The following is a 282,270-nucleotide window of genomic DNA, read 5'->3' as shown; positions in this document are numbered from 1 at the left end:
CTCTGCATCAGAACCTCACACAGTTCATGAAGGAGAGACACACACACACCCCTCTTCCCTCACAGGCAAGGTCCCCAAACAAAAATACAAACAAAAGTACAGGATGCCCAGTTAAGTCTGAATTTCAGATAAACAATGAATAGTTTTTTAGTATAAGTGTGTCTCATAACATTTACAATATACTTACACTAAACAATTAAGATTATTTATCTGATTAAAAAAATCGAATTTAATTGGGAGTCCTGTATTTCATCTGGCAACCCTTCCCTCAGGTCTCCAGTGTGTTCCCTGGGGCAGCCCTGAGGCTACCGCCACAGAGCTCTCAGGACCCCACAGCACTTTTGGAAAGAAACCCCTGCCCTCTTTAGATCAACTATTCAGTTCTATAGAGTCTAACTGACCTTTCAAGAGCCAAACAGCCAGTTGGCAGCAGACAAAGGACTACAGCCATGTCTCCTGACCTACCTTCTGCCCATCCATCCATTCATGCACCCACTATCCATCTATCCAACCCCCATTCATTTATCCATCCATCCACCACCCCCCATTCATCCACCATCCATCCTTCCATTCACTGATCCATCCATCCATCCACCCATCATCCATCCATCCACCCATCATCCATCCATCCACCATGTATCCCTCCATCCATCCACCATCTGCTCAGCCAGCCAGCCAGCCAGGCAGCTAACCAGCAAACATTTATTTAGAGAAAACTAGGCTCTGGGTCTTGTGTGGCTGCTGGGAAAACAGAAATAACAAGATGGGTTTATGTGTCCAGTGGGCTTCATGAGACTTTGGGGAAGCAGACTCCAGCCTAACGAGCAAGTGTCCTGGGATTAGTGCTCTAATCAAGGGGGCTGTGGAGTGCCCTGGGAGCCCTGGCACAGGGAGGAGCTGTCCCTGAAGTGATCCTGGGGCTGTGTCTTAAGGAAGATGAGGGCATTGGCTAAGGAAGAAGGGGAGCGGGGGAGGTGCCCCAGGGATCAGGGGCAGCACATGCGTGGAGCTGTGAAAAGCTTTAACTCAAGCGTCGCGTTCCATTCCCAACACGTGGACTGAGTTTGCTGCAGCCGTAGACCTGGGCTTCTCCTTTAGCACGATTGACATCTTTGGACAAGCACATCTCTGTTTAGCTACATCCCTGGGCTCTACCCACTGGATGCCAGCAGAAATTAGGACAACCAAAAAGGCTTCTGGACACTGCCAAACACCCCTGGGGTGGGGGGAGGGGAAAGTCACCCCCGGTTGGGAACTCCTGTGTTAGAGGCCAGAGAGGCAAAGAGTAAAACAAGTGCAGTCTTTTTCAAGGAGCTTATGGTCTTCCCAGAAACTTAGTGGCACAGAAGTCGGTGGGGCAGTGATGAAAAGAAAACCTGTTACAACAAACCCTTGATTGCAACTGGCATCTGAAATTCTCTCAACCACAAGGAAAGGCCTGGAAAGTGTAAAACTATGCATGAGGGGTTAACAGTATGAAGCAGATTGCTACTCTTAAATACACATCAATAATATATACGTGGGTGTGTACATATAAACAGTCAACAGCATATTGAATTTTTTCACAATGTTTATCTAGCATAATTTGCAGTTGGTCTGCATTTGATTAAATACCATCATATTTTATGTACGAGTTACATAAGTAAATAGAGAAATCATTTACAGTCCAATGCCCCATGAAAGATTCATCTCGGGTCTGTCCCACACGCCCATTCTGAGCTGAAGCCACGTGGCTGATTGAACATGGGGAGGGGACGGGGTGTCATCCGAGATGCTCTGTGAACTCCCTTTCTCCATCTTCATAAGTTGAAAGTTTCAGGAATTTTCTTTGAATGTGTGGATTCAAAACTATAGTCGATGGTTTTTTAATCAAATAAATCTTGCAGAAGTTTCAAAATAACAAATTATTTCGTGCACTGCTAGACGGGAAGCCTCTCTTGGGAAATCATTTCCTTACTTATAGCATTACCAGTGTCTGAAAGCAAATCCTCTGTGTTCATGGCTGACCCACCCCCCACGGGCTCCTGTTTCACACCCGGGAAGGGATGCTTTGGCCTCCGTCTCCGGAAAGAGAGGGGGTGACTCTTTCCTCTGAGCCTCGGCCTGACTCTCGGGCCAGGAGCACGCTCTGCGCTGGCCCTGCGCCCTGCCGTCCACGCAGGCCTGGCTGGCGAGCTCCAGACCTGGCGCCCATCAGCAGAGCCCATGCCCAGAGCCACACGGGCCAGGCAGAGCGGTGAAGGCAGAGAGGAATCAAGCTGGTCCTCTTTCTAGGAGCTTGTGGAGAGTCTAGAGACATTAGAAGATGCCATCGCTGCCTCCAGCATCAGCTTCCTGGGGAGCTTAATTTGCCCCGCCCCCCATATTAGTGGCCTGTGGCGGCTGTAATAAAGGACCACAGACTGGGTGACTTACAACAGCAGAAATGTATCCTCTCCCGGTTTTGGAGGCAGGACGTCCCAAATGAAGGTGTCACAGGGCCCTGCTCCCCTCTCCCCCTGGAAGCTCTGCAGGTGGGTCCTTCCCAGCTCTTCCAGTTTCTGGTGGCCCAGGTGTCCCCGGCTGTGGCTGCCTCACTCCTGTCTCTGCTCCACTCTGGACTCTCCTCTCCTCCCTGCATCTCTTATAAGGACCCTCACCACTGGATGTAGGGTTCATCTGGGTAATCCTGGATGATTTCATCATGAGACCCTCAACTTAGTTACATCTATAAAAATGCTCCCCGTCCCAGTAGGGTTTCGTTCACAGGTCCCAGGTGGACAAACATTTTGGAGGGCACCATTCAACCCACAACATCTTCTGCTCCGACAAAGGGCCCTGCTCCAGACTTGCAGGCTTTGCTGGGGTCTGTCCTTCCTCAGTTCCCAGGGTCTCACGCACTGTTTCCTGTTCCCTGAGGGACAATCAACTCCTTTTCCTCCCACATCCTACTTACACATGGGGCTCCAACTCCCCCCCAAGGGGCATCGCTGAGCTTTAGACAGATGCTTTCTCTGCTCCCTGGTTCACTGTCTAGCACTGTCTCTCAGCCTCTGTGCCCTTGGGAGTAGCCACAGGAGTGGATATTTGGGTGGTGATGAGCTTCTTCCATGTGGGACCATAAAATTCTCCCAATTAGACCCTCCCTGACTTTATCTCTTCCGAGTACCTCCCCTCACTCAGTTCACTCTCTGTCTGTAACCCCTTCCAGCACATTGACTTTGGAAGCCATGGGTAAAAGTGACAGAAGCACAGGAGGAAAAGTACGTGTGCCCCTGGGTCACCACTGTGAGAAGACTGCTTACCAACAGGAAGCCACGTTCTTAACTTAACACTAGTGGAGAATAAACACGTGCGGGACTTGGGGTATCATACTTTAACTAACACCCTCATCAGGGGTCCCAGGCCAGCCATGAGCTCCTATTAAGAGCTGCTCAAGCTTCTGGGATTGGGTGCTGTGTGCCAGAGCTTTCCTTCCAAAAGGTGGTTTGGATTGTTAACCTAAAACAATAAAAAGTCAGTTATTTTACCAGCAAAATGAGTTTATTTGGGATTGGCAAACAATTGGAATTTGGGACATGCATGTTTGGCAAAGCAAAGGAGAGGAAACTCTTTTATAGAGGAGAAGGGGAAGTGGGAGGGGCTGTTCTAAACAAAAAGTCCATTGGAGGAAACTGGGAGTTGGAGTGAGGTGGCTTTTCATTGGCTGGGCTGGGCTGGGCTGGTCTCTCATTGGCCGGGCTGTTGCCAGGCGAGGAGAAGATCTTCCTTCCCCTGCTGGGTAGTAAGTAGTAACCTTCTTGCTGTTGGAGCTGCAAGGTAGGTCTCTACCTGTTGGGATCTGTATCAATGCCAAGTAGTATGTGTGTGAGAGCTTCCTGTTCTGGCCTCCTAACTCCATTGTAGTGAGGTTTCCCTGTATTAATTTTCACAGATCACGTGTTCCTTTACTTTAAAAATCTGGTAATGATGAGAAACCATTACAAAATCATGTTAGCAACATGGAGAAATACTCATTGCAAAAGTTTAGTGTAAAATGCAGGAAGTCAAATTGTCCAGACTTAACTCTGTGTAAAAGAATTCTGTGAGGACAAAAGACCAGGTGGAAGGTAAGTGGTGGCCATGGTACTTTCCCCTGTCTTCCCTTTCCACATGTAGCAATCTGTATTAGTTTCCTATTGCTGCTAGAAAAAATCAACATAAGTGCAGCGGCTTAACCCAATACAGATGTACTCTCTCACTGTCTGGAGGTCAGAAGTTTGAAATCAAGGTGTCAGCAGGGCTGGTTCCTTCTGGAGGCTCCAGAGGGGGGTCTGTTTCCTTTCTTTCTCCAGCGTTTACCATGTAAGGGGGATCCCCAGGTTCTGGGATTCATAAGTTTTGGGGATTAGGACACAGCCATCTTTGGGAGACCACTGCTCAGCTCACCAGAGTATTTTCCAGTTTTTCCACAATGAATACATATTATCTTATAATGGGCAAAAATATTTAATACACTTTGTACAGCATACCAGATGATCCCCTAGAAGTGCTGGGCGTGTGTATTTTATTTACAGTTAAAAGTCCTTAGCAAGGCATCCATAGTCCCCTGCAGTCCAGCTCACTCTCCCACTTCACCTCCAGCTCTCTCCCCGCTCCCGTCTCTCCAGAGCCTCCCCTGCTTTGCTCGGCCTCCTGCCCTCCCCTGTTCTTGACCCAGAAAACGCCCACAGACCCCAAGCCTCCACGGAGGCCAGCTCCTCTGGGAAGCCCTCCCAGTCTCTAGCGGGTGGAGTTTGCCCCTCCCCCGTCTGCACCTCGCAGCTCCTCCCTCTGCGCACCTGGGAATCAGAATCGAGCTCCAGGGCTCGGACACCAGCCCAGAGTGGCACAGGCAGCTCACAGCACAGCCAGGCGGGGTTCCCAACGGCTGCGGGGCTCAATCCTGTCTCAAGCGTGTTGTTCAGATTCACCAGTGGCTGCAGCTGGGTTTCCATCTCCTCCACGGTCCACACTGACCTTGACAAGCCGCCTGTGACCACCCTGTTGCCAGGTCTCTGCCCCAGCTTTTCTGGATCACCTCCTTCCTGAAGCAGGCTCGTGGTTTCCCTCTCACCTCAGGGCTCCCCCTCATCGCCTTTATGTGGTGACACCCAGGCCCTGGGCTTCCCCGTCTCCCTTCCCTCTCTGCCCTCTAGCCCCAGGAGGCCACGTGCAGCCTCAAGCTTCTAGACGCCATCCGTAGACCAGTGGCTTCCTGTGTACCTATTCCTGACCTCGCCGCGGAGCTCCAGCTCGGCTGTCCACTGCAGCCCTTTCTCTGAGCGGCCTCTACCTTGAGAAGGCACCGCCGCCCTGCCCCAAGGAGTCGGGACCCAGAGTCATCCTCTCTCCCCACCTCCCACATCGTTCCATCTCGTAATCCGTCAGCCCACCTCCATGATACAGCCCCACCTTTATCCTCCTCGCTGCCTCCTGCCAGTGCTCTCACCTGGGCCACCCAGTGCAGAGCTGTGCTCCCCTGCCCAGCCCCCAAGGCCCAGCCCCACAGAACAGCTGGCAGAGTTGTGAAAGCAGAGCCCAGATGGTCACTCCACATCCGCTCCCCACTGGGCCCTACCCACACCCTTCCTTGACGAGTGCAAAGCTCCCCACTCCCGCCACCTCTTCAGGGGCCCCACCATCCAAAGTCACCCCCTACCCAGCTAGCCATTTCCATGTCCACCTGACACGTTGTCTTCTAGACTCTTAGTGCCCTGGGAAGTGACCTTTACCCTCATTGTCTCTTTCCCTCCCACCATTCCTTCCTGCCCACCCCTCCCATCTCCATCCCTCCCATCCCCAACCTTATCCACCCCCTCCCCCCCAAAGCATCCTGTTGGTTCACCATGGTCTCTCCCTCCCGGCACAAAGCAGGGACCCAGTAAATACTCATTATACTTCAGAGTCAGTTAGGAAAGGACAAAACTGAGAGTGCAAAACAGTGAATGTCCCAGGAGAAGGCCACCGGGAGACCGTCTGGACCCAGGCCCGGGACGTGCTCGTTAATCTGCCCGGGGAAGGTGGGTCTGGCCCGGCCGTGTGCCCCCAGCCCTGTGGGGAGGACACCTGGGCAAGCTCCCCTGTCCCTCTGCTCCCCAAAGCTGCCGCGGGAAGAACGGGCTTCGATTTGCTAAACATTGACTGATTTGACTAGTTTGCAGCAGCATGAGTCATTTTAATTAGCAACGTCTGATACCGTTTGAAACGAATTCTGCAAATGTTAGCAGCTCCATTTTTTTTTTCTCTCCAAAGTCACTGCAGTCGAGAAGCAGAAGTGGCCCAGCCAGAATCCTGGAGTGACCCCGTGGAGAGCCCGTCCGCTGCGTGACCTTGGCGAGTCACACGGACTGGGGCTGTGCTCAGAGGAAGGAGGGGCGCTGCCTTGAGGAGGTGCCCTGGGGTGTGGCCGGCCTCACGGCAGGCCGCCAGGAAGACACCATGCTGATGGCGGCTCCGGACACCGGGCTTGGCCAGTGTAGGTTCAACATCTGTGGGGAACTCACGCGCCCGGCACGGGGCCCTCTCGGCCTGGATTTCAATCAGCACACACAGCTGCCCTGGGACCCTGGCAGCGTCCCCTCCCGCCTGTGAATTTGGGATGGGGGTCACGGTCCAGTTCACACCACTGAAGAGTGGCCGGTCCCTGGGTGCCGGCCCCTCCTCCAGGGCTGGTTCCAAAGCACCGTGGGGCTGGACATCGGCCGTCTCTGGTCGAACCGAGTCCTTGTGTTTTGTTCGGACTTGACCTTCTGCTCAGCGCAGCCTCAGCCCAGCTCTGACTCAGATACCCAAACGTGGCCTTGGCTGGATGTGTACTTGTTGATATTTGTGTCCTTACTGTCTGCCTCGTGTCCCATGAGGGCAGGCACGGTGCCCGGGCCTCAGGGCGCATGTGTAAAATAAATGAAGAGGATTAATTCACAGGCTGAGGCTAAGGATTGAGTCTGACACTGACCAGGGTTCCTGGCCTTCCCCAATCAATAGAAATTGATCAGAGGCCAGACGAGAAATTCAGGCGAGGCTTTACTGGGGCCCTTGCTGCAGCGGGGGAAGCAGCGAGAGCACACAACAGGGTCCCTTACTCAGTCCCTGAGTTGGGGGGGGGGCTGGTTCCTTACATGGGGTGAGGGTGGGGGCAGGTCCAGGGTGGCTTAGGTGTTTGCCCCCCCACCTTAGGTGCCGCTGGGTGCACGGGGCACGCACAGGGCCCTGCTTTTGCTCCTGGGTCTTTAGAAGTGGCAGTTGGGTTTTTTTGGTCTTTTTGTACCTTTTTGTCCATGATTTGCCCCAACTGCCCATGCACACAGTTGTGTTTAGTCTTGTATAGTTTATTTATATTTTGTTGCTCGAGGAGAGGTTTGTCCAGGTGCTAGCACAGCAGCAAAGGGTCCCAGGTCCCAGGTCCCAGCCTGTCTCAAGTCCAGACTTACACAGCCTGGCCTCCCCTCAATGCCTGACAGATACTCAGCAAGTGTTTGTTGTAAGAAGCAGGAAGGAGGGAGGGAGGAGGGGAGGTTCTTTTCAGATACCACGTCACACTCACCAGCACGGCATCACACCACGTCCACTTAGCCCCACCTGAGGACACCTGTGCTGCAAAGCTTGGGCCGTACCTGATTCCCAAGGGCCAGCTAAGACACCACGCGAGGCCAGCTGGCCTTTCCTCCGAAGCCACACTCCAGGCCCTGACAGGGGGTCTCTAAGGCTGAGCTCTGGAGTGGGTCACATCTCCTCCACCCTTCTCTCAATCCCCTCCACACCCACATGGTCCATGGTGAAGGGCCAGAATGCCAAGCCTGCGTGAGTCTCCCTGGAATGAGAGCGGTGCCCTGAGGCCAACACTCTTCCTCCCCAGGGCAGATCCACAGCCCAGACTCCCAGACGTGCCCCCCACCCCCACCCCAGAACCTGCCCTTGGCTGTGCTGGGCTGCATGCCAGCCCTCTCACTGCCCCTGCGCTCAGCTGCCCACAGGCGCTCCTGAGCTGTGGTGGCCCGTGTCTTTGTGGAATGGGTCAGGCTTGCCAGGGAGGGTCTGAGCAGGGGCACCGAGCAAACAGACCACTGGGAGAGTGGGCGTTTATTAAGATTACTCCCTGATGCACCCTGGAGGCTCAGACTTTTCTGAAACAAGGCTGGGAGGATGATCAAGGGGGGAATGAGGCCTCGCCTCCACCTGGTGGCTGCCAGGACTACAGGCATCCATCGCCCGTTGCTAGGAAACAGACGACACTTCCCTCTAAGCCGATCACAACCTGCGACTGCACTCAGGCAACTCGGCTTTCCAAGAATCCACCACAGGCAAATCTTTCCTGGGCATCAACTACAGTTTTCAAAACTCTCTCACACCCCTTCTCTCATAAAAGAAAAAAAAAAAAAGCCACTGTTTGTTGAGCACTTGCTGTGTGCGTGCCAACTGCCGAGCAGAGCGCATTAGGAAAGCTGCGTCTCGTGCAGCTATGCTATGAGGGAAGCCTCATTATGGCAATTTTGCCTGCAAGGAGGATGAGGTCCAGAGAGGTTAATCCACCTGCCTGGGTCACACAGCAAAGAGGCTGGAATACTAGCCAAGTCTCTCTGCTCCCAAAACCATACCCTGTGGCCTCTGTCTGAAGCTCCCAGCCACCTGCCTAACAAATGACCCAGAGCCCAGCTTTCCCACAAGAAAAAGAGTTACACCACCATGCAGGGGTAACGACAGCCGGGCATGGCCACGTGGGTGGCAGGCATGTGAGGATTCATGCACCCTCCTCTCTACTTGCTGATATTTTTGAAGATGTTCATGTTAAAAAGTTAAAATTGAGTAATTAACTCTAAAGGTGCCCAGGCCATGACCGGAGCTGAGGACCAGGTCCCCCAGGGCTGGGACTTCAGGGTCCAGGGTCTTCAAAGCTTTAGCTAAAGTGGCGAAATGACAGTCAAAGCCAAACTTCTTTGCTACAAACGGAATTTAGTCTGTACCTTTTCCCGTGCACCTTCCCTGGGCTTTGGTGCTCAGATAGCGGGCAGCGGACAGCACCCTGCCTCACCCCCAAATCGACAGCCTGGTGCTCAGCACTCCGGGACAGCACTGTTTCCTCCCTAGAGGCACCAGGATGGGCAGGGCACCCGGAAAAGCTCACCTGTGCTCCAGAGAGAGTTGGGCTGGACACCAGGCAGAGCTGGGGGTCAGGGCTGCACAGCGAGAAGCTCCGAGGATGCTGGGGTCCGGGGAAGCCACGACCCTTTTATGAGATGCTTGGCAAGACGGTGGTGAGGCCTGCCTCCCAGACGGTGCGTCCTCAGGCAGGTGACTTAACGCCTCTGTGCCCCAGCCTTCTCGTCCATGAAATGAGAACGTCCTGAGGATTGGATCACATGAAAGATGGGTCTGACATGCAGCAAACCCTTGGTGAAAGCAGTCACTCCAAGTGTGGCCTGGATGGGAGGGCCTGAGGCGGCGGGGGCGGGGGGATTCTCTGCAGCATTTTTCTAGAAGTCGCTGAAGACGCTCACTCGGCAGACCCCCACGTTCAGGGCATAAAGCCCACCTGTGAGGAGACCCCCTGCCCCCGCCACGTCCCTGGGGAAGGTGCCTGGGGAGGCCCACGTGGGAGGCAGAGCGTGGCTGCATGGGTGGACCTCGTTCCCTGCTCCGTCAGCCGGGCTCTCCGAGCGCCCAGCTCCAGGTTTCAAGGGGGAGACGGAGGGGATGGGGCTGCTCCCTCTACTTGGGAGCCTGAAATCTCACCTGGAGACCACCAGGTGACAGTTCAAGACTGTGTCCAAGGTGATGTCAGGCCCCAAGAGCGACGCCCACAACCCAGGCTGTGCTAGCGGTACGGGCGGAGCCTGAGTCAGCAGGTGCGCCGGGGAAGCAGAGCTGGGAGTCAAGGTGGCGGGAGCCGGGATGGGGGGGACACATGGGCTGCACATGCTGCTCCCCTCTGTTGCCTGCCATGCCGACCAGGAGCCAGACGCTGCCCCCTCCCCACGGTGGGGAAGCGGTGACCACCTGTCTGCCCTCTTCACTGGACCCCAGGCTCTACAGAGGGCGATTTGGAACCTGTGGGTGCACCTGTCTCCCTGAAGCCCAGGAAGGCACCAGGCCCATGGGCTACCTAGTTCAATTCCGAATCCCAGTGCCACGCCACAGGGGGTAAATGTTTAGAAATCGGGACATTGATAAAAATAAGCAGTTGGTGGGTCCTGATGGCAGAGGAAGCTCTAGGCTCTTTGACAGGCGCCTTGGGCAGATGGAGGACCACACTAACTGGAGGCCCCTCCTGGTGATGCTCTTACATCCAGTGCAAAGTGACAAGGCATTCATGTCGCCGGGGATAAAGTCTTTCCTAGGACCCCCTTGTCCAGCCTCGACACCCTCCCCGAGTCCCAGAGCAGAGTCACCGTGAGAGGCCCATCCAGCCCAGCAGGTCTCTGCCTCCCGCCGGGCTACAACAGCCGTGTGATGGACACGCCCTCGGCACCGCATCCCACTGGCAGCCCCAGGAGAAGAGTGCGGACGGGGAGCTGACTGGTGGCCTGGGCCCCGCCCACCGTGTTCCACCTCCATCAGCGTTTGCCCGTCGAGGTGGAGGCCCGTTCTCTCCTCTGTCCCCCTGGTTCTCCCTCAGTTCCCAGTTCATTCACGGGCCTCGGGTCTCTTCCAAACACACGCACGAGTCCCCTTGAAGAGCAAGAGCCTTTGTTTTCTGCCCTTAGGCAGGTGTTTCAAATGTCATGAAGTCCGGGGCATCAGTGTTAAAAAAGAAGAAGAGAATGTCCTGAGGCTGTCGGCCAGCAGTGGGGCTGCCCCGGCTCTGCCCGCTGCCCCACCACCAAGCTCAACAGGCAAAAATCCTTCGTGATGTTCAGGCGGTTTCTATGCTGAACGTGAAAATACACTGCCAGGGCTTAGAAAGTCTATTTAATTAAGCAATGTCTTAAAATTAAATTGTGATGAAATCCATAAATCCCTTTGTACAAATGTAAATGAGAAAGGCCGCTAAGTCACTTGGAAGGTGTGAGGTGCCCTCCACCTCCCCCGACTCCTCTAAGAGGTTCACGTGATGCTGTCAGCCCACGACACTGCCCCCAGACTGGGGAACACAATCAGAAAAGCCCTCGTTTCTGCAGTGAAGCTGAGATGCAAGGAAATCACTGCGAAGGGACATTGCCCACACCCCAGGGCTCGCAGGCCACAGCCTTGTGGGGCAGGTCCTCTTACCCCCTGAGCTCTTGAGAAACCCAAGGCTCAGGGCAGGGGAATAACGCTGCATCCCTGCACCCCAGACCCAATGCAGGCCCAGGCGACCGCGCAATCAGCTTCCTGCAGTTGTACCAAGACGCCTCTGTTTCTCTAACATGCTCGGGAAAGACAGCACTGCTCTAGGCTCAATGACCAAGTCTGTTTTTCCAGATGAAAACACTGCTGGAAATGAGGAGGAATTGTTTGTTTTCCCTAAATCTGCTCCTTATCTAACCTCTCATCCCAATTCTAAAAGCACCCACCCCATTGGTGGCCTGAAAAAGGCGGTAGCTGCTGTAGTAGGTTCTGAAGATTAGGGCCACGCCAGCGGCGCCCCCTGTGCAGGCTGGCACCCGTGAGCAGAAGGGCAGAGGGTGCCGAGTCCCTGACCCCCAAGCAAATTAGTACCCAAGCTCCAGGGGAAGGAGGCAGCCCCATTGCTCCCCGATTTCTGAAACAAATGGACGGGGACTTGCGTGGGTCCCGTGTGGTCTACAGTGGAGTCTGGGAAAGCCAGCTGCCCAGCTTCTGGAGGCTGGGGTCCTGGGGGTGCAGCCCCTCCTGCTAGGGAGATGAGGGGCCACCAGTTCCAGGGGAAGTTGGGTTTAGATGCAGAACCCCCCAGTGGGGGAAGGGCTCGGCCCCACCTCAGCCAGAGATCGGAGCCACATCACAGAAAACCCAAATTTCCAGGCTGAAAAGTTGTGGCTTTGTTCTGCATGCACTTGGCTCGGACCCTGTGAGGCCCGCAGGGAGCTCCATTGTCCGTCAACACTGACAGTCAGTATTCTGGGCTTTGGCGGGGAGGGGGTGGGGAAAGCTGAGGGCGGCCTCTGCAGCAGCTGATGGGCACTTGAGTGAAGGGCAAGGTCGATGCTTCCTGGGCTGCTCGGAGCCTCCCTGGCAGCGATGAAGGGAGAGACAGATGCATTCCCACCGGGCACCTGTCCCCCCGCCCACTGCCTCCCATGCCTCAGCTCTCCTGCGACCTTCACAGGCCGTTTCTAGTGTGGGGATCACACTGCACCAGAGGGTGACCTGTCTCCCCTGGCAAGAGAGCTGGGACCCTCCAGAGACTCCACCTGTCCTGAGTCAGGGGGCTGTCTGCTGGAGGGCATCCTGTTCTTTTTCTGGGAGCCTTACTCTGTCATTTCTTTTCTAACATTGTGCAACTGCTCTACCAGCAAGGGCTGTGCTCACTGAAGCTCTTCAGGCATAATTTGATTAAGATGTTGAAACGCCATTGTAGAAGCAAAGTCCTGGAATAATCCATATTGACAGCTGGTAGAACCGTGAGCTGGGGCCCCTCACAGCCAGGAAGTGAGAAGCAAAAGACAAGGACGCTGCCTTCCTCCCACTGTACGGTTGGATTCCCTCCACACTGACCTCACGTGCAAAGGCACTGTGGTTAGCTGCACTTCACCACTGAGGATGGTGACCCTGAATTCCTACAACAAAAACGTGTCCAGCCCTTTCCCTTCATGGCTGGGGTCTCTGCATTACTCATAAGAAAGGTGAGTGAGAGCAAACAAGCTACTGATTGCATTCTGGCTTTGCATAAATTCCCCGTCCTGCATTATCCCAGTCTGGTTGTGGAGATAAAATGTATGCCCGTTAAACCACAACAGAGACAACACGGATGAGAAGCAGTTAACTGGCAAACAGTGTGGTTCTTATTAGGAAGCGGTGAAGCTTAGAGAGAGGGAGACCCATGTCTCCCGTGTGTGTGGCGGGGGCGGGGGAGGGGGGGAGAGCATCAAGGATACTTTCCTGGAAGGAGAGGTTTCACACCAGGCTTGGAATCGGGCACTGTTTTATTTGCCCAGGATTCTGTGCATTGACAGTCTGGACTGGCCTCGTCTGGGTGACTCCTGCAGCTGCAGACATCTGGCAGTCGATGGTGGTCCCAGGTGGCCTCACCCACATGTCGGCCTTTTGGGACTGACCGTCAGCTAGGCCTCTTCACCTCCAAGTCCAGGCTCCTTTATGTGCTGTCTCAGGGCAGCGCTTTGAGGGTGAGACACCCCTGCCCCCAGTTCCCACAACCTTGTCTACCACTGGCTACTGGTCACAGCAGGCCTAGAGGTGCAAGGGGCAGGGAAACAGCTCCACAAAGGAGCTGCAGAGTCACAATGGAAAGAGACCTGTGTTCAGGGATAGAAGGAATTGTGTCCAGCTGTGCAAATAACTTAACATCCTTGGGAAACCTCAGTGTTGCAAACCACGAGCATCAGATGGGACCTTCCTGAGACTCTGACCTGACCATGCTGTCAGGGAACGGAGCGGATATCTACAGGAAGATGTGTGGCACCCGTGCTGTGGGGTGATAAGCCACCGGTCAGCAGGGCTCAGAAAGTAAAATTCCTGGTCCACACACAGTGGTCCCAGGAGGGCACTTTAGCACCAGTTTGGGTGGGAAGCAGACAGCAGCGGAATCACACTTAGTGTGTCATTACTTGGTGCCTAAGGGCGCGAGTGATCCCCAGAGATAACTTGAAGAGCTGTCCAGGGTCTGACTCAGAGTGGACGGGACCTCACACCTACCTGTCCCAGCATGATGTTCGTGGAGTAAACAAACGAGAGAAGGAAACCAGGCGAGGTCCTGTTGGCAATCTCACAAGGACGTCCGCAGCTGATAGAGCATTTCACGTATATGACTTTGTTGAATCGTCACAACATCCTTCCATGCAGTTATTATTATCCTCTTGTCAAACGCCCAGTCATGGGCTCTTTCTCCAACCTGTGATGTTGCAACAGATAACCCCTTCTTGCACACTCCTTCTGAGGAGACAGCCTTCAGGGGTCTAGGACTCCAGTAGATCTGGGTGGGCACATGCTTCAAAAACCATCACATTTGAAGTTTGAAGCAAGCATCAACATGCAGCAGGGAAGACCAGCCTTACTGCTCCCTCACCCCATCTTGTCCTTGCTCAAACCCAGGACAAATGGCCAGAAGCCCTTCTGTTCCCAATAAAGGTGGACTCGAAGGATGCCAGGACCCAGTGGTGGACACAGAGATGCACCAGATAGACCCCCTTCAGGATGGCCTGGCTGCCTAGCTTTGGGGAGAGGTCAGCACATAACCTCCAGCCATCAGGTCCCTTGCAGTTCTATCAGTTTTTGCTTTGTGTGTTTTTGAAATTGTTATTAGGTGCATAAATGTTTAAGATTTTTATGCCCCCCTATGAATTGACTTCGTTATCATTATAAGACTTTCTTTATCCCTGGTGATGTCTTTGCTCTGAAATATTCTTTGTCTTATATTATTATAGCCAAAGCAGCTTTGTTTCGATTAGCATTGGCACAATGTATCTTTTCTGATCTGTTTTCTCTTAGCCTATTACTACCTTTATATTAATATGGGTTTCTTATAAGTCAGATATACCAGGGTCTTGCTTATTTACCTAATCTGTCAATCTCTGCCTTTTAATTGGTGGTTTTTAGATCATTTACATTTAATGTGATTATTGATAGATAGGTTTTCAATCTACCATCTTCATTTTTTTTGTATTTCTCTATATTTTTTTGTTCTCTTTGTCCTCTTTTTAAGCACTTTCAAGAATTTATTGTGATTTTAAAGAAAATTTTATTAAATGCCTTTGTTGGATAATTAGCTATAAACCCTTGTTGTAGTATTTCATTTGTTACTTTGGTATTTTTTTTGATAAATTTATTTATTTATTTATTTATTTATTGACTGTGTTGGGTCTTCCTTGCTGCACGCGGGCTTTCTCTAGTTGCAGCAAGTGGGGGCTACTCTTCATTGCAGTGCACTGACATCTCTTTGCAGTGGCTGCTCTTGTTGTGGAACACAGGCTCTAGGCATGTGGGCTTCAGTAGTTGTGGCACATGGGCTCAATAGTTGTGGCACATGGGCTTAGTTGCTCCAAGGCATGTGGGATCTTCATGGAGCAGAGATTGAACCCATGTCCCCTGCATTGGCAGATGGATGCTTAACAACTGCACCACCTAGGAAGCCCATTACTTTGGTATTTATAGTACACATATTTAGCTTATCAGTGTCTAGCTCTAAGAAATATGTCACTTAATCTGTAGTAGAAGAACCTTACAAGTGTCCTTCAGTTTCTCCCTCCCCAGTCTTTGTGCTACAACTCTCATACATTTTACTCCTATGTATGTTATAAACCACATAATTTTTTTTTTTTTTTTTGCTTTAATAGATTTCTGCATGGTCTCATTCTCCTTATGCTTGAAGGGCTCCCTTTAACATGTATTGTTGTACAGGTCTATTGGTGGTGAATTATTTCTGGTGTTGCATGTCTGAAAAATTCTTTATTTCACCTTCATTTTTTAAAGATATTTTTCATGATTAAAGAATTCCAACTCCACAGTTTTGCTTTTGTTTCAGACGTTAAAGATATCATTCCACTCTCCATTATCTTGCACTGTTTCAGGCAAAAGGTCTGCTTTCATGCTTTGTTCTCTGGTATGTAGTGTGTCCTTTTTGCTCTGACTGCCTTTAAGATTTTCTCTTTATTAAATTTGTATTTTCTAAGAGGAGAAAAGAATATGAGGAGGAGTCAACCAGATGCTGTACTTGTCCTTCTGTGCAGCCCCAGGGAGCAGAACTGGGGTAGAAGTGACAGCTTAAGGTAGAAGGAGAGGATCTCAGGGGATTGGCAGGAACTTATACAACAGAGAGTAAAAAGCAAAACTGTTCCGTATGAGTTGAGAGAAATCTGTATTTTCTAAGAGGAGAAGAGAGTATGAGGAGGAGTCAACCAGATGCTGTGAGGCTGGAATAAACTCTAATGATCTGTGACCAGTGATCTTTGCTGTTACTTTACAACTCAATGAAGTGTCAGATGGCGGTTAGCATATTTTTGGCAATAAAGTATTTTTTAAATAACAAAAAGATTTTCTCTTTATTGAACATTTAAAGAAATCTGATTATTTGATGCCTTTGTGTGGTTTCTTGTGCTTGAAATCCGTTGAGATTCTTGAATCTGTGGATTTAGAGTTTTCATCAACTTTAGAAAATGTTTGTATTTTATTTCTTTCAATATTTTTCCCTGACCACTTTTTTCTTTTCTCTCCGTCAGGGACTTCAGTTCCATATTTATTAGGATGCTTGAAGTGGTTCCACAATTCACTCACTCTGTTATTTATCTTTTCAGTCTTTTTCTTTCTCTGTGTTTTATTTTGTGAAGTTTTTATTGCTATGCCTTAAGTTTCACTAGTCTTTTATTCTTCAATGTCAACAGTGCTATTAATTCTATCCAGTGTAGAGCTCATCTTGGACATTGTAGTTTTCATGTCTGGAAGTTTGATTTGGCTCTTTTGTATCTTCTGTGTCTCTACTTAATATGTTTATTCTTTCCTGTAACATTTTGAATATATGGACATCAATTAGACTATTTAATCCTTCTTCATTAATTCCATTATCTGTATCATTTCTGGGTCACTTTCATTTGATGAATTTTCCTCTTCAGTGTGGGTTGTATTTTCTTGCTTTTTGCATGTCTAGGAAGTTTTGGTTAGATACAAGATACTGTGAATTTTACCTTGTTAATAATGATTATACATAATCCTATACGTAGTCTTGAGCTTAGTTTGGGACATTAAGTTCCTTGGAATTTTATCCTTTTGGTGAGCTTTCTCAGATGAAAACAGAGCAACATTTCGTCTAGGGCTATTTTTTCTCAATACTCTTTTGAGTATGCCACTTGATGCCTGTGAATTATGATGCTTATACTCTGGCTGTGGAAACAGATATCGTTCCTAGTCTTGCATGAGTTCCCAGGACTGTTCCCATCATGCTTTTGGTTGGTCCCCCACCCCACACCCCCACCCCCGGCCTCAGGTATTTTCCTCACATATATGTGCTAATTTGCCAAAAACTCATGGGCCTCTCTGCTGATGTCTGGAGCTCTCTGCAGCTCTCCCCGCTGCAGACTCCAGCTGTCTTGACCTCCCTGATCTCCTAGCCCCATCTCCTCCACTTTGAGAGACCTTGGGATCTCCTGCGCTCCATTCCTGCCTACATCCTGGGCTTTCTCCATGGGCAGCAAGCTGGAAAAATCACAGGGCTTCCTTCCTTCATTTCATATCTTTCGGGCTGTATTTTTTTTGCTTTCCTTTGTCTGATCTCCAAACTCTTTAGAACCATCGTTTGATATATTTTGTGCAGTATTTTCATTTTTGTTTTCAGTTTCAGGGTTTTTTTTTAGTTGTTTCAAGAGGGAGGATAGTTTGGTTTCTGTTACGCCATCTTGGCTGGAAGCTATGTTAATTTTTTAAATTGCTCTTGACAAGAGAAGGTTTAGCTCGGCACACTCATTCAACAAGTACGTGTTCGCTGAATGTAAATACGCCAGGCAGAGGATTCAACACGGGGAGACAAAGCGTGAATAGGCAGGCAGGATGGCTGCCCTCAGGTGCGAGAGAGACAGTAAATGAATCTCACAATTAGATACTTAATTACAGTTGTGGTCCCCCAGGGCCATGAAAGCTGACAGTGTCCAGGCAGATGTATTCAAGTCAATGTGATCATTCATGAGTGTTCACTTTTAGATGATGAGTTGCGATGAGTTCCCCTGCAGAGTCAAGCAGAGAGACTAGAAGTGGGTCCACATGGCCACAGGACTGACCAGGTGGGAAGCGAGGGAAGGCCTGGCTAAAGGGTGTGGGGCAGGGGAAGGGGGAGGGGCCTCGAGAACACCTGCCCCACCTGCGCTAGTGCCCCAGGGAGACGCTGTCTCCCTGTAGCTTGTAGCTGCAGCCCCTTCGCTTCCACAGTCACACAGCAGCAGGAGTCACACAGCAGCAGGAGTCACTCACCTCACATGTGCCCAGCCTGGTGCTGGGGGCTGAGGGTTAAAGAACAAAGAGACCAACAAAATTCTTTCACGGCGGAGGAAAGGTATGACAGTGCTAGTAAGGAAAACACAAGGTGATGGGCGTTTAGGAAATGAGTGGAGGGTGTGATGGGCCCACCAGGTCACAGCAAACTGTGTGGGTGGGTGGTGGTGGCGATGGTTACAGGGGAGGAGGAGAGAGACAGAGTGTGGAGGGGGCACCCCGGCCAGTGTGGGGCAGGAAGGTGGGCGAGACGTGGGAGGAAGAGAGGGCAGCACGGGCCGGGGAGATGGGCTCGGGTAGCCAGGATTCCGTGAGTCTGCCCTTCACTTCAGTAACTCAGACAAATACCCACTGAACAGTCACATCTGAGGACCCATGTGGGTGTCTTGGCTGAATGGGATGCCGGCTTGGGGCAAGGGGTGGGTTGGATGAAACTAGGATTCGATGGCTAAACCCCCTCATTTTTCTAGGCCCTCTCTCAAAACCGGAGCACAGCTAGAGGAGCCATTTCAAGGGCTGCGTGGAGACCCTCCAGCCAGGAGGCTTCTGCAGAGGGCCTTCCCAGGAGCACCCTCAGAGGCCTCCCCACCCCAGCACCGGGCATCGCCTGCCCCACCCGGGAAGCTCACAGCAGGGAAGAGGCCAGAGGCTTCACCTCCTGACCTGTCGAGGAAGATGCCAATGAGGACAGTGAGGAGCTTGAGGGCTGGGGGGCGGGGAGGAGCAACTCAGCGTCACCCCACTGCGAACACGAGCAGGACGCAGAGACAGATACGGGACCCCGCCTGTTTGGGAGAAACCTCCTGCTGCCGCGCCTGGACCTCCCCACACCTCTCCACACTTCTGTCTCAGCAGGACGAACGGAGCAGAGAAAACTGAGATTCTGGGGACTCCAAGCCTGAAACACCACAATCGGGGGTACCCGTCCCTTGGCTGTGCCTCTGAGTCGACCAGGAGGAGGAATGACACGTGTCCCAGGACAGCACTGCCTCCCAAGGAGCAGAAAGCAGGCCTCGGGACCCTCCACTTCCAGGGTCCTCTGGGCCCCCCCTCTGCCCTGGAGCTGAGCTTTATATCTCAGGAGGGCCCAGGACTTTGCACGGAGAAAAGCGATCCTGTTGTGCCAAACCGTGCCAAACAGCTTCCAGTGGGGGCTGCTGGTGTCCAGGGAAAGTGCCCGGGGTGTGAAGATGCCCCAGCAGACACACACAGTCAGAGCCACGTCTTTTGTTCTTCCCTCCCTCCTGCAGAGCCCAGATGCTCAATCAGAGAGAAATCGGCCCCGGGGCCTCACCGTCCTAACCCTGACCTTTCAGATGGGACATAGGGGTGCTCCAACGGGGTTGTATAAGCAGGTGAAGATGTAGCTGGAACTCAACACCCAAATCCCCTGATGTCCGGTCCCTGTGTCTCCCCACCTAGCTCACGTGGCCAGAGCAGTCCTGAGGCTGGACGTCTGTCTTGGGAGATGTAGTGCCTTCTGACAACCACGCTGGACTGGGTGGGCAGGGGCACAGACTCAAGGGCCCGTCCTTCGCCAGCAGCTGCGTTGTTCCTGCCCCAGAGCGCCTTGAATAACACCCACCCACCAGCACTCAGCCCTGGCAGAACCCACGGCCATTTATTATTCACACCAAGAAGGTTTTAGGAGAGGCTGGGCACTCATCGACCGGGAAGCACAATTATTGTTTCATTAAAGATGGAGTACGCTTGCGGCTGGTCATTTAAATAATGACTCTGCTGACACCGTTAATTTGATGATAAACGATTCTACCCTTGCTCTTCTGGGTCAATATCAGAGCTTCTCCGAGAAACGCGGCAGCCCTTCTCCCCCACCCGAAGGTCAGCGGAGAGTCCAGGAAGGGCAGGCAGTGCTCAGGCTGCACAGGAGGTCCGCCTGGGGTCAAAGGCGCCAGGTCAGACGTTTCAGCCTAATCCCGTGTCCACGGGCGCACCCACAGCTGCCAAGAGCTCAGTCGACCTGAACTGTTTCCATGAGGGACTTAATTTCAATTTAATAAAAGGGACACTGTGTGTGGTTTCATGTCACTTTATCATTAAAAGCAGATGGATGGAGATTGAGACAGCCCGAGCAGGTGTGGTGACGTCGGTGTCGTCGGCTAGAATTCAGTGACTACCCCAGCCTGTTGGAGCCCGAGGGAGGCATCGACGAGGCATCCGTTCACGCTCGCTCTCCTTCCTTCCTTCACACGTGGTCAGTGGATGAACGTGGGAAACAGAGCAGACAGCCTGCCCCCTCCCTGGCTCTTGGGCAAGTGGGAAAAGAGGGCAGTGAAGTGAGAACAGCCGAGCGGGGAGACCGAGGTCCCCTAGGAGAACCCAGGGGCCTGAGCAGTGGGGGGCCAGCCCCTGCTCGGGTGTTGCAGGAAAAGCATTTACCCAGGAAGGCGGTGCATGGCCCTCCCTCCCCTCTCCACCCCCACCTCCTTGAGGGCAAGAGTCTCCAGAGGGAGCTCAGCAGGAAGTGGGCAGGGGAGGAGGTCTGCCATCCTGTGGTGGCAGCTCCTGGGGGAGGCGGGGTGGGGGTGCCTGGGGTGGGGGAGGGGAGGGCTCAGGTTACCAGAGCTCCAGACCCCAGTTGTCAGAGAGAGCAGGAAATTCCAGCTCAGGTTGTCGAGGACTGTGGACCTGGCTGCCTAAAATGTTGGAAGGAGATGGGTAAAGACTGAGACTCCTGTTGGGGTGCTTCTCTGCAGGTGAGGTCATGGCCTGGGATGCAGGAGTCCCAACAGGCTCCCTGGAGGAGGTGGCCCTCATGCAGGCAAGCCAGGAAGTCAGCATGTTCTGAAGGGCACGTGTCTGCTCAGGCCTCTCCCACACTCATGAGGGATGCCCTCCCCCTGAATCTCTACTCAAGTTTAGTCTTAGTCTAGACTGTCTTCCCACTCGCCGCTGCCTGATGCCATGGGAAGTTTCAGCCCAGACACACGGCCTCCCAGGTCCCAGTGGCCGTCTCCACAGTGAGATGCTGCCCAAGCCCCCCGCCGGCCCTCCTGGCCTCAGGCCCTTCCCAGGGCTGACATTGCTGTGTGTGCACGGGGATGAAGAGATGGGGGTGCTGCACGCCTGCGCCCCTCTGTCCTGGCCTGAGAGCAGAGCTGTGGGCTGCAGTGGCTGCGTTTACACCCAGGTGAGCCGTGCTGGAGCTTCGCCACGCTGGTACGGATTTAGAATTTGTCAGCCACGCTGGCTTACACACATTTCCACATTTCATGCCACGTGCGCAGCCACCAGGCTCCCCTCTTACAGATGCAGAAGCAGGGCTCTGGGAAGCCACTGAAGGTCACAGCCATCAGCAGAGGCGCCGAGACCTGACCTTCCATGGGTCCTACAGGTGAGACGGGACTTGGAGGCCTCAGGGGACTGTCCTGGATCCCAGGGGTGCCTTCAGTCTCTGCATCCGACCCGGAGGGCCTTTTGGGAACTGCCTGGGAGACCCTGAGACATACTGGGGAGAGCAGGGCAGGCTTCCCCCTCTGCTGCCCAGCTGCTGTGTGACCTCGAGCAGCTTGCGTTACCTCTCTGGGCTGCGCTGGGAGATGCCAGTGAGACACTGAGTCCCGGGTGTTGAACGTTCAGACCCGGCCTGGCCCATAGGGGCTCTGAGATGCTCGTCTCCAACCACCTTCCCAGACGGGGCTTGGGACAAACCCGTTACCCTGGCCAGACACGCTCCAGGCCCCGGAGGCCCCCCTGGACTCCCCTCCAGCGTTCCCGGGGCCTTCGCTTCCAGCAGCCCCCTCCATGAGGTCTTCACTTCCCTTCAGTACAGAAGGCGCGTGTCCAATTTGTTGCAATTCACAGGTGGAAGCCAATAAACGCACGGTCCACTTTCTGCCGGTTAGGCAGGCAGGATTCTAGCTGGCCCCGTGTAGCATCAGCAAACACGGCAATGAACTCCAGGGCGGCCTCGCATTGCACCTGAGCTGGGGCTGGAGGCCGGGCCGGGCCAGGCTCCATGCAGGGCAGGGCGCTGCTCTGAAGTTAGGATGCTGCATTGTCCCTCTACTGTGGGGACACTGGGGCAGGTGGGGACAAGTCGGGCCACCGATGTTTTGCTGAAATCCAGGCCTTATTTTCCCCCTTCTAATCAGCAAGGTCTTGTCCAAGAACAATTTTGCTTTTTTGGAAGTGTATCTTTGAGGTCACATAAGAGGGAATGTATATAACAGAGAACTGTCCCAATTGTGTCTCTCTCTCTTTTTTTTTTTTTTTAAGGAAAAGGAAGCAGAATTTAGCACAGTGAAAAATTCAAATGTTGAGAAACCAGCACTAGAAAAAGTAATTTTGCCTTCCTAGCAGCTCTTCCTCCCTTGATTAATCAAATGACAGGAGAATCTGAGCAGCCTGGTTCAGCTGAGGCTGCGATCGGGGGTGGCATGAGTGTGTGTCCAGCAGGTGGGCTGTGTGGCCTCCTGGTCCTCGTCCTCCGAGCTGTCAGCGGCTGCCCACGGACACGCTTTTTATAAACCGAGAGAGATTGTTCTCCTCATCGTGGGAGAGAAATCCTGGGACGAGAAGGCGGGTACCTGGAGCTAATCGTATCTCTCCAGCAGGGATGAGCTTTGTAGGATTGAGCACGGGGCCAAGTCGGAGGCAGAGTCGGCAAGGCCGAGGCACGCTTTAGCCTTTTTTAAAATTGATGACAAAACCAAGGCTTATTGTAAAGAGGGCGTGTGGAGACGCATCTGGGGGGTGGAGGGCTGGAAGCCTCATTCTCCCGCCAGCTCTGGGTGGTGGGGGGGCGGGGGGTTTCTGCTGTGTTACATTTTCCCTCCTCCCATCCTCAGGCAGCTCTGCAGGAGGCTGCATTGCCCCCAGTCTTCTAATTGAGGGACCCGAGACTCAGGACATCCAATAGCTGCCCAACCCTGCCCCCCGAGGAGTCTCGGTCACGGGGGCTCGTGGCTACACTTTCCTCCCAAAGCCACCTTTCTCCCTGGGCTGAGCTTTCCTTCACCTGACCCCTTCCTGCCCCATCCAAGGCTGGGAGGCTCCCAGGGGCGGAGTTATTACCTTCCCATCCGTGTGTCCCGCTCCCAAGCTGTCCCCTGGACCACCCCTCGCAGGGCGTCTCCGGAGCCCACATGTCCTCCCACAGCCTCATGGCACAGAGGACGAAATGGGTCAGGACATGAAAGGAGGGCTCGGAGTCCCCTGGGCAGTGACCTGCCCAGAACCCTGGTGTGACTGCCCACCTAGCCCTGCGCCCTCAGGGCCGTGGCAGGTGAGTATAGCTCAGGCAGGCCAGGCTCCAGGCCACCGGGAGTCTGTCTGGTGCCTCCGTCTGCCTCCTCCTCCCTCCGACCCCCAGAGCCAGGCCGTGGACCAGGCAAGGCACGGGCCCCCGTCACGCACGCTGGGCCCACAAGGGAAATGAGTTTGGGAAAGTGGTTCTTACACGTGTTGTGGCCTTGGGCCATGAAGCATCTCCGCGGCCTACCGTGGAGCATTAGGACCAGCCTGAATGGCCTTTCCAGGAAGGCCCATGAGCGGGCAAGGACCGTGCAGGGACCAGGCGGATTCCCCGTCCAGGTCCATTGACTACATTTTCCCAGTTCCCAGTCCGTTTGAATTAGCTCTTCTCACCAAGCCCATTTCCTCCCGCTAACGGCTCCGGGAAAACAGCCTCTGCAGCCCGGGAATGAGCGGGGGAGGGGGAGAGGGCGGTGTGGGCAGAGCCCAGGCCCCTCAGACCGCTCCCCTGGAGTCAGTGCTCCGAGCTGCCACGTCACAGCTTCTCTTCCTGTTTGTGTGGCGTCGGTGCGTGAACCCACCTGCTTTTAGGTACTTTGTTTCCCCCACTTTCAAAGGTCGTACGTGTTAATCCTTGAAGCTTTTCTCTGCATTTCTCTGCTTGTCCTGCAAGGAACTGTTGGGGGCTGTGCTTGGCACGGACGTGGTTCAGGGTTCCGAGAAAGAGTGGTTATGGTGACTCACCTAGGCGCGTGTCCAGACTGAGGGCCTTGGAAGGGGACGGCTGGAGAACTGGGGAGACCCTGGTGGAGAACAGTGAGGCAGGCCTGGGGCCACAGCTCTGCCCGGAGAGGCCCTGCGAGGCTGTGGTTGGGGCTTTACAGCCAGGTAGTCAGTTACGACAGTCAGAACTCCCGGCCTCAGCTGACCTCCTGCGCCAGCCAGGAGGCTCTCAGCATCTGCTCTGAGTGGACACAGAGGAGAGAGAGGAGAGGGCAGGATCGGAATCTTGGCCCTTCATTTGGCAAAGATGGTGTGTCAGTCATCTACTGCTGTGTAACAAATCACCCACAAACGTAGAGGCTTAATTGAGAGACATCTCTCATCTCACAAGAAGTCAAGAGGTCAAGAAGTCAAGAGCATCTCAGAGGAGAGCTTTTGCCTCCTGTCTTTCTCAAGGCTGCAGTCAAGGCCTCGGCCAGGGCTGTAGAAGCCACCTCCAGGATGGCACACGGCGTGGGCCTCTCCTAGGGCTGTTTAGGCAAAGTCACTGCAGGGCCGCTGACTTCCCCAGGCACAGACAGTCCCGGGGAGGAAGCAAGGAGAAGGCTGCCACTCCACTTAGGACCAGGTCTCAGGAGTCACGCTCTGTCTCACCTTCCACACTCTACTCGATAGAAACGAGTCACTGAGACCAGCCCATACGCACGCGAAGCCGAAACGTGCTCCATCTCTTGAAGGGACGCTTGCCAATGAAGTTGTAGACATCTCTTTCAATTTTTGTGAAAACTTTCTGTATTTCTCTATGCTTACGTGCACCGATAGATGTAAGTATTTGAATTGTTAGGACTTGGATTGTACTGTCTGATCTGTACTGAGTCCTGATCTTGGCATTCAGCCAATATCTGTGCATATTGATGTGTGTCGTTACTTTTCTGGGCTGCACAGTATATATTTCACACAGCATGACGTCCCAGTAAGTGTCTGTGGAACGATGGATGCTGGATGAACGCCTGGTGCTGCCAGGTGTATTTAACTCACTGTTCATAGGTCACCCGAGCTGGAGTTAATGTCTAATTATTTTAGACAGACTTTGGGTGAGTATTGTGTGGGAGACAACTGGCACTCATTTCATGTTCTCTTCCTCCAGGGCACACGCAACCACGAGTCCCAGGCATCCTTGGGTTGGGGGTGACCACGTGCAGGAGTCCAGTCAGCTGAACACGGGTTCCGGCGGGGAGATGATGTGCTCCTCTGCTGGGCGGCTGTAGACCTTCCCGCGTGCAGCCCTTGCTCTCCCTCGCCCTCTGCTGGCTGAACCAAGGGGTCAGAGGGACCTGAATCCCGGAGTGACTGCATGGATTTCCCATTGGGAGAAGCCCCTAGAATTTGGGGGCCGTCTGGTGGAGGCACCACACCCTTGTACCCTTGTCCAGTGACCTCCGGAGATGACCGCCAAGGGGCTGGGTTCTGGGCCAAAGGACATGTGCATTTTAAATGCTGGCATATGCCATAGATGCCCTCCGTGTGTGGCACTTGTCCTCCTGAGGGCTCTCTGTGGCCCAGCCTCCAGCCCCGCAGCTCCACCACGAGGCCGGGTGGCCAGCAGATGTGCTCACTGGGGCTCAGGACCTACCTTGTTCCCAGGTCTCAGTGCCGCCCCCTCCATCCTGGATGGTGAACTGCCCAGGTGGACAGGCTGGCTCAGCTCAGCATCCACCCAGGGAGACGATTTTGAAGAAATAAATGTTCAAAGAGCGTGCTCTGTGTGAGTCCTGGGGGCGGGGGCGGGTTGCCCGGGGGCTGTGCTGCCTGGGGTCCGGGCTGGCTCTTTCCTTGCTGCCGCACCTCCATGCTCCGTCCTGATGTCCACCAGATGCCGGGCTCCTGGGGGTCTTCTGTCTCGGTCCAGCTGAGCGCACAGTAGGCACAGGTGAAGTTTATCATGTGAACGAGCGAAAACCAAGAGGGGTGAAGAAAGGCAGGGTGAGGGAAGTGTTAGGGGCTGAACTGTGTCCCCCAAAGTGCACGTGTTGCAGCCCTGACCCCCAGGCCCTCAGAGTGTGGCTGTATTTGGAGGCAGGGTCTTTACAGGGCTCATCGAGTTAAAATGAGGCCATTAGAGTGGCCCTGATCCCATATGACCTGTGTCCTTATAAAAAGGGCAGATGTGGACATAGGCAGGCACAGAGGGGGGTTCACGTGAGGACACAGGGACACCACGGCCCCAGAGGGAGCCAGCCCTGCCCACACCTTGACCTTGGACGTGCCGCCTCTGGGATGTGAGGCAGTAACTGTTGTTTGAGCCCCCCGGTCCGTGGCGCTTTGTCACAGCAGCTGAGCAGACCGGCACAGGGGGGCTTTGTGGAAGGTGCTGGCTGGGAGCCTGGCTGAGGTGGGTCTAACGCCTCAAAGCAGGTCGAGGCCAGGTGCCTCTGAGGGTCCAAGAAGGTCCCTACAGTTTCCAGTAGACCCTCCCCTGTGGCCGCCCTCCACCCCCGTCATGCCCAGCGCCCCGTCGTGCTGTGTGGACCGCCCGGGCTGCAGCTCCAGACCCACGATTCCTATTTCATTTCTAAAACCTGCTGATTTGTCCTCATTACCTGCTCCGGGTCTCATTTTCAGTAGTTTTATTTCCACTTCTCTGACACATCAGCGTGTTTCATTTCAACGTCAAGAACTGGGCCCTGGACGGCCAATTACTCCCCGTTTGGAATAGTTCTCTTCAGCACAAAGAGCCTCACATGGAAAGTTCTTCATTTTATTTCAGGCAACTCAGAGAGCAGTTAAGCCTCATGATGACTTGTCAGGAAGAGGTGCAAGCAGATGTGAGTGTGTGTGAGTCCCCTGTTCACTGTCACAGTTACTGTCACACCTTGGAACTAAAGAGACCAGACCTTGGTTGAATCTGAGCCCAACAGCCTCTGCTGGACCAAGAGGAAGTGCCTGAACTTCCCTGGGCCTCAGTTTCCCCATCCGTGTATGGGAGCAATGGGGACCACATCTCAGATGTAGGAAATGATGGGCAGAGGGCCCAGGTGAGAGTGGTCAAAAACATTGTTATCAACCCCAGCTGGCTTGTTCCTCCTGATAAGCCCATGAGGTTGATGTAAGATGGCTAGCTAATGCGCCCATTATACAGAGGAGAAAACTGAGGTTCAGAAACGTTGAGGACTGTGCTGAGCTGGAGCTCAAATGCAGTCTTCTGATTTTAAGCATGCTTCGCCGCAGGGCAGTCAGGATGGGCCCTTGTCTCAGGGGGGCAGCGGTGCCTGGCTGGTGAGCACTGCCCAGAGGCTGGGTGCCTTACACAAGTGTTTGCATGGGAGACATTTTCCTCCTGGTGTTTCCAATGACCACCTGCTAATAGTCACCTTTAAGCTATGAGCAAGTTACAGAAGAGATTCCTTAAGGGCATTTATTTGCCTTTGTGGCCTTTAAAAAGCATAATTAAAGTTTATGGCTCTGGCTGGGAGAGCCGACCTCCTGTTTATTGTAAAGTCACAGCTGGCATGGTCGAGAGTGGGGCAGTCCCCTCACTCCTCCTCCAGCCTGGGAACCTGCGACTGTCAGGCTTCCCGGGAAGGGCTCTGCGCTGGAGGGGACAGCATGTGCGAGACCTCACAGCAATCCCATCACGTGCTCTGTTCTGCACCCGCTGCCTGCAGAGGGTATGCCCTGCCTGGTTCCCCATCCTGGCGTCAGGCCCACCCTGTGGGAGTCAGTGCTGAGCATCCTCAGGACAGGGAGGGGGCGGGAGAGGGTCCTTAGGCGGCAGAGCTGAGCGGGACCCAGGCATCAGGCCCCCGAAGAGGCCCTGGATGTTCTCGTGATGACTCCTGGAAAGAGTCTGCTCACCTCCCCGTCCGAGAGCCTGTCCACCAACGCTGCTGGAGGCATCACAGGCGTCCATCTGCTTCCTTCAACAATTTTAGGTTTATCGAGGTGTGATTGACATCCAAATATGTGCATGTTTAGTGTATACATCCTTTCCCTACCTGTGCCATTCTTTTTTTATCTTTAAATCTTATTGGAGTATAGTTGATTTACAATATTGCATTAGTTTCAGGTGTACAGCATGGTTGTTCAGCTATACGTATATATATTCACTCTTTTTCAGATTCTTTTCTCATATAATTTATTAAGGAATATTGAGCAGGTTTCCCTGTGCTATACAGTAGGTCCTTGTTGGTTATCTATCTTATATACAGTTGTGTGTGTACGTTAATTATATCTTGATGAGTTTGGGCATTTGCAGACAGCCGTGATAGCATCACAACCAAGGTACTAAATGTACTCATCACCTCCCCAAACTTCCTTGTGATCTTCTGTTTGTTACGTAAGAACACAACTTGAGATCTGTCCTTTTCACATATTTTAAAGTATGTGGTACTATTTTGTACAGCAAAGCTCTAGAACTCACCCCGCATACAGAAAGCCTATACCAGCAGACCGCCATTTCCTCTGGCTCTGGCCAGTAGCTGCAGTCCTTGTAAAGTGGACAAGGGCTAGCAGGGTCCCTCCTGTGGGCTGAGCATCTGGGAAATGGAGGAAAAACAACCCATGACCTGCCTTTGGGCACTCGCAGCCTGGCTGGGAAGGTCAGTGCGCCGTGTATGGCCTTAATTACCCAGAAATTGTGTGTCCACTTACCGGAGCTGGGTGAAGGGAGGTGGGAGAGCCAAGGTCTGGGCAGCCTGCGGGGAAGGAGGTGCTGGGGTCTGCTGGCCCAGCAGGAGCTGAGAGGTGAAGCTGTGGGGTGGAGACTCGGGACTGTGGCCGAGGTGATGGCTGCACCCTCAGGAGACCAGAGCTGGCATCGTCTAGCCGGGGTCCCAGGGCGTCGTGGCTTTGGGCTTTCTTGAAGCCACAAAAGAAGTCCTCTTGGAGAAACTCACTCCATGTCTTTTTCAGTAAGTGCTCATGACCCTCAGCATCTTATGTGAGCTTCAGGAAGAGCTCAGAGAACCAGGAGGCCCAGGGCCTGGTCCCAGCTCAGCCATCAGCCTCTGGTCACAGCTGCCCTCGGCCTCAGCTGCTCTCAGCTACCCTCTTTGGGAACCAGGAGGTTGGGGGAGTTGGTCTCCAGGGCGGGCCAGCTGGAAAGTTCTACGGTTTGACGACAGAGAGTGATTTAGACAGAACAGGGAGGCTCAGCTGTGGGGTCCTGGATGTCCAGCGGGGGTGCAGATGACTCACTTCCCTGGACTCAGGCAGGGGTGGCTGCTCTCTCCGCAGCTTTCTCATCTTGTAGAGCCAGAGAGGTCTTTGCAATATTCTACGCACCTTCCAGGCAGCCTGTCCCTGTATTGGCTGTTTGATCGCCCCAGAAAAGCCATGAAATCTGCCACTCCAGGTCCTGGGCAGATTCAGGAGCTGAGTCTGCAGTGCCCAGACCAGGAGCAGAGACCTGCACCCTCCTCCCGGCTGAGCCTCTCGCCTGCATCCCTTCATCCAAGCAGCTGTGACAGAAGCCACTGGGGTTTCCGAAAATCAGACAGGCTGTGTCACCATCCCTCTGGGGACTAAGGTCGCGGTGCCCTTGTCTGTTTAGCACGGCTCTGCAGAAAGGACCTAATTACTAATTAAAACCCGGGCTTCCCGGGTTGGCTCACTAATCCTGCAGCTGCACAGGCCTTAATTACGCCTCTCCCCGTGCATCCCACAGAGCAGGGCCTGCAAAGGGACCATTGTTGATTCTTAATTGGCTTCACAGGCATAGCCCGGAGCGGCCTCTCTCCTCGGCTTCTCAAAGACACTGTAATACACTGCAGGCTTTTCCTGCTCTCTGCCCTGGGCCATGTCCAGAAACCGTGTTGCCCAAGTGTCAGGGCCTCTCCCCTCAGATTTGCTTCTCGTGTCTTCCCAAGGAAGCGGCTTTGGCCAGAGAGCCCGGCTGGGCCTGGCTGGGAGGGGACATGTTCCCTCTCGAGGGTCCTGCAGTCTTTGCCCGGGTGTCCCCACCAGCGTCCCTGGGCCATCTGCCTCAGATTCGCCCTCACTGGTCACACAGCTGGTCCCCAAGCCCATGCAGTTGCCCCGGTAACTGAGCATCTCAGGGGATCTGGAAGAGGGGGTTTCACAGGCTCTAGTGTGAGCGGTGAAGCAGACACACTCCCCTGGGTTGGCCGGGAGAGAGGGCGGCGAGCCCCACCCCCTGACGTCCCCACTGTCTGGATAGCTCCAGGCCCGCGGGAGCCCGGGTGTTCTCGGCCCTCCCCACCTCCCCACAGTCCCTTCTGGCTGCCGGAACGCAGGCCTGGGGTGGCTCACCTCCACCTTCAGGCCCTACTCTGGACCCCACCTCAGAGAGCATCTCCCTGACGCCCATCAGAGGGCCCCTCCCTCCCGCGAGGCCTTGCACCCTGGACTGTGTCGGCGCCTTGGCCACCTGCGACGCAGACTTACACCCTGAATCCTTGAGGGCACGTCAACCTGGCCATGGACTTGGCTCCATCATGCAGCCGCCCCGCCTGTCTCGTTCACGGTCGGCTTTCGAGAACTCAGCGCCGGATCCGTAACGGCTGAAGGGATGGGCAAAGCACGGAGGGAACATCTGGACGGATCCCTGCAGACCGTGAGGGAGACCGGGGGGCGGCTGGCGCTGCACTGGGGCCACGGCAAGCGGCCCCAGCCTCCACCGGGAGCCGGAGCTGCCCCCCAGGGGGGAGACTTCCCGAGAGAGCCCTCACTAAGAGGAGCTGGAAGGCAGGAGGCTGTGGGTCAGATCCCTCTGTGGGCCCCAGAGCAGCCTGGGGCCGGGCTGCATCCGTCCGGAAGGCCCCGGGGCTGAGACGGGGCTCTAGAAATTCCATCACCCAGCTCCGAGGCATCTGCCTTCTTGAGATGCTCAAAGCACCACAACGAAAGTGGAAAACAGCAACAGGCCAACACACGGGCAGTTTTAATGGTTCAGACCCTTTGGGAATGAAGATTTGGGTCACGCATCAGGCAAAGAACCCCACCAGCCACGGGAGGGCAGAGGGATGTGAGATGGTAAGGAGTACACGCTCCGGCCACATAACCAGTGCAGGCAAGGAGGTGTTAGAGTTGTGGTATTTATTGTTTATCTAGATATGCATGCGTTGTGTACATATTAACCAGATGTTCTCCCGCCTCCCGGCTCCCATGTCCCCGCTCCTAAGCTAAGTTGTGTTAATAGCAGTTAATTGTCTGTCTCAGACGGGAGGAGGGCGGTAGCCTCAAAGCTGATCCCCTTTCCTCCGTATTCACGGCCTTATATAACCATCTCTCCTCGAGCGAGGGCTCGCGAGTGACCTGCGTCTAAGGAATGGACAGAATCTGGAAAAAGGGATGAGGCGTCACTTCCGAGATTCCACGTACATGAAGACGCGACCTCCCCCTTCTCGGCCCCTCACTCTTTTGGAGCCCTCGCTCTGAGGGATGCAAACTGCCCTTCAGAGATGCTCGTGTGGCAAGGACCTGACCACTCAGGTCGACAGCCGCGCGGGTGAGCGTGGGATTGTAACCGAGCAGGACCCTCTGGGGCCTTCCCAGGACAGACCCTCGCCCAGATCCTCTGCTGTAGCTCCTCTGTAGTGGCAGCTAATAGAATCTGACGCACATTTCCTGAGTTGTTCTACAGATGCTAAAGCCACCACCAGATGGAAGAAATTAACGACTTGATGCCCGTGGGCACGTAGCCCCCAGACGCACTGGAGCCTAAGGACTGATGACGTGAACCCCTTGACACTACCCTGTGACCTCACCATCGACGAATCGAGAATTGTGCACGAGCTGATCAGACACGCCGGGCACTCCCTCCCTCACCTGGGTTTTAAAAATGCTTTGCTGAAACGCTTCTGGGAGTTTGGGGTTTTTGAGCCCGCGTCACCCGCTCTCCTTGTCTGGTGCCTTTATGATAAACGCTGCACGTCCCTTCACCACAACCCGGTGTCAGTAGATTGGCTTTACGGCGTGCGGGCGAGTGGACCCCAGCCCAGTTCTGTAACTGGAGCCCCTGCCCCAGTGCAGCCTCTGGACCAGACGGCACTTGCTGGCCCCTGACTGCAGCACCGTGGGACCTTGGGCGGAGGTCCGCAACCAAGCCACCCCAGGCTCCTGTCCTCAGGGGTATTGGTGACGCCTCCAGCTTTCGGGGAATGCGTCACACGGCTGTAGACAAGTATGCACTGGGTATTTAAGTCACAGGAGACAAAAGGGAGTGTGACTCAGCAGGAGGAGAAATGAGCGGCCCCAGAGGTGAGCAAAGGGCCCCTGCACCGGCTCTGGGGAGAGGCTTGGCCTTTGCCGTTTCACGTAGGCTGGCGGCATCACGCGAGGTGGCGTGATGGATCTTGCTGTTGATATGGACACGAAGTCTGTTTCGATGAGCTTGGTACGGATGCCAGGTTGACAGCCTGGACGATGGTGTTTTTCTGCTGTGTCACCTGCCTGAGCTGCCTCATGGCCCTTTCCTGCACAGCCCCCGGGTGGCCTGATCCCGAAGAGCCGAGGCCAGATCGGAAACCTCCGGAGGAAGGTCGGGGCGGCCTGAGGCGCAGGCTGTCTCTGATCTCCTGGCGCACCTTGAGGGCGTGGGCGGCAAATTCAGCAACTGCGACTCCCCCCAGGCTTCGGCTCCTGGGCCAGGTGTGGGTTCAGCTCCCAACAAAGGCCTCCAGCATCTCCCGCAATGCACCTGGCATTGAAGCTGGAGGCCATGGCCGTGAGACCACCCGTGAGGTTCCCAGCAGTTTCCTGGGTGCCCCGCTTCCTCACTCGACATCCATCTCTCCTTCCCTATAGGCTGGCTGCCAGCTGACCTCAGGCGCCACCAGCAGATACAGAGGCCAGAGTCTCCTGTGGACTGTGTCTCCAGCTTGCACAATCGCATCAGGGCAAATTCCTAGAATAAATCCTTTAAATACATCTCCTAGTGGCCCTGCCTCTCTAATCAAAGCCTCATGCCGAGCTCAGCCCTATACAGTGAAGCCCCATTCCCCTAGTCCTAAAGGAGAAGAAAGGTGCTCTCTGTGGTGTGCAGCCGTCACCAGGACAATGGTGACAATGTCTGAGGCCAGCAAGACTTTCCACTGAAAGAATCACACGGGGACATGCCATGGAATTCATAGAGATTGGCTCTGCCCCTTCGAATGCACAGACGAGGCCCCTGAACCAGGGAGGGGATGCTCTGTGGAGATCCAGACGGCAAGGTCCGGGCTTGGTGACTAGAGCACACATGTGTGTAAGCACACACACAGAGGCACACACACAAAGATACAAAAGCTTACTGCAGCCCCGTTTTACGTTTTAAACGAAGTCCAGGAAAGTGGTACCTCGAGGGGATCAAGCGTGGACTCTTGACATTTGTGTTAATTTTTTGAGACTTTAGGAGGAGAAAAGGATCTCAGAAAACATCACTTCTTGCTGCCATTGACAGACAGTGAAGGTGAGGCCAGAATGGTGAAGGTCTGAGTCGCGTGGTGTGCGCCACGTGCTGGAGCGTGGGTCTTTGTGGGCGTGGCCTTTCCGCCTCGGGGCTCACAGTGTAGGTGACACCTCCCGGGGGCCCATCTGGGCTGCCTTCTCTGCCCCCAGCTTCCTGCCCAGGAGAAGGATGCATGCCCCAAACCACGGCAGTACAGGTATCCCTGACTAGGATAATCACTCCATCCCGGCAGCTCCTTCCAGGGCACAGGCCGCATGGGACAAGGGAGGCTGGCCCAGAAGCATGTGGTGGTCTCGTCTGGCCGGACAGGGCTGTCACATTGCAGTGGCTGGCTGGCCCAGAGGGATGGGGAGGCTGCAACCCTGCACTGTGGCCATGCCCATATGGAGAGCACACAGCCGGGATCCGGAGTGTCCCGGGGTGGCGAGGCGTACTTCTGCAGGTGCCACACCCGTCAGTCAGTCCTGCCTCCCACGTGGCCCCAGGCACCAGGAAACTCGCTTATCACCACATCCAGAATCAATTTCCATTCATAAGTTATCAGCGTGCCTGTGCCTCCGTTATCATGCTCCACGTGAAACCTTGTAATTAACAGCACGGTATGAATCCAGAGGCTTGTTTAAAGACCAGATGGACGGAGCAAAATGTGCATTTATGGTGAAGGAACCATGTGTACTCCTCATCTTCTTCTCACACCATCTCTTCCAGGTGACCGAGGCCGGAGCTTGGACCCATGGCTCTCAGCCCTCAGCTCTGGTGTCCACCAGCCTTTGCTCCAGCGAAGACCCCACTCCAGCCCCAGGCTGAGGGTCACATCAGAGTGCGGATGAGGCAGAGCGTGGATCCTCCTTCCTTTCTTACTCTGCCAGCTGCCCTTCCTGAGGTCAGGGTCCAGGACGCTCTAAGCACGGACTCATGGCAGGTCCCTAGTAACGCAAGTCCTCTGGGGAACCTGACTCAGCCGGGGGAAGCCAGCCCTGCCCGGCCCAGATGACTAGTACAGAAGGTGCTGAGTCCTCCAGCTCAGGCCCCAGTGGGGCCCCTGGATGCAAATCTCTGGACCCACAAGGCTTATGCACCAGAGGCAGAGCTTCTGTCCCTCTCCTTCGTCCCCGTTTCCCCAGTGCCTGGTGTGTGACTGGAGTGTAACAGATACTCGCTGAATAAATGAACTTGTGTGAATGTTCATAAAAATTACCAGAGTCAGTGCTGCTCCCAGATTCCATTTCTCCTCCATCCATCTACCCAACAAGGCACTCCTAAAGGATTTTTAGGGCCGCAGTTTCAAAAGGGGGGGGGCACCTCGATGCCTATTGTCAGCTTTTCCGTGGTGCTCCTTCGTTCCCCCAAGAAGAAGCCCAGTTAGTGGACTGGAGGTTCTTTTGCCTTGAGGACTTAGGTACTAAGCACTCTGAGGACTTAGGCACTAAGCACTCAGATTGGTCCTGAGGTTGTAACTTTAGCTGAAGGATTGACACAGTGTAGGAAACAGCTGCTGGGTTTTGTTTGAAATCTTGAGGAGGTAAGGACAGAGGAGGGTAGTGGGCAAGCATGAGGAAGCAGAGGGAGAACGAGGGCTCTGGAGATGCGTGGTTGCTAAAAGACTTGTTGACAGAGCCAAGGAAGACTTTGTTTAACACCATTTAAAAATAACCACAGTGGCCACTGAGAACATTATACTCAAGGTGGAAAGACTGGATGCTTTTTCCCTAAAATGAAGAACAAGGCAGGATGCCTGCTCTCACCACTTCTATCCAATGTTGCAGTGAATGTTCTAGCCAAAGCGATTAGGTAAGAAAAAGAAATAAATGGCATCCAGAAAGAAAAGGAAAATGTAAACTGTCTCTAGTTGCAGATGACATGAGCTTGTAAGCAGAAAATCCCAAGGAATCCACTACTAAAAAAACTCATAGAACGAATAGAGTTCAGCAGTGTGGAAGGACACCAGATCAATATATGTCAATTATATTTCCATACACTTGAATAAACAATCCAGAAGTGAAAATAAGAAACAAATTCCACTTATAAGAGCAGTAAAAGGAATAAAATACCTTGGGATAAATTTAGGGAAAGAAGTGCAAGACGCGTACATTGAACACTACAAAACATTGTGGACAGAAGTTAAATTTAAATAAATGGAAAGATATTCCATGTTCTTGACATGAAAGACTTACTGATGTTCAGATGGATATACTCCTCAAGTTTATCTACAGATTCAGTGTAACCCCTATCGAGATCTTAGCTGCTGTTTGTGTGTGTGTGTGTGTGTGTGTGTAAACACAACCTGATCCTAAAATTCACGTGGAATGCAAGGAATCCAGAATAACCAAACAAGCTTTAAAAAGAAGAACCAGGTTTCAGGACACACATGTCTGGTTTGAAAACCTACTGTAAAGCTACGATAAAAACAGTGTGGTTCTGGCATAAGGAGAGATGTGTAGATTGATGGAATAGAATTGAGAGTCTGGACACAAACCCTCACATTTGTGGTCAATGGATTTTTTGCAACGGTACCAAGGCAAGTCAATGGGAAAGAATACTCTTTTCAACAAGTGGCCCTGGATATCCACACACATGCCCCAAAATTACCCATACGTTAAAAATTAGCTGAAAACATACTGAGACCTAAATGTCCACAAAACTCTTGGAAGAAAACATAGGCATAGATCTTTGTCAGCTCAGACTAGGCAATAATTTCTTTGATGTGACATCAAAAGCACAAGGAACAGAAGGAAAAATACATAATTTGGACTTCAAATTAAAAACTTTTGTACATCAAAGGACCCAAGAAAGTGAAGACAACTCACAGAATGGGAGAAATACTTGCAAGTCATATATCTGACAAGGGGCTTGTATCAAGAATGTATAAATAACTCTTACTACTCAATAACAGTAAAAAAAGAAATAATCCAATTTTTTTTTAAAGGGCGAAGGACATTTCTCTAAGGAATATATACAAATGGCCAATAAGCACATGAAAAGATAGGGTCATCAGCTGTTTGCAAGATGCACGTCAGCACCGCAGAGTGGTACCAGGTGCTCCCACAATTCCACTCCTGGAGGTTTACCCAGAAGATGCCAAAACACATGTCTGGTGGGTGGGCACAGATGTGAGGGGCCCCACCCAAAGGCCCCGCAGTGTCGTGGACTCTGGCGTTGGGGTGGGGGGCTAGGAGTAGAGGGAGAGGTTCTGGTGCGGGAGTCAGAGTGGGGTAGAATGCATTCAGGCTCCCCTGCCCCACAGGGAGGTCTGGGCAGAGGTCTGAAGAGGACGCCTGCCCAAGGCCACAGATGACAGGACTGAGGGCTGGGGCGTCAGGCTAAGGGCCCAGATATGTGTGAGCAGGGTGACCGAGGGCCTGAGACCCTGACGGCAGCTCCCCAGAGACCACAGTGCACCGTTGTCACCAAGGGTGGGGCTGGGGGTTGGCTCCCCTGTGAGACCCCCAGGCAGAGCCTCTGTATTCAGCCATGGTCAGGCTCCAAGAATCACACAAGAGGCTTTAAAGCAGGAGCTGAGGTCCTCGGTCCATAAATACTCACAGCAGTAGTATCTACAGCTGCCAAAAAGTGGAAATAACTCAAATGTCATCAACGGACAGATAATCGAAATGCGGTGAATGCGTACAAGAAAAAGGAACAAAGGACCGACACGCTACACCGTGATGGACCCTGAAACCTCTGTGCAGATCGAAGCAGCCAATCACATCCCATGGGCGTAGTCTGCTCCTCGGACAGTTTTGGGGTTCATCTCTGCCGCTGCGCCTTCCTTTTCTTTGCTGCGGAATCCCCGCACGACGACCGTATCACGGTTTGTTCATCCGCTCTCTGTGGGTGGACACTCGGGTTTCTCCAGTTTGGGGTGATCACAAACACGGTTGCTGTGACTCTGCCTGCCCGCATCTTCCTGCCTCCCTGGTTCTCATCTCCTGGGTGGACGTCTGAGAGATCCTGCTCCCCCCACAGGGAGAACCTCAAGGGCAGACCCGCACCGCACCTGTTCTCTCCAGAGCCTGCGTGTGCGTTTCTGCATCCCGTGAACGGCTCTGTGATGCTTTCCAAGGACCAGGAACTGGGTGGAGCAGGACCTACGCTCATTTTCACGGGGGACGGGAGGCAACGAACAAGGAAGCCACAAGCACGCGATAAACCTGAGTCCGTGGGGAAAACAGGCAGGGAGCAGGGCCGAGGGAGCCCGGGGTGCAGGGGGGGGGTCTCCTACGATGAGTCCGGGGAGGCGGGCCCACCTTGCCCCACACCCGGTCCAGGACCCCAGGGTCAGCACCACCACGTCCCTGCTTGGTGATCCATCCCCTGTGCTGATTCGGGGCTGAGGAAACGGTGCTCGAGGCTGCACCCCGGCCCCTGGGGGGCAGTCCGTGCGTCTGTGGGGCGCAGCCGTGTGACCCAGCATCTATCATCAGGCCCACCCAGTGGGAGTTTGGGGACGTCACAGAGCATGAGAGAAAGAAAGGCAGCCCTGTGTTCAGCCTACAAGATGGTCCTACAGAGCCCAGACCTTGATTGGTGAGAAAAAGAAACAGCCGCCCTCCTGGAGAGCTTTCGGCAGCAGAAGGAGAGAAAACCCTTCAAGTGGGGAACTGGTAGCTGGCCCAGGGCTCCCAAAACCCCTGAGGTGACTGTGTCCTGTCACTCCTTTTCCTCGGCCATCGTTTCAGCTCTGTGTCCTGGTGGGCGAGGAGGGAGAGAGAGGACAGCCCCCGTCAATTCCGGACACACAGGAAAACAGACCCAGAAAGCTGTGCTCCAGCTTGCCCACACATCTGGGCATCTCCTCCCATCCAGGGACCACGGATGGGGTGAGCCGGGGCAGCCGCCCACCACGGGAGCCTCACCAGCCACACGCCCCTGGCTGCAGCCTCTCCATCAATGCATCTCCCGTGAGGCTGCACCCCTCCTCAGCAAGGCCTTTACCTCCAGGGCCGTCTGCGGACACGAGATTCTGTTGTCAGCTGTCTTCCCGTTTGGTGCAGGGCCTCCGAAAGGCAAGCTGCCGGTTGGTGGATTTCTAGGGAAACCACTGTCACTGCAGAACATGGTATCAGCCACGCTGGCCACAGTGGCGGGAGACAGGGAGGCCGAGAGGCACCATCTGCTCTGGTGATATCATTTGCTTCCCTTCTTTATGGGATGCTCTGAACACATTCTTCTCTTTTTTTTAAAAATAAATTTATTTATTTATTGGCTGCATTGGATCTTCAGTGCTGCACACAGGCTTTCTCTAGTTGCAGCGAGTGGGGCTACTCTTCATTGCGGTGCGCAGTGGCTTCTCTTGTTGGGAGCATGAGCTATAGGTACGCGGGCTCAGCAGCTCCGCAGCATGTGGGATCTTTCCAGACCAGGGCTCAAACCCGTGTTCCCTGCATTGGTAGGTGGATTCTTAACCACTGTGCCACCAGAGAAGTCCCTGAATGCACTGTTCTAACTCAAGGACAAGGCCAGCAGCTGCTTCTCATGGCTGCGTGGAACAGTGTGGGGGATGACCCTGGCTTTGGTCCACAGCAAAAAGCCAGACCTGGTCTCGCTCGCCCCACCTGCGCAGGCGCCCCTGGACTCAAGGACACAGCTTCCTCCCCAAGCACCTCCCACGGCTCACCCCGCATTTACGTCCTCTGGGCCCAGGTGCGGAGGCCGCACAGTCTGAGGCATTAGAGCCCAGCCTCCAAAATCAGCAGGAGGTTGGGCCGCAGCTCGACAGGTGGGATGTGACCTTGGACAAGGTGTCAAGGGTGAGGCTGGGACTCTGCTCTTACAAAGGGGCAGATGGTCGGCCCATGTGAGGACACCCTGGACCACACAGGTAAGGGGCGGCAGGTACGGGAGCCCCGGACGTCAGCAGCTGTGACAGGGGAGCAGCAGGAAACACGGTCTGTGCCAGAACCCAGCTGAGGAGGAGAGGGTGGTCGGACGATGGCTCTGCTCTAGTGTTCTAGAACTGGGACAGCATGCCGGCAGCTGGCCGGGGGAGGAGACTGGGAGGAGTACAGGAACACTAACAGAGCTTATTTCTGGCCAGTTCTAATTGTTTTCTTTGATCTTTCTGTATTTATCCAAACTTTCTAAAAGGACCATGCATGGCTTAATGAAACAGAAAACTTGAAGCAAATCCCCATGATCAAGCCACGGGCTTCCGAGCTGACCCCATGAAGGTCTGCCTAGCGCCAGGCAGCTCAAGGCTCTGCACGTGTGACAGCGTCTGTCCCCACGGCCCACTGTCACAGAGGAGGCAGGGGTCTGGTCAGGATTGCTGTCCCGTCAGGCAGCTGGGCACCATTAACTTTTAATGTGACCTCAGTGAACTGCACCCAGCTGTTTACAAGACTGACCGTGTGCGTGGACCCAAGTGGATTCAGAGGCTGAGCGGACCTGCTGGGTGGGGGCTGCTCTGGGAGACACCCTCCAGGGGGCCTGTCTGTGGTCAGCGATGGGCCCCTTGAGGTCTCAGGGCCCAGGCTGGGGACAGCAAAGCAGGTGATGGAGGTGAGAAAGTCCCCAGGGGGCACTCGGGGCTGGGATGTGGCCCCCATGGCCAGCTTCCTGGGGAGGGCCCAGGCCAGGAGCGGCAGAGAGGGCAGCTGACTGACCTGCGGCCACACGGTGGCTCCGGATCCCCTGTCCGTGGCCTTGGTGAGTGCCACGCTATTTTTCCAGCAGCTGCCTGAGAAAGCAGGTCAGCTGCAGGTGACGGTGTGGCAGGAAGGGTCTTCCAGCACGTTCCAAGGAAGTCAAAGCCCTCTGCCTTGCTGAGCACGCCCAGAGACTCCAGGTTCTGAGCGAGTCTCTGGCATCTGAATTTAAGAAATCTGCCCAGGATTCTGAGCGCCGATTCTTAGTCAGCGACCCCCAGCCTGCTTCCCCATGGCGCTGTTGGCTGGGGAGGCGGTGCCATACGTGGCAGAGTTTTCTGAAAGCTGCAGCCGTGGGTGGTTATCACCATGGGTGGCACCGTCTGCCCGCTCCCCGGGTCCTGGGAGACAGATGGCGGAGTCAGTGCTGAGTGAGGGCGGAGGCCCTGCACCATCCCACCTGCAGGCCCAGCCCCGGGGGCCACTGAGCCTGCGCCCCCACCAGGCACAGGCCGCGCCTGGGCACGTGGCAGACCTGCAAGCACCCCGCCCTGGCTCTGCCCGACTTAGACGGGAAACTCCTGCTAGTGCAGTGGGCCTGGGGTGCGGGTGTGTGTGAGCACGTGTGTCTGCCTGTGAGTGTGTGCGTGTGTGCGCGTGCGTGATCTCCTTCCGAGGAGGGTGCAGGTTTGGCAGAGATGCGCAGCCAGGTGTGGGGGCCCCTCCCCCGCTCCCCGCTCCAGCACTAGCAAGGCTGGTGCAGCGGAGCCAACCTCACCAGGGTGAGCTCTCCGCAGGAACTATCCGTCCAGGGCTGAGAGCCAAGTTCATTTCCATTTCTGATCCATCAGCCCCCAGCGCTTGTGCTGTTGTCGAACGGACAAAACCAAAGCCCAGGAGTCAGAGGCAGGATTTCCAGACTGTCCTTTCATCCACCAAGGACACTGTCATGCCAAAAAGTGGCCGGGGGTCTTAGAACAAAGGGCTGTCTTCAGATCAGGTCGGGGAGGGCCCGTCCTGGCTGCAGACCTGGAGGAGGGTTCCGAGGACCGACTGCCATGCGGGGACCCCCGGGAGACCCTGGGGTGGGATGCGATGGCACCCCCAGCCTGACCCGCTGCTGGTTCCCGAGCCACGGCAGAAGTCAGACGCCACAAGTCCCCCCTCCCGTCTGCCCAGTCATGGCCACAGAACAGTGGCTCCTGCCCCCAAAAGTGGCCTAGCCAGGCTTCACAGGCCCCAGACCATGGTGTTTGGGATGACTGAGCGGTGGGGCCCCAGAAGTGCGCCCACCCCCACCCGCAGGCCCCCTGCAAGCGGCGGCTCTGCCTCTCCTCTGACAGTGGTCCAGGCCAGGGTGGGGGTGTGGCGTCTCCCTGGGGCCTGAGGCAGCCTGGAGATCACGCCGCCTGCAATGGCCCGTTTGGGAAGCGAGGGGTTCTGAGCAGAGAGAGACAAACAGAAGGTGAAACTACACACACACCGGAACCCTCAGAGGGCACGCACCCCTCCCCAGCCCGCCACACCCCCATCCTCTGGCCACAAAACCACGTCTTCTGAACCCAGTTGTTTCTGAGGCATCTGTGACCCAGGCTCCAGGCCTGGGTCAGTGTGGATGCCTCTTTAGTGTCTCGTAGGTCAGGGCTCAGTCAGGCCTCCGTCAGCCCCTCAAGGCGGGGCACGGGGGCAGAGGGGAGGGGAGGCGCACCCCCAGCCCACACCCTGCTCCCCGGCCCTCGACAGCTTTCCCCGGGACCGGGTGCGGCCCTGAGCCACCCCCACACCCCCGCCAGGTGGGGTGAATGGAGGGGCTCCTGGCAGAAATCAGGAGCCGCCGCGTCCAGCCAGGCAGCCCGGGTCAATCCCGTCTAACCGTGCCTCGGTTTCCCCACTTGTAGGAGGAGGGTTTCAGTGTTCTCTGAGGTCCAGGATCAGATCTTACAAGTACGACAGCAGGGCCAGGCCACCAATAACAACAGCTGGACCCGTCTGGCGTTCACGTTCCCCTCCCCCTTCCCAAGCCCCGCCTCCCTCTGCTTCCTCAGCCCACCCACCTCCTGCACAACAGGCTCCCAGGCACGTCAGCGCCACCCGCCAGCTAGGGGTCCTGTGATGCTCACGCTCAGGCGGGGTCTGCATCCTTCGAGAGGGGCTGGGAGGGCAGTGCTGGACCAGGGTCAGGGTCTGGGCTGGGGTGGGGGGCACCCTGTGTCCACAGCCAGAGGGCAGGGAAGGCAGGGAACAGAAGCAGGTGAGCTCAGCCCCAGGCAGGCGGAGCTGGGCTCCATTCTGCCTGGACCTCTGTCCGTCGAACATCTCTTATGACTCTGGGCCTCCGTTTCCTCACCTCGACCCACAGGGCTGTTGGGCTGAGTGAGATAGAGGGGCCCACGTAAGTGCCTGTGTCTCTGCCCCACCCCCACCCACGCACTGGGCCTGGGGCTGGGGACCTGGCATCCCACACGTTCCTCCAGAGAGCCGGGCAGAGGGTGTGGGGCGCCTTTGAAACGAACCTGCCCATCAGTCCCAGAGAGGCTGAGCCAGAACCCCGGGGACACGCCGCTGCAGTCAAACGCCTGGCGGGGCGGGGGGAGGTGGGCTGGAGGCGCTGGTGGAGGCCAGGCTGAGCTCGCAGAGACAGGACGGCTCCAAGGGCAGAAGCGCCTTCCCACACTCAATTTATTTCTTTGGTCAAAGTCCTATCTTCCCGAGTCCTCCCTAGTGCTGCCATAGAGACAGGGTCTCCACGGGACGTCTTAGTCCCACCTCCCTCTACAGGGGCAGTGGGCTGGGGTGGGGGCGGGGAGAGTTGCAGCCCCAGGCCCAGCCCCTGGAGCCCTAGAGCCTCGGGTGACGAGGGCTCCGCTTCCCCGGCTCCCACCCTGGCCTCGGGGAACCACAGGGCTTCAGCAGCCCCAGCTCTTTTCCCATTTAGAAGGGTCGTCTGGGAGCCCAGGCCCAGTTAGGATCTGAGCGGGGGGTCTCATTCCTTCTGGGTGGCAGGCAGAGGTGAGGATGGGGCGGGCCCTCCACCCCCTGGCCATCACCCACCTGGGCCGGGCCAGGCTGGACAGACCTGGGTGTGATCCCCTGCCAGCACCGCCCACTTGGAGGTCAAGGTCGCTCCTCCCTGGGCCCCACAGGGATGATCTGGGACCGTGACACAAGAAATGCACCCATAGGCTTGAAGCGGGGCCAGGCCCTCCAATGCCCTCCATGTCTTAGCTGCTTCCAGCAGGCAGCTGTCCGCCTGGGCAGAGATGCCCGGTGGGTGCCGGGTCAGCTGCCACGGGAGTAGGGGTGGCTGTCAGGCAGAGCCGCTCCCCCTGTGACACGGCAAGTGCCCTCCCCCCTCACTTACCCAGGCCTGGTGAGATCCAACTGCTGTCATCCTCATTTCCAGGCCAGGAAACCAGGATGCTGGGAAGTTGCTCAAGACCCCACATCGAGGTGTGAGGCGGGCCAGTGGGCTCTTTTTACCCAAGACGCCCATGGCCTCCGTTTCTGCCAGAAAGGACCCAGGACAGCGGCTGTTCCCACCTCCACGAGCCCCGCCCAGCACCCCTGAGAGAAACTCTGCTTCCCAGGACTGGGCGAGGCCACCTGTGGGTGGTCAGGTCTGATCCCAAGCAGATTGTGGTCGGAAAATGCATGTCTCCTCTCTACCTCAGTTTCCCCCTGTTTAAAAGGACCACCATCGGCCACACAACCTCTGAGCTCTGAGGGTGAGAGAGCATAAACCTTGCTCTTGGAAGATTGCCCAGAGAAAACATCAACGAGAAGCTCTGATGCAGAAAGGCATTCATTACCCCAGCCGCACACTCAGAAGCCCCCCACTCAGCCCAGCACCAGCTCGGGTCTGCCTCCTGTCCCGGCCTCCACGTGGGCCACCTTCCTCCTCCCCGGCAGGTGCAGAGCCAGCACCCCACGCTCTGTGTCAGCCGTGGGTGGGGATGGGGAGCATAAGAAATGTTTAATTTATCCCTCGTTCCAAGAACTGAGGGGAAAAATAATAATAATTCTATCTTGAGCACAGGGAGAATATTATTTACAGCCTCAAACTTTCACAACAATTTGAATGCAAAGCAGGATGAGCTGTATTTATAGCAGTTTGTCCCAATTGGAAAGGAAGGCATTTGAGAGCAAAACAGCACTTTTCTTTAAATTGCATGCTACGAAAATGGTAAGGCTGTCAGAGCTCCAAGGGAGGCTGCAAGCTGGAAACGCAGGTACCAGAGAAAAACGAGAGCAAAGGCACATGCGAAAAGCCCTGCATGGCAGCCATGCGTGCAGAATTGGGAGCTGGGTGGCTTTCTTTTTATGTAGAGTAACATCTGTATTGATTCCTGCAGGCCTGCCCTGGCGAGGCTGGAGAGGAGGCAGATGCTCCCTGGACCAGCTGCCCCAGAGCGCGGCCCTTTGGGGTACCCAGGGGGCAGGGCAGGCACAGCTGACTCAGTTTCCCTGCTCTCAGGAAGAGAACCAGCACCTCTCTTCCCGGGGCTGAGATGATTAATGAACAGCAGTGGGGAGCTTTGAAGATGAAAAATACCCTCGCCAACCTGGGGATTAATCATCATATAATTCATGTTCCTTAACCGTGCGGCGACTTAATTACCCGCAGTCGACAAAATGATTTTCCTTGTGCTCCTCTCTGGAGGGAAGGCTCCCATTGTGGAGCCCGCGGTACAGATTCTCGGCAGAGAATCAAAGCTCTCTCTGCAGCCGCAGAAAACTCCAGGCGGCTTTTCATACGATGACGCAGCCTCAGAGGGAGACGGACCTCGAAGGTTCCGAGAGGGCAGACGGGAGAGAGGCAGGAATGGCTCTTCGTTGGTGATGAAAACAGGATGGAGCCTGTGTTCTCCCGAGCCGGCTGAAAAGTGTCCTTGGCCCCGCAGAGAGCCTGTCCCAAATTGGAGGGCGGGGGTGTCAGTGTGGACACTTCCATATTTGCATCCAGTCCTGGTGAAGTCCCTCCACCTAGAGTTTGGAGGCAAGACCTTGGTGATGGGGGAGGTGTGGGGGTGGGACACTAGCCCTGGTGACCGTTTCTGAGGCCATACTCACTGGACATTTGCTCTTTCCTTTCTGGCGGCGGAGGGGTGGGGGGGGGCGGGTTGTCCCAGGGAGATGCAGTTCAAGCCCTTCGACGGTGAAGCATCACAAGTAAGCAGGGGCCTCCATGAGACCTGTGGATGGGAAAGGTCCATCCTCAGTGGACATCCTTAGCACCTGCCAACACTTCTTTCCCTCTCCAAAGTGTCCTGTCCTCTAGTCTATTGAAAAGGGGCATTTGAACTTGTCTTAAGATCAGATGGGACTTGAGATGAGGCCCAGGGGAGCAAGAGCACCCCTCAAGGGCCCGTTACATAACTGGCTCCAATTTGGGGTCTGGGAGCCCCAAGGAGTCTTCATTTCTGATGGTGATGGGCAAGCTCCCCCCCCCCATCCACTGACAGATACTCAGTTTTGCCACCTGGAAAGTGGGGATAATCACAGGGTCCTCCTGAAAGGTGAGCGATGCTCTCTGCGGGGAGCTTCCAAAGCGCCCCTTCCTCCTCCTCACTTGCCTACGACAAAGCCCAGCACCCAGTCCCGTCCACTGTCAGCAGGCCGAGGCCCCAAGCCCCGAGAAGCCTGCTGGGACCTCCCTGGGCTCATGCAGACAGACGTCTGACAGCTGGAGAAGCCCAAGGTCTGGATTTGCAGCCAGGGAGCAGGGCGGGGAGATGCTGAACTGACCAGGATGGGAACCTCAGCTCATCCCTGTCTGGTTCCAGCTCCGACCACATCCATCACTGTCAACTCCAGGGTAGCGCAGTGCAGCCCACACTCCCACTGACAGCAGCCCGCCCTGGCGAGAGCAGGAAAGCACAGAGAGACCACCCCCACCCACCCCCACCTCCTCTCTTTAGAGGAGGGACCTGACAACATTCCAGAACCCTAAATGCACTCTCCAGCCTGTGGGTTTGGGGGAGGCAGGAGGGGAGGGAGTATTGTCCTAGAGTCGGGGAGATGCCCTGATTTAGTCAGTTACCTCCCCAATTCGACCGTCTAATTGGTGGTCAATGCATGTTCGGGGTGGGGGAGTTGGTGCAAACCCTCACTGGAAGGTTCCGCATATCATTCTTTGCAAGGGTGTGTAAGTTATTTTAATCAGATAATCTTTCGGGTCCTTGCAGCCAAGCTAAACCAGAGAGATTTGATTGGAGGACGCTGAACTCACTTGAAATCTGAGCCTCGGAGGATGCTCGTGACAGCACTGGGCGTCGGGGGACAGCAGTTGCATCCTGGAAAAGGCAAGACTTCCTCCTCACAAAGCCACAGTTCAACGCCATCCAACGCCCATCCTCTCCGCCTCGGCTACCCCTGTGACCTCCACCAGGTCGCCTCTGGCTCCTTAAATGTTACATGCAGAATGAGTCCGCACTCTCCGGCAGGTTACAAAGATGAAGAACAACCATAGGGTCTTTGGAGCCCTCCCAGCCAGCACACAGTGAATGTCACCTGCGATGGGGATGTCACCGTGGATTTTCTTTACATCAAAAATGGTTGAAACCTGCCCCTGGATGGTGCTACCAGCTGTGTGACATCCACCCTCCAGCGTGCACCCCCCGCCCCCGTGTCCCCGGTGTGCCCAGGTGACCCGAGGCCCCAGGGCCACTCCTGCCATCAGCGAGCTTTCAGGGACCAGGGTGGACCACATGTCCTCTCCTTGCTGTCTGTGCAGGTCATGGAGTGATCAGGGGGCTGCTCAGGCCTTAGTCCTCTTGCTTGAAGGAAACTTAAAATGTCTAGATGTCTAGAGTGTCCTGGGATCCAGGACCCTCTCCATCGGGAACAGGATTTGTTAAGACCATGTTGCTGATGCTTCTTTTAGGAGGACTTGTAGGTAGGGAGTGGGGAAACTGTCTTGCCTGATACCCAAGTGCGATTGACCCCGAATGTTACCTGAGCAGCTCCAGGTGGGCAACTCTTGAAAGAGGAACCTGCCTCCCTGAGAGGCTGCGGATCGGCAGAGGTTCCCAAACTGTGGTTTTTGTTTAACCACGAGCTGGCACAGGGACTGACCTTCTGCCAAAGAAAAAAATCACAAGACCCACCCTAACCTGGTTTCAGTTCTCATTTGTTGTCCCTTTTGAAACAATTTGTGGGGAAATTGCTCAAATGGAATGCTTGCAAAACAAGTTACAACTTGCTCACAGGACTCACTCATTGGGTTTGGAAATTTCTAGGTGGATTCTTGAGCTTAGAGTGACCTGCCATCTGGCTTGGCCAGGACCGAAGGGATTCTGGGATATGGAATTTTCACTGCTGAAATTGGGAAAGTCCTAGGCAGATGGGACCGCTTGGTCAAGGTCCCCTATGGTGGCCACAGCTGTCTGTGCCCAGAAGCTCCATCATGACGGTTGGCCAGCGGCCAGCCAATCAGAGACTTCCCTGGGATTCTTCCCTTGGAGTTGCGGCTTCTCTCTTGCCTCCCGGGTCACAGACCAGGATGGTGGTGAATTATTTGTGACTGTGGCCACGTTCTCTCTGCCTCTGCAGAATGAGAGAAAGAGCCCAGGCAGAGACCATGTGGGTACACGTGTGCTCATGTGAGTTTGCAAACCCCCCCCACCTGCCCGTGGCCACCTCTTGTCACTGAGATGACCAGGATCAGGGATGCCGGGAGGATGGAGAAGAGTGGTGTCTAGGCCTAAGCCTGGGGCCCTGTGTGCCGCTCCACTGGGCAGAGAACTTGCTACCTGAGATGACTACACGGGAAGAGGGAGGCCGAGGAGAAGGTATTTACATGCAATAAATGTGGAATTGAGCCAGTGCTTCTCCCATGGCAACGTGTATCCGGGATTCATTTTATCCATCCTACCCACATCTGATACCCTTCAGCAAGGTTAATCCTGTCCTAATGCAAGTTTAAAAATTAAATCCACTGCAATGAACAAATGTCATGGGCAGCCTCATCCTGTTCTTTTATGCAGAGTAAATATATTTGCACAACGGCTAGAGCGCCAGAGCGGGTAACGCGTGCACTCAACACGGCTTCGGTCTCTCTGCTGCTCGTTTCATGCATTATATATGACTGTCCCCATCCAGCTTGCCAGCCTTCAATTCAAGAGCAAAGCAGATTGTGTTCTGGTCCCCAGAAACAAGGAGCCGTGGAAGGATTTGGGATTTTAAGAATGAGTTTAACTGAGGTGAGAACCGGCTCCTGGGTTTTTCTTGTCTGTTCACAAGCTTTAAAAATACATGCAAGAAGTAAACAACAGCCACAAACAGAACAAAAAAAACTCCTGCTTCCTGATTTGTTTTCTATGAGTTTCCGGAAGGTGAAAATGACCTCTATCCCCCGCAAATTGGGAGAAGGATGCTGTGAGGTTTGCTTCCCCTGCAGTGTTATCTCAATTAAGATATTAAACAGGACATCGGCGAGCAGGGGTCTCCCGTGGCACCGCCTTCTCTGGCATCCTCCGCCGGCAAACGCCTGCAATCCCGGGGATGCCAAGGGTTCTAAGGGGATGACCTGCCTCCTGGGATATAAATTCCAATTTACTCTGACACAAACGATTACCCTGCAAACACCGGTCATCCGTCTTCAGGTGCCCGGCGGTTACTCGGGCTGGTGTTATTATCTCTGGGAAATTAAAACAGCCCCAGGGTGAGGATGACTTCCTGCTGGAGCCCGGCATCCCTCCTCCCCCACCCTGACCTCCAGGTGCTGGGAGTGGGCGGCCGAGCTCCTCGGGATCCTGGGCCCCTGTAAAGCCCAGTGAGGCTGCCAGGCTGGGGGCAGGCCGAGAAGAGACTGGCAGAGCCGGAAGAGTGACAAATAGGGAGGAGGGCGGGGGGGCGGGGAGTGGAGAAGAGGCCCCATGCAGAATAGAAGGCCAGGGTCACTCCCCAGCTGGCCCCACTGGATGGGAGGGTCGCCCCGCCACCCTCTAGCTCTTCAGGATTGATCCCCCACTCTAAGGACCTGTGTGCCAGCATCCCCAGTCCCTCTGTCACCTTCCTCCCAGAACTATCTCTTTTTTAACAGCTTTATTGAGATCTAATTCACATTCCATAACATTCACCCATTTTAAGTGCACAATTCTGTGCTTTCCGTGTATGTGCAGAGCTGTGCAAACTTCACCACATTCCAGTCTTAGAATGTAGTGACTATTCTATATTCTAGAATATTCTAGAATATTTTCATCCCCTCCAATGAAAGCCCGTACCCCTTCGCTGTCACCCTCTGAGCCCCTCCCCCTGCCCTGGCAACCCCTGACCTGTCTCCACGACACACCTCTTCCGGACATTTCGTATCAGTGGGGTTGGGCAGCCCATGGTTTTGTGACTGGCTTCTCCAGCTGGCATGTTTCGAAGGCTCAGTCAGCACCTCATCCCTCTTTCTGCTCAAATAACATCCCACTGTATGGATAGAGCACAATTCATTTATTGACTTATCAACCAATGGACGTTTGGGCTGTCTCCACCCTTTGGCCACGGTGAGCAGGGCTGCTGTGGACAGGCGGGCCACGTTTCTGTGTGGATGTGCCTTGTCATTCTCCCTGGGACACACCTGGGAGTGGAATCGCCGGGTCGCATGGGGGCCCTGAGTTCCAGTAGCTGCTGGCGGTTTCTCCGGGGGCTGCCCCTCTTCCCATCCCAGCCTCCTGAGCTCTCTCATCCCACTTTGCCTCCCATTGCCTTGTGGACAAACCACCCGTGGGCTGGCCCCAATTCCTGCAGAATGTAGGATATTTTACCCCAAGCAGAGTCCAGATACAAGAGCTGGGGGACTCCTGCCTGTTCCATGAGGCTCGAGCAGTAAAAGCAGAAGTGGGAGCAGGGCTGGGCTCTGCTGGAGGAGGCTCAGGGATGCTGGGGTCAGCCCGCAGCGCCCGGGGGGCAGGACAGGGCGAGGGGCAGGCTCCAGCTTCAGCAGAGAAGGGTCCGAAAGCACGTCCAGTCCCAACGCCCCCTGGCGAACGGGGAGACTGGGGCGCTGAGAGGGCAGGGGTGTCCCCGAGGCTACAGACCAGCCTAAAGCCAGGACAGGAGCTATTTCTCCCTCGTGCTTCCCCAGCCCAGGCCGCCTGGGACGCCACGGCCAGGAGGACCCGGAGCGGGAGGGTTCCTCTGGCAGGGGGGTGCCTGTGCTCCAGAGATGTTTGCCGTCAGGGTCCGGGGACCAGGTCTGCTCTTGCCTTTCATACTTGGTAGGGCCCTAGGTCCCCACCCTCGCCTTCCCAGGAAGACAGAGGAGGTGACGGCCGCTGAGGCTGGAAAAGGGCAAGGCAGGGTTTATTCCTTTGCTACCATGACTCTTTGAACACGTGTTGTATTTCCCCAGCCAGAGCTGAGCTGCAGGTCAGGAGCCCCACCTGCGTCCTGGCATGTGCCACCTACAGAGCGCGTGCCCCGGTGCCAAGCAGCACACACCGGACTCTGCAGAAGAGATTGGCTGTTTTTGCATGTGCACAAGTGTCTGTGTGCGTGCGTGTGCTTGGGTATGTACGCGCGAGTGCGCGTGGGTATGTACACGCATGTGTGCGTGGGTACGTACGCGCTAGTGTGCGTGGGTATATACGCATGTGTGTGCCTGGGTATATACGTGTGAGTGTGCGTGGGTATATATGAGCAAGTGTGTCCTCATGCATGGGTGTGTGCGTGGACGTGTGTGTGTGAGAGAGAGAATGAATTCTCATTCTAGCAAGAAAGGGAATTGGTTTCTCTCAGCTCTGCTTTTAGTGAGTCATTAAAGATTTTCCTCATTAAATCATCTCTCTAGAAAAAAAGCCAGTAGAATCAGCAGATGTATTAGGTATGTCTGTTGGACACACTGAACCGACAAAAGTCAATGACATCTAATTTCACCAGTAATGATCAGTTAGAAAATATAATTTTTTCCAAAGGTGCCGTTCACACAGTAGGGGCAGAAACCGTAAAGAATCTAGGAATTAACCCAACCCCAATGTGAAACTCTGATACAACCTGAACAAAGACGCCACACCCTCTGATGGGACGACCTAATGTTATAAAGATGCCAGCTGTCTCCAAATTAACCCATAAATCCAATGCAATCCTGATCAAACGTTTTTGTTTTGTTTTGCAGAACTCAAATGTGATCTAAGATTTATGTGGAGGTGTTAAGGCCCACAAATAGCTACACCAACTTTATAAAAGAAGATGAAAGACAATGGACTGTCCTGTGAGATATTAAGACACCCTGCAAAGATGCAGGACGAAATCCCACGCGGTCTTGGCACAAAGCTGTGAACTGGAATACAAAGCTCAGGGATGCAACTCAGTGACCGTATGTGGGATCTTAATTCACCACAAAGGTGGCCCCACACATCCAGTGGGAAAGGACAGTGGTTTGATAGACGGTTCTGGAAACTGGCCCATGAGATGAAAATAATAACGAACCTCTGTGTTGGGGGAGGTTACCCAGAAACTAGGAGGACCACAGGGAATAAACAACCTGATGGGAGAAGCAGAAGAGTAAAGTTAGAAAATGAAACGCAGGGGATTATCTTCGGGACTTTGGAGGAGGGAAAGTCCTTGTAAACAAAACTTTAAAAGCAGAAATGATCAGCTCACAAACCTTATCAAGGGCAAAGCTACTGTGGAGCAGATATTTGCAGCATCTTAAACCAACACGTGACTCGTGTCTGGAAAGTACAAGGAGAGGGCAGTGACCTCGAGACGATGGAAGAGCAGGTTAGGAAAGAGGAAAGCCTTGAAGCTGAAGTGTGGGCAAGCTGTTCAGGACCCCAGGCAGCCTCCGAAAGCTGGGGAGTGCAGAGGTGGGGGGAGTAGGGGGGCCAGCGTGGCCCCCATTGGGGGCACCTCCATCCTGAAGAACTGTCCCACATTATGTAGTCCAATTAAGACTCCGCAGACCACAGCACCTGGAAATCCCACTTTTGATGTGAGCACAGGACCCTGGGACACCGCAGGGCAGCATTGGTGGCAGTAGTGGTGGAGGGCTGGCTTAGAGGTCACCTGGGTGACCGCATGATGAAGGCTTGGCAGTTGAAAGCGACAGGCTAAATACAGATAAATATATCAAGATGAATATTCCTGAAAGTCGCAGGCCAACACACATAGGCACACGCGATCCCCTGACAGCTGAGCAGACAAAGCAGGATTCAGAATGAGCTCCAATAAATGCCATTTACCTGTGTTAAAACACACACACACACACACAAATACACTTTCCAAGAACATCGTTAAAATCAAAAGACACCCCTGCTGGTACCTGGTGGGGGGTAGGTATGATCCTTGGGGGGCTGGCCAAGACATCAGGTCACCTTTAGAATCTGTGACACCGAAGAGGTGGTGATTCCAAAATTATGGGGCCGGGGGTGAGTCTCCCTCCTGCTCTCGAGGGGATGTTTGGCAGAAATGTCCACTGACATATCTGGCTGTCGTGACTCAGGGAGGGGGTGCTACTGGCATCTCGCAGGTAAGAGGCCAGGATGCCGTGCAAGGACAGTGCCCATGGCAAGGATGGTCAGGGCCAAAGTGTCACTAATGCGGAGGCTGAGCCAGCCATCTGAGGGGCATTGTTCACGGCGGGGAAGGGGACGTTTCAGGCCTCTGGGCGGGGGATGAACTTCCTCTGACAGCGGACAGCCTGGCTGCAGGGCCAAACCCCTGCGCCCCCCAAGCCCCAGCTCTTCGAGGATGTGCCAGGAGGGTCCCGAGAGGAAGTCCCCTGTGGGGACCCCGGGCACTGCTGCCTTCTGGGCTCCTTCCTCCACAGGAAATATTTGAAATTACATTTTACAACCATGGAGGTTCAAAGATGAATATAATTTATCTTTTTATTCATTTTTTCCTCTGATTTTAAAAGAAACCAAAAACATTTTTGTGGGCACCTAAAACTGCCACAGGCTGTAGGCGCTGCGCCCAAAGGCCCTCATGGACACGTAGGTGCCGCATGCTTGCACGGCCCTGCCCACCCAAGAGGCGCTGCCCTGTGGTCCCAGGTCTGGTCCGCGTGCACAGCCGAGCGGACCCCAGGGACACAGGTCCTGATGCCCTCGGCAGGGCAGCCACGTCCAGCCCAGTGGCTGAGGGGCGGGGGCAGGGAGAGATGCTGTGGGTGTGGGGGGGGAGGGTTACAACAGCCCCCAGCCAGCGGGCTCCTCCCCGGGTTGTGAAACACCCACCCACCGGAAACTGAGGCCTGGCACAGGCGGGGGGCAGGTGGCCAGGCCGTGGAGGGCAGCCCTGGAAGCAGGAAAAGAGGCTTCTGGGAGGAAGTCATGGCCAGCTGGGGAAGGGCGGGCAACGGCCACGCCCATGGTCACTGACCCCTCGGTCCGCCCCAGACCCTATGCTTTCCACTTATTATCCTCACTCCACGGGGTCCTCAGACCCACGCTGTCAGCCCGAGTCACATGAAAAAGAAGATTCAGAGAGGTCAAGTGACTGGCCCAAGGTCACACCGCCTGGGTCAGGAGAACCCAGGCCTGTGTGGTGCTGCCTGGGGCATGGTTGAAGGCAAGCCCCTCTTCCTTTCTCCCCCAAATAGAAAATCCCTAGACAGGTGGGGAGCGCCCCTTTCCTGGGATCTGGGCTGGACTGGGCTTGGCAGGCAGCCTCTCCCCCAGCCGAACGGCTCCAGGTGTAGACGGTCCTCACACCAAAAAAAGTGCCTCAGGGGAATCTCAGGTGTACCGTGTGCAGGACCCCACCTGGCCCAGCTGGCATGTGGCCCCCTTTCCTGCCGCCCTCCAGACACAAGTCCTTGAAGGAGCAGGAAGGAAGGGGGACCAGCAGAGGGACAGAGGGATGCGCCCTGCTCCTGGGAGGGAGGGGGACACCCTGAGGCCGGCTCTGGTGGCTGGAGCAGCCAGTTGTCTGTGGGGGTGGGGTGGGGGGGGTTACACCTTTGCTCACAGGTGCCCTGCTATTCCCGGAGACTCGCTCGGAAAGATGGAAGCTGCAAATGCCATTATTACTTGCTGCGTTTCCCCTAAAGACCCGTCCACTCATCACTGGAAATCAGCAGTTTGACTGGAACCCCGTCAGCTCAAAGTTCTTACTGTACCGCGTCTATCAGTCCATCTGTCCTAAACAATGACCTGGTGCCCCCTGCCCCGGGCCCCACCGGAAGACCCACCCTAACCCAGACTTCCAAGTCTCAATAAATCGGGCCCACCCTTCCTGCTCCGGTGCTCCTGAAGCTCTGGCGGCTGCAGTGGCCCTTACCCCCTGAGCCGGGACCTGGGTGGGAGTATTTGGAGAGCAAGCATCGCCGGGCGGGCTCTGTCGTCCCTCCTGCATCTGTGGAGTCATGCGCAAAGCCCTCAGGAGAGCCCCACTGTGCAGCCCCTGGTACCAGGATGGAGGGCAGGCGTTCGGGAGTTCCCGGCCCCCGGGGACCACCTCCCCTTTGAGGCAGCGTAGCAGCACCTGTGCGGTGACAGCTGACAGGAGCCAGGCAGGACAAGGGGCCCTCAAATCTCTGTGCCTCCTGGGGACAGCCGCACTGTGGCAGGAAGGGATACAGAGTGACTGTGGCATCGGCACGCTCCGTTTCATTTTATTTAAACTTCGTTTTTGAACTGGAAGACAGCACCTCCTCACCAGAGTGCATGGAACAAAGTGCACGGCCCAGATGAAACCAGAGCCCAGTGCCAGCCTCCAAGCCCCTTCCCAACGCCAAGGCCCCCCTCCCGAGGGGGCTGCCATCCGGACTGGGGGCGTCCCTGCCCTTCTCTCCACTCTGCGCTCAGCACACATCCCCCAGCACTGCTGTGCAGAGTTGCCTGCCCTTGAATTTTACGTACAAATGCAACATGTCGCCTCCCTTTGCTGGCTTTGTCTGCCCAAGGCTGTGTTTGTGAATTTCCCTGATGGTTTTGCAGGAAGTGGGGATTTGTCCCTGTTACAGTCTGCAGGTTTCTCCAGCTTGAACCCCCTTGGACCAGGGGTCCATCCTGCTGTGGACGGACATTTCGTGGTGGTAGTTTGGGGCGGGACGTTGTTCTATGTGTGCTCTGCCTGGACACTCGCTGCGGCGGAGCAGGACGGAGCTCCACGTTGCCGGTCATGGAGCAGGTACACGCGTGCATTCTCCAATTACTAATAAAGTTGAGCACCGTTTCATTTTTCTATCAGCCATTGAAATGTTCTCTTTTGGAAGTGTCTGTGTAAGTCACTTTCCCACTTTCTGCAGGAGTATTGATTTACAGCAATTCTTTACTTATTCTGGATAAAACACTTTGTCACTTCTGTGTGTTGCAAATACCTCCTCCCCGCCCCCTGGTGGGTCTTTTCACTCTCTCAGGGGTATCATTTGAGAACCCAGAGTTCTTAATTTCAAGGTCAATTTTCAGACTTTTTCCATTAACGTTTAGTGCTTTTCATTTCTGCATATCACCAAGGTTATTTGATATCTTACAATATGGTCTAAAACTACTGTTTCACCCCTCACATTTGGGTCTATAATTCTGCCAACAATGCTTTTTTTAAATAATTAGGGTCAAGTTTTATTTCTGGTTTTCCCACGTGAATACTCAGTAGCTCACAGGGTTTATTGAAAGTTTATTCAAGGAGGAGAGGGGTGGGGGAGGGATGGAGTGGGAGGTTGGGGTTAGCAGATGTAAACTGTTATGTATAGGATGGATAGACAACAAGGTCCTCCTGTAGAGCACAGGGAACTGTATTCAATGTCCTGTGATACACCATAACAAAAAAGAATATGAAAAAGAATATATATATATATGTATATATGTATAACCGAGTCACTTTGCTGTACAGTAGAAATTAACACAACATTGTAAATCAACTATCCTTCAATAAAAACAGTTTATTCTTTCCCCAGTGCTCTGTAGAGCCACGAGGGTCATGTGTCAAGGGTCCAAGTGTGCCTCAGTTGGTTTCTAGACGCTTTATTCAGTTCTGCTGGTCTAGTCTGGATCCTGGAGCTGGTACCACACCGTCCCAGTGACCATACCTTCACGACAATTATTGGCATCAAGTAGAGCAAGTCATCCTTCCTTGTTTCAGCTCAAAACATCCTAATTATTGGCCTTTAACCTTTTAAACAAATTTCAAGTTCACCCTGTCAAGGTTCCCAATAAAATGGGCATTTAATTGATAACACGGAGAATCCACAGATCACTCAGAGAGAAACTAAGGTTTTTACACTATTGAGCATTTGAATCCATGAACAGAATATTCTTCCAGTTGTTCTGATCTTTTTAAACATCTCTCATTCACGTCTGATGGTTTTCTACGTGGAGGACTAGTATATATTTTGCTGGAATTATTCACAGTTATTTGATTTTGGTGTCTATTGCGAACGTTTAAAATTTCATTTTGTAATTCTTTGTGGCTAACTTTCAGAAACATAATTGGTTTTTGCTAAGCTTATTCATTCTAAAAAAATTTAATTTTAGATTCTCTTGAATTTTCTACATAATTCATATCTTCTGAAAATAACAGCGTTGTACCCACCTTTCCAATTCTTCTACATTTTGTTTATTTTTTTCTGCCTGACAGTGACACAGTGTTGACCAGAAGTGGCGGTTTGCAAGCATTCTTATTTGTTTTTAATCTCTGAGGACACTTTTCAATTTTCACCGCTAGCTATGATGTCATTTCAGTATCTGCAGCTTCTGGGGATCTGTTTCTACAGTCTGCTGTTTCTATTTGTTCTTGTACATGTTGTCTTTTTTTCCTTATGAAACTGGTTATCTTTTATTGTGTTCTAACATTTAATTTGAAAAATGTATATATCTACAGAAATCATTTAAGTCCTGGATGATACTATTCTCCTTCTGAGAAGATTTGTGTTGGTTTCAGCTCAGAGCAAGTGGGCACTAGTGAGCTAGGAAGCCCTTACTAAAATTTCAGGAGTTGAGCTTTTTTCCTGGGACACCGAGATGTCTCAAAACCAGTCTGCAGTCTGCATTAGGGCTGGCTACTGATAATTCACCCTTATTATTAGGGAGAAAGGTTTTTGGATCCCAACCCCAAATCCACTCACTTGACAGACCTTAGACTCTAATCTTGGACCTTTAGCACAGCAAAATTATCAAGGTAACTGGCCAGCTTCTCAGCTCTCTTTGGGGGATTAGCAAAAATAAACCCCACGTGCTGGTATCCCCTCTCCAGGTCTCTCCTGCTCCTAAGAGCAGAGCAAAGTGACCCTTTCCTATGTGGTTCCCTGGGCTATGCCTTCAAGCAAATCCCTCTCTAAACATTTTGTCTGTTTGTCTTTATAAGGACAGATGGCCGCAAACACCTAACCTGCCATTGCCAGAAGCCAAATGACCTTAACTGATCCCACTTAAGATATTTGAACTTGACAGAGTCTCGCATTCTTTTGTATCCTTAGGCCTGCATACTCTTGGGCACGTTAAAGTGACACCTGACTGTGTTGTCAATATCTCACCTGCAATCATGTGAAGAAGAGAAAGCACCCTGGCACTGGGGGTGGGGGCTGCTGGCAGATGGAGTTTAGTGATGAAGACTGGCTGTCTCTCTCTCCCTGCCCTAAGGCCAGGTGAACACCCCTGAACTGGCCCCTCTCCAGCAGACGAAATCCAGACGCCTGCTGGGGCCAGGCTACCCCACCTGGTAGCTCGAGGAGGCTGAGCGGTGCGTGAAGCAATGCAACCTCTTTGCTCCCCCATCTCAATGGGCTGGAGCCACTGCACAAAAATTTGCAAAGTCTGCTGTCATTCCAGTGCCCATAGAGATGGACCTAAGGTCCTGTGATCCTCTTTTGTTAAGCCCCTCATCTGGCCATCCCTGCATTTTTCCTAGTTGGCCAGTTACTGTGGTTGGGACACCAGCCCACACACACTGGCCTGGAGAAATATTGAACCACAGAAGACTTTTGCCCTCAGCAACTCCCCTCTTGTCACCATCCTACTCTCCTTAGTGACCATCTACACGGCTGCAGAAGCCCTTCACGGAATGCCCACCACAAGGGTGATCATAGTACAGGACGTGGAGGATGGCCTCTGGGATTTGGGGGGAAGAGACATAGCCTCACCTGCAGGTGTGATGCCCAGACCCGGTGGCCCTCGGAGCATTAGATGGTCTTGAAGTAACGTCTGGCTCTCACTAGCTGTGTGACTTCAGTTTATCCACCTGTGAAATTCAAATAATAGTATCTTCCTAATGGGGCAGATGTAGTAGTATGTCACACACAGGAAGTGCTCAGAAATTTTTTCTCTTCCTCCGTGTTAAGTGCTCAAGGACTGCCTCAGTCTTTAGAATATTCTGGAAAACAGGTGCGGGAGGGTGCTATGTCCAGCCAAACCCTCCTCATAGCCCAGGCAAGGTCTGAGAGTGTTGTTTGGGTGTGGTTGGGTAATAAGGAAGGGACTGGGGACTGGGCTTTCCTTAAGCCACAGAGAAGCCAGACCCTTTCCAACAGAGGGTCCTGGGAGCTCTCTTGACTGGGAACGGGGCATCCCGCCAGGGGAAGTGAGCCCGCTTCAGTGGGCAGCCTGGTGGGGCCCAGCGGGAAGGAAACACCCTTTGCCATCATCTGGTACCGCCCGCTGCTGTAACCAAAGAGGCTGTAGGAAGTGGGCATCCCCACGGGCGTTGAGAAACCACAGGCTCAGGCGAGGGCTGGCTTCCCCTGCCCGCAAGAGTGAGGTCGAAGACCAGAGGACATGGAGCTGAGTGGAGTGGCCGCCAGCCAGCTCCTTTTATTGCTGTGCTTCAAGACCCTGGCTGTCCAGACTGCCGATACCTGTCCAGGTGAGACAGACCTGAGTTTCTGGTCCCTGAAAGCTGGTAACTACCCACTCACTGACCACGTATAGTGTCTGGGCTGAACCCTCTACATGCATCTTCTTCTGAAGACTCAACAGCTCAACTTCATCCTCAGACTAGGACTTGAAAGGCCCAAGGTCGCACAGGTCAGAGAGGGAGGGGCAGGAATTTAATCCTAGGTCTGTCTGACGCTCAAGCCTGTGGTGTGCCCCACGGAGCTTCCAGGCAAGTTGCAACTCTGCCACCGAGGAGGAAGACAATACCCCTCACTTTCTCTGTCTTCTCCTAGGCTTTTCAGAAAGATGCTCTAATGTGCTCTGATCCAAGGGTTCCCACGCTTACTTGGGGTTTGTTAGTACAGATTTCTGGCTTTCACCCCAGAAAGTGCAATTCAGCAGATTTGGGTCTGAGAAGGCTGTGGTCTCCCTCCCAATCCCACACAGGGGGATGGGGCCCACACCTGGGGAGAGGTTGCCCCTGAGGAAAGACCAGCCTCCCCCTGAGTTGAGGATGTATTTATGGGGAAAGAACAAGTCTGCCCCTGTGAGAGTCCCCGGCTGGAGGCAGACCCCAAAACAACAGCTGCCCGTGACTCCAGTGAGAGCATGGCTGATTCCCACACCCTCTAAGTTTTCTCTCATGAGGATATTTTCATTTTGAAATCAAAAAAATTAATTATTTTTTCTGGGAAGGAAATGAAACCCTGGTTCCAGACCTGTTGGAGTTTGCTCTGTGTCCTTGGATAAAACGCGACCCCTCTCCAGGGGACCTACACGGATCCCTACCAGTTCAGGAATTCTCTGGTCACAAGTCCAAGATCTGGGGGTGAAAATGTTCTGTTGACCCAAATTCCCCAAGTCTTATAAGTATTTATTGTTGTTATTTAGTGAAAGTACCCACTGTTTATGAGGCTCTTTTAAAATGACATGAATTATGTTGACTTTTTAAGTCTGCATTATCTAATATAATCCTCTCCACAGCCCTACTCCTGTCCCCACTTGGAAGACCAAGGGACAGATCTCAGAGGGGTTGAGTGACTTGCCCAAGGACACACAGCACTGAGGTTGGCAGTGGCGGGGGTGCCGGCTCAGGCAGGGTGGACTCCAAGGCCAGGCCTGGCTCTGCCCTGCATCACCTCTCCCCAGACCAGTGCCCACCAGAGGCAGGACCTCACTGCCAGGCGGACCCTTCATCTGAGACAGATGACACTGGCCACAGCCAAGGGTGCACGCCAAGGCCATTGCGGGGCAGATCCCCTTGGCTCGGGTGGACTGTCACCAGCTCTGCAGGGCTCTCGGGCCCAGGACAGCGCCCTGACGGCCCTCTGTGTCTCCCTGCAGAGGTGAAGGTGCTGGGTCTGGAGGGCTCCGACAAGCTCTCCATCCTCCGAGGCTGCCCGGGGCTGCCCGGAACCCCAGGGCCCAAGGGAGAGGCCGGCGCCAGTGGACTGAAGGGTACGTGCTCCGCGTCGAGGGTGGGGGTCCCTGAGCACCTGCTCTTCTCACATTAGACCCCGAGGGGGCAGGGCCCCCCGCGGGTGTCCGGTCGGGAGCCTGGGTCAGGTCCTGCTGCGAGCTGGCGTCTGGGGTGACCCCCGAGGCCCAGCGGGGTCTGTCATTCCCCGAGGAGGGGGCTGGTCTCGGCTCTTCTACGAGCTCACATTTGGGTAATTTTCCGAGAACGTCCGCTCTCTGGTCCTTGATCCAGCACTGCCTTTAGGTGGCCATCGGCAAGAGTTCTGAGCCTTCCGTACCTCGGTATCCTCACCTGAAAGTGGGGGCCACAGCTTTTTCTGTCTGTACCTCGCAGGAGAAAACTGGGGCTCAGAGCCGTCCGGCAGCCCCGGGGAGGGGGGAGCGGGGCCTCGACCCTCTGTGAGGACCCCCGGACACGCCACGCCTCTCCCACCTGCGTGCTGGGCCCCCTGGTGGGGTTTTGGGCCCCGAGCCTGGTATGAAGGGCAGGGGAGCACCCAGCGTGAGGGCTGCGTGCCCCCGGCCTGGGTGTGAGTGGCCCCTCCACGGGCCTGGTGGGGTGCGGCTCTGGAGGCAGGGTGAGCGGCGAGGCCCCCGCCTCACACGTCCTGAGAGGCGTGCAGCTCAGGGGCCGAGGGCGCCCCGCCAGGTCCTGGGGGTGGGAGGGCTGCGTGCCCTCACCACGGTGGGCTCCGGGGGGAGTTTCTGCTGGGGGGACCCGGGAGGAGGAGGAGCCGTTCCGGGGCAGCTGCCCACCAGTGGGTGTGGTTCGTCCGCCCCCAGCTGAATCAGCCCCACCCCTCTGCCCCCCCTCACGACCCCACGACCCCACACCCCCACACCCCCTGGGGAGGTGAGCCCGTTGGCAGGAGGTCCTGCGGCCTTGGCTGAGTCCGCGGCCGCCTCTCCTGACCCTCCCATCGCCACTCGGGTGGAGGGGGAAGGGCCCGGGGTGGTCTGAGCGCCCTGCTAGCACTGATCCTGCAGACCTGGGGGCCTCAGGCTCCTGACCCTCCTCTCTGGAGGTGGAGTCAGAGCCTCCCCGCAGGGACACTTGATTGAGCCCCACCTCCCCTGCATCCAGGGCTGAGCACAGCGCAGGGCCCTCCGCCCTCCCGGAACCCATGGGCCAGAGGCTCCTGTGTCCCAGGGTCTCCGAGGACAGAATCCTGGTCCCAAGCCCCCAGCCAGGTGGCCGAGCTCTGGGAGGGCGGCGTGGACCTGGGCTGCTACACAGAGCTCGCCGGGGGACGGCACGCCGGTGGGACCCTGGGGCCCGAGCCGGGCATGCTGGCCGGTCTGCACCGGGTGGCTGCGGGTGCTTTGTCCCTGCGGGCACCATCGGGCTGAGTCCCAGGGCAGCGGTCCTCAGGACACCCCAGCTGGGGTGGGGGTGAGCATCAGGGCTTCATTGCTTAGGGCAGAGACACTCCAGGGGAATTCTTCGGGCTGCCTTTCTCTCAGTGATGTCTCTTTGGAATTTACAGGAGAACGAGGTTCCCCCGGATCCCCTGGGAAGGCAGGGCCGGCCGGGCCCAAAGGTAACAAAGGCGCTGAAGAGCTAGGACCCCTGAGCAGGATGCCGGGGTCTGTCTACAGGGACGTGAGAGACGAGACAGCGAGAGAGAGACAGGGAGGGAGGCGTTGGAGAGAGATGGGAGAGAGACAGAGAGAGGGAGGGAGGCAGAGGGCAGAGAGGCACCTGTCCTATTTCCTGTTTGCAAAGAGCCTCGAGACAGCGTGTGCACTGGGTCCCGGGTCCAGGGTCCAGGGTCCGGGGTCCCGAGCAGCCTCTCGTACCCCAGGGAAGCCTCCCAGGCCTCCGAGTGCCCCCTGCCGCCCCCTCTGCGGAGCCCCGGCACGTGAAAGCCGTGTGAGCCCCGGAGCAGGCACGTGGGGTGCCCAGAGCCCTGAGCCTCGGCCGCACCCCCACCTCCCAAAGAGCCGAGAACCTCGGGTGGTTTCCAGAGGGGAGGGTCGTGAGCACTGAGCAGCTGTCCTGTGTGTCCCCTTCTGTCCCCAGGAGACCGAGGGGAGAAGGGTGCACGGGGAGAAAAAGGTGAGTCCCTCCGCCTCCCTCGGGCACCCATCAGGCTCTGCAGGGGGCTGGGGGGTCCCAGGGGCCCCAGTCACGCCCAGCACCATCGGGGGAGGATCTCAGGCCTCGGCCCTGGTCCTGGCCCCCCAGCCCGTGGGGTGGGGGGGAGGGGCCTCTGAGCCGGGCTTGGTTTGTTAGCATCCGTGAGCACTCAGAGCCCAGCGCTGGCCAGCGCTGGACCAGGTGATTGGCAACACTGCAGTATTGCGTGACTGTGGGTGTTTTACTTATTATTTCTGATTTATGCTCATTTCCTTAAGATTTTGTAAACGTAAGAAAAGGCAACACTCCAAGACACAATCCCAGGCTCAGGCTACAGATACAAAGTGCACAGCTGGGGCCCAGGTCACACCCCACACGCTCCCCAGTGCTTCCCACACGGGAGGCACTGATGGAGACACGGGCTGTGGAGAGCCACGGGCCTGGGGAGCTGACCCTCCGCCGCCGTGAGCCAGGAGGCCCAGGCCAGGCGGCCAGCGCGGTGGTCCAGCCAGTGCCCCGGGCGACAGTGCCGGCCGCCAGCCCCCAGGCCGCACGTGTGGGGGCCGGGCCAGCCCAGTGAAGCGCAGTCTGGGAACCAGCGCTCCTCAGGGCTGGACCCTGGACGCTGCGGGTCCTGGAAAGAGCTGGATGGTGCCTTCCATTCTCTGTGCTGCGTTCTCGGGCCAGTGGGGCTGAGGGGACGGGGCTCTGTTTCCCTCTGACGTGGGACGTGTGTCCTCTCTCCCCACAACAGGAGAGCCGGCGCAGCTCCCGACATGTGCCACAGGTGACTACGCCCACGCCGACCCCTGACCTCAGCCTGGACCTGCTCCCCCGGGGCTGGGGGGAGGTGGACCACAAGGCCGGCGGCACAGCCTCGTGTCCCCACACCCACGGACAGGACACTCTCTGCACATGTCTTACTCCCCAGTTACCCAGGTGGAGGGCAGCTATTGCCTGGATAACTGGAGTATATTCCCGGAGGAGGCCAGGTGCCCGGAGACTAGGTGGGGGCGGCCCTGGGAGGTGGGGATGGCCAGCTAGACAGGGCCTGGCCGTCACAGCTGGGGGGTCTTGGGGGCTGCATCTCTGTCCCAGGCCTCAGAGCCCCCTCCCCCCTGGGCAGGTATCCCTGCTTCTCCCTCCTTCCGCTCCCTCTCCCCTGTCCTGCCCAGGGCTCCTGGCCTGGTGTCCATTCCCCACCTGCCCTCCCCAGGACCTCAGACCTGTAAAGAGCTGCTCACCAGGGGGCACTTCCTGAGTGGCTGGCACACCATCTACCTGCCCGACTGCCGGCCCCTGACCGTGCTGTGTGACATGGACGTGGACGGCGGGGGCTGGACCGTGAGTGGGGGCGTGGTCCCTGAGATGGCTGTGGTCCCTGGGCAGGGGCGGGCGTGCCTGGGAGGCTCGTCTGCTGGGAGATCACTCTTTAGTGGCCTTTGTGACACTGTCTACCCCCCCAGGCTCAGGCTGACCCCGTCCTTTCACTGAGGTCGGGAGAATCGGAAATGTCGGTTGCGGGGGGGTGGCGGGGGCGGGGGGAACACGTGTGGGAAGGAGTCCCGTGGCTCCGGGCTGTGGCCTCAGTCCCGGAAGTGCCCACTCGTCTCCAGCTGTGTGGCTTGGGTTTGTCGCCCACCCTCTCTGAGCCTCCATTTCCTCCTTGGTCACATGGGGGTGCCGCCCTGAGTGTCCCTGGGGTCTTTGATGAGACCCACGTGGGTGTGTTCTGGTCCTGGGCCTGTGAACTACGAACGCTGCTCCCACGTGTGGCTGGGGTGGCCCGGGGGGAGTCGGCGGTAGGGCCCCCAACTCCCCCACCCTCCCCCTCGTGTGCAGGTTTTCCAGCGAAGGATGGACGGCTCCGTGGACTTCTACCGGGACTGGGCGGCATACAAGCAGGGCTTCGGCCATCAGCTGGGAGAGTTCTGGCTGGGAAATGACAACATCCACGCCCTGACCTCCCAGGGTAGGGCCACGGCGGGGGCGGGCGGTGGGGGGTGTCTCTGTGGTGGTGGGGCCTGAAATCCGCGTCCCCCTGACCTTAGCCCTGGACCTTGTGAAACAGAAGACCCCGCTCCTCCTCGCCCCAGGGGTGGTCACTCACTGTGAGAACCTAGGACGTGTATTCTCTTAGACTCTGTTAGAATCGGAGGAAGTAGATTATTAGAGTGAAGATGTCTTCTGGTCTCAGGACCCACTGTATATTAGAACCCGAGAGTAGGACGTGAGAAGAAGGCCATCTGGATTGGGGTGGCCCTTCTCCCACTTCCGACTGTTGGTCCTTCCTTGAAACTGGGATCTTAGGCCCACAGAGCACCCTCCCGCTTACTTCCGGTCAGGGCATGGGATGGTCCCCACGCAGCCCCCCTTGCCCCACCTCTCTATTTCACAGAATCAGCTTCCCGGCTGGTCCTGATTCAGCTGCAAACCCATAAATCCATCTTTAATTCTTCCACTACCTCATGGCAGCCTTGAAGGTGTCCACTCGTGTGCCTAAAATCCTTGCAAAAGAAACTAGAAATGCAATTTCCTGCCCTGGTATTCACAGCTATTTGCAGGGGAATCTAGGGTTTCAAAATAGAACGAGGCTTCACTCCATCTGAGGAACACCAGCCATGGAATTTCAGGCTTGGTGATGGAATAGCAGGGGAGCTATTTGAAAATGGGGGGGTGCTCACATCAGCCCAGCATCTCACACCTTCCAGGGGAATTTTCCCCAGATTCCAAGTTCAGAGATCCCTTAAGAATTTATCCAAATCCCCACCTCTGGTGCTTGGACACAGAGGGTCCTTTCTGCTGGGACCTGAGCACCTTCCTCCAACAGGAACCAGTGAGTTCCGGGTAGACCTCTTGGACTTTGAGGGCAACCACCGATTTGCCAAGTACCAGTCATTCAAGATGGAAGGCGAGAAAGAGAAGTACAAGCTGGTCCTGGGAGCCTTTGTGGAGGGCACTGCCGGTGAGGGTCCACACGGGGTCCAGCGGTAGCCTGGGCTTCAGCTTGGGGTTTGGGGAGCAGAGAGAACCTGCTGAGCGAGCATCCTGGCTCTGTCTCCCCTGAGTGACCCTGGGCTGGGGGTTCCCCTCTCTGGGCCCAGCTTCTCTGTCTGTGAATGCAGACACGAAGGTACCCAAGTCTCTGTGTGACGTGGGGGCCAGTGACGCCATCAGTCTACAGCCCAGTGAGCTGAGTGGGGCCTGAGGTCACTGACCCCATCGTCCCTGCGAACACCTTGAAGAGGATGGCCGTTTCATACAAGGCTTTAGGGCCCTGTTCCCAAATTGGGTGCCATGGAACACAAACCCTGTGGGATGTTCTTTGCCAAAAAGAACCCCTGGTCACAGGATGCGGGAAGGCACTTCCTACAGCGCATCTTCTTGGGAATTCCCAGTGTGCACTCGTTCAGGAAAGGTGCTGGGAGTATGTTCCATCATGTTGAGCCAGAGCTGCAGAGGGCAAGGCCCTCCGGAGCGTGGGGCGGGGAGGGGATTGCGAATGGGAGCCTTCAAGTTTGTGCCTCCTTTGACACACACGGCCTCATCTGAGGAGCCTGAGCCTCCAAGGAAGGAGCAGGGCAGGGACCTTCCTCTCCATGTTGCAGGCAGTAAAGCTGAGGGTCTGGTGGGAGCGGAGGAGGGGCCCGTGTGCGTACTGCAGGAGCCGGAGGTGAGCTGCAAGCCCAGGGCTGAAGGTGGAGCAGGGGCACCCTCGGAAGAGGCCGTGCTATCCCTCTGGGGTGACCAGGGCAACCTGGGTGGGGGGGACGAAGCCCAGAAAAGAGGTGCAGGCTCAGAGAAGGGAGGCACCTCAGGGCAGAGGACAGCACAGGTCCCGGTGGTCCTGACGAAGCCGGGAGGAAACAGATGAGGCTGGAGAAGGGGCCAGGAGGCTCCCTCTGCCCCAAGGCGAGGCGGGCTCTCGACACCCTGGGGCTCGGCCGCCTCGTCTCTAGAGAGAGGTGGTGCTGGGCAGGCGGCAGGGCGGGCTCCCTCAGCACCGGCAACACTCAGCACCCCCTCCCGAGCAGGTGATTCCCTGACGTCTCACAAAGACCAGTTCTTCTCCACCAAAGACCAAGACAACGACCAGAGTTCCTCTAACTGTGCGGTGCAGTACCAGGGGGCCTGGTGGTACAACAGTTGTCACTCGTCCAACCTGAACGGCCGCTACCTCGGCGGGCTACACAAGAGCTATGCCAATGGCATCAACTGGAGGTCGTGGAGAGGGTACAATTATAGCTACAAGGCGTCGGAGATGAAGGTGCGGCTCACCTAGGCGGGCGGGGCCAGCAGCCTCACCGGAGGCCTCCCCGCAGCCCCCAGAAGCTTCACTCCGTCCCCAGCGAAGCCAGCGCACATGGTCCCCACCGCCCCTTTGCCTCTGCTCCATAAGACCTGCTGCGTCCAACCCCTTCTGTCCCATCAGAGGGTCCCAACCCTTGAGCCCCAAAGCCTCACCAGAAGAAGAATCATGTTTTAAAACTGTTTGCTTTTTGACTGATCCGTTTTCCTCCCAGTTTTCATTTGCGTCCTCGACCATGAGCTGTTTTGAGCATTTGCCCCATTGCCGATCTACAGCAGGGGCTTCTTACCTGGCCAGGTCAGAGAGAGTTAGGGCGCCTATTTAGCAGATGCAACCACTGATGTTCCCAGAGGGCAGGTGGCTGTCTCGTGGAACCCCCAGGCTTCATCACCCGCTGTTATTGACAGAGGCGGTCCCCTCCCTCACCAAAGGCTCCCGCCTCCTCCTGACTTACTCACAGCATCTTCACACATCTTTAAACAGCTCACTTGAGACTAGAAAACTCTCATTAAAAGAGCGAGGGGCGTTAAATAGGCACCTTTCTGCTTCCAGTCAATGCAGGGGTGCTCTGGGCCAGCTTCCCCGGAGAGCCGCTGAAACGCCAAACGCAGATCCACAGGGAGGGCTGCAACTGCCCAGCAGGGCAAGGGCAGCTGGCTGTCCACATACAATACAGAACCCCGAGGGGCCTGGCCTCACACCACACAAGCCTCGGCTGTGGGGTGGCTGCAGACCTCAGTGTGCGAAGCTGGACAGCCTGACGGGAGATGGTAAAGGAGGGTTTTCTCAGTCTCTCAGGCCAGGGAGAGGTTTCCTAATGGGGACGTCAGACGCACCAGGCATAAAGGAAAAGATGATGGATTCGACCACATTAAATCGAGAGCTTTTGTTTATCACAGGACACCCTGGAAATAAGAGGAAAGTCATAGAGGGATAGAATCCCTTGGTCACACGAAGATTGTTCGTATTCTATCGCCGTCTCAACTCACTACCAAAAATTTAGTGGCTTAAAAAACCAGGGAAATGTGTTATTACAAAGTTCTGCAGGTGAGAAGTCCCTTGTGGGCATGACTGGTCTAAGCAAGTTCCAGCAGCTCTGATTCCTTCTGGAGGCTCCAAGGGAGGATCTGTTTTCTGGCCTTTTCCAGCTCCTGGAGGCCCCTGGCATGGCTCGTGGCCCCTTCCTCCATCTTCAAAGCAGCAATAGCATATCACTCTGACTCTGCTTCCGTGTCCCATCTCCCTCTGGGTATAGCCAGGACAGGTTCTCTGCCCTAAAGAACTCATGTGACTAGATTGGGCCCAGCTGGGTAACACAGGACCATCTCTCCATCTCAAGATGCTTAGTTCAACCATATCCACCAAGTCCCTCTTGCCATGTAAGTTGACATACTCACCAGTTCTGGGGATTAGGGCAGGAAATCTTTAGCAGGGGAAACTACTTCCCTACCACAACCTATCCAAAAAAAAAGCATGGTCTCATACCCAGAATGTTTAAAGAACTCCTACCAATCAATAAAAATTATAATAGCTCAGAGAGAAGTGGTTAAGAGATTTGAACAGACACTTCACAAAAAATGACATCCCCAGGATCAACACATTTAAAAGAGCTTCTCTATTTTGTTGGTTCTCAGGAAAATGCAATTTGTAATCAAACTGAAATGCTATTACACACTCATCAGGACTGCTAAAATTTGAAAAACTGACAACACCAAGCATCAGTGACGCTGCAGGGCAAGGGAGTTTCCTATACTGCTAGTAGCAGTGCGAACTGATGTTACCAACCTGGGAAAGAGTTTGGTATTAACTCTTAGAGCAGAAGACACACATTCCCATAACCCGGCAATTCCACTGCCTGACGTGGAAATAATTGTCGTGTGCCCCAGGGGCCATGCCGAGAATATCTGTAGCCAAGTTCTTCACAACCGTCGCACGCTGGTGTCCACCCAAAGGCCCATCAGGAAGAGGGCAGATAGCGAGGAAGAGATAGCCACGCACTAGAGCGCCGCACAGCAGTGCTGGCTGGACACTACAACCACACGCAGGGTGGACGGAGCACACGCAGGGGCAGGAGGATGGGAGAGCGTACGTGCTGTTGGCTTCACGTGGTACAAAATTGGTTTCAAAGCAAAAATGACCTGCAGTGTGTGGGATGCCTATTTACATGGTAAACGCATACCAGGAAAACAAGAATTGTGCTTTGGATGCAATTGTGATTGCACTTGGGGTGGGATGGGGTGGCCACTGGGAAGGGACACAGATGGCCTTTGGGGCTCTGGGTGGTGATGACAAGCTGTGGGCCACGCGGTAATAAAAATACCTAGACTGCACTTTTCATTCTATAGACTTTCATGTAGGTGTCACATTCACAATTTTATAACTATTTTTTGAAGAAAGTGCACACCCTCCATCTAGGGATGTGGAAAACATGCACATCTTTTCCTGACGTCCACGGTCATTGACTCAGTAACTGAGGAGAGGTCCCTGCAGCCCACCTGGGATGGACCAGACCCCACCAGGTCCTGGCCACAGTCTCTCATCAGAAGTAAAGGCTGCTAGTTGAAACGGCACTTTTCTTCCTTAGTGGGTAAACATCTTATAAGCCCAGGAAGACTTGTAAGTCTAGACATGGTTAATATGCTAAAAGCCATAGAATTATGACTTTCATATTAAGAAATCTGGATAGGTTTGGTATCTCATAGTCTCACAATGTTTAAAGAATTTGGCCTATTGTAAAGAAAGTCTCACAAATCCAAAGTTAAATAGGTAATTAACTAATTGACATAGTCTTATAATATTATCTGGAAATCTTAGTGCATTTATACCCAGTACTGGAATATGTAAGAAACTCTGGGCTCATTGTATTTCTAAGTGAAATCATTATATTTCTAAAAGTTAATTAGTACTAAGAAGGTTTTGTCCTTTAGGCAATTGAAATGCCTAAGGAGGAATTGAATATATTACATCTATTATCATAGTTGAAAGTTTTGAAAGTTTAATGAACTAGATTTGTGGTATTCAAAGTCCCTTAAAAGTGACCGTTAAGATTTGCAGGTCCTCTGGATAGAAAAATGAGATCTATATGCCCAACGTAAAATATTAGGCTAAGGTTTTGAATCTGTAGCTTTCAGAATCCGAACGTTAATTTTTAAAAGCAGAGTCTTTCCTAAGCACAAATGCCTCTCAACTCAAATCATTAAAACTCCGTGATGGTTAGAACAGCCCCACCCTGGTGCCCGGGGGAGGGTAAACTAAGGGAACCCCCCCAGGTCTCCTTCCTGGCACCCTCTGCTGAGCAGGAGGGGAGGCGGGCCCAGCGGCAGGGTTCCAGCACACGCGGGGTCGTTCACCCAGCCTTGTTCTCCTCACCTTTTCACTTCCTGGTGAATATTTTTAGTACCCAACTTTCCCCTCTACCGGCTTCTGCCGCGGACGCTCTTTCCCGCCTCTCGTGGTGTTCCCGTTGGAGACGCCCCTTCCACCCCTGCCCTCTTACGGCCCAAGACAAACGATCCCTTTACCACTGACCAGGAGGGTCTTTCAGCCCCATCAGCTCATTGCTGCTCCTGCCTGCTGTGTCACCGTGTCCTGCACACACTCTGTCTCTCGATTTAATGCCCCTCTGGAGGCTGCTGTACACAGTCGCACAGCCCGTATTCCTCTTGATGTAACTGCATTCTTGCCCTTTTTTTTTTGACTATGTATACATTTTTATATTTATTTTTAATTGAAGTATAGCTGATTTACAATGTTGTATTCGTTTCAGGTGTACAGCAAAGTGATTCATATGTATATATATATATACACGCATATATATATTCTTTTTCAGATTCTTTTCCATTATAGTTTATTACAAGATATTGAGTAGAGTTCCCTGTTCTACACAGTAGGTCCTTGTTGTTTATCTATTTTATATACAGTAGTGTGTATCTGTGAATCCCAAAAGCCTAATTTATTCCTCCCCCACTTTCTCTTTTGGTAACCCTGTTTGTTTTCTATGTCTGTAAGTCTGTTTCTATTTTGTAAGTAAGTTCATTTGTATCATTTTTTTTAGATTCCACATATAAGCGATTTCATGTGGTATTTTTCTTTCTCTGTCTGACTTCACTGAGTTTGATCATCTCTAGGTCCATTCATGTTGCTGCCAATGGCAGTATTTCATTCTTTTTTACGGCTGAGAATATTCCATTGTATATATGTGCCACATCTTCTTTATCCATTCATCTGTCGATGGACATTTAGGTTGTTTCCATGTCTTGTCTACTGTGAACAGTGCTGCTGTGAACATAGGGGTGCCTGTATCTTTTCGCATTAGAGTGTTGTCTGGATATATACCCAGGAGTAGGATTGCTGGGTCACATGACAACTCTGTTTTTAATTTTTTAAGGAACCTCCATATCTTTCTCCATAGCCACCCTTCATGTGGCTCTTACCCCGTCTTCCACCTCTTTTTCAGTCTTGGAATCATTTTCTTTCTGTCCAACAAACCCCCTTTCATTTCATATTTTTTTGGACGTAGGTCCGCTGGTGTTGAATTCTATCTGGTTCTGTTTTCTGAAAACATCTTTATTTTGCCTCACATTCAAAGAGTATTTTCACTGGATATAAAATCTTAGATTGCCAGGTATTTTCTTCCAGCACTTTAAACATGTACATCTAGCATTTCCAGGTTCCATTCTTTCTGCTGAAAGTCTGTTGCTTCTCTGAAGGGACGTGACTTTTTCCCTTTGGCTGTTTATAAGGCTTTCTCTTTGTCTTGATGGTTTTGCCATGATGAGCCCGGATGGGATTTTCTTTGACTTTGTCCATTCTCTCCTCTTTTTCAAAGACTTCAGTTACATGTAGGAGCATTTTCCCCCCATGTCCCATGTTTCTCACGCTATTTTCTGCACTTTTATTCTTTTTTTTCCCCCTCCACATTCGGTCTGGATATTTTCTGTTGACCTCTATTCCAGTTCAATAATAAAACCCTTTCCTCTCTGCGAAGCTGTCAAAATACCTGCCCAGTCTCCCAGGGTTGGCAAATGACCCCAGGCGGAGGACCCCACAAATACAGCCCCCTGATTTCTATTTCCGCTAGAACTTATTCTGGGAATTCCTAGCAATTAACCATCTTTAATAAGTAGGAAGAGTACCTCTGAACTGTGTCCAGTTTTTATTTGTTTTCAGAGGAAGTGTGGTGCTAGTTATCTCATCCTGCACTCCTGGAAATGAGAACTGGGATGTGCAGCTTCATCATCCAATGCTTGTTATTTTCCCGTGGTCCTAGAGTTCGCTTGTTTAGCATCTTTTAAATGGTCACTGAACATTCATTTGAGGGAACGGTCATCACTCCTATGGTTGAATACTTCTATTCTAGCCAGTGTTTCATGTCTGCGATTTTGCACTGAACACGTCTGTGTACACAGCTTTCTCTCATCTCTGGGTTTTTCTAGAAGTAAGTTCCTGGAGAGCGTACCGATTCAGAAGGCGTGCACTTTTCTTAGGATGTGACATTGCATGTGAAAGACTAAAATCATAAGCTGCTTCAACATGAAATGATCTATCTAAGGCACGTAAAAAGTCTCTGTAATAACTGGATCTTAATTCAGCATTTTTTTGAGACACTTGACTCCTCTGTTGATTTGAGTCCCTCCTGCCTGTGCTCTGAGGATTGACTGGGAAACTGGGGACATGTGGCTCCGAGGAGCCTGGGTGTGGTTGGGGGAAACGCTTGGTTGTCACTTCTGCCCACGTGACATGCTGCCACGCAATTCCTACCATGGCTTATCTTCAGAATCAATAGGAAACTTCAAACAATACAGGCTCCAGGCATCACCCAACTGAGATCTGAGATTTTGGTTTTGCAGGTCAGTGATGGGTCCCCTGAATCTGTATATTTTTAAATTTATTTTATCGAAATATAGTTAATTTACAATGTTGCGTTAATTTCTGCTATACAGCAAAGCGATTCAGATACACACACACACATGCACGTGCGCACACACACACACATATAGACACTTTCTTTTTATGTTCTTTTCCACTATGGTCTATCACAGGACATCGACTCTCGTTCCCTGGGCTACACGGTAGCACCTTGTTGTTTATCCATCCTACCTATACTAGTTTGCCTCTGCTAACCCCAACCTCCCACTCCATCCCTCCCTGAACCCTTGGCAACCACAAGTCTGTTTGTTCTCTCTGTGTCTGAGTCTGTTTCTGTTCTGTAAATAAGTTCATTTGTGTCATATTTCAGATTCCACATATAAGCAATATTGTGGTATTTGTGTGTCTCTGTCTGGCTCACTCCACGTAGTATGATCACCTCTAGGTCCATCCATGGTGCTGCAAATGACATGATTTCATTCTTTTTATGGCCGAGTAATATTCCACTGTGTATGTGCACTGCATCTTCTTCATCCATTCGCCTGTTGATGGGCATCTAGGTTGCTTCCACGTCTGAATCTGTATTTTAAGCATCTGCCCAGATAGCTCTGATGGACGGCCGGGCTTAGGACCCGCTAACATGGTAGCTTCGGGGCTAAGTGTGCTGTTGGGTGATTTCAGGGCAAGCAAATGAAAGCCCTGGACCCTCTGGCCCATCAGAGCAGGGCTTGTGTGAAAGGAGACAGTGGTGCTTCCAGGGATCAGAGCTGAGCTAGTTAACAGGAGTACCTTTTGGTTAGAATCCCAGAGACACAGGAGCAGCAGAGCCAGACAGGCTATCAGACACCCAGGCTGCTCACGACACCCGAGCTTGCCAAGCCCAGAAAGTCCTGTTTAGCGTGCAGCCACTGCATCGAAAGCCTCATAGCCCGCCTGATAATCACGGTCTTTGTTTTGCTTTCTGAAGATGCGTTCTGTCCTTGGCTCCCAGGTCTCGGCCACCAGCTGATGAGGCCTTTCTGAGGGTGGTGGGTAAACAGTGTGGACGTCCTGCTGCCCAGGGCACCCGGCGCCCCTCCCCAGAGGGGCTCTACAGAGAGGCAGGGCCAAGTCTGCAGGAGGAGGCGCTCCTGAGATGCGACAGCTGCCCCGGGCCTGGCTGCGTGAGTTGTCCAAGGCGGCAGCGAGCTTCCCGGTCTTTAGAACGAGACAGGACGGGGGTCTGTCTCTGGCCCGGGGGTGATGGTTCTTGCTCTGTGGGAAAGCGCGGACCAGAGCAGCCGTGCCTCACCCCCAGCTCCGAGATCTGATGATTTCTATTTCAACCCCATTAAAATTTAGGACACCTCTCTTGCAGGCACAGGATCCTGGGAGGGCCGTGTTCACTCCCTTGGGACAGATGGACATTTCCAGATGGTGCTGGTCTGCTGGCTTCCTGGCTGGGACTCGTGCCACATATTGGGGTGGGCGGGTGGGGCTTGCAGCCTCCTGCAAAGCTCCAGGAAGCCAATAATTGGCCGCCCCCCACCCGTATGGCTGATGAGTCAGCGTGACAATGACAAGAAAGTCGAGTAGCTCCGGGGGGCAGAAGAAACGGACAGGAAGCTGATGGGAGGCAAAATTGGCTCAAAGCCCAGAGTGGGATTCAGGACGAGGACGAGATTTCAGGTTCCCCCCTCCCACACCCTGTCCCTCGCCTAGGCCGCCTCTTTGTAAAGGTAAGTGACAACTGACTACTTCAGATACAACGTCACATATCAGGGCCGTGACGCACTGCCAGCGAGTCCTGGTCATACAGGGCGTGGGGGGGCGGGTCGGCCCTGCAGTGACGCAGACCCCGCCCCTCCCCGGAGTCCGCTGCTCTCTCCTGAGTCACGTCTCGCGGTGCACTTCTTGCTGCTTCACCTCCACTCCTCCCTGTATCTATCTTCTTAGGGAGGCTTGCTCAGAGCTTCCAGACTTGGGCAGAAAGCATCTTCTTCCCAAGGCTGAGTCACTCTATTCCCCCCAAAATATTTCACTGCTCTTTGGAACTCAAGGGCTTTCCAAAAGTTCCACCTCTTACTGTTTGGAGTTTAGAGCTTTTCAGGTATTTTCCAACTTGATAAGACCTCAAATTCCCAGCCACTTTACTTTTTCCTGCTTTCAAATGGCTCGGTTCTTCCCTAAGCTCTTCTTTTCTTGCAACGCCTCCGCACACAGGCGATACAGAGAACACACAACACTGAAGTTCTGGATTTGCAGAATCTTTCCTTGGAGACCCAGAGGATGCTGCATGGAACTGCCTTCCAAGTTTTCAGAAGCAGCGCTTGTATTGAACAAAACTTTTCGCCTTCCACCCCACGTGCTGGCGGTCAGGCCAGTGCCAGGGACTGACACGTGGCTGCAGCCACACTACTCTTCTGATGTGACTTGTGTTCGAGACTTCTGGTTGACAGCAGCTGTCACCAGAGGAGGCCCTCACCCTGCAGTGCAGGGCACACCAGGTGGGCCCAGGGCCTTGGGCTTCTGGACCAGCAGACGGCCCGGGGGGTCTCGGGGGTTGGTCCGGCAGGACGCTGCACCACGCCCATCCGTCAGCAATGTGCCTGTAGTTATAAAGGTGGAATTCCAGCCAGGCCGGGCAGGCAGCAAGGAGGCAATGGAACCCTGACTCCTGCACGGACTCGGAGCTTCAGGCTGGGCCTGGACGCCCCTTGCGTGTCACCCGCCGCCTGGGTCTTTACTTTATGATGTTTGCAGGATGCCCCCTCTAGACCCGGAGCTTCTTCAGAGGGAAGACGGCCCCCCTGCCTGCCTAAGAGGGCTCTGCGGCCAGCAGAAGCCCCCGAAGGATGGCGAGGTGGGGGCTTGGTTTTGTCTTCCTTCATTAAGCAATTAGAGCCGTTCTAGTGAAGAAGAGAGAAGGCCTTCCCTGGCCTTGAGGAAAGGGGCTCCAGGTTTGGGGGGTTTCCTCTGTTGCTGGTGACCAGGCCGCGGTTTTGATGGCCACTGTGCCTGCTCTCAGGGTGACAACCGTCCTGGTTTGTCCAGCTCTGAGGGGTTTCCCAGGATGTGGGATGTTTGGTGCTAAAACCGGGAAGACCCAGGGTGACCAGGACAAGGAGGTCCCCTCGCTCTTCCTGATCGGAGGCGGCAGGGAGGGGACAGAAGCCGCAGGGCACACTGGGCGCAGGGGAGGGAGGGACGGGAGACGGCCTGGGCGCCCCAGGGGTCCAGGGCAGCCACTTTCCTCCAGGGCGGGCTCTTGCTCCGTGGCGCGCCGTCCTCTTCTCCCCACTTTCAACCATTGATAGAAAGCCATTCCCAGCTCTTCAGTCCCATCCTCTGTGACGCCAGCTCCTTGGCTGCTTTAAAGTGCAAAACTCGGACCCTGGGGCACAGGTGTGGACCAATGTGTGCAGAGAGGAGAGTGGTTCTCTCCTCCCTGGTTCTAGACTCTATGCCTTCATCAATGCAGCCCCAACAGCATCCCATTTGTATGAGCCGTACCGTGTCCCATCTGGACCCAGCTGAGCCTGAAGTCGACCAGATGGCCCCTTCCAAGTGCTTTCCTTGTAAATGGTTCTTAAAGGGTGGGATGGTTGGAAAAGCTTGTAACCTCAGGGTGAAGGAAAGGTGAAGGGCCATGAGGCCAGTGCGTTCTGGAGGCCGGGGCAAGAGCGTCAGGCTGGTTCCAGGGTCTGGGGCCAGTCCCAGCTCCCAAAGTTCAGCTTTATTGGAGGGAGGGGGTGATGTCCCTCAGGCCAGGAGAGAGAGGGGGGAAGCCAGTTCTCCCTAGTGTATTCTGACGGCGACCAAGGCAGACAGCCTGGCTTCAGCTCTGACCCCTCAGAGCACACGCTGGGCAAGTGGGAGCTGCAGGCGATAGAAGGACAGAGGCTTTGCCAGGGCCCTGCCCCCCCGAGGGCGCCGCCCTCCTGTCCCGGGTCTGGTTCGCGTGCACAGCAGAGCGGGGCCCCCAGGGACACAGGTCCCGATACCCTCGACGGGGCAGCCACGGCCCGGCCCAGCTGCCGAGGGGCGGGGGCAGGGAGAGAAGCTGTGGGTGGCTCCGTGGGGGGTTACAACAGCCACCAGCCAGTGGGCTCCTCCCCCCAGATTGTGAAAAAGCCATCAGAAACGGAGGCCTGGTGCAGGCGGGCGGCAGGTGGCCAGGCCGTGGGGGGTGGCCCTGGACGCAGGAGCTAGGCTGCTGGAAGGAAGTCACGGCCAGAAGGGAAGGACAGGTGATGCCCACGGTCACTGACCCCTCGGTCCGTCCCAGACCCCACGTTTCCCACTTATTATCCTCACTCCACAGGGTCCTCAGACCCACTCTGTTATCCTGAGTCACATGACAAACAAGATGCAGAGAGGTCAAGTGACTGGCCCAAGGTCACACCGCCTGGACCTGGCAGAACCCAGGGAGGGAGTCCAGGTCTGTGTGGACACAAAGCCCTTGCCCTTCACCAGGTGAAACAGAAAGGTACCTGTTCTTGAGGTGGACCAGCTCTATTCACCTTGGGAGTCCTGAACCCCAGAGCCCACAGACAGTATTGGGTGGCCAACATGTATTGGCTCTGTAAACCCGTGTTGACAGCTGGCCAGGGCAGGGAACCCAAGGTTCCGGGCAGGCATCAGGGTCAAGGCCAGGGAGCCTGCAGAGCCTCGAGCTTGGCCCCCAGCCTGGCCCGGACTGGAGGGGAACCTGGGTGGGGGGGAGGCCTCAGCCCCCGTTGAGCCACTGCGTGCGGGGATGGGAGGTTCCCGGCGGTTCCACCCACAGGCCGCCCCTGCTGGGCGGGAGACGGGGCCTTCCTCCCTCGGGGAGAGCGTAAGGGAGACACGACCAGAAGTCAGCCTGGAGTCTGGGGGGTATTGTCAAGGGACGGAGAAGGAAGGGGAGGGGACAGGGTGTGTGACATCACGGGGAATGAAAATCCAGGGCAGGGGGTGCGTCCTGTCCCCAGGAGATGCTCTCACTCCCGGTGGGGGGGGTGTCTCTTGGAGATGGAGGCCAGCCTCGCTCACCCGCATCTGGACCGTCCCCCCGCCCCCTATAGCCGGGACTTCTGGGTGGGCTGTCAGGACCCTCCCGATACATGGTGTCTCGGGGAGCTCATTTCTCTACGAGTCGTCAGGGGTCGCTGCCACCAAAGCAAGCCCTGCCCAGGCTGGACCTGTGCCCTCCCCGACCACAGAGGTCACAGCCACAGTGAGGAATCTGAGGCCTGTGCACAGGACCCCCCCACCCCCGCCACATACACCCCAGGCCTCTGCCTCCCCTTCCCCCAGCACAGACCCTGAGCCCTTGGAGGAGCAGGAGGGAAGGGCGGGGCCCGTAGCGGGACGAGGACAGCCCAGCCCAGGGGACATGCCTGGCTTGGGCCTAGGCTCCAAGCTGGCCCGAAACCCCTGCTTCTAAGGGGCAGCCTGTGGCCGCGAGGCAGCTCTGGTGGCCTGGAGGGGCCAGCTCTCACAGCGGGGCCAGAGGAAGCAGGGCTACACGCTTCCTTCCTCAGGGCCGCCCAGAGCCAGCTGGTCCTATGGTGGCCTGCGCAGCCGAGCCCGTCAGGTGCCCACCAGCCGGTTACACCTTCCCCCCGCCCCGCAGGTAGAGGCACGCACAGGTATGCAAGGCGGGTGCACGTATGTGCAGGTGAATTATGACGGGAGGTGAGTTTCCCAAGCCCCCTTGCTCTCCCAAATCCCTTTGACCTCATTTTCATAAGTACTTAAAAAAAAAGTCTTATCAAGTCCCGAAAGCAAAAGAGAATTTATAAACAAATTACAGCAAGGCTCAAATTAAATATTTATAAAAACTGGGTTTTTTTTTTTTTAAACTCTTAGCCCATCTCTCAACTAGGCAGATTTTAAACATAACACTTCAAAAAACTTTCTGGCTTGCCAAGTGAAGCATGTTTCTGTATCTAATAGCTTTATTTTTGCCTTCCACAATAATGACAGGGCACGTAAGAAACTAAGTTTTTTCTCAAGAGGAATTTCTCAAGATTTAATTTCATGACATTAATTATAGTTTCAAAATTAGGACGTCCGGAAAGGAGGGTCCTTCCCAGGAGAATCTTGGTTCTAGGACTGAAAGGCTGAGACACAGGGTCAAATTCCCAGTCCTCCCTTTTCCAGCTTAGCCAATGGGCACTTCTCCGCTGCTGAAGGCTTAGTGCCTGTGAAACAGTGATGCTCTGGGCAAGTCAGGGTGGAGAGCACATAGGAGAGTCCCCGACACCAGATCACAATCCTGACTGTGGTGTAGGTGAGGTCTGTGCTGCCCTAGAAGATGGGGCGTCAACGCCCGGGGCTGGCATATGAAGAGTTGCGTTATGTGTTCCCTGGCAAAGAGACTGCACCCCTCCAGGAACTGTCATCCTGCCAAGACGTTAAGGAACCAGGTCTTCAAGAAAAGAAAGATGATCGGGTATAATTTTATAGCAGCAGAGCCCTGGGTTTAGTATCAAACCGTTGCATTTTACAGTTCAACAGTTTCTGTCCTGGAACCATCGGGGCCCCTGGGTGAATGGATGTGGCCCCACCCTCAGGCCCAGCAGGAAGGAAGGGCCACGCCCTCTCTCCTGAAGCCCCCCCCGGCCCACCCCTCTCTGTCCGGCACTGGGGCACTGGCTCTCTCAGGCCTCCGGGCCAGCATGAGGGGCAGGAGCGGGATGGATTCCAGGAACGGTGGCTCCTCGTTCTCAGGACACGGCGCCTCCAGGCAGATGAGACAACTGCAGGCCCTCTCCCAGAAAAATCCCAGACATGCCATGTTCTCTGTGGTTTTGTGTGGTTCTTAGACCAGCAAGGGCCCATCTAAGGGACCCTTGGGGAGCAAGGAAGGTAGTAACACCTTGGACCTTTCCAGATTCTCTCCGAGCAGGTGAGGCTGCCAGAACAGACATAAGCGGCTGATGGGGACCCAAAGAGTCAGGCAAGGGTTAGGGACAAGCCAGCGCCAGGACAGGCTGGCCACCTGAGGATGTGTGTGGGGGGCAGACAGCAGGGGGAGAGAGCTGGAACCCTCCTCAGCAGACACAAGTTCACAAGCTGAGAGCACCTGCATCTCTCAGAGACGGCTGCCTGGAAAAGCGGCGTCTCCCCGCCTGCGGGTCTGTGCTGGCTCAGCTGAAATCAGACTTTCCCCCTCTCCTGGACCCCTCCCATCAGCCACGCTGCCTCCTATTCCATTTCCTTCTGTACTGGTGGTGAGGGATTCCCAGGCCACCGTCACCCTTTATGGGTGATGGGCACCCAGGAGTCTGGGCAGCGTGGATTAGTGGGGACAGCTGAGGCCAGGAGTCTGGGACTGCACAAGCCACTTCACCTCGGAGCCCGGGGTCAGAGGACACTTTCTTTTTCTTTCTTTCTTTTTTTTTTTAAGAACTTTTATTGAGATATAATTGACATACAGTAAATTGCATATATTTAAATTGTACAAGTTGATATATTTTTTTCTTATTAGCAATATATACATGGCAACCCAATCTCCCAGTTCATCCCACCCCACCCCCCACCCCGCTTTCCCCGCTGGTGCAGAGGACATTTTCTAAAAGGGCTGAGGGTAAATACGTTAGCACGTGCGGTCCCGTGGCTCAGCCTCCAGCCCTCTACTCAGCCTGAGCTTGAAAACTGCCTGGAGGCAGACCGCACCCTGGGCCGGCAGGGAGGCGGGGAGACTTGACTGGCCTTCGGCCCCTCATGGGGGCCCCCCCGCTCTGCAATTCAGGTCTCAGACCATCAGAAGTACCTTCGGCCCAAAGGGCACCTGCAGAGTGAGGTCGCGTGCACAGATGGACAGACAGGGGCACAGGACCGGTGATCAGAGCATGGAAGGGACAAAGGTGCATCTGCTGTCGGATAAGCAGGTGTCTTTATTGGTAATATGTGTGTCTGGAGAGATCTGGAGTCGCGTTTTCCCTTATCCTCGCGAGAAGGACAGAAGGGTTAGAACTCAGTGGAGGCACAGGGTGAGACGCTCCTGCCCAGGGGACATGTTGCTGCTGTTCTGCTCCCGTGAGGACAGGGACGCGCAGCCCGCGTCCCCTCCCTGGGGAGGGCTCTGGACCGGCTGCCCCTGCCGCAGTGTGTGCAGAGGGAGCGACGCCCGGAGGCCCTGGCCGGCCGGCCCCGCCCTAGGTGGTACGCACCTTCATCTCTGACACCTTGTAGCTGTAGTGGTACCCTTCCCCCGACTTCCAGTTGATGCCGCTTGCAAAGCTCTCGTGGTGCCCCCCGAGGTAGCGACCGTTCAGGTTCGACTCTTGACAGCTGTTGTACCACCAGGCCCCCTGGCACTGCACCGCACAGTTCGCAGTATTTTTGTCGTTGTCTCGGTCTTTGGTGGAGAAGGCTTGGTTGCTGTGGGACGTCAGGGAATCACCTGCTCGGAAGGGAAAGCAGCTCAATTGGTGCACAGGGCTAGGAAGTCCCGGACACTGGTCCAGGTCAGAGCTGCCAAGTCCGGGTGTGCATGTCGTGCACTGCACAATTCCAAGGGGTTTCACCTCCATGAGCCCAGGGAACATCCCTCTGCTGAGGCAGTGGCCTTGGTTTCCCCTCATCTAGTCTGTTCTTGCCAGCTAACAGGCATCGTCTCACTTAGGGGGGAGAATTCTTTCATGCCTCAGGGGAGAATTCCAGTAACTGAGCCTTCAGGGAAATGGGCTAAATCATCATCCTTCCCCATTTTTCATCAGTAATGGTAGTTAATAATGCCACGGCTTGTTGGACTTTGTCATGGGTCATGCTGGCCTTGTGGGTACACTTAGGTGTGCATAGTTATTACCTTACTGTGTGGACGAAGAACCTGGTGAGGTTAAGTCCCCACCAACATCACACAGAAGAGGCAGAGCGAGGACCTCAGCAGGTTCTCTCTGCTCCCCAAACCCCGAGCTGAAGCCCAGGCCACTGCTGGGCCCCGTGCGGACCCTCACCGGCAGTGCCCTCGACAAAGGATCCCAGGACCAGCTTGTACTTCTCTTTCTCTCCCGCCATCTTGAATGACCGGTACTTGGCAAACTGGCGGTTGCCCTCAAAGTCCACGAGGTCTACCCGGAGCTCGCTGGTTCCTGTCGGAAGAAGGCGTTTAGGTCCCAGCAGAAGGGACCCTCTGCCTCCAGGCATGAGAGGTAGAAATTTGGGTTTAGGGGGTGTCTGAACTTGGCATCCAAGGCAAGTTTCCGCAAGTTCCCATAGAAAGCCCTTGGTTATATGAGGGCTGGAAGAAATGTACTTCCCACGGGTCCTTTGGCCACACCCGATATTCCTTCACTTGTATTCATCGGATGGACACATTACTCTCCCTCCAAAGTGGACATTGTCCTGCGCTGGGATGTGAAGCGGGGAGGAGATCTGGGCAGTTTTGTGGCCTCTCCAGGACCAATCACAAGCTGATGATGGGGCAGGTAAGCCAGAGGCTCCAGGTGCTACCCTCACTCCAGATCCACAAGGAGTTGCTGTGCTCGGGGTTGACCTAGGGATGCGGTGAGAGTCAGGTCCCTCTTCCCTGAGCTGCTGCTTCAGGGAAGGAGACCTCGCGGGATGTGGAATTACGGCTGGGACGGGGTCCAAACCCCAATGGTCCATGTCCCTCCTGACTCGGGTTTTAAGATGCTGATGGATCATGGCCAGATCAAGCCTTCAGCCCAAGGTCCTAACTCTCTCTGACCCTAACGTTCTGACAGACTAAGGCAGGGCGTGCATGGGACACAGTGATAACCCTTCCTGCTGTCAGGAGTGACCACCCCTGAGGCGAGGAGTGGGGTCTTCTGTTCCACATGATCCAGGGCTAAGGTCAGGGGCACGCGGATTTCAGGCCCCACCACCACAGAGACACCCCCCACCGCCCGCCCCCGCCGTGGCCCTACCCTGGGAGGTCAGGGCGTGGATGTTGTCATTTCCCAGCCAGAACTCTCCCAGCTGATGGCCGAAGCCCTGCTTGTACGCCGCCCAGTCCCGGTAGAAGTCCACGGAGCCGTCCATCCTTCGCTGGAAAACCTGCACACGAGGGGGAGGGCGGGGGAGATGGGGGCCCTACCGCCGACTCCCCCCGGGCCACCCCAGCCACACGTGGGAGCAGCGTTCGTAGTTCACAGGCCCAGGACCAGAACACGCCCACGTGGGTCTCATCAAAGACCTCAGGGACACTCAGGGCGGCACCCCCATGTGACCAAGGAGGAAATGGAGGCTCAGAGAGGGTGGGCGACAAACCCAAGCCACACAGCTGGAGACGAGTGGGCACTTCCGGGACTGAGGCCACAGCCCGGAGCCACGGGACTCCTTCCCACACGTGTTCCCCCCGCCCCCGCCACCCCCCCGCAACCGACATTTCCGATTCTCCCGACCTCAGTGAAAGGACGGGGTCAGCCTGAGCCTGGGGGGGTAGACAGTGTCACAAAGGCCACTAAAGAGTGATCTCCCAGCAGACGAGCCTCCCAGGCACGCCCGCCCCTGCCCAGGGACCATAGCCATCTCAGGGACCACGCCCCCACTCACGGTCCAGCCCCCACCGTCCACGTCCATGTCACACAGCACGGTCAGGGGCCGGCAGTCGGGCAGGTAGATGGTGTGCCAGCCACTCAGAAAGTGCCCCCTGGTGAGCAGCTCTTTACAGGTCTGAGGTCCTGGGGAGGGCAGGTGGGGAATGGACACCAGGCCAGGAGCCCTGGGCAGGACAGGGGGAGAGGGAGCGGAAGGAGGGAGAAGCAGGGATACCTGCCCAGGGGGGAGGGGGCTCTGAGGCCTGGGACAGAGATGCAGCCCCCAAGACCCCCCAGCTGTGACGGCCAGGCCCTGTCTAGCTGGCCATCCCCACCTCCCAGGGCTGCCCCCACCTAGTCTCCGGGCACCTGGCCTCCTCCGGGAATATACTCCAGTTATCCAGGCAATAGCTGCCCTCCACCTGGGTAACTGGGGAGTAAGACATGTGCAGAGAGTGTCCTGTCCGTGGGTGTGGGGACACGAGGCTGTGCTGCCGGCCTTGTGGTCCACCTCCCCCCAGCCCTGGGGGAGCAGGTCCAGGCTGAGGTCAGGGGTCGGCGTGGGCGTAGTCACCTGTGGCACATGTCGGGAGCTGCCCCGGCTCTCCTGTTGTGGGGAGAGAGGACACACGACCCACGTCGGGAAATAGAGCCCCGTCCCCTCAGCCCCACTGGCCCGAGAACGCAGCACAGAGAATGGAAGGCACCATCCAGCTCTTTCCAGGACCCGCAGCGTCCAGGGTCCAGCCCTGGGGAGCGCTGGTTCCCAGTCTCCACTTCACTAGGCTGGCCCGGCCCCCACACGTGCGGCCTGGGGGCTGGCGGCCGGCACTGTCGCCCGGGGCACTGGCTGGGCCACCGCACCGGCCTCCTGGCCTGGGCCTCCTGGCTCACGGCGGCGGAGCGTCAGCTCTTTGGGAGGTGGGGGTGCGGCCGAGGCTCAGGGCTCTGGGCACCCCACGTGCCTGCTCCGGGGCTCACACGGCTTTCACGTGCCCGGGGCTCCACAGAGGGGGCGGCAGGGGGCACTCGGAGGCCTGGGAGTCTTCCCTGGGGTACGAGAGGCTGCTCGGGACCCCGGACCCCGGACCCTGGACCCTGGACCCGGGACCCAGTGCACACGCTGTCTCAAGGCTCTTTGCAAACAGGAAATAGGACAGGTGCCTCTCTGCCCTCTGCCTCCCTCCCTCTCTCTGTCTCTCTCCCATCTCTCTCCAACGCCTCCCTCCCTGTCTCTCTCTCGCTGTCTCATCTCTCACGTCCCTGTAGACAGACCCCGGCATCCTGCTCAGGGGTCCTAGCTCTTCAGCGCCTTTGTTACCTTTGGGCCCGGCCGGCCCTGCCTTCCCAGGGGCTCCGGGGGAACCTCGTTCTCCTGTAAATTCCAAAGAGACATCACTGAGAGAAAGGCAGCCCGAAGAATTCCCCTGGAGTGTCTCTGCCCTAAGCAGTAAAGCCCTGATGCTCCCCCCCACCCCAGCTGGGGTGTCCTGAGGACCGCTGCCCTGGGACTCAGCCCGATGGTGCCCGCAGGGACAAAGCACCCGCAGCCACCCGGTGCAGACCGGCCAGCATGCCCGGCTCGGGCCCCAGGGTCCCACCGGCGTGCCGTCCCCCGGCGAGCTCTGTGTAGCAGCCCAGGTCCACGCCGCCCTCCCAGAGCTCGGCCACCTGGCTGGGGGCTTGGGACCAGGATTCTGTCCTCGGAGACCCTGTGACACAGGAGCCTCTGGCCCATGGGTTCCGGGAGGGCGGAGGGCCCTGCGCTGTGCTCAGCCCTGGATGCAGGGGAGGTGGGGCTCAATCAAGTGTCCCTGCGGGGAGGCTCTGACTCCACCTCCAGAGAGGAGGGTCAGGAGCCTGAGGCCCCCAGGTCTGCAGGATCAGTGCTAGCAGGGCGCTCGGACCACCCCGGGCCCTTCCCCCTCCACCCGAGTGGCGATGGGAGGGTCAGGAGAGGCGGCCCCGGACTCAGCCAAGGCCGCAGGACCTCCTGCCGACGGGCTCACCTCCCCAGGGGGTGTGGGGGTGTGGGGTCGTGGGGTCGTGGGGGGGGGCAGAGGGGTGGGGCTGATTCAGCTGGGGGCGGACGAACCACACCCACTGGTGGGCAGCTGCCCCGGAACGGCTCCTCCTCCTCCCGGGTCCCCCCAGCAGAAACTCCCCCCGGAGCCCACCGTGGTGAGGGCACGCAGCCCTCCCACCCCCAGGACCTGGAGGGGCGCCCTCGGCCCCTGAGCTGCACGCCTCTCAGGACGTGTGAGGCGGGGGCCTCGCCGCTCACCCTGCCTCCAGAGCCGCACCCCCACCAGGCCCGTGGAGGGGCCACTCACACCCAGGCCGGGGGCACGCAGCCCTCGCGCTGGGTGCTCCCCTGCCCTTCATACCAGGCTCGGGGCCCAAAACCCCACCAGGGGGCCCAGCACGCAGGTGGGAGAGGCGTGGCGTGTCCGGGGTCCTCACAGAGGGTCGAGGCCCCGCTCCCCCCTCCCCGGGGCTGCCGGACGGCTCTGAGCCCCAGTTTTCTCCTGCGAGGTACAGACAGAAAAAGCTGTGGCCCCCACTTTCAGGTGAGGATACCGAGGTACGGAAGGCTTAGAACTCTTGCCGATGGCCACCTAAAGGCAGTGCTGGATCAAGGACCAGGGAGCGGACGTTCTCGGAAAATTACCCAAATGTGAGCTCGTAGAAGAGCCGAGACCAGCCCCCTCCTCGGGGAATGACAGACCCCGCTGGGCCTCGGGGGTCACCCCAGACGCCAGCTCGCAGCAGGACCTGACCCAGGCTCCCGACCGGACACCCGCGGGGGGCACTGCCCCCTCGGGGTCTAATGTGAGAAGAGCAGGTGCTCAGGGACCCCCACCCTCGACGCGGAGCACGTACCCTTCAGTCCATTGGCGCCGGCCTCTCCCTTGGGCCCTGGGGTTCCGGGCAGCCCCGGGCAGCCTCGGAGGATGGAGAGCTTGTCGGAGCCCTCCAGACCCAGCACCTTCACCTCTGCAGGGAGACACAGAGGGCCGTCAGGGCGCTGTCCTGGGCCCGAGAGCTGGCAACAGGCCCCACAAGCCAACGGGATCTGCCCTGCAACGACCTCAGCGTGGGCCCTTGGCTGTGGCCAGTGCCACCGCCTCGGCTGGAGGGCCCGCCTGGCAGTGAGGTGTTCAAAAACGTCCAGTCTCCTCTTTGGCAAAGTGATGACTGCAACTCGCTGTGGTGAGGAATATGGAGATGATATTCCAGAAGGGCTGGGCATGGGGCCAGCACTGTTAGCGGTCAGCGCACGGGGGCTGCGGCTCGCAGACCCGACCGCTGTCAGGTCCTACTCACCTGGTGTCTGACTCACCTGGACAGGTGTCCTGGGCGGAGGCCACGGTGCACAGGAGGGCGATGGCCAGGACGGCGGGCCCCCTGGCCACGGCCGTGCCACGGTGCTCCATTGTTCTGCTCCTTGCTGGTGAAGGAGCCCCTCGGCTTTTATAGGGCTGTGGCCACCCACTCTCACCTCTGGCCCTGTGTCCCCTCCCTCTGGGGTCGGCCCCCTCCTCCCCTGGCTGGTAGGTTCACTGGCAGTGGGCGTAGCCCCGGCTGGTTCTCTTCCAGGGCCCACATCCTCCTCACCGAGCACCTGACATCTGTGCTTCCTGTGGCCGGGCCCCGTTTCCCCTTGGCAGGGACACTTTCCTCCGGCCACCAGGCCCCCAAGGCCCTGTGTGGGGAAGGGCCTGTCCCCCCCACCCCCGCCTCCCCCAGCTCTCCCCAAGCCACACCTGAGGCCTTCTCAGGGGGCTGGATTTGAGGCATTCATTTACATTTTAAGGGCTTCAAGTCTACAGAGATTTAGAAATTTCCCCTGGGGGTCTAGGGTGGTTCGAGGGCAGGGGCGAGGAGGGCAGGATGTGTGCGGTGGAAATTTGCCCGGCCTGGGTGTGCAGTTGGCTTCTGACTGCAGTGGACGTGCAGCGGGAGAGGAGCAGGGGTGGCCCTGGGACTTTGACAAAGAGGCTAGACGTGCACCAGAGGGCAGCAGCTCCAGCCTGGGCGGCGGCGTGGAGGTGGAGCAGATTGGGGGGCGGGGGAGGGGGGAGGGCACTAAATTGCTCTGGGGGCAGGGGGAGGGGCATTTGACACCCGCTCCAGGACACCTCTTAGGGAAGCGCCAGATCCCCAGGCCATCTTTCACCTGGACTCCCCTTAGAGACGGAAACGGCAGGTCTGTGCACCCAGCCCCACCCCAACAGCCTCTGTCCAGGTGGGGTGTTGGGATCGTGACCCCAAGTCAGACAAACTCACGTGAGTATCAAGGGCCCATCAGAGACCGTTTCCATGTCCATGGGCACGTGGCCTGGGTCTATGATCGCTGCTCTGCAGGGGAGGAAACGTAGCGTTCCCCCCGCCCTCTGTGTTCTCAGCAGAGACCCCCGTAATGCAAGACGGAGTAAGGAGAGGAAAGTACAGAGGAGGTTCTCAACACATCTGCTCTGTCCACGTGGGAGACACCCCGGGCAATGAGTAATTCCCCGAGGCGGCTTAGAATTCAGGACAAGATACCATCTCAGTAGGGGAAGGAGAGGTGGGCAGGCGTCCTAGAGGAGTGGAAATGGTTTTAGGGACGGCCTGGGCCTCACAGGGGAGGCGGAGGTAGGCTAGTTGGTGACAGTTGTCCGAGTGTGGTGTCCACCTCTGGTCTCCTCTCCTGTAATCAAGGGTCAGTCTTCCTGGTTGATGAAATCCCCCGGGGAGGGGCTCACAACTGAGTTTCTTGTGGAGGCTGTGTCTTTAGGCAGAGAGAGGGAGTTCAGAGAAGGCTCCCCTGTATTTGCTGGTTTCAAGCGCCCACAGCTCATATGGTGGAGGGGTGGGGCGTGTTCTGCTGCCGAGATGCGAACTTCTCTAGAGCAGGAGACACGAGACCCCATCCACCGTGGGGCGGACTCGGCCGGGAGAGGGACTCCTCTCTGTCATGTTCTGTTCTGCAGACAGAACGCACGCGAGAGAGACCCCACTGAGCTGAGGCTGGAGTGAAGCCCCTTGGCACCTGCGCTCTGTGGGTGAGGGCTGCCCTCCTCGCCGGGGCTGTGCTTCTCACAGAGTGTAGATGGGGCGAGAGGCCGACACGCACAATGTTATTATTTTGGCCTAAAGAAACTGATGTCCATTTGGAATCTGGAGCGCTGGCCTTATTTAGGAGAATCTGGCCTGTTAGAGTAACAACCTCATATTCCAGTCGAAAACGTGACCTTGATTAACGGAGCGAGCGAGCGAGCTTAGGTGGAAATCGTGCTGTGCTTCTCGTTTACAGTCGAGACCCCTGAATTTATCACGTTCGTATGTTCGCATTAGTAGCTTTCTAAAACTTGGCTTCTACTCAGAAGGTTTGGTTAAAGGCAGGCAACTGAGATGTGAAATCACGAATGTGAATATACTCATTTTGAAAATGCAATTAAAACGTTGAAAGCTGTTAACTGAGTCAGTGAGTGGAACAAGAATCACTCACAGGCCCTCTAAGTGAAGTAATTCAAATGTGCCTGTTATATATAGAATAAGGTTTGTAAGTCCAACTTAAACGCTTAAGGAATCACTGGACTTTTGAAGTTCTAATTTTAATAAACTGAACACATTGCACTTGAATTAATTTAAAAAGACAGTAGCATACTGAGTAACTTCCTCTGTGCCAGGAAGGAAACAAAATTTAGCTGCGAAGCACCAAAGAGGAGAGAAAGACCCACACGGCAAGGGTCAGGCCCTGCTCAGCTGCAGTGCCTTTGAGGGCATCTCGCGTTAGGACTGGAAAACTGAGGCACAGAGAAGGAAGGATGCTGCCTGGGCGCCACACAGCCTGCTCGTGATGAGCTAGGATTAGAACTCTGTGCCCGAGAGGTCCATGGGATGCTCATGGCCCTCCCCGTCCCTCCCTCCCCTCCTCCTCCCCCAGCGTGACTCCCCCACACCAGCTCCCGGCACACATCTCCGTCCCCACCGTGAGGGGTTGAGAAGCCAGTGCTCGGGCTCCTGGTCCAGGGCACCTTTCCCTGCTCATCTTCAACGGCCCCTTCACAGGAATTAGACATTCCCAACATCCCTGCGAGGTTCCCCGCTGGAGCGGAAAGTCTGCTCCCACAGCAACGGAACGATCCATCCAGGGCGACGTTGAAAAATGACAGTCCTCTCGTCGGCTGGCTTGCACTTGGGCTGTTCCTGCTCCAGAATTTCAGAACTTGAAGCCACTGATGCTCTAGAAGCAGCCCCTGGGCCAGTGCACAGGGATTTGGCTTCCAGTTCGACTGGCCTCATCAGCAAGAGAGAAGGGGATGTTTAGTGAACACCTGCTATGAGCCAGGTGCTCCTCTGGGTCCCAGGACACAGGGGGAAACAGAGAAGAGTCCCTGCACGCTTGGTGCCTGTGCTGTTGAGGGGAGACAGAAAAGAGTCGAGTAGACAAACAGTCACGTAATACTAATATGAGCTGTGATGTAATTTGAAAGCAACGTGCACTGCAAAGGAGGTACGTGCAGAGCCTATCATTAGTGGTGAATCAGACTGCAACCCCGAAATCTCTGTGACCTCGCATACAGTGGTCCTAACAGCCCGACGTGGGTGCTCCTGGCCGGCACCGCCCATCCTGGCAATGACTCCGAGACCCACACTCCTCCGGCACCTGCCTGCCTTCTTCCGAAGACGGCTGCTGTCCTGAGGGACACGTGCATCCCAGCCAGCGGGGCGGGAAAGAGCACGGAGGGCCCCACAGGGGTGGCATCGGGCCTGGGGAGGCACCTCCCTTCCACACCCCCTTTCTTCCGCCCGCCCTGGACCACGGCCCCATCTGGCCACCAAGGTCCTGGGGAAGTAGCCTGGTTGTGTGACCAGGGAGCCCCTTCCGGCAGGTGCTGCTGAGAACAGGGGACCATGGGCTGGGACTCCTCCGGAGAGTGCATTTTTCAAGGTTTCTGTTTGCTCAGTGTGTGTGTTTCCTTCATTGACTTCTGCCCTGCCCTTCACAGTGCGTTTCCCAAGAGCAGCGTATAGGCGTGCCTGCTGTTCTCATCTATGCTCAGCCGATTGACACTTAGCGTGGTTGCCGGCATCCTCGTGCTGGGTCTACCGTCGTCCTGTTCCGTTTACACCCCGTCATCGTTCCCTTGTGCTTTGCTTCCTTTGGATTGGTTGAGCATTTTTAACGTTTCATTCTGTCTCTGCCTTGACTTTGGGGTTCTTCCTCTGCGTTTCACTGCGTGGTTGCCCAGGGAGTACATTGTAAATGGATACCACCCCTCTCAAGGGACTCCGCCCATCACGTACCAACCCTTCCCAATCCTTCTTACTACTGCTGTTGTAGAATTTGCTTCTACCTATAGTTCAACCACACAACGCGTTTTCCTTATTTTGGTCTTAAAATTTCAAGTCTTTTAACAACACTTTTAAATGAAAAAAAGAGTACTTTACACCTCTCGTCGTATTCACTTTCTGTCACCCGTTGCTTCTTCCTAAGAATCTGCATTTTCATCTGGGATCAAGTCCCATCCGCCTGAAGAACTTCCTTCCTCTTTCCTGCTCACGTGGATCCGCTTGGCAACAAGTGATCTTTCTTCTTGTAAATATTTTTTGAAGTAGAGTTGATTCACAGCGCTGTGTTAGTTTCTGGGGTGCTGCACAATGATTCAGTTACGCTGATGGATATATTCTTTTTCATATTCTTTTCCACTTTAAGTTATTGTAAGATATTGCATGTAGTTCCCTGTCATTTATCTGCTTTATATATAATAGTTTGTATCTGCTAATCCCAAACTCCTAATTTATCCCTGCCCCCATTCCCCTTTGGTAACCATAAGTTTGTTTTCTCTGTCTGTGAGTCTGTTTCTGTTTTGTAAATAAGTTCATTTGTATCATTTTTAGATTCCACATGTAAACGGTATCATGATATTTGTGTGTCTCTGTCTGGCTTACTTCACTTAGTGTGATCATCTCTAGGTCCATCCATGTTGCTGCAAATGGCATTATTTCATTCCTTTTCATGGCTGAGTAGTTTCCCATAGTATATACGTACCACTTCTTGTTTATCCATTCATCTGTCGACGGGCATTTAGGTTGCTTCCATGACTTGGCTATTGTAAATAGTGCTGCAGTGAATGTTGGGGTGCATGTGTCTTTTCGAATTAGAGTTTTCTCTGGATATATGCCCAGGATCATATGGTAACTCTGTGTTTACACTTTTAAGGAACCTCCATGCTGTTCTCCATAGTGGCTGCACCAATTTACATTCCCACCAACAGTGTAGGAGGGCTCCCTTCTCTCCACACCCTCTCCAGCATTTATTATTTGTAGACTTTTTAATGACGACCATTCTGACCGGTGTGAGGTACTACTTCATGGTAGTTTTTATTTGCATTTCTCTGACAATTAGCAATGATGAGCATCTTTTCACGTGCCAGTGGCTGTCTGTCTGTCTCCTTCATCCAGTGCATTTTTTATTGCAACTTTTACTTCTTATATTTATGATTGGTTCATGTTTAGTTTTCTTCTCTCTCTTGAAACCCCCATTTCTTTACGCATTATGTCTGTCTTGTCTCATATACTGTGTAACATGTATCCTGCTTATTTTGAAATGCTGCCGTCTGAGGCACCTGCTCATTTGTTTCTACTGACTTTTCCCCTCTTGACTGTGGGTTATGTTTTCCTTCCTTTGTGTGTCTAGTGAATCTCGATTCTGCGTCACATAGTGTGGATGCTGTGTTACAGAGACTCTGAATTCTGAGCACTTCCTCGGAAGAGAACTGAGTGTGGTGCAGGCAGGCCGGTGGGTGGGATCACTTTGAGCTCGGCTCTATGCTTGTTACGGTGGCTCTATTTTGTGCTTAATCCCAGGGATAAGCTTCAGCCCTGGGATATTGTCCTTCTACTTAAGGGTTGGGCTCCCTGGGGAAAGCCTGAGGTGTTTATCAAGTCCATCCAAAATGATGGGACCTGGGGCTTCCCTGGTGGCGCAGTGGTTAAGAATCTGCCTGCCAACGCAGGAGACACGGGTTAGAACCCTGGGCTGGGAAGATCCCATGTGCCACGGAGCAACTAAGCCCGTGCGCCACAATTACTGAGTCCGTGTGCCGCAACTACTGAAGCCTAAGCGCCTAGAGCCCGTGCTCCACATCAAGAGAAGGCACTGCAATGAGAAGCCCGCGCACCACAACGAAGAGTAGCCCCCACTCTCTACAACTAGAGAAAGCCCGCGCGCAGCGAGGGAGACCCAAAAGCAGTCAATCGCTCAATCAAGCAATCAATGATGGGACTGGAACTTAAACTGTCCCCCGATACTGGGCAGTGCTGACATCTCCGCTCAGCTGTGTCGGCCTCCCAGCGGGTTCCCCCCAGTGCATCATGGGCATCTCACCTCATGCATGTTCGGGTCAACCATCAGCCAGGGACAGGAGAGGGTTTGGAGCAGATCTGGAATCTTCCCCTTTTTAAGGATTTCCCCGCCACACACACACTTCCCAGCTGGTAGCCTGGTCTCTTATCCAAGTCCCCAGCCCAATGAGACAGCCTCATCTGCTTGAGCGATGCTACCCCTGCATCCCATGGGCCGGAAGGGCCCTCAGAAGGTCAGAGTTACTGTTGATCTTACCCCACATCTAGCTTCTATCTGCTTTTAGTCCTTCTCTATTGCCTTCTGATAGCTGTATTTTCACAGATACTCTAGACTTTATTGTTTTGTTGGCAGGAGGGTTAATACAATGTAAGCCATCTTCTAATGATCAGAACCTAGAAGTCTGGAGGGTAAGTTGTTTTAAGCTCTGAGTTCCACAAAGCCTCTTAGAAGAGGTGGCATTTGAGCAAGGAGCTGAGAGGCACGGGTTGGATATGTCACGTTTCGTGGGAGAGTCTCAGATCAACAGGATGAGATCTTGGTGGATTTGAGGAAGAGCAAGGAGGCCGGGGCGTGCGAGACGGTAAAGAGGAGATCACTGGTAGGAGATGCTGCAGGAAGACCAACATCCCCCCTGCGTGCAGCAAGTGGGACGTCATGGGTGCAGGGCACGGGGATCCCTCCTTTGTTCATGTCCTTTTCTCCCCGCTGCGCCACTGAAGGACCTTCTACCGGGCCTCTGTGCCTTCCACGCTCCCTCCACACCGAGATGTCAGGTCCACGACTCCACAGTTCAGCCCTGGTCCCGTCCATCTCCTGCTCCCCAAACCTCTCCCTGGACAGACTGTCCACCGCGGAAAAGTGTTCCACCCTCTGTCACACCTGGACCAGGCCCGCACTCTCGTCATCTTCGTTATTCTCTGTCCTCTGGCCAACCTGGGGATGCTTTCATCACAACACGCGGTGCGTGTGTCCCTGCCCATGACTCATCTTACGGTGACGGCTCAGCTGCGGTGCCCCTCCTCCCTCCCTCCCTCACCTGCAAACTGCTTCTCGTCAGGTCATTTCATTCTCTTCTGGCTGAGTCCCCATCAGCGTCATCCCAGAGGGGACATGAGGCCAACCAGGGTGGAACAAACACCATGTGCGGGCCTGATGTGCCCCGTCTGTGGTCATGTCCACCAGGGTCTCAGGCAGGAGACCAAACCCCCTCCTCCTGTGACAAAGCGTTAAAGAGGTGAAATCGACCCCACCCTTGTCACCTCCACCCAGAAGAGGCAGAGGGGCCCTGCATACTTTCCCTTCCTCCTCAGCCTCTGTCTTTCTGCACCAAATGCCACTCTAAATCAGGTTTTCCAACTGATTTCTACCAAAGGATCACTGATACGAAAAAGCACATTTCAAGTCTTCGAAAGACTTGCATTTTAAAGAGATGCGTTTGATACAAAAGGAACAAATTTCTTTAGAGTGGAATTTTAGCATCAGGGGAGCCGGGGCTGGAGGGGATCTGGGTATACACTTGAGCCTTTGTAAAATCCAGCAAAATCCAGCATGCAGGAGGCACCTGGCTTTTCTGTGGCCAGGCTGGTCAAGACCGGAAGAGCTACCAATACTAATTCCTGTGTGTTCCAAGCAGCAGCCGGACGCCTGGGGACTGTTTGGAATTATGAGTTCTCGCCACCATCCGGAGCTGACGAGTCAGAGGTTGGGGGGCAGGAGGGCCCAGGAACCTATGTTTTAACAAAACTTCCAGGTGGCCCAGGCGCAGGCTTCGGCCAGCACTTTCCAGTGGCTTCCAGGCCCTGACCGCTGACTGCAGGGGCTTTCTGTGAGCGTGATGAGGGAGCACTGTCCCCTCTCCCCCTTTACTCCAAAGCCCTCGTATGGCCTGGTGCCGGCAGCCCCAGGCCTGGAGCCCCGGATCCATGCCGTCTGTGCCACCAGGAGCCTGGCCGTGGGGCCCTGCTGGACCGTCCACTCCACTCTCAGCTGACTGTCACCAGTAGCAAAGCCTGGGCCAAGCTGAACTCTCGCTGACAATGTTACCAGCCTCTGCCTCTAAAGGCAGCCTCGGCCCCCGGTACAGCGCGGGGCGATCACAGCCCACGCACCGTGCCGCCTGTGTGACCTGCCAGGCACCGCCCTGAGCGATGCCCAGCCCGCCGTGGGGGCCGGGGAGCAGGACTGCAGGACCTGACCCAGGGCCCCGGGCCGGGTCGGGGGAGCAGGCTGGGCTTTGTGTGTTTCCCGCACAGAGCTGCAGCGGCAGCACTCAGGGAAGCCGGCGCGGCACCCGGAGTCCCGGGGCTCCAGGGATGGAGTGGATGCGGTGGGGGGGGGGGGCTCAGGACATTTGTCAGCCACCAGGGAGCCCCCCGGAGGGAGGGACCCAGCCCGGGCGGGGGCCTTCCCTGAGCCGAGGGGCGACAGGCAGGATCACGGGCCTCAGATCCAACTCATGGTCCAGACCTGGCCCAAATCCTCTCCCCCAGGAAGTCTCCTGGGGATGGGCGTTTGTGGGAACCCCCCCTCTTCCGTGATTCTGTGCCCCCTCGTCACAGCGCGCAGGTGCCTCGCGGGCAGCACAGCTCGAGAGATGAGCGGTGTGCCCCGAGAGCCCCATGTCCACGTGCACGTGGACCTCCGCCTGCATGGGGCTCCTGAGGGCAGGGCCTGCATCTCCTCCTTGTTCACAGCCCTGTGGCCTTTGCCGTGGGCCAAGGTGGGGGCTGCATCAAGGTGGACTGGAGGTGTGCGCCCCAAGCGCCCCCCGCCAGGCTGCTCTGGCTCCCGTGGGGGGAAGCGGGCTCTTTCTGCAGAGGCACGGACCCACCTCTCCTCACGCTCCTCTCCCGTCTTCTGGAATGTCAGCTGCAGAGGATGACCTTCAGGTGCAAAGGGCCCCCCTCTAGTGAGGAGCATTCCAACCGTCTTTTGGCAGACAGACAGACAGCCAGACATCACAGAGGTACACACGAGGAATTCTAAAGACATCTTCTGCTCCTCTCCAGATTCCACGTCCTGTCCAAGGCTCCAACGCACGTCCTCCTGCCCCCTCCCGCCCACTCACAGCAGAGCCGCCCCTCAGCCTGTGGATTCGGTCGCCTCTGGGTGGTTCCCTGGAGTGGCGGCCAGGAGTCCGGTGTCTTGGGATGCACCTCAGCGCGTGGGAAGCAGGATGTCCTCCTCTTCCCTCTATCTGCTCACTTCCCAGCCCAGGGCGCATAGAGATCGCCCAGTGATGAACACCAGAGGCGAGATCCCTGCATCCTGAGGTCCCTGGGCTTGCGCACAGGGAGTGCACGGCTGTGGTGGATGCTGAAGAAGCAGAGCTATCACACGGCAGAGGTGCTGAGGCCCCGGACAGAGTGCTTCTCACGCGTGATCGCCGTTGACCCCGGAGCCCGGTGAAGCATTTTACAGCTGTGGAAACCGGGCAGCTGGACGTCTCACTTCTGACCTGTCCCCCCGCGTGAGGGGTTAGAAACGTGCCTGAGGCCTCAGCGTCAATGAGCAGCACACCCAGGACTTGCACACGCATCTCACACACACACCCCTCGTGGGATCTGTCCCCCGTCGGGTCTCCAGATGAGACCTCAGTCATGCGATACCTTGCTTGTAGTTTTGTTAGGAACTCTGACGTGAGGACCCGACGGCCCTGTCCGGGTTTCTGACCCACAGAAATGTCAGAGGATGCCTGTGTGTTGTTTTCAGCTACGTTTGGGGGTACTCTGGTACGTGGCAATAAACAACATGAATGCTGAAAGTGTGGCTCCTGGTGTGTCTCCCACGATTAGTCTTTTGGCTCGTCCTAACCATCAAGGCCTCCCAGTCCGGTGGTTTCTAGTTTTAAAATGAATTTGAGAAAGTCCCAAGTGAAGCCAGATTCTTGCACCGTCGAACACGTCAGTTCCCAACATATGCCTGGGAACTGGACTTCTCCCAACTCTACGCGATCTCCACCTGTCAATTTGGAAAAAGAAAAAAAAAGAAAGCAGGATGTTTTTGTTGAAGGTTTGACTCCTGGGGGATTACTGGAAAGTGACATTTTCCTGGCTGGCGCACAAGCTGAGTCCTGCCTTCCCATCGCCTGGGCCATTTCTCGGAGGACATCCAGGCAGATGTGCGCCACTTCCACGCGGGCATGCCTGCCTCCTGCGCCCTCCCCGGGTGCCGGTGGGCCGTGCAGCCTGAGTCCTGACACATCACCAGGCTCTGTTTGCCCTTGTTCTGCGTTTCCACGTTACTGTGTTTTCAACTGTAGACGTTTTTCAGTACGTCTACACTGTATCCATTTGAGGTCCTTGTCACCCCCCTTTTGGATGCCAATGCCTGGCACACAGCAGGCACTCAATAAAGTGTCATTGAATGAATGAATGAGTAAGTGAGTGTCTGATGGCAGAACTCTGGGGGTGGGAGGGGGAGGTTCGGACAAGGGAGGCAGATGGGGAGCTGATAGAAAACCCCTGGAGCTGCTGCTGCCCTTCCTCCCTCCCTCACCCCTTACCCCCCGAGAAGACGTGGGACGCTCCCAGCAGGAGGTGAGAAGCCGGCTCTCCTGGGCTCAGCCCCTGCTCAGCCGCCAGCCTGACCTGGACCCAGAAATCAGTGGGACCCCAACTGTCCTGGGCCCCAGCCAGACAGGTTGGCTGAGACAGACAGGTGTCTCCACGCCCATCTACCATCCAAATGGGCGCACTGCCCGAGGCAGGCTCAACTGTTGGAGGCCAAGAGCCCTGGCAGATATGCAGGGACATGCGCCCCAAGATCTGGAGCCCAGGGGCCCCAGCACTGCAGCAACAGAGGCCTCCTGGCAGAGCCCTCTACCCCATCCCAACCAGGTGTGCATATACTTCCCCTCCTCCTTCCTCCCTCCCTCCCTCCCTTCCTCCCTGCCACACCAAAGACACCCTAGGACATAGGGCAACAGTGCTGAAGTAAAGAGCACTGAGGACATCTTTTCCAACATGGGAGGCTTGCGTTAATTCCAGCTCCAGACGGTGAACAATGGCCTGCTTGCTCCTTTGTGGGGACGGGTGTTTCCCCTCATCCAGCATGGACTACCACAGCCCTGCGGGGATGCTGAAAACCAGCGGCCAGCGGCTACCCAGCTCCTGCGGGGGTTCCGGGAGCAGTCTTTCCAGGACTTCCGAGACAGATGCTGTGAGCTGCGGATACTCAACCCAGGCTGGCACCATCATTTCCACGGATCTCACCTCTCCCAAGACAGGGAGCAAAGTCCTGGTGTGAGGTCTCTGCTCACTTCTCCAGAAGACCCAGCCCCGATGGGGGCAGCTGCAGAGGCTTGGTGAGCTCTTGCAGACCGGTCGCTGGGGGTGTGATGGATGGTGCAGGGGCGGGGGGCCCTGGGGCTAGGAGAGCGGTACCCAAGAGAGTCCAGCTTCACTGCTCCCATCCCCGGGGATGCACAGGTGGGAGCGCTTGCTGGGCTCCAGGCTTCAGCTGCACCAGCACCTGCAGGCTCTCATCCTCCAGCCCAGCCTACAGGCAGGTGCTTTCGTTTGCAAGGTCTCCAGGACGAGGGAGGAGGCGCAGAGAAGTGGGGGCTCTGCAAGGTCTCTCCCCAGATAGGTCTCACTCTGGACGCCACGATCTTAATCACTAGCCTCCTCCCACCCTTCTCCGAGGCTCAGAGGGCTCACCTTTGAGCACCTGCCTCCAGTGGGGGGAGGCTGCCCCTGGTCTTCCCCGGCCCCCCTCGCCCAGCCCCTCGGGTCACCTGTGGGCCAGTGCAGCCCCTGGGGGCCTGCGGGTCGTTGTAAGTCTCAGTCACTGACTCCTCGGGCCAGGCTGGCGGCTCTCCCTGCAGGACCCCTCTCGTCCGGGTCATCAGCTTCCCGCCTGTCGTATTTCATGCGGCTCCAGGAACCGGCGCCCAGGCCTGCAGCTCCCACACCCCCGCCTGCCCCGCCCCCCGTCTTGACTTGTCGCGCTCTGATGGGAGCACCTCACTGTTTCCTGAGTCACTTATTAGGCGCCACTGCAATCCAGGCCGAGGTTTCAAACAAAACGAATGTGCGGCTCAGACCAGCGACGGACGAGTTGTAATGGGCGATCAGCCTCCAGAGTGTTTCTCAATTTCACCTTTAAACGCTGATGCTGAGAAACGGTTGCCTCTTGCAGCCCTGAAAACCCTCGAATCTGCGGACTCTGTTTCCTTTTGCGCCGGTGCAGCCGAGACCAGCGGCCCGAGTCAGTGTCCTGGTGCCGACCCCTTCCCAGCTCACACGCTGCTGCCCCTGACCGGCCTGCGAGCTCGCCCGGGCAGCAGAGAGCCATCTGACCATCTGCTCTGGCCCTGGAGGCAGGGAGCCTTCCATCCTCTGACGACAGTTCCCGCCTCCACCCCCTGGCAGGGGACCTGCCGACGTGGTGTTTTAAAAGGAACTGCCCACTTCTGGTCTCACTTTCCCATCCGGTTCGTCCAGGCCTGTGGACCTCAAACCCGCACAAACACCAGGATCACCTGCGGGCCTTGTCAAAACACAGATGACGGGGCCTCCCCGGAGGTGTCTGATTCAGGTCTGCGCAGGGCCCAGGAGTCTGCATTCCTGACAAGGTGCTGATGCCCTTACTGAAGGCCCATGGGCCACACTTTGAGAGCCACTGGGTCTAGGTTTTGCTGCAGTAACAACAACCCCTGACATCAACGGCTGAAGCAACCGTAGCGTGCTTCCTGTTCATGCTGAAAGTTCACGGTGGACTGGCCGGGGACTCCCTCCGGGAACCCGCTGGGGACACAGCCACTTCCGGAACGTGGCTGGTGACACGCAAGAGGGAACCAGTATGTCAGACTGGAAGAGCCACGTGCTACTTACGCTCAGGGTCAATGGCCAGGACCAGCCAGGGGGCCGGGTAGCATCGGCCAGCTCCGTAGCTGGACAACAGCAGGGAGCCTGGGGACCTGCCACCTCCGCTGGGTGAGAGGGAGGCCCTCACACGGTCAAGGTCAGGATGCCCAAGGATTGTGGAAACTCCCCAGGAAGCCTGGAGGGCTGACCACAGCCCAAGGGCACCCCCGGGCACAACTCTGTCTGCGGGACGCCCACTGCCACTTCCCCCGAGGAAGAGCTCCCTTGGTGGCTGGCCTGGGCAGTGCCTTCCTTGCACTTTCTGTGACCGTGGCCAGGATTCCGAGAGTTTCTACTGCCCTGAGACTGGGTGGGGTGGGGTGTCACACAGGGGTTTAAGGCAGGGGAGGGCTCTGGTCACACTTAAGAAGACAGCAGGTCACATCTGTTTACGGTGGAAACATTACTCTTGATTTATTGAAAAACTATTACAATTTTTCCTCTGTTACACAGGTTTAAAATAGTTTAAAACACCCTTTCCTGGGCATTACAGTTAAAACGTATGAACACGTCTATCGGATTTTTAGGAAATGTACAATGTGTCACTCGACATTGTATTTTAGAGGGCCTAACGTCCTAGAATCTTTACCACAGGTTTCTTCTGAGCGTTTTCTTTTTTCTTTTTGTCAACATGTGTCCAATTATATAGATGAGGGGGAAAAAATAAAATTACGCCAAAAGAATTTCTGCAAATATAAGAAGTAATTTTATTGCAATATACCATAGCTAAGTGGTCTGGGGAGAACAGGACACACTTTGACTTCAGTACAAATTACAACAGCTTTGAAGGGTCCAATGGAGGAAAAGATTGACAGAATAAAAGGAGAACTCAGGTGGGATGAGAAATCAAAGTGGAATCACATGACCTAGACAAAACCCACAGGGCGCCGTCGGGCGATGCTCCGATATGGCTTTTTGTGGAGATGAAGGAGAGGGTCGTTGGCAGATGCTGGCATCCTGGGTTCGGAAGAATCTCGAAGCCAGACTTTTCTTTGGCAAGAGCAAGACTCAGTTTCCAGGGCAATTCAAGAAATCCTCGTGGGTGATGTGCTGTTACCCCTGGGTTGCTCTGCTGTGGTTTCTGAAGCTGGAACCACGGTCCGATGGGGCGCGGAGGGCGGAGAACAGCACCAGAGCCGGGACCTGTCAACAGCTCCTCCCGGGGGGCGCTGCGCAGGGCTCCGGGGCCCGTCTTGCTTCTCCCATCGTGGAAGGAAAGGGCATTGCACGAGGGCAGCTTTTCACAGTAAAGGGATCGCCTTTCCTTGCCAGCCCTGCAAGGCCTCGCCCTCACTCGGGGAGAAGGACCAGTACCGGACAGAACCTGGCCGGCTCCGAGCGCCCGCACGGCTGAGACCCGCACCCAGCACATTTGCAGATGGAAATCCAAATCGGTTTCATGGGGGGAAAAGGCACCACCTGCGACCCCGGAGGGACTCACAGAGTTCATTGCACATTTGTCTGTCTGCTGAGGCCGCACCGAAGGCAGCCCGGCTGAGAGGCCACACGCTGCTTCAATTCAGTTCTTGCAACAAACACAGAAATTAGCACCACAAACATTCGGCAACCGAATACAAACCGCCATCGTTACACCGTGGACCATGCAGGAAGCGACCCTGTGTCGTGTGTGTGTGTGTGTGTGTGTGTGTTTTCAGATCACAGATGCACAGCCTAAGATTGGTACCTGGCCTGGGGCGGCTTCACTGCTGTCTGGGAGGAGAGCGGGGCCATGGGAGGGAAGGTGACCCACATTTATCTTAACATCCTTGGCAAAAACGCAGATGGTGGAGGCAACAGCCAGGATGGAGAAAGATGGAAGAACGAGGCATGGCAGGTACCCCCAGTGTCACCTTCAAGGAGATCTTAACAGATAGCACCACGAAAGAGAAGTGTAAAAATAAGCACCAATTTTCATTTAATTATCATCTACAGAAAATGTGGTTTCCCTGCCTTGGACATTCTCCCATCAGGCTCTGCAGGAAGAAACATGGAAAAGGGAAGCTATTAAAATTAATTTAAGCCTGCATTTTCCTCTAAGTACATGTGGAGAAGGCAAAGTATAAAACCTCTTTTTCTTTTTCTCCCCGTTTAAAAAAAAAGAAAATCCAGAGCTACTCAAAGACTTGTCTGAAAAGGGCACTGGCACCTGCTTTATAAATGGTGGGGTGAAGTCTCGCGGCACTTGGCAAATTTCCAATTTATCACATGTCCTTGAGCAGGCGGCGCTGTGGGCTGCATCCCAGAACGGACACCCCACCCATTTTCCCAGTTCTCCCAGTGGGACCAAAGCGGGGTTTACAGGCATGATTGAAAGTCAGGGACACTGAACACTTATGACAATACAATACAAATATTTACTTAAAACTCACAAAAACAAAAGCACCTTTAATCCATTGGGAAGGCACGTGCGGGATGACGTTTGGCCTGTGAATGGATATTGTTAAAAACGGAGGCTCTGGGGGGGGGGTGACCTTTACAAGGCTTGCCTCGGAACAATTTTTGAAGGTCGGGGAAATACACATCTTCAAGTTGAACTTTTTCGGAAAAAAAAAAGGTACCTCCAAATACTGCAGCCCCACCCCAGCCCCCGTGGGCCCTCCGTGAACAGGATCCACGGGCCCGGGGGCAGGACGCGTGGGCCCCGTTCCCTTCCCTGGGGCGTGTGGTGTAGACGGAACGGGGCTGGAGGAAGTGGGCGGCTGCGGGGCATCTAGGTCATGTGATTCGGCTCCGGGGTGGGGACTCGGCTCTGTCCCTCTGCTCTCTCTGGGTGTGGGGCGGGCCCGGCACGGCGGGGAGGGACGCGGGGCCTTCGCTGTCCAGGACACCCACAGGCGGCGCGCTGAGGTCACGAGGTTGCTCTTGGGGCCGGGCTCGCGGCTCCTAACCCAGGAAGCAAGCCGGCCCCACTTCAAATCCGAATTTCTGTGACGCCTCACCGAAGTCGTTGAACATGATGTCCACTATGGGCACCTGCTCCACCTTGGGGGTGTCGATCTCCAGAACCGTCTTCTGATACCCTTTCCTTGTCTGGGGAAGGGGAGACAGAGGGATGCGGGTCAGCGGGGGCCCCGAGACGAACCGCCTGTCCACGCCTGCCACGCCCGCCGCACCCGCCCCGGCTCCGAACACCCACCCACAGCAGGACAAGCTGTGGGGAGCAGGGAGTTCACCCCAAGATGCCCACCTGACCCCCCACGGTTCGGGAGCGCCATGGGAGCGAGGGTAGGGAGGCTGTGCTGAGGGTCCGTAGCCCATCTGGACCCATGGGCCCCCCCACCCCCTGCCAGCTGGGACATCCCCATCGAGCCACAGGGATCTGCCCCAAGGCAGCCCTGCCAGGAACATGGCTCCCCTGAAACATCCACCCCAGGGACTCCCCTCGTTCAAAGATGAAGAATCCTGAGAACCCCAAGACAGCGAGAGCTGATCACCGCCCCACCCCGGGCATCAGCACGCTGGGTCGCGCTAGGAAGTCAGAGGAATCTGCGTTCACAGGTTCGAGGAGAGGAGGGAACCGTGCCCACCCTCAGAGAAGGAGCAGGTAAACTGAGGCACGCAGGGATGGGCGAGCTCGGGGAAGGGGCACCTGCTGGCATGAGTCAGCCCCTCCCTCGCTCGGACCACCTGGTTCATCCCTGTGAGCATCTGAGTTCACGCTCAGCGCCGCCCCGGGAGAAGTAAGCCCCACCTTCCGATTAGGAGAGTGGGCCCCAGGCGCGGGGACAGAACCGTCCCGGGGTGGTGTCATCCCTCCCCGCCAGCCACATCTCCCAGAATGCAGGGGGTGAAGGTGCAAGTCCACCCTGGTCAGACAGCCACCCACGCCCAACTCCGAGCATCAGGACACGTGTCAGGGATGCACTGGCCCCACCCCCGTCAATTCCCCCAAGACACGCGGTCTGCCCATCTGCCCTGGACCAGCGCCTTCTCCACCTCGCACTGGACCAGGCACACCCTCAGCCGGATCCGGCCCCAGGGAGGCCCTCCCTCCACTGTCTGATCTCCAGTGAGGGGTGGCCAGCAAGGGAGAAGGCAGCAGCTCCCGGGGCCTCATTCCCCTGCTGCAGGACGGCGTGGGTGCGTCCTTCTGGGGGAGGACGTGAGCATCACCTGGGTGCCCACATAAAGCCTGCGTGGCCCTGGGGAGGCACTCACTGAGTTCAGCTGCTGTGAAGTGGCCACCACTCTCCAGGTGGCAGCCTCTGCGACGGCCCCGGCCCCCGTACTCCCCGGGGATCACTCCCTGGGGGGAGCCCACGTGGTGAGGAACAGGCTTACAAGGGCACCTTCACACGACAGCAGCTCAGCAACCTCACAGCGCCATTAGGGACCGTGTGTGGCCCCCAGCTCCAGGAGGGGAAGCCTTATCCCCAGTGGGACCGTGTTGGGAGGTGGGGCCTTTGGGAGCCAATTAGGTCATGAGGGTGGAGCCTCGTGAATGGGATTCGCGCCCCTTTAAGAAGCGGCTGGAAAGCTAGCTCTTAACCCCGTATGAGAACATGGCAAGAAGGTGGCCATTGGTGACCCAGGGGAGGGCCCCCACCAGAACCCGACAGCTGGCACCGGCTCTGGCATGCAGCCTCCAGAACCGTGAGAAACAACTCCCTGTGGCTGAGAAGCCCCTGGTCTGCAGTGATTTGTGACAGCAGCTCAAGCAGACCGGGAGAGACACAAGCTCAGCCGCCCCAGATTCCTGACCCTCGGAAACTGAGTCGGATGACAAACATTTCTTGTTTTAGGCACTAAACTTGGAGGGCAATTTGTAACAAGCTGTGGGGAACTAACACGCTCTCTGCTGGAGGATGGTACCCGAGCTCCACGGAGGCGGGGAGGATGGAGGCGGGGCGGGGCTCCCGGTCGGGCCTCCACGAAGGCACCTGCAGACCGAGCTCTGTGAGTTTCAGGACATCGCCTGCTGCAGAGTCTCCCTGACCCCGCAGACTCGTCCTGCCCACAGCCCTGCCTTAACCAAAGCACTCGCTGCTGCCCGCAGCAGGCCAAGCTGGGAACACTTTAAAGCTGGATGGACACCTAAGAGCCAATGTGCATCCCCCGGGGAGCTTGTTAGCACTGCTGCCTCCAGCCCATCCCGGCGACAGGATTCAGGAGGCCTAGGGTGCGATGCAGCATCTGCGTGGTTTAGACGCACCTCGGGCAATTCTGACACACGTGGTTCACGGCCTTCCTCTGAAGGACCTGCTCTGGCGGCCAGGAGCTCGAGGGCACCGATGCCATGGGCTTCCAACATGGGGCCGGCGCGGCCTGGGGGGCATTGCCAGGGAAGGCGCTAAGGACCACTGCAGCCTTGCAGCTGCCGGGAAGGCCTGGGCAGGCAGCAGGGCTGGACAGGGTCCCCAGAGAGGATGCCCACCCATGCCCCTTCAGGCATGGAGCCCTGGGAGGAAGCTGAGCCCTTGCCCTCCTCAGCTGGTCCACTGAGGAGGGGCCAGAGTCCTCCCCGCCTGTCCCAGCTCTGCCCCCTCACCGGTCTGACCACTGCCCAGCAGGGACTCAAGTGAGATGGCTGGCCTGGCCTCCCCCGGGCCGCTGCTCTCATGGGGAGCCGCGTGGCCTCAGCCACAGGAGGCCTGAGCTGCCAGCGAGCCAGGCAGCCCGGCCTTCTCCTCCCCCAGGGAGGGGGCCAAACAGGCCTTGGAGGGGCCCAGTGTCCGCCTCGTCCTCCCACGAGGGACGGCGGTGCATGCCGCGCTGGCGGGGTGATTCCTCCTGGATCGATGGGGCCGCGGTGCTCCAATTATCAGAGCACTCAGAGGGGCGTCTGCAAGCCGGGCAGCGGCACACACGGCTCCTTCACCCCATTATGCCTGAGGCATAAATAACCATCACGGCCAGCAAGGGCCCCCCGGGGGCGCAGAGCTGCACAAACACAGGGCTTTACGGGGCGCGCCTCCTCGGGCCTCCTGCCCATGATTTGTGCTTCCGCACAGGGCCGCCCCGCGCGGCAGCTCGCCCATCAGGCTACACAGCCAGCCGCTCCAGCCCCGCATTGGAGTCCCAGTGTCTCTGGCCCTTATTACAGTGTGAATCAAGCAGGCCCCTGAGGGAGGCAGGCCTCTCTGCAGGATGACCCGGGAGGGAGGGCTGTGACTTTGCAAATTGAGGCTGAACTTCTGCAGGTGGTGGAGCTGGGCGGGATGGGCCGGGCAGGAGGACCACTCCAGGCCATCCCGGAAGCGCCCCACGCCCTGCCACCCGCTCTCCCCACCCGTCCCTCCCCGGACCCCTCCCCTGCCTGCTTGCTCAGCCAAGGTTCTCCATCAAGATCTCTCCGCCATCTCAAAGACAGACTCTTTGCAGAAGTAAAAATACCAAGTGCCAAATCCGGATATTCCCATGTTGCTAAGTCTTGCCCCTGCATCGGAGACGCCCAGGGGACCACCACGGAGATCAGAAGTGACCGCCAGGATTCCTGGTGTCGGGGTAGCTAACTGCATCTGTGTTGGTGATTTTCTCAAGGAGAAGCTCATGGTCTAGATGACATGTGGATCTCAGCTTCGGGGCTCCGGGGCAGCAGGCTGGCTTCCCTTGGGGGAGATGAAAGTGCTGGGTCCTTCTGGCCTTCTGAGCGACCCCCAAATCTCTGACTGTCCTTCCTGTAGAATGGTGGCCCTCTGCCAGGGCGAGTTTTTCTCCCGGGGCACACGTGGCAATGTCTGGAGGAACTTCTGGCTGTCACAGCTGAGTGGGCGGAGGATCTAGCCGGTCAAGTCCAGGAATTCTTCTCAGCATCCTACGATGCACAGGACCCTCGTACTCCCCTGCTACACACACACAACAAAGAATCCTCTGGCCCCCGAGGCTGAGAAACTCTGGTCTAGAACCAGGTTTCCTCTGCACGTCTTAAGGGAGCAGAACAGGAACGACAGGTGGAAATTATGGGCAAGCGAGTTCTGGCTCAATTCTCAGAAGAGCTTCCTAACACTGAGACTTCAGAGCCATGGCCTGGGTGGCCTCAAGAGGTAGTGAGCTCCCCGTTGATGGAGGCATTCAAGGTGCAGCTATGCCAGGAAGGGACTACGGTGGGAAGAATGCTGCAGTGTGAATGAGAAGACTCAGCTCTGCCACACCCTGAGGGTCTTGCCAAGTCACCAGACCTCCATTTTGCACCCACAAAATGAAGTGAAGACCCTGATCAGCGGTTCTCACCCAGGAGTAAGGAGTGCTCCTCGTGTGTTGGGTTCATGGACGCTGGTGATGTCCTCAAAGGCCTAATCAGTGGGCAGCTGCCCCAGATGCAGACAGCACACCCGCATCACCAGGAGGCACTGGGCCAGAGGGAGAGGACTTTGGACTGTGGGATTAAAGAACGTCCGAGCTCGCCCTGTACTGGGAGCCTACATAGCTGGGAGGTCGGGTTCTGAGTTAGACAGCAGTGCTGGAAGCTTCCAGGCAGTGCGCTTCAGGTGGGCAGAGGGACGGGGGCACCCAGATCTTCCCAGGAAGCTCTTAAGAGAGTGGGAACCTTCTGAGCTGCATTAGGGGGCCAGGGGCCCCTGCCCTTTCACCCCAGATTGTTCTTCACAAGATACATCTTCCCAGCATCCCTTCCAGGGAGTGGTCCCTCTTCCAGAAACGAGTATGCGCCCTTTACCCGCTGACACGACGGGGCCAACCTGAGTGTTTCCCTTTCTGCCGTGGAAGCCGGGGAGCTCCGGGCCTGCCCCAGGCTCTGCCCCCGTGCCTGCCTCTCCTCTGTCAGAGTCCCCGTTTCTCCCCACATCTCCACCTCGACTGCCCTGTGCTCGTGAGCCCGTGTTGCCTGAAAACAGTCACAGGAACAGGGCTTCTTCTGGGGCTCGTGGCAGCCGAGCAGGTTCTGAGCTCGTCTTAGTCACGGCCGTGTGAAGTGGCTGCTATGATTGTCTTCGTTCGTAGGAAGCAGACACGAGGGATGGTTTTCCTTGGTGCCTCACGACCTTCTGGAAGCAGCTTGGGGTTCGCGTCAGGAACCTGAACAGATGCTGGGCGGCCGAGGCTTCCAGAGGCTTCTGGATCCCTTTCCCCAGGGAACTGCATCCCTCTGACCTCAAATAGGGACCAGTTCTGCACATTCCATGGTCAGGTCTGAAAGACTGACCCATACCAGTCCCAGGGGCCAGGGCAGCAGCAAGGGGAGGCCCAGTGTCCCGAGGAGGCTGCCCCGCCGGGCACCCTGGCCCCACACTAGCCCTGCACACACTCACCTCTAATCCGCAAGGAAGCCCTTGGGGGTTACAACTGGATCCTTTTGTGGAGAGAAGGACTAGAGCCGCCTACGGCTGCAGGGCCCAGGCCAGTCCCAGCGGGGCAGCCAGGGGAGGAGGCAAGATGCAAGCTTGGGTCTATTCGAGTCCTGCCCTCAGTGGCTACCGGCGACCCAGTGGGTCAGCACTGCCCTCCCACTTTCCTGCCTGGCCCTGCAGGACCACCCCAGACGCTCCTGCCTGGCCAAGTAGCCAGACCACCTCAGCAGGCCTTAGGGAGAACCTTCAGGTCCCACACACGCCCTGACAGTACAGCACAGGAATGCACAGCAGGGAAGACTGACCCACAGGCAGAAGCACCGGCTGCACGCAAGCACACAGAGGCAGTTGGGTGCCCGGGACACGGGCCCCCGGCCGGGCTCGCTTGTGACCAGCTCTGACACACGCCCTGGCCACTCTGTTCAACAAGGGGGTTGGAGCCTAGCGGTGAAACCTCTGGAGCCAGGAAGAACCAGAGAGGATCAAAGACGGCTTACTAGATGTGGAAATCCACGGGAAGGGCCCCATCCAGAACCGGGGCCCGGGATGTAGGGAGGAGCCTCCTGACCGTGAGATCAGAGGCTTAGGGCCTTACAGAGGAGGGTGTCCACGGGCGGTGGCACTGCGCAGCTGACCCTGGACACGGAATGGGGGCCCAGCCCCCACCAGCCCCGTCACCTAAGGGAGCCGGGCTGGGCAGGGGCCTCGGGCAGGGTCTCTGAGGAGCAGGTGGGGAGAGGCAGGGGGTCTGACGTCGGATGTAACCATAAGACCCGCAGAGGCGGTGCTTCCTGGTGACCCCCCCCACCTCCAGCCTCAGAAAGGCCATAGGAGGGACACATCCGAGGCTTTCACCAGGGCTGGGCCCTGTGCACGGCTGCGCTAAACATCTCCCAGGACAGAAGGATGCAACTCAGACCCGGGGGCTGCCCAGGGCAGATGCGGTCCCTGGAGGCGCAGTCCATGGGGCTGACCCTCACGCTGGGGGCCACACGTGGGGGTGCAGGGGGGCAAGCACAGGGACTAGGGCCAAGCAGGCAGGCAGCCCCAGCCTGGACCGCCCTCTCAGGCCCAGGCAGAACATCCTTCCCCGAGGGCGGCGCGGGGGCCAGGGAGGTGACCCAGCGTGGGCTGGGGGCGTCACAGGAGTTGACAAGGTCATCGCCCTCTGAGTCTGCAAGGCATCGCCCAGCGTGGCCACATTTATGGGGCAAACTCAGCCTTGGCTCCGGCCTTTCCCAGAAAAGCGGAGGCGTCTCGACTTCCACATGGGACCGAGAACGCTCCATGTGGCACCAGGCACAGGGTCGCGGACCCAGGCGGGGCCTCTGCCTCCAGGTCTCAGCGCGACCTTCCCAACCCCAGCTCCCGGGAGGCTCCCTGCCGCTGGCCTGGGGGTTCCACGTCCGCCAGCCACGGTCAGCCACGCCGCACCTGGGCCCTCACTGCACCCAGGGCCCGGCCCACGGTAGGTGCCCAGGAAGCTCGTATCCACCGAATGAACGAACCTCAGGAGGCGCCGACAGACGCCGACCCCACCCCACCCCGGGCGGGGCCGCGGGGACACTCACAGCACAGCCGTCCACCAGGGCGCGGATGTAGGGGCTGTTGTCGTAGGACATCTCCTCGTCGTTGGAGCCCAGGAAGCGCATGGCCTTGTCGTAGCTGCCCGTGGCGGCGTCCTGCCAGGCGACCGACTGGTAGCAGTTATAGGTGATGTTCTGGTGGGCGGAGGCGCTCAGCAGCCGCAGGAAGGTCATCTGGACCACGCCCACGGGGTTGCCCTCGGCGTCCACGTAGGAGAGCTGCAGGGGGACGGAGGAGCGCTCAGCAGGGAGGGAACACGCTGCCGCACAGAGCCCCTCGTCCACACGACCCGGGCTTCGACAGCTTCAGGCACGGGCTGTCTCCTCTGGAGCATGGGCCACGCCGAGGGCCCCACCTGGAAACGCGCCACATGCCCGGGCCCCCAGGCCAGCACACGCTGGAACCCAGTGAACCACGCCTCGTTTCTTTCAGGGACCTGGATAACCCACACACTCCTCTTTGCCTGGTTGGTCCCTACTCAGCCTCCAGGGCTCAGCTCCTGTGCCACCTCCTCCAGGAAGCCTGCCTGGGTTAGGTGCCTCGCCCACCTGGGCCTTGCTGAGAGTCTCTCTTTCCTACCATCTGTAAGGCCCTCGACACCAGCACTGGACTCCTGTGTCAGAGGCACCTGGGGCCTGGTTTGCAGGCCTCCCTGGACCGTGAGTACCCTGAGGGCAGAGACACATCCCTGCCACTGTGCCCAAGGCCAGCAAAAGGAAGGCGCTCATTAGATCACGCTGGTGCATAAAAACCACTGGCCAATCACCATGGCATACGAGCACCCGGCCGGGGCCACAAGGACTGAAGACAGAAAGGGCAGGCAGCCTCAGGGAGGGACCGGCCAGCTGGGTGGGAGGCACAGGTTGCTTGGCCAGCAGACAGGAAGGCCAGCCTGTGAGAGGGTCACAGGCCATGTGGCCAAGAGCCAAAAGCTTGGAGGGACAAGGAACCATCCCGGAAGCACAAGGGAGAGGCCCTTCCTGCCCCTTCCTGGGCGTGGAATCCAGAGGAAAGCAGAGCGGCCGTGCTGTGGCCTGGGGTGGTCAGCCTTGCCCACGCCGAGCGGGCAGCCTGGGGCGCTCTGCTGGCAGGAGCCTTACTGAAAGGCCCCGCTCTCTGCCAGCAAACCCAGTGCAACACCCAGGAGAGAGGATGGGCCGGTTCTCAAGTGACTTCTCAGCGTCACGGGCTGGACAGACGCTGGGCTGTGAGCTCAGCTGGGTGCGGGCTGGGCATCCCAAGAGACAGGTCAGTTTCTGCATCTTCTCAACTGCAGCTTTCTGAGCTGCCGGACGTGGCGGGGGCGGGGGTGGTCCCTAGCCCCCTGGGACAAGGCAGGTCTCTCCTCCCCACGAAGGCCCTCTCCTCACATGCAGCAGAGTGAGCTTGGCCTGTCTGGTCCCCCCGTCAGACGATGGATGGACGTCAGGGTCTGAGACCTGCGGCTCTCCTCCGTGCACACGACTGCTCTGCCACTGCTCTGCCTCGGACCCTGGCCCCCAGCCCACCCCAAAAGAGCAGTGCTGAACACACAAGGGAGGATTTAAGTTGATACTGTCCATGTATATACAGAGATATCTATATAATTGGAGCTGAAGGCTGTGAGCTGGGCCTGAGATGCTGCCCCTCCCACTGGGGCGGGAGAGCTCAGAGCTGCCAGCCACACCCCACGTGGCCACCGGGCATCGACTTCCAGCCGGACCTTGAGGAGAGAGAGTGAATACCAACCGCAGTCTGGGCTGTCGGATGCTCCTCCTGGACGGAAGGTGACTGACTGGAGGAAGGACGCATGCAGAGAGAGAGGCGGGGGCAGAGCTGGACGCAGAAGGACATGAAGCCCCCGGTGCCGGGCAGGTGGCAGGAGGCCCCGGCACAGCTGAGCCCCCGCCCTGCACTGGGGAAAGCGGCTCTGCAGCCTCACTGCCACATGGGAGGCCCGGGGCCGCCGGCCCAGTAAAGCACCTATTACTTTCGGCAGGGACCTGCACCTACGCCCTGATCTCTCCGATGGTCACAGGCAGCTAGAAATCATGCAGCAGGAAAGTGCAGACTATGAGCGGATGCTTCCTCTGGACTGTCCCTCCACCTCCATCCTTGGTCAACTGTCTGGAAAACAGGATGCAAGGAGGAGGTGGGCTCTGGGCCGGCGGCTGAAAGGGGGAGTTCTGAAGCCGCTCCCGCAGAGCAAGGGGAGGGGTGTGGCGTGTGAGGGGCCCTGTCAGGAGAAGGCCACCAGCACGGCTGCAGAAAGGACTCTGGCCCTGGCTCCTCCTGACCCCTGCGCCCACCACCGACCCCCACCCACCCGGCTCAAGTGTCCCGGGCACTGCCCATCCCCCGAGTGGGCGTCCAGTTCAAGTCCTTCTGCACATGCCAGTGGCTCCTTCCCAAGGACAGCGCCAAGGAGGCGAAGGAGACAAGAAACAGCAGGAGAAAAAGGGGGCGAGGGTGCCTGAGGTCCCCGCACAAAGACCAGAGGAGGTCCCCAGACGTGGCAAGGTGAGCGCGGACCTTCAGCGTCTGGAAAGAGCCGTGGTGACCGGGAATCAAGGGCACGGGGCAGATATAAACAGGGAGCCTGGGGCGCCTCCGGGTCCAGGAACGGGGGTCCCCAGAGTGCGGCGGGCAGAGGCCGCTGGAAGGCCCTGCTCTGAGTCCTGGGGGAACGTGGCCCTGGGCCTCCCGGGGAGCCGACCAAGGGCGGAGGGTCAGGCCCAAAGTCAGACCCGAGAACTGGCTTCCAAGCGAGAAGGACGTCCTGCAATGGCGGCCCAGGCGGGACACCGGCCGAGGAACAAGTGCGGGAAGCAAGAGGGCTCTCGTGGCGCCTGCAACGAGGCTACATCTGGAACCTGGTCCTTGAACGTGCTGGGAAGGGAGCACAGAACTCTTCACTTGATTCCAGAAACGGGCCCAGGTGAAACACCCTGCCGTGTGGAAGCAGCCACTCGCCCCATGTAATCAGGTCCAACCAGCCTTGGTCTCTGTACCAGCTGGAAAAACATCACAGCCAGTTCTCTAGAGGGATGCCAGTTGCCTTTCACCTCTGGGAGAGACTATTTAAGACGGGCTCCCCAGACGTTCACACAGGGGCCAGGATGGTCATGTGGATGCAATGGAGAAACCCACGGCCCCGTCAGCAATTGGAACAGCCCCTTGGCCCCCAGCTGCAGCAGGGGCAGGGCACAAGTGCGACAGGTACTGGAAAGAACTGGATGGTTTAATGTTCCAGGACCCACGTCATCCGGGCTGCCCGGTAGGACTTAGCAAAATAAACCCTCCATGCCTGGTGTCTCTGGTTTCAATTCCTGGCAGCACCCAGCTGGGGCTCTGAACGCCAGCCTCACGTCCTCCACCTGAACAGCCGTCCAGCTGCTCCCAGCTAAAGTAAACCCTCGTCAGGGTGGCAGGAGGGGCCAGCCTGAGTCTGGCGGTCACGGCCGTGGAGCAGTTTGGCCAAAGGGCGAGAGCAGGTGCGGCGCTGGGGGCGATTAGTCCCATGCAGAGCCGAGCCAGGCCGTGCCACAAGCAGGCAGCCCCGTGGCCACTTACCAGGGACCCTCGCTTGTACTGACTGTACCAGGTAGAGGGCTGCTCTTTGGGCCAGCGGGCCATTTTACTCTGCAAGATATGAAACGGGCGGGTTTAAACGACACCGCACACAAGCCGGAGGCCGTCTTACCAGTTTGCCACGCTTGAATTCACTGAACCAGGAACCCGGGTTTTCTTTGGGCCAAGAAGTGATTCTGGCCTAAACATCAAGGCAGGAAGTGGGGAGGGAGAGAAACAGAGAGAACGACACTGTTACTTCCCTCTCCGTGAGAAATGCTCCCACGTCCTGCAAACACGCCTTCTCCCTGACTGAGTGGAGATGCGAGACGGCCGGCCGGGAGAGGATCCCTTAGGTGCCCCTAACTCCCCTAAAGCTGGGTGCTCGCTCCAGCACGGACCCGTGACCACGATGGGGACGGGGGAGCCCTGGTGCTTTCCAGGTGCCAGCACCTGCTTCAGCCGCGGGATCAGAAGAGTCTGCATCTGATCAGTTCTGTGTATCCGGCTCCGAGGACAGAGCCTGGCACTGTGTGACTGCAGAACACGCTCGTGGGGTGAATGACTGAAGATGTGAACGATGGGTTCTCAGTCCTTGCGCCCGGATGAAGGCAGTAATGATAACAAGACCATTTACTACGGACGGGCCGAGGCCGACACGTGCGCGTCCTCTGATTCCATACCCCGGTCCAGGGGCGTGGCTCCATTGCCAAGGCCTCTGCCCGGGGACCGAGTGCGCAGGAGACCCTACTGAGGTCCAGCTGGGTGTGAGGTGTGCATGAGCGGTTCTGCGTATGACATGTGCATACATGGTATGTGTGAGTGTGTGTGCCAAGTGTGGGGTGGGGCACTGTCTCTGGGGAGTGCCCACGGGTTCAGCCTGTCCCCAGCTGTCCCTCCAGTGCCCTGCTTGGGCCCCAGGTCCTGGGCCCCATCGCCTGGCTTCTCCTCTGAGCTGGCCGTGTGCAGGGGAGCCCGCAAAGCAGCCCCACTGCAGGAAGAGCAAGTCCAGCCTTCCCCCACCTCTCAGGACTCTGCCGCCTGGTTCTGAACCTGCCACTCTCAGCACTGTGCTCGGGAAGCACGCGCGCCGCCTCCTCCCAGAGCAGGACTGGAGGTGTGGGCAGGCTCGGGCCTCACCAGACCTCTGCCCTCTTTCCCCGCCCCTTCCGCCGCCCTGCAGCCCAGGAGACTGAGCAGGACGTCTCCACCCTCCTGAGGCTCCCAGTCCGTGGGCCCCTGGCGGTCAGCACACGTGCAGAGGAAGAGTGGGAGCAGCGGGGGTCACGGCGCCCAAGCCCACCGTCTACCAGTCTCCACCACCAGCGAGGTTTCCTGGGGGGCGTCCTACTGGTTCTCCGGCAGCGAGGCCGTTTGCAGAGGACCGGCAGCAACAACAGGATGTGAACCGGCCTTTTTCCACCTGAATTTCCCCCCGGGCCTCTGCCAGATGCACGGGTCCTGGGGTTTGACTTTCCTTGTTCTTGTTGCCAGGACTGTAGTTTCCCAAGGATTTAAAAGCCCAGGTCGGGGGAGCGTGAACATAAAACATGGTCCCCGAAGCGTCCACGTCAGTGCAGAGCCCCTGTTCCTGCCGGCCCACGGGGGTGCCGGCGCTCCCTGCGGTGTCAGGGAGATTTAGGGACAGGGCGCCTCTCCCGCTAGAGGAAGCGGCTCTGGGCGCTGAGGCTGCTGGGAAGCCGGGGACCACAGGCTGCCTGACTCCTGCTAGGCCCGACCCTGAACGTGCACAGCAAACGCGGCTGCGGCTCCAGGAACCCGCTGCCCTCGGTTTGGAGCACAGGCGGGAGCCGTCTGGGCGGGACGTTACAGGAGGGTCTGTCCAGACAGATGCAGAGGGCACTGTGGCCAAAGTCTCCACCATCTTCCCAGGTAGAGATCTTGCCCCTCTTCCTCACCTGTCCTGGGCCAAAGTGGGCCCGGCCTCTGACGCGTGCTTGAGAGAAAGCAGCACACACCTGTTACACATGCCTGTCCCTGCACACCATCCACCTGCCACCTACACACCACCCACATGCTATCCACATGCCATCTGCATGCCATCCACCCGCCATCCACTCACCATCCACACGCCATCCACCTGCCATCCGCAAGCTATCCACACACCATCTGACACGCCACCCACACGCCATCCACACACCATCTGACACGCCATCCACACACCATCCACATGCCATCCACACGCCATCCGCACACCCGCCATCTGCATGCCAACCACCCACCATCCGCACACCATCTGCACACCATCTGACATGCCATCTGCACGCCATCTACACGCCATCTGCACACCATCCACACACCATCCACCTGCCATCCACACACCATCTGCACACCATCCGACATGCCATCTGCACGCCATCTACATGCCACCCACACACCATCCAACACGCCATCTGCATGCCATCCACCTGCCATCTACATGCCATCCACACGCCATCCGCATGCCATCTACCCACCATCCACATGCCATCCAACACGCCATCTGCATGCCATCTACATGGTATCTGCACACCATCCACACACCATCCACCCACCATCCGCACGCCATCCACACACCATCCGCATGCCATCCACACACCATCCGCATGCCATCCACCTGCCATCTACATGCCATCCACACGCCATCCACCCACCATCTGCACGCCATCTGCACACCATTCACACACCACCCGACACACCATCCACACACCACCTGCATGCCACCCACACGCCATCCACCCGCCATCCGCGCGCCCGGCCACACACACTGGTTCACACCCGTCAGCACACACACAGACCCCACCACAGAGGTAAAAATCCGACACCCCACAAAACCTCTACGTATCAGAACCTTGCTAAGCAGACTTTAAAGGGACGTGTGGCAGTCAGGAGCCACTACCCTGGAAGCTGGCGCTAAGAATGTCAGCAAACGCCAGCTTCTGAAAGATGTATTTGGGTCACTTTTGCCCCCAAAGTCCCTCCATGGGTTTCAGGTTGGTCTGAGGTCAGAGCCACAGAGTCATTTCAGGAAGGATCTGACCAACCAGTGGTGGGAATCCCAGTCCTGGGGCGGGGAGTGGGGAGACACCCACGGGCCAGCCTCCCCTTCCACCTTCCACCTACGAGGCTGCACTGAGCCCTTCCATTGCTAGAAATTTCTTCTTAAAGGAAATTCAAGTCTCCTTCTGGAGGAAAAACCTTGATTTGAGAACTGGCCGGTTTCTGGTTTTCACTCTTAAAGCTGCATGCCTGTGAAACATCTGGCACTTCGGCCCGGCCCTGCAGGGAGAGGAGGCGCTGGGGGCGGGTACTCACCCCCTCAGACTTCTTGTCAGGGAAGACGCACGTCGAGCCCCCGGCTGTGAAGTTGCAATAGACTTTGAAGGAGTCCCCGGAGCAGCCTTGGTTCGGATCCACCCAGTATTCACCTGGATCGCAGAGTTAGGGTTAGGGAGGGAAGCGGGTGGTGAGAGCTGCTCTCTGGATGGTTCTAGAAGCAGCTGCCACATCTCTGTTCAGCAGTGACAGCACGTGGCCCGGGCACGGCTGCTGCAGCACTGCCCTTTCTGGGCTGTGCCCGATGGGCCCACAGATGGACGGGCACAGACTCATCACTGAGAGCACAGCTGGAGCATGAGGCCCCCAGGGCCCGAGTTCTGGGGACCCTGGAGGATGGCTCTGCCTGCTGGTGGGTGGATGGGAACCCAGAGGCGCTCCAGGAAAACTCCTAGAAGTTCACGCACTTGGGATCAGCATCACCTGGGACCACGGCCATCCCTTAACTCTTGTAGGCGAAGCGGTCATCCTTCCCAGAGGGAAAGCGGCAAGTGAGTGTGATTTTACTCTTTAGCAGCCAGGTAGTGAGTGCTTGGCTATTAATGGTGAGAACGGGACCGACTGGCATTTTTTATGATATTTTGGAGTCTAAGTAGTGCTTCTCCAAGTACAACATCAAATACCAGCACAAAGACTCTTCTTGTTAACACTGACAGCAGCTGCGGCCAACATCACATCAGGCCCACAGCATTTCATATGCTGCAAACATGTCCTCTGATAGGCACGTGTTTTAATTCCCATTTTGCAGACGGGAAACATGGGGCTCCGGGTAGGTTACCTGCCAGACGATGGCTAAGATTAGACTAGACCCTGGCTCCGTGCGGACTCACAGCCTTAACCTCTTTCCCCAGCCTCCCAGGATGGCTTCCCCTCCCACAACGCCGCCTCGTCCGGTAACAAGGGGGAGATGCCACCGTGTCCCCACTGCACGGATGGAGACGTGAGGTCGAGGGAGGTGTGTGCCCGCCCAGGTCTGGGTCCCTCCCACCACGCCCGCTCCTCTGCCCCGCCCCCTCCGTTTGTCCCCGGGCCCACGGCCGCCCTACCGTCAGGGAAGTCGGGGTGGCAGAGCTGCAGGTCCTTGCAGGTGCGCGCGGGGTTCTGCTGCGTGCCCAGGGGCCGCTTCATCTGCTCGATCTCCAGCTTCAGGGAGTTGAGGGAGCCGAAGATCTCCTCCATGCCGTCCGCGTAGTCCACGTAGTGCTCGCCCTCCGCGTCGTCCATCAGCTGGCTGGCGTCGATGTTCCGCCGCGTCCTGGACGCCTGGATCGGCAGGGGCTGGATGACCTCGCCGGGGGGGCCCTGGGTGCAGAAGAGGGGCAGCGATGGGTCGGAGAGGACGAGGTGGCCCCGGGGCGGGGCAGGGCCGCACCTGCAGGGCTCTGGGCCGCAGACAGCGGCCATCTTAGTACAGTTCTCGTCCCCTGCTCTGTCTCTGGAACATTCCACACCCATCCCCTAGGGCTGCCTGCCCCCGCCACACACACACACACACACACACACACACGCACGCACACGCGCACGCACACACATGCACAAACACACACGACCCCCTCCCCCCACCTCTCCCCAACCAGACTTCCACGGGGGAGGTGCCCCAGGCTGACCTGTGTGTGTCCCGAGCACGGGCCCCGCCACGCACCACACACATTTCAAAACGTTTTGGGATCAAACCACACATACAGATGCTCCCCATGATTCCCGCGGCGTTAAGAGAAACCCCACCTCACTCCCAAGTCTTTAAGGGCTACTCACTGGCGGGCCGGGGGGTCCTGGCTGGCCTGCCTCACCCTTCGGACCAGTTGGGCCCTGGGGAGAAAGAAAACAGAACGAACCCTGGTCACTGAGGCCTGATGTGACTTGGGTCCACCCTGAGGTCTAAGGATGCCTAGAAACACACGGAGAAGGCGGAGGGACAGACCTCCCCAGGCCCAGACGCGAGGACTGGACACCCCGAGGTGGGGACGCGGGACGGAGCCCTTTCTGTAAGGCAGGGAAGCTTGGCCTCAGACGACTCAGGCTGGAGGCGCGTGCAGGGCAGCCCAGCCACAGAGGAGGAGCGTGAACTGGCCGTGAGTCGAGGGAGAAGGGGGACCCCAGGGCGGTTCTCATCCAAGGGGATGCACGTCCCTCCCCCAGGGCGGCGTGGGCCGGCCAGGGGCGACACCACTTACCGAGGAGCCCTTCGCACCTTTTGGACCAGGGGGGCCCTGCCGAGAGAGGGGCAGAGTGTCAGCTGGAGGGCAGCCCCTCCCCCTCCGGGCACCGGCCTGGGACCACAGCCCCGCGCGGGCCCGGCCTGCTCGTCAACCCCCGCCCCGCCCCGCCCCAGAGCCTACACGTGTACTTGTTGAAAGGGCAGGTGGGCGGGGCAGGTGCTCTCCCACATGGCAGCCGGGAGGGTCCCCTGCGCCCCAGCCCGGCCTCCCACCCTCCCCAGCGGGGAAACTGCTGCTCAGGAAGCCGGAGTCAGGCACAGGGAGGGGGTGCTGGGCTCAGAGATCCCAGCACGGAGCCCCCGCAGCCCTCCCAGCAGCCCGCAGCAGGGCCAGCGGCAGACCAGCCGGGGCCACCTCGGGCGACGTGGACCCAGGCCCACGTGCGGCTCAGAGGCTGACTGGTTTCGGGCGAGAAGAGACTCAAGGCCGGGGGCTCTTTGGAGTCCTGGGTCTCCCGGCTGCGTGGGGGGCCCCAGGCGGGTGCCTAGGAGACGGGACCCCAACTCCTCCTATCCAGGCCAGCCTGGCCCTGCGCGTGCCGATGGGGAGGGCCCGTGGAGGGAGCAGCCACTCTCCTCACCTTCCCCCAAATGCCTGCAGTGGGCTGTCCACACACCCTAAAGTGCCCAGACACACAGGCTCCCCGTCTCCTCCCCCACCTGAAACCAGAGCCCAGCGAGCCCACTTCCTTGTCTCCATCGCTCAGAACCCGGATTGAGTGACTGAACACGTCAACCCTGAGGGCGCCAGGCCCGCCTGGGCTGCAGCCCAACCCCCGGCGGTCCCGCGATTTCCCCTTCACTCTGAGGCCCACGCCCCTCCCTGCTCTCCCAGAACCACCTGGGGAGCCACACACCGCTCCCAGTTACGCACCGGCAGGCCTGGGGGTCCCGGGGGGCCAATCGGGCCGGAAGGACCAGTGATGCCCTGAAAGGAGCAGAGATGGAGTCACCATTGTCCAGATCAGGAGGGAGCCTGTCCTGCGACCCTCGGTTCTCCTTGGCCTCCTCCCCCACCCCCCGCGGGCGCCGGCCACGTGATAGCGGAGCCCTTGCTCCCTGAGGGTCCTGGTGGGGCCTTAACGCCTGCCATGAGGCTGAGGGCCCCGGGAGCTGCCGCCTGGCCAGCCTGGAAGGACCCTGGCGCCCACAGGGCCACGGGGAGGCGGCTGGGCGTGAACACTCCCCTCTAATGTTCTCACATGAACCATCCCTGCCTGGTCCCCGCTGTCTGCTGTCGGCTCACGGTGAGGGTCTCCCCCAGAGCACGAGCCCCGGGGCAGGGGGCAGCGAGTGTCCTGGGGTCGTGCTGTTCTGTCTGTCCATCCAGACTCCCAGGGCTTTTCCCACACTTGGAGTTTGCAGCCTGTGGGCCGCTCTCCAGGTCTCCATGCCACGGGGAGACAGGGTGGATGAGCTGGGGGTGGGAGGGGGCACAGCATCCCACTAGCTTCCTCCCGCCTCGTGGCTCTGCCCCCTCCAGCTCTGCCCCACGCGTCCCATCCTCTCCCAGGTCACGCGCCGGCCGAGGTGGGCACAGCTCCGGGGCACGTGCGCGCCGGTCACCCCTGGCTTGGGAAGCGGTGGCTCACAGGCTGGGATGCGGCCCCGTGGCCCCGACATGGGGACGGGAAAGACCGGCCTGCCCTGTGCCCTCCCCTGCCTCCACGCACACCCCCACCCTCTGGCCACAGAATCCACTGCAAGAGGCTCGCAGGTGCAGAGCAGGTGAACCTCGCACGCTGAGGTTTGCTTGGTGGTGGTCTCCTGGGGGCTACAAGATCCAATTAGCTCGGGGGTCCCCAGGGACGTCTAGGGTCGGGGGTGCATATTTGGGGTCAAGGTGGGGCGAGGACGCGGCTGAGCGTCGCCAGTGACCTCCTGGACTATGAGCTGGGTCAGAGGGTCTTGCACAGAGTGGGGGGGAAATGACCTTGACTTCTGAGGCCGCCAGGACCATGAGGGCCGGTCAGGGTCCAGGCTGGGCTCCTGTTCTGCCCCAGCTCGCCGTCACGTGGGCGAGCCCATCCCCTCAGCTGTTCCCATCTCCATTCGATGGATGTGGGGACGCCCTTCCGGCTCGCACGAGCCCCGGGTCTTTGGACACAGAGCCAGCATCCCACACACCTGTTCTCCCTTGGGGCCAGAAGAGCCCTGGGGGCCAGGGAGACCGCGGTCACCCTTTTCTCCCTGTTCGCCTGGAGGTCCGATGAGCCCGATCAAGCCTGGATGACCCTGTGGGAGAAGCAAGGGGCATGTGCAGTGGCAACACCCCACGTCCAGCCACGTGGGCCACTAGACGCGGAGGTGCACCCTGGCCACGGGGGCCCCCATCTCCTGGAAGGGAGACAGGCCCAGGGCAGGCGCCGTCCCTGGGGCTCGCGGGACCCCACCTGAGGGCAGCAGCCGGGTCTCCAAGTTTGGGGTCTGTTTTCTTTGTGTCCCCACCCCGAGCACGTGACAAACGCAGGGGACAAGCAACACCTTATTGAGCCTGAAACCACGGGGACTCGAAGGGCCCAAGCTCCAACCACAGGGGCCCCTGGAGCCCCATCTCACCTTTTCCCCTTTGGGTCCAGAGTCTCCTTTGAGGCCGGGGAGTCCTGGGGGACCCTGTGGGGGGAGGCAGAGGGATCAGAGTTCTCATCCCTAGTCCCACCCTCTGCCACCACTGCTGGGGGGCTCCTCGGGAGCGTCCGTGACTCACCATGGGGCCGGGGGGGCCGTCGGGGCCTGGGGCTCCTGGGAGACCTTGCTCGCCCTGAAACACAGTCAACCCTCTGCGTGAGCCCCACCCTGGCCGTCCCCATCCCCGTGCCCCTCCCTCGGCAGCCACCACCCACAGGCCACTCACCACAGGGCCGGGGATCCCCCGCAGGCCATCGGGCCCGGGCTTCCCGGGGGCCCCCTGAGGGCCAATGGGGCCAGTCTTCCCAGGAGGGCCTTCCAAGCCCGCTTCTCCCTGCAGGGCAGCAAGGAGGGCAGAGTGGGACCCCGATGCTTGAGGCTCCGTCACCCCCGCCCAGAACCGCCGCTCGGAAACCACGAGGAGCCCTGGAGAGAACCCCAGATGCCCCCCGATATCCGGGGGCTGCCCCCAGTTCTCCATGTTGCCTGCAGAGGCCGCCCTGCCCAATCGTCTACCCACTAACGTCCTCGGTCACCTAGGCTCCCAGCCTCTCCACCATTATGGCCCCCGCGGCGGTCACGGCCGGTGCGGAGCTCGCAGTGGACACGGCCCCCACATCCTGAGCAGATGTGGGGCTGGACGAGTTCCACCACTGTCTCAGGCAGCACCGGAGCACCCACAGGAGGAGGTAACTGGAGGCACCCAGGTGCCACCCAGCACCTCCCGGAGGGAGCAGCCAGGAGAGCTCTGGGCGCCGCGCCGCACCCTAACCTCACCGCACGGGCACTGCAGCCTCTCCTCAGCCCCGAGGTGGGCACGGTCACTGTCTCTGTCTTGCAGGTGAGGCAGCTGAGGCCTGACCAGGCCGACACCAGGCCTGAGGGCACCCAGCACTGGCCTCCCCTCCCTCAGGCTGGCGGGGCAGATGGAATGTGGCACCAGAGTCAGGGACCCCACAGCCACAGGTACGGCCAGCCTGCCGCCTCCTGGAGAGGACGATTCTCCTGCCCAGGTCTGCAGAGAGAGCCCGCCTCCCTCTGGGCCCCACCGGGCCCTCCCTGTATGTGTCCAGTCCCCACCCACATGGCCACCAATGCCCTCAGCACCCTCTGGAAGGTCTATGCACAGCCATGGTTATGGCCACAGCCACGGCCAGGCCGAAAAGCACTTACCTTGGCTCCCTTCTCCCCCTGCCTGCCTTCGGGACCTGCGGGGCCGGGGGGACCCTGGAAGGAGCAAGAGGGCCACACGTGACGAGTGAGCTCGCAGAAGTGAGCAGCTTAGCATGGCGGAGGGGGCGGTCTGCAGGGTGGGGGAGGGGGCTGTGGAGGTCCCTCCCAGGCCCTCAGAACGAGGCCCAGGGTCTCTGGTTCGGAAAAAGGCCCCTGGTCAGGCTGGGGAGGAGGCACCAAGCTGTAGAGTTTATTGCAGCCCGAGCAGAAGACTACATATTCAATTAGCTTGTTCAGACTTTTCTAAAGGTCTGACCCAGGGGAAAAGGGGTTTTTTGAGCTCTGTGGGTGTTTTTCTCCCACCAGGGCCGTTACTAACGGTGTCAGCAGTTGCCTCACCCTGAAAGGAGCGGCACATCGACCTAGCGGGTCTGAGATTTGATGATGTGGCAGGAAGCTGAGCGCGGAACGCACCGCAAACAGAAGCAATTTCCTCCGCGGGGTGCTTAGGGCCCCAGGGTCCAAGCCGGGGCTGGGGAAGGGCACGCTTCATGCAGGAGGCTGAGGGCCAAGGGCGACTGGCAGCATCACTTACCCTTTTCCCTGGAGGCCCAGACGGACCTGGTTCACCCGTAGGGCCAGGGGATCCCTGGTGTCAGAGACAGAACAGAGCACTTAGGAATCAGGGTCGGTTAGACTAAGACACGCCAGGGCGGGGTGGGTCCGAGGCTAAGAAAATGCCGTTTTCAGTCGGATCTGTCCTCGGCCGGCCCTGAAACTGCCTGTCTCTTCTTTTGCAGAATTAGCCCTAAATGGAGGTGGTCCTGGAGGCCTCTGCTCTGACGTCTGCACTCAGCGGTGGGGGACCCGCCTGCCACCCGCAGTTCTGCTGCATGTGCAGAAGGTCCCCACCCCATCTGCCAGCACCCCTTCTGCAGAAATGGACCCGGAGGCACAAGGGGGACAGCCGTCATCCTGGGTCACTGGCCAGGAAGCAGCAGAGCAGCAGACATCTCTCCAGGGGACCTGGCCCCAGGGCAGGTGGCCCAAAGCTTTTGAGGCCCGCAGGAGGTAGCGTTTCAAAAACTCAACATCAAGTGAGAGGCAACGTCTAGCGTGAGCTCAGCTCCAGGGGCTGACGTGGGAAGAGCCTTTTGAGGAGAGTGTCTGACCCCATTGGGCAAAAACAGGGAATCCTGATGTTCCTGGGTGGGCTTCTGGGGCGGGTGGCAGACGCCAGGCTCTGTGTGCAGAACCGCTGTTGGGACTGTGTGTGCATTTCCCTTCTTGGAGGAGGGTCCCCAGCTCTCAAGGTCCTCAGAGGGAGCTCTCGGCCCCCTGTGGTGTTCGAATCACTATTCTAAGGTAACTGGGTGCAGGTTTTGCTCAGAAATGAATAAAGCAAGTTGCAAATCCCAAGCCCCGACTCCTTCCCCAGAAGCCACGTCAGGGTCCCCAGAGGTCCTGGGCAGACTCACCGTTTGCCCGGGTTCACCATCATCTCCTTTGTCACCAGGGGGACCGTCTTGACCCTGTGGGGACAAAAGCAAGTTCCTTCTGCCTCCAGGCACCGACACCCCACGCGTCCCCAATCCTGACCCCAAAATCAAACTCCATCCTGGAGGTGCCGGCGCTCAGAAGTGGGAACGGATAGTCGTGACAGAAACAACCAGAAAGGGAAGAATGGGGCCAGCAAGGAGGGTCACAGGCTGTGGGGACCCAGGGCCCCTGCCGCCTCGAGCACCTACCGCAGGGCCAGGCTCCCCAGGGGGTCCGGGATCTCCGGGAAAACCGACGGGGCCCTGAAACAGAGGGAGAGAGGCATTGGGCCCTCAGCAACCCAGCCTGGAGCGCGCTGCCCCGCCCGGCTGCATCCAGACCGCCGCCCTGCGTTGTCGTCCAGCCCCAGAGCATCCCACCGGCTCCGACACCTCCAGCCCTTCCCAGCAGGAAGCCCTTCCCAGAACATCCTCTCGTGAGGCACGCAAGCCTGGAAGCGGACAGGGCAGGGTCAGCCCTCTCGCCTTCCTGAGGCCCTCAAACGACAGCCTCCTGCCCACACTTTTGCTCCTGGAGACCCCGGCTGACACTGGAACCTGGACCTTTAACCTCTAGGATGAGCGGCTCTGCAGACCCTCCTGATGCGAAGCTGGGGCAGGATGCAGGCCGGGGCAGGGGTGGGGCACACAGAGCCCGTGCCAGCCAGAGAGCTGCCCAGTCCACACACATGGCCCCTGAGGTGTCCACCCCCCGCCCCACGTCTCCCCACTCCCGCCTCCACTGTTTTGGTCCAGTAGCAGGTGTGGAAACCTCTACACCTTAGAGGAGTCACCCCGAGACCCGCGACGGTCAGGCAGCCTCAGCGCACGCCCGCGAGTGCGGACCATCCAGGGGCCCCGCAGCATCCCCCAGGTACTCACAGGGCTGCCTTTGGGACCGTCGTCTCCGGGGGGGCCCTTGGGTCCAGGGGGTCCAGCAGCACCAGAAGGGCCCGACTCGCCCTTCTCTCCCCTTTCGCCTTTGGGCCCCTGGGGGGAGAGGCGGGGACTGTGTTCCCAAAGCTGGCCTTGCAGTCGCCCCGAGTGAGGAGCTGACCTCAGGCGTCCTGGCATCCCATGGAAAGGGAGCGCCCGAGCCCCCTTGGGTGCCAGCAGCGTCCCAGGCTCCCCCACCCCTCGACAAGTCCCTGGAGAGTCTGACCCCGCTGGCACCGGGAGGGGCCGCAGGGACCCGGGCCGCCCACCCACCCTGGGGTCCTCGGGCGGAGGGAGCCCAGGAGACCTCTGTCCACCAGCCGCCTCCTGGGCTGGAGAGCTGCCCTCGAGAGATCGCTCATCCGACCTGCGAAGGTCTGAATGTTGCAGGTCTGGGCCGGCAGGGTGACAACGGGCCCCAGGCTTATGGGAGCCTGTGAGAGGGCCCGGAGCACCACGGATGGACGGCAACTCAGGGCCAGCTGTCCTGGGCCTTCATCACTAACAGCTATGCACACACATGCACGCACACCTGTACATACGCACACGCATGCACACATGTACACACGCACACACACGCATGCTCACTCCCCACCACACTCCCTCTTTTTTGCCAGCAAGACCACGAGGCAGGCACAAGAGGAGACAGGACTCCCATTCTGTGGACGGGAAACTGAGGCAGAGCAGGGGTCTCGCACCTGGCGCCCGTCCGTGCCGCATCCCGCCCCTCCCCCGAAGCCGCCCACTCACCGGGGGGCCCCCCTCGCCGGGCAGGCCAGGCTCTCCAGCTTCACCAGGCTCACCCTGGGGAGGAAACACAATGTGACGACAGCTGCCATGAGGACGGAGGGCCCAGCGTCAGGCGTTTCGGAAGTCGTCCCTGACGCTGGGCTGGGGTGGGGGTCGGGGGACAGGGGCAGACGCGGTCACTCTCCTCTGTCGGCTCCCAGGACTGGAGGGGGGACAGGGGAGGAATCCAGGGATACAGCGGTGACAGTGACATCCACAGGCATGTAACACACGCGGAGAAGGCGTGCACAGGACGTGGGGGTGTCAAAGACGGCTTTCCCCGGAAGGGGTGCCCCGGGTGAGTTCTGGAGGATGACTGGGAGAAACCAGGTGAAAGGAGGAGGGCACAGCCGGGCAGAGGCAGACAGAAAACAGCACAACATCCTCGGTTTGCTGGCAGGTGGGACGGAGCAGCAGGGGCAGGTGTGGTGGCGGCGGAAGCTGGGACGGCCCCGCGGGGGGTGGGGAGGGCACAGGGAGAGGGCACCGCTCTGAGCAGAGGCCGCACACCGTGAACGGCGGTCTCAGCAGGTGTGTTTCTCTATGATTCTCCCATTGTAAAAAATGAGCAGCCATGGGAGACGTCTTTGAATTGAATGGCCTGATGTCAGAAAGAAAGTTCTGGAACGGTGTCCAGAGAATGCAAACGCAAGGCAGCACACTCATTTCCTTCCCACAAGCGCTTTAAAAGCCACGCAAACTCCCGGGCCAGGTGGAGTCAGACTCTGGCACCATCTTGCCCGCTGCACACACGCGTGTAAGGCAAGCACACACGTGTGCACGCACACACGCCCAGGGTGCTCAGGAGTCATCTCCGGGGCCCAGGCTCTGATATTAACCCGATGCGATGGAGAGGACCCAGGGCTACGAGGAGACGGGATGTGATGGAGTGGAAACTGGAAAGGTAGCGGCTGCACCCATCAAGGAGTAGGTAACCACGTTCATCAGAGCCAGATCTCAGAAGAGGCGGCAGGGCCTTGCTGGTGCTGCATCGTTTGCAAGTTCCGCACAGGCCGCTCTGCGCACGGGCAGGGCTCCCAGGCCCCCTGCACGGTGCTTCTAAGTTTCAAAATGCATCTGGCAGGAAGGCCCCCGCAGTGCACCTGGACATCTCTGTACACCCCGTGGACACACACACGGGTATGTGCATGGGCGTGCACACGCACACATGCTCACACACTGGACACCGTGCTGGTTACGGGGCGTGAGTCACCTTCTCTCCCACGGCGCCAGGGTTGCCTATTCCACCGGGGGGACCTTGAGGCCCGTCAGCACCTGGAGCTCCGGAGGGTCCTCGGGGGCCGGGGGGACCTGGGGGGCCCTGGGAGAAGGAGAGCCGTTGAGCCCAGAGAAAACACACACTTCTACCCACACGGCAACCGGCCACCACGGCCAGGTCTCCATGAGCCGGAGTCACTTACCATCTGACCCACGTCTCCCGTCTCGCCCTTCTCTCCTGGAGGTCCCGGCAGACCCTGAGAACAGACATTCATCAGAAACTCGGCAGGTGGGTGCTGCTGTATCCCGGCGCCCCCCTCCCCCGCCACTTTCACTGCCTCCCCAGCACGACCCCAAGCCGAACATCCGAAAGCCTCCGGAATGCGCTTTTCAACATACGGCTACAAATGAGGGTATCCCCCGAATCCCAAGTCTCGGAAATAGCCCAAGGAAGGAATGAGAGACGCACGCAAAGATTTATGGACAAGGAGCTTACTGCAAGTGTCCCATAAAACCGTAAACCCTAACGAGCCGCCAGCAGGGACAGGCGTAAATCCACTGTGTCACCACCATATGCTGGGACTCAAGGCAGTGACTGAGTCATGCTTTCAGAAACAAATAAGAAGTGATGTGTTCAAAGGATATTTAATGACATTTGATGCGACTTGTGATATAAAAGGAAGTGGGAAAAGCTGGGTCCCAACCTCCTATACATGCAGCACGATTCAGATTTTGCAAAACCCAAATAGAAAGACGCATGTGCATGTGTGTGAGAGCACAGGCATTTAGAAGGTGTGGACAGGCACCGCCACATGCTGAGAAGCCATTTTTGTGTCCTTTTCTAACAGTTTATCAGCAGTTTCCAACACTTCTACAGTGAGCAGGAAAACAAATGCCACCGGTCAAGGGAAGTGAATACGGGTGTGCCTGGGATTCTGGGAATTTGCAGCTCTTCTGATGGATGCAGAAGCCCCTGCAGCCTCGCCTAGTTGCCCCATGCCTCAAAAGACAGGAGGGAGGGGGCGGGAGGGGAGGGCAGGGGAGGGGAGGGCGCCGCAAAGATGCAGGAATCAGCTAGAGGACCCCCAGCATCGCGCAAACTCCGCTGTTACCTGCAGCCCCACGGGCCCCGGGGGCCCCGGAAAGCCTCGTGGACCTTCGTCACCTTTCTGCCCAAAAAGGCCCTGCTGGCCGCGAGGACCTGGCTCCCCGTCAGCTCCCTGCAGGGAGATGGTTGAACGTGGTAAGCACCAGGTGTTGGGCCACATCAGCTTGAGGGGTGGGACTCCCAGAGGGTCCTTAAGCAGATACTCACAGAGGGGCCTGGCTGTCCGATGGGGCCTTGAGGTCCCGTGGGCCCAGGTGGACCCTGTGGGGAGGAGACAGAGAGGGTTGCTTCCTGAGTCATAGCTGAGGCTGAGGGAGAGAGGCCGGTGAGCGCAGGGGCCGTGTGGCCACGGTCATCAGGGCTGCGCCCGTGTGTGGCCGTCCAGGGCCGGGCTGCCAGCTCTAGAAGGTGTGATGCTCTCCGTTCAACCCCGAGCACGAGCCGTCAGGGGTGACGGGGCAGCCACGCCAACATCCCACCAGAGGCCACCATGCATCCCCTCAGCCCCCACCACACACGCATGACGCAGGCCCCGGAGGCCCCGTGTGAAAACAAGGACCAAGATCATGGGGTTTATCCACGGCTGAGGGAGGGCCCGACTCCGGAGTCCACGCCTGGCACCTCGACGCCTGCCCCCAGGTGCATCCCCACGCGCACGTCACTGTCGGCACAGGGGGCGCGGGAGAGAGGCCGGCAAGCAGGCTGTCCTGGGGAGCCTGACTGGCCCCTGGTCAACAGGGACGCGGTCACTGCCTGCCTGGGAACAGACACGCCCAGTGAAAAGGCCTGTGGTGCAGGCCTCCTTCCCTGGCCACCGGCAGGAGCTGGCAGCTAGTGACAGGGATTTGCAAGAACGCACTAGGGTTTCTGAGCAGAATTTTTTTAAGGGAAAATTAAGAGGCATTTGGTCAGCACGCCACCTCTGTTGGAATATCCGGCCGCCCCCGGGATCAGAGGGCGCTGATTCTGTCTGTGGGACCGAAACCCTCAAGGACAAAAACGCTCAATTTGCTTTATTTCACAAAACCCGTGAGTGCTTCCTGTTCATATGTTAATAAGAGATTCACTTACAGATACATGTTACATACAGACATGTGCATCTAACATGTACCCGTGCCCATGCGCACACAGGCACACGGCACGCACACAAGATTTCAACAGGGAGGGAAAGCCCATCAGCTGTGCTCCAGCAGTTACGGTGCTGTTGTTACATTATAACCGTTGTTAATGTCAGTGCTGGGTGTGTGTCCGGCCGAGCACGTGGCCCTGTGTCGTGGCTCCACTGGTGGCCCTGCATGTGGCTCATGTGGCCCCTTACCTGTTCACCTTTGTCTCCCTTGCTCCCCTTCTGTCCCGGCTCCCCGATCTCCCCCTGTGGGAAGGTGTGAAAGGCCCGTCAGATGGTCCAATACCCGTTTGCATGTTGTCTGTTCCCCATAATTAATTTTTCTTGGAGGGTAAGAACAATCTCCTCTCCAGGGGACCCTATAACTTTCCTAAGAAGAAACAATTCCATATATTAATTTGATTTCCTTTTTAATAAGAGATCTAAGAGGGATGAGGCCTTGATCTTACACTCTGCAGGACTATAGTAGGTTTGAAAATGTGGTAAAAAATCATAATGGAAATATTTACTTTGTCAAATCAGATGATGTGACAGTGTAATAAAGACAACTCAATTATTATGCTTCCAAAGTTATTAAAATCTCGCCAGCATTTCTGCTGCGCAGGGCTGTCTCCCACCCCGAGAGGCAAGGCATCATCGCTGCAGAGGTGACAAAGTCGGAAATGTCACCGGAGAGTTCTCATAAACAGAAAGCTAAACCAAAGAGCTGAATTTCACTGTCTTCATTAGATGGAGGATAAAACACAAGCTACTGCAGGAACAGTGTTAGAATTATAAAGCACATTCTTAATGAAAGGGAGGCCGCGATAATTCAAGTGGAGACATTTAAAAATAGATATTGAGCAAAACCTCATTAAGTCAGGCTCCACAGATTTAGAATTTGAAATTATTTAGAGCATTTTCCTTTGCTCTGGCTGCTATGGCATATGTCTTTGGCAACATCAAAACTACACAAGAGAAAAGCAGGGTCTAAGTCCCCTCGAGCATGTCAGAGATCTCACTTATTGCCATTATTTGTGAGCTATTCCGAAATCCTCCCTAACGCCAAGAACATCGATGGGCAGCATGGGGTCCCTCTGTCGCCAGAGCCTCTTTGTCGCCTGCATCCCTCTGTTTAAAAGGACCCGCCCCCCCACCCCCCACCCCGCCGCGCCGACCTGCCAGCAATGGCCAGGCTTGGCCGTCTGTGATCCAGGACAGCACGTGGGCTGAATTCTTCTTACCTTATCTCCGTCTTCTCCAGGGGGGCCCACGGGGCCAGCTGGACCAGGGAGCCCCACGGGACCTTGCAGACCGTCTCGGCCAGCCGGGCCTTGTGGACCTTTCTCGCCCTAAAGGAGAGAGGAGATGCCTGTTCAAGCGCAGCCCCATCGTGGGGACATGCTGCCACGGGCTTGGCCCCCACAGAGAGGCCCACAGGCAGGAAGCGGGCAGCCCCTGGGGCGGGACTGTCACCACGGTCCTGATGGGATTGCCGCCGGATGCACGAGGGCGGCTCTGGGGCCGGCCCTGTGTCACCACTTTCCCTGCATTCCTGCATTTAATCCTCGCCCATCCTAGGAAGGGCTACTCTCGTACAGATGGGGAAACACAGGCTCGTTCATAAGCAGTAGAACCAGGGTTCAAACCTCGCCAACCAAACTCCTGGGTCTGTGTGTGGGGTCGTCCAAGCCAGGGGCCAGGAGGGCCTGAGCTCCAGCTGGCTTACTCGCACACTTCTCTGCAAACGCCCTCCCTGCGGGAGCACACAGACCTGCACGCACATACACGCGTGCGCACACCCACACCCCTGTCCTCACTTCCTCATAGTTTTGGTTCATTTTCCTATTTGCCCCCTTGGTAACCTCAAGTGATCCTTACCCAGTTCTTGCCCAATTTTAGCAGCTGTGTACCACCCTGCGAACGGCTGGAACTTTCTCCCTGAAGCCGGGAATCCCTTCTCCCAGCAGACGCATAGAACCAGGCGTGGACGTCAGGGAGGGGGCACGTGTGGGAACGTGCACGGTCGCACGGTCACTGTAGGATCTCACTGTGGCCGGCATCCCCTCCCGCCCCCTCTTCCTCTTTCCTGCTGCATAATTCACTTGCTGCTCCTTGATCTCCTTCCCCCGATAAAAGTTCTTCCCCAATTAAGCCAGAAAATGCCCAGGCTGACTGTGCTCACGTGGAACCTTCCCGCCCGACATGACACCTGACCTTTGCTTGGCCTTTTCTTCTCCTACAGCTATTCTGGGAGCGTGACAAGCGTTTCACGGGCTGGAGCAACCCTGAGAAGTTTCTGCTCAAGTATTTACTCTCTTGAAACAACGAACCCAACCGTTTCCAACCGGATTTTGTGTGCGCTCTACATGCACCAAGCGCCGGACAGGAGTCAGGCTCCCGGGGCAGAATTCAGTGGGACCCGCATCGTGGGAGCCTCGCGGGAAGGATCAGATGCCACCAGAACTGCCGAGGACACACAGATCGGATCCTACACGGCGCCCACGTGTGCAGCGTGGTTCCAACGGGGAGTTCTCGGCCGGGAAGGCAACCAAGGCCCTCTTTCTACCCAAGAGCCGTGGACAGGGAAAACATACAAGGAAAAGCACCCTTTCTAATAGAAATCCATCCACACAGGTGTCCTCACTCAACAGGACATTGTCCACGTAGCCTGTCCCCTGGAACTTGGGCTCCTATGACATTCGGAATTCGGAAGAGAGGTCTGCGTTGGAATTTGTCTCCGAGGCTGACTGAACGCAGGGGCGGGTGGGCGTTCGCAAAATCACGCGGCAGACATCAAACGTGGCCGGGGTGAGGGTACATCCAGGCAGGAAGGGGCGTTTTGGGGAGTCATTTGGGGAAGGGCTGGCGGTCGGTTTCCCAGGAGGCGTCTAGACAGGAAGGGCCTCTGTAACCCTCTTCGTGGAAACCAAGACTGCAGACTGCGTGCCCCGAGCTCTCACACAGCCTCTGGGCTGGGGCGATCACACCCAGGGTTCGCCAGGCGGTCGGCTGTCGGGGGTCTGGGAAGAAGCTGCTTATCTTCCATCACGTCTCCCGTCCCTTCTCTTCTCCATGCCGCCCCCAGACCAACAAAGCAAGCACCACCCCAAATATCCTCCTTTCCTTTCGGCTGACTGGCCGTGGGCCCAGGCCAGGGGGCGGCGGGGTGGAGGCTGTGCACACAGCAGGCGGCCCTGGCCCATCCACACGGGGCACCCAGAGCCTGCACAGGGGCCGAAGCCACGTTTGGACACACCATCTCCGGCCCTCCCCGTGCCTGCTGTGCTGGGACACAGACGTGTGGGTGTGACCCCCCGAGCCTGTCCCGGACGCGCCCCGAGCACCCCTGCAGCTCAGGCCACACTGGGAAAGAAGCAGGCCGCACCTGGGATCTGCGCTTGGACCTCCATTGACACACCTGGGCGCACACCGCGAACCTCCCCCACCTCCCCATCCTGCACCCCCCCCCCCGGGAAATGCCTGGGGAGGGGACAGCAGGGGGTGGGGACGGAGCGCCTCCGAGGCAGCACTTACAGGAGCTCCTTTCTCCCCAGCCGGTCCAGGAGGTCCCTGGGGCCCAGGTCGCCCTGGAATTCCGATGGGCCCCGCAGCACCGGCCGGACCTCTCTCCCCTGGAGATCCCTGGGGTGAAGCAGGAAAGTGGTTTATTTCAAAGCCTCTCCAACGGCATGGACACAACTTCCTAAAGCACCACCCGGTCATACCACTCACCCTCTCCCCCTAGAGCCCACAATAGCTCCCGAGGGCCCCTTGCAAGCACAGCCTATCTGCTCTAGCACTGGAGAATATGTTTCTGACCCCCTCTTCACTCCCCACTCCACAACTCCCCCCGAGTGTCTGAGAGCACACCCTCCGTGAGCCCTGGCCTCGAATGGCCTCTTCTGGGAGCCTGGCACCCGCTCTGCCCTTTGGGGTCTGCCGGCCCCAGGGCGCTCACTTGCCACCCTGGTCCTCCGTGCTGTACGTCTGATGGGGGAGGCTCTGGCCCGGGAGCAGGGCTGACGGGTGGGCATCTGGACTAATTCTAGGGGTTCAACACCAAGGCACCACAGTTGCCCAGGCTGTGGTCCTCCTCCTGGACTTTATCAGAAGGAAAGATGACAAGTTCACTTCCTCCCGACTTCCCCATCATTCTCTCTCTCAAATGGCCCATAACTCAGGAGAGAGGGGTGTCATCTCATGGTCCCCCCTCGAACCCAACCACGGCCGGGGGCAGCTCCTGAAGCCCCGCAACTGTGCAGGTGAGCGAGGGCTGTCAGATGGGCCCCATCTGAAGGGCGGGGGGAGTTACAGCAGATGCTGCGTCTCCATAGAGAGTCAGGAAAGGACGGGGGTCCCTGGGCACAGCCTCCCGCGGCCCCTGATTCCCCCAGACCGCAGCCCAGGCTCTGGAAACTCTGCATCTCCAGGCCTCTCGTAGCTCAGTCTCAAAGTTGGGAGGGATCACCTAGGTTAACGGACAGCGCAGCTCTGGGGGACGGGCCTCCTGCCTGCGCTGGGTCACCTCTGCCTTGGGCAGCCCCGGGCGTATGGACAGCACAGCTCTCGAGGCCGTGGAGCTGTGTGTCTGTGCTGGTCCCGGCTACTCGGGGCCCAGACCCACGTGACGTCTCCCCCACAGGCTCGGGGGGGGTGGGGTGGCACACGCAGCCCTCCCTCCAAACCGCCTGCTTCTCCAGCTGTCCTCATACTATGTGTCCCCTCCCTGGCCCTTTGTCACACGTCCCTCCCAAGTCCACCTCCTCCTCCACAGCCTTCCCAGGATGCACACGGGACCCAGACAGGTGTGTGTGCTCCCCGGGCCTCGGGACGCCCGTCCTGCCTGCAGATCAGGCTTGGAGGCAGAGGGTGGGAGAGAGGCTCTGTGCTGAGCCAGTGCACTCACCGCGGGGCCTGGTGGACCGGGGGGGCCTTCACTGCCTTTCAGTCCGAGCGCCCCCTGCAAAGCAATGAGATGTGGGCACGGCACCGTGGGGAGAAGCCCCCTGGGCCGGGCAGCGTCCAGCTCCATCCCCCAACTGGCCCCTCACTCACCACTGGACCAGGAAGCCCTCGGTCCCCAGGGAAGCCACGTAGCCCTGGGGGCCCGTCTTTTCCAGGAAGACCGGCGGGGCCCGGGTCACCCTGAAATCAGAGCCGTAGATCAGTTTCCAAGCGATGCCCAAGACCATGGTGGACGGGGAGCCGGGTGGGGCCTGGCCTTCCAGATCCGCTCGGGATCTGGGCTGGAGCGGGGCTTCCCGGGGCACCTGGCTTTGAAAGGAACCTCTGAGTCTTGGCCTGAATCACTGGTTGGCAGGTCCACGTGCTGGAGCACAGCCCAAGCTCACACCCGCGGGCGGGCTGCCTCTGCGTGTGGTTTGGGGATGGACTCCGTCTGGGACTCCAGTCGTGCTCCACAGACTCCTGGCTCCCCCCACCACGTCCTTCGGGGCCACGACGCACTGAGCCAGGGCTGAGGAACCCCACACCTGCCCTTCTCATACATCTGGGGCGCCTCATAAAATGGAGCTCACGGGAAGGAGTTGTGGCTGAAGCACTGGAAGCAGTGCCCGCAGTGGACGCGTCGCTCAAGACACTTGGCTCAAGCCTGAAACCTCATTTTTTTTCCTTTTTTCTTTTTTATATTTAAAGTGTACAATTTGATATTTTTTCTTATTAGTAATGTATACATGGCAATCCCAATCTCCCAATTCATCCCATCACTCCCCCTCCCCCTGCTTCCCCCCTTGGTGTCCATATGTTTGTTCTCTACAGCGGTGTCTCTGTTTCTGCCTTGCAAACCGGTTGATCTGCACCATTTTTCTAGATTCCACATATATGTGTTAATGATATTTGTTTTTCTCTTTCTGACTCACTTCACTCTGTATGACAGTCTCTAGGTCCATCCATGTTTCTACAAATGTCCCAATTTCGTTCCGTTTTACGGCTGAGTAATATTCCACTGTATATATGTACCACATCTTCTTTATACATTCGTCTGTTGATGGACATTTAGGTTGCTTCCATGTCCTGGCTATTGTAAATAGTGCTGCAATGAACATTGGGGTGCATGTGTCTTTTTGAATTATGGTGAAACCACATTTTCTGAAAAGATTCTCTACCTGAGCATGTACCTTCCCCGAGGTTCACGAAAGCTTTGACATCTTCCAGAATCTCCTCTGGGGTCCAATATGGGAGCACAGGGGTCTTAAAACCAGCATGCCCTTGGTCTCCTGTCCAAACTCAGAAAGCTCTCTTTATGGCCAGATACCTGGCTCTATATTATACACACAGATAGACACGTGTGTAGTTTATCAAGCACGTGTATATGTACTCAGGCATACATGCATGCATGCATACATCACGTGTGTGTGTAATTTTTCCACTATGTGATTACTTGTCAAGTTTACTTTCTTGTACGTGGTCACACAAGGAGCTGCAGAGCTGGTCTTTCCTGTGTCCCTCACTGAAAAGCTGTAAAGGGGAGGGCCGTTCATTTTTATGCTAAAACACAGGAAGCTACGACCACCAGCTTGGGGTACTCAGGCTGGGGAAGATGTTTTTATCATGCACCTCCTACAGTGGGGAGTTTTTTAAAGGGTCGCTTTCTGCACAATTCCATTCAGGCACATGAAGTGTCAGAGTTTCATCCATTTCTGGGAATGGGTGTGGCGGCTGCTCAGGGTGGCCCTGGGGAAAAGGTGGTCCCCAGCCCCCGTCACACCCATGCAGGCGGTGGGTCAGCTCCGGTCCTCCTTCCAAGCGAGCAGAAGCGGAGCTAAGTTCCTGGTTGGGGGGTGGATTGGCACAAAGAGCACCTGCCTGATAATTACCCGCTCATCAGGAAAGAGAAAGACACAGACCAAGGGCCGAAATGGTTCCTTGGGAAAGCCCGCCGGGCACGGAGGCCCCGGTCACTCACCTTCGTCCCTTCTTTTCCGGCCATGCCCGGGAGCCCTTGTTCACCGGGGGGGCCCGGGGGCCCAGGGTGGCCACGCTCACCCATGGGACCGGTTTCTCCCGTGGGACCCTGTTGGGGAAAAGTGTGTCAGCCGTGAACATGTCGAAGAGACGCACAAGGGAGTAACCTCCTCTTCCTAACTCTAAGGACAGCCTGGCCACAGGGGCAAAGGGCCATCGCAAACCCACCAGACCTCCACGTTCCTTTGAAAGTCCCCTCCCTTCGGAGAAAGTCCAGAAAGGTCGAAGCACACCCGGTGGGTGTTGTTCAACAGCCACTGCCTGGCCTGCGCTGTGGTCCTGGGTCTCCTCCCTGATGAAGCGGGCAGGGCTGCGTTTCCCCGGGCTGTCCCGGGGAAACCAGGGCAGAGGGGCGGCGGGGAGTGCGCCGGCGTTTCCAGGGTCAGTATCTTATTTGCCACCACATTAAGTGGGAACTTTCTCAGAAGTAAGGCGACTGCGCCCTGTTCTGTGGCTCTGAGGCTGCAAGCCTGTCCTCACACGGATCTGCGGGAGGTCAGAACAAGAGTCCTGAGCACCGGATCCAGGGCGGGGAATCAGGCTGCATGGACACCAAGGGCCGGGCTGCCCAGGGGGTGGAAGCCAGACTCCCGAGCCCGCCAGGCCTGCAGGCAGGCCCGGCAGCCCCCATGGTTCTGCCTGCTGGGTTCACGTTGACAGATCACTCCCTGCTCTCTGTGCCCGGTCCCCTGCACGGGACGCATCTCTGAAGCAGCAACTCTCTTGGCTGCACCCAGACCTTGAAAATGGTGGGGACCCTCCGCCCAAGCGTGACCCTCTCTCTTGTGTGGGCGGGGACCCAGGATGACCAGTGACACCAGGGGATGCCGAATCTCACCTGAGGGCCAACCACACCCGGGGGGCCTGGAGGGCCGGTCTTGCCTTGGAAACCCTGCGAAGAGAGAGTCAGCACGCTGAGACGGCCGAAGCGGCCCACAGAAGGCCCGACCCTCAACCCCACCCCATCCCCAAACAGTGGACGTCCCAGCCTTCATTTAAAAGGGCCGCTTCTCTTGCTTCCTTTTGCATGAATTTCAGGAAGGTGGTGAAGCCAGACCAGTTAGTTTTCACTAGCTGCTTCCCATCGCCCGGCTTTGTGCTGAGAAATATATCCTAAAGCCTTTCATCTTTCTAATGTCACCAAGTGTTCATCTTCTGAGAAGACCTGGTGTCCCCTCTCAGCCACTAGAAACTAGCGGGAGAACCTCTGGGCTGTATCTCATTAGCGATGTTGTGGAGACTGGCCTGCTTGTGTCGCCGAGGCCCCCGGTGCAGGGCAGGTGGTTTTACTGCCGTGTCCTTTTGCACCAATTGAAATCGGGACGCGGTGGGGACTCGCTGCTTTCCCAGTGCAGCAGCTGGGAGGTATTCTCAGCTCGATTCAGCAGGCATCTCTCGCTTCTGCTCTGCGTACTGGCACGGCCGCGGCCGTCTGGCTGTGCTGCACTCGCTCGCCTCCAGAGGAGAAGGCTGACGGCAAAGCAGCGCGAGTTTCATTTCCGGCACCGCTACAGAGCTCGGCACGTGCCCACATGATGCCACCTGCAGGGGCCACGTGACGCTGGGGGAGACGTGCCGGTGCTACGCCCGGGGAGGGGGGTGAGCGGAAACTCTAGGTGCTGGAGAGGGAAGTGGCTCGTCTAAGGCCACGGCGAGAGCTGCAGGGTGAGCTGCGGGGCTGATGAGCGCGGGCCTCTGATTCACTGAGCGGCAGCCAGCGTGCCGGTGGTACAGGCTTCACACTCCGTGGCCGGGCCGTGCGAACCCACAGCCGACTCGGCTTCTCTGCAGGTTCCAGCAGGGCTCCCTTCCCTAGGCCCAGCTGTGTTGCACGCAATGGACTGATACGGCCATGGTCAATGCCATGTTCCCCATAGGCAGTCTTCACTGGGTCAGACACAAGGAACGGTGCACAGGTCGAGGGCATCCCCTGCTCTGTAGGCCGGGCAGCAGCGCCCATGTGGAGGCAGGCGCCTGGGTGTAAGGCAAGAAAAGCCCCCTGCAGGGTCCCCTGGGGGGACCATCCACGGCTGCTGTGGCTGGCACCCATCTCCAGCCCCTCGTGAGAAGTGGGCTTTGGGCTTGCACTTAGGAGATGCCGTGACCTCTCATGTTTCCATCCTCCAAAGAAAGCACAAGGCAACACCCCAGGGAAGACCTTTCTCGAGGCATCTGAACCGGCCCGTGGAGGACAGGCCACCCCAGACAGGTCTGGATTTGGGTGCCCCTGAGTCTATGGGGGCAGCCAGGTGTGGCAAGTGGATCCGGGAAGAACCTGTCCTACTTTCCCAGCAAAAACAAGCAGCTTAATTATTCTGGCAGAGGGAAAAAAGCACACATGATGCAAAACCTTCCTTTTCATCTCTTCAGAAAAGCATTAGAGAAAAATATGCAAAGCTAGGAATGTTTTAATTTTTCTCTATAAACAAAAGAGGAAGGTACTCTCCAATTTTATCAGGCACGGAACACCATGCAGAACACTGGGACAGGACGATTAGAAGACGTTCCATTCGAGTGAGTCAAAAAGGGACAAAGGGCTTTTTTTAAGCAGGCACCAAGGACGTATTAAATGCGCCACTCAAAATGCCATTTCACGAGGGGGCTGCCCTTCCTGGGAGAGTCTGTCAGGGACCTTTGACCACAGGGACACCAGACACAGAGACAAAGGGGCCTTTCCGTCACCCTCCACCAATCTGGTGACAAGCTCACTGGCGCCGTGAGTCTCAACTGTCCGAAGCCTGGAGCCCAAGGTCACAGGTGTGCCCACGCCCTTCCCGGGGACAGGCCTGGAGGGGACACAGAGTGAAGCTAGGCCGAATCCCCAGTGGCTCCCGGGACCAGGAAACAATCACATTTCCGATTTTTCTAGAACTAAGAAATGCAGGGGTCAAGTCCAGCTGACAAAGGCTGTAGTGAGCATTGCTACAGGTTAGGGCAAGGTCAAGGTGAGCCTGTGACAGCAGAGACGCTGGCCCTGAGCACAGCCAAGGTCCAAACTCCCACCTGACCGGCCACCTGTCCTCCTTACTATAAAAGGGGACTTGGAAGGAGCCCTCCAAGCCCCCTGCTGTCAGCCCTGAGGCCGGAAGGGCCTGGACAGACAGGGTGCAAGACCATGGCCCTGCTCTTGAGGTTTTATGGATGAAATAACCGAACAACAATCTGGAAACGGAGAACCTTCCCAACTACTTTTCCAGCTCAGATGCATGTAGTACAAACTGGGCTGCACTCAGAATTCTGCTGGAGGAAGGAAAGCTGCTGCCCTAGGTTTCTGTTTGTGTCACGATGGTTTCACGTGTGACCTTGAACCAAACTGGCTAGGACGACACTAAAGCCGGCACCTGCCTTCGCACACAAAGGTGTTACAGGGCTGCTGCCTGCATGGGGCTCTCCCCGGATGGGCTTCACCCTGAGGCCACAGAAGCCTCCCCGAGGCTGACCCCCCCACCCGAAGCCCGCGTCCCCCCAGCCCTGCCCATACTCACCGTCTCGCCTCTCTGTCCAGGGTGTCCCGGGAGCCCGTCCTTGCCTGGGGGCCCCTGCAGAAAGCAAAGGAAGGAAGTTTCATTTTGTTCTGAGACGCATGCACCTTCGGGGTTTCGTGCTACACCAGGCAACAAAAGCTACCATTTCATTCCCAAGATAATGACGGCGAAGTCAGGGTGACAAGTACTACGCGGGACCCAGGGGCTGGGCACCGTCCCCTCGGACCCTCACAACCGCCCTGAAGGTCACCGTCATCTGCCCCAGGGAGAAACTGAGGCAGCGAGAGGTCAGCCAGCTCCCTGAGGTCCAGCCAGTGGGAGGCGCAGGGGGACCAGGTCTGTCTGGCTCAGAAGCCAACCTCCTTCCTAACCCCCAGCCCCGAGCAAGTCCTGTTAGGCAAATAACTCGCATCATGAGGGCTTTTTCCTTCTTAGAGGAAATCCATTGTACCTGTTGTGAGTTCAACTGTGTCCCCCCCAGAATAGGCTGAGGTCCTAACCCCTGGAGGCTCGTTTGGAAACAGGGTCTTTGCAGGTGTGATCAGGTCAAGGTGAGGTCCGAACGGATGAGGGTGGGCTGTGGTTCCGTGACCGGTGGACAGACACAGAGAATTTGAAGGCACAGAAGGACAGGGAGGAGGAGGCCCGGCCAAGACGCAGGCAGAGAGCAGGTGAGGACCCCCACGCCAAGCGTGGCCAGCCGCTGGGGGAGGCCTGGCACGCATTCTCCCCGACAACCTTAGGAGAAGGGACCAGACCCGACACCTGGATTTTGGACTTTGGCTCCAGACTGTGAGAGAGCACATTTCTGTGGTTCTAAGTGACCGGATTTGTGCTCATTTGTTACGGCAGCCCTAGCACCCCAAGACAGTACCAACTAGAAAACTGTGACAGTATAAATGAGACAGGAGTCCATGCTTCCCCAAACCAGGGCTCTCTCCAGCCAGAGATCCTGGGCGGGCCTCCCTCCCCACTCGCCCGCGGCCAGGAGGCTGCTGGAGCCCCGGGGAGAGACCAGCGTCTCCGGGGAAGCTGGGCCCAGCCCTCAGACAGGCTGGGACCTGGGACGGTTGGCTGCAATGCCTCCTGCAGGGGGACAAAGCTCTCCTCCAGCAACAAAATACAAAGAAGCTATATGGACCTAAAAATAACTGCGTGCATGTGCAGTTGGGGCAAATTCTGCACAAAAAGATACAAAAGACCAAAGAAACTCAGCTGCCACTTCTGAAGAGTCCAGAGCGAAAGCAGGGGGCTGGGAGCAAAAGCAGGGTCCGCACATCATGCCCCCACCCCCCCACACACACCACCACCAAGGGGTGGGCAGACCACCTGAGCCAGCCGCTGGCCCCACCCCTACCCTCACCCCTTACAAGGAGCCAGCTCGCCCCCCCCCCCCACCAGGGAGCGAGTAAGGGAACCTGTTGTCTGTTCCAGCCCCCCAGCCCCGCAGCGGGGGCCCCAGCAGGGCCTTGCCTGAGTTTCTATTCCTGTTGCTCGGAGAAGGCCAAGAACCCTGGTTGGGATCCGCCCCACAGGGAACACGCGGTACTCACCGGGGGGCCCTTCGGTCCAGGGAACCCCGTGGGTCCTTGGGGTCCGTTTGGTCCCTGAGGACAGAGAACGGCCAGCGTGAGGACAGACGTCTTCTCCCCAACACGTGCGGGCCCAGCAGCCCCCACCACCGGCTCTCTGAGCACACGCATGATGTCTCCCTGCTCCTCATGACTTTTCCTCTATTTTTTCCAGCCCCTGACCTCACCGACGTGAACCGGAAGTCCGGCCAGGGGGTGAGGAGGCCAGGTCGCAGCGCAAGGTCCCTCGGGGGGCCCAGGACCCAGTTTCCTGACATCTCAGCCACCTTCCCTAACCACCCCCGCCAAACCCCAAGGCCAGGGCCAAGTGGACGGGGTCTCCATCTCCCACCGCCGGAAGACTACTTCCAGGGACAGCTACCTCTGATGCCCCTTTTGATGTTAGGAAAACCCTCTCTTGGGCAGAGTCAAAGGCCCGCCTCCCTCTCCCCAGCCCACGCAGGAAGAAATGCAGGGGGGCCATTTAAGGCAGGCTGCTTTCCTGGAGATGTTCCTTGGATGTGTCCAGGTGCTTACCCGTTCACCTGGAGGGCCGGCCGGGCCATCGCCCCCAGAGTTGCCCTGGGAAGGGAGGGAAAGAGCAAGAAAAGCTCATTATTATCATTTCTACTATTACTATCTGATGAAAAGACTGGCCCACGACATCATGGGAAGTTGAGAGTCACATACGGCACGTGTGCCCTCCTGGAGGTCACCCCACTGGGTTCTCAGCAAGGAGCAGACAGCGTTAGCCGGCAGGCCGGGGCCCCCAGAGGCCACCCGTCCCCTCGCCTCTGCACACACCCCTGACACTGAGCCGGCATCACCGGGGCTGTGACATTTCCAGGAGGAGGACACTCTCCCGCTGTGGGGCCAAGGCCGTGCTCCCACCAGGAGATGCCGCCAAAACTCATGAGAAGACGGGACACAGGCCCCGTCCCAGGGCCCGCCCAACACCGGGCAGCAGCTGAGCGTTCAGTCAGCCTCCAGGGACTGCAGACGTGCCCCAGAGCTCGTCAGGGAAGGACGTGTGCCGCCCCCAGGCTGGCACGTCCGCCTGGCTCTGCACCTCGGCCAGCTGCGGGCCCACCTCCTTGGCGGGAGTGCACCTTGGAATCACGTCCTGGACAGGACAGGATGGGCCCGGCTGGCCGAGGTCTGTTTCTACACTTACGGCAGGAGTCGGTACCAAGGCCTCAGGGAGGGAGGAGAGGATCTAGAGGATCTTTTACCAGGGCAGAAAGAACTTTCTTTAGAATTCCAGCAAAGATGTCTCTGCAGCTTCCAAACCCCGTTTCAAGAAAAGAACTGAGGCCTCCCCATCAGGACAAGGCGGGGGGGCGGGGGGGACACTTGTCCAAAGCCTGGCTGGGCTTGGCCTCCTGGAGCTACGGGGCTTCTGGCTGGAAAGTTCCACGGTGGGGTGGCCCCGGGCGGCCTCCGCCACGTGATTCAACCTGACCTAACACATCCAAGCGCTGCTGGAGGAGACCAGCTCCTTTAAATACCCCCCAAGAAAACGTCCTTCTTTTATTTTTTCAAATGAAAAAGGCCATGGGGCGCTCGTAGGTGCTTGACATTTTGGTACATCCAAAACCTTGGTTCGTGGCAGGGCCACAGGGGAGACTGAGCACATACCTTGGGGCCAGGCTTCCCAGTGATGCCCCGTGGGCCTCTTTCCCCCCGCGGACCCTGGACAGATGGGAAACAAGACAGGTTGGTTCTGATTCTCAGGGTCCTCGACGCCTCCTCCCCGCTCCCAGCAGGCACGCGCCCCACACCCCACTCCCAACCCAGAAGATGGCCCTCGGGCCCAGGGTTACCGTTGGGCCTCGCTGCCCCCGTGGTCCCGGCTTCCCAGATGTGCCCTGGAAATAGAGAAGAAGGGTCAGTCAGTCACTCGACACACCTGTCACTGCCTGGGCGGTGGCCCCTCCATCTCCTCCCGGGTGATGGAGAGGCCACTCGAAGTCAGAAGCTAGGAAGGACCACCCCCCTTATCTTTGTTTTAAAGGAAGACTTTTCAGGGTGGCAGAATTCACTGCACAGCCAACACACGCGGCCTTTTATTTCTGCACAAGGCCTGTTGAAATCCGGTTCTCCTCCTGCTGCCTGATGGGTGTTTACCAACCTTATCTGGCTTCCTTCCTTCAAAGCGTCTACCCCTCCCTCCTTCCCTCCCCCTCCCCTCCATCTCTCTCTCCACTCCCTCTCAGCAGGGGTGGGGTGGGAGGAATCACTATTACAAGAAAAGAGAAGGAAGTGAATTCCTTTCATATATAATTTACTTTTGCTACAGTTGAGGATATTAGTCATTAAATTTTCAACAGGCTCTACAGAGGAACAAACTTGCAATTTAATGTATAAATCATCTATCCGGGAGTCATCTGCTTCTCTTCCAGAAGAATTTAGACTCCTTTCTGTTGTTGTTTTGCATTTTCCAAACCACGGAAAACAAATGCATTACATTTGTTTTTTCCAAAGCAAAGATATAATAGCTGGTAAGTGCAGTTTACCTACAGCACATGCAAGTAATGGACCCATCATGCTTCCTCCAGTTCCACGGCTTCTCCATTCATTTTCCGGAATCATTATTTTTTTTTCTGGTTTCCAACGATAAAGCCCAAGATGGATATATGGCTAAAGGCCACCTGATACATTTCCTCTCACCGTCTTTCATTCATTCTCTGCCAGAATCAAAACTGCTTTCTAGAGCGTCCCGTTTTGAAATGAATTTAATAAAACTGTTTACGATGATGAGGTAATTACGATGCTTTTAAACAACGCACTCTGGTGTCGCTGCTTTCATTGGATGGCGCTACTTTTTGGCTTCAAATAAATATTTGCCTACAAAATTAATGAAACATCTGTTCTCTTCAAACGATGGGTTTTCGCCAAGCGGAGACACCATGACCCACCCGGGTGACTTCCTGCGTTTGCGGGTGAGTCCAGCCTCCACTCAACACCACGACCCGGATCTCGGTTCTGATCTTGCAGCCTGAAAGGCTCTCAGTTACCATCTAAGCTGACTGTGCCCCAAGCACCGGGAGCGAAACTGAGTCCCAGGCGCGGATCCCGCCCGGGCTCCCGGGTAGCGCCACACTTCCTGGTCTCCTTGTAGACGAACCCAGAGCTTGGCATCCGGGGACAGAGGCTGCTGAACGGAAGCTGCCCCACCCACGGCCTCGTTGACGTGTCTCCCGGGGGGCGCCTGTCTTTGTGTCCTCACAGGGGAGGCATGGCTGTCCCAGAACTGCCCTCACGCGAGCCAAGATGCCCGACGCAGGTGGCAGAAGCCTCTGGTCACTGGCAGTTTTCCTAAGGGGCTGGCTCTTCTCAGGCAGGGCCAGCTGGGACCTGCCTTGGCCCGGGGTGCAGGCCAGTGACGGATGGACCGTCAACTGTTCACATGACAGCTGGCTGTACGTGGAACCCAGTGGTCCACAACCCAGCCAGCCCCTCTGCAGAGGCCACAGATGGGCACCTGCCAGCACACAGGCAGCCCTCAGACAGAAGGCACACGCGTGTCAGCACACACGCCACCCGTCACAAGTGTCCCAGCGCCTAGAAGCATCCATCTGGCCAGAATGTCCACAAGGAGAGTAGAATGACCTCTCTGGAGAAGCACAGCCTGCCTGCTTCCTTCCCGTCCACTCCCCACACCGGAGCGGGGAACAGAGCTACTCTGAAAACCTCCCACGTTGCTCCACGGAGCCTGGGGTAAAGAGCCCAGGGTCAGCTGTTTACCTCCCCAGGCCTCGGCCTGCGGGGCAGCCACGGCCAGCCTTCCTTCCCCTCCTCCCCTGCCGGCCTCCCCACTTCCATCCCTCCTTGTCTCTCAGGAACGTCACCGCCCCCAGGAGGCCTGCCCTGACTGTGGCCTAGGCTCCGGCTCCTGGGAGAGGCTCTCGATGCACCTGTCCTCCCTCACACTCGTCACTCAGGAGTGCTGGCCTCTGGTGCCCTCTCTGGGCAGCAAGGTCCCCAGGGCCGGGCACTTCACAGGACATGAGAAGCACCTGCTACAGAAGTGAATGCACTCTCTCCAAACGACCCCAGTCACTCTGAATTCCAAAGCCAAGGGGAGGTGGGCACAGTCACACCAGTGACCCCGGGGGACTCCTCGGTTCACCAGGGCTCAGGAGACCAACCGCGCCAGACAGATCACGAAGCCGAGGGCCTGACTTCCCTGACGACGCCTGCAGGGGCGGGGGGCTCCCGACCGGGGCTGGGCGGGCTGCCCGGCTGCTCTAGACGGTGCTCGGCTTCTGTGTTGCGCCTCCAGCTTTTGTGCAGAAGTGACCTGAAGATGGAGACGTGGGACCCCGGCCCAGGAGGCCTGAAGTCTGACCCCCGCACCCTGGGTCCCGCCGCTGTCAGCCCACGGAGCCGTCCCCGTCCATGGACGGGACCGGGGACCACCAGCACTAAGGCCACGGAACTTGTGTTTCTCACCACCTTCCCCACTGTTCCCATGGCTCCCGTCCAAAGTGCGATAAGTTCCGTCTGGAATTCTCGGGGATGACGTTTTAAATGCGGCAGTGCCTTCGGTCAAGTGCTCCGTAGGGATGCTTTGAATCCGGGGGCCTCGGCCCCTCTCACCTCCTCCACCGCTGCCCCTGGTCACCGTCCTCCACCCGGAGGCGGGTTTCTTCTGCCCCTGCCCCTCTCAGGCTCCGCCCCTCACCCAGGCCCCCTCCTCCGGGCGGGCTCTGACCCTCTACCTAAAATCGCAGTTTCCGCTGAATCCCTCCCGGCCCGTCTGGCCTTGTTTTCCGCCCCAGCAGGACAAGCATCCTCCAAGCTGTCTGCTCCACTCACCGATTTGTCCACCCTCCCGGCTCTGGAAGGTGAGTTCCCCCAGGGCAGGGATCTGGGCTTTTCCTGCTGTGACCCCTGAGCTCACAGAGCTCCCGGGACATCAGGGCAGAGCAGATGCTCAACAGTTTGCAGGAACAGATGACACAGTGATGCAAGAACAAGCCTGCAACTCAGTTTGACAAGGACGAGAGAGCAGGACGGGCACGGACACCGGAAATTCAAAACCACAGGGACGGGGCTGCAGGAAGGTTGCTGCCCCACAAGACACTTCCCCTGGAATTCCTCGGCGTCCCCACACGCTCCGGCCTCTGAATCAAGGATGGCGAGAGTGCTCGTGGGCAGACAGCCTCGGGGTGGGAGACCTGGGGAGGTCTGAGTCCAGGGCAAGACAGCCGAGGTGGATTCCTCCTTCCTTCCGTGGGGAAGCTTCCAGAATAGAGGTGTTTGTCTGTCTGGAGGGGAAGGTGGGCAGACGTGCCGTGAGTGCTGAGTCTTGAGACCCTGGGTCCTCCCCTGGTGCCGGGACGCGGGGAGCCCACGGCTAAGCGACGAACACGCGGGGTCTCAGCCCCGGGGGCGTGCCTGCTGCCAGGACGTGCACTGATTTGTTTGCTGTGAGCAGGGTGGTCTCGGGCGCTTCGGGGGACAGACGCGGCCGTTTTCCCTGCACCCCGAGTCCTCCGTGCCCCAGGCACATTTCTCCCACGATGAGCAGACGTGCGCTCCAGTCACGTTTGGCCGCGGCCCAACCACTGCCCTCTGGAACAGTCGGCATCCGGGCCATCCCAGCTCTCTCTACACGCTGGCGGCCGCACCCACTCACACAGCCGTGATACAGCCACATGCACCTTGACCATCCCTGTAGATCCCGAAGTAGAGCCTTCCTCGGGGTGTCCGGCCTTCAGGCCCCGGGAACCGTGTCCCGACCTCAGAACAGGAGCGAGCCTCCCCGTCCCAGGCTCCCCTGCCTTCCAAGCACCCTGTCTTCCATGGTGACCCCGGAGACCCACGTGCGATGCGCTGGAACAATGGCCCACTGGGGCCGGGGGCACCCAGGCACCTGTCCGACCTTCTCGGACAGATGGGGTGGGGCGGTGGGGGTGGGGAGGCCGCGAGGCACGGCGGGGGGAGGGGAGCAGAGCCTGGAGCAGACTGCCACCCCAGGGCCATGGCCAGGCCTCCGCTGCTCCACGGGACCCCACGGGGCCTGGAGCTGCCGTCCAGCTCCTCCGTGGAAAGGGACTGTGGTCACACCACAGGACCCCTGTCAACCGTCGTGGCCCCTCTTGGGGGTTCCCACGGCAACGTGGTGTGGAGGTCGTGTGCTCTCCACCAGCACGGGGGCTGCCCACCCTGCCACCCCGCCGTTCCCACGCTTTTAACAGACACTGGACCACTTTTCACAAGTGACAGCCTTTCCCCAAAGACACTAGTCAGACTGTCCCTACAAGGAAGAACTAGGCAGACAGACAGGCAGGCAGGTAGATGATAGACACAGAAGCAGATACAGATACAGACACGGACATGATACAGACATGACATAGACATAGATATTCAGATACATAGACAGGACCGAGACACGAGGTAGAGAGAAATATTCAGATTCAGATACAGGCCTAGACATGATAGAGACACGATATGGACATGATATAAACATTGGGCTGGCCGAAAAGTTTGGGTTTTTTTGTGACATCGTATGGAAAAACCCGAATGAACTTTTTGGCCATTCCAGTATAAGCTTTCAGATACAGACATAGGTGTAGACACATCTAGATACGGATGCGGACGAGTAGGTAACGGTCCCCCTGTGGTTATGCTGACGCCTTGCCCTCAGAGACGTCCCCGTTGTTGTCTTTTGTGAACCTGGCAGACACGTTGGTTTACGTGGACTGGGGGTGGCTTGAAGTCTTCCTCCCTGCTTTCAAGACGTCTCACTGTCTCTGCTCAAACACGGTAACGTTAGTTTGGAGCGAGCACCCTGAGGAGGGGCAGCCCGTCCGTCTGTGCAGGGAGGACCAGCCTGGGGTGGAGGGGAGCAGGCTGGGCCCAGCATCCTCCCCGGGGCTGCTCTGCACGCCCCCCGCACGCCTGTGGACGAGCCGCTCAGAGGCCAAAGGCCCAAGGGGACCCTTTCGATCCTGTTCAGCCGAGTGGCAGCGCTCGGGCTGTGCCGCCCGTGACTCCCCTAAGCAGCGCTCAGGGCAGATCTGGCGGGAGGGCCTGCGGGGAGGGCTCCCCCAGCCTGGGCGCTCGGATCCCCTACACCCGCGAGGACAACAGAGGACAGCAAAGCGCGGCACCTGGCAGGGTCCCTGGCCGGCGGCCGCGTGGCAGGAGGAGGGAGGGACGCGCCTCGACCCTGCGCAGTGGAGTCCCTGACACACAAAGCAGACCTCCTTTCCTTCCCTCTAGAATCAGCCTGGAGGGAAAGTCACTTGGGCCGAAAGAGGAGACCCTGGATTTCGCCAATGACCCGAACGCTGTCGGGATGGTGGTGTGTCTGAAACAGCGCTGTCCTCTCGGCCCGCCTTCCTCTCTGGCCTGCTGCCCCTCTACGCACCGCCGCCCGGCCCAGGGGTCCCAGAGGCCCTAGCGCTCCAAGTGAAGGCTTAAGGTCAGCTGTTCTGGAAAGCAGTTTTGGCAGCAAAGTGGGTGAGAAATAAACAGGATGTACTGGAGAATATAACCCCCTAAATACCAAGGCAGCAAGACACGCTGCCTGAGCAGAGGCCAGACCGTCCTTACCCTGCCCCCTTTCTCTCCGTTGGCACCAGGAAATCCAGGAAATCCAATAGAACCCTGGAAGAGAGCGAACAGGGAGGAAACGTGAGAGCCTCGTCAGGAGGGCGCACTACGCTGCCTGTGCCGGCAGGAGGGGAGCCTGCCGGAGTTCACGGCCTTGGACCACGCCCACCACCCCATCCCCCCGCCACCCCCCCCCACCCATCCACCCACCTACCCACCCACCACCCACCCACCCATCCAGCCATCTACCGACCCACCACCCATCCACTCATCCACCCATCTACCCACCCACCACCCCCCCACCCATCCATCCATCCACCACCCAGCCATCCGTCCACTTACCATCCACACACCCATCCAGCCATCCACCACCCAGCCATCCGTCCACTTACCACCCACCCACCCATCCATCCACTCATCATCCACCCACCCACCCACCTGCTCCATATTTCCTGAGCATCTCACAGACCCAAATCTAAAAACCAGAACAGAATCTTAAGCATGCTTCCCCTCTCTCCCTCTCTCCACACCCTCCTCTCACACACCCATGTCTGCAAAACACTGGCATTTTGGAAGAAAAGGGAACGTGTGCCACTAAGATTAACTGGAGGTGATGTGTGAATCTCACATTTATGACCTTTGTTTTCTGCGCCTCGTGGTGTGTTTTGTTATCGTCCCAGAACACCTCTAAATAAAGCACAACAGCTTATAAAGTCAGGAATGAATGCAAATTTATGCACTGACTGGCATCGCATAGCTCTTTAATTCTAGAACTTTACGATGTGCACACAGGCAGGGACGCACTTAAGGGCTTTGATTGGACGAATATCCAAACACCCACCACGTGAGCTCCCGGCGACCCCGTCTAAAGCATTTCTTCAGCATGTCTCTACTCTCCGTGTGACTTAAAATCCTGACCTGAACGTGTGTTTAGACCAGGAAACATGTGCCGATGTTCAAACCTGGAACTTCTGCCAGAGGTCTGACCTACCCATGTGCACCTGCTGATCCGAACAGGAGACCGTACTGAGCTTCACGGCAGGAAAACCTGGGATGCAGGCCTCACGGTGCTCGGCTCAGGGGCTGGGTCGCTGCCCAAGGGATGTCCAAACTGCCCAAGCAGCTTCAAGGTTCTGCCCTCGTCTTTCCAAAAAGCTGCCTGCACTTGATCTACATTCCCTGCCCCCACCCCGCCCCGGTTTCTCCCAAACTCCTCCTTTCTCTTCTCTCCTCCCCGAAAAGGACACACATTTCAACAGAGAAAAAGCGTCCATCAGCCTCTCTGCCTACAAATGCGGTGGACAGCACTGCCGTCGGCAGCTACATCGCTGGCAGGTACTAAGCAAAACTCCTGTTTCACGGCAAACGATCTCCCCCGCACGGTGGCGGGGGCTCCCCAGCTGAGTGGGGACCGTAGCGGTCCACAGGCAGGACCGGTGTGAGCCCTGCCATCAGCAGGGCAGAAACACCCAGAGCCGCAGCCCAGCCCACGGGGCCCTTCCTCTGCTAACAAGGGGTTGGCCAGAGGCCTGAAGTCAGAGGAGGGCGGGACGCACAGACCCAACCCCGAGAGACCCACACGTTCTCTTCTGCTGTTAATTACATCTGTAGTACAGGCAGCTGGTATTTTTTTTAAGGAAGACCCATGAATAATAAAAGGTGAGATTAAAAAAGTAATGTTTTAAATGATTTGCCAAGCCTCAAGGAGCTGTTTCACGTAAAATAAAACATGATTTCCTATAAGAAAGGTTTCACCTTTCTTTTATACTCAGTTATGAGCAAATAACCTTTGCATCTCCAGGGTGAATTACATCTGAGAGAGATACACAAGTTCTGGGTGTAGAGAAACCAGGGCCCAAAGGTCCCCACGAGGCTGGAGATGCAGAGGACCCCGCGGTGCAGCCCCTGCGCAGCTGCGTGGTCCCCTTTCCTGAAAGTCTCACCTCATCCTCCAGGCCCCTCCTTCTGAGTTCACCAAATTACCGCACGCAGAAGGCAGCGAATGGGGCAGAACCGAAACACAGCTGTGACCCTCTGCTCTGTCACAGCAGCTATGCCAGAGATGGCAAATGGGTGACAGTGTGCGGGGCGGGGAGATGCCAACTGTCAAACCTCACGAGGTCGTGCGTTACCTTTGGCCCTTGTCTTCCTGGGTAGCCGGGCAATCCGGGGACTCCGAGTTTTCCCTGGGGAAATAAAGGAGGCGAATGTCATGGCCGGTTCGGCACTTCTGGGAGCAGAGAGAACGCCAGCGCGTGTCGGCAGGGGACTGAGCAGGATGCAGTCTCCAAAGGCCGAGGACACGGTCGCCACGGAGGGAGCCTCGCCTGTCCTCCCAGACGTCCCTGCCTGGTTTGACGCGAAGGCCCCAGGAGCAGGGGTGGACACCGTTGCTGAAGCAAGAGTGGGTGGAGGCAAACGTCCCCAGTAAAGGAAAAGCGTTCTTCGTCTGTGAGATTTTGCTTAAACCTTTTGTAAAAGAGTTCCAGCCTTGGGGCCGACGGGGCGGGATGTCTGGGCCACTCAGAGCCGGTTCCTGTGCGGGGGCTGAAGGTGTAGGGGGCGGAGGGTGGGGGTGAAACGAGACGAGGGCAGGCAGCCTCCTGCAGGTGTGAGAGCCCCCCGCCCCCACCCTGCCACGAAAGAGGGTGCACGTGGTGGCCGGCTTTAGGACCAGCCCTGAGCTTTGGGACCCACGAGAGGAAGGAACTCCTCCAGGAGTGGATTTGGTGGCCAGGGGGAGCCAAGGGGACAGGAACCACGTCTGGACCCACACCGGCCCCCACCCGGGGCTCAGCCTGACCCGGCCGCCACCCGGACCCCTGAGGCCACAGGGAAGGGTCTGTCCCTGGGAAGCGGTCAAGCTCTTGTGTCACGTACCTTCTCCCCAGGGGGTCCCAGAGGACCAGGGTCACCGTTCGGACCTCCACGACCCTTGGGGCCTTCGGGGCCGTCCTCCCCTCTGGGACCAGGTGGGCCGATCTCCCCCTGCAGGTCCGAAAGAGATGGTGAGGGAGGGCCCACAATCTCCAGCCCCCCAGGGCCCCCACCGTCTGGGAGTGAGGGGTCGGACCCCAGGACGGGGAGGTGAGAGCTGCCGGGCCCCTCTTCCTGGCGCCAAGGAGACCAGGGCTCTGCTGGGCAGCCGCCGCCCCTTGGCGCCCACGCTTGCCTCTTCCCAACGACCTTCTCCAAATCAGGCATCCCTTGGCTGAAATGACGCCGGTGACCATGGTGGTCCTGCACGGCTACCTCCCCAAAGAGGGCAGAAGCGCCACGCACTGGGGGAGCTGCTTCTTCCCCTGAAGCCCCAGGAGGTGTGGAAATGGGCCAGGAGGCCTGGCTGGGCCGCAGCCTGGGCATCACGGCACAGGGGAGGCCCACAGGTGTATCCAGAGGCAGAAGGGCCAAAACGCCGCCTCCTCCGACTTCCCAAGTTCCCGTGTTTACTGAGCACACAGGAAATTAGGAAATTCCCAACACTGGGCAGACATGCCTCTCTGGGAGAAATCAAGACTGAGACTCGCTCCCTGGCTGAGGAGGTGTCCCTCTACCCCCCTGCCCCCTCCCCCCACCGCTCCCCCCTCGCCCCCACCCTGATCCAATTCCGGCCAGCGGTCCCCTCGGGGCACAGCATGAGCCTGGGGAATGCCTTTTGAAAACACACCCTCCTAACATGGACCCAATCGAGTCGTCGCAGAGGAGGATACAAGGGACATTCCCCAAACAGAGAGGGGCTCCTACACACCGGGAGTCGTCACCATAGAGAAAGCTCTAGAAAGGCTGTCTTCAGCAGCCACGTAACTGGGACAGGCCTGTGACATGAACCCCTGTCTTCCATACCCCCTCCTCCTGACACAGGCCCGGATCACGCCCGCCTTTTCAGCATGGGACAAAGCGCCAAGTGTGAGGGTTCTCTGGTTCTGGCGGGTTCTGGTAAGGCACCTGCTTTGTGGGGCGTGAGGAGGGCGGCCGCACAGCAGCCCTGTTTCCGCGACAGCATCCATCCTGCTGTCCCACCAGTGGTGCAGGCATCCCCTCCCTTCTGCTTGGCCTCTGCTCATTCTGAACTTGTTGGGGGGACTTCAAAGTGTCCCTGTGGCAGCAGGCAGCTGGCCCACTAACCAGACTTCCTCCAGAGTCACCTGCATCATCCCCCACCTCATTTACACAAAAACTCTGCCAATGGCTCTCTGCGGGGTGCTGGCGGCCGCGTGGCACACCCCATCCTGCCCCGGCACCCACCGGCGTCCTGGGAGCTAAGGTTAATTATTCATTAAAAACCAACTAGGTTGTTGCAACCTCTAACAGCCCCACATGAGGTCCCAGGACACAGGGACTGTCTGGGGGTCTGAAGAACAGCTGAAAAGGTGTTTGGGGGCCAAGACACACAAAGGGCTGGTCAGGGTGCAGCCCTGCAGGGACCGGCCAGTGGCCGTGGGCAGCTGCTCCCCTCCCCAGCGAGCCGGGTCATTTCTGCAACCCCTTCCTCTCTCCCAGACACCTGTCACCCTTCGCGACCCAAAAGAACTGCTCTGCAAACAAGTTTCCACGGACCCACTTATGCCGGGTAAGGACACAGGGCAGAGGGCCAGGTGACCCCATAAGCGGGGGGTTAGGGCCAGGTGCCAGCTGCCATGGCTCCAGGCTGGAAGCTGGGGAGAAGCTGGAAGCTGCTCGTGGCCCAGGAGCCTCCACGGACGCTGAGAAGCTGCGCTGTGGTCCCCACAGGGCCCCCGCACCCAGCCCGCCTTTCCCTCCCCTAAAACACTCACCCGATCTCCCTTGATGCCCATGTCTCCTTTGAAGCCCGGAAAGCCGTCTTCACCCTGCAGGGGGGACCAGAGAGCCTCGGTCTGGGCGAGAAAACCCACTGCCCAGGTCCCCCCACCCAGAGCCTCTGCGCCCAACACCAGCACCAGACAGGCGAGGTGGGTGATTCTGAGTGCCCGGCCCTTGTCCCTTGTGGGGTGTGTGCTGTCAACCCTTTGCATTCAAGGACATGAAGTTCTGCAGTCCTAGCTGGCTTGGCACCCTGCGGCGGGAGGGCTGCAGCCCTGGGCGCCCCGCTTGCGCTCAATAGCTCTGCCCGTCTGGGCAGTGGGCAGCCCAGCGCCCGCTCTGTCGGCATCTGTTTCTTGGAGAGGTTTTGTCTGGTCCGAGCATCCCTGGAGGCCGAGTATCGCATGACAGGCAAACGTTTGAAGAGGGCGAGCCAGACGGAAGAGCGGGAAGGAGGGGACTGGACTCTTACCTTCTCGCCCTTGGTGCCCTTCAGCCCGCGGATGCCGTCCGCCCCCTGTGCAAACAGATAGGAAAAGGGAGCAGCCGTAAGTGGGAGCCTCGCCGGACCCCAAGAGAAACGGGCCTGACCCCGAACACCAGGGAAGGCTGAGCGACCCCCGCAGACGAGCCCCCTCCCAGCATCCCTGGTCTCGGGGGGGAAGCTCTGCGGACGTGCGGGATGTCCCTACTGACACCCTGGCCTCTTCCAGAAACATAGCGGCGGGGTGGGAGGCCTGAGCTCGGGTCCTGGAAACGGGCAGACGGGTTCCGGCCACTCTCCGCCCCAACGGCCTCTGACAAGGCCTCAGACTTCTGCTTGCTTGGAAAGTGGGGGAGATGACGGCCCTCACCCCGTCCCTCTGGGGGGAGGGGAAGACCCAGGAAGCCCTGGACCGTGCCTGGCGCACAGCAAGTGCTTGGGGCGGGGGGCAGGGGGCAGGGGGAGCTGTGCACCATCTGATGGTCTCATCCTCTGTGGTTATTAACATATGATCACATGTTATGATAGTATTAATTGCTACTTAATAACGCCAACCACCCCCACTGCTGTCACTGTATCGGCTCAGGACGTTCTCGCCCCCCACACTGGACAAGAGCTGTCAGGGCGGGACCAGCCCGTTCCCCGTCTCCCAGGTAAAACCACTCCATCCCTGGGATGGACTTGACAGCCGCACCCCCACCTGCCAGCAGGGTGCAGAGCCTGCCCCCGACTGACGGCCAGGGCTTCCTCAGGCCACCTGCCCGGGGAGCGGGGGCACCCACAGGGGCCGGGCCTCCCGTTCGGGCCCAGCTGAGGCTGCAGCCGGGACCCTCGGGCAGCCAGCTGCCCTCTGGTGGCGAGAACTCTGCACAGACTTCGCAGTTCTGAGCCTTTTCCCTGAGGCCCAGGAGAGCTGAGAAAAGCTGCGGGAGGATGGAGGGACAGGGTGGGACAGACGAAGAGAGCTGGGCGTGGCCTGTGTCCTCGGCTCCATCGGCCCAGGCCACGTCCGCTTCAGGACAAGGGGAGCCAGCCCTGGACCCCTGATGTCAGGGGCTCCGATTCCAGCTCCCCACTCCGCTGCCGGGCAAGCCCTTCCAGAAAGAAGAGGGTGAGACAGAGCCGCGCAGATCCCTCCCAGACCTAAAGTTCGTCGTCTCATGACCCACCCAAGGCCAGGGGAACGGGGCCAAGGGGACAAACAGACCAGGGCTTCGCAGCCTCAGTGCGGCCGCCCTCGGAGTCTGGATGGTTCTTCATGGCGGGGCTGGCCCAGGCCGTGGAGGGGGTTGAGCAGGCTCCCTGACCTCTGCCCTTCAGATGGCAGTAGCCCTTCAAGCTGTGACAGTCAGCAAGGTCTCCAGGTGTCCCCGGGGGCAGTGTGAGAACCCCTGGGCTACAGCACCCACCGTGGCCCTGGTGGCCCAGCGCTCGGGGAGCAAGCTCAGAGGGCACAGAAGAGCCGAGTGGAAGGAGCTGCTGGGCCAGCGTCCAGCGGCTGTGAGGGCACCGGGGAAGACGGGGCTTTCCCAAGGCCTCGACTGAGTTCCTACTGGGGGGCTGCCACCAGCCCACCCAGCTCCCATGGGCCCAGTGAGGGGTGATTTGATTTGCTGACAGTCAAGGCCAAACAGACCCTGAGGAAGGGGCAAGTCGGAGGGCAGCCGGGGGACGCCCAAGGGTCAGTGAGATCACAGAGCTCGGAGGAGACCCTTTCTCCGGAGGAAGGCAGGACTCCGGTGGAGCAAAGCTGAGGACCTCGGTCTCCATGCGACGGCGACACCTGGGCCTCCCTCCCCCCCTGCCGTCACCACCCTCAGGGCTCATCACACTACGGGCTCTGCATGTTTTCAAGCGCACAGGGCATGAGAATCTATTTCGCCAATGAAAGCAGCGTTCAGCCATGCTTTTCCTTCCACCCTCCGCTTGCCCGTCTGGTGGGATTGCTCATGTCACGGATGAATTTTAATCACACTGACAACATAAGAGCACTCTCCACCAACATCTCAGAGCAGACACCTTCCCGGCTCACAGAAGCGGCATCACGCGGTGGGCCGTGCCTAGTGGCTGGCACAGGCTCTTTGTGCAACAGGAATTTGTAAAAGAAACACGCACGGAGCTCACACAATCAGCACGGCTGCTAAACACTGCCCTTATAAACTCACTAGGCGGTATGTGGGGCGAGAGCCCGCTTCATAGAGAAGCCACCTGTCTACGGCTCCTGACTGGGGGCATCTCTGCCCTTGACCTTGGAACATCCTGATTCTGGGAAATGGAAGCCGGGGCCCTTCAGAGTTAGGATGCAGCACTTTGTTAGGAATACACGAGTCCAGGGTTGAGTCCTGACTTCTGCATGGATTTAAGGGTAACTTGGGGAAAGTTACTAAACACAGAAGTCTGGGGTTCTCCGTCCTTCACACCGTAGGGCAGCTGCACACTCCTGACACGCAAAAATGCTTGGAAGTGTAAAGGACCGTGAACGACGCGGGTGGGGACTCCAGAGCTTATGGGTGGTGTTCCTGCGAAGGCCCCAAATAGACTAGATGTTTTATACACATATGTGTACCTGCTCCTTCACGTCAAATTACGGTTATTTTGAAGGAAAGAAGCACGCTTAGCTTTTCTGTGGGTGGGAAGCCTGAGGCTGGAGACACGGCTGCATCCCCGCCCCGAGAAAGAAGGGCTCTCCCCGCACACGCTCCCAGGGGGCACACCCCTCTCCGTGTCCATGTCCAGAGGGCAGCATCACTGAGGACTAAATGGCACAGCTCAAAGCAAACCTAGTTAGCGCGGGGCGCACAGACGGGCCCGTGTTTGGGATACTGCTCTGCGGCTCTGTGCCCGTTTAATGCGGTTCCAAGAGCCTTTCAACACGATGTGAATACACGGACGTCTCCCACGAACATCTCCCCACAGCAAGGTCTGCCCAGACGTTTTCCACGGGGACAGGCTCTCTGAACGTGCGAATGGCCCGCAAGAAAGGGTTCTGAGCGTCCCAGGAAAGGGCGCCCCGCTGAGACCCGATGCCCCGAGGGGCTCTGGGAGCAGCAGAAACACTTGGCAAGCGGTGACAGTAAAAGTAGCTGCCCCGTCCCGGCAGACGGCCACCACTGTGTCACCCGTGCTGTCCCAGACGCCCTGGGGAGGGCGCCCTGCCCCACAGCAGCCCCTCCTGGGCCCGCTGGCCCCACCCCCACCTGCTCAGGCCCACATTCTGCGACCCAACCTCCCGGACCAGGGCCGCCCCAGTTCAGGCAGGAGGGAGGTGAAAGCACAGAAGAATCCTGAAAACCGGCCCAGCGGTGTCCCGCAGTCCCGGCCTTGACCTCCAGGAAGACCCGAGGCTGTGAGACCCTCACCTTGACTCCACGAGGACCCGGATAGCCGATCGGGCCCTGGGGGCCGGGTGGACCCTGAAACCAGAGGGGAAAGCGCGTTAGCCCCGTCTCAGGTGGACGGCGTGGGGTTCCCTCTGGGCCACCGCTGGGTCCTTCCAACACAAGCCAGAAAGTGTGCCTGCCCCCAGCACACTGCCCTCTCACTACAAGCAGCGCGGATGGACATGCCAGGTGGGACCCGCAGGAGGAGACCCGCGGGCACTGTGCCCAGCCCCACGGGGAGGGCGGGCCCACAGGGGTGTCTCAGGATGGGTGAGAACAGGGCAGGAATCCCCTTCTGAACGGGGTTCCCAGAGCAGAGGGGGCCCAGCCCTGCCCATCCTGCAGGAGATGCTGCAGGGGCGGAGGGCGCAGCCGGTACCCACCTGGCCTCCCTTCTCTCCCGGAGGGCCTTCTTTGCCGGGGTGCCCCTGTCAGGAAAGAGAAGGCTGTGTTAGTCAGTGGCCACTGGGGAAGCAGGCCAGCCCCCGCTCCAGCTCCCCTGCAGCTGTCTTCAAACGTGAGGGTCAGAGCTCGAGTCCCCCCGTTTCCTCCCCCCTCCCCACAGCAGCTCGGTCACCCCTAGTGCTTTAGACCCGACCCTCAGCCGCTTCATCTGTAAAATGGGGATAACGCCAGGCCCTGGCAACAGCAGAGGGGAACGTGCTCGAAACCCACAGGTGGGCTCCAGGCCCCGCTGTGCACCCATGTCCCCTGACTCGGGAGCCCAGCCTGCCCCTGAGGGCAGTGGGGCAGGACAGTGATGAGGGCGTTTGTTCAAGGTCACCCAGCAAAACTGAAGCAGTGAAGTGGGAGCAGACCACCTGGGTCCCAACGCACCCCAGGCCTTCAAAGCCACCCCTCCAGGTGACACAAATGGGGAGGAAGCTGGGCACGGGGAGAATGTACACCCCACGCCACAGATGCAGAGCTCACACGGAACTGCCCACAGCCCCTCGGTCACTGCCCCACCCACCCTGGCCCCCATCAACTCCATTCTCAGCAACTCGACCTTCTCTGACTCTGACCCAAGCTGGTCCCTAGGTTCAATGCCTCTGAGTTCACAAGCCAAACACAGAAGATAAACACAGAAACATAAGTATTCACTGCCGGGAAATATAGTTCTACCCTCAAGGATTCCAGTAGAGAGAGGCCATGTGGTCAGTGGTGAGGACGCTGGCAGGGCAGGGTAGGGCAGCCTGAATCGACTCCTGGTAACACCCGACCCGCTGTGTGACCTTAGGTAAGTCACTTGCCCTCTCTGGGCCTCCACCTTCGTGTGTGTAAAATGAGAGGGTGGGTTGGCTGCTTGTTCAGCTAGATGGTTCTAAAGTTCTAGGATGCTACTTGTAGAGCACAGCAGTGTGTGGAGACCCAGATCTCATCAATTTGAATAAAGATCTGCACGTGTTCCTTTTAATTTGTATTTGTGGTGAACTGGATTTGATGCCATTGCAAGTAGCCCCCTTTGCAACGCAAGGGGGAGGATGCAGAAGTTCCTTTGCAGGGTGGAGTACCCCGGGGAGCCCTTGAGGACAGTGAGGGCCCGGCTGGACCATGTCTGCTGCCTGGGCCTGGAGGGGACACGCTGTCTGCCATCCACCTCCCCAAAACGAGCCTCATGGTGCCAGCACCCCAGGCCGGCAGGGCCGCACCCAAACAGTGCCCAGGAGAAGGTCCTGCCTCGGGGTGGCCAGGACGGGGGAGTTCTGCTCCCGCTGCCATGTGGGCTCTTCATGGGCCTTTTTTACAGTTTCCATCAAACCTAGCATTTTTCTGTGAAGGAACTGAGGTGACAGGCAGCTGTGGGTGGTGAAGGCCAGGCCCCAGGGACACACACATGGGGGCAGACCCCGCATCTCGCTCCCGGGGGGGATGTGAGCTGACCCCTCCACGTGGTGATGACCTCGCTTACATGGTGGCAATAAGAATAGACCTGATCGCGGTGTTTTGGAAGAGATAAAAGAGAAGGACCGATCATTGCCGTGATTACTGGTTTTTTTTTTTAGAATGTTTGTTTTGGGTTTATTTTGGCTGCACCGAGCAGTCTGTGGGATCTTAGTTCCCTGACCAGGGATCAAACCCGTGCCCCCTGCAGCGGAAGTGCAGAGTCCTAACCACTGGACCACCAGGCAAGTCCCTGCCATGATCACTGTTTGAATCAAGGCCAAACTTCTTAGATGCACTGTAAGTTGTGTTTCCAGGATGACAGTGACTTTGGGGCGGGGAGGGGGGATGGGGTGGGACAAAGGTCACTTATTTTAAATGTTTGAATAGAAAAAGATGGAAAGGAAATACACCAAAATCAGAGCAGCTGATTTCCTGCCATGAAGGCCCTTTCCGCCCTCTTTCTACTTGCTGGTCTTTCCCCAGTATTCTATAACCAGTATGACTTTATAATGGAAAAGTCATACAGCTTAAATTACGTATATTTGATATTTTTCTGATTAAAAAAGTAATATATGTTCACTGTAGACAATTAGGCAAGCGGAAAAGAAAATTAAAGCCCTTTATAACCTCACCGCTCACAGCCACGGTGGCCAAGGGTGTGATATAGCGCAGCTAATCGACTTTCCCTGCACATTTGCATGTAAAACAGGCATCAGATGTGGTTTTAATTTACTATTACATCATGAGCATTTGCTCGTGTCACTGAGCATCTGCTGGAACTGGATTTTTCCTGGCTCCGTAATATTCCCATGAGCCCTGTCTCATCGCCTGCCTCCCTGGCGAGCGCTGCCACTGCAACCCCACGACGCCTGCCAGGGCATCTGGTCTGCCTCGAAACCCCTCAGGCTTCTCACAGGCTCTGAAGTCTATCTTCCTTTCTTTCTTCAGCCCTAACCCCACCAAACCAACAAAGGGGAAAAGGAGCAAACCCTCTCTGTCAGCTTGATCAACCACGCACTGCCTCTGCGAGGAGAGTATTGTTAAATCTTTCGTTTCCTCCCGATTCACCTAAGACAGGGGCTCTGCTCCCCTCGGCCTGCAGCGCTGATGTTTCCCTCTTAGCTTTTGCTCCGAGCACCTTCCGTGTCGCCCTGGCACAACCACCCTCCCTCGTGTCCTCTGTACATTCGTATTTTAAAGTGTGATGGTTGGGGGAAGAGACACGGAGAATCTGTGAGGGGCAGACTTCCGGCTCCTTGGGCTGGGGCCCACTTAAAGGCCCCTCTTTCCCCAGAATCTGAAAGGAAACTGGTGACTCTTAGGGACCCTGGTGCACTGAGTTTCAGTTCAGGGAGGAGGATTCCAGGGTGTGACCTGGAGGTCAGGGGAGCGGGGGCCGTGAAGGCACTGCGCCCTTCCTGACACCATGCACTGCAGGAAATGCCTCGCTGACACCCACTACTGCAGACGAGAAATAGAGAAAATGAGTGGAAGGAGGTACATCCATCTGCTATCGGGGTTTAACCCACAGGAACGGGACCAGAGGTGGTTTTCATTTTGCCATTTTAGCTCTTTTCCTAATTTTCCAGGAGAAGATATTGTACCGTTAGAAAATGCAATTCGGTGTCGATGTAAATAAAAGATATATTGCAAAACAGTCATCTCCTTGTATCCAAACTCAGTCCCGGAGCCTGAGCCGCCCAGAGCAGTTCAAGGGGGAGTGGGCTGTGATCTGCTGGTTCTGCTGAAGAAGGGACGATGGGTGACGTGTGATGCGCGGGACCAAAGATTCTCAGGTGCGGCGGGGGGCAGACACCGACCTATGCTGACCAATCGCCAACTAACAGCGCACAGATTCATCGTCTCGCTTTGTCTTTAATGGCGTGATTCACACAACAGAAGAACTCTGCCTGAAATAATTAACTTCGCTGATCTCGTTTTCTGAAACAGGCTCTCCACACGGCACCCGTTGGGTGTGCCAAAAATAACCGGGAAACAAAACACCCGGCAGCACCTCCCACGCGGGGGGCGGGGGCGGCCCAGCGCACGGAGACACGCCCACGCCGGCCCCCTCGCCACAGCCTGGCCACAGATGGGATGCGTCACTCACGCCCTATTTCTAGGCGGCATCTACTCAGCTCCACAGCTGTGTGCTCACATCCCCTTCCCCGTGCGTGGCCGCTAAAAATACACCCGGAGCTGGTGACACACGCGACTGCTCGGGGCCCGGCCCCGCCCTCCTCCGAGGTGACGTGCAGGCTGGGCTCTGATCCCAAGCAGCAAACCCCAACAAATAACGGACCTTCCCACTCGTGCGTCACCACCTCTGACTGAGCCACGCTATGGACAGCACGTCCCAAACCCAGCAGCTCCAAAGCTCACCATCAGACGGGTCATCACTGAAGGAGCTGGAAGAGGAGGGGAGGGCCCCTCTGCCCAGGTCCCAGCCCCCACCCCTGGGTGGGCATGGGTGGGTAGGTGCGGAGGGTGAGGTGGGCAGGGGTACTCACCGGGGGTCCGTCAGCACCGGGCATTCCTGGGAGGCCTGGTTTACCCAGGGGGCCCTAGAACACACCAGAGACTCTGTGAGCAGCTGCCCCAGGGGCTCCTCGGCTGTCCACGCTCTATACATGCCCCCCCCAAAGTTACTTTTCAACATTTCTGCTCAAAAAGCATTTGTTTAAATAGGATGCTCAGAGACACGCGCTCGCACTGGCTGCAGAGCATTCAGGCACAGGCAGCACCCAAAGACGGCAGACGCTTTGCTGTTTTCAGAGCCTTCGGGTTTTGCTATTGGAACAAAATTACCCGCCAAGTGAAGGCAGGAGCGGTTCTCAAATAGTGTCCACCAGGGGCCATGATACACTAAGAACCGCCCCTTTGAGGCCATTCTGCGGGTGCCACCCAGGTGCTGCGTTCACAGGACACCTGGGGCTGAGCCGCAAGCCGTGCAAAGGCTCCGCTCCGTCTCCGCCCAGCGTGTGGGCTCGGGGGGCTGAGGATGTATTTAGGGTCGCCAAATTTAGCAAAAAATAAGTAAAACAAATAACAACAAAACGAGATGCCCAGTTAAATTTGGATTTCAGACAACAACAGAGTTCACATGTAACTAAGCATCCCATATCTGTTTTTCTTCCCGAAACTGGCAACCTTATACATAGATAAAGAAGGGAGGGAGGAAGAAGGGACAAAGCTGGTGACCAGCGCTCTTGGGCCTGGACCCCGGCAGGCGCCGTGCTTCCCCGGGCGGGAGGCACCCCACAGGCAGGCAACCCGAACCCCACCCCAGCCCACCTACCTTTTCTCCTGGAGGCCCAATTGCACCCTGGGGGCCTGGAAGACCCTGGGAAGGGAGAGTGAACAGGGAAGGTCAGGGAACTTCTCGACTCAGAAGCTCTCCCTGAGGTCCATCCATCTCCCCCCGGCCCTCTCCCTCATGCGGGTGCCGGCCCCATCCTAGGTCACCTCCAGGCCACGGCCCCTCTGGGCCGACTGACAGCACGGGGCAGCGCTCGGCGGCGGCTCCCGCCCAGGGCACTGTACATCTGCACCTCCCGCCGCCCAGGAGCCCGCCCAGGTCACTCACCTGGGCGCCCGGGTTACCCTGCTGTCCCGGGGGGCCGGGCTCTCCCTGGGGACCCTACAGGAAACACAAGCAAGACACTGAAGGGGGCTCTGGAGGGCGGGCAGGGGACGCAATCGGCTCTCGTGCCCAGGAGGGAAGGCAGGGGCCCCGGGGCAGACAGCGAGCCGGAGGCCGGGCCCTGCGGGCGAGCAGCACGTGCGTGTGTCTGCGCAGGTGCAGCTGACAGCCGCCCAGGACGACATGAGGCGGCATCCACCAGGAAATGCTCCATCTGGCTGAAAATTCCCAGCCATCGTGCTGGGCTCTTACAGACACCCATGAGACCCCTCTCGGTGGGCGTCGTCTCGGCACCTGCCCCCCACCAGCCTGCCAGGCGCCGTGAGAAAGCGCTTTCCCTGCACACCCGCACAGATGTGCTCAGGCTGCAGGTGTTGCAACACTCCCCCAGGATCTCAGCAGCACTCCCGGGGGGCCTGCACCGCGGGGGGCGGGGTGGTCCGGGGGCTCGGGGTCTGCTTCTTCCCCGTCACGTCCCCCCTGGTTTTGGTGCAGGGCTCCCCCTTCCCCGTCCTGAGCAGCGGGAGCGAGCCCAGGGGACCGCCCTGAGCCCGAGCCACGGGACCCCCAACTTACCACATTGCCTTTCGGGCCTGGCTGGCCGTCCATCCCCGTCACACCCTGGATGACATTGAGACGGAAAAGACGGAGAATTGACAAAGCTCAACAGGGAAAGTCCACTCAGCGCAGCTTGGTCCCTGCCCACAATGTCAGAGGATAGCACGTCCTTTGGGGGAGGGGAAAGGCTGGATCCCAAATAAATCCCGAGATCGGCCAGGGTCTAGCGGGGCTGCCAGGCTCCAGCATCGTGTCAGGAGGCCCTGAGGCCTCAGACAGCTGGGCAGGGGGGCCGGCCCTGGGGAAGCCGCCCCCCAGGCAGAGCCCTGCCAGAACTGTGAGCACCTGCCTCCCTCCAGGACTTGCCAAGATGCTCCTGGAAGTGCTTTCAAGAGAGGAAATGGGCATCCTGGTGACTGTTTATAACGGCAGACACAGTGTGCGGGGAGGAACAGAGTGAACCCAGCTGGCCTCTGCACCTCCACCTGCCAGCCCACACCTGCTGGGGCCATCCTCCCACGGGTGAGCACCAGGGCCCCGCCGACACCTTACACGAGCACCGGGCAGCGTGCACGGCTGTCAGCATGGGGCGCTGCCCGCGGCCCGAGTGGACCACACGCTGGGGGTGGGGTCTCAAAGGCAGTGATGGGACAGACACTCAAAGGACTTACGGGAGGTCCAGGCGGGCCTGGGGGCCCCTTCGGCCCCAGCAGACCACGAGGCCCCTGCAAGAGGAAAAGGCAAGGAGGGTTCAGACCGGGCCAGGAGCGCCGGGCCCCTGCCCTGTCCCCTGCCTCCCTCGGCCCAGAGCCTCCGCTGCTGACACAGGTCTCCCGGGGAGCGTGGCCCACACCCCCTCCCCTGCTCCAGCTCCTCACCCCACCCCAGCTCTCCCCCTGGGCTCTGGGGACCAGAGGCAGGGGTGGCTGGAACTGAGAGGGGCTCAGTGCCCCTCCCTGGCCGGGGAGGGGGGGCACATGTGTGGGAACAGCCCCACGCACGGGGGAGGGGCCGCACGGTGGTCATCACCTGCCGTGGGAAGGACCCACATCCGGACCGTTCCCGCCCTCCCGCCCCTGGAGAACTACCAGGCCTTTCAAGGCACCGCGATTTCGAGGGCCCTTAATTTTGATAGACGCTCCTCAGACGCAGTAGAAGAGAAGCCCTTCCCACGTTCATTGCCTCTTAAGTGTTCCCTTCGTTCTTTTAATACCGTCACATAAATGTTTTTCTGGAGTTAATAACCCAGAAGGCATTGCCTAGACGCGTGTTAAGGGGAGAGCTGTGCTGATGAAGCCCCCTCCGCGGCTAATCAGACCCCCAGGGTGTCATTTAGTCCCCAGAGGGCATGCAGACGCCGACCCCAGGCTCTCCTCCGTGCAGGGTCTGCGATATTTCTCCTCAATTAACATCTCTAGATGCGCACGGCTGCATTAGACGCTTGAAAAGTAATAGTAAGTGAAAAGCAATTAATATCCTTTTGTCACTGAGGAAATTTGCTCTGGCCTTAAATAGAAGTCGGCGTAGGGAAACGAGCTTTTGGAGGTCCAGGCATGGAGGACTCCTTATTTGGAAAGTGTAGCCATCGGAAAGTGTGGCAGGCTAAGTGACTGGCCCTGGACACCCACCCCGATGGACCCTGGACACCCACCGTCATGGACCCCGGACACACACCACATCTGCACCCCCGAGTCCTACCAGAACCCTCAGGGGCCTGGGCTACCACCCTGGCTCAGGCTCAGGCTGACCCCTCAGCGTTCTCCGCTCACCTCCCCCGTTCCCCTCCCAGGAGATGCCCAGATTTGTCCATCCCGAGGCTGAGCCCCTCTCAAATCTATGCTCCGAGTCAATCCCCAATTTTGGCCAGAGCATCAGTGAGGAGACACAGAATCCCACCCAGTCAGTGAACTTACAGGCTCCCCGGGCAGCCCTCTGGGCCCGACGTCTCCATCGTCACCCTGTGGGGGAGAAAAGAGGCAGGATTGTAGGGATCGGCCATAAAGCCTGGACACCAGAGAGACGACGTTCCCTTCATCTGTGCAGGAGTCTCTGGCCTGGGGCTGCTGCAGCACACCCCAGAGCTACTAGACCCTGTGCCAGCAGGCACAGCCCGGAACGGCCCCACTCGCAGGGGCTGCAGGTAAGAGGTGGGGGGTAGGGCTCACAAACCACAGCTCCAGGGAGGTGAGAGCTGGGCAGAAAAGGTCACGGGTTACCTGGCAGGTGAAGATGGAGATGAAAGATAGGGAGGCAGAACCAGGCAGAGATAGAAAGATGATGGATGATAGACAGATGGGTAGATACATAGATAACAGATAAATAGATAAATAGAGAATAGATAATGGATAGATAAATAGATAAATAGGTAGACAGATGATAGACAGATGGGTAGATAGATGATAGATAGATAATAGATAAATAGATAGATAATAGGTGATAGGTAGATGATATATGATAGATAGATAGATAGATAGATAGATAATAGATGATAGGTAGATGATATATAATAGACAGATGATAGATAGATAGATAGATAGATAGATAATAGGTAGGTAGAGACACAAAGGAGAAAAAATGGTGTAGAGAAGGATCCTGGGGCCTGGGGCACCTGTGACAGGTGAGGGCACTCCAGACCCACAGGTCCGTCCGTCAACATCAAGGTCTGAGGTCTGCCTCTACAGGAAGGAAGTTCTGTGCGGCCGTCTCTCCACTCCCATCAACACCCCGCCCCCCATGCAGGTGCCCGTCTCTGCCGCCAGCATCTTGCGTAGTTTTCACTGAGGAGACGGGCAGCAGGTGCGGCCAACATGCAGCAGGATACGTACCCTTTCTCCGTCTTCCCCCGGAAGTCCCGGTGGGCCAGAAGGACCAGGGTCGCCCTGGGAAGCCAAGCAGGGTCAGCGTTAGGCACCCGGGCAGACACGCCTGACTGTCTCAAGGCCCCCGTTTCGTCTTCCTCTGCTTCTGAGACTGAAAATCCCAACCCCCTCCCGAGGCTCTCTCAGAGTCACAGGGGACCCTTCGGAAACGGTGTCTCCTGGTGTGACGGGGTGCACGGCTGGCTGGCGGGACGCTCACCCTGGATTTGGTGTCCTGGAGGTGGGATGGCTGGACTGGCACCTGGGAGCCTGCGGGCGCCCAGGACACCAGGGCGGGGTCTGAGCTGCACCCCGCTGACCTCTCCATGTGAAGCAGGGGCGCACCCCATCCCCCAAAGCCCCCTGAAAGGGCCACCGCTCTGGCCTGTGAGGGTCAGTACTGGTCCACCTGACGTCCCTGCAGCTTCAGGCCTCGCATACCCTCCGTGCTCAGTATGTGCTCATCAGTCAGTCCAGCGGACTGGCCCTGACCAGTGCCTGCCTTCCGCCCGGTTCCCCGTGAGCGTGGGAGAACCTGGGCGAAGCAGCTTCAGCTAAAGTGCAACCACCACTTCTCACGGCAGCAGGGACGTGATGGGTGACTCTGACAAAATCAACAGCACGTGTGTGTGCATGTGCACGCACGCGTGTGCCTGCATGTCCAGGACGTGCCAAAACATACAAGAGGCATCGTCTACGTCAAAGAAAACAGAGAAGGGCTGCAAAGCATCGCATGGAGACACCTGGACTCGGCGAAGTAACAGGCGGCCCCCACCCCCCACCCATGGGCGGCCACGTGGGACCAGCCCACCTCCTGCAGTCACCCCTTTAATGGCGAGAAGGGTCCTTGGCGGCTCCCGAAAGGGCAGCCGTTGGGTTTCCTGAAGGGCGGAGGGCCCTTAACAGACCCACAGGGGCACCACGTGTCCTGCCTCGTCCCCTCAAGGGATGGACCCCACGGCTCTTTCTCCATCAGCTGCGGGTGAGAAATCGGCTCTCCTTGGGCTGCCCTTCCACCCCCAGGGACGTTACGCCCATGTCCACGTCCACTGCCCACCCCCATGAGGCTCATTTAGCAGCCACTTTGGAATTGAGGGCCCAACCTCCCAGGAAGCCATGTCTTCCAGTGGCTCCCAGACAGGAAACACTCACCCGGTGGCCCTTCTCTCCCGGTAGCCCAGCCAGGCCGTCGAAGCCACGGTCACCCTGCAAGGAGGACAGAGGCAGCTCAGCCCACGCTGCACGGCCCCTCCACCCTCCTTGGGCCACGGTCCACACAGTGTCTGTGCACCCGGGGCCCCAGGACCCCACAGTGGGGCCACTGGCTGCCCCCCTCCCCCCCACCACACATTTCACAGCCTTGGGTCCATATTCCCATTGCCTTTCCCCAGAACACCAACAAAGGCTGCAAACGGAGAGGCGGCTTCTGTCCCAGGGCCACAGACGGGGCCCTGGAGGGTCCCGAGACCTCAGTGTTTGGGGTGACAGCTGCAAAGTCCGGTGTGTGTGCGCCTGTGTGTGCGCACGTGTGAGTGTGTGTGAGTGTTGCATGTGAGTGTGAGCATGTGTGTGTGTGTAAGTGTGTGGGTGAGCGTGTGAGTGTGTAAGTGTGTGCGCATGTTAGTGTGTGTGCGCACGTGTGAATGTGTGCGAGTGTTGCATGTGAGTGTGAGCATGTGTGTGTGTGTAAGTGTGTGGGTGAGCGTGTGAGTGTGTAAGCGTGTGCACATGTTAGTGTGTGCGCGCACGTGTGAATGTGTGCGAGTGTTGCATGTGAGTGTGAGCGCGTGTGTGTGTAAGTGTGTGGGTGAGCGTGTGAGTGTGTAAGCGTGTGCGTGTTAGTGTGTGTGCGTGAGTGTGCGTGAGTACGAGTGTTGTGCATGTGTGTGTGTGAGTGTGTAAGTGTGTGTGCGTGTGTGCGCATGTGCACTTGCCGTCTGCCTGTGTCTCTTATCACGACACCCTTGGGGCCGAGAGCGCCACCCACGCAGCAGGTGCGCCCACCCGTTGGCGGATGGCCCCGCACCGCCGCCCCCCGGGCGCACCGGCTCCCAGGCCAGCCCTCCTTCCGCCACCGGCGCGCAGCCAGCCTCGGGGGTGTGGCCACCCGCGAGGGGTGAGGTCAAGACAAAGCTAGTTTAGGCTCGGACACTTTTGCTGTTGAAAGAAGACCAGAGTCTGCGGGGACAGATTCGGGAACCTTGTCCCCTCTGTCACCGCAGGACTCACGGCAGCACCTGAGGGCCACTCCTCGCCCGTTACGGGTGAGCAGGGGCAGGGCCCCCTGGCGGGACTGGGGACTCCTGAGAACACCTGCTGTCCCCACTGTGGGCTCCTCGCTGGAGAAAGTCAGCACTTCCTCCGGCGCCTTGTACGGCCTTGGACAAACTCTTCCAGGGCTGAGAAGGAAGGGTGGACCAAGAACGGCAGGAGGTTTGTCCCAGATTTGGGGGCAGAGGGACGGGCACACTGGACCTCGGCGGCGGGCGGGGTGGGGTTCCCCTGGGCTGCACCGGGGCCGCTCACACATACCCCAGCTCTGCGTCGCCCACGTGCCATGTCTACTTGCTCCCTGCAGCGCCGAGGCGCTCAGACACCCCGCGTCTGGGCAAGAGGACCTCCCACCATGGACCTGTGAGTGACCCGTGACACTCACCCCTCCAGCCCCAGTCTTTGTGTCAACGTGCCCGAGGGGCTGATCCAACCTGAACTGCTGACGCCCAGAGTCCTACCCCCGGATGAGAGCAAATGTCCCCAGTCATCACTTGTCATCATAGCCATATCGTCACATAACCACGTGTCGATGACAGTGCGGATGCTGGCCGCGTACGGGCACAGGAGGTGCTGAGCGGCACCTACCTTGGGGCCGGTCTGTCCAGGCATCCCTCTTGCTCCATCGCTGCCAGATCGCCCCTGGAACAGAGTGGGGCAAACTGTCATTACAAGGAGTGGCCAGCTCCCCGAGACCTCTGAACGGTGGCTTCCTGCGACACCACGCAGACGGTCCCACAGCCCCGGGGGGGGGACCCTGATCCGGAGCCCTGGGCTGCGGTACACAGGCTCTGGTCTTTCCAAGCCTCGCCATCCTGAACCTCGGAGCGCAGCTAACGTGCTTGCCCCTCTATGTTTCCAGGCGAGGACGTGGTGCGCACGAGATGGTGTGACGGGCGGCAACCGAGGGGCCGTGTGTGTCCACGGGATCTGCTTCACGACCCAGGAGAGTGCCCAATGCTGACATGTGCACATGTCCCGTCCACCAGCTGACATCAAGGGAAAGCCCGGTGAGCCACAGGGCGAGAGAGAGCATCCGGGTAGTGTGAAGGACAGGAGGAAAGTGAGGCCCAGAGGGGCGGCCTGGCTCTCGAAGGCCACGTAGCCGCCCACAGGCAGGGTCTCGACTGAGAACACCGTGTCCAGGGGCCATTCCTCCCCGGCCACTCCTTCCAGCCAGGGCAGCAGGCCCACCCTCCCCACCTGGGGCTGGAGGACAGGGCCCGCCCTACCAGGGTCCCCGATAAAGGCCCACAGCCCCCACGGACAGCCTGCCAGGCGTGAGGCCACCTAGATGGGGGCGGGGACTGAGGCAGGAGTCCACTCGCTGATGAGGGATGTCAGGCAGCTGAGTGTAACGCGCCCACCCAGATCAACGCGTCTCCTCTCCAGGCCACGTGCACCTGGTCCGAGAGGCCTCGCCAGGGGCACCGGGGCCGCGATGACAGGCAGCGAGGCCTCATGGCACAACCAGGACAGGGAGGGCAGCACGAAGGCGGCAAGGGTTCAGGAGGACTACCAGGAGGCGGCTGGTGCACCCCAGGTTAAAGGTTACAAGGAACCGCCCGGGATGAAAAGTCATCTCAGAAAAGGCACCCGAGCAACGCAGCTCCGGGCGGAACGCAGACAGGACCCTGCGAACAGAGGCCGACAGGGAGCCCCTCCTCAAATTTCCAAACGCTTTCAGAAATCAAGGGAAATGTGTCGGAAGAGTTGACAGGATTCCGCTGCAGGACATCGCGGGCAGACGGGCTCCGCGCTGCACAAAGAACGAAAGGGCCAGCCCTCCAGGCGGCCCTGAGCCCCTCCCACTGTCCCTTCCTCTCCAGCCTGGTTCCTCCAGCACACGCATATTCATGGCCCTGACGCCAGTGGTCTCTGCCACGAGTCACACTACGAACCATCCCTGGCATCTTTCCGTTTTCAGTTTTCGCCTCGCCCTGACCAAGAAACTCTTTCCACTGAAACTCTACAACAAGTGTTTACAGAGATACAAAAGACCCTCAAAGAAAAAAAACACTTTTCAGAACCAGATCCAAGATAAGCCACCTCACTGTCTACCAAGAATCACTGCGTTCCGGCATCAGTGGCCCTCTTATAATCGTCCATGCAGTCCGTGTACCCCTCTGCCTCGTGCCTGCGTCCCCTCCACCATCTGTGGACCTGCAGCCTTGAGGGGTCAGCATGAGACAGCCATGCCTGACTGCTGATCACTGGGTCACTTGCCTTGTAACTACCATTAACTCCTGGGATGGAGGCCCCATAGCCACTGAGGAATTACTGGTGTTTGCCTTGTATACTTTGTAACTAAAGCAGGAACTGGCAGCTCAGGGGCCAACATTTCTTGCAGGGGTTCATCCAGGCATAAATACAACACAAGAAGGAGTATTTTTTTCATTCAGTAGAAACATCTGCTTGATGGAAAGATCTACTAGTTAGAGTTTGATGTGGGTTAATTAGGATTTCCCGAGCCCGTCTGGATGGTGTTGGTTAGTTTATATGAGGTTATAAACGCACGCCCTCTGCCAGTAGCCACAGTCGTATGCAAGCAAAGCAGTTCCATCCACTAAAAGTACATCGCAGACAGAGAATACAGGAGGCGAGGAGCACAGCTAAGGCGCAAGGCCCCGAGCAGCCAGCCCGCCGTTTCCCCCAAGCCAAAGCCATCGCTGGAGAGATGAGGCTGCCCCCAGAGAAAGGACCACTGATCATCTTGTCTTTTCCACACTTGCTCCTGAGGAACCTGGGAAGTTGCTTTAATTAAAAATGTTTGTTGGGGCTTCCCTGGTTGTCCAGATCTAAAGAATCCGCCTTCCAATGCAAGGGATGCGGGTTTGATCCCTGGTCGCGGAACTAAGATCCTACATGCCGCAGCGCAACTAAGCCCACGCACCACAACGACTGAGCTCGCACGCCTCAACTAGAGAGACTGTGTGCCGCAAACTACAGAGCCCACACGCCACAACTAGAGAGAAGCCCGGGTGCCACAACAAAAGATTCTGCGTGCCGCAACTAAGACCTGATGCAGCCAAAGAAATTAAGAAATAAAATAAATATTATAATAAACAAATAAAATAAATATTTTAAAGAAATGTTTGTCGAACTATGTTCACATGCTCGGGACAGAGGCTGGGGGCAGGGGCGGGGAGCTCGCTGCTGCGTGACCGGGACGCACCCAGCCTGGGACACAGATGCACCCTCTGAAGGGAAGGGAGCTGCTGGGCTAAGCCTGGCAGGCAAGACGCAGCGTGATCGGAGCACATGCACCACAGAGTCCCGCCCCATCTGTGGCCTGGCCGCTGTCACTGAGACACACTCACCCTTCTTCCAGGCTTTCCTGACGGGCCAGGTGGGCCCTGCAAACCCCGCGGACCCTGTCGGGAATCAGAGGACAAGGGTTAGTGGTGTGTCTGCTTTTCAGAGGAGAAAGCAAAGCCTGGTCCCCGTGCTCGTCCACCCAGCCCACGGCTACCGTCCCAGCTGCCACCATGTGGGTAACAGTCGGCCAGGGTGCAGGACCCGCTGCCCCGAGTGAAGGCGGGGGCAGCAAACAGGCAGCTCGGCCCCCTGCTGCAGACACTGCTGCTGTTCTGCCTCCGGCTTTGCATCAAGTGCCAGCAACTCCCACCACTTCCTTGACGGAAGGCAGCATCGGGGCTCCACCTTCCAGAAGGGGCCCCTTCAGACAGAGAAAGGGGAGGAGGTGGTACGTACCTGAGGCCCCATGTCTCCCGGTTCGCCCTTCAGACCTCCGCTCCCGGGAGGGCCCTGGGGAGACACGTCTGGTTAGGGGATGTCCGGCAGGTACAGGCTATGGGGTGGCCGGGGAAGGGCTGGGAAAGGACACGGAGCGGGCCCACGGCCAGGGCCCCTGCAGAGCCCGGCCGCCTGCCTTGGACAGAACCCGAGGGACAAGCAGGAACTTCTCCTTGTTTGTGTCTCTTCCCAGGTTTGAGGGAAATCGTGGACGGGGCGTGCACAAGGGCCACCAGCTCAGGACACGCTCGCTTCTCTCCAGGACGGATCTGACCACTGTCTGTCACAGCCTGCAGCCTAGGCCGCGTGTGGACACCCTCGCCCATTGCAGGGCAAGATCCCCAGATGCAGGGAGGGCCCTGACGCAGACCCAGGGCCAAGCCCACCCCTCCTGGGGGACGGGGGCGGGGCACCATGCGCGTCAGTCCTCCAGCTCCTTGCAAACTGCAAGGGCCATGCACACCCCCAGAGGCCCCATCTGCCGCCCCGAGTCTGCCTGGCACACGCTGCCCGCGGTTGGTGCATCAGGGGCCGGGCAGGGGGCTGGAACTGGGGTCTGCCCCACGCTGAGGTGGCCGCGACTGTAAAGAGTGATGGCAGCCTCGAGAGAAAGAGGCTTGGGGCCCGGGGTCACCAGGCAAAGTCGTAGCCAATGCAAGTGTGAGCCCTTCCCTGCCCCCAGGGCGCCGTGGACACCTCAGGCTCCTCCTGCCCAGGCCCCTCCCACCCTGAGCTCCCGGTGATGTAAAGTGTGCTTTGACCTGCAAGCCTGATGGGCAGGGGCTGGCCAGGGGCACCTAACCACCCCCCCTTCCCCCGTGCTCCCCCACGCGCTCCGCGATGACGACTTACCATGGGACCGGGTCTCCCGGTAAGACCCATCGGGCCAGCCGGCCCCCTCAACGCCAGCTGCAAGGGAAAACGAGACACGCTGAGAAATGGCTGGTTCACCTGTCCTGACAGGTGAGACGTGCCAGGTGGGAAGGGGCTGACATCAGAGGCCATGGATCGGAGCCGGGGGGGGAGGAGGTCCCACGGACCCCCAGACGGTGACCGCCACGAATGGGGCGGGAGAGGTGGGGCGGGAGCCAGGCAGGTGCCCCTCACCACGTGCTGACTCCTTCCTTCTCCCCGACCCGCCGTGCACCGGGAGGGCCTGCCCTCCGCCCTCCACCCCTCAGAGTACGCTTGAAATGAAGCCCACGTTCTGGGCTGGGTTGGCATTAAGGTCCCACAGGGGGCACCTCCAGTGACCGGGGAGGTGTCGGGGAGCCCTCCTAGGGTGAACGAAATCATCACCAGGAGAGGCAGCCGGGGAACCCCAGCCACCTGGGGCCCCACCGGGACACCTGCCCGGTGCCTCCCCGCCTCCCAGCTGCCACCGCCCAGTTCAACCTGCTTGCTTAAAGGGCCTCTCCCGCCCCCGTTGTGGCACTGTGCCCCCCGCATGATGCCATTTTAATTTTGGACGATTTTGTGTTATAAAAGCTTCTTAGGAGCCCACTGCCCACTTGGCTTCCATCAGAACACACACGGATTCAAAGGCCAGCCAGGCCGGCCGGGCAGTAGATCGGGGGGCAGGCGATGGGGTTTGTCGGCCGCTGATCGCATCACACGGCAGCTGGTCCCACAGCAGCGCCTCAGCGCCCGCCGCCCCATCCGTCACTATCCACGTGTCCTGACCATTAGCGTGTGCCCGCCGGGCCAGGGCCACACAGATGCTGCCCAGCAAGGGGCTCCTCAGCAGCTTCCCGCGACGCCCCATGACGGGCGCCCCACGGGAGGATCCCCCACCCAGCGGGCGGCATCTGCTCGTTTCACAGGCAATCAGCAACCTGGAGCCTCGTCAACTAAACACGCAACTCACTAATGAGCTCGTCTGCCGAGGGCAGAGCGATACCGGGGCACGTGCTCCTCGGGACCCCCAGGCTGGGTGAGGGACTTCGGGGCCCACGGGCTCTCTCCAGAGGCATCAGGCTCAGCCCGGCCCCCCCACAGGGAGCCCCTTCCAGGAGAACATGGGGTCTCTCCATCCCCAGAGCCCAGGGGAGGGCGGCACACGGCTGAAGCTGGGCGCACGGGGTCAGCAGGTGCCAGAGAGGCTCGGCGGACAAGGCCTCATCCAGGAACCTGGACCCTCGGTGTGGACAAGGAAGCCCTGAGAAACCTCCCCCACCTTTCCTGGTACTCACCCGGCCCCCGAAGTGCGCAGGGAGGACTGGACCCCACAGGCTCCTGACTCCCAGGCGAGCCCACCCAACTTGGCCAGAGGCACTTCCCATCCCAGCTGGGCGCCGAGCCCCACGGGGCCGGGCTCTGCTCCCCCCGCCCTCCGGCCCAGGGCCCCACTCACCCGGGCCTGCTGCAGGATGGCTTGCGCTTGGGACTCCTGGGCTGAGACCATGGGCCCTTTGGCACTCGCATCACCGCCCCCGCCGAACCGGAACTGCAGGTGTAGGACTGGGGTCACCAAGGGCACACCGACGTGGTGCCCGCTCTGGACCGCAGGGCTGAGGCACGCCCATCGGCCTCTCAGGTGACCTCGGAGCCTTGGAGGGTCTGGCTGTGCAGCTTCCAGCCCCAGACCCCCTCCCGGTCACGCCGCCCAGCTCTGCCTGCACAGAGCTGCTCCAGCCCCACCAGCCAATTCCAGCCCTCAGGCCACCCAGAGAGCCTCCCCGAAGCTGGGAAACCCCTTCTGGCACCTGTGGCATCTCACCTGAGACCCCACGGCCCCAACTTAACACAAGGAAAAGCCCAGGGCCCAGTGCACACCCTGCGCTGAGGCCCAGCAGGGAGGGGACAGGTCCACGCAGGCTCTCCTGAGCTGCACCCAGCTCCCCAGGCACACGGGCTCACGGAGAGAGTGACATGGTCCAGACCAGCCCTCCACACACTCGCCCTCCCGGCCTGGGCTCCCCGTGAGGACCTGCAAGGTCACAAGCAAGGTCACAAGCAGGTCAAGTTCAAGAAGGGACCGGCTGGCACGGGGGTCCGAGTGGAAAGGGTGGGTATGTGGTGATGGAGGGAGATGCCACACAGCTTCTCTCAGAGCTGGACTCTGTCCCCTCTCAGAGGGGCCAGCCCTGGACGCCAGCAGAGGTGGAGACCCCGACCCCGGTGTCCACCCTGCCGTGCCCGCAGAACACCCCCGAGGAGCCTGTTTCTACAAGGCAGTCAGCTTGGGTTGGAGCTAGTCGGTGGCCTGGCGATCGACCCCCTCGGAAACAGCCCAGGGCCCCAGTCTCCCATCCAGCCCACCCACCCCGGCCACCACCCCCACGAGGAAGGACACTCACAGGCAGCATGAGCATGGTTCCAGGAGGCCCGGGCAGCCCGTCAGCCCCAGGAAGGCCTGGGCGTCCAGGGGGACCCTGCGGACAGAGGAGCAGGGGCATGGGTCAGTGCACAGGGCGGAGACGGGCTGGGGGGAGGTGAGGGGGCAGAGCGGGGCCCGCGGGAGACGCCCTGCACGACCACAGAGCAGCGCAGGGCCCCGGGCGTGGAATGTGCAGACCCCAAGCCCAGAGGAGGGGACTTCGCTGTGGGCTGAGGAGGAGGACAGGGAGGAGGATGGAGGAAGGTCCAGAGGAGTCAGAGAGTCTGCCACGGGCGGGGGAGGCTGGAGTCTGCCGTGGGCGGGGGCGGGGGGTGCGGGCAGAGGCCACACTGCGGGAGGCGGGTGGGGGTGGGGGCACAGGGCTTCCATGACCCCAGGAACGTCCCTGCCAGATGTCCCACTTGGGTGGGGCAGCCTGAGGACACCTGCGCTGGCTGCTCAGAGGGCCAGCTGGTCCCCTCCCCCCGGCTCTGCGGGTGGAGCAGATGCCAGACGGGAAGCACCCACTTGTTTGGACAGACAGGCGGGGCTGGAGTGGCCGGGAGGACAGTGCATGGGACACAAGTCCTCTCCAGCAATTCAAGGCCCCACCTCTGCACAGACACCACACACCCCCATCCCCGCCCCCTCGACAGAGTCTCTCATTGATTCTGGCCCGAGCCAGGCCTGTGTGAACGTAACACGAATAATTCAGCTTATTTTCAAAAAAGCGTTTTGTCGTTCATCTTCTCACTCATGCAGCCAGACTCCCAACCAGCTTGCAGGGGACGAGGTCTGCAGACAGATAAGCTTAGCTCCCCTCCTCCATGAAAGAGACCCCACCGGCCCCACGGCGAGGGATGCTGGTTCCCGCCCTCGAATTCAGGGTGCAGACGCTCAAATGCTCCCAGCGCAGACATAGACTGACTCCCGACCCCCGGCCCAGAAGACCAAGCACCCGGGGGGTCCATCCCAGAACGACCCAGAAGGGCGTGTACTGCCTGGGCTGGAACGCACACCAGCCCATCATTTCTTCTGTGGTTCTTTTTACTCCAGGACTGATCCCTGATCTTGTGAAATGTGGTATAACACAGAGTCACACAGAGGGAAAAGTGAAAGCTGCCTCTCAGTCCTCCAGAAGTAACCAGGGCTAAAATCCCACACGTATCCAGAGAGGCCGGAAGCACAGGTGCCGAACACGCGGTAGGCATCACGTCTGTTGGTCTGGGGGGTGCGTGGCTGGGGACGAGGTTTCCCTCCTTTTTCACGAGATCATCTTGTACATATTGTTCTGCAATTGGCTCTTTTCCTCTGCTGCACATTGTGGCCTCTTTACGAGCTTGGCCTCCTTCCTCTTGATGGCCGTACAGCTTCCCACATGTCACGGACGCATCATTTATTTAATCCGTGCCCCTCTCATGCACGTTTGGGTCGTTTCCAGTTTTCATTAGGACACAGGCTGCCGTGATGAGTCTTCAGGCACCTTTCTTTCTTTCTCCCTTCCTTCCTTCCTCCCTCCCTCCCTCCCTCCCTCCCTCCCTCCCTCCCTCCTTTCTTTCTTTCTTTCTTTTCTTTCTTTCTTTCTTTCTTTCTTTCTTTCTTTCTTTCTTTCTTTCTTTCTTTCTTTCTTTCTTCTCTCTCTCTCTCTCTCTCTCTCTCTCTCTCTCTCTCTCTCTCTCTTTCTTTCTCTCTCTCTCTCTTTCTTTCTTTCTTTCCCTTCCTTCCTTCCTTTCAATTTTTCTTTTGGCCACACCGCGAGGCATGCGGGATCTTAGTTCCCTGACCAGGGATTGAAACCGGGCCCTTGGCAGTGAGAGTGCCGAGTCCTAACCACTGGACTGCCATGGAAGTCCCAGGCATCTTTCCTAGGCAGGTCCTCAGAAGCAGAACTGCTGGGTCAAAGGAGTCCCATCCCCTTTTTTTTTTATTGCTAATGGACACAGCCAAATGGCCCTGGCCTGCCATTTCAGAGAAAAAAAATTCTCAGAAGATAAAAGTCACTTAAAAAAGAAAAATCCAGAACGTGGTCTGCCACCCAGATGTCCTCCAATGCTGACAGCTGTTCACAGCTGAGCTTTTTGCTGCTGAATCAATCCCAGATCAAACCCCAATTCAAGGCTCAGGGTCCGTGTCTCCCAGGGACGAGATGCTGTCCACGTGGTGAGTGCACGCTCACGTGTGTGTGTGTGCGTGCGCGCGCAGCACGAGAAACCACTGGGGCGGCCCCTCATCCACTGTTTCCGCGTTCAAAGACCCTCTTCCTGCTCCTTCTAAGCTGTGGGGGTGAAAATTCAACCTCAGGGGCCCAAAAGCTCTTTCACCCTCACGCCGGTACGTTTCAACTACACCCAGGACAATTCCCAAAAGCTTGTGTGTAGATGGACAAGGAAACTCTGGAAGCCCTGTGAGAAAGAGAAAGTTCACACGAGAAAACCACCCCACGAATCCTTCCGACACCTTAGAATCTGATGTGAGTCCCGTGGAGGCCCTCGCCTACACCGTATTCACCGCGGCTCAAAACATCGCCAGCCAGACTTTGCCAGGCACCCAGGTCTGTAACGCAAAGCCTTTGTCTCCTGAGCTGAAAGGTGGGGCTACATCACAGCCGCCTTCCCACCCTTCCACGGCCTGTCGGACACGGGGGACGTTCCAGCCACCAGGCTCAAGCTGAAATAAGGAAAGTCGCCTGGCCTTTGTGTGTTTTCTCATCAGTGCCCTAAGTGGGTCAAATGGAAATGTTTTAAAGCACAGGCACCACAGGGCTGGTCACACGTAGACCAGGTAAAGAAACAAGGCGTCCCTTCCATGGTTAACAGAGGGTTTTCCCAAGGCTGTCCTGGCATCGCTTTGGCGGGGAGATGAGGGGGCAGAGAGCTCAGACCCTTTGAAAGTGGCTGCAGACTCAGGCCCCGGGCTGATCTCAGGAACCCCGGGTTCGGCACCATGGGGCACGCAGGTTCACCTGCAGCTGCTTCTCATAATAAAGGAGCTGGGTCCGGGAGGGAGCTGCAAAGACCAGGGGAGCCTTCATGCTGAGAGATTTTTGCTCTTGTTCTTAGAAAGACCCAGGAAAGAAGAGGAACACGCACCAATCCTCAGATCCTCAATCCCTCAGCGTGGGGGGGTTTTGTTTGTTTTTCGTGTTTGTTTTTCAGGCCGGTTCCTGTGCAATTACAGCTTGGGAGAGGCCAGAGGAGTTCTTAGTGGTCACTTCCTGCTCTAGATCTGACAACTGGCTACACCCGCAGCCAAGGCCAGAGCCCTGGGGGAAGCCGGCACCATTCCTCCGCACCCCCGCCACCGGCCTCGGCCGGCCCCGGCAGGAGGGGCCAGGGAGTCCCAGCCCAGTTCGCTGAGGTCTTCTGAGCCCGGGAAGCCCGACAGGCCCGGAGGGAGCACTGTGGTGTTTCTACGTTCAGCCTTGTCCCCGCTCAGGAGGACCACCCCGCCGCGTGCTCCCTAATATGAAATGGGGTCCTTCTGGCTTCCAGGGGTTCAAGTGGTTAACAAGATGACTGAGGTGGCCCTGGCTCAATCCTAGTGACGCCTCAGCACTAGGAGGGGGGTGACCAGGTCACAGAGAGGACGTGGCCCCCCACCCCCAGGGAAGGCCTGTGTCACCGTGGCTGGTGGCCAGGACATCACAGAGATACCTGGTTGTGTGCAACAGGTGAGTAACCAGGTGTCCCAGGCTGGACGGCCCTGTAAAAGATGTTCTGGGCACACAGAGGCCAAGCTGCACGTCCTGCCCCAGGAGGCAGGGGACGGTAAGACGACCCTGCCCTGCAGGCACCAGCGGTCACTTGCCAAGGGCCTCCGTGGACTCTGTCTCTCAGCCAACTTGCAGGGACCCAGCCTGTGTCCATTCCCCTGGCCCTGAGTATAAGTCCAGCCAGCCAGGAGGCAGCGTGGTGACACAGGTGGGCGTTGTCACGACTGGCACTGGCCACACAGGCACCCAAGAACCACCCTTGCAGTGGGTGTCACAGCGGCTGTTCTTAGAAGCCTCTTAAGGCACAGAAAAGGCCCTCAAGCAAATTCCCGCAGGGAAGCCCACCCCTTGAGACCTAAAGAGGTGGGGGGAGGGGCTGAGGGCCTGCCAAACAGGAGAAGGAGCTGGAGAGGCGGTGCCCACGGCCGGTCATCATGGCCACAGGGACGCACACGGTCACTGACCCCTGCTGCCCCGAGGGCATCGAGCGCATCCCGATTCTGCAGGGAGGGAGGCACCCCTGCGGGAAAAGGCCTCCGTCTGGTCCTGTAGGGTCTTGGAAGGAATCCCTGAGGCTTTGGGAGCATCCAGGCCTTTAGGGGTGGGGAAAGGGCTTCCTCCTCGCCGCTCAGACCCAGCAAACCCGATGATTGCTTCATCCACACTAGTAAGTATCCGGTGAGAAAGGGTTTGAGGTGCCAGCAGCTAAGACAGGGTGTGGAAGAGAGGCCCAGGCGTGGGGCGCCTGCGGGCGTGAGTGTGGGTGAGGTGTGGGGGGCAGGGGGTGAAGCGCAGCTGGGCCAGAGCAGGAAGCAGGGTGTCTGCTCCGACGTGATGCTCTGGGCCAGGGGATGCAGACAGGCTCACGGGCACCTGCCCGCAGGGCAGCCCGCACGGGGGTGAGGTCACAAGGAGAAATGCAGGCATGGGGCCCGCCTTCCAGGAAGTCACCACCCCGTTAGGAAGAAAGGCTCAAACAAGTAAAGCTTAGACGGGAAGACGTAATTAGTAATGAGAAGAGCTGCAGAGTCCCAGGGCGGAGGCCTGGGGCAGCAGGGGGGGCAGGAACTGCTGACAACCCCGTGAAAAGCTCTCACGTGCAGACGGGCCTGTGAGGACGAGCAGGTGCGGGGGACCAGCATACGGCACCCAAACATGCCACTTTGGCACAAGGATTTTTTTGCACAGAAGGCAACTGAGAATCGACAGATGCAGGGAAAGTCCCCTGCCCTCCTGCATCAGCCTGCAAGCAGGACATACGTTTCCCTTTGTGTAGGGAATTCACCGCCACCCCCACCAGTACCAGGATGAGGGGGCAACCTTATCACTGGAGACGGACAGCTGGCACTCGGACGAGTCCGCATAGATAGACCCTACCTAAATAATCCTTATCTTTCCTTAGTTTCCCCCACGTATTTTGTAGTCACTTCTCCAAAGTGTATTGCTTTCTGTTAAAATGGTATATAAGTTCCCAAGTCTAACCACTTCTCTGGGTTTTTACTTCTTTTTTATGAAGCCCCCGTACATGTAAAATTAAATTAATAAAATTATTTGCCTTTTCTCCTGTTAATGTCTTTGGTCAGTTTAATTGGCAGGTCCCACTGACGAAACACAAGAGGATGAAGTTTTTTCCTCTCCTGCACGGGGATGCGAGGTCACGCTACCAGCAGGTGGCAGTGCAGGATCCTGACTCTGCATCCAGTGCTCTTTCCCAGCTACTTAGCAGATGACCAGGAGATCTGGCATTGAGAGGATGCTGAGCTGTGAGCAGGGACAGTTCCTGGACAAGCTGGTTAAGCAGGGCCCGGAGGGTGGGCGGTGCTCAGCTCCTGGAATCAGCCCCTCTGCCTGGGAAGGGCTCTGGGAAGGTCAGTGGGCTGCAGGTTTCCCTCCAACTCCAGGGACAGCAGGCTCTAGAGCAGGTGATTCCTCTGCCGACCTGATACCCAGTCCCTTCCTCCTGAACCCTGACTTGAACTTAAGAGAGACTAGCTCTAAAAGCACTGGGATTCCACTGTCAGGTGCCTCGGCTCCTCCAATTGTCACACACAAAGCACCAGCGGGGTCCCTGCCTCCAGCCCTGACCCAGGTTCAGTCCACAGGCAGGGACCGAGCGGGGAAGAGTGTCCTCTGCTTCATGAGCACTTAGAGCCTCAGCGCGAGACCAGTGCCCAGCACTGCGGACATGCAGTGAATGTGCCTGACGGACAGACGGAGGGACAGAGATATTTGGAGCAACACTGAGGCTGATGGGAGATGTCAGTCAGTATCTGTGCCTGTCGTGGACAGCGTTCTATCCTACATCCAAGAGAGAAGACCATCCTTTCTCATTGACATTTGGGCTCAGGCACAGCCCTGGGTCCCTCTGAGGACGGCTCTGTAGGGGGACACGGCTGTCACCCCATCTTACGCAGACCTTCGGCACGAGCTGGGTTACAGACGGCAGGCAGTCCCCGGGGCAGAACTCCAGTGGTGTTGGTCCTGGGGTGGGTGGGAGGAGGACAGGCCCTCGCTTGCTTGCCTGGAATTTCAACAGTGTGGCAGAGGCAGGAGGGGCACGGCAAGTGTGGGGGGGCCGAGCGTGCCACAGGCCAGCCACGAAGCGAGGCCCGCCTCCTCTGGCCCCAAAGCCAGGGCCACGGGGAAGCAACATGGTGGAGGATGCTGTTTGGTGCCCAGTCTGATCCGGATGCCCTCAGAGGTCACTCGGCCACCTGCTCTGTCTGTGGGTGTCACCCCACATCAGCCCGAGCATCGCCCCAAAGCCCCCAGCACCTGACAGCCAAACACCCCCCTGGAAGCAGACCCCGGCTGCCTTTCCTCAGGACCAGACCCAGCCACCGTCCACCACAAAACTGTGAGGTCTCTGCTTTGGGCAGTGGGCCAGGCGCTGGGGATAAAGGTCTGTTAGGAGGCTCGCATGCTCCCAGTGCCTCTCATCTACAACTACACCCAATTATTAGCTCTCAACCAAACTGTGCTCACATCAATATTCATTAGACCAGCAGGAAACACAAAAAGAAAGGGGAAAAAAAGTCAAGCTGGCTGAGAACGCACAGGGCTGCAGTACCCCAAATGCCCACTAGGTGTCAGAATGAAATTGCGGTGAGCTGGGCTCAGCCCGCATCTCCCCGGCAGCCACCAGGGCGACCCCGGGAGGGTCCCTCTGGCCAGGGCGACCTCGGGATGCGTCCCTTTGCCCAGGGCGACCCCAGGACAGCCTCTCTGACCCAGAGCAAGTTCTCTTGTGTCTGTTTCTTGATTTCCAACAAGGAAGCTGGAGCTGGGGGGACTCAAGGCCAACGGAGTCCTCGCATTGAGGGAGCACAGTGTGGGTCCCGTGGGATGCCCAGGCAGCGCCGGAGCTCTTTGGCCTCTGAAGCTGCTGTTATTGCTACCCTGATGCAGGGCCCCAGGGCCGCCACTGTGCACTGACCCCAGGGGTCAGCCTCCGGGGGACCCACTCATGCAGATGTCGCCTGCCCCCAGCTCAGGGCCGGGCAGTGGTCGACCCCCAAGCATCTGAAGAGAGTGGACGCAGTAAGGGGAGGCATGAGATGAGATGGGGTCCGGGCAGTTTGGGGAAGGACGTTGGTGTGCTGCGGTCACCCACACGTGTGAGGACAAGGCCGGTTCCCGAGCAGGGAGGACACCTGGATGAGGCCACAGGGCCCGTGATTCCAGGGGACAGAGCCGCCCTTACCCTTTCTCCGGGGTCCCCCACTTGGCCAGTGGGACCCATTGTTCCTGGAGGTCCTGGGAGACCCTAGAATTAAAAATAAATTAGCCAGAGTTAAAGATGCAGCCACAGGGCAGTTCCTGCCTGGCCAGGAGAGGGTGGAGGCAGAGCGGGGAAAGTGTAGGCCCCTGGGGCATCTGCCCCTCTTTTCCATCGGGGAACTTTAAGGGGTCTCCCTCCACCCCTGAGCGCCTCCACACGTCATGGGGAATAAAACAGGACACTTACCGCAGGGCCTTCGGGGCCAGGCGGCCCCTCCAGAAGCATGCCCTGGAAGAGACGGGGAGAACATCTGAGACCCCAGGACCCCTTCCCTCCACTCCGGGACCCCACATGGGCCCGACCCCCAGCAGACCCCAGCCCCAAGGATGCCCTTCAGGCTGGGGGGGACCAGAGGACCACGGACTCAGGCCTCTGGGTCCGCATCCCCCATCCTGGGGGGGGGGGGTGTCCTGCGCAGCCGCCTCTGTCCCGGGGGCTGTGGCGGAGGCCGCGGCGACTGGCCTCTGAGCGTTTCCAGGGCAACCACGAGCCTGATGGCAGCCAACAGGCTTCCCTCGAAAGCAGCTTCCAGAGGAGAGAGGGGCACCAGGACCCCCCTGCCCCCGGCCCCACCTCTGGCCCTCCTGTCCCCGGGGAGCAGCGCCCAGGCAGGCCCTGGTGATGGCGGCCTGAGGGGGCAGTGGACCCCAGGACGAGGCCCCAGTGAGGGTGGAGAGACGGCCGCCTGGCGGATTCAGGGGGGACAAGAGGAACGGGGCGCCGCAGGCCGAGGCCCCCCGATGGCTCAGACAGGTCGCATGGGGCCTCCAGCCTCCTCCTCCCTCCAGGTGGGAGATGCTTCCCCCACCACCCAGCAGCAGCCCCCCTCCTCCTCCAGCCCCTCACCCGTGAGCCGAGGTCCACCCTGCCTCTGGCCTCAGGCCTCACTGTCTTTCCCCAAGATGAGGACAAGGCCTCCTGCCCCCGGTCAGCCTGGGTCCCGAGAGTCAGCACGGGCAGAGGAGGGGAGATCAGACAGAGCTCCCGGCCCGGGGCTCCCACTCTCGGCCCTCGGCTTCAGCCTCCTTCCCAGCGCGGGCCTCCTCTCTACCCCTGTCCGGTCAACACCAAGGTCAGGCGGGCCGCAGGGTCCTCTGTGTTGCATGGCCACTTCAGAGGTCAGAGGCAGTGCACTGCCTTCCAGGGAGGGAGGGATCTCCGGCCCCTGCAGGGGTTTACACGCTGAGAACACGGTGGCGGATGGTTTTGGGGGGTCCTGGGACCCCGTGGGTTCTGTCCGGCCCAGCCGGGCAGGCTTCAGCCGCACGCGGGGCCCATGGCTGCCGTGAATCCCTCTTCCTCGCGAATTCCTGTGACGGCCAGGACAGGGGTGCCTGCGGATCCCCCAGAACAGAGCACGCGTGGCTGCTTCTCTCTGGGGCCCAGCAACGCCATGCCGACCCGGGCTTTTCTTTGAACGTGAACAATCCTCTCACGAAACCTGGAATTGCTTCCCGGGAGTAAGAGGATGTGCCCAGGACAGGCACAGGTCAGCGCAGGTGTCAGACTCCAGGCCAGGGGCTGCAGGACGCTCGCCACCGGGGCTCCCCAGTCACCGGGAGGATGCACCTCGTGTTTACACAGATGTGCACTCAGAGAAATGTTTGTATCTGAGATGTACACAGAAAGTTCAACCAAACGGCCTCATAAATCCTAGCTTTCCTGCTTCCTCCTCTGACAAAGGCAGCTGAGGAGGCTCAGAACTGAGCTGGAATGAAGAGAGACACCCTGGCGGCCGCGGGCCCTGCAGGATTGCAGCTGTTTTCCCGGACACATAACCGCTGTTCTTGGGGAGCCGGGGCCACGGCGGGCAGCTCTCACAGGAGGGTCGTTCCAGGTCGGCCTGGGAAGGGCTGGAGGCCGCTGGACGGCTGAGCCCAGCGGAGGCGTGCCTGAACTTTCCCAGGCACAGTGAAGGGATAGACCCGCCACCACCCCAACAAGGGGCGCTCCCAAGACACGGAAAGCCACGGCCTTCCCGCACTGGCCCCACTCCGCACCCCACCTGGATGGAAGGTCTCAGCCTTGGCTGAACTTGGAACAACTCTTAATGGATGTCCGTTCATCTGCTAAATCGCACCGACGAAGAAAACCTTCCTTAAAGGTTTGGGCCTTCCCCCAGATGATACGGGCCATTGGATGTGGGGAGGCCTGGTCCCTGAGGTCCCAGGGCAGCCGGGAGCACCAGATCTGATTGACCTGAATCCTCTCGGCTGAGGGATCCCTGTCCTTTCAGGCAGCTGCTTGTCCTGCTCAGCCACGATGGAGGGTACCGGATCCCAGTGGGAAATAGTCCCCGAGTCCCAGATTGGATGGATGGAGAGGGGAGCTGGTCCCAAGAGATCCACGGACAGTGAGTCACACTCCCCAAAGGGCAGTCGCTGGGGCAGGTGGGGGAGAGGAGACGGCCACCCAACCTCCATGGGCTGAGATGCCCGTGCGACCAGCAGCGAGACCACGTTGGCCGTCTCCCAGGACTCAGCCATCTGTTTACGGGGAGCTAAGACGTTGAGAACATCTGGCGATGCTCCAGGCTGAGAAACTCCAACTGTTTACATGGTGTCTCCAGGGGGACCAGCCTTGGCCCCGTGGACACTCTGAACAGGCTGGGGGCTGGGCGGGAGTGAACGCCTGGACCAGAGGGGAGGGCATCCTTCCCTAACAGCATCCAGATGGCTCGTTTCTCTCCGAATGAAGATGAAGTGGATTTTCTGGAGACGTGCTATTTGGGTAGGACCGCCTCTATCGTCTCAGCCCGCTCCTCTGGCACACCCTCACCAGCGGAGCCTGCTGGAGCCTGGCAACTGGACACCCCGTGTGCCGCCCTCGCCCCCCTTCACCCGGACCTGGGACACTACGGCTCTCACACAGGGGCAGCCCAGTCTGGGGGATGTGCAAACAGGAAGCTCCTCCGGACCGAGGTGCCAGCCAGGCCCTCCCAGAGCCAGGACCAAACCCAGGACTCCACAGAGCTTGGCCGCTGCCTGCTCAGGGGTCCTACTCCTCCCAGGCAAGATGTCCCTTTCCCTGAAGCGATGGAGACACCAAGGAGGGCACACGAGTCAGCGGCAAATTGACCAGGGACCGAGGCCATCTGGACCACGCATGGCTGGACCACAGGGAAGCCACGCTGGGCGTGGTCCACATTCTGGCACCACCCCCACCCCTGCAAGGACGGGAGCGGGTTCCCGCAGCCCCGCGCTTTGGGGCAGCTCCACTGGCTGCACTGCTCTTCCCCGGGGGTCGCCTTTCCCCGCGTCTGGACTTGGTGTCAGGATTTTTCAGATCACTGGGCAAGGGGCCACTTTGTGCCGGCGCCCCTCTTCGGAACCTCTGCCCCCTTCCGCTGCACCCCCATCCTGTCTGCCCTGGACCCTCAGGGAGCACCAGGAAAGGAACGTTCTCAGCCCGAGAACAGGATGTATGTGCCCAGGGGCCACAGCCCAGTGGGAGCAGAGGAGCCCATCCCTGGGACAGGCCCTGGGGGCAGGGCAGGGAGTACAGGGCAGGACAGTCACCTAGTGCCCCCGTCCTCATGGCCTGGCCACGGGCTTCAGGTGCCTCTAAGGGGGATGAGGTTGCAAAAGAACCTTCCTTGTCCCACGGGAGGGGGAAGGGCGCCCCATCCTCAGTCCCTGGAGCAACCACATGGTATCCTGGGCTTAGCTGCCTGGAACCCAGTGCTAACAGCAGAGGAAGCCAGAGCCCGGCCCCAACCCTGTGACCGTCAAGGGGCAGGACGCGGGCCTCCTCCCTCTGGCTCTTGGAAGACGTGGCAGGGGTGGACCTTGGCAGCCGGCCCCTCCCCGCTCTCTCGTCCAGGGCCGCCTTCCAGCCCACAACGCCGTGCCCACCACGTGCAGCTGCAGGGTGCCCTCCCCCGCCTTGCCTGCCCCAGGGTCAGGGCCCCGACCTTGGCAGCCCTCAGGCCACAGGGTGGACCCGGGTGCTCCCGGCCAGGCACGGCTCCCTGAGGGCAGCGGACATGCCAACGCAGACGGGGTCCCCCGCCAATACCCACCTACCCACGAGGGGCACGTGGGGCCTCGTCCCTATGGTCCCAAGGGTAAGACGTTATCAACGGTCATTTTGTGGAACTTGCCCCGGCCCTGTCACCTGGCACAGGCAGTTTCTCTCAAGGGGCGTTTCCGCGCAGAGCTGTTGCACTAAATCCCCTCGACGTGGTTGAGAACCTGGCTTCCCCGTTTCCCCAGCTGCAGCAACACGGCTGCACGGCCCATGGGGAGAGCCGGCCCGTGGCTGACGCTCCCCGCTCCAGCCTGGCCGCTCCTGGCCCACGTGTGGCCCGCTAATCCCCGCGCCCTCCGGGGGGTCCCTCCCAGAAGCCGAGTCTTTGAATCCAGGAGAGATCGACGCGCAGGGACGGGCCCGGATCTTCAGTGTGTGGCACAGGGGTCCTGACTCATTTGAACCCCCGCAGGCACCCCTTGGTCGGGGTCCAGAACCTTCTGCCTGCCAGGGGCTCTTCAAAGCAGCACGTGGCGTCCACGAGGCCACGTGGCTTCCCGCGGTGGCCCCAGGTATACAGACGCGGTGGGCGCAAGTCCAGCCACGTCCCACCTTACCCACCCTGTGCCCCAAGCCGCGACCCCTGCCCCGCCGGTTTCGCGGCAAGAATAAGAAAGCGTCTTACTGGTTCGATGATGGCAGGTTCTCCCTTTTGCCCCTTCTCGCCCCGTGGTCCGATCTGGGGTCCGGAAGATGCAGAGAGAGGAGAGGGAGCGCAGGAGGAAGGTACAGATTACACCAAATCCGTTCGGCTGATGAAGTAGCGTGTCCCCCCCCCACTCCCCGAGTGCCTGGGAGGCGCCCTCCCCAGCCACTCACGCCTTCGTAGACGGTGTCCTGGTTGGCAGGCATGCCCGGCCCGACCTCTGACGGGGAGATGGTGGGGTCATAGTAAGGGTCGTAGTAGGTCTCGTCCAGGTTCTTGATGGTTTCTTCCGTGAATTCTCCCTCCAAGTCCTCCGTCCCCTCCTCTGGAGGCGGAGCCGGCTAAGAGGGAGGGTGGCAGGGGTGAGCAGGAGGAGACCGGGTAAGGGACACGCGCAGGCCCCCAGCCCCGGGACCCCGAGGACCCGGCCTCCCAGGTCACAGAGCACGGGGAGCCTGGGCCTTCACTTGTTGGGAGGCAGCTTCTCCCTCTCACGATGGGGAAACGCACACAAACCCCCCAAGACCCCGTGGCAAACCAGCGCTGCACGAGGACAGGCGCACTGCGCCAGGCTGCTCTGTGCATCTGGGGAACCTGGGGTGCCAGGGCCTCCACCCCCAGCCCAGGCTCTCGGGGTAACGTGCCCCGAATCCCAGGCCCGCTGCCAGAGGGGTCTGGACCCATCAGAACCCCACGCGTCTGCTCTGTGGCCATCACGAATGCAGCACCACACGAGGGCTGTTTTTCAGCATTTGCTACGTGACGTGGGCTGAGCTAAACTCCTCTCCGGTCTGAACGTGTGGCAACAGCCCCAAGAGGCGGGCATCCCTGGTGCCAGGTTGTAAATGGCATCACTGATTTCAAGACAGAGGACATCACTTTAGAAGGGCACGGGGGGAGATTTCAAGTCCGGTCTGCCCGAGGGGAAAGCCCACGGTCCTGCCCAGCCTCACGTCTGGTCTACTCGCCCAGACGCCCAGCTCGTGCGTGTACCTGTCTGGCCTGCCCGCCCCCACCCCCAGGCCACGGACAGGAACACCGTCAGCAAATACGCGTGTCCTCCTCCACCTCAGACTGAACCCCAGGAGACCTGGAGTGCGGGGCTCATCCCACCCATTTCACTGGTGAAAACCTGACACCACCGGGATCCACTCAGCACGTCGGTGACTCCAAACTCACCGGGCACCCCTGGGGAGCCCTTAAAACCGCCCGGCGGCAAAGGGCCACAGGGCCAGGTGTACGGGGCGGGGGGACAGGGCAGCCGCCCCAGGACAGCCGGGCGAGGAGTAGAGAAGGAAGACCCCGGGCTCCAGCCCCCTCCCCTGGACCAGCCCGCTCGCCAGGAAAGCAATTACGTTGGAGGCGTTGGAGGTGAGGACCGTGCTGGTGGGGACCTCGGCCCGGGCGCCCTGGTCGGGGAGCTGGTCGGGGTTCTCATCCGGGTTCTCGATGCCCTCGCCGTAGTTGAGGTCCTCGTAAGGGGGCGGCGTGTAGTAGTCCTCGCTGGGCACATAGTCGTAGTCCTCGATGCCGATGTCCTCCTCCTTCCCGGCCCCCACGGTGGTGTTGGGCACTGGAGGGGCTTCCGTGGAGGGCTGGGTCACCTCCTGGGAGCCGGGCAGAGACACACAGGCTTGGAGGGCGGTGGCGCAGTGGGGACCCAGTCTGGGGTTTCCTCTGTGGTTTGAGAGGGAGGTTGACCCATCGGCCAACTGGACCTTGTGGATCAGGGCACGGGGGCCCCCTGGGTGCGGAGGGAGGCAGCCCAGCCCAGCGGAGCGCTGAGTACTTCTAAATCCCAGAATCATGCACTCGAACTGTATCTCAAAATCGTTTAAAAAGAGAACATTCCAGACTACAGGCATAGGTGCCAGTGTCCTGGCCAACCTTTGGGAAGGGGACCGTGTTCCGTCACATCCACGGCCCCTGGTGCCCCCGGCACCGTGAGCAGCCCTCTGCCCATCACTCCCCGTGAGAACGAAGCACACATGGTCCCCTAGTCCCTGTATCCCCGCCAGTCTCCACGCATCTCCAAACGGCCCCCAAGCTCGCTGCGGCCCCTCCATCCCCCCCACCACACCGCAGCCTCCAGGGACCAGCAGCCACCCAGCCAGACCTCGGCCACCTCCGTGGTCCCTCGGGCAACTTCCACCGGTGTCTTGGTGGGGGTGGGCTCCTTGCCCACGTCGTCCGTGTCCTCGTAGTAGGGGTACTCGTAGTAATAAGTGTCTCCTTCACCCTCTCCATCCGGGTACTGAGGGCAAATGGGGGCCGCGTGAGCCGGCATGAGCCCCCCACCCCGAGATGCCAGCCTGCCGTCTCCCTCCCCTGCAGGCTCAGCCGGGAAGCGCGGACCCCAGAAAATCGTGCCCAGCTCCAGGCACCAACCCTGGGGGCCCTGAAGGGAGTCCTCCCCCTCCAGCCCCTGGGGGGAGCACAGCCAGCCTCTTGAGGAGCGCAAAGGATGCAAAAGGGACTCCCAGCGCCCTTCAAAGAGAGATAAGCCCGAAAAGGTCTGGATGTTCTAATGCTTTAGCACCCAAGGGCCAGGATGACTGGCCAGACCACGGGCTCTGCCAGCAAGGCCACTGCGACTTGGGGTCCACCCGACCTGCAACACGGGAGGACCTTCACAGCAACAGAGGTGCTCTCGCTCTCATACCCATCTCTGCGTCGGGAATTAGGAAGGGGCCGGCCGGCAGGCCTCAGCCACAGGAACCCAGCTGGGAGTGTGGTCTGCCCCGCTCTCGGGGGTGCATGACGCATGCCCAGCCCAAGGCCCCACAGCTTCATGGGGTCCCCGCTCCCTCTCTTCTGACTGCTCATGAAACAAGGGACGCTCAGAGGAGACATAAAGAGCAGGACTGAATTTTACTTAAAAGAAACAGGAGACAAATCTGAGCAGGGGATGGAAGAGGATTTTCATCTGGAAATGGTACAGAGAATTGCAAATCAGATTACCCGATGCTCTGCTGGGGTGTGGGAGCAGGTGGATGGGAAAGGCTGCCCCATAGACACACGGGTCACATGTGACCCACAGACATGAGGCGTCAGACACGCTCCCGGAACGCTCGGGCCAAGGCCGCCCCTCAGAGTCGCTGCCGCTCTGGGGGTCGGAGGACCCACCCTTCTGCTCTGACAGGCCTGAGGCCCTCCAATCTGGCAAGCTCCAGACAGCCCCCGAGGGCACCAGTGGCGTTTACGCTCACAGCATCCCGCCCAGGTGTCGGGTCACAGGCCTCCTGGCTCTTCACCCAGAAAGTTGTGTGAAAGGTTCTTTATCAACATCTTCCTGACTCAGTCGCCTTGGGGGCACAGGACCCTTCATAAAGTGAGTCAGGAATCCACCTCATCCCCGGGACCAATTGTAGTCTCACCAAGTGGGTTTACTTACATTGGGGGTCCCACGGCGTCTGTGTTCCCTCCACCCCCATCCCCCCCCCCCGAGGGTCTGCCCACAGCGCCCACCAGGACTCACATATTCATCCGGGTTGGGGTCCTGTGACTGGGGCTTGTCAGGGACCGCGGTGTCACAGTCGGGGCTGTAGTGCTCGCAGTAATCGTAAGCGGCCCGGTGGTCCGAGACGAAGAGCAGCTGCTGGATGTCTCCCTGGAAGAGGACAAGAGCCCTGAACAGGCGGCACAGAGGGGACCCACGTGGGGATCCAGGACAACCACCTGACGCCTGAGAGCTGCTGCCTCCAAGAGATACTCAAGCTACCCATCCACCCACCCATCCTTCCAACTTTTCACCCACTCAACCACCCAATCACCCATCCACCCACCAACCCACCCATCCATCCACCCATCCACCCATCCGTTCACCCATCTATCCGCCCATCCATCCATCCATCCATCCACCCACCCATCCACCCATCCATCCATCCATCCATCCACCCACCCATCCACCCACCCATCCATCCATCCACCCACCCATCCACCCATCCATCCATCCACACTCCTATCCAGCCATCCACCCATCCACCCTCCCATTCACCCATCCATCCACCCACGCGCCCATCCACCCACCCATCCTTCCAACTTTTCACCCACTCAACCACCCAATCACCCATCCACCCACCAACCCACCCATCCATCCACCCATCCACCCATCCGTTCACCCATCTATCCACCCATCCATCCATCCATCCATCCATCCATCCACCCACCCAACCACCCACCCATCCATCCATCCACCCACCCATCCACCCATCCATCCATCCACGCTCCCATCCATCCATCCACCCATCCATCCATCCATCCATCCACCCTCCCATCCACCCGTCCATCCACCCACGCACCCATCCACCCATCCATCCATCCACCCTCCCATCCACCCATCCATCCACCCACACGCCCATCCACCCACCCATCCATCCATCCATCCATGCTCCCATCCATCCATCCATCCATCCACCCATCCACTCATTCAATAGTGATTACTGAGCACATACTAAGCGCAAGCCACTGCATCACACATGGCAGATGCAGCCATGGCCCAGAAGCACTGCCTAGCGGTGCCCTTCCTAACACCCTGGGCGTGGTTTGTGCCCCATGGATAAGACCCCGTCACACCCAAACTGTGTATTCATCAGGTTTTCGATTCCTCCACCAGCCCCACTGCCCCTTTCTGGCAAGAAGCCTGAGGCTGCCCCTGCTCCTGTGTCTCCGCTCTGCCATGATCCAGCAACAGGCACGCCCACTCCTGTAGGGCAGGGCCACGGGTGGAGCAAGAACACGTGCCCATCTGCACACGTCAGAACCACAGGCCTAGGCAAGGAAGCTGCACCCTACCTGCCAGTCATTTGGTGACGGTGCGTGAGGCCCTTCTCTGTGCCAGACCCCGGGAGGAGAGAGGGACAGGCCCCCAGGCAGGACCAGGGTGATGGGTCACCCAAAGTCACTAAGCGTGGGTCCACGGATGGCCTCCGGGGTCTGTTAAGCGGGGCGCCGGCCACGTGCACGGCTCTGGGGACAGGACCTGCACCCTCCTTGGCTTCCCAAAGGCTCTGTGGGAAACCTGACTAGAGATTGGCTGGGCTGGGTGACAGTCCTGGAGCCCAGCAAAGGCCCATGCCTACCTGATCCCTGAGGCACGGTTGATACATGGCCCCCAATCCGGGTTTGAAAAACCCCCACGACAAGCGAGGGGCCCAGAACTCCCTCGGCAGCCCGTCTACACGCAGGCAGCTCGGAAGAGTGGAAAGTTCCTCCTCCTCAGTCCCCGCCACCGCTGCCGTCCAGCTCTGCCTCTGGCAACTCACACAGGTGGGCCCTTCCCATCAGCACCACCGACCACAGCCTGGCCGCACCCCCCGGGGCTCGGTCTGCAGCCCCGCTGCCTTCCTGCCACTGGGAGGGGCAGGCGTGCAGGGTGGGCCCCAGCCCCGGGCCCATAACAGCATGTGGAGGCGTCGTGGGGGCAGAGCAGGAGAGGGGCGCCCCCGCCCACACCTCGGGACGCCCCACCCGCACCCAGGCCAGAGGCATCCCTCTCCAAATCCATGCTGTCCTCCAGCCCCCTGGACTGGCAGGGCCGCCCACCGGCCCCCTTTCTCCTCCTCTCCCCCCTCTCTGCCCCCACCTCTCTCTCTCTTTGGATGTCAGAGGCTCCTGGCCAGCGTTTAAACTCTCCAGCAGACAGGAACCATATGACAGGAACAACAATCAAAACCACACATTTTTATTAAAACACGACTTCTAGTTCACATTTCATCCAATTCAAATAACGTATTTTCTCCCTGCAACTGGCAGCTTGACATCTGAATATATGTTCTCCAAATGCAGTCACTGGAAAAAAGAAGAGGCTCGGGGCCTTTGGGGGGCAGCCGTGACCCCGGGCAGGGGGTACGCCCCTCGGCACACTCACCACCGTGGTCCCGCAAAGGGCCTGCCTCCCCGGGAAGCCCAGCTCCCCGGGCGGCGGACGTGGCCGGTGCATCTCTGTGTCCCTGCGTCCCGGGGCACCCGGCCCAGCAGCAGGCCTTGCGGGCCCCGCACAAGGCGGCGAGCAAGGCATCCACTCCCGAGAACAGAACCGGCCGGAGCGGAGGTGCCTCCCGCAGCCCAGGCTCTGGGCTGCTCCTGCTGACCCGGCCCTCAGCCAGGCCTGGCTCCGTGCCTGCCCACCCACGCCCCGGACTGCGGCAGTGACCACGTGATCCGTCGAGGACCCTGCCAGTGTGAAGCCCCTTCATTTCCAGCGCCCACCCTCCCCTGCAGATGTCCATATGGGTTGCAAATCACTTTTCCCGCCAAATCCTGGAGTGGATTTCCACACCAAAAAACATGCCTGGGGGCTTCCTAGGTGGCGCAGTGGTTAAGAATCCGCCGGCCAATGCAAGGGACACGGGTTCGATCCCTGCTCCAGGAAGGTCCCCCATGCCACGGAGCAACTAAGCCCGTGTGCCAAAAAACACACAAACAAAAAACATGCCTGTTTGTTCGGTGGGCGCGTCCCTCAGGGGGCAGGGGTCTACCACCCCCCACCCACTGTGGAGAAGGAGAAATTGAGGCACAGGTGTGAAGCCCCTCGGAAGCTCTGTGCCCAGATCCTCTCCCTCTTCCTGCCCGTGGGGAGGGGCTCACCCCCCCGGGCGCCCCATCAGGAGCAGGAGAGTTGGGACAGGACCCTGGGGTGACAGGTGTGGCACCAGCTCTGCCCCCAGGCTGCCAGACGGAGCAGATGGCTCCCCGGCCCCCAAACCACGCACAGGTGGCACCTCCCGAGGGCAGGGCAGGGCGGGAAGGGGGGCTTCGAGGTGCTGCCCCCAGCCCCCAGCAGCAGACCCCTACTGAGGACTGGGAGGAGGAGGGAGGCTCAGGGAAAAGCTGCCAAACCCCCCTTGCAGGAGCCAAGGAAACCACCAACGGCCCCTCCCTGGCCACGCAGGGGACAGCAGGTCCACAAGCCAGGGAGGACCACGCGCCCCCTCGGGATGGGGGCTTCTGACCGCTCTCCCCTTGGGCGGCTGGTCACCGGTTCTGACCGGAGGCAGGGCAGCGTGGTTCCTGGACCCCAAAGCACGGATGGGATGCTGGGGGCACGGGCAGCCCTTGGGGTGCCACACGGACACTGGGCGGCCCTGGATGAGGTGTCCTGGGGGCCCAGTCCCTGAAAGCCATGACCTTCGCACCCCATAAACGCCCTGAGGCGTCCAGGGCGAGGAACTCCCGACTCCCCCCGCCCCACGCCCAGCAGGGGCTCCCGGGACTGGGTTCCTCAGACACTCTGCCCTAAAGGGCTCGGGGCGGGGGTGGGGGGCAGGACCTGGGATTTGGGAGCCAGGCCCGAGAGCACCCCCTTCAGTCTTCAGACAAGCTCTGCTCTTATATTTGGGGCAAAGGCAGCCACCCCCCCCCACCCCGAGAGTGCCCCCCTTCTGTCCGCAGGGAGGCCTCAGGAAGTCCTCTGTCCCTTCTGGAGCGTCCAGTCAGGGCCAACCAACGTCTCTCTGCAGCAAGGGGGCGTGTGGGCGACTGTCTTGGCCCCGTCGGCCACCAGGCAGGCAACCCCAGACAGGATGCCACCCTGGGCTCCCCACTGAGCCAAAAGAAACCTGGGGCTCCCCTGCCCTCCTACACCCCTGTGTGGTCCAGGTGGAGGGCTCTGCCGGAAGTTGGGAAAACCAGAATAGACCCCGACATCAAGAGAGAGGCTGGAAGCAGACCTGCAGTGATTCGAGTTGCGTTTTAGGTTGGGGACTGGAACACCTCGCACGCCCCTCGCAGAGACCTCCTCTCCCGCGGTGCTTTGTCTCGTTGAGACCAGAGGCGACACCCTCAGACTCCTTTTCAGCCCGGGGCTCCCAGCAGCCACCACCCGGCAACCTGGAGGCAGCGTGTCCCCTGGGCTGCCCGCCCCTCAGCTGCCCTAAGCGGGTGTGTGTTGCCTTTCAAACATGAAGGAATGATCACAGCTTTATGACTGTGTTTTGAGAGCATTTTCATGATGCCTCGTGGGATGGGAAACCAAGCTCCAAGCTCCAGACCCGGCGGCCTGTCTCGGAGCCGCCCCGCCCCCCCCCGCCACGTGAAGCCTTCACAGCGGCTGCTGTTGGAAGGTGCTGCCCCCCGCTCCCCGCCGAAGCCCCTCAGAGCCCTGGGAGCACCTGCGGGACGACCCCGGCTCAGCGGCGCCCGCCCCTGCTGCCTCCCGGGACCTCCTGCCTCCTCCGGTGCCTCCCTGCCCCGCACGGCTCCCTCAGGACGCTGGGACCTGGGAGCTCGGCCTGGCCGGGGCTTCTCCAGAGGGGTTCCGTGGAGGGGCCCGGGTCTTCAGCAGGTTTTACACATCAGGTTGTCCCAGAGGAACGTTAGTTAAGAAAGGGTTTACAGGGTTTCCTTAGAAAATCAAAATCCCTGATATAGTAAAACTGTCTCAACTTACAGACGGAATCTGAGGTCAGCGGGCGGTGGGTCCCCCTGGCCTCGACAGTGGGTCAGCCCCAAGGGCTCTGAGTCCAGGGAACGGGGATGCCGTGACGGGGGCCCGCCGTGCCCCCGGCCACTCCTGGGCGTCCCCCTCACAACTCTCCTGAGCCTCACCACAACCCCCGCTTCACAGATGGGGAAACGGAGGCCGTGGGGTGGAAGAACTTTCCAGAACCAGGCAGGTCCCGCCGTGTATCTCCTCACCCCTCCGCCCCTCACCAACATTCACGCTATCTTACACTTGACCGGGGCCTTGGCCCCCTTGTCCACGATGCAGCGAACACTCACCAGGGCCCCCACGGTGCTCTCTCTGCTCCCCATCCGACATCCCCGCCGTCATGTGGGTAGGGTCCTGACCCCCCGCACGGTCTCCTGCTCTCTCGCGCGCTCCCCTCTCCCTTCCCCGCTCCCTGCCCGCGGCCTCACCCTCCGAGCCCCGCCGCAGAGCCCGAAGCAGTGGAGGGGCACCCTGCATGGGAGCTGCCTCCTCCGGCCAGGGTGTGTGCTCCTCCCACGGCCCCGAGCCCCGCCTTCCCCTCCCTCCCCCCCACAGCAGCACTTCTCTCCGGGACCTGCAGGGGCACGTGGCCCGTACCACGCCGCACAGTGGGCCTCCTGGTTCCCAAGGACATCAGGACGCACGAGGTCACGGGCAGCTGACCTATGGAGGCGCGGGGGACCCCAGGCAGCTGGGGCGTCACCTTCTCCCTCGGCAACAGCACAGGCCAGGGCTGCTCACACGGATCCCGTCCCCCGCCCACCCTGACGGGACGGCTTTCCGGGTGCCCGCTGCCCACCGCCAGTCTCTGCCTCTCCCCTTCTCAGCCCACCGCCCCACGGCCTCTCCACAAGGGAGCTGGACCTCCTTTCCTCCCCCTCATCCCCACGTCATGGACGCACCCACTGAGGCTCAGGAGGTGGTCCCTCTCACAGGGGCTCAGAGTGGGGGCTCCCGTGTCGCCTCCTGGTCTCCCTGGGGTCGAGTGGTGTGTCCCGCACATACGCCAACCTGAGCTGCCAGCTCTCAGAAACGACAGGGTCGCCTCATCCAGGCAGCCCTCCGCGGGGCAGGTCCCCGCCCCACCCACCTTGTGAAGGCACGCTGCCGACACCAGAGGCCACGTCTCCAATCCCAGGCCATGCCCTTTCATCACTCAGTTTCGCTCTAAACACCGAGCCCCAGACGCGGCGGTCCCGCACAGCCTGCCCCACGGTGGCCCCTGTTGCCTGCCCCAAGAAGCAGGCACGCTGCTTTCACTGCATCCCTGGCTCTTAACGATGCTTAGGGCTTTCTCCTTTTACACGCCTTATTTCTGCGCCCACCAGCTCAGTAAAGCTCTACAGAGCCCCTGGAAGCTTCTGTACCGGCCCAGCAGTCACCACGGCCACTCCACTCCCCGCACAGCCCCGACGCCCGGGGTGGCCAGCGGCCGTCTGTCTTCCTGCCAAGGACAGGCGGGGCGGCCCGCGAGGCCCCAGCCACCGGGACACACAGGGCGCAGGCGTCCTTGGCTGAGCCAGGCATTTTGCTGAGGGAATCGGTTCTGCCTTTTCCCATAATGAGATATTATCCAAGCTGCGCTTCTGCTATGAGCGGAAGAAATTGCAAAGTTTTCGTTGGAGCGCTCTGCCACCCTGAGGGCTGTGGAGTCGGAAAACATCTTTGCCCAGATGAGGGAGGCCCTGGCCCGCGGCTTCCCAGCCTGAGGCGTTCGTGCTGCTGCCCCTCCAGTCACGCGCCCGGCTCTTCATTCCTCTCCCGCCTGCCAGTTCATCCTGCGTCCCTCCTTCCAACACAAAGCCGCGGGTCCCTGGGGGGAAGCCAGCCCCGCAGGGACTGCCCGGCACCGCGGCCCCTCCCTGTCCAACCCGATCCAGCCCCAAGGGGCTCCTGCCAAGCACGTGGCTTTTCCTGGGGATTTTGCAGCTGATTTTAGCCTGAGCACTTCACACTCATAAACGGAGACACACGATCATTTGAGAGGATGAATGGACACTTCTTGTCTGAGGCTGCGGGGGGTGGGGTGGGGGGAGGGGCGTACCGTCTGTGGAGCCGAAACAAGAGGCAAGCATCGACCTCCAGGCTGCCTGGGCTCTGGTCACAGATCTGCCCTGTGAGAGGGCAGCCCAGTCTCAGTCCACTTCCCAGCAAGTGACAGGAGCAGGCGCACGTGGGCACAGAGCACCAGGGACACGTGGTCACTGTCCACCTTGCAAAGCTCTCCTCCCCAGGGGAGCCTGGTGGGTTTGACACTCGGGACCAGGCTGGGGTACTCGGGACAGGGGGCTTCTATGAGCCACCTCCTTGATGTGACTTCGCACAAGAAAGGCCTCCTGATTCCCCTCTTCCTGTTCAAGCTCTCAAGGTCCAAACAAGTCACACCTTACATCTTGCTGTGATATTTTTCACCATGTGTCACACAATGGAAAAGGAAGGTCCCGAAGCCAGGGGGGGTCTAAGTCATTTCTTCCATGATTTTCACAGCACCCTGGAGGGTGAGAGAGAGTTTCACACCACCCAGGTGAGTGAGTGGTAAAGAAATATTTCCACGCGGTTGGAGACGACTTCCTGCTACCCCCCAGGTGCCGCCTCGCTGGTCCACGTCTGACCTTTTCCCGTACTATGTGGCCGCCACTGGTCCCAGTCCAATTCTCACCTGCACCGCCTGCCAGGTGCTGTGCCCGGCGTCTCCTCACACCTGCGCTGGTGCAGGCTGCGTGCCACACCTAAGTCTCCACGAAGGGGCCAGGGCAGGTGATGGTCAAGTCCCAGCCTCATCACCCTGAAACTGGCCGCAGTAACTAAAGGGTCAGCTTAGTGAGCTCAGAGAGGGGATTCCTCGTCCCCAGACTGAGGGACAGGCAGCAGAGCCAGCAGCAGGGCTAGGCTGGCTCACGGGCCCGCCCAACTCTATAAAGGGCGTGGGTCCCACGTCCTTTCCACATCAGCTACATGGCCCTAGATATTTCACTGTGAACACTTAGGTGAAGAGCGCAGCCTGGGTGGCACATAAGTGAAGCTGTTCCATCCTCCCCCACACCGGCCTTTTGGAGCAGCAAGCCTGTGGGCAGCAGGCTGACCACGCAGCAGGGGACACACGCATCATGACAAGCTTCACAGAGGAAGAAGCATGACCTGGGCACCATCGCACAAGGGATGAGGCAGTGACCACAGGTGGATGCGGGATTCCCCTCTCACCAGCTGTGGGGCCTTAAGCAGGTCACCACACCTCCCCAGGCCTCTGAGAGCGTGTTTGCAAAGGGGATAATAAGATCTGCCTCACAGAAGCATCCTGAGGACTAAGCAGGATGGTACATGCAGGATGCTCGGCAGGCCTGGCACCCGGTGAGGCCTAGACAAAGCAGCAACTGGCACCCCAGCCATCACCACCAGCATTGCTACCACCACCACCACCAGCACCATCATCATGTCCACCATTACCAGCATTACCACCACCACCATCATGTCCACCATCACCACCACCACCATCACCACCATCACCATCATCACCACCACCACCATCACCACCACCACCACCACCATCACCACCATCATCACCATCACCACCATCACCATCACCACCGTCACCACCACCACCACCACCATCACCATCACCACCACCACCATCACCAACACCACCATCATGTCCACCATCACCACCACCATCACCATCACCACCATCACCAACACCACCATCACCACCGCCATCACCAACACCACCATCATGTCCACCATCACCACCATCACCACCACCATCACCACCAACACCACCACCACCATCACCAACATCACCACCATCACCAACACCACCATCATGTCCACCATCACCACCATCACCACCATCACCAACACCACCATGTCCACCATCACCACCATCACCACCACCACCATCACCACCAGCATCACCATCACCATCACCACCACCACCACCACCATCACCACCATCACCATCACCACCATCACCATCACCACCGCCATCACCACCATCACCATCAGCACCGCCATCACCACCATCACCATCACCACCACCATCACCAACACCACCATCATGTCCACCATCACCACCATCACCACCACCATCACCATCACCACCACTATCACCAACACCACCATCATGACCACCATCACCACCACCACCACCATCATGTCCACCATCACCACCACCATCACCACCACCATCATCACCACCACCACCATCACCACCACTATCACCAACACCACCATCATGTCCACCATCACCAACACATTCACCACCATCACCATCACCACCACCTCCACCACCACCACCACCATCACCACCATCACCATCACCACCGTCACCACCACCACCACCACCACCATCACCACCACCACCATCACCAACACCACCATCATGTCCACCATCACCACCACCATCACCACCATCACCAACACCACCATCACCAACACCACCATCATGTCCACCATCACCACCATCACCACCACCATCACCACCACCATCACCAACACCACCATCATGTCCACCATCACCACCAACAACACCACCACCATCATCACCACCATCACCAACACCACCACCACCATCACCAACATCACCACCATCACCAACACCACCATCATGTCCACCATCACCACCATCACCACCACCACCATCACCACCACCACCACCACCACCACCATCACCACCACCACCACCATCACCACCATCACCATCACCACCATCACCATCACCACCACCATCACCAACACCACCATCATGTCCACCATCACCACCATCACCACCACCATCACCACCACCATCACCATCACCACCACTATCACCAACACCACCATCATGACCACCATCACCACCACCACCACCATCATGTCCACCATCACCACCACCATCACCACCACCATCATCACCACCACCACCATCACCACCACTATCACCAACACCACCATCATGTCCACCATCACCAACACATTCACCACCATCACCATCACCACCACCTCCACCACCACCATCATCACCACCATCACCAACACCACCACCACCATCACCACCATCACCACCATCACCAACACCACCATCATGTCCACCATCACCACCATCACCAACACCACCATGTCCACCATCACCACCATCACCACCACCATCACCACCACCACCATCACCACCATCACCATCATGTCCACCATCACCATCATGTCCACCACCACAATCACCACCACCACCATCACCACCACCATCATCCCCACCACCACCACCACCACCAACATCACCACCATCACCAACACCACCATCATGTCCACCATCACCACCATCACCAACACCACCATCACGTCCACCATCATCCCCACCACCACCATCACCACCATCACCAACACCACCATCATGTCCACCACCACCACCATCACCACCATCACCAACACCACCATCATGTCCACCATCACCACCACCACCACCACCATCACGTCCACCATCATCCCCACCACCACCACCACCACCACCATCACCACCATCACCAACACCACCATCATGTCCACCACCACCACCATCACCACCATCACCAACACCACCATCATGTCCACCATCACCACCACCACCACCACCACCATCACGTCCACCATCATCCCCACCACCACCACCACCACCACCATCACCAACACCACCATCACCACCATCATGTCCACCACCACCACCACCACCACCATCACCACCACCACCATCACCACCACCACCATCACCACCAGCCCTGGATCCCGGACAAAGGCTCAGCAGCCTCTCCCTCCAAAGGCAGTCAGCTCTGATTATTCATTCTTTCACCCTTTCGACCAGCATTTTTAGCACCTCTGTGATGGGCCTACAGACACAAAGACGAATACATCAGTGTCCTTGAATTCAACTCTCAAGTTCTCCTTGATTTCTCAGGAGGTGACCAGGAGACTAACTCTGCCTGGGGAGGTCAAGGAAGGCCTCCTGGAGGCAGTGGCCTCAGAGCTGGGCACTGGTGGAGGAGGTGGATGCTGAAGGCTCACCGGCATGAACGTTCTGTTTGTGGTTCTCACTCTGCCACCGCCTCGCCCCATCCCCCTGGACGAGACCCTCCACACTCAGGCACCAGCTCCATCTCCATCCTAGGCCCAGACCCCAGGTCTCAGCTCAGCCTCCACTCTGCACGTCCAGCCCCTCGATCAGCCCGCCCTCTGTTCCGAACGTATCACCATGACACCACATCACACCCACGGTTGCTAATGGGCTTGACACACACAGACCCCCACATCCCCCCATTCTGCACCTGCCAGCTGCTTGTTTTGAACCCAAGTGCAGGACTTCACCTTCATCCTCACCGAATTTCACTTCCTTGGTTCTAGAACTCAGTCCCAACCTGAAAGACCTTTCTACATGTTATTGTGCCAACCAAGACAGTAACTTGGCATTGTCTATGACCAACCCCACCCCGGGTCTTTCTGCAGGTCCACGGCCATGAGAAGGACTCCATGCGTGCAAAATACACACCTCCCCACAGGGGTGCCAAGCGGGGCAGGGGCGGGGAGGGGGTGATTTTAGAGGCCAGGGCTGCCGCACACACTCCACGCCAGCACCCCCGTTCTGTGCCGTGATCCAGACTCACTTCAAGCACTGAGGCCGTGCGGCATGACACCGGCCAAGGTCCTGGGCTCTGCCCCAGACCCAGCCACTTCGACTGCAAACCTTCACTGCCGGACGTGCAAGGCATAGGGTGAGACAGTGTGGCTGGCTCATGCGGACGATCGGAACAGCCCAGTCCCTGAGAATGGCCTCAAACACAGCCTCCCCGAGCGTCACCTGTAAGCAGTGGGGCGGGGCTCCGGAGCAGGCAGTGTGTGTTCGGGGAAATTAACTTGTAGAATTATTTATATTACTTGATTTGTAGAATGCCAGGCCTCCAAGAGGGTCGAGAGTCACCGCAGTGCCCTCGAGTCCCGGCTGCCGCCTGGTCACGCCCTGGACCTTTTGGAAAGACCTGCTTGTGGACAGACGCTCCACTGGCTACAACTGGACAGACGTTGCCTGGAGGGGCCGGGAAATGCAGCAGAGACTAGAGAAAAGGGCGACTCCAGGTTGCAAGTGAGCAGGGCCAGGCCTGGGGAGGAGGGACTGGAAGGGGCTCACTTTGAGTGGAGACACTCATGGTCCTTGGGGCTCAGGAAGCACTGAGAACCAGGGTCTGGCCGGAGGGTCACCCCCCCCAGAGTGGAGTGAGCAAGCAGGGGCTCCATCAGGCTGGAGGGTGAGACCCCCAAAGGGACAGGGACAGAAGTCTGACATTGCGTACCCAGTGGCCCCCATCTGACCCAGGGAAGGCTCCAGACCTGGGCCCAAAGTCTGGCCCTGCACGTCCCTGCTAAGTGACTTTGGGCAGGTGGCTTTACCTCTCTGGGCCATGCTGGGTTCTCCATGTGTGGCACCAACACGATGCATGTCCCCTGGGCTCTGTGAAGTCTCCTCACAATCAGCACAGCCCTCCTCTTCCCCACCCCCGCCCAGCCAGCCACCTGACCTTCCCCGTGCTGACAGCTTCCCCCGACAAACCAGGGTGGCCCAGACGGAAACAAGCCCAGATGGATTTTCCACGGCCTCAGAGGTCAAGACCATCGCAGGCCTCTGACGGATGCTCGGGAAAACTGTCATCTGGCTCCGGCCCCCGCCCACTGCCCCTCCACCCCCAGAGCACCCTCGAGAAGGGGGCACCCCGCAACCTCGTGCGCTGACCCCCATCTCGGAGGCTCTTTCCCTGGAGGCGGCAGGAGGGCTGACAAAGGTTCCCAGCCTGGAGGCACCGCGCTGGAGGCCGGCCCCTCCCCGCCTTCCCGCGGCTCAGCCCCTCAGATCCTCCCGGCTACAGCCCACGCCCAGGGTTTGCAGGTGAGGATCGAACCCCCGCTGCTCCACCTGCCAGCTGAGCCTGCAGACCTCCAGCCCCTCCCCTCTCAGGATCTGCCCTCCTATAGGACAAGGTGGTAACCACAGCAACGAGAATTGTTGTCATCTCGAGAACCATCAGAAGACGCATCCCCTCCCGGAGAATTCACGAGACGCCTGTGCCCCCGCGCCCGGGGCCAGCACCACAGCAGAGGGATACGCAGCACTGGCTGGCTGTGGACCCCGTGCTGAGGTCGTTGTCAAGCGCTGAGGCCGTCCATCCTCACCACAAGCCCAGCAGCCCCATCTTCGGGGTGAGGACGCTGAGTCCTGAGCTTGCCCAAGGCCCTGCGGACGCTACGTGGAGGCCAGGGCTGCCCTCGACGGCTGGCCATAGTAAAGAAGGAGGCCACGTGCCCTCTAGCCGTCCACACGGGCGGCTCCCAGGCTCGAGTGAGTGGGCTCTCCCCTGCCACGACCCCCGCCTCCCCACCACTGCCGGCGAGACCACAGGACTCAGAGTCCGCAAGCTTAGGCAGCACCGCCCTGCCCCTCTGGGAAAGCCATAGACCGCTGACCTCCTCCGACACGACCCAGTCTCGCCGCAGTGCCCTCCTCTTTGAGCCGCTGCGGCCTGCGGGTCACCGGGCACCATCCTCCCAGGGGACCCACAGATCAGGGAGTCCACTGTAAGTGCCATGACGCCACGAGGTCGGCCCCCAGCACCGTGTCCGCCCGTCGGGCTGGGACATGGCCCTGCTGCTCACAGTCTCCACGGAACAAACGTGCAGCCCTCTCGGGCCAGGCAGCAGGAGAGGCCAGGTCCCGCAGCGCGTGGCCAGAAGCAGGGCCTGCCTCATGCTATGGGGTCTCTCTGGACCCCTCCTTGCCGGGCCCGGGTAGGGATGCCCCCCACCCACTGCTAGGCTCAACACAGACCATGAGTAGCCGGCATGACCCCGGCCAGCAGCCCCACCCCCTGAAAATCACCGCCCACCCGAACAGCGATTCCAGACGAAAGCCCCTTGGCTGGGACATTAACATGAGACCATGCGATTCTTCCACCTGCTCCCGTCGGCCTCTGCTAAGCAGTCACACCTTCCCCAGACCACAGGCTGCTGGCCCCAGTTCACCCACAGCACCTAAGCCTGTGTACCACAACTGCTGAAGCCCGCGCACCTAGAGCCCATGCTCCGCAACAAGAGAAGCCAATGAGAAGCCCACACATCACAATGAAGAGTAGCCCCTGCTCGCTGCAACTAGAGAAAGCCTGTGCGCAGCAACTAAGACCCAATGCAGCCAAAACTTAAAATAAAATTAATTAATTAAAAAAAAAAACCAAGCAAATATGCAAGCCAAAGACCCACTTTTAACCACCCACACGTGCCCTGCAGGCATTAATGGGGAGCAGCCCCGCGCCACGCTGGCCTGGGCAGTGGGCTGGACAGGGGCCCCGGATGGCAGGGCCACGTCCTCATCCCTGGAAGCTGGGAATGTGGCCTTACTGGGACACAGGGTCTTCACAGGTGTAATTAATTGACGGGTCTCAAGAAGAGATCAGCCTGGATGAAGATGGGCCCCAAATCCAATGGCAAGCGCCCTTATAAGAGGCAAACAGAGGAGAGACGCAGGGAGGAGAGGTGAGGCCAGGTGAGGACGGAACAGGGACAGGAGTGATGTGGCCACAACCAGGGTGGCCCCAGGAGCACCTCCCTGCCCCGTCAGGCCACCTGAGGCAGCACCCTTCCAGATTATTCCACCTGCTGCTGGCCCTGGCCACTCCCACTGCCCTCCAAGCAGGACGAGGCAGAAAGGACCCTCCCCCGGATCCCCAGGAGGGAGCTCTGCCCCACCAATTTCCAACTACAGATTTCTGGCCTCCAAAACTGGGAAATAATAAATCTCCTGTCTTTTTAAGCGACCAAATTGAAGACGTCTTTCTGTGGTCCCAGAAAACACACAGAGACTACAACGTCCCCATCCTTGCCAGGAATCAGGGAAGGTCCCTGTGAAGTGGGCAGCACTTAGGCAGGGGGCCTCTGACCTTGACCCACTCACGGCCCTCTGCTTCCCTAGGGTCTGCCTCGCTGGGCGCAAGGCTGCCGCCTCACGTGGCCTGATACGGCAGGGCAGGGCTCCGAAGCAAAGCACAGAGGGACGCGAAGGAGAGAGAGCAGGGCCCGGGTGGCCGTGGTCCCCCAGCCAGGCCTTGCCCAGGACGTGCAGTCTGAGGTGGGAAAGCCTGGGTCCGAGCTGCCCCCCTGGGGACTTGGACCCAAGACGTAGCTCTGGGGCTCTCATATCCCCGTCTAAAGTCCGAGGACACGGGCTAGACTGTGACGGTTGCCGTGCGGACACTGGGTCCTCCTCGGCGGCTCTGCGTGCCAGGGCCTCCTCTGGGCGTCGCTGGGACACACACGAGGCCACACCAGCCCGGGTGGGGGCGAAGACGGGGGCCCAGCGCTCGGAACCACCCGCACAGCTGCCCCGGGGTGGCCCTGGCGGGGGAACCCGCGGTGCCGACGGCTCCAGCAGGCACACGGCGGTGAGTAAGGTGGCTGCGGAGGGTCACGTGGCGCACTGGTGGTCCACGCTGCATCTTGATCTCGGAGAACATGGGGGGCTGTGCGTGCAGCAGGCCGACCTCAGCATCAACCTTGAACCCACTGGCCCGCTTTCCAGACGGAGCCGTGGTTCCCACCTGGTCCAGCTCCCGCGCCTGGCTCCCCCTTCCCCCAGCACGGGTCTACCCAGCAACGTCAACTGGAAAAACACCCGTGGACCCAGGGAGGGGCACCTGGCCTGTGAACACTGTCAACGAGTGGGGATGGGGTGCAGAGACACCCCCAGAGAAGCCCGCAGAGCTGCCCGCACATGCCCTCTGTCCGAACGCACGTCGCGCTCACCTGTGCCTGAGCGGACACGAAGGTGAACCCAGATCGGCCCTGCCTGCCCCGCAAATGCACCACCTTTCAAGGAAGGGCAAAGCACGCTCTAGAAGCGTCTGCGGTCCCTCTCCAAAGAGAGACATTGGGGTCAAACTGACAAAGCCGTGGGGAGGCAGACAGAAAAGGAGTAAAGAAAAGTGCACACAAGGGTCACACTGAAAAGGAGCAGGGCCAGGCTTGTCCCCATCCGCAAGAGGAGCACTTTCTCCAGCACAGTCCCCGGGTGTGACGGGACACAGGAGGCCGCAGCCTGCCTGGCCCTGCAGCTCACCCATCACCACACCCTTCGTCACCCAGGTGCACGTCTGTCCACTCCGCAGCCACCAGAGCAACCAGTGTCCTGCACCCCTGGGGTCTCTGGGCAAGTGGCCAGTGATGGGATGCGGCCGGAGTCAAGGGTCACAGGTCACAGCCTTGGCCTCTGATACCAACTCACTGCTCCCCCTCCTTTGAGACCTTCACGCCAGGCACCCCTCACGTTGAGGAAGGCGGATCTGCGCTCCGTGAAGAATCCCAGGCCACCTCCGTGGACCCCTGGGAAAGCGGCCCCGTTTCCGCCTCCAACACACTAAATTCCAAAAAAGACCATGTCAGTGGAAAAGACAGGCCCCTGGAAAAAGAGAATCAAGGATTAGGTAAACCACTGGGTCTTTCCAAATGGCTGAAAGAGAGCAGACAGACGGCAGGACCATTACTTGGATGCGTTGCCTTTCTTTCCACGCCGGCACCCAGGGATTTTGCAGAGAAAAGCTCCAGTTTATAGTCTGTTTGGTCCTGTTGCCGCTTGAAACATTCAACAGCGTAAAAGCAGACTTGGCTCCTGGCCCAGAACCCACTGCTCCCCGTCCCCCGAGGCAGGTCTCCTCCTGCACGTCCGCCTCCCATTCAAGGCTCATCCAAGAGGGGGGTCCTTCCCCTGCAGAGCCCACAGCAGACGCCTTCCCCTGGCCGAGCACCACCCTGACTTGCCCCCCAGTCCCAGCCTCCAGACCCCTCCGTCTAGAACACGGGCCGGCTCCAGGCCCGCAGGTGAGCCGAGGAGGGTGCGGGGTGCACCAGATCAGTCCGGTGTTTCAGAGCCCGGGCCGGGGAGGGGTGCTGTGCAGGCGGAGGTCACCGGTCGCGCAGGGAAGGCCAGCTCTGGCAGCCACTGCCCCTGCCAGCAGCTTGTGCCGCCTCTTCCTGGAAGGTTCCAGGACTTCGCAGACCCCACAGGCCAGGGGACTCGGGTGTCCTCGGGGCCTGTGCAAGACGACGGGAACGGAGCAGCCTGGAGCAAGGCCAGGCACCCGTCAGCACCATTGGGACCATCAGGGACGTGCCCTGGGTGGGGACAGTCCTGGTTTCCTCGGTCAGGTGTATAGAGAGATGCAGGGGCTGCTGTGACTGTCACATCTGCCACAACATCAGGACAGGCCATCAGCTCTCGACAACAACAGATCTGGAAACCAACCCTGCTGTGCTGCTGTTTTGCTGGGTGACCTGAGTAGGTTACTCAGCCTCTCTGGTGTCGGGTAACCAAGTGCAGGGAGGGCAGAGCACACAGGCAGCATGTTGTCACGGGGCCCTGTTGGCGGCCCTTCCCGGCTTCCCACCCAGGTTTGCCACTGAAGAAAAATAGCCACTTCCCACCTCCTGCCAGACGCACTCTCTCCTGGCAGTCTCGTCTGTTTCCGAAAACACAGAGCTTGCTCCTAAGCCCGGGATGAAAACCTGCCCTTTTCCTGCACAGGGAGGCCCGCAGAGCCCTGCTTCACAGCGGTCTAAAGAATAGCCCCCACCTCCCTAGCAACGGGCCCTCGTGGGGTGGGATGAGGCCCTGGGACCCCCGGCTGCTCACTGGTCCCAGGGCACAGGCACATCCCAGGAGGAAGGACAGCACACCGGACACATGGCTCCCAAGGAGCATTGCTGCGGCAGCTCCTCCGTGGCCCCACAGGGCACATGCTCCACCCGGGAGCAGGCGGGCAAGGACCAGGGCTTGGGCAGCTCAGCGAGGTGGACGGCAAAGCGGTGACCAGGGAGCCAGCCCGAACCCCTTCCAGAGCACACCACGCCACCCTGAGGGACCGGTCCCGCCTGGGGCTCTGCCCGGGAGCGAGCACCCTGGCCAGGGCAGCATGACCCACAGCCAGCCCTTCCCTTTGGGTTTTATGGGCACAGGAGGAGGGAGCCCCTGAGCCCAGGCGGCTCCACCCCCTGCACAGCTCAGAGCCCTCGTCTCTAAGGTGGGCGCCCAGCAGCTAACTTGAAAGGTGAGATGAGGGACAGCTCGTGACCCTGTGCCACCACAGAGGAGGCAGACCTCGGTCACTGCCGCTGCCACGGTTGATGGGCAGATGCAGGTAGATGCTGACAACAGGCCACCCGCTCTGACCACCGGGGACTGGTCTGTGTGGTTCGCTCTGGTCCTCATGGATGCAGGCATTTCAGGTCTGATTCCATTAGACCACCCCACGACCCCAGCACAGACCCTGTTGCACCCATTTTACAGATGAAGACACTGGGCTCAGACAGGTTCAATGTGGGCCCCAGGCCATCAGCCGGAGAGGAAGAACGTGAAGGCCTGGGGGACCTTGCTATGCACCTCACTTCCTCCCTGGGTGGCTTTGGAAGGACGGGATGTCCAATGTCCCTGGACAGCAGGGTGGCCCCATCAGAGCCAGGCTCACACTGGGGCTGGGGAGGCCGGGGGAGTGAGGGCTGCTGCCAGCTGCCCCAGCCACACACCCAGGCCAGCGGCCGCACCAGGGAAGCCCCAGGCACGGTGCGGTCTGGCTAAAACTGGGCGCTGCACGGCGGGAAGCGTTTGTTTTGGTCCTGACAGTCTCCATCCCTGACTCTCTCTTTGGATAAAGGGGCCCTCTGTGGGGCCACGTGTACCCCAGGAGGAGCCCAGTGCCCCTAACAGCCTCTCTAGCATTCAATCAATCCCTGTTTGGAAACAGCACTCATCACAAAACTCAGCGTGCGCCTGCGGCGACTTGGCCCTCCACCAAAGTACCCAGAGTCCTTCCGGCCCCCCAGAGCTCCGCAGAGCTTCGGGACAAATTGGCTTTTAATGAGGGGAAGTCATCCTTCCCAGGGAAGAATGTGGCTGCTAGGGAAATCATTTTCAACGGTGCTGGCCCCTCCTTTTAAAGAGACTTCTCTAGAAATCAAAGTGGTTGAAATGGCCAGTGTCATTATTTGGAATCTGCTTGAAAGTCAGGAGTTAAATCACTTTTATTTCCAAAAAAAATAAAAATTCTGTCTCACTCGCCACGAGACAAAGGGTGGCTGGGAACATAAGCCCAGCCCACCCAACTTCTTCCTTGTTCTGTGAAGGATAAAAGCAAAAAATTACGCACTGGGGCCCCCAAGGGCATCCCCGCCTCCGGCTCACTGGTCTCCGTTAGGAAAGACAGGTCACGTTTCCTAACGCGGACACGTCCAACAGCCGGGAAAGCCCAAGGCTAGGGCATCGCTTCCTTCAGAACGTGAACAGCTTGTGGTCAACAAAAATCTCTGGTGCCTGGCAGCCACTCTTCCTCATATCGAAAGCCACGACCAGGAAGAAGGGCTCCCTGGAATTCTGAACATATTTTTGAGCTACAGATTCCAGCAAAAACCCACCTGCTCTCAGCTGCAGAGCAGGACCTACCGTGCTTGTTGGAAGGCTAAGCAGAGAAGGAAGACTGGGGCTATCCGATCCGAGATCCATTTCTTTTTGAAAATTATAAATTGTTTTCCTTCTCTAATCATACACCTGGATAACAGGTACGGAACGCTGGCTCCGGGCTACGCATACGCCTTGGTGGTCCTCAAACACGCCTCACCCACAAGCGTCTCAGAAAGGCTAGGCAGTCCCCCAGGATCTCACAGCCTGCAAACAGTGCAGCTGGGATTTGAACCCAGCCCTGACTTTCCTAGTGCTTCCCTACAGCACCAGAGTCTTAGCAGACTTGCACTCACAGGAAAACAGCTTTACTGGCTCGGAAAATCAAGGATTCTATTTCTTTTTAAGATAGAGAGAGAATTTTCCTGAATATTTACCATAAAAGACGCACTATCGGCACTCAAAGGCCCTAGAAATCAGAAAGCTCTGGCACCGCACAGAAGAGCTACTGCACAGCACATGAATTCAAGCCCCAGCCTCGGCACACAGACCCGCCTCTGCATTCAGACCTCGGGCAAGAGAAGCACAGGAGGCGGCAGCGACCCAGGCTCCCAGGCACTGAGCAGGTACCCAAGCCGAGAGCTTCACAGGTGAGCCTGGGTGAGCCCGCAGCATCTCTGGGAGCAAAACTACCAGCACCTATGTTTTACAAATAAGTTCTAATGCTCACCAATGCCACCTGCTTTACCCGGATCCTCCCACCCGCAGGAGGTCTACACTGCAGAAACTCAATCCCAGGTTCTGCCACCCCCAAGCCTTGAGAGCGGCTCCCTGGGAAAACCCCGAAGCCGCCCGGGCCTGGCTGAGGATAGCCCAGCCAGCCACAGTTCATCCCGGGTCTCCGGGCAAGTGAGGTCAGAGGCACGCTCGGAGGGTGTGTCGCCCTAACTCGCAAAATTGGACAGCGCCAGCCGGGTCCACCGCCAGCCCTCCCTGCTGTCCAAGGGCCGCAGTCGCCCTGGACACCTGCTCCGCAGAACACGGCCAAGTTCAGCAGGACCTGCGGACCCACCTTCACACACTGGCCCACCCCGCCCCCTGCTTCCACGTAGGGATGCCTGTTCTGATCTCTCCCTGCTCGCTCACATCTGACCAACTGGGCTCTGTCCACCTTTCCACCTGCTCCGATGCGGGGCTGCTATCAAGGCTGACCTGTGTCCAGCGCTTACTGTGAGGAGGCAGCGGTGCTTTCCCGCATTCAGCCCCATGCAATTTTTGTCACGTTCTAAGAAGGAGCTGCATTCATGATCCCATTTTACAGATGGAGACACTGAGGCTTAGCAATGTTAGAGCAACCCGCTCAAGGCCCGGAATCAGCCTGCAAGCAAGCGGACGGTCCAGCCGCAGGGGCCTGCGCCGAGGCCAGCTCCCCCAAATCTCTCATCATTACGCCCGTGGCCCCAGCAGGAGCCTGTGGAGAGATGAGATCAGCACTTCCTCCTCCCCAGGGCTCAGAGCCCAAGGGCCCGTTCCACCGCCCGCCCGTCTCCACGGGCAGACAACACTCCGACCGTTAACAGAAGTGGGACGCTCGCCACGTGTTCCCTCCCCCGGCGCCCCCGGCAGAGCACCGGGATCCAGGCGCCGCGGTGCCGGCTTGGCGGGCCCACCGACGGTGACCACGCAGCGGCGCGCGTCCAGGTGCTGGGCACAGCCCGGCCCTGCTCACCTCAAACACCTCCTCGTCCAGGATGCGGGTGCCGAACACAATGATGCCGTTCACATCAATCACGGGGTGGCTGCTGCGGTCCAGGAACTTGGTTGTCTTCTTTTTACAGTCCAGGATCAAGGTGACATTCTTCTTGTGGATGCTGAGGGCGATTCTGTGCCACCTGCAAAGAAACAGACGGCCGCACAGGTGAAGGGGGCCTGGGGTCACGAAACACCAACACCGGAGACTCTGCCGCAAATCCCGGGGGACACACGAAGACGCTCTGTTTCCTGCAGCGTCGCGGGGGCTGAGCCAGCTCAGAGCCTAGCCTCTGCGGTCAGACAGGCGTGGGCACAGGTCCACACAACGTGCCACGTGGGATCCGCTGCACTCTCATCTCTGGGATGAGGCCAGCCGTCTGGCCCCAAGCGCAGCCCTGAAACCTGGAGTGGGCTGGTCAGTGGGTCAAGGGCAGGGAGGCCTGGTAGTACTTCCCTATGTACCGTCTCCACCCCCAAGGGCAAATTCGGGCTGCCAGAGAAACCAAGTCTGACGAGAAATGGTGGGACTGATGGATCTATAGGAAACTCTCGTTTAGAAATGCAGGAATCACGTCCTGAGGTCTTCAAGGATCACGGCACGTGGCCTCAGACATGTCGGCCATGGAAGAGGTGATTTCAGAATACTGGGGTTTAGGGATGCACCCAACAGAGAATTCTGGAAAGACATGACTTCTTTTTTTAAATCATTCACTCTCACATCTATGTCTATATCCTTAAGGATACCTCAAATTCCTTCTGGAAGAAGTTGGGTATAACTACACAATCTCCCATGTCCCTTTGGATACTAAGAGGCTAACATTTGATAGAGTTTGGTGCATTTTACAAAGGGGATGTAGAGCCCCAGGGAGAAGAAAGGCTCCCCAGAGCCACAGAGGCTGAGCCTAGACTGATATCCAGCTCCCAGGACTCCAAGCCCAGTGCTCTCTCCGACCTGTGGGCATGTCAGCACCAGCCTGCTATAAAGCGCATCCTGCTATAAGATTCCCAATTCGGCGGGGGGCTTTAGGGGACATGCCCCGACCCTCCAGCGAGAGAAGGAGTGGGCTACTGAGCAGTGCCACTTACTTGCCATCTGACAGGTTGATGCCTCTGAAGAGAGGGTAGTCCTCTGGCCCCGGTTTCCCTGTGTGGTCCTCATAGAGGAAGACAGGGGAGCGGCCCATCTCCAGGCCGATCTGCTGGATGCCCTGCTCGTTGTAGATGGAGACCAGGAAGGCCTGGCTGCCTTTCTTGGCTTTCACAGTGGTTAGAATGGAGAAATCCTCAGGAAATGCAGATGCTGGAACAGAGGACTGAGATAAGAAGGCAGTTGGGAAGCCCCCCAACCATACCCAGCCACAGCTCTCTGCAAACAACCAGCTCAGGGACCTGGCAATCTTTGCTGAATATGGTGGTGCACAGACATCTGCTGCACATCTGCCCCTTGATCAAACTGTTCCTGCAGCCTTTCCCTAACACCATGTGACCAAACCTACCCCCTTCAAGGCTCAATCCAAATGCAAACCTTGATTGGTCCTTCCAACTGTGAGCCTTCAATGCTGTCTTTTCAGTTCCCCCACCTCAGTACATCTATGTATAAATCCTTCCTGGAACTTTCTAGAATGTGAGCCACCTCTGGGCAGGGGCAGCATCTCATTCCATGCCTTTTGGAGGGAGGGAGGGTGGAGAGAGGCAAGAGGGGAAGTAGGGACAGAGGCAGGGGATTACGACTGACATTGCATTTTTTGACACTTTCTGGTCGGTACGTGAATCAGAGGGAAGGTAAAATGAATCAAAAGACTTCAATCCAAATTTAAAAGGAAAACACAAGCCCCGGTACGCTGTGGGGAGGGAAAGTTCCTTACAACACAGGTCGGACACAATTTGAGGGCATTAAAATCTAGGCCCGCGCTGGCCCTGCTGGGGGCTCCTGGCTGCCCCACTTGCTCCAGAATCCTCCCCACGCACACCCTGCACGCCCGGCATCCACGGACGGGAAAAGAAGTCTGAGCCCCCTCCTCCCAGCCACGCTGGTTCTCTCTGTGCGCAATCTGCAGTTCCCCCGAGAACAGCGAGGGCCCAGGGCTGACAGAGGCCTGGGCGAATCGATGCCCAGCCGGGAAGGCTCGGCTGAAGTCACAGTGCTTCTCAGAACCAGGCAGAAGCAGCAGGCTGAGAGGGGTGTCAACGGGGACCCCCGACAGAGGAAGGAGAAGGTCCTGCAGCTGAAGCTGCCTCGCGCCCAGCATGCGGTGGAGGCCTGGAGCCCGGTCCCCGGTCCTGGGTAAGGACAGAGCCCATCATCACACCCACGCCTTCTTTAGAACGGTAACAGGGTCAACCAGATGGCCGGCTGAGATCAGTGCAGCTTCCACGGGGAAAGTTATCTGTGTGTGCCCTCTGCTGACGGAACGGCTGCGAGGCCGGGCAGCTGGCCTCTGCTTCCAGTCCCTGTGGCTGCAGGGGCCCTCCTGGGGAAGGGGGGCTGCCAAGGAGAAAACTGCCCCTGCAGCCCTGGAGGACCCAGGGTAGAGGGCTGTCTCGAGGGTGAGAGCAAGAGGGGCCACAGCAGCTTCGGGCAGAGAAACCAGACCCCAAAGGCCAACAGAGAATTGCGTGAGCTCTCAAGGCCACAGTGGAAGGCAGGTGGAAGAATCCACCCCATGGGCCCCAAAGCTCTGGCGAAGATCTGGAAAAGCCCAAGCCTGGCTACCCGGGTCAGGCCCCGTGTTAAGGAGCTGGAAGTTGGGGGTCTGTTTACTGTGCTCAGCGTTGTGGCCTGGCCCATTCCCCCGGGGAGACCAGCTGGACGCTGGGGGTAGCTTTTGTCATGTGGTGTTAGGCGAAGGCTGCAGGAACAGTTTGATCAAGGGGCAGATGTGCAGCAGATGTCTGTGCACCACCGTATCCAGCAAAGGTTGCGAGGCCCAAGCGGAGGGTGGGGCGGCCAGTGTGGTCACCAGTCTGAGGGAAGGCTGGCTCCACGGAGGAATCCACTCAGGCTGCCCTTCCACGGGTGGGAAACCATTTGGAAAGAGGCCTGTGGAGGCCACGACTGCCTCGGCCGTCCCTCCATGCTGTCCTCCAAACGTGGGATATGAGAGGGAATCGGAGATCCCAGCCTGAGTGAACCGCCCTGGTGGGAGGGACGTCTGCGTGCAGGTCCCAGGGGAGACCCCAGCCAGGCCGGCGGCAGGAACTCAGTGGTGGCCCTTTGGTCCCTGGGTGCTGTCTGATCCCAAGCACCTCAGAGGTCCCTGCTCACGTCCAGGATGGAGGACTACCTGTATCTGGGTCCGTGACGCCCTCGCTCTCGTCTCGGAGGGTCGCCTGCCTCCATCCCCACGCCGTGATGACCCCATGCCTCTTACAGTCACCCCCCTGCCTCAAGTCATGAGAAGAGGGGCCCCTCCCCGGCGCCCCGCCCGGGACCACGAACCCCCTCGCTCCTGGTTCACTCAGATGCGGTCTCCCAAGTTTTAGATCACTACGGTAACACACGTTCTCAGCTCAGACAACCTGAAAGGACAAATCACGTTTAATACTCATCTCCCTCCTGGCAAAATAACAATGGATTTATTGTCACTTTAGAGACAGTCCATTCTCGCCTTGACGTGAGCTGGATGCGGACATGCTTTACAATCTGCACTGTCTGGAAGAAACGCGCCCGCTGTCCGACACTTCATATTTTATTTCTCAGAGAAAAGTTGAAACTGAGGGGTGGGCTCCGCAAGAGGCCCAGTGACTTCCTTAGACCATACCCTTTCCACTTGGACGGAAGCCCGAAGGCACTGGAGCAGTTTAGGTGTACAGTGGGTGTTTAATAAATACATTTGCTATCGAACTGAACCCTGCTAAGCCAACAGTTATTGGGCCAACAGTTACATGTTTTGCTGGACAGAGGCTGATTCTGGAGCCCCCGCCCTGGTGTGGAGGGAAGGCCTGGAATGAAGGCGGAAGCGGGTGACATCACTACGCCCCATCCCGCCTCAGACCCTGACCAGGAAGGGAGTCGCAGGGTCCCCGAGGTCACCAGACGGAGGGCGCCATGGGGAGAGGACCCCATCCTGGGCAGAACTGGGGGGGGGCTGCGTGAGGACAAGGAGGCTGCCTTGTCTGCGTGTCTCCGGAGAGGACAGCTGGACCCGGGTGATGGCAGAGGCCAGTGGTTCAGGGACACAGGGGCGCCCCGCCAGGGCCCGGGCAGCCTCGTGGGACACGCCTGCCTCCTGCTCAAGGAGGGCCCATGATGGCCTCTTCTAGGGTCTCAGGCCAGCCTTAACTTGACGCGATGTCTCCCCCGCTGCAGGCAGAGGCGGACGAGGCCCGGGAAATTCTCCCCGTGCCCCCATCCCCCGGGAAGTCATGCAACCCTCTCCAGTTTGTTGGTGGCACCTACTGCCCACAAAGCATCACCATCCTGGCTTCTGCTTTACTCCTCACAGCCTGGTCTACACGGTGTCAGGACCACCCAGCACCAACCGCCAAGGTCAGGGACTTGGAGGCGCGCTCTGGTCCTGCCGATTCACCACCCGGATTACGGGCTCTGAGCAAGACTAGAAAACCCTCTTAGAATCAGGGAGGAACACTAGGCCCCGTCTTGCTGGCACGTGCGGAGAACACCAGACTGCTTCCCTTCACCTGCAGGGAAGGGGGCGGGTCCTCTGAAGAGCCCCAGCCCCAGGAACCTTGATTTTCCCCAAAGACACGGCCCAGGTCGTGGGTGATCTGTACACAGCGGGAGACTCAATGACTGAGGGAGGCTGGCGTGGGTGGACGCTGGGGGTCAACCGGCGTCTGAGCTGGGGAAGGGGGACAGGTCCCCGCAAAAGCTCCCAAACGCCTGCTCAGCCTCGGCCCCCGAGCTCTCATCCACGACCCAGGCCCACCCCGCCTGTGCAAGGGCTCCTGCGTCCCCCGAGAATCCAGGCAGCCACTCGGGGGGATGCCGAGGGCTTTCTTGTTACGGAGAAAAGTCACCCGGACCCAGACGTCCTTTGCACTGAGACATTTAAAATGTTTATGCTCAACCCAGGCCACGGGGCCACCTGACCCCACCACCCCTTCCTCTGCAGCCGCCCGGCAGTCACAGCATCTAAAACACAGCCAGATGCCACGGCTGCCTGGGAGGCCGGCATCCAAGCAAAAAGCAGGACAGGTGGGTGCCCCTTCCGAGGTTCCCAAGAGAGGAAAGGACAGAGAGGCTGTGCGGTTTCGCCAACCCTGGGGCCTGCAGAAAAGACCCCTTAGAAGTTCCCGCTTAAATCATCCCCAAGGACCTCCAGTTTTATTTGGCATTAATGAGGCATCATTAGACATGAACCCATTCTACCCCGTGAGCTAATGACAGCTGGAAGGCCCTGTAACAGCCTTTTAAACTCTCCGAGTGTCTAATCAAGACCCTAATTTAAGAGTTTAGGGAGAATGTCAGCTTAAAAAAAAATCCCTGTCTGGCTGTTCAGGAATTCATACCAGATCTCCAATACCTGGTCTGTATTCTGAGATCCTCTGATATTTCTCGCCACAAGATAACGTGGGGTGATGGGGCGGGGCGATAAAGGACACCAACTCTGGTGCGTTGGTTTTGACCCTGAATTGGGTGGCAGGGATCAGATTAAACCAACTGTCAACGAAGCGACTGAAGATGACCTCGAGGCAGGACACCTAACCCTACAGGATGGCCTCAGAAGGTGACCACATCACGCACACATCAGGCAGTGGGTGTCTGTCTCGAAGTGCAGTCACCATGGTCCTGGGCTGGCAGTGCTCACAAGCCTCCCCTGCCCCCCGCCCCCTCGGTCCCCCTAGGACAGGAATTCTAAACTGGGGACTCAGGGCAGGACAGCAGACAACTTCTGGGTGATTCTAAAAGATATGTTGGCCCCAGAAAGGATAAGACACGTCCCTCCAGACGTGCGGGAAAGTGAAATCCCCGTGGTTCTTTGTGGCAAGTGACCCAGGGTGCCCCAGCAGTGACCACCACCTGCAGTGACGGTCAGATGCTCTGCAGGGGGGACGTCTGGCACCCAAAGGTGGTAAAGTGGGCGGACTCCTCAAGACACAGTGAAGGGGCTTAGGACCCCTGACATATCTCACCCACCCCAAATGACATTCCCAGAAAGAGCAGACCCAGCCTCTCTCGCAGACACAAACTCTTAAACGTCCCTGTGGACTTAAAGGAGAGCTGAGAAACGCGTTGGGGTGAAGCAGAGAGTTACCTATGAATGAAAGGGTTAGAGGAAGCAAAATGCAGCCCCTGAAAGAGTGCGTCCTCCTGGGAGCCAGAGAGGACATGACAAAACAGACTTGTCAGAAAGATCGCCCGACTTGGGGTTCAGTGTCTGGGGTGCGTGCAGTCACCAAAAAGCCGATGCACGGTCTTCCAATGCTTACAAAACACCTCCCGAGGTGAGTCCATCTGCCCAAGGTCCCCGGGGCCCTTTCTGATCTGAATCAGGAAGAAGTGCTCCTTTGAGGTGCGGGGAAAGGTTATCAATCACAGGCCTCGATAGCCGGTCCAGACAGGCCCCGAGGATGGAGGAGGGGACTCGGGGACCCCTCGGATGCTGCATCCCAGCAGCGAACGTCGCCTCCCTCTCTGGGTACGTAATTAAGAGCAGCGATGTGACACTTGGCAACCGATTCTCATGAAAAGCCTGCACTCTCTTGCTGGGGGCCATGATGATTGATTCGTGTGCCTCTGAACGCCCTCACCCCCAATTAAGCTTCTGTCTGGAAGCGTTTCCTTTCCCGTGACCCCAGGGTTTCTCTTAACCCCATCACCCGGGAACCACGTATCTCCTTCTTGCCTCTGGAGTCCTGGCAACCTGTCCACAGCTGGAGAGACACCTGCTTGGAGAAGCCGTGTGAACAGATGAGGCCCTGCTTCCCACCTCTGGTGGTGGACGGTGAGGGGTGCTGGGGGTGTGTTTTCACTATCCTGACATCAAACCCGCTCCTTCCTGGAAAACCAAGCACGTTTCTCGCACCCTGCCAGCTCCTGGCTCTGCTCCCCGGCTGGGCGCACAAGGTGGAGCCGCACCCCTGCCGGGCACACACGCCGTCTCTTACCAGGGTACAGCTGCTTGGTGGGTGCGCTGAGCTGGGCATCTTTTGTGACCCTGTAAGCGACATCCGGGCCTTTGGAGGATCGCCGCGCGGCACAGAAGCCTGTGGTCTTGGTTATTCCGTCAGGCAGGTTGTGAAAATCTAGAACCTTCAGGAGATCTGCTGGCTGAGCTGCAAGGACAAAGGGGGTGCAGGGTTAGCCACAGGCAGGTAGGGAGCAGGCCTGCCCTCTCACGAGCACCCAGAGGGTTTAGATGACCTGGAAACCAACCCTTAGCACCTCCCCCCACCCGCACCAGGACAATCTCTGACCCTCAGAAGATGCTGAGGCATCAGCTGAGAAACCCGGTGCTCTCAGGGCAGGACACCCCACTTTGCAGAAATGCACATGGCCAGCTTAGCAGAACCAGGTTCCTGACCTTGTTTCTGCAAGCAGCCACCCACCAGGAGCAAAGCCTCCCTTGTTCTGCACGCACGTTGCTCTTTTTTTTCCCTAAGTGGTGTACAAGCCTGGGCTTCCAGACACCTCTTCTCACTAGTGTCACGGACAACCCACCCCAAACATAAGCTGAAAGGCGGTGTCAGATCCCACAGCTGATGGAAGCAGCTTTACCAAGGGCAGTCCTATGAAACGGGAGTGATTGACAGCCCATGAAATCCGTTACGTAACTGCCGGAGCTTGTGCCCCTCCGGGGTGTCACTGAGAACAGCAGGCCTGCCCCTGGCACACTTTATGCCCCATCCTCACCCAATTAAAATGTCATTTTCCCATAAAGCCAGTTTCCATTTGCCTCCAGAAGACCGATGCCTACAGGGCAAGACAGCACAGAACCAAGAGCAAGGGAGAGGCAGGTCCCTGCATCCCTTCTGGAGAGTTCCTGACCTCCCTCCACGGCTCTGCAGAGAAGGGAGCAGCCCCTGAGGGCAGGAGAGAAGCTGGCATTCTGATGAGCTCAACTGTCCCCCACAGATGCAAGAGATGGCTTGCACGTGCCTGCACACCCCTCATCACATCACGAAGACCCCAGATCTCCAGGCTGGGAGGACCACAGGCTTCGGATCCATAGGCCCTGCCCTCCCTGTCCTGCCCCCACCAGACAAAGCCGATTTCATATGGAAAGTTCAGCTCATGTTACTACAAACAAGAGTCCAGGTAGAGAAAGTAAACGCAAATCTGGAGTCAGTGTGACAGGATAATGGTGCAGCTGGGGTGCTGCCCTGGGCTTTTGGGGAACCCAGTGGCCAGCACCCGCCTGTCCATGTGGGTGTGGGTGCAGATGCCACACCCCCAATGCTGGGGCATGTGAGCCTCCCTGGCCAATCAAAGCACAGCACCACCCTGTCCCAGGTGCTTGGTCCAGGGCTGGGCATGTGACTGGACCAGGCCAAGGAAGCTCCATCCTGAGGCTTTTCCCTCTCTGCTCTGCTGGCTTCATACATGGATGATGAACATGCAGCTATAGGTGGCCTTCTCCAGTGGGGTGGGGGGAGGGCCTGTCTGAGGATGTGGGCTCCTGGATCAAGCTGTGCCTGAAGAAGACCCATCTACACACACCAATAAGCTGTCATCATGTTTATGCCAATTGGGGTTAGATTCTGACACTTGCTGCTAAAAGTCTGCACCCACGTCTGGGTTCAACAGCGGGGCTGATGCAACCTTCTGGACCTCCTTAACTATTCAGTTCCCCGGCTCACTGGCCTTTCTCCCCAGAGGGTCATTACATGCCTGGGGCTTGCTCAAGAGGAAAGTTCCACCTTTTTAACAAGGGTGGATGGTTTGGAGGTGAGAAAGGACCACCAAGGCCGCTTTCCCCTCGGCCAGGTTCTGAGAAATCCTGCAGTCAAGCAGCTGCATGTGGAACCCAGCACGACCGTAGGGGGAGGGCGGCGGGTGGCTGTGCAGCCTCCCTGCTTCTCCAGGCAAGACCCAAACAAGAGAACCACCCAGATGGAGGCTGGGAAGGGGAAAGGTGCCGCCAGGGCGTTTAGCGCAGGCATGGTGGACGGTGCCTGAGGGAGGTGGGGACGGCGCCCTGCAGGCCACCCCCAGCGTGAGAAGCTGGGCGTGAGGGAGGACAGCAGGCTGGGCCAGGCTCTGGGGGGAACCACAGTGGAAGGGAATTGAAGCTGCTCTCATCACTAAGCACGCACCACCCCCCAGCCCGTCCACAGTTCCCTGCAAGGCACCATATTACCCAGATTCCAGGGTTCTGAGGGCCCCTGTTCTAGTGGTGTCATTTCTACAACTCAGCTTTGCAGCACAGCTCTGTCACTTTGATCAAGGGACCAGAAACCTGGGGAATGAGGACTTCCCACCTCTGCAGAGGGAGAGGCATGGTGGGAGCCCAGGACACCCTTGGTCCAGGCTGGCATCTGCCACGAGTGGAGTCACTGCTTCTCGTGGCTGCTGTGATTTTCCCGGGTGGCTCCAAACTCCTGCCCAGAGCTCTGCCTCCACACAGGGGGGTCAGCCCTGTGCACACTGGTGGCACCTCCGAAGCTCTTGTCACCGGTGACCCTTCCTGCCCCAACCCCATCTGGTGCTTGTCCACTTGACATCAGAAGCAGAGCCAGGCACAGGTGCCAGCACAGCCCCGGGCCTGGACTCGGCGCGTGGGAAGAGACGGCCGTGCCAGCCGCCGGATCACCTGCCCTGTGACACAGCCGAGCTCTGGCTCATCCCTGAGATTCGGCTCCAAGGTCGGCCGTGGCCAGGAGAGGCATCACAGATCCAGGCTGGGTGTCTGGGACTCACATTCCAACAGCCGTGATGCTCTTCCCAGATGCACAGGCTTGTGGACCTGCTTCCTCCGTGGCCGGCGGGGAGAGCTGTTTTCCAGAAGCCTGCTGGGCCACATTTATGGACCTCGGTTGCAACAAGTAGAAAAGGCCGCTGACCTTTCCAGGCCCAATGCCACCCCTCCTGCTTGTGCCAGAGCTAAAAAAGGTTTTTGTTGTTTTTATTTTTTTCATTTTATAAAAGATATGGCGAGGGCCTGAGAGGACTACAGCAGGACAGCCCCCGGGGGCTCTCCTCCCTGGTGAGGTCAGAGGACACCCCCCACCGCCCTTTGAACCAGGAGCCTCAGTTTCTCTATCAGGGTGAGGATCCCGCTGGGAGACGGTGCCGGCTGTGGGGATCAGCGGACATGGGCTTCAGCCCAGCACCACCCCACCCAGGGAGACCATCTCGGAGCCACGACCTCCCTGGAGGCCAATGAGAGAAGCTACAGCAGCAAAGAGCCCAGCACAGTTTCCGGGACCCGGGAGCTCGACACCCAGAGCCCTTCTCCCGGCTCCTCCTCCCGCCAAGAACATCCCACCCCGGGCTCCCTGGGGACCGCTGTGCATCCAATGGTGTGGGGAAGACAGAAAAGGAACTGACCCTGCAGCCCATGCACCCGACCGGGGCTCCTCTGTGCCTGAGAACCACGGGTGATGCAAACACGGCAGCTCCAAGGGCTCGTGGAAACAGCCTGGTGGCATCCACGTAACTCTGGCCGTGACCGTGATCACCACTGTGGTGGGAGCCCCTGGAGCGGCGGGCGCCCAGCCTGGGCTCACTCAGGCTCTTCTGGTGCCTTCCTGCTTCGAGGATCCTGGGGGGCTGAAAACTACATCTCCCAGAGTCCTCTGCAGGAAGGCCTGGAGGCAAATTATGTTCCACACTCGGAGAGGAGCCGCAATGTGAGACAGACTCTCTTCCTGCAGGGTCTGGGCCCACATGCCAGGACCAGGGACCGGGTCATGGTGACCATTGACATCTGCAGCAGTGACTTCTTGAAGTCCGGGTGCCCACTCACTATGGTGGTGTGACCGTGAGTGGGGGCCTGAGGACCGCACCACTCAAGCTCTGCCAGGGGCTGTGGAAGCCCCTGATCCCTGCCCTTGGTCTCTTTCCTCTACAGTAGCCTGCTCCCCTTCTGCTTGTGCACTGAGCCTGCCTGAGGCCACGTAGATGTAACCAGGTGTTACAGCCCCAGACCTGTAAAGGAATGGACGCCATTGAAGTCAGGTTTAAGGCAGAAAGGAGGAACACCTGACAAAGGATTTGGAAATGTAAAGTTGAGTTTCAGTTGCCCTATGCCAGAAAGGTAGCATGAAGGCCCCGAGAAGCACTGGCACAAAGGAGGAGCTCAAATATAGACGTGTAGGCTATACACCTGAACCTAACACAACACTGTAAATCAACTACACTTCAATAAAAAATATGTATATAGAAGTGGGGATGGATGGATGGACAGATGGATGGATAGACGAATGGATGGACAGATGGGTGGATGGATGGAGGGATGGATGGACGGATGGATGGACAGATGGATGGATGCATGGATGGACGGATGGATGGACGGGCGGACGGATGAACAAGTAGTACATACGTGAACGGTGCGAATCAGGAGGTATATGTTCCAGAAGCAAATTTTACAGCTGGCCAGCTAAGTAGTCAAACATTTCAACTGCCAATGGCAATGTCTCCACCAACCACACAAAGGTGACCTCTTTGCCTCCCCCAAAAGGCATTTCCACAATCACCCCCAAAAGGCAACCACCCTGTGCCCCTCTGGACCCAGAGTAACGGAATAAGAGAGTGCCGTGTCACCCAGGGTCCTGCTGGCCCTCATCTCACAGCCGCAGGACACGAGATGCTGAAGCGGCCACGCAGAGTGACTGCAGCGTGCTGCATGCCCAGAGCACTCAAGACCTGGACCACCAGAGGGCCACTGTGACCCGGAGTGTGGGGCCAGAGATGGCAGGACTAAAACCACACCGGTGAGCCTGGAGGACACGGCACGCAGCCCTGCTGAGAAGAATCAAGCTCCAGCAGCCAGCCAGCCGGGGACACAACCCGCGACAGCGTCGCTACGCCTGCCCAACGCCCCGATCCCCTGCCCGGAACCAGCAGAGCTGCCAGGGGTTGGTGCGGGCATCCAGCACCTAGGAGAGCAGACGGACTCAGGCAACTGCTATTAGCAGGAAATTAAATTGGTTCCTGATGGTCAGCTGGCCTCTGGACACCCGTCCACTGTGCTCAGAGCAAGGAAGGGGCCTCTGGGGCCAGGGCGCCAGCCCGCCCAGGCTTGAGGGTTCGTCTCAGGCTCAGCGGCTCCTCCTTGGCAAGGGGAACCCCTCACGGAAGAACGCTCCTCTGCTTTCAGGAGCAGGTGGAGGAGAGGAAGCAGGCCGAGGCTTGGGTCACCACCCTGAGCTACGAAGGATGTGTCCCCAGAATGGTATCAGGATGTTCCAACCGGGTGCTGCCACCCCACCAGTGTTCTGCCAGCCCCAGGGCAGGGGAATGCTTGGAGTGGGGGTGGCCCTGCCCTCCGCACACACGGACATCAGCGCCACATCTCAGGCCTCGAGCCTGATGCAGCAGGGGAGGGAGGGGCTGCTCCAGACCAAAAGTGACTCAGCCGTAAAGACCCACCTGAGCCCCCAGGCCTTGGGGGAGGGGTGCATTTCCGTGGTTTAATGATTCACCCCAGGGTCTCAGTGGGGAACACCAGAACAGTGGGGGGCAGGGGGCAGGGGGCGGAGCCACCAACGGGGGTGGAGCTTAGTCCCAGCCGTGCAGGAGCTGCTGCAGGCGCTCGGCCGCGTTTGCTGAATGACTGAGTGAGCGGACCCTCAGCTCTTACATGTGGCAGGCGGGGCAGGGGACACGACAACCTGAACACTGCTGCCACCTCACCCTGATGTGCTGTCACCATGTCACACTGGGCTTAACTCTCGGAGCGACACAGAGCCGCAAGCAGGGGACCCAGGGCGGTTCCGCCTGCTGGGAGGAGCTGGGCCGAGGCCCCGCGCGTCAGGCCTCCCGCGCGGAGCAGGCGAGGGCTCGCAGCCGCTCCTGCTCGAGTCCCACTCCTATTTTTGCTTTTCCCCCAATAAGCTGTAAATATTCTTCAACACGTGCTGTGGGTAAGACACGCCAGACTGTGTGTTTGGTCCCTGTCCCCTCCGTCCTAGAGGCTCGCGCAGGAGTCCATGATGTACTTGCCTGAGGGCTTTTCACCAGGTGCCTGGGGACCGAGCCCCATCAGGAGGCAACCTCGTCCTCAGCCCCCTATGTGCCCCCCGCAGCCTGAACAGCCCCCACCCCACACCTGCCTTTGCTGGCCTGGGAAAGCCACGGCCCTGGTGACACACGCACAGGACACCCCGCAGCCCGGGTTCCAGGCAGCGCTGCTGGGTAAAGTGAGGCCGGCTGGAGTCCCGGCACCTTAGGGGGAGCGATGCTAACCCCTCCTGCATGGACTCCGTAGCCTCGCTGGACTCCCCAGGCCTCCCCGGCCCTGGAGCTCCGTGGCCCGTCCTCCAGAGGGCACAGCGCGACACCTGCCGCGCTGAGCCCTCTGGACCCTGAGCTCAAGGCCATGTCTGGCCAGTGTCTGAGGGCTGCTGGAGGAGAGTGAGCCGGACACACGGGATGGGGGGCTGATGGGGGAGGGGAGCAGAGAGGAGGCTTTTGTTCACTCCAAGGTCAATGTCATTATGTCTTCAAAATTCTCTGAACGATCTAATTTCAGAGCTAAAGGGGTCATAAATAACACCCAGACTGACGACCTTTCTTCTGAAAGAGGAGCTGTGTGGGGAAGGGGCGTGGCCACCTCCAGATCCCACAGAAGCTGGTGCAGAGCCGCCCGCAGCTTCTGATCCACCCCAGTTCTGAACTTCCTTCCACTCGGCACCAGCAGAAGAAAGACAGGGCCGGTGACGGGCCCTGATACCGCCGCCCCGTTGCCCTCGCTGCCTGTGTTGTCCCCTAAGTATAAATACATCTAATTCCCTTCATGAGACGGCTCTGCCTTCCTGGGCTGCGAGCCTCCGGACAGGGGCCCGGCCTGGCGTGTCCCTGCTGAAACCCTGGCGCCCGGCCAACTCTCACAGTAATTGCCACCAAAGGGAGCATCTGTGTCGCATTTGCGGGGCACCCGGCAGGGCCACCCTGGAAACACACCTGTCCTTCCTGCTGTCCCTGCTAGATCCCATCTTACACTTCCTGGAAGCAAAAAGAGCCACAGCTCTTACAGCGAAGGGGGGGTGCGGGGTGGGGGGGAGCACAGAGGCCCCCCCAGTCCGGGGCCGAGGCCCCTCCCCAGCAGCTCTCCCTGCGAGGCCCCAGCACGAAGCACGCGGCCCCATCGGGAGGTCAGCCCAGCAGGTTGGAAAACAAACAGGCCGCTTTGGAGGCTCCGACTGAAATTCTTCTTCAATGACCCAACTGTGGGAACAAAGCAAAGGGGCAGAGGCGGAAAATGGGCTGCAGGCCCAGGGGCAGAGCAGGCAGGACACTGGGCGGCCATCCCCTCCTGGACCGTCCCCTGGAGCCACTTACCCAGGGATGTCACGGGGGGCAGAGGCCTGAGCCCAGCTCCGGGGAACTCGGGCCGTGGCCGCAGGCTCACAGGCTCCTGTGCCGACAGAAACCACCGCGCTTAGCTCTCCTCGGGGGCACTGTTCCCTAGAACTTCCCAGTCCTCTGCCCTGCATCCAGGCCCACCTTCACCCTGGCCTCTGACCCAGCCTTTCAGCGGGTCCCGCTCTCCCCGGCCACCTCCTCATCAATGCCACGCATTACTTGATGCCCGAGAGCACCATCCCCGGGCCGGGCCGTGCCCAGCGCACCTGCCCTGCTCCAGCCAGGGGGCCGTCTGGAGGCCTCTCAGGCTCAGCAGATCAGAGAGCGGAGGACCGGAGGGCAGAAGCGCTGGACTCGAGCCTGGCTCTGCCCGCCCTGCGCTGCGGTCTCCAGCAGGAATGAACGTGAGGGACCTGCCCGGCAGGGAGCCCCTCCATCCCCTGCTCAAACCCCACCGGCCTCACACCATCCCTGACCTCCTGTGCATCTCCGTCACTTCCTGGGGATGAGGAACGGCCGCCAACGAGCCCAGCTCGGGCCCATGGGGCTTGGTGACAGTGCGCTTGTCACTTGCCTCTGGTCCATTTTTCCGTTTTTGAAGAAGGGCTGAGGACCCACCAGCAGGGCTCCCGGGGGGGTTTTTACCGAAGAAGACAGAGCCATTGCGTGTCATCTTCCATGCAGAGCCCCCGACTCGCCCTCCCCCACGCCCCCAGGGGCGATACACAGCACCCGGGTTTAGGGTGCAGCGGCTGCAACCCTGTCCCAACCCCCTTGTAGGCCACGTGGCCTTGGGCAAAGTGGGTTCCATCCAGGGCCTCCCTGTCGCCACCTGTGAAAGGGAAGGGACACTCCACAGGGAGACAGCACCAAGACGATGGCTGCGCGAGTCTGGGGCAGGGCTGGCAGGTGGCAGCTTTAGCTCATCTGCGCCTGGCCTGGGGGAGGGGCAGCTGGACCCTGAGCACCCACTGTGCCTAGGCGCCCGGGGCGCTCTCCCCCTTACTCACTCAGACAGCTCAGCAAGCAGGCACCTGCCTCGGCAGACGAGGAGTCTCAGGCTGGGAGAGGTCAGGTGAGTTGTCCCAGGTCTTACTGGGATGCAAACAGCAGTCTGGTCGCAAAGTGCCCTCTCCCCTGACACCCCGGCGGGGAGACAAGGCAGGGTGCTCCTTGTGACACCTCCAGAGAAACCAATGCAGACCTCATTCTCCTTCCAGGGAGTGACCAGCAGAGAGCATGACGGCAGTGACGAGGCAGAGCAAGGTCACTCCAGGGCAGAGAGGACCTGCTCCTTCTAGAGGTTCTGGACCTCGGGAAGGCCTGAGGTGGGCAGAAGATCCTCAACCTCTGAGGCAAGGGCTGGGGGAGAAGCTCAAAACCCAGGGCTAACGCCAGGATGACAGGTCAGAGGATGCCTCTCCTGTCTTACTTTCTACATCATCAAAACACTGGTCTGAACATCAACTGAGAAAGCATCCCAGAGAAACAGTCCTCTCCTTTTCACTATGTCTCTTCAAAGTACCACATGGGATGCTTAGTAAACCCTCACTGAAGGATGGACACATGGGCACAGGGATGAAGTGAATGGAAGAATGAAGGGATGGATGGATGGATGGATGGATGGAAGGAAGGATGGATGGATGATGAATGGATGGATGTGGAAGGATAGATGGATGGATGGATGGATGTGGAAGGATGAATGGATGAAAGGACGGATGGGTGGACAGATGGAAGAAAGGACAGAAGGATGACAAAAGAAGGATGAATGAAGCAGGACTTCATGAATGGCTGAATGCACGGATAAATGGATGGATGAGTGAGTGAAGGAGGGAAGGAATGCCATCATCTTGAAGATTCAGTTGATAAACTTTAACTTCCCAAAGATTTTAGATGCCAACCATTCACATGACCATTTCCCTGCCCTGGTGGCCTCACTTCTGGGACAGAGGTAAAGTCCCGTGTGATGCATGTGTCTTATTTCCTGGCAACCTCCTCCCCGAGCAGAGACAAACTGTACCCTGACTCAGCATCCTTGAGAAGGGTAATGTGTCATGTGTGCTCCGTGTTCTAGGTCCTCCGGGTCCTCCAGTGCAGAACAGACCACAGAAAGGACTTGCCACGCAGCCGCCACCAGCAGCAGGGGGCTGGCGTAAGGTGCCACACCTGGGAATAGGGTCTCATTGTTGACCATTCCATGTCTTGTCCTCTGCCAGCCCAACGGCTCTCCTCTCCTGGCCAAAACGTCCAGAGCTCTGAGAGGCTTTTGACAGATGGTTGGGAGCTTTTATGGTGAAATGTCAGCTTGGGGGGGCACTGCCCTGCCTATAAACATAAGGTTACCAGGGAGCGGCCACAGCGGGGAGGCAACTCCCCATCCACACATTCAGAGATGGGACACATCTAGAAACTTGCTCCCCCAGGTTGGGACGGCCCATATTCCACTTCTCCTTAAGGCTGACCCTAGTGTTTGCACACCTGGCACCTCCACATCATCGCACACTAAGCCCAGATGCTGGTGGTGCCTCTGTGGGGTTCAAAAGAATGTACGTGCCACCATCCAGCCTGAGGGCACCTACCATCCAGGCTGGCCACCTCTCAGCACACACACGGTTCCTTGGAAGTAAGTCATGCCGCCCGCGAGGACTCGCTCAAGGGCCAGGTGACCTGCAGAGCCCTTGGGAAGGAGTCCTGCAGCAGAAGCAGAGAGGAAGATGGGGCTACCAGGGGCTGACAGAGGCCCCCCTGGGAGTCTGGGGCCACGCAAGGACCAAGGAACATTTCAGGCTCAGATGCTCCCCGACCCAGCAGGGCAGCACAGGGACATCCACGCGGGATGGAGCCGGGCCACACAGAGCAGTTCCCACCATCCTGGTGGCTGCAGGTACTGCAGACCAGATGAAGACTCTACCCTGCAAACTGGGAGGAAATGTCACAGCTGAGGGACAGGGGCCCTAAGAAGAACGGACATGTCCAGTGTCTCCCTGCGTTTACTCAGCACCTCTTTCTCTCGTTGGTCATCCCTGCTTTCCACCACCTTTATAAAAGCGTGTGAATATATATGTCCCTCTGCCCCATAAATCCTCAAAGGGTATGAACAGAACAGACAAGGCCACGGACGTCAACCCTGCATCCAACTGCCAACGACGGCGCGGGGCAGCACGGGCTGGGCCGTGCGCACCCCAGCCCTGCCAGCAGGAGCTGGTCCAGGAGCTGAGCCCGCAGGCGTGATGGGGAACCAGATGATTAATCTCAGTTTCCTCAGAGGTAATGTATCTCCTTGTTCTGGAGGAAAGGGGGGGGATGGCCCCCGGCGCCAGATTCCACGTGCTGGGGTTGGCTGCGTTTGCTCGGGCAGGCTCCGCATGGCCCCACCTGCTTCCAGGAGGCCAGAGGGAGGGTTGGCTGCCAGCGGGCCATCTGGGGTCACACTGGCAGAGGGCCCTCTGCATCCAGAGCCTCGCCCAGGCCCGGCACCCGGGGAGCCGTGCTGAGTTGGGAGGCGGGCACAGGCCAATCACAGAGCCGCACCAGTTGCAGATCAGACTCCCAGATGGAGTCATGAGAGGGACCAGCAGGACCCATCCCTGAGGCTGGCCTGAGCTGCCGCGCAGGCTTCATTCATTCAGCGATGCTCTATGAGGGCTACTGGGCCTCGGCACGTGGGGACGGTCCAGCCCATTTCTGGACTCACCCTCCCATCATGGCAGAGGCCAGGCCAGGCCCTAGCTGCGCTCACCTGTGCCTTTGCTGCTGGTGGGTTCCCCCCGGGCGATCCTGGGCTTCCTGCACCTGTTCGTGGGGCCGTCAGGACCCAGGAGTAGGGACAGTGACACCCACGATGGAACCAGTGCTAGCACACCCCAAACCAACAGCACCTCCGCCACCCCGGGCCTCCTGCCTCTCCTGGGAAGCCGCGCGTGGTAGCTGGAATTAACAGCCCTGAAAAAGCTGGATTTCCAGGCTCCTTCCCGCCTAGAGAGTTATGATGACAAGTCAAAGTGGTGGCCACAGGGGACCCCTTCGCTTAATGAAGCCCCAGGAGAACAAGAGGCCCACCGTACACTGGGCTGGGCCTGTGTCTCCTCCGCGTCACCCCAGCTCCCCACCTCAGCCTGCACCGGACGGCAGGAGGAGTCCCTGAGGCCCTGTCACTTCCCTGCCAGTGAGCTCCCTGAGAGAAGGGACGGTGGTACCCTTCATCACAGCGGACGAGAGAGCTTAGCCCAGACCAGACACGCAGCACAGTGAATGAACAACCAACTAACCAGCCATTGAAACCACCCAACGTCCGAAGGGAACATGCTTTCTGGGGACTCAAGATAAACACCAGTGGGAGAGAAACCTTTTTTGCAGGGAGGCAATTTTGCAGCATTCCAATTAGGATGTGCAGGTGGGTGGACCTGGCATCCCCCTCTCTGGGGGTAAATCCTGCACAAAGCCCTGTGTGCATGCAAGGACATCCAAGGCAGTGTCGTTTGTAATAGAACTGGAAACAAGGTAAATAATGCCTATCGGTCTGGAGCTGGTTAAATAAACAAGGCTCATCTGTGAAATACTCTGCAGAGGCTGCAGGAGGGGGTGACCTGGATGGCCTGACATAGAAAGACAGCCGAGACATGTCATTAGGGAAAAGAACAAGCACAGGACGTTCACGGAGCACCTTCCCTCGTAGGTTAGAATAAGAGGCGTCTGTGTTACCTGGAGACGCACCAGGTGAACGCACATGAAAATGCCCAGAACACCACCAGCCAAGTAGTGAAGGGGGTACACCTGGGAAGGGGCCGAGAATTGGGAGAATGGCGAACAGGAGGCTCTGCTCCTCTGTGTACCTCTCCTGAAAAATGTTGTAAGTATATATCCACCTAAAATGTGCATCATTTTATTAACATAAAAAAAATACCACGGCATATGTTTTAAGTGTGGCAGTTTAAAAATGGCCACAAATGCTTTAGCGCAAGTGCCTGTGAAGAGATGGTATCTATGACCCGCCCTGTAATCGAGGTGGGCTCTGTGACTACGTGACACAGAACGTGGTGGAAGTGCAGCGTGCTAGCTTACAGACCTAGGCTCTAAGAAACTGACAGTCTCTACCTCCTGGGTCTGGAATACTCTTCCTTAGAACCAGACACCATGCTGTGAGGAAGCCCAAGCAGCCCCTTGGAAGGTCCCATGGGAAGAGAAACCCAGGCCCCCAGCCAACAGCCCCAGCCAAGCTCCAAGCCAACAACCAGGACTGACTTGCCAGCCATGTGGGAAAATCATCTTAGAAATGGACCCTTAGAAGTGTCCAGCCCCAGCCAAGATGCTCAAGCTGACGTCACAGGAGCAGACAAACCACCTCTGCCGTGTTCTGCCCCAGGTGCAGGCTCACAAGCAAACTAAGATTGCTAAAGTAAAAGGTTGCTTTCAACGTTAGACACTACGTTTTGGGGTGGATTGTATGCAGGAATAACCACAACAGTAGCATGCAATAAAGAGGAGGAGGGACATGTCACAGAAATACAAATTACACATATGAAGTATGCATATACATATGTATGTATATATATGAAACTCTTGCAACTAAAAACAAGAGGGGGCAAACAAATAAATAATATTCAATGTCACTAGCAGTTAAAAAAATCTAAATAAATCGAGACTCCTTTGTCTCCCATCCAGCTAGCCAGGGGGTAGGAAGAGGACCATGGGGGGCTTTTCGAGGTAATGGAAATGTCCTGCATCCTGACTGTGGTGGTGGCTACAGAACCACATGTTTGTCAAAACTTACATCCTTCCTTCCACCCGCTGGCCTCTGGCAACCACCATTTTTTCCTCTGTTTCTACAGTTTTGCCTTTCTCGCATGTCATATAAACAGTATCATGTCCTATACAGTCTTTTGTGTCTGCTTCTCTGACTTAACTTATTGCTTTTGTACCCACATTGTTTTCTGTGTTCATTTCTCTCACTGCCCAGCAGTCTTCCATCGTACAGCTGTGTCACAATTTGTTTATCTGTCTACCAGAGGAGAGACACTTGGGTTATTCCCAGCTTGAGGTGATAAATGGTAATGAACACTCACATACATGTCTTTGTATAGACACATGTTTTCATCTCTCTTGGGTAAATACCTAGGAGTGGAATTGCTGAGCCCTCTAGCAAGTGTATAACGAACTTTATAAAAACCTGCTAAACTGTTTTCCAAAGTGGCTGCACCAGTTTGCATTCCCACCAATAATGTATGAAAGTTTCTAAAAACCACATAGCATGAGGTCTCTAATATTCTCTTTCTCAAAGTTGTTTTGGTTATTTTAGGTCCTTTGCATTTCCACATAAATTTCAGAATCATCTTGTCAATATCCATTTTTAAAATGCCTGCTGGGATTTTAATTGGCATTGCACTGAATCTGTGGATCAATTTCAGGGGAAATGATATCTTAACAATATTAAGTGCTTTTGTCCATGAATGGTATATCTATAGAATTCTTCATATCTTATTTAATATCAGTGATGTTTTATAATTTTCAAGTATTTCGTCAAATATTTCTCTAAGTATTTCATATTTCTGATGCTACTGCAAAGGCTGCTTAAGTTTCTATTTCTAAGTGTTCATTTCTACTACCTAGACAGGACTGAGTTTGGTATATTGATTCTCATTCCCGTGACCATGCTAAACTTACTTATTAGTTCTAGAGGCTTTTGTGTAAATTCCTTATAATTTTTAACATAGACAATCATGTGGTCTTCGAATAAAGACTTTTACTTCCTTCTTTCCAAACTACATGCCTTTTATTCCCTTTTCTTGCCTTATTGCACTGGCTAGGATTGCCATATAATATTGAATAGGTGTGGTGAGAGCAGATATCCTTGCTTTTTTCCTAATTTTAGGGGGAAAAGCATTCAGTATGTGGATTTTACATGAATATCCTTTATCAAATTGAGGAAGTTCCCTTTTACTCCCCATTTACAGAGATTTACTCATATTTTTCATTTAAAACTATTACAAAGGAGTATGTAATCTTAGTTGTATAAAAGCTGGCCTAGAAAAAATACTGGAAAATAAATACAACAAAATGTTCAATGAGTAATTTACTTGGCTGCACTTAGCAGAAAGCATCACAGCATCAGCACCAGCAGCACCATGGTTTAAACAAGTAATGGACTATGATGGGTTTTTACTTCCTTTATACTTTCTAGTAGCTTTTAACAATTCTACAATGTACGTGTATTGCTTTTACAACAAATCAATGGCATAATAAATGCCAATTAATGTCCAGTAGGAAATGGCATTATATAACTAAATAACTGTCCTCTCTCCATGCCTACCTAAAAGTGCAAGATACTCACAGATCTTCTGGTCTTTGCCTTGATAATGGGCAGCTTTTTTTTTCATTAAGAACTTTTATTGATACTGGGATATACATATAAATACAGCTGATTCACTTTGGTGTACCCCAAATCTGGTACAAGAGTGTAAAGCAATTATATTCCAATAAAGAGCTAAAAAAAAAAGGAACTTTTATTGAGATACAATTGACATACAATAAACTGCATATATTTAAAGCGTACAAGTTGATGTTTTTTTCTTATTAGTAATGTATATATGGTAATCCCAATCTCCCAATTCACCCCCCCAACCCCCCCCCCCCCAGCTTTCCCCACTTGGTGTCCATATGTTTGTTCTCTACATCTGTGTCTCTATTTCTGCCTTGCAAACCAGATAATGGGCAACCTTTAACTGGTCTTCATAAGACAAAACTGCATTTGCACTTCTCAGGAATGTCTACGTTTCCCAGAGTCTGACATTTGAAGTGGGCCACCCACCCCAGGAGTCCTCACAGGGCCCCCTTGGTCAGGCCTGGCCAGCTCGCCCCTGCCCTTTTGCACTGATGTGTGAACAAAAGCAAATGTGTCTGTTGGCTCTTTCATCTTTCCAGCACTGGCATCAGCTGGGATTTGCCTTGAAATTCTCATTAGAAAAGATAGCTTTAGAAATAGAAGATGGTTTTAACACCTATTAAATGTCACAAAGCAAACAACATGACAGATGAAGTTAAAGGAATAGTTCCTGTTCCAGATTAACAGCCACTGTCTGACCCATCAACACCTTCACCCACTCCCCAAACACCTGCTTTCAGAGCACCGGCCGCAGGACGATCCTGGTGTCTATGAGGTTCTGTGTATTTGGCACTAAAATGACTTTAGTCAATTATGTGATTCAAGGAAGGACACATTGCACTGGGTCACTCTGACCTTTGGAAAAATATGTCACTGTGCTTCCCCTGGGACCAGAGGCATCGTTTCAATCACTAGAGCTACAAAAGTCTTCAAAACACTCTAGGCCTCAAAGCCAGCCACATGGACACAAAATGAACACAGAACTGTGCACGGACTCTGTCAACTCCCCTGAGAGGCGCTCCATACAGGTGGCGGGACTCAGAACCGACGTCCACAGTCACCACCCACCAGTTCTGGCTGAATTTTCTGGGCCCCACACTCAGTGGGGTGGTGAGTCAGATTTCAGGGACCCCCCAACACCGGGGTGGACAGCTGCGGGCTCTCCAGGGGTCACGGTCACACCCTCAGGCAGTGGGTGAAGGGTAAGTGTGCAGAGCTACACAGAGCCCACTTCCACTACTGGAAGATCCACAGACAGGAACCCACCCTTCCCTGGGCCTCAAGTGCAGAGGCCAAGCTCACTCATTCGATGTGACCTGCTCGGTGGGGAGAAGAGCCTACCAAGCTGGAGCCCGATATCACCGTCCACTCCACCGGCCACAGCAGGTGCTCAACAAACGCACAGGTGGCCCAAGAGAGGGAGGCGAGGGGAGGGGAGGGGAGACTGAGCATCTATTGACTGTCTTTGGTTCTAGAAGATGCCCTTAGGTTTCTGACTACATGAGAGGAGGGGTCTAAAACCTGGAATGCACATGCATTATAACTGTTATTAATATCCCAGCTTATGCCAACAACCCCGTGGGGTAGGAAGTGCCACTCCATTCTCCAGACAAGGAAACCAAGTGCCCTGAAGGCCCAAGTGACCTGGGAGGAGCCACAGGCCCACGCCAGGTCTCAGGCATTAAACAACCACTCCCTGCTGCTTCCCTGGACCAGAAACGGGGGAGGGCCTGGCTTACAGGGGATGGGTTACCCCAGTTCTATCACATGGGGTCCCCCCGGGTTCAGCACCTGAGGATAACGCTGCCCAGGGCACAGTAGCTGGGGCAGTAAATGCCCACCGTGGGCTGGAGTGTAATTCTGCAGTAAAAGGGCTTTACAACGTTCCTGTGCTCGGACGCAGTGAGTCAGTGTCTAGGAATCCACTCTAAGGAAATAGAGAGGCAGATCGGATTCACAGAAAGGTGTTCGCCCAAGTGTTATTTATAACACAAACGACTGGAAGCGCCCCAGACCCAACATGAGAGGAGCAGTTACGTGAATCCCAAGGCAAGTCTCCGTGGAGTGTCAGCAGCCGTGAAGACACTTACAAGGAGTCTGTAATGAATGACACGGGACGTGTCCGCGAGGAAGGCACACACAACACATTTCTACGCATGAGCTCGGCCACGAGGAGGGGAAAACGTGAGGGAAGCCTGCGTCCCCATCAAAATCCACAGGGTGAGATCCCGACCCCCAAAGATGATGGCGCCAGAGAACCCCCTCGCCCCTTCCGCCACGCGAGGACATGGCGAGAGGGCGCCGGCTGTGAACCAGGAAGAGGGTCCTCCCCCAGCCACGCGGGCATCTTGATCTTGGACTTCCCACCCTCCACAACTAGGAGACATAAACTTCTGTTGTTTCTAAGCCACCCAGGCTGCGGTATTTTATTACAGCCGCCCAGACTAAGACAAAAAGGAAAGAAAAGGGCATTTTTAGAGTTTCATATTTCTCAAATTTGCTTTAATAAGTAGGCTGTATTTTTATAGTCTAGAAAAGTTAACAAAGGTCTTTGGAGAATTACTAGACTCTCTGGATCGACAACCAAACATCCTGAAACGTGAACTGTCCACCTCTGCGTTCCCAAGACGGAGCTTAGCTTCCTCGTTGCTGCCAATGCAAAGGCGTCCCGCGCCGCTGCCCACGCCTCACCTCTGCTGGGAGCTCCAGGTCACCTCCCACACCCCCAGGAGCTCCAGAGCCACGGCCATCCCCTCTCTCCTGAACTCCTAGAAAGCTGCCAGTACCTCACGGCTACCCGACCGCACTGCCTCCTGCTGCTGCAACTCTATTTATCCTGTCTCTCAGTTCGGGCCAACAAATGTGAGGAGGACTCGCTGTGCCTGCTGCCACGCTAGGCACTGCAGGAGCTGAAGTGAGCCCGTCACTCCTGGCCCTCAAGGAGCCCTAGGTAAGGGGTGGGAGTCGGGGGTGGTCACATACACCCTGAAGCAAAAAGGAAAAGTGGTTTGGTGGAGGGGGCAACCCAGAGCTGTAATGGAAGACTGTACGGACCAGTGGGTGGTGGGTAGCTTTGATCTGGACGATCTGGGTCAGGGGTGGGTGTGTGGATGGATGGACGGATGGATGGATGGAGGGATGCTTGGTTGGATGGATGGATGGACAGATGGACGGATGGATGGGTGGATGGATGAATGGCTGCTTGGTTGGATGGATGGATGGATGGATGGATGCTTGGATGGATGGATGGATGCTTGGATGGACAGATGGATGCTTGGTTGGATGGATGGATGGATGGATGGATGGATGGATGGATGGATGGCTGGCTGCTTGTTGGATGGATGGATGGATGGATGGATGAATGGCTGCTTGGTTGGATGGATGGATGGATGGATGGATGGATGGATGGATGAATGCTTGGTTGGATGGCTGGATGACAGACAGTTGGGGGACAGTTGGGTAGTTGGGTAGATGGTTGGATGGATAGTTGGACTGATGGATGGGCAGATTGGTAGGTGAGTAAATGGATGGGTGGAGGATGGACAAATGCATGGATAGACAGATAGGTGGATTAATGGATGGATGGACAGGTGGATAGATGGACGGATGGATGGGTGAGTACACTGGGTGGGTAGATGTACAGATGGATAGATGGATGGATGGATGGATGGATGGATGGATGGATGGATGGATGAAGACAGCAATACACCTTCGCCAGTTTAAACTGAATTTAGGCACCCAAAGCCTCATCTCTTATAAACCCCCACCCTCCGGCACCATCCCACTCATGCGGTGCTCTAGCCAAGCTAAAACCTGCATTCAAAGACCAAGGTCACAGAGTGTCAAGGGCCTTGAACATTTAGTTCCCTGTACTTGGAATCCTTTTCCTTGCCCTCCACTCCTGGTGAATCTCTTTCACCACATAGACCTCAGCTCAGGCCTGGCTACCTCTGGGAAAGACTTCCGCAAGCCTCCCTGCTGGATGCATGGTCCTCCTCAGCATCCACTCTGATGGAGTGAGGTCGAACCATGTGAGATGACCGTTTGACTATCTGGGCCCATAAAACGGCAATTTCACGTGATTCAACCAAACAGACCCATCACCGTGTGAAGGCTGTCCATCCCACCAGGATGTGGGCGTCGAGGGCAGGGGGCCTGTCCATCCTTCAGTTTCCAGCATTAGTGTCGTGATCAACCCAATGGGCCCCGCACACCCATAGCATCATCAGGTGGACAGGTGAACGAAGGGATCTCAGCCCCTCTCCACCCCACCCCCAGCTCTGTGTTCCGACAGGACAGAGCAGCGCCCTGGTAGGAATAATAGGGGGTGAAGTTGGGGGAATGTTCACGTTCCAGCAGCGACCTCATGGCAAGAAGACACAGGAGGCCCTGGGGAACAAGTGGGGACTTCAGTCTCCATCGTCCCATGACCCCACAAAGCCCCCACCCCTCACTGGCAAAACCGAGGTCCTCCAGGTGCCGGACTCTCGAAGCCTCTCATGTGGACTGGCTCTCCGGGAGGCAGGGCGCCTCTCAGCTGGCAAGGGAGGCTGGAAGGAGCCTGTGATTCGGAGCCATGGAAAGGGACAAGCCTTGCGACAGCAGGTGAGGGAGCATGGGGCTGTGATGCAGGGTCATGAATGACCACGGGGCCAAGACGGTGCTTACGAGGTCAGAGGTCACAGGGCCACACCCACCGCCCGATACCACATGCTGAGCTCCAGCTCCTCGGCACAGAACCTCTCCCACAAAAAGCTGTTACGTCCACCGTCCTCTCGTGCTTCCCCCCGACCCCCCGAGGGTCCTGGCTGCAAACGTTTCTGTGGCCTCTGGTCCTGGGAGTGCCTGGTGCCTGGGATGCTGTTACCTGTGCAGAAGGTACAGTGCCTGCGTGCTCAGTGTGCAGGTGGGTGCCAGGTACCGGGCAGGGTGCCGTCCTTGGAGCATGCAGTGTGGGGAAATCATGCCGACTGGGCTGAACCTGAGACCTGCCCCCTGCCCCGTGGGCAACATCCTTCATGTCCCTTTTTATAAAATAAACTTGTTACCAGAACCTTCCCAGGGTTAAAACAGACAATGTCTGCCATCTGCTGTGTGACTCCAGATGAGGTATGTACCAGCCTCAGTCTCCCACCTATAGAAGTGGTGGATGGGGGCTGCCAAGGACAAGGTCAGTTCTGCAAATCGATAAGTGCGTGTTCCCACTTTCAAAGGATCACTGAAACACACAGCTCAATCAATCCAGTCCGTCCCTTCCTGAATTGGTCTATTGGTCTTATTTCTTTTCTTTTTCTTTTTTCTTTTTTTTTGATTACAAACTTTTTTTTTAAGTACTTTTATTGAGATACAGTTAACAGACAATAAATAGCATATTTTTAGAGTGTACAATTTGGTGTCCCAATCTCCCAATTCATCCCTCCCCAACCCTCCCCGCTTTCCCCACTTGGTGTCCATGTGTTTGTTCTCTACACCTGTGTCTCTATTTCTGCCTTGCATTTCCTCTTTCATAGGTCTTAGCATTTGCCTTATGTATTGAGGTGCTCCTATACTGGGTGCATATATATTTATAATTGTTATCTCCTCTTCTTGGATGGATCCCTTGATCTTTATGTAATGTCCTTTCTTGTCTCTTGTAACATTTTTTATTTCAAAGTCTATTTGATATGAGTATCGCTACTCCAGCTTTCTTATGATTTTCATTTGCATGGAATATCTTTTTCCATCCCCTCACTTTCAGTCTGTATGTGTCCCTAGGTCTGAAGTGGGTCTCTTGTAGACAGCATATATATGGGTGTTGTTTTTTATCCATTCAGCCAGTCTGTGTCTTTTGGTTGGTGCATTTAGTCCATTTACATTCAAGGTAATTATCAATACGTATGTTCCTATTACCATTTTCTTAATTGTTTTGTTTGTGTTTTTGTAGGTCCTTTTCTTCTCTTATGTTTCCCACTTAGAGAAGTTCCTTTTTTGTTGTAGGGCTGGTTTGGTGGTGCTGAATTCTCTTAGCTGTTGCTTGTCTGTAAAGCTTTTGATTTCTCCGTCGAATCTGAATGAGATTCTTGCTGGGTAGAGTATTCTTGGTTGTAGCTTCTTCCCTTTCATCACTTGAAATACATCATGCCACTCCCTTCTGGCTTGCAGAGTTTCTGCTGAGAAATCAGCTGTTAACCTTAGGGGGGTTCCCTTGTATGCTATTTGTCGTTTTTCCCTTGTTGCTTTTAATAACATTTCTCTGTGTTTAATTTTTGTCAATTTGACTACTTGGCGTGTTTCTCCTTGGGTTTATCCTGGCTGGGACTCTCTGCGCTTCCTGCACTTGGGTAGCTATTTCCCTTCCCATGTTAGGGAAGTTTTCAACTATAATCTCTTCCAGTATTTTCTCAGGTCCTTTCTCTCTCTCTTCTCCTTCTGGGACGCCTATAATGCGAATATTGGTGCATTTAACACTGTCCCAGAGGTCTCTTAGGCTGTCTTCAGTTCTTTTCATTCTTTTCTCCTTATTCTTTTCCGCATCAGTGATTTTCACCATGCTGTCTTCCAGGTCATTTATTCGCCCCTCTGCCTCAGTTAATCTGCTATTGGTTCCTTTTAGTGTATTTTTCATTTCAGTTATTGTGTCGCATATCTCTGTTTGTTTGCTCTTTAATTCTTCTAGGTCTTTGGTAAACTTTTCAATCTTTGAATCCAGTCTTTTTTCAAAGGCCTGGATCATCTTCACCATCATTATTCTGAATTCTTTTTCTGTAAGGGTGCCTATCTCCTCTTCATTTAGTTGTTTTTCTGGGGTTTTTATCCTGTCCCTTCATCTGGTACAAAGTCCTCTGCTTTTTCATTGTCTCTATCTTTCTGTGGCTGTAGTGTTCAGTTCCACAAGACGAAATACTGCTGATACTGCTTGATACTGCTGTCTGCCCTCCTGTGGAGGAAGCTGTCTAGGAGGCTTGTGCATGCTTCCTGATGGGAGGGACTGATGGTGGGTAGGGCCGATCACAAACTTTTTAAATTGACCAAGTCATTCCAGCCAAAAGCATCTGCCCTCCAGCAGGAAAGGCATGCAGCGCCCAGGACAGCCAGCCCACACTCCCCTGTCTCATATCTCTGTTACCTACACACCTGCCCACCCTCCAACCAGCCCACCCATTTTAACACATTCACCTAATTCAAAAAATGCCGAGAGAACTGCACCCTCACGCACCCAGATGTCCCCTTTCGAGAAAAACCATGGGTCCCAATTTCTGTGCGTCCTTCCTTGCCATCTACGAACATGCAAGCCTAGATTCTGTGGTTTTTCACCAGAGACAGATTCATGTCAGGAGGAGCATTCTTGACCCTGCTTTTCTTTACCTACATACCTTGGAGGCCGATCCATTTCAGGAAGTGTAAATGCACGTAGACTCCACTCTCACAGCTGCTTCACTTACTGTCCTCCGAAGCTGCTCGGTGACTTATCTACATGGCTCTCAGGATGGGCACCTGGTTGTTTCAACCCTCTGCTCTTACAGACAGTGCTCCATGACGGGCGTCAGCACAGGTATCTGCACACACGTGCAAGTGTTTCCACAGGAGACATTCCAAGAAGCAGAGTCATCGGGTCCAAGAGTATGTGCATGTTCGTATTTCTTTTTTTAAAATACTTATGTATTTGGCTGAGTCAGGTCTTAGTGGCAGCCCGCAGGCTCTTCTTTGTGGCACACGTGCTCTACAGCATGCGGGCTCATTAGCTGTGGTGAACAGGCTTAGTTGCCCTGTGGCATGTGGGATCTTACTTCCTTGATTAGGGATCGAGCCCATGTCCCCTGTAGTGAAAGGCAGATTCTTAACCACTGGACCATCAGGGAAGTCCCTAGTATTTTGAGAGATACTGCAAAAGCCTTTCCTAGAAGAACATCCTGTGGGCATGCCCACTTCCCTCACTGGAGCCAACAGTGCTTGTTCTCAGCATTTGTTCTTTGTCCACCTGGCCAGGTGAGAAGCTGTGTCTCCCTGGGGTTCACCTGCATTCCCTTCTTGTGAGTGAGGGCAAACATCTTCCCACACATTTAAAAACTACTGGTATTTTCTAAGAACTATTCTTGTCTTTTGTCCATTTTTTTGGTTTGCTTCTTGGCCCTTTCTTATTGATTTGCCGTTCTTTGAATATTACAGCACATCAACCCCCTCTCTGTGACACGTATTTTCATATTCTTTTCTTACAGTCATGGGTTGTTTGGCGGGGGGGTGGGGGGGGGGGGGTGGTGGTTTTGGCCAGAGAGAAAATCTTGACTTTTATGGGGTCTGCTTTTTTTCTTTTATAACTTCTAGGATTTATGCAACCCTGATAAAGGCCTTCTCACCCTGAGATCATAAAACCCAGTCTCCCATATTTTCTTCTAGTAGTTTTAAGGTTTCATTTTTCAAGTTCACATTATTGGTCCATCTGGAATGCATTTTGGTGCAAGACTGAGGCAGGATCCAAGTTCTTTTTCCCAGATGGCTCCAGCCCATTTCAATGACTAATCCTTCCTTTCCCAGCCAATGTGAAAGGCTGCCTTTATGAAGCCCTGAATTCCTGCGGGTGCCTTAAAAGCCGCAGAGCAAGGGCTATGCACCCCCTTCGTGCCCCACGTGGAGGGGAGGCTCTGCTGCTCACTCAGCCCCCGGGACTCTCTCCTGCCCCAAGTGCAGCCCAAGAGGGAAGGGTGGGTGCCCACGGCGGAGGTGGCTCAGGGAACACCTGAGTCAGCGTGCTTCACGGACACGCTCACTGACAATACGCAAAACACGGGAGACGACCCGACGTCCAACACCAGGAGACTCTTCAAGTAAATCAGGCTTCTTACAGGCCGTCATGGATGTGAACAGAATGCCTTCCTTACCAAGTGAAATGTAAAAGCCCAAACCAGCTGTGTGGGGCTCGGAGGCCTCCCCCTTCAGGGAGTGGCGGCCTGTGGGGGACAAGGCCCCTGGCTGAGTAGGACTGCCAGCCCCCCCTCCCCCGCCCCGGAATTTCCACATCAGCCGCCAAGAGATATTTCCTCCTGTCCCTTACTTTTTGTACTCAGATCCAGGGGAGGTTGAGTCTGGGGGTCATGGGTGATTTTTAATTCTTTCTTATATTTTTTCTTATTTTCCAAAATACCTATAATGAACATGTATCCCTTTAAACTTAAAAAACCTGTGTGTGTGTGTGGGTGTGTAGGTACATACATACATACACACACACATAAAAAATTAAAGAGGGAAGAGACGAGGGGGAAAACACTCCAGGAGAGGGACACAGCCAGACAGTCAGGGGCCAGCCTTGCCCTGGCTCCACCCACGCCATCAGCACAGGTCTCCAACTGACCTCTGACCCCCAGGGTCCCGGCACTGCGCCTCCTCCCTCGGGGGACTGTCGTAAGAACAGGACAGCACAAGGAAGGTGACACTTGCTTGGACTGGGAAAACCCAGGGGCCCTGACTCCAGGACAGGCAGCCCCAGTTTCCAAGGCCTCGGGGTCAGCCCGTATCAGGCCGGGGCGCCCCCCTGCACCTCCCCAGGGCCAGGCTGTGAGCCCCTCCCACAGGGCTGCATCCAACTGCCCTGACACAGCAGTAGGTGCAAACAGTAGGTGCTCAGGAGATGCTGAATTGCATTTTAGGAAGGCAGTCTCTTCAACCACCCCCTTGGTAAAGCCGTGCATGCTTCTTGCAACACTCTGGGTGCCCACAAAGACACAGGGTGGGTCTACCACATAAGCGGTACTTCTAGAGCATTCCCCACCACGTGCCTGACGGGCAGCAGGGCACACAGAGACGTGCAGACGCAAGTCCCAAGGCGACAGGTTCTCCCACGGCCAACAGCTCCAGTGTGGGCATGGTCAACACCAGACCCAGGGCAACGTTTCCCCGGGCGAACGAGGGCGCCACGTGCGTCATCCTCCCTCGGGGGACTGTCATAAGAACAGTCCAGGCTGGCAGCCACCCACGTCCCCCCTCCCTTCGAGGCCTGAAAGCAGAGGCCGGGAACAGGATGGGGGAGAGGCAGGCCCAAGAGCTGCAAGGACACAAAGGGGAGACCGAGCCCAGGAAGCTCCCCAGCCCGACGGCCACGCCCCTCACCCCATCAGGGAGGCCGGGGAGGCCGGGGCAGAAAGCACTGCACGCCCGGCCAGCATCAAGCCGGCTCTGTCCCCCGGCACCGGCCGGCGACAACACCAGCGCGAAGCTTCCCGGGGCACCGGAAAGTCACAGTGGAAGCATCTGGGCCACAAGATGAGAGAAAGCAGTGAGTCGTCAGAGAAAAATGTGCTAAGAGTGAAACTGACATACCCCAGAGATGGGCGGGGTGCTCAGAACAGCACAGACGGCAGGGCCTGTCCTGGGGGCCGTTATCCATGGCTGCTACCACCACTGCACACATCAGACCAAAAAACATTTTAATAAGTGACTAGAAAGAGACCAGACGACCCCTCCTCAGAGGATTTTTTTTTTTTTGGCCAAGATATTGACCAGGCATCAGAGTTTATGGGGAAAGGCACATGCCTACAGCCCAGTGCTTTTCCTGGGGCTTAAATTCAGCACAGGAGGGCAGATCATAGAAACCCAGAGGCAGCCCAGGCTCACCGAGAGCAGCCACCCCCGGGGAGGGCAGCTTTGAGCACGTGATGCTCACGTCACCGGCATCCGTGCTCGTGGCGGGGGTTGGGGGTGGGGAGAGTAGGAGGCGGCATTCTGGGACAGCAGGCGTGACCCTGTCACCCGCCCAGAAGTCCCAGAGAACAGAAGCAGGTCAAGGTAAGGGCTCAGAAGGGAAGAAGGGCAGGCAGAAGCTGACAGTATTTAAAGAATTCCAGAACACGGCCAAAAGAGTTTCTGGACGTTATTTATAGGGTAAGATGATTGATTCTGGAATGAAAAGGGCCTGGGGTGAAAGGGCCTGGAAAGATTCACCTGGAGAGATTGCAGATAAGAAGCATGGTGACAGCTGGGGAAACGAGCAGGAAGATGGAGGGGTGGGCTTCGCAGAGGAGGTGGCCTGGGGTCCTGCAGGAGCCACGTTCTAATACCAGGTCTCAGCTGAGTCACCCAGACGAATCCTCACACGACTGACCTCACAGGCTTGTGGGGTGGAGTAAGAAATCATGGATGCAAGGCACCCAGCACACAGCGCATCAGTGCCCACGGGGCAGGAGACCCAGGAGGACAGTGCTCACGCCTGCCTAGGTACACGTGACGCGTACACACACACACACACACACACACACACACACACACACACACGCTGCTGCAAACAGGTCATTTGCCGGGGATCCCATGACAGACCTGGGGGGATTCAGGCTGCTCTGCAAAGAAGCGTGGTAGTTAACCCCATGTCGGCGTGTGACCGCCCAGCACAGCCCCCAGCCCGCAGACGCCATCCAGCACACACGCCGGGCACACTCCTGGGCTGTCCTTCCACCATCGCCTGAGCAAACGCCAGAGGGACCCTGGCAGATCCCCCGCTTCCTCTCTCCTCTGCCGTCTCCAGGGGCATCAAGTCCAGAATACCCGCCTCTGCCAGACCATGAGGGGCCCCCATCCTCCCCCAGAACAGCCCGGGCCCCCTCACGTCTGCCCACCCTGCTTTGGAGAGCCAGCTCAAAGCATGTCCACGAGCCAGCTCAAAGCATGTCCACCGACACCCTCCGGGCTCACCAAACACCCCAGCTCCATCCCCCAGCTCTTAGGTGAGCAACTCCCCGCCCCGCCCCCATGCTGCAGGCAGGGGGCGATGTGACAGACCCAGAGTCCCTGTGTGCGTGGAACTCCAACCTGTGCCCCTTTAAACTCTCCACACGCCCTCAGCTCTATTTTGCACATGAAGACGCAGAGGCATGGAAGAAAGATGACATTTTCGAGGTCACAGCTCAGGAGTGTGGCAGCCCCAGCCCCCAAGCCGCGCCCAGGTTTCCGCAGCAGGTAGAGCTGGGCTGCAGTACTGCCCTTGGCCTCTAGGTGACCACGCCCACACCTGGTCTTGAAACGTGAGGCTTGGAGGTTCTGACAGTGAACTAGGGCCTTGCTTCCCCACTGTCTACTGTGACTTCTGCCCACGGACGTGACCCACAACTAGAAATGCCTGGGACCACATGTGCAGGATGAGCTAGTCCCTCGGTTTCAAGTAGGCTGCAACGCCCTAACTTCTCCCAGCAGGATCTGCTTGGCCTGGCCGGTGGGGCAGGTGGGCCACCCAAGTAGCTACATTTTGGAGGACTCTGCCCGTCCTCTAGGACTCATGATCCATCCTCACGGAAAACCAAGAGGCAGAACTCTTGAGCCTGGTCCTTGGCAAGCCTGCCAACTCCCCGAAGACAAAGGGTGGGCTCAGGAGTCGGGCCTCCGGGCATCGCGCCTCTCAGGTTTTTTTATTTTTCTTTTCTGAAATGCTGATGGTTTAAAGATGTGGATTCTGCCCTGGACCAGCTCCCCTGACCCAGAGGAGGTGATGGCTCGGCTACACCAGCTTCACTCTCAGAGCATCTCACGGGCTGCTCTCCTCCACCTCGCGCCCCGCCCTTACCTTGTGCAATATTTGGCCTGCGGGCACCGAGCCCCACGTGTCTCTCTCATCCTGAGTGAACTGATCTTAAACAGACAGGACCTACCTGGCTATGATCCTTTCCTATCACTCCTTCCTCCCCACTAAAATGGAAAAACTGACTCACCCAGGGCAGCTCACCCCCATACACAAACACAGCTGAACGCTGGCCTCAAGATCTAATCCTGCAGATCTGATCCCAGAAGCAAGAGGAGGACACGGAGGGGCCCAGGACTCAGGGGGCCTTTGGGAAGTGGGTGCTGAATACAGGCCAGAGCCCACCCCCAGCCGGGGCCCCCCGGAGACAGGGCGAGGGCAGCCACCAGGTTTCACCAACGTCCCCCTCTCTCTTTGCCAGGAGGAAGACCCCAGAGAAAAAGATGGGGCTGAAACCCAACGCATGGTGATGTCTGCTCTCGGAGGGCCCTGTTCCCAGGAGGCTGGACAAAACTCAATTTCCACAGCTCACGTGGTATTTTAAAGGTTGCAACACTGCCGCTTACTAGCTGTGGGGCTTCTGTGAGCCTCAGTTTTCTTGCCTGTAAAATGGGGATACCTGTTACCTAGGAAAGATGTCATCAGGAGAAAACAACGGGTGAAAGCACTTAGGAGGAGGGAGGGAGGGAGGGAGGGAGGGAGGGAGAAATCTCTCTGACCCTTCACCTTCAGAGAAAACTCTCAAGCAGACACTCCTCTCTCCTGGGTCATATGCTCTCTCTGCGTAATTCTCATTTCAGTCTCCAGGTTAGGGAGGGGCCTCGGAGGGGTGGTGACCCCAGCTGCCCCTCACCCTCCAGGCCCAGAGACTGACCACCCCCAGCTGATCCCCACCGGCTCACAGAGCGGTGGGCGGGGGTGGGCAGCTCTCTAGGGAGCAGAACTCGCCCCCATGCCTCCCAGGCCTCGGCCACAGCCCTCCCCAGTGTTTGTAAATCCTGCTTGCAGGCCAGGCAGCTGTTTGTAATCGGACAGGCCCTGGCCAGGAAGGGGAGGTGGGAGCCTGTCCATGCCGAGGAGCCCAAGGCGCTGCAGGGTGTGTGAGGACAGGCCACCTCCCAGCCGGGGACACCGCAGAGGGGAGGGCGTGAAAGGGAAGAAAACTCTGAGCATCTCCACTTGGGAGCAGCTTTCGTTTTAGTTCTGTGAGCAGGGAAGCTTGAAGCCGCTCACAAGCCCCAGGTTTGGTGGCACAAAGGTTGAAACCATGGGCTCTGGAGGCCGGGTTCTGGCAAGTTCCATGTGGGTGCCGTCTGCCTGCACAGGGTGAGCCCCCCGACAGAGGTGCCTGGAAAACAAAGGTCGTCACATCTGCCCTGGACAGAAGGAACCCTGGGACAGGAGACCTGAGCTCCCCTCCAGCCTCAGAGTCTCAGAAGAAGTCTGTGCGAGGCTCAGACACCGTCCCCTAATGGTGGAGCTCTGAGACCATCGTGTTCCCCCAGCCTTGGGCCGCTGGGCACAGCCCACCAGTGGGCGATGAAGCTGGACCCTGGGGTCTGGTCCCCCTGCCCCCCTGCTTTCAGGAGCCAGTGACTCTGGAGACCCCCAAGTCCTCTAGGTCTGCATTTATTCATCTGCAAAAGAACACCAAGGCCAGAGGCCAGAACCACTGACACTGTGATCCCTCCAGGTAAAATACCTGACTCCTTCCTGGGAGGCTGGGCCTGTCTACCGTCAGGGCCCCGCACTCCTGCGCGAACGAAGGAGACGAGCCTGAAGTAGCTCCCACATTAAATGCAGAGGAAGGTTCCAAGGTGCCTCCACCCCAAGTATTATCTGCAAAATGCACCCCTTACCCCACCTGGACTCACTCCCCAGGCTCTAGCTGGGCCTTTTGCACTGACTGTTCAGGCTCCTCTGAGGTCCAGCTGTGGCCCCAAACCTGCAAGTGGCAGCTTTATTCCTACTTTCAAGCACTTTATAGAAACTTTATACGACTGCCTCCCTGAGCTCCACCAGTCATTATAACAATACAAAATCACAACAAGGACATAGAATACTTATTATCACACAGTAATCACTGCAGTGTCCTGGATAACCACGGCAGTTACTGTTATCAGTATGATTCTAACATCTGTTGCCCGGCATTGAACACAGGATGCAGGACACCCCGGGAAGAGCCCTATGTCCTCATGCAGGTCACCTCCTTCCAGGTAGTGCCAGTGCCTCTGGTTTGGAGATGAGCAACTTGGATCAGAGAGGTTAAGTAAAGCATTCGAGGTCACACAGCCAGGATCTAAATCCTCCAAAGCCAGGGTCCTATTCGCCATGCACTGATGCATCACTGCTTTCCAGCCTCATCTCCTGAACTTTCCTTTCGAAAGTCAAAGGAGTGACCGCCTGTGAGCTAGCCATGGAGGCTGGCCCCATAGGAAGAAGGAGGGCCCAAAGGAGGTTCAGATCCTCCCATCCTGTATGCCCGTGCTTCCCAAAGTGCCCTCAACTGGTCACTGGCATCAGAACTTGAGGGGCAGGCCCCAGGCACCACCCCAGACCCTGGGAACCCGGATCTGTGAGGCAGGGCCCTGCAGCTACTGAAGCTCTGGTCTCACACGAGTCCCTTGCTGCCCCCCCATCAAAGCCCACCCCTCAGGAAACCAGACCTGCTCGCCGGCCTCCTTTGCTCCCAGGCAACCCCAGGCCAAGTCCCCAGATCCAGAGGACTCCACCCTCTGCAAAACGCCAGCAAAGCTGCTCTCTGGGGCCCAGCCCTCCAGCTGAGACATTCCTGGGGGTTCCGAACACTGACGTCATGGCTTGAACACATGGCAACATAATGACAAGAGCCTGTGGTCCTCCCAGCAGGCCTCTGAGACAGGTATGAGTTTATGCCCATTTCACAGATGGCGGACTGAGGCTCAGAGAAGCTTCCCCAGGTGCCTTGACACCCGTGCTGAGCCCAGGCACACAGGGATGGGCAGGAAGCAAGTGGCCTGTCCTCTCAACTCACCAGGGAGCTGAGAGCCTGGGGGCCGGCGGCATCCACCCTCCCGCTCAGGACCCTGGACCTGGCTCAGCTCTTTCCTTGTGTCCCCCAGGGTGGGGATCCCGCTATCCCTCCCCAGTGACGCGATGTGCGGTGAACAGAGAGGAACAGCTGCGTGACCTGACATCAGCGGTCAGCCTCAAAGTAACCAGGTAGAGGGGAGTGGGTGGGGGCTGGACCACATGAGACTGGAACCCAGGAGGGTCGCGGGGATCGGTTGTGCTGTGTTTGAAATGTCCCCTAACAACAATAACAACAGCAGTAATAATAACCCTCTCAGAGCCAAGCCCAAGTGAACCCTCCCTCCTGAGGCTCACTTTCCCTGCCTCCCAGGCGCCCTGATCTCTGTTCTGCGCTATTGCAGCATAACAGAGTCTTTCCTTAGGAGAAGGGCGAGCTCGTCCCCAGGTAGGGAAGGAACGCAGAGTATCACTGCTCCTTCCAGAAAGTGGGGCCACCATGGAGAAAGGGTGGAAGACATGGGGGTGGGGGAGCATCCGCCTCTTCCCCTCTTCCCTCCTGGCCCTCCTCCCCTCGGGGGTGCCCCCCCCAATCATTTACGCTGCAGTTCACCTGTTTCAGGTGAGGGAGGAGGTCCTGAGAACACTGGCTGCCCTCCCAGGCCCCTCCTCTCGGCGGCTCCAGCTCCTCCCCTGGAGATCCTGGCATCCCCTGGCACAGCGGCCCCCCGCCCAGGTGTGAGTCCTGCATCCCCACCCCAGGCCCTCCCGGGCACCGGTGGCACCACACGGAGGACCCCAGGATGACTCTTGGGGTCCCAGAGTTAACTGTCACGTAGCCGTTGCCCAGGCAGCGCCTCTTGAGCTACACGGCCACAGGTAGACTATACACCTGACATTAGTAATGATGCCTGGAAAAGAATTACACTTAAAAGCCCTGTTTCCCGCACTTCCATACAAGAATGAGCTCCTCGCCCGGCCTTCTCAACGTGAGCATTTTCTGCTTTAAAAGGTATGGAAGGTGCAGCACCCTTTCCTCCTCCCCTGCTCAGAACCAACGGGGATGCACAGCCCTCTCCCTAGAAGAGCTAGGTCTACACGGAACACCGACACAGGAGGCTGCCTCGTCCACCCCTGTCCCAGGAGGACACAGAATAGCTTCAAAGGAGGAAGCCAGAACGGCCCGTCAGCATTTCAGATTCTCCCCAGAGGAAAACAAAAGTGTAAAAGAAGAGAAGTTACAGTAAAGGCGGGTGCCAGCAACTTCACCCCAGCAGACGTGAGGACAACGCCTCCCCAGGCGGGGCCCTTGCAAACTGAACCCGGGGGCCCAGAGCCAGAGGTGGCCCATCTTCCCTTCTCCACTGCACCCTCCCCTGTGCAGGGCTCTGGGGACCGGCCAGCTCTCCCCTCACCTGCCACCTAACAGGGTCCCCTAACTGACCCCCGTGAGCCAGAGCCCCAGGGCCCATGGTGCACAGCTGCTCGATACCCACCCAAAGAAGAAAACCCTGACATTCAGCAAGACAAGATAAAGGCACTTCTAGTTTTATGCATCAGAAACGAAGAAGGAAGAATTGAGGCCAAGGTGCAGAGGTTATTCACGGTTGGTGGAGGCCATGGACACTTTTCTGAAGCACAAGGACCCTGCCACCAAGGGACTGTCCCACAGCAGAGCCGGAAGCTGCTGGAGCCCCCCTCACCAGCATATATGCCAGCATGACCTACACCACCGTGGGGGCGTGCTTTTCCCTGGGGGGCAGAGAGCGACCATCACTCCTTTGTGACAGCTGGGCCCGCAGGGCCTCCCTTTGCACACCTGCAGGACAGGGCCAACCCCACCTGGTCCAGGTACACCCCAGAGCAGGGTATTCCACAGGTAGCACCCCAGAACAGGGTCTGGTTAAAGGGGAACAGGAGCCAGAGGAAGGACCCACATGGGAAAGTTCCACCTGCCTCCACCAAGGGATGCCTCCCTTCAAACTCCTGGGTGGGACCCCAGAAGCCTCAGGCCCCAGCAAAGCAGGCTGGTCTCTGATTGGCCAGAGCCGCACTGGGGCTGGCAGGTACCTTCCCCTGATTGGCTGGTGACCCAGGGGCTGGCCGGTGCCTCCCCCTGATTGGCCAGTGGCACAGAGGTTGGCAGGAGCCTACACTTGATTGGCCAGTGATTTGTGGGTGCCTCCCCCTGATTGGCTGGTTTCACTTCCTCCCGCTTTGCACTTCACTGGATGCAATCGCCTGTTCAGGGTCTCCTTTCTTCACTGCGCAGGAAGCTCGCGCAGGGCTGGGACGTTCACCTGCTGCTCACCTGTGCACCTGCTGCCCGGTGCCCAGCACAGGACTGACTCACCTCAGTGGTCCTCCCTTCAAGCACAGCCACTGTCACTCCCGAGTTCTGGACACAGGGCCAGCCTCTCCTGCATTCCCTCTGCACCGGCACAGGAAGGGACCCTGCTAAAGCCCCACCCACCGCCCTCTCCGCCACCCTGCTGGCAGAGTGCAAGACAGTCGTTTTCCACCTTGCATTTAGGTTAAAATGCTCACTCTTCATCGAACCCCCCCCCCCCCCCCCGCTGCAACTAGAGAAAGCCCGTGTGCAGCAAGGAAGACCCAACGCAGCCAATAAATAAATAAATAAATTTATTAAATAAATAAATAAGCCTAACAATATAAAGTTGATGGCATAATCACATAGAGAAGAACTACTTCAAGTATTTTAAAATATAGTATTTGTATTGTATGTCAATAGTGTAGTACAATCTAAGGACACAGAGACCCACAAAAAAAATCTTAAACTATATTTAAATATCTTATTGTTAGTACTGATAACATCATTGTTATTTTGAAACTGTGTATAACTGCACTGTATATATTTGGATAAAGAAAATAATATATTAATGTCAAAAAAAAATGTTCATTCTTTTTCACTGTCAGATCACGATTTTTCCAATGCAAGAGTCAGGGTTTTTAAGTTAAATCACTCCCGTTACATACGCACATTTTGGTGTCATGTTGTGCATTTATTAAAAAAAAATAGAGAGACCAATAAAATCCCTATTGCCAAGGTGCTGGCAGGAAAGAACAGGACAGAAGAGTGAATTTCCCCCAAAAGAACACAAGTCTAGGAGACAGAAAACAAAGGAACCTCCCACCCCCTCATTTCATGCACAGAGATATTGTAGGAAATGGGCCCCTGGAGCTCTGCGTAATGAGACCGTGGAGAAAAGTGGGTCAGACTGTGGTTCCATTTCTTAGGTCTGAGTCACCAAAGAGTGGCGACATTTACTCCTACTGTGGGTTATGACACAGGTTGGGAATCTGCCAGAAGCTGATGGGATGGTGGCTCAGACGATGTCACATGTATAACAGAGTGACCCCCTCATCGCCCCACCACAGATGCCCACGCATCCAATGCAGCCTTCACTCACTCATTCATTCTCTGAACTTGGTTCCAGCCACCTGGGGCCAGGCTCGTACAGGAACAGTCTGAGATGGCAAAGCCCCTGCCAGCACCCAGCCCAGATGCCCGTCCAGAGCATCAGCCATCACCACAGTCGTGTCTCTGGGGCGGAAGACCAGAGTTCTTGAGGTGGGACGTGGGCAGGTCCGTTCCCTTCCACGGGCCCGGAGTCCTCCTTGTAAAGTGGGGGTGGCCTGAGGATGAAGGGGAGGGGCGTGCTGCACGTGGACCGCCCCACGACCGCCCCAGGACGCACGCGCCTCCGCAGAAGTAGCAGCGAGGGAACAGATAAACTCACCAGGGACTGTGCAGCCCTACCCGTGAGGGGGCACCAGGGTGACTGTTCACAGGACAGAGGGAGTGACTCACACGGCCAGCCAGTGAGCAGAGCCAGGAACTCACCCCAGACCCCAGACCCGCTGGCTCCTGCCGCCTGGGGGCCCAGGGAGGATGTAACAGTGACAACGGTGACGGGGACTTGCTCTGTGCTTTGGACATGCTACGCACTGAATCCTCTCGAAAACCCTGCAGGAGTCACCGTCATCACACCTTCCTACGGTAGGGACACTGAGCTGAACTGCACCACTGGTGGGGGTGCGGCGGGATGTGGACCAGGCCGTCCAGCTCCAGGCCCCCCCAGCAGCCATCACCCACACCGGGTCTCCATGCCATGTCCTGAGGCAGGGCAGCTCCGCCCACGAGAAGGGGCAGTGCAGGCTCCGCCTGTGGGACCTCAGTATCTCCACAAGCCAAGCCAGAAAGCTTGACACTAACATTTGGCCAAGTGCTGACACCAGATGAGTCGATTACAGGGGAGAAATAAACAGAGGGAAAAGCAGAAGCTATAATATAACACCGCCCTCCTGTGAGCAAAAAAAGATTCACCAGATTATCAGACCCAGCTGGGCCGAGATGGTCCCGGGGCTGGACCCACCGCCTCGTGGCTGCCCCGCGGGCTCTATGGCCATCGGTATCTCCCCGTCCCCGTCGGCAGGGGTGGGCGCAGTAAGGAGAGGGATGTGGCCTCGCCAAGAGTGCCTCCAATACACCAGGCCCTGCCTAGCGGACCGTGAATACACATGGACCTGTGCGTGGATGTGAGCGCGCACACTCGTGTACACCCACAAACACACGCACACGTGCATCCACACGCTCACATCACATGCACACACACGCTTGGACACATACATACAAATGCACACGCACGTGTACAACCCTCAAATGGGCTTGTAAAGCATTTTCACATACATTGCCTTGGTGACCGGTACCACAACCCCGCGAGGTGGCAGAGGAAATGGACCCGCCCAGCAGATGGGGGGCCAGGAGGGTGAGGGAGGGGCCCGGGCTGCGTCACTTGTGGATGGCGGAGCCCAGGGGGCCTCACCAGCCCCCAGAGCCTCCTTGGACAGACGCGCCTCCCTCGCTGGGCTCCCGCTGGAAAGCTTACATTTAAAGAGGATAGCGGCAACACTGCTTTGTCCTTCTGCAAAACTACCCCCCAAAACAGAAGCCAGAATAAGCCCCTCCATTCATCAGGGGCTTCCGGGGCCTGGACATTCCACATGCCTTCTCCACAACCACCCTCAAAGCAGGAAAGCCATTTCCCCCCATTTACCGGAGGGGAAAGCTGAGGCACGGTGATCGGCCCCAGGCCAGCCAAGGAACCGTCAACACTGCCCCAGGCTCAGCAATCTGACGGCCAAGGACAGTCCCCCCACGCCCGCTGCCTCCTCCAGCAGAGGACCCAACGAGCAGAGGACCCAACGAGCGCAGGACCTGCCCAGGCCGGCTCCGCACAGAGCCCAGATAGGGTGAAGGAAGGGTCCCGCCCCCCTTTTGTCCCCTCAGAAGCCCCCTCTCCTCACATTGGCCACTTCTGCTGGCCCTGCACTCCCCGGGCAGGCAGTGCTGGGGACGCCCCGCCAACCAGCTAATGAGGGGCTTTCCAGCCCAGGGAAGCAGCCCCGGGAGAACAGCGAGGGGTAGGACTGGGATGTCCTGCCAGGAAGGAGGCACGGACAAGACAGAAGCCAGAGGCGGAGGCGGGCACCTGCGCAGGAGGCCCTTTAGAACAAAAGGCAGGGGAAGAAAAAAGGAAAGGTCAAGTTTAGCATCACCTCCTCCAGGAAGCTGCCCCAGATATCCCCAAGGGGGCCAACCCCCCACACAGTTTTCAGCGCCGCTTGGCAGGAGAAGGAACAGTGAGGTGAAGGGTGTCCACGTGTGCCTCCCACCAGCCTGCGGGCCCTGGAGCCAGGGAGCCGCCGTCACCTCCGCTTCCCACAAGCAGGCCCAGCGCAGGCAGAGCCTCCGGGGGTCAGCAGGTCACGCCAGTGAGTGAAGGGCCTGGTGAAAGGGGAGTGGAGGCTGCAGGCCACGGCGGCCCTTAACGGCGTTTGGATAGCAAGTGGGGGAGGGAGGAAGGAAGGAACCGAAACACCCTGTTGGCCAAATGGAACCCCTCCCTTGTCCCAGGGCCATGTCCGGGCTGAGCCCCCAGGCCTCCCCCAGGGAGAAGGGCACGCAGGGCCCAGGCGCGGAGACTGGACAGACCCAGAGTCCGGGGTCCCGGGGCTTCTCAGAGCGCCAGCCCCGCCTCACCGCAGGCCAGGGTGAGGGTCCAAGGCGATGATGTGGGCCCAGGGCCAAGAGCGGGCCGGGCAAGTGCCAGCAAGTTCATTCCGATCAGTGACACGCGTGCTGGTCTTCTGGGGGGCCGGGGACCCCGCCCCCCGCCCTGCTCCTCACTGCAACCGCCGGGTTCCAGTGTGGGTGCAGCCACAGGACCTCGGGGTGCGCCTGACTCACCCGCGACCCTCAGGGCTCAGAGCAAGTCTGCACTCACTGTCACTGCTCTTAAGTGAGGGGCGGGGGGCAGTAGGTGTCTGTACCCCACACCCCTCTGCTCCACCCGACAATGTCTGTGACCCGGGGAGGAGGCAGAGCTGGGAGACAGGGCCAGACAGCCAGGGGGCAGGGGCAGGACAGGCGGGCATCAGCTGTGCTCGGCTAAGGGCGTGGCCATGGTGAGAGTCCAGAAATATCTGAAGGGCGGGGTAACAGGGCAGGCTCTGGCCAGCACCCCAGGAACAGCCCTGGAGCAACGTCACGGGAGAAGGGACATTGTGCTTCCGCCCAGCGAGGAAACTCCTGCCCGCAGCCACTGTCGGGCGCTCACGGCGCTGGGCAGTGACCCCAGCTCCGAGCCCTCCAGCCACCGAAAACCGGACCAGAGGAGACATAGGCTTTGGGGAATCAGCCTGGCTTCTGAACTCCTCCCACTGACTGTTCTTTTATGGGGAGAAGGGGGAAGGGGAGGAGAAGATGGAAAAGGCTGTCTTTCCAGCCAACTTGATTGAGTCAGAGGAAAGTTAACCATTTGATGTCTGTCAAGTCCTACAAAACTTGGACAACCCTTCCCACCAAACTATTGCCAAAAGCGACCACGTGACTGGTGTCAACCAATGACGTGCAGAGGAGATGACCTCAATTTCCAAATATTGGGGTCATGTTTCATTTCACTTACTCTCCTTTGCCCGTTACGATGTTAAACGGCCCCAAACGCAATCTGACTTTTCATTCCTTCACACACTTGGCCAAGGAGAAGGTAGGAAAAAGAGCCATGTTCAGAGAGAACTCAGAAAACATCTGGTGGATCTCAAAATGGAGAAGAGCTGCCCAAGGATGGCCTCTCCCGCCCCCCGCCCCCCGCATCTCAGTGGACAGCCGCTCCCGCTGGCAGCGTACTGAGGATGACTTCCAAAAGGGTCCCACCCTGGGGGGAGGGGAGGTCTGTGAAACCCACCCAGAGAGGTGGCTTCCTCACAGGCTCTCAGGGTCTTTTCTAAGAGAGCAAAACATCCAACTCCAGAGCCACGGTCCAGGCATCCACCCCGTGCCACCCTCAGCTAGGAAGGGAACTCACAGACAGGCAGGGGGCAGAGATGGAGAGTGGGGCAAACAGACGATCTCAAACCCAGGTGAATGAGAGCTCTGTGTGCTCCCCCGCCCGGTCCCCAGCCCCAGCTTTTGGGGTGGCGACTCCCCTGCAGGATTCTTGCCTGACTTCCTGGGGGAAAGCCCAGCAGAGGAGCTGGGACAGAGCTATGTCCCTGGGCCAAAACGGGGTCCCCTGACCACATCCCCCACCCCACTCCACGCCACTTTCCTGGAGGCCACTACTGTCCCCCACCTCCAGTGACCCCGGGAAAAACACAAAGCCAGTTAGCCCGGGATCCAGGGCACATTGGTGGCAGCCCAGGGCTAAGACCCCAGGTCTCCAGAGCCAAGTCAGGCTCCCTTCCACTCCCCCAGCCCCTGACCTCTGGACGCCCTGACTCCGGTCAACCACTCTGGCCCACCAAGCACTCTCTGTGCCAGGAAAAAGGGACAGACTATCTTAATTGGCAAGTGGAACACGGAAGTGATGGTTCCCACATGTCTTCAAATGACAAAGCGGAGAGAAGAGTGAGGGCGGTAAAGCAGTGCCTTCTCACAGGGCACCCGGGCAGGTCCAGCTGTCCACTGAGTCACTGCCCATCCCTCTGCCCGCACTCTCCCTGACCCTGCACTGGCGTTCTGAGCCACGTCTGCGCATCTGGTAATGGGGATTTGGGATTTTCGAGGCCTCAGGCTCTGATGGCTGAGGGTGTGTGAAGACCCATCCCGCAGGTAACCACAAAAGGTGATGCTTAGAAAACCCAGCATCCCGTCAGGAAGCTGTGTGGGAGGGAGTCAGAGCTGCAAGCTTCCAGGCAGGCACACTGTCAGTGCCAGCCTGCTGGACACCACCCACCGGAGACGGCTCCTTCTAAGGGCAGACCTCTGGCGGAAGGAGTCCCACATAGTGCATCATCTGAAGCCCTCACAGCCCAGACTCCGAGACCATCTCCCGCCTTTGCTCCAAGAATCCCGTCTCTGGGTGGCAAACCCAAGAAAAACTCCCTTCCAGGAGGTCCAGAGGTGGGATCAGAGCAGGGCTGCTCTACCACCCTTGGGGGCTCCCCGGTACCCCTCACTGTACTCAGATGGTGAGGACCACAGGAAGCTCTGTTCCCTGGGAAAGGGAGAGGCAGCCGGATCTGGAGACAGAGGGAGAGGATGCTTTGGGAGAAGCCCGGGACTGGGGGCTCAGCTTCTGGGATTGCCCCCAGCGGCCCCCATCCCAGCAGGCCCGGCCAGAACTGACCCGCTGTGACTCTAGGGGGCGACCCTTCCCGGGTTTCAGGAAAGGAAGCTCTGCAGCGGGGCTGTGTGGGCCACAGCTGCGGACCTAGTGATGGGGGACAGACAACCAAAGTCCCGGGATAAAAGTTTGCCTGCCTGGTGGACAGCCCCTCTGGCTGATCCAACGCAGAGCGCTCCGTCGGCTCCCCGACGGCCCCACCCGCCGGCACGTCTGGCGTGGGGAGTACGGTGGCGGCGCGTCTCCCTCCCCGGGGCCCCCGACGAATGGCATTCGGAGTCCCGGCCCGTGCATTCCACAGCCCAGGCGGGGAGGTCGTGCAGGCGAGGAAGAGGCCGGACGCCGGGGATGACAGCCGCGCCGGCCCCGGCCCGGGCCCCCGGGCCCCCGCGCCCCCGCGCCCCGCGCCCCCCGCGCCCCGCGCCCTTACCTGCGCGGCTCGGAGGCGGCGCGCACAGCAGCAGCAGCAGCAGCAGCAGCGGCGGGGACAGCAGCGGGGCGCCCGGGCGCAGCGGGCTGCGCGCTTTCCAGCGGGTGTGGACGTCCATGCCGGCGGGGCGCGGGGCGCGGGGCGCGGGGCGGGCGCGCGGGGACGCACGGGGCGCGCGGCACAACTCAGCGGGGCCGGCGCGGCTTCAGCGAGTCATGGGAGCAGCCGGCGGCCCGTGCTCTTTGTGGCGGCGGCTCCCGGGAGGCTCGGCGGGCGCGCTCGCCCACGGGCGGGAGGGCTCGACCTCGGCCCCTCGGGGCGGCCGGGACCCCGCTCGGCTCGCTCGCCCCGGCTCCGCCGCCGCCGCCGCCGCCCCCTTCTCGCCTCCTCCTCGCCGCCGCCGCCGCCGACTCGCTCCCCGTGGGCGCCGCGCTCGCGGGAGGTCCTGCGCCGGCCGCGGGGACGAACGAGGAGTGCGGACCTCGCCTTGCGCGCCGCGCACTTTTCCCCCGTCCCCTCCCTCCCTCTCTCCGGGAAGGCACCCGCGCCCGCCGCGGCTCCCCCGCGCCCGCAGCCAATCAGAGGCGCCGCTGCGCTCGGCCGGGCCGGCCCCCGCCTCCCACTGGGCGCCGCGGGCGAGGGGGCGGGGCCACGGGCCGGAGAAGGCGAGGAAGGGGCTGGCCCGGGGCGGGCGGGGACTCGCGCGGGCGCGGCGACCCGGCTGTGCCGGCCAGCGCGCGCGGGCCGAGCCGGGCGGCCCACCCCGGACCCCGCGCTCCCCGCCCCGGGTGCCCGCACTTGGCCGAGCCCCACGACCAGTGTGGAGGGGCCCCGAGTTCCATCATCCGGGGTTAAAAAAAAGTTGCCGCTCCCCACGCCTGGCTTCATCGTTTCCTTGGAGTTCACAGCTCCTCTTCTGGGTGGAGACTGAACTTCCAATCCAGCCGGATCGGGGCGCCCAAGACTGTGGCAGACACGTCCACCCCGACGGACCACCCGCCTCCACCTTCCCCCGCTGCAGACTGGGCATCCGTGCCCAGGCTGGGGTCTAGGCTCCCGAGAGGTCCCGGGGGAGCTTGGATGCCACACATCTGCGATATTAATCAGGCGAAGTTGGCCGGCAGCCCCTGCCCACTCCCTCCCTCCTGCTGCTTGGAGACCCCCCTGCCTCAAAAAGGAAAGCAAAGAAGACACCCCTTAGGGCGGTGACAGCAGGCAGAGAGTGAGGGGTTGGGACCTTGCTGCCCTGCTACTGCCACTGGGCACTGCCTCTCTGCCTCCACTCCTCTCAGCCTTGGTGAGGTGTCCCTGGAGTGGGAGGCCTGCCAGGCTCGGGTGGTGGGTGGCAGCCCCTTCCGTCCGGCTCCCCAGACCCAGAAAGCCTCCCCACACAATCCCATGAAGCCCCGCTCACACCCCTTCCTGGAAGAGCAGTAGAGCTGGTTTTTAAAGAAGAGGGAAGGAGAGCCAGGGGGCTTTTCAAACCCTAAGCCGTCCCCGTCCCCTTTGAACAAACAATTCACCAGTGATGCTGAAGCCGGGCTGGGCCCCCCGTGTGACCATCTACAGTTACATCTCCAGACGAAGCATGAAATTCCCCAAATGCCCTTTCATCCCCATCATTCTGGAAGCAGGAAGGGAGCGGGGGTGGGTGGAGGTTAGGTTTGCTGGGATGGCCACGTGCTGCCTTTTGAGCGGGGTGGTGGGTCACGGGTGCTACACTGATGGCGCACGTCTGCCCCATGCGCCCTTCGCGGTATTAGATACAGCCCAGGAAAAGGACGAGACACACAAGTAAACCAAAATGTTCTTCTGGTTTGTATAGTTCTTTGTTGTTGTTTTACAACCTGTGTAAATCCCATATATGATCGGGGAACTGTGTGGGTGTGTGTGAGTTGTGTGCCGTGTGTGTGTACATGTGTAACGTGTGTTTGTTCAGCTGGAGCTGGTCCCTGATGCACCTTAATGAGAGAGCAATTCCATGGGACTCTCTCTGAGCCCCCAGCCCCACCTGGCCCCGGGAACGCCACTCCCCACCAGGGGAAGGCCAGCTTCTCCCGAAAACTCGGGGTGCTACCCTAAGTCAGTGGTCTAGTTATCAGAAGATAGTGCAGACGCGGGGCTCCAGTTTCCCCCAAGGACGTAGGGTGGTCCTTCTGTGACAGTTACTGGTGCCTCTGTGCTGGCTAGCCAGCCCTCCCAACACCGGGAACCCAGGACCGGCATCTGGTCCCTCAAAGAGCTAATACTCAGAGGACACCCCGTGTCCCCCAGAGAGCTGACCTCACAGTGGTGAGAAAGCTTAAGACAAAGGTGGGCTCATCCACGCCTGGGCTTGGGTGGGGAGGTAAGTGTCTATCCCCCTGGGAAATTCAGAGAAAAGTCCCCAAACTGAGCAGCCTGACCTCTCTGCCCAGGACCTTATTCGATGCCTGGTCTGGATTGTTATTCCAGTGGGAACAGCAGGGGGACAAGCCAGCCCCGTGGGTTTCCCACTTTAAAGCTGCCCTTGCAGCAGGTCACACACAGCGGTAGGGAGTACGGTCACTTTTCTCCCCTACAGGTGAGGAAATTGGGGATCAGAGAGGGTGAGGGACTTGGCCCAAAGTACCAGCCCAACCATCCGTGGCCGAGCCCAAATTTGAACCCAGATTTGCCTTCGGGCAGGAAAGACGCTGATGGCCTTGCGCAGATCCTTGCGACAGTGCCTGGTGGTGGGTGACCCCAAGCAGCCCTCCTCAGCCCTCCCACAACTGGCTAAAACGGAGAGTCCTTTGGAAACTGTTTATTTCACTTTGGGCTCTAGGATGTCTGCAGTGAGCAAGGCGCCCGTCCCTCCCTGCCCCGACCCCGGTCCCTTCCCCTCGGCCTGAAGCGCGGTGGCCCCAACTCCTGGGTGGGGAGCAGCCCCTGCTTGCCTGCGCCTCCTCTCCCATAAGGACTGCCAGCTTCCCCCCCGGTCCCTCCCTGTGCGTGGACTTCCACACACAGGGCTCTACCATGGGAGGGACTCGCCACCAACCTGGGCTCTGCGCACCCCCGGCCGTCTCCCGCAGTGCCTGGCAGAGGGTGGGGCAGGCCAGGTGTGCCCCAGCTGTGCCCACCCTCTCCTTCCTCTGCTGTACGCTCTCCTCGCTGATTTCTTTAAGGGGGGGAGTCACGGTTCTCAGTGTCTATGACAAGCCACCGTGTTACCCTCTTGTGGGTTTTTTTAATTCTCTACCCTCCCACCTTAAGGGGCCGCCCAGCCTCCCAGGGTCATCGCCTGGCTTGGAAAAGCCTGGGGAAGCCCTTCAGGACAACCAGTTCCTTCTCTCCTTCCCCCTCTCACAGGCGGGAGCTCACAGCCCCACAGAGGAGGTGGAGGAACTCGGTAACTTTCTTGCCCTCCAAGAATTCACGGTGGCCTGGGCCCGGGAGAGAATGGGGGAGCTGCTGCCTGGCAGAGTGCGTGGCTGGAGCTGCCCCCACACTTACCCACAGCAGTGGAAGTGGCCTTGAGGTTCCCTCTCGCCTCCCAAGGAGGATGCTCCCAACTGCATCCCGCACCTGTGGCCGCAGCTGCCTCCTGCTGTGGACGTCTGGGGCCAGGCCAGCTCCAGAGTCCAGGCTCGGCTGCAACCCCAGCAGCGGGACTCACCAGCCGGGGGACCCTGGGCAAGTGAGTCCCCACCTCTGCTCCTCAGGGCTGTTCCCTGGGAAGTGGGGGTGAGGACGCCGGCCTCCGGGGGTCCCTGTGCAGCTTGGAGGAGAAGCCAGGCCAGGAAGGCCTTAGAAGCCCTGCTGGGTATTGGGAGACTCCAGCGTCCCCTCCTTCCCCTGCCTCCTGCTGCTGGGTGGTCTTCCTCTGACCCTGCTGAGCCTTCTGCTGGACCCTTCAGGGCTTCACCCCGTTCACCTGCACCACTGGCTCAACAGGGTAAAATCCTTCCCTTCGGGGCAGGAGGACACGGAGGCTGAGAGCCATGAGACTACTTGCCCAGGTCCCGTAGCAGGGTGTGGCTGAGCCAGACTTGAACCCGGAGCTCCTGCCTGGACCCCCAATCCCGCCTGAGCCTGCTTTCCAGGAGGAGAGAGGCTGTCAGTCAGAGGGCCGCCTGGCTGCTCCCGGAGCCCCCACCTCCGCCTGCACTGCCCCTGACGGACCTTCCAGCCCTGGGCCCTGCCCACTGCCCTCTGCGGGCTGAGGCCTCAGCACACCCGGGTCCGCTGCCCTGCCCACCAGCCAGCACGCTGGGGTGGGGTGGCCGTGAATCCCCGGGGCGACTCTCCACAGCCACAGGGGCAAATCCACCGCTTTAAGGCCTGGGGTGTCCTTCACCTCCTCCACTTGGACACAGTGGAGGCGGTGGGAGAACTAGACAGGCCGGCCATCCGCAAGGGCAGCTCCTGAGATGCCAGGCGTCCTGGGGGATCCGTTTGCTCAGGCGGCTTGAACAAGAGACGTGTACTGTCTCGTCCCGGTGGCTGGAGGTTGCGCTCAGCGTGTGGGCAGGGTGCGTTCTCCGGGGGCAGCTCTTGGGCTTGAAGATGAGCCTCTTCTCCCCGCATCTTCCCTCTGTGTGGTTCTTGCCCTAATCTCCTCCTCTGAGGACCACCAATGTCGTTGGACGAGGTCACCTTAAAATGAAGACTTCATTTTACCTTTGTCTCTTCTTTGAAGGCACTTTCACCAAAGACCGTCGCATCCTGAGGTGCCAGGGGGCAGGGCTCAACGGGTGAATCTGGGGGGGGTACAGCATTCAGCCCACAACACCTTGGCGAGCCCAGTCCGTGGGCCTTTTGGAGAAGCCCAGGGCTGGGGGCTCTCTGTTCTCTGGAACAATCGGGGAATTGTGATGCCCTGTCCAGCGGGAGGGACCTGGACGGTGGCTCACCCTGGCTGCTGGCCACGCCCTGAAGACAACCTCGCTCCTTCTGCCCGTGCAGCCGAGTGTCTCGTCTGTGACGCTGTTCACACCGGGCGAGGGAGCGGGGGCAGGAGGCGTGAGGGGCAGGATGCAGCTACGTCCCAGCCACCTCCTGCAGAGGCTGCATACCAGGGTCTCCTCTCTCCCGCCCTCCCCGCAGCGCCTTGCCCTTCCCGAGGAGGTGCCAGGGCTGCAGGAAATGTGCCGCAGGCCCTGTGACAAGTGTGGGGGCAGCAGGTGCAGCCCAGCACCGTGGGCAGAGCCAGGCCTCAGGAGCCCTCGTGGTCACGCCTGCTCTCCCTCCACAGGGCCTGACCTCGGATCCAGACCGGCCCCCAGCCCGCGTTCCGTGGACATTTGCCGGGTGAACCAGAGAGTGCGCGGGGCTGTGCGGGACAGAGCCGGCGCAGGGGGTCACAGCCGGTGCTCTGGCCCTGGAGCTCACACTGCACTCCAGGGCCCCTGATTGCACCTGAAATTCTATGGGTTTTCTCAAATGGTTTACCTGTGAAGCGCCCCCCACCGCATCGAAACTTCCACAGCTCCCAGAGGTGAAAGCCTCTTCCCCCAGCCAACCCACAGCCCAGCAAAGGAGCTGTTTTCCTCCCTGAGCCCACGTCCAGGACCAGGAGCCCCGCACAAGCAAACCAGTCAAAGCTCAGCCGCTGACATCAGCAAACCCAACACTCAGGTGTACCCGGAGCTCATCATGGCTGCAGAGCGCCCGCCCAGGGCCAGGGAGCCACCTCCCATCGAGGGCAGGAACAGGGCAGCACAATTGCCAGGGCTGCCCGCAGCAGACGCGCCCAGCACCGGCCGAGACGTGATGGGTGAATCAGGCCTGGCGGCCCTTCCCTGCATGGCCCTCTCCCTGCTCCGTGCAGCACGGCTGTTTCCATGTCATACCCTTGATGTTCCTATCAGGGGCCAAGTAAACTTCACAAAATAATAGAATTTCCAGGCAGGACGGCCCGTGACGGGCACCAGTCAGACCTGGGACATGAAGAGAGAGTTTGTGATTATTCAGACACCGGGACGTGGATCCAGCCCTCCCGGCCTCCGACGTGCGGGGCAGGTGACCCTCCCGCAGATGCTTTACAGACCAAGATCGAGTCTGCAGCCCAGAAAAACGTCAGTTGGAAACACCCCTGTTGACTCTTGTAAAGAGCACTCTGTGTAAGTGAGAGCTGCCCGCAGGTCAGGGCGCCGTTCCCCAGACGCAAAGGGCATTGCCAGGCTGCCCTGGGCGGCACCCAAGGAACATCGGGATCTCATCCCATCATCCCCGCCGGCCTGCACGCGACCCCACCTTGGGGGGTGAGGGCACGGGTGTCCACGAAGCCCGGAGCAAAGGGCCCTCTGGGTGTGTGGAGCTGACTCAGACCCCAGCTTCAGTCTGGAAGTGCGCCCGGCTGTGTGATGGCTTTAGGGATGCTGCAGGGACGGACCCAGGCACAGAGCACGTGCTCACGGTCAGGGAACAGGACCTCGGGGGTGGGGGGAGGTTAAGGCCCTGACAGTACGTGGAGGCTTCAGGGGCCTGGCCCACCGTCCGAGCTCTGGCCACTCCCTGGCTGCAGAGCTCTGTGCGCCTCTTGGATCTCTGGGCTCAGGCAGAGGAGACCCGGCTGAGGCGCTCTGCAAACCGTGAGAGGTTCCCTCTCTCAGGTGCCGTGGGTGCTGTGGTTTCCTCAGGGACCCGCGCTTCTGTGGCCCTGCAGGGAACAGTGGCTGCGAGGCCCAACCTGAGTCCCCCGAACCCCTCCCCGCAGGGGAAGCCCACTCCCACGTCCGGTCGGTAGGCGGGTTCTCGGCCCTGTTGCCTTGTGTGGATTCAAAGCAGCTCTGAAGGGCCCTTGCCGCAGCTGTGTGGACCCCTGCCTGGACCTGCCAACTTGCCCTCCCCATACGGCCGTGCGTGCAGGCCCCAGGCTCAGAGCCGGAAGCCCAGCCAGCCACCGTCTCCGAGGCAGTTCTCCCTGCCAGTAGCAGGGGCTTGGAGCCCGGGACTCAGTGGCTCAGGGTGGGGCAGGTGCCCTGGTGGGGAAGTAGAGGCAGCTGTGGGCTAGCATCCCAGGGCTCCGACCTCTGGGGGGCCGGGGGCTCCCCGAGGAGGAGACACTGAAGTTCAGGCCCCAAAGTCCCAGAGGAGTCGCCCAGGGGCCTGGTGCCACCTCTCAGGGACATCCTCCCTGGGTGGTCCCCACTAGCAGAGGGAACGCACACGCCCAGGCCCAGCAGGAGGCTCTTGGAGCTGCACTTCAGGCCGTGATGGAGCAGAGAGTGGAGGGGGCCGACAGCCTGGGGGCCTGCTGGTCCAGGCAGGGCGTTTGGACTCTTCCCAAGGAGAAGCGGGCCGTGAAGAGGGTTTTAAGAGGAGAAGTCTTCATCAGAGTTGTGTTCTGGAAAGATCTCTGATTGCAGGGTGGAGAGATGCTCAGAGGCAAGAGCAGGTGAGGGGGAGCCAGGTCAGGACAGGGATGAAGAGGCCGGAATGGGGCCAGAGGAGGGAACGGGGAGGCAGGGGCTGGGGTCAGCCTGGACCTGCCAGGAGCCCAGGGCCCAGCCAGGAAGTCGACCCACCTGTTACGTGCCCTCGTTGTGGACACTGTCCGCTGCAGGACTTGAGTCCGGGGCCCAGCACCTCTCAGGGTCTCCCAGCACCCAGGAGGGAGATGCTGTCTCCCCTCCTGTCCACAGATAGGGGAGTGAGGTTCCCCACCGCAGGAGCCCTCGACCCACCCACAGTGGGTCTGTACTCTGTTCTCCACACAAGCATCTCCTTCTCGTGTCCCCCTACACGGCCATCTCCAGGTCCCCATTCTCCTGGCCCTTGGCTCTTCACCAGCTGTGTCCTGTGAGGACACAATCACAGTCACAGTGCCCCTGTCTCACAGGTGAGAGCACCAAGGCCCTGAGAGGGGCATGCATCCTACCTACCGCGTCTCTGCCTGACCGGCACCCCCCGCACGGCACCTGCCACCACTGAGGGATCAGAAGCAAACACGCTCTCCCTCCGAGAAGCAGGGCTGCCTGCTCTTTAAAACATCCTGGGGAGGGTTGGGGGGGAATGAATTGGGAGATTGGGAGATTGGGATACCAAATTGTACGCTCTAAATATATGCAGTTTAGTGTATGTTAACTGTATCTCAATAAAAGTTCTAATTAAAAAAATAAAAATAAAAAAATTTAAAAAATAAAAATAAAACATCCTGGCCACGGGACATGTCCACATGGCCCCGTTCTCCCACCAACGCCACACCAGGAAGACACGGTGCGTGGGGATTGGAACCTGGGTGGCCCTAACCCCCTCTCCGCCCGGCCCCGAGGACAGCTGCACGCTGAGGTCCACGACTCTAAGGCTTAAAAAATAAACAAGAAGATAAATCAACTATACTTCAATTTAAATAAAGAAAGCCACGAAAGAATTCACAAGGTGAAAACAAAAATCTGTCATTGATTATAGGGAATGCGTCTTAGCCACATGGATAAGTATGTTAATTAATCTCTTAAAAATAAAAATAAAAAATAGATAAAGGAGAAGAACTTAACAGCAGCGGAAGGAGAAGGTGGGCCCCGGATTCACACCGGCTTCATGGTGGGATGTGTATCTTTCTGCTCGTTGGCACCAGGTAGACCTGAAAAGTAAGCCAGATGCTAAGTTAGGGCAAAAACCTTCGGATCTGTTTTCTTCACCTCTCAGGGCAGTGGTGCGATTCCGGGTGGGACAGCATCCAGGCAGGGCAAACACACCCTGCCCATCCCTCACAACAGCCGCACTTAATTTTTAAGAAGCTGCTGACCTGTGGCCATCAGCTTCACCCTGGTCCTTGCATTAGTGTCCCAGGCCTGCTGTGACAAAGAACCACGAACTGAGTGACAGAAACAACAGAAGTGTATCCTCGGAAATCCAGGTGTCAGCAGCGCTGCCCTCCCTCTGGAGGCCCCAGGGAAGGGTCTGCTCCCGGCCTCTCCAGCCTCTCGGGGCCCCCAGCGCTCCCTGGCTTGTGGCTGCAGCCCTCCGGTTTTTGCCGCCACCTTCCTGAGGCTCCTCCTGTGTGTCTGTTCTTCAATCTCCCTCTGCCTCCCTCTCTTACCAGGATCCTTGTGATGGCATTGAGGCCCCACCTGAGTAATCCAGGAGGCTCTTCTCCTCTCAAGATTCTTAACTTCATTACACCTGCAAAGACTTTCTTTGCAAATAGGGTCATAGTCACACGGGCCACCATTCCACCCTCCGCCATCCTGAACCCAATAAAACAGGCCTTCGCGCCTGGAGTTTCATGTACTCCCCACCTCGGAGGCCGGGAAGACACCGCAGCCAGCGTGGGTTGGAACGCGGGGTCAGTGGTGCAAGTGCTGAATTCCCTGCGTCCCAAGAGCAAGGTCCCCACCGGCAGGGGACGGGGCAGGGGACAAGGCAGCTGGCGAGAAGACAGGCATCTCGGTGGAGCCCTGCATACAGCAGCACAGTGCCCAGGGGTGCCAACACCGCCTGGGATTGTTATTTTTTCCAGTAGGGGCTAGTTTTATTTGTTTTCCTTTTGCGTATGAAACCAGTATTTTTAATGGAAGTAGCTCCCAGATTAGATTTTCTTCCATAAGAGGAAATAGAAGGGAATATAGAATTTAAAACGAGTGTCCCAGAGTGGAGTTCAACCCAGACACCGAATTCATTCGTTCCTCCAAATCTTTGAGCTCAGGCCCTGACTCGAGCTGCTGTGAGGCTGCCAGTGACCCGAGGTTCCTGGGGGAGGAGGAGGAAGATGAAGGCGATGCTGGCGGGGACGGACACGGCAGCTGTGGGACCTTCTTAAACCCTCACTCCCGCCGCGACACAAAAAGCATCCGCAATTCGCAGGTAAGAATTCAGACTCAGAGCATTTAGAAATGGGCCCCAGGGCTGTCCAGTCCCCAGACGGAGGAGCCAGCATCCCACCAAGCACCCCAGGACGCATGCTCTTTCCCTGCTGTCCTCCAGCAGAAACGTTGCCAAGCAGACCCACACTGACCCTCAGGGCCTGCTGGGGGGTCAGGGCATTGGGAAGGAGCAGGCTGCAGAGCTGACTTTGGGGGCCCCGGGCAGGTCTGGCTGTGGGATGCTGACAATGGCTCCCAAAGCCACGCCCACACTCTGATCCCCGGAACCTGCCAATGGGACCTTATTTGGGAAAAGAATATGTGCAGATGTGTTTAAGTGAAGGACCTGAGATAAGGAGATCATCTAGGTTTAGCCCTAAAGGCCATCAAAAGTGTCCTTAGAAGAGGAAGACTGAGGAGATTAAAAACAGATGCACAGAAGAGAAGGGATAGGAAGACGAGGCCGGAGGTTTCTGGGCTGGAGTGACGCGGCCTCGTCCCAGAAACCCCTGGACCCACTGGAGCTGGAAGAGAAAAAGGAGGTCCCTCCCCGGAGCCTCCGGAAGGAGCGCGGCCCTTGATCCTGGGCCCCAGAACTGGGAGAGAGGGCATCTCTGTGTTTTAGCGCCCGGCTTGTGGTCATTTGCTGTGGCAGCCACCGGACACGAATACGCTGGTCTTCGGAGGCCTCCAGGCCAGGTGGGCGAGCCCAGAGTGTGGGGCATCTGGGGGTGGGGGTGGACTCGGGGGGAGGCGGGACAGACCAGGTGGCAGGTCTGGCTTGAGCTAGGGCCCCTTACCTGACATGGCCCGGGGCAGCTGTCTCCACTCTGTCCCTCTCTCCTGGGCCAGCCCTAAACGTGCTGAAGGGCCTGCTGCTCTGGGCTGGGCTCCAAGAGGCAAGGGGTGGGCCCGGACTCCAATGACAAGTGTCTCTGTAAGAGACACAAGGAGAGGAGACAGGGGGAGAATAGGAGAAGCCACGCAACCGCAGAGCCAGAAACTGGGGTGATGCGGCCACAAGCCCGGGGATGCCTGGAGCCCCCAGCGGCTGGAAGAGGCAGGAAGGCCCCTCCCCTAGAGGCTCCGGAGGAGGCGCCCCCCTGCGACACCTTGGTTTCAGACTTGTGGCCTCCAGAACTGGGAGAGGATAGACTTCTGTGGTCTGAGGCTCCCCCCTCCACCCCATCTCTGGTGCTTTGTTACAGCAGCTGCGGGAAATGAATGAACAGCAAGCCAGGCTCCTCACGTCCCCATCAGAGACCCAGCCTCAAAGATGCGGGAGACCCGCTGATTCCCACCAGACCTGGGGTGATGTGGGGCCCACCTGCCCAGGTGCCCGGCCCAGCGGTGGCACCTCAGGCTTACCAACCTGCCCGAGCTCAGAAAACACTGGCTCTGCAACCGAGCTTGCCAGGAGCATCCGTTCCGCACTCACACCCCCCTCTCAGCCCAGGAAAACGCAGACTCCGTGCCAAGGAAAATGAGACAGAATGTGTCAGGCGCTAATGAGACCCTGGGCTTGGGCATCTCCGGGCCACGTCCCCCTGGGGGGCACTTCCATTCCCCAGGGCACCCCGCCAAGGCCCCTGCCCGCTTCGGAATTTCCCCTTTGAAGCCCGTGGGCCTGTGCCAGTTTGGAACATGGGATCCAGCTCCTTGCGGGAGAATAAAAGCAGCGCGCCGACAGCAAATACTGGCGTCAACCGGGTTCTCTTTATTTTTGTCAACAAGGAGATTTGTTTTAATGGGAACCAGCAGCACCGAGGCTGCAGATTTTCCACTCCTGCAGGTCTCAACAGCAGCAGCCTGGCTTCCCACCCCGGGCAGCACAGCTGCGAATTCTGCGGGCAGGGGAGTGGGGGGAGGGCATCCTGGGGAGAAGGGATCTCAGCTCCACTCTGTCCCTCTCTCCCTGCCGAGGGCCCTCAATGCCACCCCGACGCGGCCGCTGCCTCGCTGCGCTGATCCCAAGGATAGATGCTGACCCTTGTCCCTGACTCTCGAGAGGGAGATTCCAAGAACAGACGTGCTCCCAGCAAGTGGAATGCACACCTTGGTCAAGATACTCAGCCTCTCGGTGCCTCAGTTTCCTCATCTGTACAATGGGAACCTCACAGACTTTCATGAAGATTCAATGGGATAACACACACCCTCCTAGCCTGGCAGCAGAAGTGCTTGGTCCACGTCCACTAATGTCAGTCAGACTTTGGTCTAGATGGGAGAGAGCCAAACCCGGGAGTTCTTGGTGGTACATTTGTGTCTGAACTGGCCGGTATGCATGCCTCAGTCTCTCAGAGGTCTAGACATAATTCCCAGGCTGGTAGGAACGGCTGCCCCGCCATCCCAGGGACCAGGCTGCCCAGACTGCCCATCTCTTTTACCTCTGCAGACCCTGGACGATCTAATCTTGACCCTGACTGTTTCCCCTGAGGCCTGTCCACTTGCCAGATGTTAGCAGAGGCCCAGAGGTGGTCTTGTACCCACCTTGTAGCTTGTACCGGTTCACAATAGCCAGTCGTATACTTCTTAAAATCAGTCATGGTGGAAGTATTTACACCATGGAAACTGGCAAACGCTACAAAGCTAGGCCTTTTCCTTAAAGAGTCCATCATTAAACACTTACCAGCACCCCGCTGGTTTCACCCTAAGTGGCTCTCTGACCCTGATCTGCTTCCCTGAGGCCCAGGTGGCGGCCAGCATCTTCCCCTGAAATCTTTCGGTGGTGTCTCAGGCCTTTAGGGGAGGGTGGGAAGGCAGATCGTCCCCTTTTCCATTTTAAAAGCTCAGATTTCCTGTGGGGCAGCCATCTGCTTTCCTAAGAAGTTGACTTTTCTAAACAGCTGTCCTCAGATATTTGAGGGACTGTCATGTGGAAAAGGAGTTATTCCAGATGGGCCCTAGGGACAGCAGACACACCACAGGGTAGATACTTGGGAGAATAGTTTTCCTTTCGCTCCAGATGTGTCTTAGAGCCACAGGGAGACTTCCCCGGGTTTCTCTGGTCTGAGGGCCTCTCAAAACTCAGCTCGTTTTCAGAGCAAGGCAATACTTTCACTGTGAATGCGTCCTTCCCCTGCCTCCTCGGCAGACGTGCCTCACTCCCCCCGTTTTTATCACCCAGATGTCTCCCCGGGGAAAGGTCACATACACACTCTTTGCACAGACCTGGCCTGTAGCAAGAATTCAATACATGGTGACCAAGAGGCCCCTTACTTGCATCAAATCACGGAACTTCAACACTGGGTGGACTCTCGGAGGTGGACTAAGTGCCAGTGCTGTCACTCAGCAAACATCCAAGGAGGACAACGTCTCCATCATTAGACCCCGAAGCAGGCATCCTGGGACAGCAAGGCTCCCCATCTCCTGCCCTGGTGGGGTCTGGGGCTGCATTTCCCAGCAGCCAAACGATTGGCTTTCTTTCAGACCATCAACTGGACATCCTAGATATAAGGGAAGCTGTCTTGTTTTGTTTCCTTTGTAAACAAATTTAAACGACCACAATAGATTTTTTTTAAAATTTTTTTGATGTTGTTTATTTATGCCTTCTCTCTCTCTCTCTCGGCAGTACCATGCAACATACAGGATCTTAGTTCCCAGACCAGGGATCGAACCTGGGCCCCCTGCAGTGGAAGCACCGAGTCTTAACCACAGGACCACCAGGGAAGTCCCCACGATAGAATTAAAACTGGGTTGACTAACAGTCTTTGGGGACAGGGGAGGCAGTGATTGCATTTGTCTTACATTTAATCTTAAGTTAGTGTCACAGGAAAAGGATGAGTATTTTCCAGCAAATAACAAGCGTTTCCTTCTATTTGTTTGTTGTTTTCAGTTTGTACCATGCTCTCACACACATCCTTTCTTTCGTCCCCCACGAGAAGCTCGCGAGAAGCAGAAGGAGACTGTGGAAGCCAAGTCTTGCCCCAGATCATAGCACCGTGCGTGGCAAAGCGCAGGTGAGAGCTCTGGGCCCCCGGCCGCTGCTACAGCCTTTACCCACTTGCAGAATGGCTACTTCCGAGATACAAAATTGACAGCATTGTCTAAAGATGAGGTCCCAAGGACTGAGTGTCCGGTGCCTACCAGGCACTGTGGGGGGACTTGAGACACAATATCATATCATTCTTGCACCAAATCCTGGCACGTGGATGCCTCCCCTCTGCTTCATAGATGAAACCTGAGGCTGAGAGAAGGGAAGGGAACACCCAGGCTGAAATCCGGGCCAAGTCTTCCCAGCTCCACAGCTGTGCTTTGAGGCTCCATCCTTACACCGCGACGCCATCATTGCGTAGGGCCCGCGCTAGTTCCCTCCTCTGCAGAGAGCACCTGTCAGTCTGACCCGGGATCAGGAGAAATCCATGCTACTTGATCAAAAGGAAGATGTAGGCTTATGTGCAAACGCCCACAGGGGAGTGAATTTGAGAGGCTGCTGGGTCTGCTTGAGAAAGTGTTAGCTTAAAAGCAGGAGGGCCTGGGGAGTCGCCTCATCGCCTGGTCCAGACAGCTGACCTGCTCTTCGTCCTCTTCTCTGGGATGAGACTCGCTGCTCCAGAAAGACTCTGCACCAGCTGCCGCAGCCCCCAGGCTGGGGGAGCCCATTGTCAGGAAAGTCTCAGTCACCCTCAGTGATGAACAACCGGGCTGGGGTGGGAGGGGGGGTGGGGGCGGGGGGTGGTGCTGGAGGCACTGAGATGGCACCCACCCTCTGCGGAGACAGTGTTTCCAGTGGCTGGAGTATGGGGACGTCAACAGACACATCTCACACCACAGCCCACTGGCAGGCCGGCAAGTGACTCATGCAGCTCCTAAGGCAGGTGGACCCTGAGCTGGGTGAGGCTGTTTGGGGGTAATGTAGGACACAGGATACAGAGTCAAATTGAGCAGAGTGCCAGAAGGTAAGCCGGGTGTCAGCCTTCCTGAGACCATGTAGTGGCTGCAGTAGGGCTTCTGGAATACCATGGGGGCTTCTGGAAAGTTGACTTTCCCTTTGTGCATAGATGCTGCACGAGGTAGACCAGATGGCCAGATGATGCTTCAGTTCCATTCTTCCTCATGGGATTTGGAGATTTCTTTCTTTTTTTTCTTCTTCTTTTTTTTTTCTTCTCTTTCTTTTCTTTTTTTTTTTTTTTTTCCAGTTCTAAAGACTTTCTCTGAGAGAATTTGAAGGCCCAAACACAAAATAGCTGACTCTTTTATTCCTACATCACAGTCAAAATCTTTGAACAGTTTGAGAGACAAACCGATGAACTCCCGCCTGGAAATCCTGGCCAGTCTCAGGACCCTGAGCAATCTGCTGCCCCCTCGGAACCCAAGCTTCCGCCCCCTGGGTTCTGGTGGTGAAAAGGAATCACGCACACCGTGAGCTCCTCCACCGCTGCCCAGCACAGAGTCTGCACTCCACAAATCTCGGCTGTAAAGTTCATACCCGACCCTTGCCCCATGCCGCGTGGCCGTAGGCCTAACCAGCTCAGTGGTTGCAGAACTGTGCTGTACATCATCATAGCCACTAGGCACACGTGGCCATTGAAATATCAATTTAAAATGCAACATGAAATAAAATGTAGAATTCGGTTCCTCAGTTGCACTAGACACCCTGCAAGTATCCAATGGCCACACGTAACTAGTGGCCACAAATGGCAGGCATAGAACATTCCCATCAGTGCACTGAGTTCTTTTGGACTTCGGACCGCGTTGGCCCAGAGCCTCGACAGGCCCGCAATCAGCCAGGACGTGGGTTAAAAAGGCGGATCCTCGCGCTCCACGCCTGGAGGTGCTGCTCAGAGGAGCCCAGGATCTGCACGTGGAAGAAGCTGCTGGCCAGGGGGTTGTGGTAGCACCCTTCTGAACCAATAGACACCCGCTGGAGCCATGAGGCCACGGAGGCCCAGCATCTTGACAAAACCCCATAGCTAGCGCAAGGGCTACCCGTCCGTGGGGCTCTTGCTCCGGGGGCTCTCTCGCGTGTGTCCGTCATCAGCTGAGCCGGCCGGTGGGCCCCAAAGGCTCAGTCCATCCTCCAGCAGCGTCTCCGAGGCCCGCACGTCTGCTGGGTAAAAGGGACTCACACCCTCGGCTCCCTTGGCTTCTCCAGATCGCGGTCCAGCGTGCTCCAGGCACACAGCGATAGAACCTCACACCTCTGTGTTACAACCAGTGGCTCAAAAACCCTATAACTGTCATAGAGCTCACGTGCGAGCCCAATCCCCTGAAAAGTACCCTCAGCCCTCCGGAATGTTTTAATGGAAACAGCGTTCCAAAGCAGAGAGAACTGGCCAGGGAGCCAAGAGCTAGTTTCTTCAGAATGACTCATGTGGGGTTGGCCTGAGCCCGGCCCTCCGTCTCTGCACAACTGATGCTGATTTCTGTCCATTCAGAGTTTGTAAAACCAGCTCTGGATTCCCTTGTGTTCTGCGAAAGTCATCAGTGCGACCCAGAGGAGGGCTCGGAAGGCCCGTTGCTGCACCCCCACCCCCGCAGCCGGGGCAGCCCTGCCCTTCCTCCCCTCCAGCTCCAGCCAGCCATCACCAAGGAACTGTCCTCTGTTACCTGGAGCCCCCAGAGGCCTCCCATCCAAAGCCAGCCCCTCTCACGTGACCCTGTGCTGATTCCATGTGATGTCAGATGGCTCTGGGCCCCCATTCAGTCACCAGAGAGCTGAGGCTGCTTGGCCTGGGCCAGGTTTGGCGCGAGGCCCTGCGCTACAAAGTGGCACAGACGGAGCACAGGTCCTGCCTTTGTGGGCTCCGTCAGAGCTCTCTACGGTGCCCCCCGAGAGCTCCATCTTAAAATCTTGTACAAAGTGGTGTGTCAGCACAGAGGAGACTGAGACGAATCCCGAGGGGAGGGAGAAGGAGGGAGGGAGGAGGAAGAGGGGGGGAAGAGGAAGGGAGGGCGGCTTTCAGAAGCATAAGGACCAGGGAAGCTCCAGTTGCAGGCAAAGCGCAGACGGCCTTCCAGGGACTCGCGTGACGAGGATGGAGAGGGGTGTGGGGGCCGGGGGGAGGGAGGGGGCGGGGGCCGGGGGACCATCAACCACAAAGGGCCTTATCAGCCGTCAGTGATGCGGTTTCTCTCCCCCAGCTCCAATCAAATGAACCAGCAGCACGAGCCGGCTTTCTTCTGTACCCCGTTCCCCAGGGTGGCACAGGGTGCAGGGAGCCGCCTTGGAGGCTCGGGGCTGCAGACCGAAGCAGGAGGCGCCTGGGTGCATCCTGTCACACCCCAGCCTGCACACTCCAGGCCCAGCCAGCAGGTCTGCCTCCTACCCCTTCCAGCTCCGTCTTGACCCCTCACCACGGACACAGGCCTGGCCTGTGACGCACTCACCACTGGAATCAGGCTTGTTTACAGCGGAGTTCACAGCCTCGGCCCTGTGAACATCTGGGGCCAGAGACTCCTCTGTGGCAGAGGTTTAGCAGCATCCCTGGCCTTGACAGTGAATGCTGGTAGCATCCCCCCACCCCCATTTGCAGTAAAGAAGAGCATCTCTAGGCCTTGTCATATGTCCCCTGGGGGCAAAATGGCCCTGGTTGAGAACCACTGATACCCACAGATTTGGGGGTCCTCGGCTGGCCTATGGGGCAAGCCTCAAGCCCCCTCAAGCTGTGCACAGGTGTATCTCACGCACCCAGCTGTTTTTTGCAGGGAGAGTAACCATTACTCTCAGCAGATGCTCGTAGGGCCCACAGCCCTTGGTGGTTCAGAGTAGCGTGAACTTCTCCTACAAAGGGTTAGACGGTGAGTATTTTTGGCTCTGCAGGCAAGAGGGTGTCTGCTGCAGCTACCCAGCTCATGCTTGTAGGGTGACAGCAGCCACAGAGAATAATAGCTAACGATGAACGCAGCTGTGTCCCAACGAAACTTAATTTATGGACCCTGAAGTTTTAATTTTATGTAACTTTTATGCGGAAAAGCTATCATTAGCCTGTGGGCAGTGCAAGCACAGGTGTCCAGGCCTGAAGTCAGAGGGCCATCCCTGATCTTAGGACCGTGGCCCACCCTCCTCATACACAGGGTCCCGGGACGGGGCTCAGCGCCGTCGGCCTCTATCCCAGGACACACGTGAAGCTGGAGATACTGTTCTCTTCCTGGAGTGTCTGGTGGTGAGCCGACTGACCCTAACAGGAAAGGCTGGATTAATTCGTGCCCCAGTTAATCCCACCCGTGAGAAAGGTCACCAGCGGTGTCAGGAAAGCCTGCAGGCACTTGGCATATGAGAGCCTGGGGCTGCCCCACAGGTCTGGCCAGAGGAACCATCGGTCCATCACGGGGGCGAGAGCGCCCACCAGGTCCTGTCTCAAAGGCTGTGCTGTTCTGCCCTAAAGCACAGCACTGGTCTGAAAGACCCTCACCCGAGAGGAGTCTACCCTCCAGGGACAGGCTGACCTATTTATAGCTCTCCTGGGCCTTCTCAAGATGGCAATTTCACGCCCGTCCATAAATCTCCCCTTCCAAACCGCTACTTGAAGGTCAGCAGAGGCAGGGCTGAGAACCACAACTGCCACCTCCCCATCTGGGGACAGGGAGGATCCCAGGCGGGCAGCGGCTGGGCTTTGTCCGAGGGCAGGACACGTCAGCTGTGGGCGAGGGTGGAGCCCGGGAGGTCGTGTGGGCAATCAGCCTTAGAGAGGATGCCCAGGCAGCCGTGAGTGAGCTCTGCCGGCCAAAAGCCGGGGGTGGGGCTGCAGGGACCTGGGATGCCCTGACCGAGCCCCACGGTTTGTGCCCTACTGGGCGAGGGGCAGACTGGGTCCCCAGCAGGACACAGAGATGTCCGGAGGGACCCCGCCCCGCCGGGTCCACAGGGGCCCTGCCTACAGTTCACGGTGTCCGAGCGCCCACCCCGGGTGCTCCACGGACAGGACACCCGCCGGGCCTCTTGCCGAGGCTGTGCACACAGGGCGAAGAGCTGGACACATTCTAAAGACACCAGCTACTCACCCAGACGCTCCTCTCACTGGAGAAGCCCAGGGGCCACGGGAACGCACGTGAGGGGCCACAAACGAAGAATGGCCCCCAGCATCAGCTGAACGGAAGTCAGGCCTGGGGCTGTCCCAGCCATGAGTGGGCTGGGAACCTCAGGCACATCGGGGAGCTGTTCTGGGCCCTCTTTCTTTCGATCCTAAAAGGGGCAATTGGACTAGACGTTTCTGAGGTCCAGTTACAGTTTTGCTGCAGGTTCTGGTCCTGCCTCCTGGTGAGCCTGTGTGTGAAGATGGCACTGGTGCCCTCAGGGACCCCCCAGCTGGCCCCAGGTCACTCTGGCCTCCTCCAGGAAGGCTCAGCCCCAGGTCTGGTCTTCGTGAAGCAGCGCTTTTCCTAATCTCGAAAGTGTCAAGGGTGATTCTTGACAAGATGGGAGGGTGGCCTACAGCTGATAAGTGCATCTTTCCAGATGGCACGTTCCCTCCACCCCCCACCCTCCAGAGGCGCAGCCAGGAGGCTGCTGGTCCCACCCGAGTGGACCCGCCTCTGGGTGATACGGGGGAGAACGCCCTCAGACCTCACAAGGATGCTGCCCTGTCTTGTCCAAGCCGATTGCCCCTGCGAGGAATGGGAAGAGCACCACAAACGCTGTCACCTCTGCATCCCTGGGTGTCCCTCCAGGGCCCGCCCTGCAGGACGAAGCCTGGCCCTCACGTCCTCTCCCATCCTGACCCAGCTTGGTCTCCGAGGCAGTTACCGAGCTCCTGGAATTTCCAGGCATTGCTCCTGCCCCTCCCCGCCAGGAGCGGGTGTTCCCAGGGAGAAGAGTACGGCCCCCACCCACGAGGAGCCGCGTCCAGCTGAGGAGAGACACCGGCACAGATGATTAGAGTCTGCCGTGGGGAAGGCGGGAGGGGCTAGTGAAGTGCCCCAAAGACCTGGGTGAACCCCAGCTCTGCCACGGACTGCGGACGGATGGCCTAGTCCCATCGCCACATCCTCGGAATGCCACATCCTTGGAACGCAGTAGAGAGAGTGTCGACTCCACAGGGTTGGACAGGAGAATAGCAGAATAGCCAGGGAGCATCTCATGCCCCGGGCCACTGCAAGGCCAACCCTCAGTGGGGACGCGGGTGGTGGCAGGATCGCAGAGCAGAGCGGGCCTCCCCGCCTCCAGGGTCTCTGCCTCCTCGGCAGCACAGCTTTCACATATTTTCCTTCAGGCCCTTCTCTGGGAAGCTGGACCATCCTTCCAAGACCCAAAACCCTCCCCCACAGCCTGACAGACCCCCTCTTCCCTCCGCAAAGGAGCAAGGGCCCCCACGGGTACCTCAAGCTGCCTAGATTAGCCCAAGCTGTCGTGCTGGGCAAGGTTGGCAAGGGGCTTGGTCCCTGCTTGGGAATCACCTGGCCTCCACGTCCCCCCTGGTCCCCAGGGTGGCCAGGCAGGCTGGGCACGTCCGCGAGTCCCGAGGAGGGGAAGCGAGGGAGCCTTAGGACAAACAAGTGCTGATGAACTGAAGGAAATGGAAAATATCAAATCTGCTCTCTGGCAGGAGAACCAAGAGAAGGGCTGAACGGAGCCAAGGAGGGTTCCGGCCCGGCCGTCGGGCTTCGGAGCAGCTGGTCTCAGCATCAGGTGCGGAGCCAGCACTTGGCGTTCCAGGTCGAGGAAACCCACGTGTGCGGGCCTGCAGGAAGCTCATAAAAGCCACTGGTTCCGAGTCGGAAAGAGGAGCAGGGAACGGCCCAAGTGATGCCAGAATGATGGAGAGAGGGCTTTGCAGGCGGCCCTACGGCACGACCTTTCCCAGGCACTCTATCGGGGGCCTCCGGGGACCACAGGCACCGGGAATGGGGTCTGTTCTCTTCTACGTCTCCCAAGATCCAACACCGTGAACTAGAGACGAGCTCTCTGGGGTAAAGGAGGCTGGACGTGCAGGCCGTTGACAGGCGCCTGGAATTCAGGAGGCAGGGAAGCTGGCAGAAGGACGGGGACTGGGGATGACGATTCTGCCCAGAGGTCACATGAGAAGGAGCACGGATCTTAGCAAGTAGGAGGCTTCGTCTGCAGCCCCAGAATGCTACCCAAGAGGCCCAGGAGTCAGGGGAGATGCGGTCCCAGGAGACATAGAAGTGCCGAGGCCCTGCAGCTGAGGGCTGGTTAAGTCAGCAGTTCAGGGGCACCTCCAAGGCCTGGGCTCTTTCCCTCTTCCTGTGCTGCCTTCCTTGGCCCCTGGCAACCCCGGGCACCTTTACACACCAGCCTCTCTGAGAGCTGTTTTAAGAGCTCAGAACGTCTCCCAGGAACCCCCTCCACCCTTGCTGTGGCAGAATCCCCCTCACGGCCCTTCCTACCTCTGTTACAAGGAAGAACAGCAGAATCACTGTGACTTGCTGAATGTAAGGACGAGTCCCCTTGCTGGGGCTGGGATTAGGGCCACAGCCGGGATGAGGCTCAGGCGGCCCCCGAAGACCCTTTTGGCCTCTCCTGTCTGCCGGCCCAGTCACCACTGCGGGGCCAGCTCTGTGTGCATCCTGGGCCAGGCCCATGTGGCCCGTTACTCTTTATGCCCAAGTCGTGTACCCTCTGCTTCCCACCTCGGGCTTCCCAGCCCAGGGCACCTCACTCCTGAGTGGTCTGTGTCTGTTCCTGTGGTTTCTGTAGAGCTTTCCCTCTCATCCTCCTGTCCCTTTGTGCTTTTGAAACTTACGTGCATGGACTCTCACTCTGTGGACTTCTCTCCCGCCTAAGTTCTGGTTTTTTGTTATTGTTTTCTTTTGTTTTGTTGGGTTTGTTTCTTCATTTTGGCTGTATTGGGTCTTTTTGGCTGCACATGGGCTTTCTCTAGGTTTGGTGAGTGGGGGCTATTCTTTGCTGCAGTGCACGGGCTTCTCATTGTGGTGGTTTCTCTTGTTTCGGAGCACGGGCTCTAGGCGCTTAGGCTTCAGTAGCTGCAGCATGCAGGCTCAGTAGTTGCAGAACCTGGGCCCCAGAGAGCAAGGGCTTCAGTAGTTGTGGCGCACGGGCTTAGCTGCTCTGCAGCATGTGGGATCTTCCCGGACCAGGGATCGAACCCGTGTCCCCTGCATTGGCAGGCAGATTCTTAACCATTGCACCACCAGGGAAGCCCCCTCTGGCGTCTTTTGCCAACATTTTATCTCTGAGATTCATCTCTTTTGTTGGATGCAGCCTTGGTTCATCCGTCTTTGCTCTTGTAGACTCCACTCTGTGAATGTGATACCGTGTTTGCACCCATCCCACCGTCGATGGAGATTTGGGGGATTTTTTGTTAACTTGCCATGGTAAACACCATTCTGTGAGCACACACAAGTGTACCTCCTGAAACAGCCCTGCCAGCCCATCCTTTGGCAAGCGCCTGCCACAGATGGCTGGGCCATAGGGTAACAATTATTCAGCTTGACCTGATAATGTTTAATTTTCTTCCAAAGCAATTGTAAGCCCAGTTTATATTCCAGAGAGAAATGGTAAGAATGCCTGCTGTTTCATATCCATGCCAAACGTGTTATTTTTATAATTTTTGATTTTTACCAATATGGTGTACGTGAAAGTGTATGACGTTTTGGATTCGTTTTGCATTTCCCCCTTGCTGATAATGTTGAATATCTTTTTCTATATTTATTGATCATTCAAGTGTCCTGTTTTGAAAGTGCATATTTCAAGTGTTTTGACCATGTTTCTACATTTAGGGGGTCTTTTGTTGATTTATAGAAACTTTTAAAATTTTGAGCACTAATATTTTTTGTTTTTTTTTTGGTTAGAGGGGTTTCAAAAACTGTTCTTCACTCTGTTCTGTTTAATGAACAAAAGTTCTGAATTTCAATGCAGGCAGTGAAATTCAGCTTTAGCCTTGTGATATTCACTGCTTTGGTAGGGTTTGTGAAGTCCTTCCCTGTACTAAAGTCATAAATATATCACCCAATATCATCTTCTAAGAGTTGTGTGATTTTTGCTTTTTAATTAAGATCTTTAATCAACCTGTAATTAATTTTTCAAAACACAGTGAGATGGCCAGGGTCCAGTTTATTTTATTTATTCATTTCTGTATGGACAACTGACCACCCTTTTTTTTTTTAAGATTTCTTTTTTGATGTGGACCATTTTTAAAGTCTTTATTGAATATGTTACAATATTGCTTCTGTTTCATGTCTTGGTTTTTTGGTCTTGAGGTGTGTGGGACTGTAACTCCCCAACCAGGGATCGAAACGGCACCCCTTGCACTGGAAGCCGAAGTCTTAACCACTGGATCTCCAGGGAAGTCCCCCGACCACCCTTTAATAATTCATTTAAAGGTCCGTTCATAGACTGGTTGTTTCCAAGGCGGGGGGGATGGATTGGGAGTTTGGGGTTAGCAGACGCAAACTATTTTTTTTTTTTTTTGGCACACGGGTTTAGTTGCTCCGCGGCATGTGGGATCTTCCTGGAGCTGGGATCGAACCCGTGACCTCTGCATTGGCAGGCGGATTCTTAACCACTGTGCCACCTAGGAAGCCCCAGATGCAAACTATTATACAGAGAATAGATAAACAACAAGGTCCTACTATATAGCACGGAGAACTATATTCAATATCCTCTAATAAACCATAATGAAAAGAATATGAAAAGAACATATATATATGTACAACTGAGTCACTTTGCTGTGTAGCAGTAATTAACACAATTGTAATTCAACTGTATTTCAATTAAAAATAAATTTAAAATTTTTTAAATAAATAAAATAAAGGTATTTTTTAAAAAGTCCATTCTTTCCTCTCTTGGTCTCCAATGCCGTCTTCTCCACAAATCCAGGTTCCAAATGGGTCTGTTTATGAGATCCCCATTCTGTGCCGTTGGTCATTTTGTCTATTCCTGTGACATTATAAGACCTAATTAGTCTATAATAATCCTTGGGGTCTGGAAGGCTGAATTCTCCCACAATTTTGTTCTTTTCCAGGAACATCTCTATTACCAAGGATTCCTTGATCTGCTTTGTTAATATTCAAATGTGAACATTTTCAAGTTGCACTCACACACTCACGTGCACACACACGCACACGTTGGGAGTTTTATTGGAACTGCGTTACCGACAGATGAATTTGGGAAAACTTGACGTGATACTGTATCATTCCCCAACATAACAGCTCTCCATTTATTCAGATTTTCTTCCAAGTCTCTTAACATGATTTGTAATTTCCTCCACAAAAGTATTGAAAACACTTTATTAGATTCATTTCCAAGTATTTTCTATTTTAAGTGTTATAATTAATGGTAAATTTTACCAGTATTTTGTTAATGT

General features: G+C 57.7%; 3 protein-coding genes across 5 annotated transcripts; 1 reads left to right on the top strand and 2 right to left on the bottom strand.

Moving 5' to 3' along the window:
* The first annotated feature begins 58,628 nt into the window (after positions 1 to 58,628).
* LOC130845550 (ficolin-1-like) lies at positions 58,629 to 66,723 on the top strand. The gene is made up of 8 exons (XM_057722954.1): positions 58,629 to 58,716; positions 60,072 to 60,185; positions 61,694 to 61,747; positions 63,041 to 63,073; positions 63,503 to 63,630; positions 64,129 to 64,258; positions 65,117 to 65,251; positions 66,321 to 66,723. The coding sequence occupies exons 1-8, from the start codon at positions 58,629 to 58,631 to the stop codon at positions 66,566 to 66,568; spliced, it is 930 nt and encodes a 309-aa protein (XP_057578937.1). The 3' UTR covers positions 66,569 to 66,723.
* Positions 66,724 to 79,978: 13,255 nt separating this feature from the next.
* Positions 79,979 to 86,431, bottom strand: FCN2 (ficolin 2). 2 transcript variants are annotated; one of them, XM_057722632.1, is made up of 8 exons: positions 86,279 to 86,431; positions 85,819 to 85,932; positions 84,257 to 84,310; positions 83,510 to 83,542; positions 82,952 to 83,079; positions 82,324 to 82,453; positions 81,391 to 81,525; positions 79,979 to 80,837 (listed from the first exon to the last, which is right to left on the bottom strand). In XM_057722632.1, the coding sequence occupies exons 1-8, from the start codon at positions 86,370 to 86,372 to the stop codon at positions 80,590 to 80,592; spliced, it is 936 nt and encodes a 311-aa protein (XP_057578615.1). In that variant the 5' UTR covers positions 86,373 to 86,431; the 3' UTR covers positions 79,979 to 80,589. The 2 variants fall into 2 exon arrangements, with proteins under 2 accessions (XP_057578615.1, XP_057578616.1); XM_057722633.1 differs by lacking the exon at positions 83,510 to 83,542.
* Positions 86,432 to 99,550: 13,119 nt separating this feature from the next.
* On the bottom strand, positions 99,551 to 258,784 carry COL5A1 (collagen type V alpha 1 chain). Of its 2 annotated transcripts, none has more exons than XM_057724520.1 (66): positions 258,279 to 258,784; positions 218,979 to 219,146; positions 212,994 to 213,207; positions 211,885 to 212,047; positions 190,787 to 190,918; positions 189,425 to 189,562; positions 188,664 to 188,915; positions 187,482 to 187,649; positions 187,288 to 187,341; positions 182,820 to 182,861; positions 182,556 to 182,618; positions 175,121 to 175,195; positions 174,175 to 174,267; positions 172,674 to 172,730; positions 171,780 to 171,833; positions 171,386 to 171,439; positions 168,654 to 168,707; positions 166,947 to 167,000; positions 165,762 to 165,815; positions 164,850 to 164,894; positions 163,608 to 163,661; positions 162,955 to 162,999; positions 162,322 to 162,375; positions 162,034 to 162,078; positions 161,246 to 161,299; positions 157,232 to 157,276; positions 156,828 to 156,881; positions 153,457 to 153,501; positions 152,978 to 153,031; positions 151,083 to 151,190; positions 150,335 to 150,388; positions 148,203 to 148,256; positions 142,460 to 142,504; positions 142,275 to 142,328; positions 141,174 to 141,218; positions 140,619 to 140,672; positions 139,066 to 139,119; positions 136,419 to 136,472; positions 135,522 to 135,629; positions 133,652 to 133,741; positions 133,503 to 133,556; positions 132,131 to 132,238; positions 129,838 to 129,945; positions 128,807 to 128,860; positions 127,696 to 127,749; positions 127,493 to 127,600; positions 126,584 to 126,637; positions 126,376 to 126,483; positions 125,124 to 125,177; positions 124,320 to 124,427; positions 123,648 to 123,701; positions 123,378 to 123,431; positions 122,495 to 122,548; positions 121,900 to 121,953; positions 120,953 to 121,060; positions 120,806 to 120,859; positions 120,658 to 120,711; positions 120,226 to 120,333; positions 118,973 to 119,026; positions 118,055 to 118,090; positions 117,636 to 117,689; positions 116,927 to 117,182; positions 115,860 to 115,972; positions 112,678 to 112,746; positions 108,980 to 109,213; positions 99,551 to 102,192 (listed from the first exon to the last, which is right to left on the bottom strand). In XM_057724520.1, exons 1-66 carry the CDS (start codon positions 258,394 to 258,396, stop codon positions 102,046 to 102,048), a joined length of 5,535 nt encoding a protein of 1,844 aa, XP_057580503.1. In that variant the 5' UTR covers positions 258,397 to 258,784; the 3' UTR covers positions 99,551 to 102,045. The 2 variants fall into 2 exon arrangements, with proteins under 2 accessions (XP_057580503.1, XP_057580505.1); XM_057724522.1 differs by lacking the exon at positions 112,678 to 112,746 and adding an exon at positions 112,548 to 112,616.
* Between the last annotated feature and the right edge of the window lie 23,486 nt (positions 258,785 to 282,270).

Source organism: Hippopotamus amphibius, chromosome 2 (assembly GCF_030028045.1).
Source record: "Hippopotamus amphibius kiboko isolate mHipAmp2 chromosome 2, mHipAmp2.hap2, whole genome shotgun sequence".
NCBI lineage: Eukaryota > Metazoa > Chordata > Mammalia > Artiodactyla > Hippopotamidae > Hippopotamus > Hippopotamus amphibius.
This window is presented reverse-complemented; position numbering and strand designations above follow the sequence as displayed.

Excerpts from the sequence above, each read along its gene's own strand:
- LOC130845550 (XM_057722954.1), top strand. The coding sequence starts at position 58,629 with ATGGAGCTGAGTGGAGTGGCCGCCAGCCAGCTCCTTTTATTGCTGTGC. Across the intron at positions 63,074-63,502 it reads GCTCCCGACATGTGCCACAG|GACCTCAGACCTGTAAAGAG; the intron begins GTGACTACGCCC and ends TGCCCTCCCCAG. Across the intron at positions 64,259-65,116 it reads CCACGCCCTGACCTCCCAGG|GAACCAGTGAGTTCCGGGTA; the intron begins GTAGGGCCACGG and ends TTCCTCCAACAG.
- FCN2 (XM_057722632.1), bottom strand. The coding sequence starts at position 86,372 with ATGGAGCACCGTGGCACGGCCGTGGCCAGGGGGCCCGCCGTCCTGGCC. Across the intron at positions 83,543-84,256 it reads AGGGCCGGCCGGGCCCAAAG|GAGAGCCGGGGCAGCTCCCG; the intron begins GTAACAAAGGCG and ends TCCCCACAACAG. Across the intron at positions 83,080-83,509 it reads GCTCCCGACATGTGCCACAG|GACCTCAGACCTGTAAAGAG; the intron begins GTGACTACGCCC and ends TGCCCTCCCCAG.
- COL5A1 (XM_057724520.1), bottom strand. The coding sequence starts at position 258,396 with ATGGACGTCCACACCCGCTGGAAAGCGCGCAGCCCGCTGCGCCCGGGC. Across the intron at positions 163,662-164,849 it reads GAGGGCTGCCCGGGGAGCCT|GGGCCTCGTGGTCTGCTGGG; the intron begins GTAAGTTCACTG and ends TTCCTCTTGCAG. Across the intron at positions 163,000-163,607 it reads CAGGCCCGCCTGGACCTCCC|GGTGTGACGGGGATGGACGG; the intron begins GTAAGTCCTTTG and ends AATGTCATCCAG.